This window comes from Sabethes cyaneus, chromosome 3 (assembly GCF_943734655.1).
Source record: "Sabethes cyaneus chromosome 3, idSabCyanKW18_F2, whole genome shotgun sequence".
NCBI classification, from domain to species: domain Eukaryota; kingdom Metazoa; phylum Arthropoda; class Insecta; order Diptera; family Culicidae; genus Sabethes; species Sabethes cyaneus.
The window spans coordinates 127,033,442-127,321,799 of record NC_071355.1 but is presented as its reverse complement, the minus strand read 5'-3'; the positions used below and the strand labels follow the sequence as shown (position 1 = coordinate 127,321,799).

The 288,358-nt window shown below is 39.5% G+C and overlaps 2 protein-coding genes across 4 annotated transcripts; both read left to right on the top strand.

The window, feature by feature from the left end:
* Positions 1 to 75,490: 75,490 nt before the first annotated feature.
* Positions 75,491 to 241,196, top strand: LOC128744343 (remodeling and spacing factor 1-like). Of its 3 annotated transcripts, none has more exons than XM_053841263.1 (6): positions 75,491 to 75,742; positions 131,994 to 132,175; positions 171,822 to 172,018; positions 222,907 to 224,030; positions 224,084 to 226,951; positions 240,904 to 241,196. In XM_053841263.1, the coding sequence occupies exons 1-6, from the start codon at positions 75,598 to 75,600 to the stop codon at positions 241,176 to 241,178; spliced, it is 4,791 nt and encodes a 1,596-aa protein (XP_053697238.1). In that variant the 5' UTR covers positions 75,491 to 75,597; the 3' UTR covers positions 241,179 to 241,196. The 3 variants fall into 3 exon arrangements, with proteins under 3 accessions (XP_053697238.1, XP_053697237.1, XP_053697239.1); XM_053841262.1 differs by having other exon boundaries at positions 131,991 to 132,175; XM_053841264.1 differs by lacking the exon at positions 131,994 to 132,175 and having other exon boundaries at positions 75,655 to 75,742.
* Positions 241,197 to 270,954: 29,758 nt separating this feature from the next.
* Positions 270,955 to 271,839, top strand: LOC128740112 (uncharacterized protein K02A2.6-like). The gene has a single exon (XM_053835623.1). It carries the CDS (start codon positions 270,955 to 270,957, stop codon positions 271,837 to 271,839), a length of 885 nt encoding a protein of 294 aa, XP_053691598.1.
* The last annotated feature ends 16,519 nt before the right edge of the window (positions 271,840 to 288,358 follow it).

Here is a 288,358-nt window from a genome sequence, read left to right as displayed (position 1 = left end):
GAGGTAAAGAAAACGAAATTCGGATTGAAAATGGATGAATGAGAGCAATTTCAAAACTAGGGTCGTTTTCGACCCCAAAGCATAATATGTAACTTTTTTTGCTGAGGCTCTTCTAGATGTCGCTGAAAGTTGAAACTCCCTCTTAATGCTAGTTTTCCAAAGTTAGGAGAAGTCAGAAAATTTCAAGTCTCTAGCTCGTTCCGTTACTGAGTATCAAGCTTTGTAAGTATGCCGATGGGTCGAAAACGACCCCAATGCACTAGGAAGGTTAAATGTTTTATGCAACCTATAAGCTAATATCTGTGATCCTGATAGTCGTTGCGAAATCCTTCCAAAGGGTATCAATAGCACAACTGCCTATACCCTCCTGGCATACAATAAAGGTCCAGTAACCATTTTCCAGATATTTTTGTTGGAACCAACGCTGGAGCCAATTAATGCTGTTAAATTACACTTCACGTCACTCGAAGTTTGATTCCTGTGAAGTAACCAAAATATAAAATGTTATCTACTTTAAAATAAAATAGTAAATAGAAATTGATGCTATCAACGAAAAATTTGCTATTTGCTTATTTTTGCAATGAAATAGTGTTACCTTTTTGCCTTTCTACTATATAAATATATAGTATAAAGGTATAGAAATCACTTAGAAAACCGGAAATGGAAAGAAGGTCCTGCGGGCCGAATGTCATATACAATTCGACTCAGTTTCGAAAACTGAGCATTTTCTGTGTGTGTGTGTGTGTGTGTGTGTGTGTGTGTGTGTGTGTGTGTGTGTGTGTGTGTGTGTGTGTGTGTGTGTGTGTGTGTGTGTGTGTGTGTGTGTGTGTGTGTGTGTGTGTGTGTGTGTGTGTGCGTGTGTGTGTGTGTGTGTGTGTGTGTGTGTGGGTATGTAACGCTTTCAAACTCACTCACTTTTCTCGGAGATGGCTGGACCGATTTTAATGTTCTTAGTGTCAACTGAAAGGTCTAGGTGTCCCATAGGTTGCTATTGAATTTCATTTTGATCGGACTTTTAGTTCAAAAGTTATGTATAAAAATACGAAAAATATGGGACTTCATTATCTCACAGGTCCCTTAACCGATTTGAACAAAATTGATTGCATATGAAAGAGGAGTCTTGCAAACCCTTAACTTCCAAATTTCATGACGATTGGCCTTGTAGTTTGAAAGTTACATAAAGAAATGTGAAAAAATAGTATTTAAAACATATTTTTGAAACATATAAACATCAATTCAATGTAAAACATCACGCATTTTATTATTATTTGAAAATTACCGCTGAGATCTATCAAACGAAACCGAGTTATTTAAAATCGGACGGTTCATTCAAAAGTTATTCAAACTTTAACACTTGAGCACCGTATATTAAACCGTTAAAACGTGTGAAATCAAAACATATCAATCAAATGTTGATTGTATTCAATGTATGTATGTATGTATGTATATATGTATGTATGTATGTATGTATGTATGTATGTATGTATGTATGTATGTATGTATGTATGTATGTATGTATGTATGTATGTATGTATGTATGTATGTATGTATGTATGTATGTATGTATGTATGTATGTATGTATGTATGTATGTATGTATGTATGTATGTATGTATGTATGTATGTATGTATGTATGTATGTATGTATGTATGTATGTATGTATGTATGTATGTATGTATGTATGTATGTATGTATGTATGTATGTATGTATGTATGTATGTATGTATGTATGTATGTATGTATGTATGTATGTATGTATGTATGTATGTATATATGTAGGTATGTATGTATGTATGTATGTACGTGTGTATGTGATGACAATTTGCAATTTTCGAATTTGCATTGAAATTCAAGAAAAGTGAGAAACATGTCAATTGTCTGAAGTTTTTGAAGCCTCTTAGTGGAATACGAACTCTGAAATTAAAGAAAAGAAAAAACTTTTACCGACTAAATTCCACTATTTAATATTCATTCGCGACAGATACGTATACGCTTTGAAATAAGGCACTGATGAAGCCTGCACGTCTTAGGCGAACTACGTATCTGTTGCAAATAAATATTAAATAGTGGGATTCAATCGAAAAGTTTTTTCTTTCTTTGATTTCAGATTTCAATTGTCATTTTCTTCACTTGCTGTTACTCACAATTGTACAAGAAAAGCAAAAAGCGAAAAAAAGCAGTTAATTTAAGCATGTAGGTAACCCGGTGTACAGGATTAAAAATACTAGTGAGTTGATTTTTCCAAATAAATTTATACAAATTTCAAACAAATTTTGCGCATCAATAGATGCTCTTTTCAATCATTAGATATTAGAGATTAGAAATGTTATAGGAAGTAAACGGTGCACGGTAGTAATTTTGTAAGATTTGTTTTCGTTAGTGACATTTTAAAGGACAGATGTCTTATGTCATGTATCACGTTTTAATAAATAAATCCAAAATGACAAGCGCTGGAAATCATGTCGATCATATTTTTCATTCACAAGCATGTTTATGGCGCAGCTTTTGCACTATTTTTCGACTTCTTCTTGTTTTCCTAACCCTCTAACATTGTAAAAACGATGCGATCAGGCTAATGACTATCTTTTCATGAAAGTGCATTCAAAAGAAGCTCAAGTTTTGATTTTTATGCAAAAATAATTATCTGAAGGAGCACCAGCTAAGAAATTTCTCTCTTTCATATCTAATACTTTATTCAGTTATTTTTTCTAATTCTAATTCTAATATGTTGCAAAATTGAAGCCAAGCAAACTAATAGTAAAATTTTCAGATCAATCATTTTGTTGTAGATATCCTTTTTGTTCAAAAATGAAGTATAATAATTTTTCTGAACTCTTGTTTTTCAAAGATGCTAACTTTTGAATGCATGGTATTAATATCAAAATATCAAAACATCTGCTATGAACACATATTTCATATTGTCAATTCAAAACAAAACAATTTGAGTTAGTTAGATACTGATGAAGGTCACACGTCGAGACCGAAATACATATTTATCAATAAAACACAGTAGTAGAATTAAAGGATATAAATAACTTTTTGTTTTTCTTCTTTTATATCAATTCAAAACAAGTTTCGTATGTGGCTCTGAACCCGAAATTTAAGGCCGTCTGTAGACCCGTTAGAGGGTTATTTTCTAATTTTCTATATATATTCATTCAAGTCTTTTGTGTTAACATTATTTTTCTGTTCTGTTCAGATGTTTCTGAGAAATTAAATAATGATTATTGTGGCAGTAGAAAGGCTAGGTCACGCCGCTAGGTGGATTAATTCGGGTTTTTCTAGATTGAACAGCATAATCAACGAGGTTTATTCGGCAAATACGACACCGTCAAGATTAATGTTGATTTCTTGCAGCTTGTATTCACCAGGAAGAATGAGCCAAGGCATATGCAGATTCTTTGTCAACACATGGCAAAGGGTATGAAGTTTCAACGTCACTGTCGCATTCAGAACTAGTTGCAAATAATGCGTATCTTCGCCCAGCAAATAATTCACATCGACATTATTTCCTGGTGTGGTGACGCTTGCACGAAAAGTGCTAATCCTGCTGCCTGGTTCTGTAGTTTATTTTGCCTGCACGTCCACTGCCGGGTTCCGCTTCCGGATATATTATTTTGACTGCACATCCACAACCTTTACTTGCTAAAGCGGATAGCGGAATATCTCCATGTCCTGTTTAAATAAAAAAAATTGTTTACATTTAATTAGAGTAGTTAAAACGGTTAATATTACAATATCTTACCAACAGTTGAAAATCTGCTGGAAAATCTTCCGACAGTTCATTTTTTTATGGTTGCGAAAGTGAATACACTGTTACCACGATCCAGTGGGTAATTCAAACGAGCACTATCTCTAAAAACTCTTTTTCCAACGGAAAAAATACATTCTGAATTGTTTCCGAGCGGAAAAGATGAACCACGGTTTAATTCACATTTTAATTCGCAAAATACTCTTCCCGCGTAACGTAAACAAATCGTTTTTTTCGCTTGTGGAGACTTTGTATAGAAACGTCATTACCTTCAAAAAACTGCAGAAATCATATCGTAAACTCGAGATTATTAAGCGGTGCGGAGGTGATGCTGTATGCACTGTTGTACTGCTACTCCACCATTTTGATTTTCGAAACCTTTCTCTTTTTGTTTATTATATTGCGATCATTCCCAGGTAACCGCTAAGCACTGAATTAAGCTTGAAAGCTGCTCTATATTTGCAAGTTACATGCTGCCAGATATAATTCAGCATTGTCAAAGCATAGCAGCTTTAAAATGGCATTCTCAATGCTGAATTAATATTTACTTGAAGCACTATGAAAAGCTGATTAGATGCTCTAAGCAAGCTTTATTGCCGTTACCGGCATCAAAAGAGATTTTGAACACTGCTCACACTTGCAGGAAATCTCCTTGCGAACGTACGCGTGATAACAGAAAAAATGCTTCCCTCTCTTTTTGTCTTACGCAAAATCCTGCACCGCCGATTGAATAAACATCAACACGAATCTATAGGGCATATGCATACGGATAATATGCAAGAAATATGTCTATACATGTATGCCATCACATAAAAAGAAAATAAAAGGTAGGTAATTCTCCCAAAGCGCAACTTATGGAAGATATGTGAAAAACAAAATCTTTCCCTCCATTCCGCCTTGATAAGCAAATCAAACATCCGAGTTAAGAATTTCGGTAATTTAAGTAGAGCTATTGGCAGCTGACTCGCAACTACCGTTTACAGATCAACTGGTAAAAGCGTTGCCCTACTCCTCTATTCCTATTCCTATCGACAGATTGGCTGGCGGTTCAATTCTAACCGAAAAAGAAAATAACAAAAAGCAATCTTGAAACGTCAACAAAGTACGCCATATAAGCATAACAGAGAGGGAAGATAAAAAAGGATGTACAATATATTTTTCGCATTTTTTTATGTTTGACGTTTTACCGTTACGCAACAGGCGTTACGTTTTATGACTTTTGTAAAGCTCCAAGCACTAATGTAGCCGGATATTTCGCCAAAACCGGCTTTCTAGCAGCTTTTTATAGGCATATTGAACTATGCTGCACGATATGGTGTGCACCATAGGCTAATAAAAAGCTAGATTTCTGCTTCTTTAAGTTCTTTAAGTGCTCACTGGTTACTTGGGTTGCGATTATCACGCCATCGGCAGGCAACCATGTTTTCGCCGCTAACATCTCGTGTGTGCGAAAATGAGATAGCATGTCAGCACTGCGTTTCACTCAACTGCCAGCAGTCTGGGGTGACATTGCGATTCTTGTTTCGAGTGATTTTGGTTCGAGACGAGACGCCCATTTGTTTAACGTGGTCGAAACGAACCAAAATCACTCGAAACGAGATGCGCAATGTCACCCCAGACTGCTGGCAGTTGAGTGAAACGCAGTGCTGACATGCTATCTCATTTTCGCACACACGAGATGTTAGCGGCGAAAACATGGTTGCCTGCCGATGCACAGAGGGGCCAGGCCGGACAAAAATGCCAAAACCGATTGATTTTTATTGTTTTCATATTTTTTCTTAAATGTGCTATCATTGAATATATATATGCCAAATTTTTAAGTAAATCGAGTAAAAACTAAAGCTTGTAGAATTTTTTGGAGATACCAAAGTCAGTGAAATTTGTTGAAATTCGCAATGCGAAAACTTTACACCCTGTGATATTTAATTCGTTTTAGTTAGTTTAAAATATTGAACACCATCACGCTATGTCTGAAGGGTGCGATTATGCAACTTTGATGTACATAAAATTTTCTTTCACAACGTATTAGTACAGGTCTTCACGATTCAGAAAATACTAATTTTAAAATAATCCATCGGGAAAAAATTGAAAAAAGTTAATTTGAATATTTTAGCTGTATTCAACCGGGATCATACAGAGTGTTAAGAGTGCAACCACTGCGTACTACATACCTTCCTTCTGCAGTACTTTGACTGCGCCTTTGATTATTGTTTTTGCACCGGGTGACAGTTCCCGCTAATTTGTTTTTCACAACCTACTGTAACTTTAACGAATAAACACGTTGTTATATATTGTTCCGTATTCTCGTGCTTTTATTCCCGCAAACGTTTATCCGAATCGCAGCAACACTTTAGGTTATGGGCCCAGTTAACGCGTCGTGTTTTTGAAAAGTGTCACGAATATGGAAGACGATAAAAATGATCGGTTCATGTTGCCTCTGTTCGACGGATCGAACTTCAATGCGTGGAAGTTTCGAATGCGTGTACTGCTGGAGGAACGGGAGCTTCTAGATTGCATCGAGAACGACGTCGATGATGTGGATGCTCTGAAGGAGGAAGAGGGTGATACAGCGGAGGTCACCAGGCAGAAAAAGGCCAGCCGTGAAAAGCGAGTGAAGCAGGATAGAAGGTGCAAATGCTTGTTGGTGTCACGGATCCACGATTCCCAGTTAGAATACGTGCAGGATCGAGCCACTCCAAAAGCGATTTGGGATTCTTTAATCCGTGTTTTCGAGCGCAAGAGTATTGCCAGCCGGATGTACATAAAGCGGCAAATGTTGTCACTTCGATTCGAGTCCGGTAATCTTCAAGATCATTTTCTCAAGTTCGATCGTTTGGTACGGGAATATCGTGGAACGAGAGCGGTCATGGATGATTTAGATGTGATTTGTCATCTTCTTCTCACTCTGGGGACGGCTTATGCAACGGTTGTCACAACACTGGAGACGATGCCCGAAGAAAATCTGAACATGGATTTCGTGAAATGTCGATTATTGGATGAGGAAATCAAACAGCGCGGAAGAGGTATCGAATTGGTCCCCCCCGATGCAAATCTATCAGCTTTCGTCGGATCAAAGAAGCCTCCAAAGAAAAAGAAGGTGCTGAAGTGCTACGGTTGCCAGCAAGAAGGGCACAAAATTTCGGAGTGTCCGAAGAGTCATCAGCAGAACCGGAATACTAACCAGGGAAAACAGTGGACAAAAGCGAACCTAGCTAATGATGAAACTGTATCGTTTGTCACTTTGATCGATGGTGGTGAAATATCCGCGCGACGACGAGTATTGTGGTTCGCGGATTCTGGTTGTTCAGACCATTTAGTCAACGACAAAGATCTTTTCGAGAAGCTTGAACCGCTGAAGACGCCTATTAAAATATCGGTTGCCAAGGACGGCGAGTCTATCGAGGCTAGTCACTGTGGAACGGTAAAGCTGTTTTCTATCGTAAACGGTGAGTGTATTCCTTGTTCTGTAAATAATGTTCTTTACGTTCCTGGATTACGTTTCAATTTATTCTCCGTGTTGAACGTCGAGAGTAAGGGCATGAAAGTGGTATTCAGCGACGGTAAAGTAAACATTTGGAACGGCTCGAGATTGGTAGCAACCGGTTTGCGTAGTGGAAAGCTATATGCACTTGACTTTTACACTGCAGCAGAATGTGAAAGTAAGTCGATGATAGCTTGTGGTCGAATCGCAAAGGGCCTTGAGTTGTGGCACCGTAGGCTGGGTCATGTGAACAATCGGCAGCTAGAGTTGATGTTGAACAAGCAGCTGGTCGATGGAATCCAGTCCGCGAAAGACAAAAGTGTAATTGTGTGCGAACCTTGTATCGTCGGTAAACAAACGCGTCAACCTTTTTCGAAATTTGAAGGCAAACGGTCGTCGCGAGTGTTAGAAGTCGTTCACTCCGACGTGTGTGGACCTATTACGCCGGTTGGTCGAAACGGTGAGCGATATTTCGTGACGTTTACAGACGATTGGAGCCATTTCGTCATGGTTTTTGTTATGAAGTCCAAGGACGAGGTGCTTCAACATTTTGAATATTACGAAGCATTGGTTACAGCAAAGTTCGGTTCGAAAATTTCTCGATTCAAGTGTGACAATGGAGGGGAATATCAAAACAAAGCTTTCGAATCTTTCTGCCGTCGAAAGGGTGTACAGATTGAGTTCACTGTTCCATATACACCCGAGCAAAATGGAACAAGTGAGAGAATGAACCGTACTCTTGTAGAACGTGCTAGGGCAATGCTTGAAGATGCAAAGATCGATAAGTTGTTTTGGGTGGAAGCGATTCAGACAGCCGCGTACGTTGTTAACCGATGTCCAACTAGTGCCAACGATATGAACAAAACTCCTGCTGAATTATGGGAGGGACGGAAACCGGACGTATCGAAACTCCGAGTTTTCGGATGCGCCGTTTTCGTTCATGTACCAAAAGAGCGTCGTAAGAAGTTGGACTCGAAGGCGGTAAAGGGATTGTTTGTCGGATACGCACCTAGCGGGTACAGAGTGTGGAATCCGGCAACGCAGTCGATAATTGTGGCTCGAGATGTCGATTTCTTGGAAACAGTGCTGCCGAACGGAATCGACACAAAGCAGAACAAGAAGAATGTGATAAATGAGAATGGCATAATTGAAGTGCGTTGTAATGAAGATGTTATAGATGAGGCGGAAATGGAAAACAGAAATGTTTCCGAACTCGTTGAAGATGAAGAAGACGAGGAAGAGTTTACTAGTTTGATTGAAGAAAGTGAAAATGAAGAAAATGCTGAAGACAGTTCTGGTTGTCGTCCATGTCGAAACCGTCGTGCTCCTGTGTGGCACGATGACTATGAAGTGGATGCGAGTTATGCGTTGAATGCGCTGTCGTTTGTAGAGAACCTGCCGGAAACGTTGTCCGATTTACGTAAACGTAGTGATTGGGCTTCGTGGCAGCGGGCGATGCGGGAAGAGATGGATTCGTTGGAACGGAACGGAACATGGACCCTGTCGAAATTGCCTGAAGGACGAAGTGCTGTTTCTTGCAAGTGGGTATTTAAAATTAAGCCCGGTGAGGACGGACAACCAGACCGCTACAAAGCGCGACTAGTAGCTCGAGGTTTTAGCCAGAAACGCGGATTCGATTATACAGAAACGTACTCCCCGGTGGCCCGGTTGGATACGTTGCGAGCAGTATTGGCACTGGCCAATCAGGAAAGTATGGCGGTACATCAAATGGACGTCAAGACGGCATTTCTGAATGGCGAGCTGTCAGAAGAAATATTCATGACCCAACCAGAGGGCTTCGAACAGAAGAATGGCCTGTTCTGTCGGTTGAATCGTGCGCTTTATGGGTTGAAACAGGCTTCAAGACAGTGGAATGAATGTTTCAATACGTTTGTCGAAAAGCTTGGTTTCCAGCGAAGTGCCAATGATCTTTGTTTGTACATCCGTGGTTCCGGACCGAACAAGATAATTCTGGTCATATATGTCGACGATGTACTAGTGGTCAGTTCGTCCGAGAAACTTGTAAAGAATGTGAAGGCATGTCTAGCGAAGAAATTTGAAATGACTGACGTGGGTGAAATTCGGAATTTTCTCGGAATGAGAATCGATAGAGACGTGGAGAAAAAGGTCTTGCGAATCAGCCAGCGTCGTTACTTGGAGAACCTGCTCTGTCGTTTTCAAATGGAGGACTGCCGTCCGATAGCAACGCCAATGGAGAATCGACTAAAACTTGCGAAAGGAGAGGAATCGAAACGAACCATGCTTCCATATCGTGAATTAGTAGGCTGTATTATGTACGTGTCGCTTACTTCAAGGCCAGATTTGGCTGCCGCTGTAAATTACTTCAGCCAATTTCAGGCCTGTCCGAATGATGAACATTGGGTACATCTGCGTCGAATTCTTCGGTATGTGAAAGCTACGTTGGAGCTAGGGTTGGTGTATCAAGGAGGAACCAATAGGCCGTTGTTGGAAGTCTTTACGGATGCTGATTGGGCAAGCGATATAGTAGATCGACGATCTGTATCTGGAGCTGTCTTCAAAGTGTTTGGGGCAACTGTTAGCTGGATGGCTAGGAAACAAGCAACGGTATCCTTGTCATCAACGGAAGCCGAGCTAGTGGCTCTTTGTGCTGCGGCTTGTCATGGTCAATGGTTGGTTCGTGTGCTCCTGGATTTGGGACTGTCTAGCAATGGACCGGTTCCATATCACGAGGATAACCAGTCAACAATTAAAATAGTTTCGAACTCCAAGGATCCAGGTCGTTTGAAACACATTGACGTAAAATATTTCTATGTACGAGAGCTAGTAGAAAGAGGATTTATTGAAATCGACTACGTTCCTTCTGAGAAGCAGCAGGCAGACATTTTAACGAAGGGTCTTCCTGCCCCGACGTTTAGAAAGTTGCGCGCTAGTCTGGGATTGGCCGACTGCAGTGTTTGAGCGGGCGTGTTAAGAGTGCAACCACTGCGTACTACATACCTTCCTTCTGCAGTACTTTGACTGCGCCTTTGATTATTGTTTTTGCACCGGGTGACAGTTCCCGCTAATTTGTTTTTCACAACCTACTGTAACTTTAACGAATAAACACGTTGTTATATATTGTTCCGTATTCTCGTGCTTTTATTCCCGCAAACGTTTATCCGAATCGCAGCAACACTTTACAGAGTACTTTTGATCATGGAATTACCACATGCGTACACCTTCACGAACTTGGTAATTCTATGATCAAAAGTACTCCGATTTGGTTCAAACTTTGTGAATTTGCTGTTCTTTTTCTGATAAGTTGAGACCTGTAGTTTTTATTTGCCGCTTAGGGTACACACTCTTGGGATAGGGCGTGTCGACCACTTAGAGTGGTCCAAAAAATCATCATCTGTGTCATGACACTTTCTTTTAAATATTTAACTTTTGAATCGCTCAAACGATTACAACAATATTGATAGCAGTCGAAAGTTACATCAATGAGCATTTAATAAACGTTGCAATGTAACCCATATTACCTTTTATGAATAATATAATATTGGTTTCAAACCCAAACCATGACATAATTACCATAAACATTGAACATGTTTCCATGCAATGACAATATACTAATACGCTGTAAAAGAAAATTTTATGTACATCAAAGTTGCATAATCGCACCCTTCAGACATAGCGTGCACCAGTCCATGCAAAGATGTGTTTTGATAGGAAATTTTCTTGGAAATCAAATGGAATTTTTAGATTTTACAAAATATCATTGTTATAAAAGTTACAATATGAAATACACGTTATTATTTGATTTTTAAACAGTGTTTCGGTCTGTAGGACGCCATCTACTTAGGAGTGCATACTAGTGCATCGACCGCTCATGTTTCATTTTACAGGGAATTTTGTGTCGTTTTCAAAAATCACAGTGGCATCTTGCGCCGTTCTGCGCCAAGGTCTCAAATTTGATGAATTCTGAACCAAGTTACCAAGATACCAAGTTGTGTATGTAGCATTTGTAGAGCTAGTTATTATCTACAATTTTACTGAATAAAGCAGGGTTGTATCTTTTGTATTCACTGTGCTACAATGCTGCTGCCCCGTTGGTAGTCAAGTGAACGCTCATTTGGTTACCAACGGAGTAGCAACCATATGGTACCTTAAATACAAAAGATACAGCCTAGCTTTATTCAGCAAATTTGAAGATAATAGCTAGCTCTACAAATGCCACATACATAACTTTTTTAGATTCTGCTTGATTGAGACGGTACTGTCAAATGAATGTGAATTGAATCAAAATGATTGTGCCATGCCTGATTCTTTATTATTTCTTTATCATCTTAAATATCTGAAATCGAACGAAATCTTTCTCTGATTCATATGTCTCTTCCATATTAGGTCATTAATTTTGTTATCCATCAATATCTTTCAAATTGCTTCAAAATTTCAAGGATAGCAAGAAACACTATAGCCAAAAAAACAGTTTTAATCTATTTAAAAACATACGTGAATATTTAAACACAGTTATCAGTGTTGGGCACCGCTAATTCGCTAATTAGCGTATGCTAATTAGCGTAATTCGTATTGAGTTGTTCTGTAGCGTGTACGCATGCAAGTTATAGTTCCGCAATTATTGTTTGTTTTACTGTGTTAACTGTTCGTTTTATTTGCTATTGACAAAATTTATCGGAAATAGAAGTGATAATTTAGTTGGCAAGAAATAATTTCTGCAACTTGAACATTATCTGCCGTTGTTTTGGCCGATTATTTATTGCCGCGCTGCTATCTGTTGCTTCGTACCATTTCGATACAGTGATATTGCTTTGTGCTTTAGCCGGCTTACTACAATACACCGAGTGAGATTGTGTGCGCACTGGTTATCCGACGAGCAACGTAGAGTCATGGAAAAAAAAGTGTGTGGAGAATGCAAGCAAACCATCAATGATCTTGAGCCAATTCGATGTGGTGTGTGCGACGCATTCTACCATATTAGCCAACAGTGCTGCGGCTTTAACAGTCGTGGATACAAAGACGTGCTTGCTCAGGGCAAAATCCTATTTGTTTGCTCTCCTTGCAGAGACGAGTTGGGTGGACGGAGTGTTCGCGAATATATAGCGGATAAATTAAATAGCATCCAGTCTCAACCATCGGTTGATGATAGTCATGATAGTCTGCCGGCACAGGTTAAACTGTTGTCTAATGCTGTCGACATACTAAGCAAAAAAATTGATAAATTATCAACCGATTCGCACTTTCCTGTCACCCCCTCGCTGAACCATGCTACTCCTGTTGTTCATGAATCCAGATCAGCACGGTCCATGAAATGTCGCCGCATCGACGATCAGCCACGTCCAACTATTGTAGCGCCGACTAACTGTGGCACAAAGGTTATTGATTTAACTGACCTTTCCGTTGCTACCGTCGCATCCGTCACTACTGAAAAATTTTGGCTCTATTTATCGAAATTGAATCCACTGATTTCGAACGCAGATGTAAAAATGATCGTTTCCCGCTGCCTGAACGTCGCTGAGCCTAGTGATGTAATTCGCTTAGTTCCCAGAGGAAAAGATGTTTCTACTATGTCGTTTGTGTCCTTCAAAATCGGACTCGATCCTGAAATGCGGGACATCGCTTTAAACCCCTCATCGTGGCCAGCTGGGTTACTGTTCCGGGAGTTCATTGACCAGGCAAAAAACTTGGACCAGCGCACGGTTGCGGCAAGTGTGCTTCCGATGGAGGATGTTGCGGTTATGAATTAAACACAACGCGATCTTTTGTGGACGGTGGGAACCTTATGGTTCCCGCCAAAGGCGAGTATCTATCAAATACGACTAATTTTCCGGCTGTGTACAGTATTTCCACGTTACAGTACTGTGACACACATTCCAACGATATCAGCGTCTACTACCAAAATGCCAGGGGATTGAGGACAAAAGTGGACGAGCTTTACCTAGCGTGCCGAGATTGCTGTCTTGACGTTATTATTTTGACGGAAACGGGACTCAACGATTCCATAAATTCAGTGCAACTGTTTGGTGAAAAGTTCAACGTTTTTCGCTGCGATCGTTCTGCTCGTAACAGTGACAAGCGCAGTTTCGGTGGAGTACTGATTGCTATCGCTCGGCAACACTCATGTGCCCTTCTTACGTCAGTGCATGGAAGTACCTTAGAGCAGGTATGTGTTACTGCAAATATTCGCGGTTTGAAGATCCTGTTAAGCGCCATATACATACCACCCGACAAAAGTCAAGATACTGTTGTGGTCGAGTCGCATGTTTCTTCCATTCGTGAGTTGTGTGAAAAAACCCGCTCAATTGAAGCTGTCCTGATTTGCGGTGACTATAATCAACCGCGTATTACTTGGGACTACAATGATGGCACGATTCGGCCCACTAATACATCGCACCTCTCCGCTGCGAGTACGATTTTGGTCGACGGAATGGACTTTCTCAACCTCCAACAAGCTAATCTGGAGCGTAATCAGCTTGGTAGAGTTCTCGATTTAGTTTTCCATTCTGCAGACCATGCTGTATCCGTTGACACGTGTGTTGCACCACTGCTTCCCGTTGACACTCATCATCCCCCGTTGTTGATTTCGTTGCCAGTTATTAATAGTTATCTCGAGAATTACTCGCCACCCGAAATTGAACACCGACAATTGAACTATCGCAAAATAGATTTTGACTTGCTCTCACAGTATTTACGGAACTTTGACTGGGAAGGTTTACTTGGTAGGAAAGAGCTAGATGAAATGGCGAGTTTATTCTGTGGCACTATCAACCTGTGGCTCCGATCTAACTTACCATTTGTTAAACAACGTCGCACACCGCCTTGGGGTACTAGTCGTTTACGTTCATTAAAACGAGCACGTAACGCTTATCTTCGTAAGCATCGACAACGTAGATCCCCAGAATCGAAACGTGAATTCAAACGGACTAGTGACGAATATCGCCAGCTCAACGCTTCCCTATACAAGTCGTATGTTCTCCGTGTACAAACTGACCTACGAAGGAACCCAAAAGGTTTTTGGAGTTTTGTCAACTCGAAACGCAAAAGTGCTTCTATTCCTGCTAATGTTTATCTTGACGGCTCCGAGGCGCGTTCCGTCATGGACTCCTGTGAAATGTTCGCATCTTTCTTCTCCTCTGTGTTCGCCAATACGTTCGCTACTGATGCTGAAGCTGAATCGGCTGCGGTAAACGTTCCAGAAGGACTAGTTGACCTCGACACCTTTGAAATTACCCCAATAATGGTTGTTGAAGCAGCACGTAAGTTGAAGCGATCCTTCTCCGCGGGGCCCGATGGAATTCCTGCTGCTATCTTTTGCCGCTGCGCATCAGAATTATCTACGCCACTGTGTCGCATTTTCAACAAATCCTTTACGCAAGGCAAATTTCCTGGTATCTGGAAAAAATCCTTCATGTTCCCCGTCCATAAGAGTGGTGATCGCCGAAATGTACGGAACTACAGAGGTATCACAAGCTTGTCTGCTGGCTCCAAGCTTTTCGAAATTATCGTAAGCAGCGAAATTCTAAATCGTACGAAGAACTATATATCCTTCTACCAGCACGGATTTATGCCTGGGCGATCCGTCTCAACTAACCTGCTCGATTTTGCTTCCACGTGCATTGTGCTACTCGAGGAAAAAGCACAAGTGGACGCAGTATACACTGACCTGAAAGCTGCATTTGACCGTATCGACCACCGTATCCTTCTACGAAAACTTCAGCGACTGGGGGCCTCACAGCGGCTATTGTCGTGGATTAGTTCATATTTGAGCGACAGAGTCTTGCAAGTTAAACTAGAATCTGCCGTTTCGTGTGTGTTCACCAATAAATCTGGTGTCCCCCAAGGAAGCAACATGGGACCTTTGCTCTTCATTCTATTTTTCAACGACGTGATTACACTGCTTGAAGCCGGATGCGCACTTATTTACGCTGACGACCTTAAATTGTTTCTTCCTGTGCGTTCCATCGACGATTGTCTCCGGCTGCAAGAATTACTAGACGTCTTCGTGAACTGGTGCAAGTTGAACTACTTGATTGTAAGCACAGGAAAATGTGAGGTAATCACTTTTCACCGCATCCAGAGCCCAATTATCTTCGACTATAACATAGACGGGAGTACTCTCAGGAGGGTGGATCACGTTAGCGACCTCGGCATCGTACTCGACTCCAAACTTACGTTTAACCTTCACTATTCTGCTATTATTTCGAAAGCATCTCGACAGCTTGGGTTTATTGCCAAAATTGGGAGAGATTTCAAGGATCCTCACTGCCTAAAATCGTTATACTGTGCGTTAGTCCGTCCTGTGCTTGAAAATGCAAGTGTGATCTGGCTGCCCTATCAGCTCACCTGGATTTTAAGAATCGAGCGCATTCAAAGAAGATTCATCCGTATGGCCCTAAGGGATTTGCCTTGGAGAGATCCTGATAATCTTCCGCCGTATCAAGAACGATGTCGCCTGCTTGACTTAGACACTTTGGAACGGCGCCGCAAAGTTCAACAGGCAACGCTTGTGGCAAAAATACTTAATCATGACATTGATTCACCGAGCTTACTGACAAAACTAAACTTTCGTGCATCGCAAAGACATTTACGCACCACGGCGCTATTGCATACCGAGTTTCATCGAACCACGTTTGGGTACCATGAACCAATGGCTGCATGTATCCGGACGTTCACGCAGGCTGAAGGACTGTTCGAGTTTGGTGAATCTACCGGAAAATTTGTGCAAAAATTGAAGAGAGCTGACTGGATATAATATGAATTTGTTGACTTGTGCTATATGTTTCATTAAGACTTAGTCAGATGAATATAATTTATAATAAATAAATAAATAAATAAATAAATAAATTCGCTAACCGACTAATCGAGAAACGCTAGTTATACTTTATAATTTATACTCAGACTAGCCGAATTGTTGCTGGGCCATGATTCCAAATGAAGTGCCGCTATTTATTTTAAAATTAACAAACTGTAAAGCATTTTATCCATTATAATAGGTTTTGATCTTAGGTAAATTAAGAAAAGCCATGTAATAAATGTAAATTACAAATAATTTGTACAGCGATAGATTACAATGCAAGTTATTGCGATATGTTCAAAAATAAATAGTGACTGTTAATTTGCAGTTTGCGATTAGTGATTAGCGAAATTTCCACGATTATCGAGCAAATTGCATCGGTTAGCGAATTAGCGGTGCCCAACACTGACAGTTATGTATTGAAAACATGAGCTTGCCCAATTCATTTTAATTTTAGTAGGTTCAGTTTGCTGCAAAACACTAAGAATACAAAAAAGGTATTTGCAGAAAAATAAAATATTTGATTTACAGTATTATTTTTTTAATCCATCATAGACGTTCATACGATAATTTTAAAACATTTTAGATGCAAAAATTAGATTCAGCGACCAAAATTACCCTTAGGTGGCATTTTCAGCATCTTTGGACAACTTTTTTATTTTTGTCCAGCTTTTGTATGGAGAGGATCCACTGTGCGATGGCGTGATAATCGCAATCAGGGGGCTGATATGACGTCACATTTTCGTTGCTCACATGAAAAAGGCGGCAAACGCAAAGCGATTTCACACAACGAATTTAACTAACCATTTTCATAGTTTCATGTATTTCGCATCAATTGCCTGCCTGTCATTGGTTATGTGATGCTAAAACCTTGGCTAAAATCAAACTAAAACTAACAATATTTAACAATTTACACATCCGACTCGGTTGTCAGCTTGAGCCCATCTATGAAGCTGTCAGCTTGGGCCCGCTCTATGTTGGCTACGTTTTTTTGTACAGGTTGGTATTGGAAGTGTCATTCCCGTGATCGCAATATAATAAACAAAAAGAGAAAAGTTTCGAAAATCAAAATGGTGGAGTACAGCAGTGCGTACAGCATCACCTCCGCACCGCTTAATATTCTCGAGTTTACGATATTATTTCTGCAGTTTTTTGAAGGTAATGACGTTTCTATACAAAGTCTCCACAAGCGAAAAAAAACGATTTGTTTACGTTACGCGGGAAGAGTATTTTGCGAATTAAAATGTGAATTAAACCGTGGTTCATCTTTTCCGCTCGGATACAATTCAGAATGTATTTTTTCTGCTGGAAAAAGAGTTCTTAGAGATAGTGCTCGTTTGAATTACCCACTAGATCGTGGTAACAGTGTATTCACTTTCGCAACCATAAAAAAATGAACTGTCGGAAGATTTTCCAGCAGATTTTCAACTGTTGGTAAGATATTGTAATATTAACCGTTTTAACTACTCTAATTAAATGTAAACCATTTTTTTTATTTAAACAGGATATGGAGATATTCCGCTATCCGCTTTAGCAAGTAAAGGTTGTGGATGTGCAGTCAAAATAATATATCCGGAAGCGGAACCCGGCAGTGGACGTGCAGGCAAAATAAAATACAGAACCGGGCAGCAGGATTAGCACTTTTCACGCAAGCGTCACCACACCAGGAAATAATGTCGATGTGAATTATTTGCTGGGCGAAGATACGCATTATTTGCAACTAGTTCTGAATGCGACAGTGACGTTGAAACTTCATACCCTTTGCCATGTGTTGACAAAGAATCTGCATATGCCTTGGCTCATTCTTCCTGGTGAATACAAGCTGCAAGAAATCAACATTAATCTTGACGGTGTCGTATTTGCCGAATAAACCTCGTTGATTATGCTGTTCAGTCTAGAAAACCCGAATTAATCCACCTAGCGGCGTGACCTGGCCTTTCTACTAGATCATTTTTTATTTAGTAATTTCTGAATATATATTTATAATTCAGTTAGCCATATTTTAAACTTCAATTTACTGCGAGCAACTATTGTATTTTCCTTATTAGACTCCAGAATGAATATATGTAGTAAATCAATAATTCAAAAACCAAAGTGCCACAAACATTTCCGATTGCAGGTAACAGTGAGAGAAGAAAATTACGATTCAAATGTTTTAGAGCAATTCCTGCCTAAAAGCGCTGTAAAAAGAGCCATTTTTGTTTCGACTATTTTCAATTGAAAAGAAATTTAGCTGAGGTGTTGGATGCCACGTAAGGATTCATTTTCTATGAAACTTAGTTTTTGTTCATCAAGCGTAACTGTTCAAAAGGGCGTATTTAGAAATGAGGTTATTATGTTTTTAAAAATTCATATCTCAAAACCTACTTATTTGTTCAAAATGACATCAAAGAAAAAATTGTCGAAAATTAAGTGTATTTTCAATAAGGCCATTGCAAATAATTTCCAATGTTTTTGTCACCCCCCCCCCCCCCTTGGAAATTGGCTTGAAAAATCGAGGGGCAAAAAAATAATTTGTAGGATATGAGTTTTAATTTTAGTATCCAACATATCAGCAAAATTTCATTTCAATCAAAAATAGTCGAATCAAACCGTTTTGTTAGTTGAGCTGGAAGTGCTCTTCATCACTTTTCCTGTATATCAATGCAAATTACAAAACTGCAAATTGTACATACATACATCATACATACACACTTACATATACACACATAGATACATATACACATACATCCACAAATGCATACATACATACATACATACATACATACATACATACATACATACATACATACATACATACATACATACATACATACATACATACATACATACATACATACATACATACATACGTACATACACACATACATACATACATACATACATGCATCCACACACACATACATACATACACACATACATCACACACATTGAATACAATCAACATTTGATTGAAATGTTTTGATTTTACACGTTTTAACGGTTTAATATACGGTGCTTAAGTGTTAAAGTTTGGATAACTTTTGAATGGACTGTCCGATTTTCAATAACTCGGTCTCGTTTGATAGATCTCAACAGTAATTTTCAAATGATAACAAATCGTGTGATGCTTTACATTGAATTAATGCTTATATGTTACAAAAATATGTTTTAAATACAATTTTTTCACATTTCTTTATGTAACTTTCAAACTATAAGCCCAATCGTCATGAAATTCGGAAGTTAAGGGTTTGCAAGGCTTCTCTTTCATATGCAATCAATTTGGTTCAAATCGGTTGAAGGACCTATGAGATAATGAAGCCCCATATTTTTCATATTTTTATACATAACTTTTGAACTAAAAGTCCGATCAGTATGAAATTCAATAGCGACCAATGGGACACCAAGACCTTTCATTTGACACTAAGATCTTAAAAATCGGTACAGCCATCTCCGAGAAAAGTGAGTGAGATTGAAAAGCGTCACATACACACACACACACATACACACACACACACACACACATACATACACACACACAGAAAATGCTCAGTTTTCGAAACTGAGTCGAATGGTATATGACATTCGGCCCGCAGGGTCTTCTTTCCATTTCCGGTTTTCCGAGTGATTTCTATACCTTTATACTATATATATATATAGTAGAAAGGCAAAAAAGGTAACACTATTTCATTGCAAAAATAAGCAAATAGCAAATTTTTCGTTGATAGCATCAATTTCTATTTACTATTTTATTTTAAAGTAGATAACATTTTATATTTTGGTTACTTCATAGGAATTAAACTTCGAGTGACGTGAAGTGTAATTTAACAGCATTAATTGGCTCCAGCGTTGGTTCCAACAAAAATATCTGGAAAATGGTTACTGGACTTTTATTGTATGCCAGGAGGGTATGGGCAGTTGTGCTATTGATACCCTTTGGAAGGATTTCGTCACGACTATCAGGACCACAGATATTACCCAGGTAACCAATAAGCATTAGTATAAGCAGTAAATCAATCGTTTATTGGCATCCCTGGCGTTTTATACTGCAGGTTGCTGTTTATCAGCATTTTAATTGCATAACTGTTGTAAATTGGCATCCACAATTTTATTTAAATTCTTCTTGTCGGTAACTAGCTGCAAATAAGCATTGTCAGCACTATAAGAGGGCTAGCAGTAAAGTAGTCGCATATTTTGCCAAAATAGCATTTAGGTAGCATTAAAGGCAACTTAAATGCTTATTGGCTTGCATTTAAATTACATTGGAAATGCTTATTGGTTACCTGGGTAGCTTATAGGTTGCATAAAACATTTAACCTTCCTAGTGCATTGGGGTCGTTTTCGACCCATCGGCATACTTACAAAGCTTGATACTCAATAACGGGAACGAACTAGAGACTAGAAATTTTCTGACTTTTCCTAACTTTCAAAAACTAGCACTTTCAACGACATATAGAAGACCTACAGCAAAAAAAAAGTTACATATTATGCATTGGGGTCGAAAACGACCCTAGTTTTGAAATTGTTCTCACTCATCCATTTTCAATCCGAATTTAGTTTTCTTTACCTCGTCTAAAAGATATGACCAAAAACTGGCACCCAAGTTATGTTAGGGAATATTTGTTGACTAATGGCCACTTCTACGTCGGTTCCGGAACACCCACTACCAGGTCCCGGGGCCCATTTGTATACCTTCAGATAATTCATTTTGCGGCACATCAAATCACTTTGGCTTGATGAAATAAGACTAATTGAAGTACAATGGGGACATTTTGGACCCAAATGACTCATTCACCATCGGTTCTGGAACATCTGGTACGCGGTTTTAGGGGACAATTTTGAATTTTAGGATAATTTATCTTGCGACACGCCAAATTACATCAGCTTGATAACATAAGACTAAAGTCTAAAGACTACAGACTAAAGTATGATAGACATTTTAAAGGCAAATGGCCACATCAGCATTGGTCCCGGAACTTCCGGTACCCGGTTTTCGGGGACATTTTTCTATTTTAGGATACACATCACATTACATCGACTTGATCAAATAAGACTGATGGAAGAAAAACTAGGTCATTTAGAAGCCCAATGGCTACTTTACCGAACCGGTGTTCCGGAGCATCCGGTACCTGATTCCGGGGGACATTTTTGAATTTGCCTGGTATTTATAATGAACCATAAAACGTGGTAATTCGAGCTGATGAATTGCTCTGCAATCCAAAAATGTCCCCAAAAACCGGGACCAGATAATCCGGAACCGATGGTCAAATAATCATTTGGCACCAAAATGTTTCCATTGTACTTCCATTAGTGTTATTTTATCAAGCCAATGTGATTTGATGTGTGCCGCACGATGAATTATTTCAAAATTCAAAAATGTCCCCCGGAATCAGGTACCGGATGTTCCGGAACCGTTAGTAAAGTGGCCATTTGGCTTCTAAATGATCTGATTTTAGTTCCATCAGTCTTATTTGATCAAGCCAATGAGATTTTATGTGTCGCAAGATGAGTTATCCTAAAATACAAAAATGTCCCCGAAAACCGGGTACTGGAAGTTCCGGGACCAATGCTGATGTGTTCATTTGGCTTCAAAATGTCTTTATCATGTTTTCAATAGTCTTATGTTATCAAGCTGATGTAATTCGGCGTGTTGCAAGATAAATCATCCTAAAATTTAACCCTTAAATGCGCACGCTGGAAAAAATTATTTATAAAGAAAACTTACTTATCTAAAGGCGGTAAACATAATTTACTCTGGGGATGTTTTTCACTATGTTGTTTTAAAACAACATTGCGCATTTAAGGGTTAAAATTGTCCCCTGAAACCGGATACCGGATGTTCCAAAACCGATGGTGAATGGGCCATTTGGATCCAAAATGCCCCCATTGTACTTCAGTTAGTCATATTTTATCAAGTCAATGTGATTTGATGTGCCGCAAAATGAATTATCTCAAAGTATATAAATGTCTCCCGGGACCTAGTAGAGGGTGTTCCGGAACCGACGCAGAAGTGGCCATTAGTCAACAAGTATTCCCTAACATACCTTGGGTGCCAGTTTTTCGCCATACCTTTCAAACGAGGTAAAGAAAACGAAATTCGGATTGAAAATGGATGAATGAGAGCAATTTCAAAACTCGGGTCGCTTTCGACCCCAATGCATAATATGTAACTTTTTTCTAATGCATTAGGAAGGTTAAAGCTCATTTACAAGTTTATGCTAAACTTGTTCATTATGTTTCAGTTCGATAGTGACTTTCTATGTTATATCGCCTTGATGGCTATACATGCTTTATATGTTGGGTAAACATATACCATCGCGATAATATAGTCTAACTAGGCTTAAGCTTGCTTAAATACTAGTAAATTATCAATTAATAATGCGCCTTGAAACGCACATGATACACCTACTAGGTACTTGTAATAATAATATCTAATATGGATGAAATAAAAATGTCATATAAATCCTAAATGTAAATCACATATTAATCATTTGGAAATGCACTAACAATTTATTAATGCCAGTTATTGAAAAACATTTCACTTGCATTTCTTTTATATGTGTGTTCCATATAAAAAATATAAGTTACGAAGTTGCTTTATGTGCAAGATTAATATAATATATGTGCGAAGCTTGATTGCAAAAATATATGTGCCATGCACAAATGAAATACAAGTTTCGTCATAACTCCAGAACTAATCAAGCACATAGAACCAAATTTATCATGTGGGTGTTTTTGTAGGCAAATTGTTTGTCTATGGTGAATTGGGACCCCTCCCTTCTTTAGGAGGGGAATTAGGACCCCTCCCCCGTTAAATAGTGTGGGGGCTCCCATACAAATGAAATACAAATATCCTCACAACTAGAGAACTAATCAAGCAAATGGAACCAAATTTGGCATGTGGGGGGTTTTGGAGCCAGGAACATTTTTATGATGGTTTGAGACCCCTCACCTCTGTGGTAGGGGGATAATGACTCTCATACAAATAAAACAGAAATTTTTGCGTAACTCAAAAACTAATCGAACTCGAGAAATTTTGGACTCTTTCATAAAACATTAGTCAATAACAAGACCACCAGAAACTATCAATAGTAACATTTGATGAGACGAGAAGATTAGGCGAGACGGACACTGCTGGGGGATAGCCCTTCGTAGAGATCACTTCTATCTAGGTTTATTTATTTTCCTAGATCTACTAACCTCTATTACTTTCCTTCAGTTGAGTCACTTCTGCGAAATGGTACTTTCTACCAAGGGGTTTACAGTAAGCCATATGAGCGCGTAGTAATCAGAGATTACTTTTGTAATCATTTACGAATTAAATAGGTAATGAACGGTAATTAGTAGAGTAATCAATGATAATCTTAAGTAATCATTGGTAATCATGATTAATTTATAGTAATCACCAGAGATTGATTACTGATAATCAGTAAAGTAATCAAAATTAACTTTTTTCAAAGCTGCGTAGTAATCATTGCTGTTAGAAACCCCTTGCTTTCTACGAAAAGATTTTCCGTGAATTTACATCCCGCGTAAGGTTTTTCGCGAAATGGTATTCTGCAAAACTCTATGTTCCGCGTTATGGTTAACCGAGAATTGGTGTTCCGCAAAATAGTATTCGACGAAATGGTTTGTAATGATGGCGAATATTTAAATGCTATCCGCTTTATTTTATCAGGCTAAGCAGTGGGGGGAGTTGTTTTCTATTTTACTGTGAGGAAAATTTGTATATTAAAACACCCATGAACTCCTCAGAAACTTGCAAAACTCGAGATTGTGATAAAGGTCATTCGAGATTCAGGATTTATGTACAACACAGTTTAATTTGTGGCAATACGAAGTTTGTCGGGTCGGCTAGTATAGAGCTTTCTGACAGCTCAAGCACCCACACTAGCGAACACGAAATACGCGTGTATATTAGAAATACTCAGAGGCGAGAGATACGCGGAAGCAGCCATCTTGGGAGCCAATCGAGCAGCGAGAATTGTCAAAAGAGAGCCAATCGAACACGCATACTGTTTGCTTAAATGTTGGATTAACAAGTATTGAAAAAGTTATGAAATCTACACGCTTAAAAAATTTGACCCACTTTCACGAAAAGTGGAACAGCTCAAAACATGCGTATATTTTACACACTATTTTGAGTAACTCTTACTCCTTTTATGAGTTCCACCGTAGAAGCTCATTAATGACCAATATTTACTCAAAAATGAGTGCCATTTCACCCAAAACTGAGTAGTACTTACACAAATTACGAGTAAATTTAACTCAGTTATGAGGTCGACCTAAACTACTCAGAATTTAGAAATTGCCATTACTCAAATTTTTGGGCTGTTCCACTTTTTGTCATAGTGAGTCGGTTTTTACTCATTTTTGAGTTGAAAGTCACTCATTTCTGAGTTAATCTTTGTCACGCACCTTGAATATTATATTCGGAGACAGTGTGTATAAAGCTTTGCAATGCATTTTACACTGATTAAGTTGAAAGATATATCGCTCTATTGTGCAAAATTGATCTAAACAAAACAGAAGCGGATCATGCTACACACACACACTGCTACAGCATTTTGCTCCGCAGCAAGTGCTGGCAGTTTTTGTACACTGATGCCAAATCGTTGGCTTTAGTTTCCGCGTATCTCTTACTGTGAGTATTTCTAGTATATGTATAATCTATACAGTATACGTACGTTACTCTGAGATACTGTTCGATACCCTGTTTTGACGTTTATTTAAATGAAATTTCTAAAATTTTAAATTTTTGCCGAATTCAATAAATTTTTGTAATCAAATATGACTCCAGACATGCCACCATAACTTTTTTATGAATGTATCAGATCCCAATAATTGTGAAAAAAATAGTTAAGTACCTTGTTTCATCTATTATAACATTTCTAAAAATATTTTTTTGAATTTACTCCTGAAAAAAGCCATTTTTTCATAAAACTCAAATGTGCGACCCCTAAATCGCGGCAACCAATGTTGACGTCAAATAAAAGTTTTGTTGTGACACCCAAAGCTATCATTTGAGGGGTGAGCCCCCGGGTTTTCTGACATAGTGCTATTTTGGGACACTCTAATGTATATACATGATGTTTACCTTATTTTGGGGAACAGCTGATGCTGGAGGAACAAATTGGGTCAACGTCGTCAAGGTTGGTCAAGTGAAATTGTCGGGCGATCACTTTAAGAATTACGAATCGAAAATAAAATTGGGGATGTTGTGAGATTTTCGCGTTTAACAAAAACTATGCTGGCAAAAAATTAAATAAAAGCATTTGAACGCGAAAGTTTTATTTTTTGAACATATTAGGAAAATGGACAAGCATCACTGCTAGGGGGATCGATTGTGTGAGGTACATACATGTGCGGTGCATACAGGACGCTATATTTGAGCATTCCTTCCCCCTTCACAATGAAAGTGTTGGCAACGCTGTCATGTGAAGCTGGTGCAATGCGCAATTATCATTGGCAACATTGCTCGTCTGTCTTCCCCCTTTTCCAACAGACTCTTGGACAGGTAAGACGTGCTTTGTTCGCGCAGCTCTTCTTCGCGTCGAGTGATTTCTACAGTGTGATATATAATAGCATCTGGAATGAAACCGGCATGTCTTCGCGTATTCACATTGGCGATTTCCTGCCTACTATTTCGAACAGTTGATGTTTCTTTTTGTTTTTATTCTCGTAGAATCACTCGGCACGGAGACCTGTTTAAATTTATTGAGTGACGTGTAACGAAAACCGTCTAGAATATGGTCTGTAAGGAAAACAACCACAAATAACAAAATGGCGTGCCGAGACGACCGCCGTGTGTGTAACGAAAACCACGTGAAATATGACGAGTAAAGAAACCCGTCAACAGCTGAAGGTGTGTAACGAATACCACCTAAAAAGCGAGTTACCGCTGGTAAGGAAAACCATGAAAAAATTGGCGAGCTGGGACAACCGCTGCGCTGTAGAGTAAGGAAAACCACCTAAAAATGGCGAGTTAAGATAACCGCTGGTAAGGAAAACCATGAAAAAACAGAGGGGTTGTGTACAAGACACGACCGCATTATAGGTGACGCAGGACTATGTAAATCTCTTTGTAGTGATAGTAGCATGTATTCATGCTTGTAAACATTAGATTCTTCATGTATACATGCTATATGCAACATATATTAGGATTGGGCGACACCGTATCGATACCCGCGATATCGATACTCGAAGGCCGATATTTCGATATATTTCATCGATACTTACGACGTCGATATTATGCTAAATCGATAATTTCATCCCGATACTGTTCTGATAAAGCGGGATATGCAGCTGAAAAAATATAGACTAAAACTAGGTCAAGAAATGCTCAAAAAACAAAATTTTTAGGATTTTTCTCGCACTGTTTTCTTTTCGGGTAGCTTCTAAGCTTAATTCTCAAATTTACTATATTAGAAATGACCTCGACACAGCCGTTTTTATGTTAAACGACTTGAAACGAGCCGAACTGTGTCGATTTCGGTACAAGTGCCGAACTGCAAGATTTGTTAAATTCGTTATAATCTTATCGATCTGGCAACCGTGCTGTGCAATGTGCTGAGTGTCCGACCCCTTGGAATTGACTCTTATGCAAAACCTTGAACAATGTCACTTACGTGTTTAACGCTTATTGAACAGTAAGTGCGTACGATATGCGATTTTCAGCAATTCAAAACTGACCAGAGAGCACATAGAGTAGTATTGGGCGTTGAAGGCATAAAGATTTTCCAGTTTTTTACGCGCCATAATAGCGGTGAAAGTGGCAGAGGTGGGACAAAGATCGAGCAGAGCTAGAACCGGAAAGGAGCAACTCCCGCCGGAACTCTGCAGGAATGGCCAAGAACCGCCAGCAACGACACATCACTGGATGGTTTCAGGGGTTTGGGAGAGAGCTGCCGGATGAGTGGATTGAGGGTGTGGTTTGTCCCATCTACAGAAAGGGGGATCGGATAGATTGCTGCAATTACCGCAGCATAACGCTGGTCAAAGTCACCAACAGATTTTGTTACGTCGTCTATCCCCGGTGGCTGGAGTGTTCGTAGGGTAGTACCAGGTTGGCTTTTGAAGGCCCGTGCTAATACGGATCAAATTTTTACTCTTCGGCATATCATCTAGATGTGTCGGGAGTACAACCCATCATATTTTTGTGGATTCCGGGGCAGCATACGATTCAGTCGGGCGTGAACAGCTGTGGTGCGGTTTTCCGTACAAAGCGACGTGTCCGAAATAGAGTTATACTGGAGCGAGTGATGTGTTGCGTGCGTGTTTTGGGGGCCCTCTCTTTGCTCAACATGTTTTTTATTGATTAATTTTTATGAATCCCTTTTTTTGAGTAGCATTTCCTAATCCCAGAATGCCGCCTTAAATAGTATCGATAAATGTAATATCGATGCTTCACGAGCGATATATCGACGGTATCGATAAAGCGGCGGATTTGATATTGATATTCAATTATCGATACTTTTGGGAATTTTGCCCAATCCTAACATATATATATGCTACATGCGTTGTAAGTACGTTCAATTCTCAAAAGATTGTGCATTTGAAAACAATTTAGCAAAATCAAGAACACAAAACTATTGCTTTCCTGCTAGCTCCTACCTTACTGAAATTAAAGATTGTTTTTATTATCCATAGTTCCCCACGTTGAAGGGATTTTACCAATTCAATCCTATTTTATTAACAGCACATCTTTTCACTACACTTCTAATGAAACGGCAAGCATGCGTATTAATACAGAGTCGTATTATAACCGAACACTACAGTTGCAGCACATTTTTCCAACACAGATATCAAATTCGCTGAGGTTTATTCGTCTCGCAGTAAAGAATTTGCGATCTGTTGGGGCAACGAACTTCTGTCATTTTTTCTGGTACACTTCCCTAACACAGACATCAAATTGGACTAGGTTTAATCGCGTTCGTAAGAAATCTGTTGGTACGAGGGGGTTTTGTCACTCTTTCTGGCGTATTTCCCAAGCAAGGACATCAAAATGGTCTAGGTTTAATCGCTGTGTTAAGAAATCTTGTTGAAATGAGGGAACTTTGTCACTTGTTTTGGCTTACTTCCCAAGCACAGATATCAAATTGGTCTAGGCTTAGACATCGTAAAGAATCTTCCAACCAATCACGAAGCGAGAATTCTGGTAAAACATAGATTCATTATTTTCAATTTTTCAATAGTTCAACATCAAGAATCCATACTTTTCTTCATTTGGGTCAATTCTTAGAAGATTTTTCGATCGATTGGTGTAAGAATATTGAAAATCGATCGGAAAACCGCTGAGCTATTAGCGCTCAAAACCTTTCATTTTTCGTGATGCTCGCATTTTTCGATTTTTTGGAATGACACCCTATCTCAAAACTTGCCGTAAGACGTAGTCCTACGTCAAAAATTGGCGAGCTGGGACAACCGCATAAGTGAGTAATTTTTCTGTTTATTTTCTGTGGAGTAGGGAAAAGCCCTCAGGAGTGATACTCTATGTCGTTGTATCTTCTCCCGTGGGCACAAAACCTCTCATCTTTTAATTGTACAACAGATAGCATGACATCCTACAGTACAACATTGCTTATATACTATCCTATGCGCTAATTCACAAATAATACCTAATTTATACACACTGATTAAATACTTATGAGGCAGATATAACAAGACGAAATTCCTTCTTTAACGTAGCACGAGAGACATTGAAATCGAATTCTTCATTACAAACGTTAAACACGTGACATACACTTACTAACGGTTCATTGTGGCCGTAGTTTGTGCGAGAGCCAGGGATAAACAAGAGATTATTACGACGTAAATTTCGAAGCCTCACATTGAAATTGAGACGGTTAAGCAGATCGGGGCAGTCAATATCCGAGCGAATTAGATCGGCAACAAAGGTAGCCTTAGCAACATCGCGACGAACGCTTAGCAGGTCAAGTCCAGCTAGCTGACATCTACTTTCATAAGAAGGTAAATTATTAGGATCATTCCATGGAAGGAAGCGAAGGGCAAACCGCAAGAATTTGTGTTGAATTGCTTCAATTTTCTAAATGCCATTTTGGTAATATGGTGCCCAGATAATAGATCCATATTCCAAAACTGAGCGAACCAGAGAACAGTAGACCGATTTAAGACAATGGACGTTTTTGAATAATTTAGTTACACGAAACATGAAACCTAGAGCGCGCCCAGCCTTTGCAGAAATGTAAGCGATGTGTTCTTTGAAGGTAAGCTTAGTATCCAATAAGATGCCTAAATCTTTGACTACAGTTACTCTATTCAAGATTTGACCAGACACTTTATAATCGTATGATAGAAGAGATCGTTTTCGAGAAAATGAGATCACAGAGCATTTCGAAGCATTCAAAACCATTCGGTTGGTAACGCACCATGAGTAAAAGCTATCCAGTTGCTGTTGAAGAAGGATTTGGTGAAACAATTTAAAGTCATCGGCATAAGATAATTTCTAGCATTCAATGGGTAGGTGGATATCATTCAGGTATAGTAGGAATATTAAGGGACCTAAATGACTTCCTTGCGGAACTCCAGATGTTGCGGCGAAAAATATCGATTGAGAGTCACCGATTTTTACTGCCATCTTGCGGTCATCCAAGTACGAGCGTATCCAATTCAGTATGGAGCCAGAAAATCCAAAACGTTCAAGCTTAGCAATTGCAATTTGGTGGTTTAGTTTATCAAATACAGCAGAAAAATCTGTATATATAGCGTCAACTTGGAGACGTTGTTGCAGCGCACGGATGATTGCAGATGCATACACCATAAGATTAGTGTTTGTAGAGCGCTTAGAAATAAACCCATGTTGTTCCTACGCTATAAAATTACGGCAATAGTTAGTAAAAAAGTCGAGTATAATCTTTTCGAACAATTGAGAAACGGAGCTCAGAGACGCGATTCCACGGTAGTTGCAGCAGCTTGCTTTATTTCCTTTTTTGTGCACTGGAAAGACGAAGGATTGCTTCCAGCATTTTGGGAAGGTACCTGAGCCGAGTGATAAATTGAACAGGTACGTTAAAGGAACAGAAAGGCTATTTGAGCATTTTTTGAGTACGATTGCAGGGATTCCATCTGGGCCAGAATTGGTGGAGCATTTCAGTTTGGCACAGGTACTACTTGTGGGATACGAGCGAGACTACCCATTGCGAGTTAACTATAGTTCTTCGATTAATGTTGAGCAGCACTCAAGGGTTCCCATGCGTATCAGCATACATCGATACTTGTGCGGCACATTATCGACATAACACTCACACTAGCACATATCATATGAGCCGGGCTCTTCGGTTTTCTGGCACGGCTCATCGTCCTCTTCTTTCGCAGTCAGCAAGCCAGGTAAGACGTGTGGACCAGTAGCTCCAGCGTCTGTTCGAGTGATTCTAGCAGCAAAGTTCCACATTGGCGATTTCTTGCCAGTAGAAGCGTTTGGAGCAGCAGTTATTTAGTGCTTTTTTTAGGTTTATCACATTTATATTTTTGCCGGTGGAATCATTCGAACGCTGGAGCTAGAAGTGATTTTCCTTTTTTTTCTCTTCCATGAGCGTTCGTGCGATGGCGTCAAGCAGGGTTTTTTTTTCTTCATTTCGCTATTGTGTTCAATGCGCCACCGGCTGGTGTGTTCAGTGTTCGTTTTTTCCAGTTTTTTTTATTTTTCGGTTAGTGCGACGGTTTGGCCCGCTTGTGTATGCGGTGAATAAGTGAAGGTACGCGTTGGGATAACCGTACCAAGCAACTAAATAGTTTGTCGGGATGACCACAGTCCAACGCAGTGCGTGATGATGCTAACGGCGCGTGTTGGGATAACCGCCCCAAAAGCAAACGGGAAAGCAGCGCGTGTTGGGATAACCGTGCTGAGTGATCTAGCAGTGTGTGCGTTCGGGATGACCACACCTTGACTGTACTTGTGTGACACGGCGAAACTACGGGTGCGTGTTGGGATAACCGCCCCAAAATAAGCAAAAAAGCAGCGCGCGTTGGGATAACCGCGCCTGATTTTTTTTCCTTTTTTATGTGTTCGGGATGACCACAGTGTAATCGGAACACGCGCGTTGAGATAACCGCGTCTGCTTGCAGCGATGACAATTACGCTATTCTATTTCCCTAATAGTGCGTGGGAACAAATATTGCACTGGTGCGATGGAAACCAAATTCAAGAAAGCTAAAATCCATTTTTCTTATACTGCCTATGAATGGTCTATATGATGATTTTTCAGACGTCATTCCCGATTCTCAATTTCAGAATATTGACAAGATACCGAAATGGCTAGTGGTGGAAAATATGTGCGTGCGCTCGCGTACGAAACGGATTCGGATGATGATCAAGTCATGGATTGGAATGCTCATTATGCAGAGGAAAATCACGAACCCGGCGAGGTAGACCGAGAGGAAAACGGGTCTAGTTCCCCAGAAAGCGATTCAGAGATGTTTAGCGAGGATGGCCAGGACGTCAGTAGCGACGAGTGCTCGTCGAACAAGCTATCGATGGATCAGCGGAGTGTAGGCCAAGCGAATGCAGGACCAGTGGCGAAAGAGGACGGTTGTCGGCCAGCATCATCAAATGCTGAACTGTATGAAAAAATGGAGAAGTTCGAAAAAATGTTATCCAGTATGGCTGCAGCATTCGACAGTCAACGAAACCGGAATGTACCCGACCAAAGTGATACGGAGGTGAGCTGGAATACAACACGTACTCATGCGGGGCGAAATGATACAACACAAGGCGTTCGTTGGGACTTTATCAAGGCTTTTCCTAAGGAAGTCCCTGGAACAAGTACATGGAAAACTTCGAAATTGCAGCGTCTTTGGGAAATGTGTCCGACCCATCTCGAAGAGCTCAATTGTTGTTTATATCCATCGGTGAAGAAATCAGAGCAGCCAGACTTCGCCCCAATCTCGACGATGCAGACTGCTATAGGAAATTTGTTAGCAACATAGATACGTACCTGAAGTCCATGACAGATGCGAGTGCTGAACACGATGCCTTCTTAATAATGGGGCAGAACGCAGAGGAATCAATCATGGGATTCCATGCTAGGCTCGTCGAAAAGGTTAGGCTCTGTGGTTATGGTATTTTGGAACAGGAGCGATTTGTCAGAAACCAACTCATCAAGGGAATGTCAAATCGAACACTGGCCAGGGAGGCAAGAACTCACGGCTATGAAACAAATTACGTCGTCCAATGCGCGACTCGCGAGTTAGCCTTTAGTAGCAAAGCAGGACCGTCATTACAACCGGATGTTTTTGCCTTGGACGCTAGACGTAATTTCCGACGAGAAACCGTAGCAAAGCGCTGACTCAACCGATCGAAATGCAGTGCAGGCCGCAGGAAGGTCCCGCAAAACCACGCCAGGACGACGAGCAAGATGTTCCAGGTGTTATTACACGACACACCGTAACGAAACCTGCCCGGCTCTTTTACGGAGTTGCAACAAGTGCGGAAAAAAGGGACATTTCTCAGCCACATGTCGCCTGAAACGAGAAGAACGTCGAGATCAGCGGAGCGACAACAGCAACGATTTCAAGTATCATGACAAGGTAAAATACGATCGCAATATGTGATACTCGTGAAACAAGATCCAGGGAATAAAGTACCTTTTTTCTGTCTATTTCGCTTTGTTTTTTTTCTAGCAAGTGAATGCCCTCTCTCTAGAAGACGTCCTGATCAAGTGCAATGTTGGTCGCTCCTATGCGCCCATTGAGTTTTTAATGGATTCTGGAGCAAACGTCAATGTAATTGGGGGAAGCGACTGGCAACGATTGAAGCGAGAGTTTCAGCTCGGTACAGCAGCATTCGAGTACACGCAAGGTTTGAACGAGAAAAATGTGTGCTCTTATGCGACAAGTAAACCTATGACGGTTGAATTCGCCTTCAGGGCTCTTGTCTCTGTTGCGGGATGTAATGATCCGGTGACATCAGCAGATTTCATTGTTGTGGAGAACGGACGTTGATCTTTGTTAGGGCGCTCGACCTCTAGTGACCTGGGACTACTAGCAGTCCGGACTTCCGTTAACAACTGTGAGCAAAGTCCCAAGAGTAAAGTGTTCCCTAAGATGCCAGATGTCGTCGTTAGGTTCAGCATCGATAAATCCATCCCACCAGTTCGCAACGCATACTATAACGTTCCCGCTGCGTACCGGGAAGGAGCTAGGCTGAGACTGATGGAAATGGAAGAAAGTGGCATAATAGAGAAGGTGACTTCGGCGCCGAACTGGATCAGCGGCATGTCGGCAGTTCCGAAGGGAAAGAACGATTTTCGGTTGGTCGTCAACATGCGAGCCGCTAACAGGGCCATCAAACGTGAGTACTACCGCATGCCGCTCATCGATGAAATGAAAATAAAGCTACATGGTGCCAAATATTTCTCAAAACTGGACTTGAGTAACGCATATTACCACCTGGAACTCAGTCCTGAATCTCGAGAGCTAACCACGTTTCTAGCAGAATGCGGGATGTATCGCTTCAAGCGTCTCATGTTTGGGGTCAATTGCGCGCCGGAGGTGTTTCAGCGCGAGATGTCGCGTATCTTAAAGGACATTAAAAACATCATCATTTATATTGATGACATACTCATTTTTGCGAGCACACTGGAGGAACTAAGAGAGACGGTCGCCAAGGTTTTGAAAATTTTACGGAAGAACAATCTGACATTGAATGTCAGTAAGTGCGAGTTCGACAAAACTCACATTAAATTCTTGAGCCACGAACTGGATCGTCACGGGTTCCACGTTGACGAAGAGAAAGCGAGGAGTGTGAAATGCTTCAGGAGCCCCCGGACCGCTTCAGAACTTCGCAGTTTCCTGCAAATGGATGGCATCATTTATCAGGCCTCATATTCCGCATTTCGCGAAAATTACTGCCTCTCTCTGGTCAGTAGCAACTACGAAAACCTGGAAATGGGGACCGCAGCAAGAAAAGGATTTTGAAGCGGTGAAGGACAGAATTGTGCGTTGCGTTCATTCGTTGGGTTATTTTGCGGAAAATGATCAGACGTACCTTTACACGGACGCCTCTCCTGAGGCTTTGGGAGCAGTGCTCGTGCAGGAGAACAGCCATGGGGAGTCTCGCATAATAAGCTTCGCTTCTAAAACGTTAACTTCTACCGAAAAACGGTATGCTCAGAACCAACGGGAAGCCCTGAGCGCCATATGGGGAGTCGAGCATTTTTCGTACTTCCTGTTAGGACGGCACTTCGTGTTACGCACGGACGCGCAAGGTGTGGCGTTCATTCTCAATCGTGCTCGTGAGAATTCGAAAAGAGCGTTAACAAGAGCGGACGGTTGGGCCTTACGATTGAGCCCCTATAGCTACGACATAGAGTATGTCCGTGGGCGTGATAATGTTGTGGACCCGTCGTCTCGGCTATACAAACACGGAAACGATGCTCCGTTTGACGAAACCGCGAGTCCCTGGGAAATTGCAGTTGTAGAAACAATGAGCACCGAAATATTGACAGAAACCGAAGTGCAAGACGCTACTGCGAAGGATGAGACTCTGCAACAGATCATAACGGCTCTCGAAACAGGAAAGTGGCCAAAATCGCTAAGTAAGTTCAAAGCCGTAGCCGAAGATTTGTCGGTTTGCAATAATATAGTTGTCAAACGGAGCTGCGCAGTAATCCCTGAGTCTCTTCGCAAGAGAACACTTGACGTCGCCCACAGAGGTCATCCCATGGCAGCGAAGCTAAAGAGCATCCTACGTGAACGTGTTTGGTGGCCAGGTATGATGGTGGATGCCGAGGATTGGGTTGAATCCTGTCAAGCATGTGCTACAACCGGGAGGCCGGAAAAACCCACCCCGATGAAACGCATGTTTGCTCCAAAAACAGCATGGGAAACTATCGCAGTAGACTTTAACGGATCTTGGTAATTGTTGACTACAGATCCCGTTATTTGATTGCGAAGCCGGTCCGATCTACAGGTTTCGAGCATGTTAGGAATCTTTTGGAACAAATTTTTGAAAGGGAGGGTTATCCCCAGAACATCAAGTCAGATAACGGCCCTCCTTTCAATAGTGAAGAATACAGAGCATTCTGCAAAGCACGCGGCATAAATACCATTTTTAGTACTCCACTGTTCCCTCAACAGAATGGCTTGGTTGAGGGATACATGAAGCTCGTTAATAAGGCTATGGCGACTGCAATCTCTACGGGAGCCAATTACGCTAATGAGCTACAAGCTGCAGTCGAAGCACACAATGCGGCGGCCCATAGCGTAACTAAGGTGCCTCCTGAGGAAGTTTTAACGGGTCGTAAGATTAGGCGCTGCTTGTTCGTGGGAATTCAGAGCACGATGCAGACCTGCTCAACGATAGGGATCGTCGTGCAAAACTGCTGGCAAAAGAGTACGAAGATCACCGCCGTGGAGCTAAGGTATGCCGTGTGAAGCCAGGGGACGTCGTGATTACGGAACGGACAGCTCGTACAAAAGGAGACGCAAGGTTTGACCCGAAGAAGTTCACCATGATGGAGGAGGACAACGGTAACTTAGTTCTGTGCGACGATGATGGGGAGGTCTTGCGGCGTCATGTAACTCAAACACGAAAAGTCAAGGAATGGAGGAAGTGTGAACCTGAGCCCGCAGTCAACAGTGACACTAACCATGGGAATTCAACACACCGCCGCTCTGTTCGTGATAGGAAACCTCCCGCGCATCTTGACAATTATGTGCGAATTTGTGAGCTTGAGAAGACGGACCGCAAATACACGATAGATTAAACAAAAGAGTGCTGACTTTTCTTCAACAAAATCCGAAACCTTCCAGTATACTACCGATAGTCATGTTTTTCTTTATTAGAGAAGAGGGAAGATGTGGGATACGAGCGAGACTACCCATTGCGAGTTAACTATAGTTCTTCGATTAATGTTGAGCAGCACTCAAGGGTTCCCATGCGTATCAGCATACATCGATACTTGTGCGGCACATTATCGACATAACACTCACACTAGCACATATCATATGAGCCGGGCTCTTCGGTTTTCTGGCACGGCTCATCGTCCTCTTCTTTCGCAGTCAGCAAGCCAGGTAAGACGTGTCGACCAGTAGCTCCAGCGTCTGTCCGAGTGATTCTAGCAGCAAAGTTCCACACTACTGGTTGTTTCGTTTGAGATGTTGGGATGCATGGTTACTGATATGTGACATGGGACATTTGCGAAAGCCAGTTCTACTTGATCACTAGTTAAAGTTTCGGAAACAAAAACACTGCTAAATTGTTCGCGAAATAAGTCACAGATACCTTGAGTGGTGTCAGCTGTATTATCACCGAAAGACATGGAGGTGGGCAAACCGGATTCTTTTTTCTGCTCATTCACGAACTTCCAAAACATTTTTGGGTTGCTTTTCAGACTTAGTTGCACTCGGCGTTGATAAGCTCGAAAAAGTTTTAAGTTGAGGTTTTTATAGCGTTTGTTGGCGGAAATGTACTGTGCCTTGCTGTGAGCTGTACGATACTTGTTGAACTTTTTCAAGGCAGATCTTTTTAGTGATTTGAGATGCCTAAGTCGATCATTCATCCAAGGAAGCTGAGGTACTGGTCGAAGTGTCCTTTTGGGGACAAATTGATCAATGGCGTACAGGACGATATGCGTAAAAACCTCAGCGGCTCCTCGAGGATACGATTATTCGAGTTGAACACTTCATTAATTTGGCAAACCCCGGCTGTGTTATAGACATCAATCATATCCGATATACTGCGACGAATTGAAGAGTGGCTAACATCGGGATACAAATAGTTTGATGAGCTGCGTGTCCACCGTATTCCAGATAAATTAAAATCGCCTAATATGATTATCTGGTCATTCATCTGCAGTTGTGATACGACCCATAAGAGCGAAGCAGAATGATGAGCAATATAAGTTACGTCATTGATGCGATCGGGTGGTATATATAAAATGCACAGGTAAATATTACGTTCAGCGAGCGAAATGGCGATCCAGATCTGTTCAAGCATAGCACAATTTGGGGGATAGATCTCTTTCGCTTTGATGCGGGAACGAACGGCTAAGAGAACGCCGCCGCCGTGTTTTTTAAGACTGTTAACCGCGTTACGATCTTGCCGAAAAACGCTATATGAAGGAGTGAATAATTGATGTGAAGATGTATTATCATTCAACCACGTTTCGGTAAAGGCAAAGATGTCATACGTATCATCCGAGCAAGCGATATAGTAGTCACTAATGCGGGTGTTCATCCCTCCAGCATTTTGATAGAATATCGAGATATCATTCATACCAACGATTCTGCTACTGGACGATGGTTGTATCGTAGAGGAGGGTAGCGGGGACTGAACGGACGAGGGGGATCGACTGTGCGCTGTGCTGGCATGTGCGAACTGTTGATTAGATATCTGTATGGAGCGGGGGACCGAGCTATTGCATTCCGAGTGTCGGTGACTAGTTGTGGTGGTGGGTATATGGATTGATTGAGCGGTCGGTAACGGTTGCCTACAATTGGGCGCTTCTCTAAAAAAGGTGAGATTGTCACACCTATTGGCCAAAATAGTTCTGATAAAATTGCATTTTCGAATTGGGCAGGAACAGAGATTTTAAAAGATACGTATGATAGTGGCATAAAACTTGCGCGATTCTGACGTATGAGTTTGTGACACTGAATTTGGTGCGGATTACAATTGGTCTTACTTGCTATGTACATAATAATATTATCTTCCGTTTCATATGGTTGAAATTTGGTAACATAGAACCAATTTTGATTTACAACTGAAGGTGCCACAGAAAGATTAACAGCGGTCGGGTTGGTCATGTGGCTACGATCATACATACTACTTACATTCAAATTATCCGATATACTACCAGGTGCTGTTCGATAAGATGGTGACAGTTGAGCATAATTTCCATGTGTTCTGGCGATCGAATACGTAGGCCGATTTGTGTGCATAACTTGTAGAGAAGCAATAGTCGTGTTTCCAGCAGCACTAGCAGGTGCAAAATAGTTAGCGTTGTTTGTCTGGGTTCTAGCCGTTGAGATGGTTGAGACTGGTTGGTTGGTAGAAACAGCAGTTTGCAGATTGAAATTGAAGCTGGTAGCTTGGTTGGTGACTGGCAGAGGGCGAGGTAGAAACGCGACGGGCGTAACAGTGTTGGCGTAGCTGGTGGGAATAGCAGTTTGCAGATTAAAATTGAAACCGGCAGCGTGGATGGTGGTTGGCAGAGGGCGAGATGATAGAGCAGTGGCGAGCGACGCATTGTTGATGTTGGTGTTCTCGGTGGAAGTGGAATTGGCCGTGACGTTAGCGTGCCGCGGTGGGACAGTAGTAGTGGTCCTGGTATTGGTTTGAGCGTGCGGTGTACTAACGGTGGGAGCTTCGTTGACCAGTGCAGGTAGAAGCATACCAGCGACATTTGATTCAGTGATCGGAACAGGTTGTAAGGCTGGCTGACTGAGTGCAACTTGAACCGGATTATCATTGTTTACATTGGACTGATTAGTGCTGGCAGTGGCGGTAATGTTGTTTTCTGTAACGGTGGCGATTAGAGATGGGCGATCTGCTCACGAGCTGTTCCAATGAATCGAATCTTTGAAGTGAGCTGATGTCATACAGCTCCATTTAAAAAAGCCGCAGCTCATCAGCTCATCAGCTCACCCAGCTCACCTCATCATTACTGACCGTACAATTGAAAAAGTTGTCATTCCTTTCTTACTACAGTAAAAAGTTATAAGAAATTTTGGTTTCATTCATTCTGGAAAGAATTGTATCCGCGACTACAAAGTTGCTGGTTTAGTGGGTTTAGTGAGAGAAAAATGAGATGGAAGCATTTTCTGTTTCTGTTTTCATGCATGTTTTGACAATTCAACATGGGATCTCATGTAAGTGCGAACAGGCTAAAACATCTCTTTCAATTTCGCAGTCGCGAATTGAGCTGTTCGGTTCGGGTATTTTGAGAGCTGAAATTAAAACGATAGTTTACAGAGATTTTGGAACTTGCTCACACCTACACAGAATTCTGAAGCTGACAACTTATACGTAATGATGAAGCAAACCACCTTTTTACTCCCACGCGAAATTTCGCAAACAAACTGTAAGCGCGAAACGGATAAATAACTTCTCGTTGTTTCTCTTGTTTCTATATGTACGCTCATGAAAGATTACTCGGGAATGAAAAAAATCCATGTTATTTATTTTCAGATAAGAGAAATTAAACACTGTAAAATATTGGAGATAGTTTTATTCGAGGAATTCCAGTCGAATGAATAATTTAGTTATTATGTCTAATATTTCGCTATACTGACGTATGCAAGTTACTACAATGAAATTATTTATACTCGTTTGTGATGGTTCATCCTTTGATGTAGGTTTTATAAACAAGTTTTGAACTAATTTTCCAGAGCGTGTAGTTTAAATGAGTTAATTCAAACGAACGTGTATGTTTGTTGACGGAAAGCGCCGAATAACTCTTCGAAGTTTCTTTTAATTTTGCTGTTGCATTTAATTGCTGTTTTTTTAGTTCACGCACATAATCATTGCATTATAAACAAGACGAGTGGTAAGTAAAAGCAAATGCTTCTTACTATAGACTAATGTAAGTATTTTCAGCTTCCTTTATCCGACTATGTCAACTCGAGGAAGAGTAACTAGCGAAATTTGGTATCATTTCACCAAGGCCGAGGGAGACTCAGCTAAAGCGAAATGCCGATATTGCTCCACTTTGATTTAATCGCCTACCGGAAATATGAAACGCCACTTAACGAGCAAACATCCAATGGTGTCCTACACAAGAAGTGATAATACCTTGAAATCTTGCGTGACTGCCGCTGTTGCTGTACAAGGAGTAACTGACGGTAATGCTACAGCTCGGTCAAACGATGATAATGATCAGCAAGTTGAAACCCCGGTACCTAATTTATTTTCTAATAACGTCAGCAAACCTGCTAACGAGGTTGATATGCTGTTAAACACTGCTCCAAAAGATTCCGCTCGTTCGAGCTTTGCTCCAAAAGCACTGATTACTAAATTTGTAGATGTTGACCGTCCCATGCCAATTCATAAAAGTCGTTCAGTCGATATGCAACTGCTGAGAATGCTTTGTAAAGAATACCACCCTTTCTCGTTAGTTGAGGACCCTGAGTTTAAGAAATTTATTTTCATGTTGTGTCCATCATATGTGCTACCGAGCAGAAAAACCTTAACTAACAGCTTGTTACCAGTATTATATGAAGAAATTTTATCCAGCGTCAAGGAAGAGTTGAAAGATGCTTCTGCCATTTGCTTAACAAGCGATGGGTGGACAAATGTAAACAATATCAGTTTTTATGCTTTGACCGCCCATTTTATTGATGGGCAGGGTCGTCTCAAATGCTATCTTCTTGAATGTTCTGAGTTCAGTGAGAAGCATACCGGCGATAATATTTCATCCTGGGTTACAAAGGTGCTAAAAAAATTCAACATAGACTATAAAATAACTGCTATAGTAACCGACAACGCCGCAAACATGAAATCAGCTGCGTCAATTCTGAAAATTCGACATATTTCTTGTTTCGCACTCTCTTAATTTGGTTGTTCAAAATGCAATAGCAAAGACTATCAAACCGTTGGTAGATAAAGTGAAGTCGATGGTGCAATATTTCAAAAAGAGTAGCTTTGCATTGTCAAAATTGACGGATATGCAAAAAACCATGGGTAAACCATTGTTGAAATAGAAGCAGGATGTGCCAACTCGTTGGAACTCGACCTTTGAAATGCTTGAACGAATTTTTCTCAACAAAGAACCGGTGGTATCGACTTTGGCTTTGCTGGACTCCAAACTTGTTTTAAATAGCGTGGAATGGGAGGAAATAAGCCGCTGTGTAGATATGTTGAGGATATTCAATGAAGTCACAAAGGAGATATCTGCTGAGCAAAATGTATCTCTATCGAAAACTTGCGTGCTATATCGAATAATGCTTAAGAATACGGGAGCATTTCCAGACGACAGTTTGCCATTGAATGTCACTTTGCTGAAAAAAGAGTTGATGGAAGGTTTACAAAAACGGTTCGGCGAAAACGAAGGAGCTGAGTTGATTTCCCAAGCTATGTTATTAGACCCTCGATTCAAAAAGCAGGCTTTCGGGGACGATGGACGGTATCAGGTGGCTTACCAGTCCGTAGTGTGGAAATTAAAGCAAGCATGACCCGAACCAAGCCCTAAGAAAGGCTGTCTGGATCCAAACGTAACGGCGACTTCAAAGTCATCATTGTGGCAAGATTTTGACGATGTAGTTAGTAAACTACAGGGAAAGCATAATCCGTCATCAGCAGTAATAGTTGAGCTTGATAAGTATATTTCCGAACCACATCTACCCAGAGCAGACAACCCGCTTGAATGGTGGACTGCGCGTAAATCTGTATACCCTATAGGCTATACGATTTGGTCAAAAAACGGCTTTGTGTACCAGCTACGTCCGTACCATGTGAGACTTTTCTCGAAAGCAGGACAAATCTGTAATGAAAGAAGGAGCAGGTTGGCAGTGAAAAATATTGAACAAATATTATTCATCAATCATAACTTATAATACAAAAACAAATAAAACAGTATATTTTTGTGAATTTTGCTATATTTTCTTTCGAAATTTGTTTCATATTAGGTAACAAGATTTGCGCTTTATTTGTAACTTGTTTTATACTGGCTGAGCTGAAGAGCTGTTCAGAAGAATCGAATCGCTTCGGTGAGCTGAACAGCTCGGATCCGCTCAATAGTTCGAGCTGATTTGCACATCTCTAGTGGCGATTACGGCTGAATTTTCATTAACGTCCATATCTGAAACGATGGAAGCTATAGTGGTTGACAAGATCGATTGGGTAACTGGAGCGTCAACTCTCTGGATTTTTTCGGGTTGCAGGACTGATGGGCGTGAAGCGCTGCTTGTGCGGGGTCGTTTATTATTGGCACATTTCAAATGCCAGTTAACAGAGCAGAGTGCACAAGATATTTTTGCCTTCTGCGGGCCAGATGGACAAAAGCAGATAATTGCGTCGCAAACGTCTGGATTTGCCATTCTTAGTAGATGTGAAAAGCAAGCGGACAAACAATGGAGAGCAAGCGGTTGTATAAAAGCAAATATCACTGCGCGTTTTTGTCGGAAATATGGGTACAGAGAGACAAAATTTCACTATTTCCATAAAAAGCACTCAAAGAATTCACTGGTTATCAAAGAATTACGACGAAAACGTTGGTAAACTTTGAAAAAATTAGAAATTATTAGCATAGTAATTTAGTAAACAAACTCGATTAGCCGTGCTGCCAGTTTTTCAGTAGTGTAGTAGAGCAATTGAAACCACATACAAAAAGCAGGTGCGTAAGGAAAACCACCCGAGGTAAATTAATGGCGTATTGGGGATGACCGCAAAAAAAGGAAATGTGTAGTGGAAAGCGCGTTTTCAAGATTGCCTAGAAATATTGTGTAACGCTTCGCACTCCAAATTACATGTCGGCTTCGTTGAATTCTAGGTGACGGTGATCGCCTGGCTTCTGGTCTAAATACCATCAGTTCATCCCTGAGGGTCCGGAGTATCACTTAACCTTTATTAGCAAAGATACTCCCAACGATTGTAAATAAATCATTATCTATGTGTACGGGAAGCGTACGGTACGGGAGGTCCACGCTTTCTTCCTTCCCCTTGATTTCAAGGAGTTAAATGGAATTAGATATTTTTTCTGGTTCCACTAGATTCCTTGGAATTCTCTCTGCGGTACATGCTGCGCAGTTGGCCTGGCCGTTGACAAGAAAAATGATTGATTCAAGTAATCGTCATTTTCCAGGATGCCTTCAAGAATTGGCTGCGTTAGTGTGAGATTAGATTAGATTAGATACAAAATAACTGTTTTTTTAGTGAAATACAATTGATTTGGTAAATTTTTTAGCCTTTGACTTTAGCACCGAAGTACACTGTTGATTTCAGGCTAGATCTGTCGGAAGCATACTGTAAACTAGTGTGAGCATATTTTGGCGAGACAAAATTGTTTGACTGTGTCTATTGAGGGTTATAAAAGTATGGTATATACCGTGTACCCTCGTTGGTATGACCTTCTTTAATCTAAACATTTTTAATCTGTACCCCGGTGGTATGAATGCGTTCACATTAAAAACCGATTAAGCGTCACACACAATTGACGTTAAAGTTGACCGGTAAATTAAAAAAAAAGCAAAAAAATTTAATGCGTTTCCTCTTGCTCAGGAGCTTTGGCAATATAGCTCATATGCAACTTACCTCTCTCCAGCACTCAAAATAGACCATTTTAGTCGAAACTGCCGAGCCCATTTCGTCTTCTACAAACCGAATGTTTAGAATTCGCGCATGTTTGAAATGTTTTCAAAACGTTTGTTTTCGTCAAATCAAAACAACAAGTTCATAGGGTGAGCGTCTTGCGCATATGTGAAAATGAATAGAGTTACCAAATATTCAGATTAAAAATGAACTCACCCAATCTGAACGACTTGTTTTTCATATTAGCGGGGGTTGAGTGTACCGTGAAAGCACCTAATTCCGATCACCTAAGGCATGATTCATCTTTGAGTCCCTACTGAAAAATATAGCTTCGATATTTATTTACACGGTATGTGTCTTTAGCAAGTATTTTCAATTATGCTTCATGGAAAAATACTAAAATACCTAAATTATTTACCGAAAGTTAAAAAAATCAGAGGGGTTGTGTACAAGACACGACCGCATATATAGGTGACGCAGGACTACGTAAGTCTCTTTGTAGTGATAGTAGCATGTATTCATGCTTGTAATCATTCGAGTCTTCATGTATACATGCTATATGCAACATATATACATGAACATGCTACATGCGTTGTATGCAACATTTAGCAAAGTAGTAACATTGCATACGTTCAATTCTCAAAAGATTGTGCATTTGAAAACAATTTAACAAAATCAAGAACACAAACTATTGCTTTCCTGCTACCTTACTAAAATTAAAGATTGTATTTATTACCCATGGTTCCCCACGTTGAAGGGATTTTACCAATTCAATTCTATTTTATCAACAGCAGGGGTTTTCACTACACTTCTAATGAAACGGCAAGCATGCGTATTCATATAGAGTCGTATTATAACCGAACACTATAGCTGTAGCACATTTTTCCAACACAGATATCAAATTCGCCGAGGTTTAATCGTCTCGCAGTAAAGAATTTGCGATCTGTTGGGACAACGTACTTGTGTCATTTTTTCTGGCACACTTCCCTACCACAGACGTCAAATTGGACTAGGTTTAATCGCGTTCGTATGAAATCTGTTGGCACGAGAAGGCTTTGTCACTCTTTCTGGCGTACTTCCCAAGCAAGGACATCAAAATGGCCTAGGTTTAACCGCGGTGTTAAGAAATCTTGTTGAAATGAGGGAACTTTGTCACTTGTCTTGGCTTACTTCCCAAGCACAGATATCAAATTGGTATAGGTTTAGATAATCGTAAAGAATCTTCCAACCAATCACGAAGCGAGAATTCTGGGAAGACATAAGTTCATGCATCCATACTTTTCTTCATTTAGGTCAATTCTTGGAAGATTTCCCGATCGATTGGTGTAAGAATATTGAAAATCGATCGGAAAACCGCTGAGCTATTAGCGCTCAAAACCTTTCATTTTTCGTGACGCTCGCATTTTTCGTTTTTTTTGGAATGACACCCTATCTCAAAACTTGCCGTAAGACGTAGTCCTACGTCAAAAAATGCATTAAAGTATAATGTATCAGTGCACCTAATTCCGATCACGTCATGATGAGCTGTTAAAGTATAAAACTATTGTGAACTCGTACCAAAAGATTCTGAAATGTATTGCATTTATGTAGTTTGACGACAATCCCCCTACCAGTCATCTTCTGCTTGCGTTAATGATCATTATTGTCATTAGCTTAACATTCATAAAATATGTGTACTCAAAAGATCGACAAGCGGATTATGAAACTTTCCTCTTCTTTTATCTTTGTTCAACTGTTACAATTACAATAAAATTGGGCCACATTCGACGTTTTCACAAAAGCTTTGATCATAAATAGTAAAAATCAAATCAGAAAGGTTGTGTTTCAGACATAACCGCGTAGTTGGCGTAGAACTACGTGAGGCTGGATTTCGCAAAGAAAGCCCGAATATTAAAGAAAACTTTTTACACCATATTGGTATATGTGTAGCGTAAAATAGCGTTAAGTGAGAAAAAAAACAAATAATAATATTAATAATAATAATAATACTCGAAGTAGCACTAGAGCGCTGCGGTGCAGCCATGTCTTTTGGAGGAATGAGTGGATTTTGTATAGAGTAGGGCGGGGCATAAGTGCGATGTTTGAAGTTGTCATCAATTTTCGTGAGATATAAAGAAGGACAACAACATAATATATTTTATAGTGATGCAAAAACTCAATGTCTTCACATTCAACTATAAATCATCTGCGGTAATAGTGTTTTGCAAAATAAATTCTTCTTTTTTCTGATCAAGTGCAGATTCGCACTTTTACCCCACTTGCGGGGCAAAAGTGCGAATACCGCGGGGCAAAAGTTCGAAGCTCGAATCCATGAAATAGGCCCAGCAGTAGCTAACAAAACCATATTATCTTCAATCTGCGTTATATTTCGGTAAGGAATATTCTCAATTTGCACCTTTTCTATTTTGCGCTGATGTATTGCAGCCTCCGCTAGATCGAAACTTTTCCAAACGTTTGTTTTTTGTTTCAACAGCGGAAACACAATGTTTTTCTTCGGCCAACATCTGTAGAGCACACAGTTTTCTGTAGATCTTTCATTTCTAGTATCTGTATATAGTGCCTAAAGCTGTATATAATTAGCTATACATTTTTGACTCGTCCATGAATCGCACTTTTGCCCCGTCCGTGAATCGAACTTTTACCCCGCTAGGCGCTTGACGGGGTAAGATTAAATCACGAAAAAGCGAAATATATTTTGTAAATTATTTTCGCCGTATTTTCAAAACAGATATGTGAGTGATGTAAAACACTGCTAAAAATTGTCAAGAAGTATTAACCTCCTGTTGATATCGTATTTGCCGTACAACGGAAAATTACATCAAAACACTGCTAAAAATTGTCAAGAAGTATTAACCTCCTGTTGATATCGTATTTGCCGTACAACGGAAAATTACATCAAAACCGCTTTAAAATAACATTTGCACATAACTCAGCAACAATGCTTCGTAAGCAACCAAAGTGTACGATAGATTAAAACTGTCAAAGTAGTCACCCATCCATGCCAATGTAGAAAATTTACTCGGCACCGATAAATCATTGAATCGCACTTTTACCCGCATCGCACTTGTACCCCTCCTTACTCTAATTGATGGAGTTAAATGTCTCGTTAGTCGTTTGTTTGTCTGAGGTTTCCACTTATGTGAGAAGATAATAGTCTTCATGTGTCAAATCATTCGATCGAATATATGAAGTTACCAATTTTTAAAACCACTCAAAAAAAAGTTACCAATTTCTCAATATTTAGAGCAGTAAAAGGAACATTGGTATACAGGAGTAATGCTTTATAAGAGTGGGATTATTTTTTTAGAGGAGGAGGATGTGAGGTACATACATGTGCGGTGCATACAGGACGCTATATTTGAGCATTCCTTCCCCCTTCACAATGAAAGTGTTGGCAACGCTGTCATGTGAAGCTGGTGCAATGCGCAATTATCATTGGCAACATTGCTCGTCTGTCTTCCCCCTTTTCCAACAGACTCTTGGACAGGTAAGACGTGCTTTGTTCGCGCAGCTCTTCTCCGCGTTGAGTGATTTCTACAGTGTGATATATAATAGCATCTGGAATGAAACCGGCATGTCTTCGCGTATTCACAGATTGCTACGGATAAAACTTTGGAAAATTGAATGTGAGAACTAAAGGAGTAATTATATTGCAAATTGTGTAATATTAAAAACGCGAAATACAAGGAACCGGCAAACAAAATGCAAGTAAAATCCTAGAAGCTATCATTGATTAATGTCAAATTTTTGCAAGTCGTCAAATTGCTGATTACCAAGCAGCAGATGCAGAAGAAAAGTGAAAAAATAGATACGTTTCGGAATCGTTTGATGGTTATTTCGAAAAATACAACTGCAAATAATTCAACATATTGCACTATATTGACCAAAATTTAATAGTAGAAAAGTTAACTTTACGAACATTTGGCGCAATTATGTTTGTTTACCAAAAGCTGTCAGAGCTATTGTGCTCATATCCAGTCATGCAAAAGTTTTGGAAGACATTGAAATGAAAAATTACATCAATGTAGCAAACCATTACATTTGATGTTGTTGGGTTTTATCACATATTTGTAAAAAATATTCTGTTAAAATAGAAAAATAGCATAGAAACAATTTGATTGATATTACTTGACAAAGAAAAGCAACTGAGAATAAACTGATAATGGTTCTATTTAGATCGCAACACTGACTGCAAGATCTTTGCATGTTTCCCTGCAGTTGCTGTGCATTTAGTGGTTTCACTGCAATTTGCAATATTAAATGTAATTTAAATCGGAGATGGTGTGATCACTTGAGATTTATTAGACTTTCGCTTCTCAATCCTCCTTTCACTCACTACGAATGCTGTCGATTTTTACATCGTTGTTAATTACTTTTGGTAATTTTCAGTATTTTGGATTTGAATATTGTTTTAAAAAACTAATGCCCAAATTATGGGAGTTTTTTTTATCAATCTCTATCACAAGTAAGTCCCATGCACATAGACCACTATAATGCGGAACAGAATGGTCATTCTGTTCCGGACCAAAAATTCAACATGAAAAAGCAGGTCGGAAACCTACTATTTTGAAATTTTTACTATTTATATTTTACTATTTATATGGTGTACTATAGCTGATCCGACAAACTTCGTATTGACACAAATTAAACTGTGTTGTACATAAATCGTCAATCTCGGATGACCTTTGTCACAATCTTGAGTTTTGCAAGTTTCTGGGGAGTTCATGGGTGTTTTAATATACAAATTTTCCTCACAGTAAAGTAGAAAACAACTCCCCCCATTGCTTAGCCTGATAAAATAAAGCGGATAGCATTTAAATATTCGCCATCATTACAAACCATTTCGCCAAATACCATTTTGCGGTACACCAATTCTCGGTTGACCATAACGCGGAATATAGAATTTCGCAACAGACCTCATACCAAGCCTCATACCTCTAGACAAGTAGAGGCGCTAGTGTGCCCATTGTATTCCTGGGAAATCATCTTCAGCAAGCAGCCAGCACTTTCTGAGCTACAAGTGTCAAAAGTATGTTTACGTTTACCAAAAACAGTTGTTCGGTGTCGGTGTTTGCGGAATAGTGTGAATCGTCTAAACGGATTCTGTTTATCAAATACTCGACCGTGCTTAAATTTAATTTCTATCTATTTCGAAATCGCTGAGGGTGCCGGGAGCAGCTGCTGGTGTTGAAATAAGTACAGTCTTTGCCGCCCGCAGAGTTACCGGCTATCACGCCGAAATAGGTCGCTAAAACAGCAGTTATTTTCATTTAGGATATTTTCGTGCTAATGTTTACTACCGAGAAGTTGCCGAATGTCTGCCCCAGTCAGTTTATTGGGTTACGGTTAAATGAAAGTACGATCCAGCGCTCAATTGTGGAAAGTTTCACCTATTCCCTAATGCTGGAAAAAAACAACAGCGCATGAAGTAGTCCACATTATTTTGTCGTATATTTGCAAATTGTGGTGCAGGACGTTATCGACTCGACAATTGAAAGCACTTGCAGTTTGTCCGCATCCATTCGGGACTCAATCCGTTTCGGACATTCATAATACGATGCCGCCGTACCCGCTTACCGTATAGATAATTAGCAGCCACGTCTGCAGCTGACAACGTAGTATTTCCGCACCATTTTTCGCAAGAAGAATCTTCAAGCGTGTTTAACCTATCAACGCTGTATGATTGTTATTGACCTGCACAAGTTAAATGTAAACAAGTTTGACATTTGTAGTACAGTACATACACCCCATCGGCAGGCAACCATGTTTTCGCCGCTAACATCTCGTGTGTGCGAAAATGAGATAGCCTGTCAGCACTGCTTTTCACTCAGCTGCCAGCAGTCTGATTTGGGCCCGCTGTCAAATTTTGAGCCCAGGACATGCTGTCGCTGACGTTCACTGCAGCTCGATATAGAGATGTCGATGGGGTGAGTACATAGGAAAACAGAACATAACCTGTAAATAACCAGCGATACCAGCGGCAATACTTGTCTATGGACTATGAGGTCTGTTAATTTCGCAGAATACCATTTCGCGAAAAACCTTACGCGGGATGTACTATTTCACGGAAAATCTTTTCGTAGAAAGTACCATTTCGCAGGGGTGACCCAACTGAAGGAAAGTAATAGAGGTCAGTAGATCTAGGAAAATAAATAAACCTAGATGGAGGTGATCTCTACGGGGGGCTGCCCCCCGCAGTGGCCGGCACTTCCGACGGCAGGTCGCCGGCAACATTCGCGGCCTGTGGCCGTCTCGCGCTGAATTATCTAATATTACTATTGATAGTTTTTGGTGGTCTTGTTATTGATTAATGTTTTATGAAAGAGTAAAATTTCTCGAGTTCGATTAGTTTTTAGTTACGCAAAAATTACTGCTTTATTTGTATGATAGTCCTTATCCCCATACCACAGGGATGAGGGGTCTCAAACCATCATTAAAAAAATTCCTGCCTCCAAAACCCCCCACATGCCAAATTTGGTTCCATTTGCTTGATTACTTTTCGAGTTATGAGGAAATTTGTATTTCATTTGTATGGGAACACCCAGATGTCATATTTTGTTCCATTTGCTTGATTAGTTCTCGAGTTATGAGGAAATTTGTATTTCATTTGCATGGGAGCCCCCCCCCTCCTAAAAAGGAAAGGGTTCCTAATTCATCATAGAAAAATTTCATGCCTCCAAATCACCCACATGCCAAATATGGTTCCATTTGATTAATTAGTTCTTGAGTTATGCGGAAATTTGCATTTCATTTATATAGGAGCCTTCCCTCCTAAAGTAGGGAAAGGTTTCAATTCACAATAGAAAAATTCTCGTCTCCAAAAACACCTACATGTCAAATTTGGTTCCATTTGCTTGATTAGTTCTCGAGTTATGAGGAAATTTGTAATTCATTTGTATGGAAACCCCCCTCTTAAAAGGGAGAGGGGTCATTATTCCCCTCCTAAAGATGGGAGGAGTCTCAATTCACCATAGAAAAAAAATTGCCTGCAAAAACACCCACGTGCCAAATTTGGTTCCATTTGCTTGATTAGTTCTGGAGTTATGAGGAAATTTGTATTTCATTTGTATGGGAGCCCCCCCTACTAAAACGGTAAGGGGTCCTTATTCATCATAGAAAAAATCAGAGGGGTTGTGTACAAGACACGACCGCATATATAGGTGACGCAGGACTACGTAAGTGTCTTTGTAGTGATAGTATCAGCATCTTTGGCTCGAGCAGCACGTTCCTCCGTTTGTAGTGATAGTAGCATGTATTCATGCTTGTAATCATTCGATTCTTCATGCATACATGCTATATGCAACATATACTACATGGGTTGTATGTAACATTTATCAAAGTAGTAACATTGCATACGTTCAATTCTCAAAAGATTGTACATTTGAAAACAATTTAACAAAATCAAGAACACAAACTATTGCTTTCCTGCTACCTTACTGAAATTAAAAATTGTTTTTATTACCCATCCCAAGCAACAATCTGAGTTTTATTGTACTCTTATGGTGGTCTTCAAGACCAATCTTGGTCTTAAATACCATCATAAGAGTGTAATAAAACCCAAATTGTTACTTGGGATGGTTCCCCACGTTGAAGGGATTTTACCAATTCAATCCTATTTTATCAACAGCACATCTTTTCACTACTGGGGTTTATTTCTTTTCACTGGGGGTTTATGGAGGCATGAATTTATTTTATGATGGTTTGAGACCCCTCACCCCTGTGGTAGGAGGATAAGAACTTTTTACAAATAAAACATATATTTTTGCGTATGTGCCATATTTTCTGCTATGTAACAAGCGGTAAGCTGTGAAAGTAAACTAGCAAAACCTTCTCGGAACAAAAGACAGTGAATCGACGCCGTTAACTTACGTGCCTGTTGCCATTCATGTCAAAAGAGAAGGACATTCGAATGGCACGTCATGTTTGCGATGAGCGTGCTTTGGCTTCAATGTTATTTGTAACCAATGTCCCTTTCAAAGGTCACAAGCGAGTAAAAGCAAGATTATTGAAACATGTCAGGCTACGCATATTCATATTTAATACAATAATCTGGAGGTCATACATTACTATTTCAACCTTTATGGTGCACACAAGTGATTTTTAAAAGAAATTTTCTATGTCTCAATGGTTGCAAGCGTTGTACTTATGAACCCCCATCCACGTATTTTCAAAGCCACCATTGCATTTAATGAAGAATTGAATCTGAATATTTCGCTCTTCTCTTTTAAACATTCACTTAAACAATGGCACTCGCAGATTCTTATAAACATACATATGCCAGAAATGCAGTTTACAATAGTCTTTGATCTAATGATCCGATATAGTCCTACGTCACCCATTCGTACAACCCTTAGGGCTGTATACCTTGTAGTTTTTTATGAAATGTACCGCATCTGACATTTGTTTTCGTTTTTCTCACCATCGCAGCAGGTAGCGACACGCCGGCAGTTTTTACTCAAATTTATCAATAACCGAACACTTCAACAGCTGTAGTACATTTTTTCAGCCCAGTTATCAAATTCGCCGAGGTTTAATCGTCTCGCAGTAAAGAATTTGCGATCTGTTGGGACAATGAACTTGTGTCATTTTTTCTGGCACACTTCCCTAACACAGACATCAAATTGGACTAGGTTTAATCGCGTTCGTAAGAAATTTGTTGGTACGAGGGGGCTTGTCATTCTTTCTGGCATACTTCCCAAGCAAGGACATCAAAATGGTCAATCATTGAAATGAGGAAACTTTGTCACTTGTTTTGGCTTACTTCCCAAGCACAGATATCAAATTGGTATAGGTTTAGATCATCGTAAAGAATCTTCCAACCAATCACAAAGCGAGAATTCTGGTAAAACATAGGTTCATTATTTTCAATTTTTCAATAGTTCAACATCAAGAATCCATACTTTTCTTCATTTGGGTCAATTCTTAGAAGATTTTCCGATCGATTGGTGTAAGAATATTGAAAATCGATCGGAAAACCGCTGAGCTATTAGCGCTCAAAACCTTTCATTTTTCGTGACGCTCGCATTTTTCGATTTTTTGGAACGACACCCTATCTCAAAACTTGCCGTAAGACGTAGTCCTACGTCAAAAAAATCAGAGGGGTTGTGTACAAGACACGACCGCATATATAGGTGACGCAGGACTACGTAAGTCTCTTTGTAGTGATAGTAGCATGTATTCATGCTTGTAATCATTCGATTCTTCATGTATACATGCTATATACAACATATATACATGCTACATGCGTTGTATGTAACATTTATTAAACTAGTAACATTGCATACGTTCAATTCTCAAAAGATTGTGCATTTGGAAACAATTTAACAAAATCAAGAACACAAACTATTACTTTCCTGCTACCTTACTGAAATTAAAGATTGTTTTTATTATCCATGGTTTCCCACGTTGAAGGGATTTTACCAATTCAATCCTATTTTATCAACAGCACATCTTTTCACTACACTTCTAATGAAACGGCAAGCGCATACGCATACATACAGAGCCGAATTATAACCGAACACTACAGCTGTAGCACATTTTTCCAACACAGATAAATTCGCCGAGGTTTATTCGTCACGCAGTAAAGAATTTGCGATCTGTTGGGACAACGAATTTGTGTCATTTTTTTTGGGCACACTTCCCTAACACAGACATCAGATTGGACTAGGTTTAATCGCGTTCGTAAGAAATCTGTTGGCACGAGGGGGCTTTGTCACTCTCTCTGGTGTACTTCCCAAGCAAGGATATCAAAATGGTCTAGGTTGAACCACGGTGTTAAGAAATCTTGGTGTACTTCCCAAGCAAGGATATCAAAATGGTCTAGGTTGAACCACGGTGTTAAGAAATCTTGTTGAAATGAGGAAACTTTGTCACTTGTTTTGGTTTACTTCTCAAGCACAGATATCAAATTGGTATAAGCTTAGATCATCGTTAAGAATCTTCCAACCAATCACGAAGCGAGAATTGCGGTAAAACATAGGTTCATTAATTTTCAATAGTTCAACATCAAGAATCCATACTTTTCTTCATTTGGGTCAATTCTTAGAAGATTTTCCGATCGATTGATGTAAGAATATTGAAAATCGATCGGAAAACCACTGAGCTATTAGCGCTTAAAACCTTTTATTTTTCGTGACGCTCGCATTTTTCGATTTTTTGAAATGACACCCTATCTCAAAACTTGCCGTAAGACGTAGTCCTACGTCAAAATCATGCCTCCAAAAACACGCACATGCCAAACATGGTTCCATTTGATTAATTAGTTTTCAAGGTATGAGGAAATTTGTATTTCATTTGTATAGGAGCCCCCCTCCTAATGTGGGGAGAGGTCTCAATTCACCATAGAAAAAATTCTTGTCTCCAAAAACACCCACATGTCAAATTTGGTTCCATTTGCTTGATTAGTTCTCGAGTTATGAGGAAATTTGCATTTCATTTGTATGGAAGCCCCCCTCTTAGAAGGGAGAGGGATCATTATTCCCCTCCTAAAGAGGGAAGGGGTCTCAATTCACCAAAGAAAAAAAAATTGCCTGCAAAAACACCCGCATGCTAAATTTGGTTCCATTTGCTTGATTATTTCTCGAGTTATAAGGAAATTTGTATTTCATTTGTACGAAAGCCCCCCCCTCCTAAAAAGGTAAGGGGTCTCAATTCATCCTAGAAATCCGGGGATAGACGACGCAACAAAATCTGGATGAGCACCCTGTTGGTTGCTTTGACCAGCGTTATTCTGCGGTAATTACAGCAATCTATCCGATCACTCTTTCAGTAGATGGGAAAAACCACTCCCTCAATCCACTCGTTCGGCAGCCCTCTCACAAACCCCTGAAACCATCCAGTGAGGTGTCGTTGCTGGCGGTTCTTGGCCATTCCAGCAGAGTTCCGCCGGTAGTTGCTCCTTTCCGGTTCTAGCTCTTCTAGATTTCTGTCCCACCACTACCACTTTCACCGCTATTATGGCACGTGAAAAGCTGGAAAGTCTTTGGTAAAGCCGTTAACACCCAATACTACTCTCTGTGCTAGTGTGCTCTCTGGTCAGTTCTGAATTGCTGAAAATCGCGTGTCGTATGCACTTACTGTTCAATAAGCGTTAAACATGTAAGTGACATTGTTCAAGGTTTTGCATAAGTGTCAATTCCAATAAAGTAAATTTGAGAATAAAGCTTAGTTATGTAAAAAGAAGAGTGCGAAAAAATCCTTAAAATTTTGCTTTCTTGAGCATTTTCTGGCCTAGTTTTAGCCTATATTTTTTCAGCTGCATATCCCGCTTTATCAAAACAGTATCGGGGTAAAATTATCGATTTATCATAATATCGACGTCTTAAGTATCGATAAAATATATCGAAATATCGGCCTTTGAGTATCGATATCGCGGGTATCGATACGGTATCGCCCAATACTAACTGCAAAGGCTAGGAGTTGGCTACTCTTACTGAAGATCGTTCCCCTCGTTTCAATGCCCGCTCGCCGGATCACACCTTCAATAGCGATATTGAATAACATACAGGACAGTCCATCCCCTTGCCGGAACCCTCTGCGCGATTCGAAAGGGCTTGAGAGTGTCCCCGAAACGCGCACGTAGCACATCACTCGTTCCAGAGTGGCTTTGATCAGCCGCGTCAGTTTGTCCGGAAAACCGTACTCGTGCATTATCTGCCATAGCTGTTCGCGTTCAACGGTATCGTATACTGCTCTGAAATCCACGAAAATATGATGCGTGGGCACGTTGTACTCTCGACATTTCTGAAGGATTTGTCGGAGAGTAAAAATTTGATCCGTAGTAGCGTGGGCCCCCATAAAGCCCGCCTGATACTGCCCTACGAATTCTCTTGCTATTGGGGATAGATGACGCAACAAAATCTGGGAGAACACCTTGTAGGCGGCGTTGACCAGCGTAATGCCGGTTATAGTTACAGCAGTCTAGCCGGTCGCCCTTTTTGTAGATGGGACAGACTACGCCTTCCATCCACTCCTCCGGTAGTTTCTCTTCTTCCCAAATTCTTGAAATTAGCCAGTGAAGTGCCGTTACTAGCGGTTCTTGGCCATTTTTGAAGATTTCTGCCGGGAGTCGATCCTTCCCGGCGGCTCTATTATTCTTCAGCAGACCGATTTCTCGTCGGATCTCTTCGAGATCGGGAGCCGGTACGCTGTTGTCGTTTGTAGATTCTCCGAGGTTAACTTCCATTGCGTCTCCTGCTGCTATATCGCCGTTGAGATGTTCATCGAAGAACTGCTTCCACCTGTCGACCACCTCGCGCTCGTTTGTGATAAGATCCCATCCCTCGTCCCTACACATGTCAGGATTTGGTGTGTGGGCCTTGCGAGTTTGGTTCACCTTCTCGAAAAATTTGCGGGTATCATTAGCCTAGAATAGTTGTTCAAGCTCCTCGTGATCTCTGTCCTCCTTCTGGCGCTTTTTCCTTCTCAGGATCGTGGTCAACTCATTCCTCGCTCGTCGATACTTGGCCAAATTCTCTCTCGTGGATATGCTCAGATAGTTTTCCCAAGCTCTTTTTTTCCTCTCTATCGCTTCTTGGCGTTCCCCGTCAAACCAATCATTTCGTGCACTCGACGTTTCCACACCTAGCACCGCGGTTGCGGCCTCGTTGACGGCCGAGCGTATCCTACTCCACCCGTTTTCGAGCGTCGAAGCATCTAGCTCCACAGAAGATGGCAGAGCTTCATCCAGTACGCGCGCGTAGTTTTCGGCAGTTCGCGGGTTGTCTAGTTGCCGAATGTTTAGCCGACGAGGGCGACTATGTCGCGAGGTATAAACCGTCGATAGTTTGTCGACATGTACTGCTACTAGGTAGTGGTCCGAGTCAATATCCGCACTCCGTAGGGAGCGTACGTTGGTGATGTTTGAGAAAAACCTGCCCTCGATGAGAATATGGTCGATTTGGTTCGAGGTTCGTTGGTCAGGTGATCTCCAGGTGGCCTTGTGGATATCTTTGTGAGGAAAGAAGGTGCTTTTGATCACCAAGCCTCGGGAAGCCGCAAAACTGACGCATCGCTGGACGTTGTCGTTCGTGTCGGTGTGCAGGCTATGGGACCCGATCACCGGTCTATACATTGCTTCCCGGCCGATTTGGGCGTTCATATCCCCGATGACGATCGTGATGTCCCGTCGTGAGCAGCTGTCGTACGTTGCCTCCAGCTGCGCATAAAACCCTTCCTTCTCGTCGTCGGGTCTACCTTCGTGTGGGCAATGCACGTTTATGATGGTGTAGTTGAATAAACGGCCTTTTATCGTCAACACGCACATCTTCTCGCTGATCGCTTTACACTACATTACACGATCCCGCATTTTGCCCAACACTACGAAGCCCGTTCCCAGCTCGTTGGTAGCTCCACCACTCTGGAAAAATCGGGCTCTGCCGCCACGGATCCTCCACACCTTCTCACCCTTGCGACAAATCTCCTGCAGTGCCACGATGCCAAACGTTCGGGGTTCTAGCTGATCGAGCAGCACCCTGTCGCCACCAACGAAATTTAGCGATCTGCAGTTCCAGGTACCAAGTCTCCCTTCCATATCCTTATTTCGTCGCCTTGGTCCATGCCGAATACCGTGGACCCCCGTTCGTTTGACCGTTTTTAATCTGAACACTTTTTAATTTGAACCCCGTTGGTTTGCACGACGTGCAAATTAAAAATGGTTCAAACGTCATACTCGATATGACATCATTTGCTTATGCAGACAATGCACATAAACACGATTTGTTTGTGCTGATCTAGCGTGTTTAATCTGTTTCACATTGCATTTTCCCAACGATTATGGTAAAATTTCGATCGGAGAATGAAATATTCGCTGCTTCCAACTGCCAACTGAATCAAACCAATAAAACAATAACAAAGAGCAGGGCAACCAGTTCACACAAGTTCCAGCATATTTAGGGTTACCAGTTGTTCAAATTAAAAACTAACCCCGTTAGTTTGTATGAGGAATCGTTCAAACGAACGGGGGTCCACTGTATTCCGAGAAGATATTTCTTGACTCTTGTAAGTTTTTTATTGTTTAAATAGGTAGCCGTACTAGGGCTTACGCTACCGAGTCTCGTGATGGGGCTGCCATCTTGCAGTGTCGAGACACACTGTGCCTCCTCCCCTGTTGGTATACGACCTTACTTTCCACCGGGGTTGGTTACCCGATCTCCGCTAAGGTTGCTCGTATTCCAGCTGGTACCACGTGGAAGTAGGGGTAGGAGTTGCTAGATAAGAGGCTAGGGGCCACAATGGGGTCTGTTTTAAGCGTTATCCAACCATTTACCAGCCCTCGAAAACCTTCACATGCCAAATTTGGTTCCATTTGCTTGATTAATTCTCGAGTTATGAGGAAATTTGAATTTCATTTGTGTGGAAGCCCCCCCTTTTAAAGGGGAGAGGATTCATAATTCCCCTTCTAAAGAGGGGAGGGGTCCCAATTTACCATAGAATAAATTCTTGCCACCAAAAACACCCACATGCCAAATGTTGTTCTATTTGCTTGATTAGTTATTAGTCGAGTTATGCAGAAATTTGTGTTTCATTTGCATGGGAGCACCCAAATTAGTGGGAGGAGGGGTCTCTAACCATCACTAAAACCTTTCCTGGCCCCAAAAACCTCTACATACAAATTTTCACGCCGATTGGTTCAGTAGTTATCGATTCTATAAGGAACATCCCGACAGACAGACAGACAGACAGACAGACAGAAATCCATTTTTATATATTAGATTTATGCAAAAAGATGCAATTTATGCAAAAATCTCATGTTTGACAAAAATGGTCAATAGACCACTATAATTCGGAACGGCTCATATTACATGTATGCTGACGCCACGTAGTGAGACAATTCTATACTATTGTCCATACTATCTTCAAGGCTGCTACTTAAACAATTTTTCCGAAGTAATATTTTTGGCTACTCAAATATGATATATGACGTATACGCATATACGCTAGCGCCGACCGATGAGAAAATTCTGAACTATTTTCTATACCATCTTGAACGTGACTGTCAGTTGTACAAATTTCTCGAAGAACACAACTTTCTAGGTAATCAGTACTATCCACCCCATCGGCAGGCAACCATGTTTTCGCCGCCAACATCTCGTGTGTTTGTGTGTGTGTGTGTGTGTGTGTGTGTGTGTGTGTGTGTGTGTGTGTGTGTGTGTGTGTGTGTGTGTATGTGTGTGTGTATGTGGGTGTGAGTGTATATGTGTATGTGTGTGTGCGTGTGTGTGTGTGTGTGTGTGTGTGTGTGTGTGTGTGTGTGGGTGTGTGTGATAGCATGTCAGCACCGCGTTTCACTCAGCTGCCAGTAGTTTGATTTGGGCCCGCTGTCAAATTTTGAGCCCACGACATGCTGTCGCTGACGTTCACTGCAGCTCGATATAAAGATGTCGATGGGGTGGTACTATCAGTAGCGCTAGTTACAGCCTGTACAGTATTATTGCATATACGGTAGCGCCACGTAGTGAGGCAATTCTACACTATTTTCTATACCATTTGCAAGGCTGCTACCAAGTACACAATTATAACGAGCCAAGTTCTGTCACTCTTCTTCCGCCTCATTAATCCATAATCACCAACGCATTATGGCGCTAGCGTTATCCGCAAGGATTCTTTTATCATTATCACAACCACCTTATCTCAGCCCTGGACAGACTTGGCTCTAACTGCCCCACCTCGTGCTGCAAACAGAAACAGAATATTGAAGACGATTCTAATTGTAACACCAGTAGCAAAAACAATAATAATAATGAAGTAATAACACAGGAAACTGACAAAGGAAACACAGCTACTGACTATAACTTCCTGTCCATTAATAATTGTAGTTTGGCAGCATAGGTATAAGAGAAAATTCCAACTCATCATAGAACACTTACACATATATTCATTCATACCTATACACCCATGCACACTCATACATGCGTATATATAAACATGTATACATGCACGTGTGTATATTTTTCAGTGCTGTGCTGTCCATAATCGCATAACAGCCACAAATTCTATGGTAATCCCATAGAAAATGTCTCGATTACGCAAATAAAGACATCACATCATTTTTGAACACTCGTTCGTTCTAACTAGCGATAAATTTAAATTTTCATGAGTAAGTCAAAATCTCATGAATGGCGGGTAGGATTTGGTTCTAGTTTTTAGAGAAATTTCTAGAGAAATCTAGGGAACTGAGTAAGCTCTCCTGGTGCTTCGGCCTAAACGGACTTGATTTAAAATCAGATCTGTTCAATTCCGCTCCATTCCGCTTTACAAGACACATGCTACACGTAAAGGTAAATTATGCAATACTACATACTACACATATATCCAACGTAAACTATATGTATTACATTCTACATGCGGAACTAAACATTAGGTGTAAGCCGAAGTGCGCGTCAAACCACCTACCCATGAGAGGGTGTACCCACTAGCCGCCATTAACCGCGCGAAAAGGTGGATAGTCCAAAACGAAGGTTAAATGCATTTTACTGCCTTTTACTGTTCTATTAATTAGTATCAAATTTTGATACACAAAAAATCAATCCCAAAACATAAAAAAAAACTTTCGGGAAGTTTCTTCGAACACATTTCCTACAAAACATTCTATAAGCTAAGCTGTATTTTGATTGCTGTTTGCTCTAAAGCTAGAATACAATCTGATGAATCGTTGGTAGAAACTTGGCAGTGCACGTTTATAACGTTAAAAATGGTGTGTTTCACAACCAGGGACAATCCCCTACTTTATATATTTACACACACCTATTCCAAATTCTTCTTGGCTGAAGAAGTAGAGTCCAATGAATCAAAATCGAAGCAGGGTGATCGTGCCATGTCTGGAAATAATAATAGACTCTATAGTGCTTCTTCATTGATTTACTAATTTTTCTTGACCAACGATAGGAAATACAGCTTCACCGTCAATATTTATCCAAAGTTTAGAATTGTATCGCATGTTTGTACTTCTTACTGTGTTTTTGTGAAGAACTGGAAAAAATGATATGCAAACTGTGAAAAATAATTAACTGTCCAGGTGGGACTTGAACCCACAACTCTCAAAAGTCCCACCTGAACAGTAAATTATTTTTCACAGTTTGCATTCCCAGTTCTTCCAATGTTCGTTCATCACAAAAACACATTTACTCGATAGTAAGAAATACGAATTAAATTGACCAGTATTAGTCAATATCAATAATGATAAGATTTGTTTATCGCATGTTTTATAAATTTCTTAGAAATTTATAAATTTCTTATTGGTTTTTCTTTTATGGACACTCGTAATTCATGATAGATATCCGGATTCGTTGAAACAATTGCAATTTTCACACAGACAATTAGTTTATACCTACTAGCCGCGTTACGTTGCAAATTCTTAGTAACTTAGTTAAAATCGCTGAAATTGAATAATTAATTCACAAAAACGAACATGAATTGTTTTACAGGTGTATTTTCGGAAACAGCTGCAAGATTAAATTAATAACCTCTTGTCATATAACAAACGTAAACAAAAAGCACAATAAGAATCAAAAATAAACAAAGTAAATACTACATAAAATGGACTATTTAAAACATATCGAAGTGTAAATAATTAAATTGCAAGTAGAGAAAAGTACATTACCTTGTATATTACCTTGTATATTTATTACCTTTTCAATTACATCAAGAAGACTGATATCTCTTCTAGCAAAAACATTCCATCAAGAAGATTGGCAACTCTGCCAAAAGTCGAGAGACAGCAGGGATACCAGACTTGCAGATTTGTCTGCAAATTCCAGATTTTTGGAACGGTCTTGCAGATTATTATAAATTTGCAGATATTTGCAGTTTTTCTGACTTTTATTGTTTTGGTGCAGATTTTTGTTCGAAGCTCTTTAAACTTTCACAGACTTCCTAAAAAAGTGTGCAGATTTTCGCAGATTATTTTTAAACCAGAAAATTCGAGTAGCCGGAAAACTGCTCGATTTTTTCGGTTTTCGAGCAGTTGCAGACATTTTTTTTAGAAAATATGGCATCTCTGAGAGACAGTAACAGCTATTAATAGCCCAAGTAACCAAGAGTTCGAATAATGGTGTCTAACAAGGGTTAAACAGCTTTATGTATATCAATCTATAACTTGCTAAGCAGCGTCACTTTTAAGTAATTAACCGAACTTTCAAGCTGTCTTGGGTTCACTGCATAGAACGCTAAGCAGCTTCGAAATAAACTGTCAAAAACTAAGAAAAAACAAATTTGGCAGCACTTCTATGTTCTATTTTTATACTTCTACCTAACTTCTATATTCGTTGCATTTGCCTGCTGTTGGGTTTGAACCCGGGTGCTCTGCGTTGTAAACCTATACCGATCCACTGCGTCACCTTTGTCGTATACAAGCGATGTGAATTTTGCCAATGAGTTGTTAAGTAAAAGTTCGATTTAGAACTTGCAGCAGCTTTATGCAGCGCGAGTTAATTATAGAACATAAAGTTTGGAACCAGGCAATTAACTGTAGTAGTGAGATACCGACAGCATATGCTACACAACACAATAATGAAGAGCATTACATTCTAATTTATATTTGTAATTAGAAATGTGCGAGGATTAAATTTATTCAAGTGAAATAAAAATTAATCTCCAATGGTTTCAGGTTCTGCTGGTTTGATCACCAGAAATATAAACAAAAAAGCAACACGCAGAACTTGTTAGCAACTAAAGTTACTTCAGAACTTCATGTAGCATCCTAATAGCTTTGAAGTATCTCTGAAGTATTCGCAGCATTTCTTCAAGCATTTAGTTCCACATATACTTGATATACACTACTAATCAACGTGAAAGTTCCACGGAACTGAATCTGAACTAATTATGAACTTTCGAGTTCGCGTGTCAAGTAATATTCGAACTTTTGGTTGCTTGGGAGTAGAATCAATATATATAGAATGCCAGTGTCGCTGCAGTGCTCGTGGTAAACATCACACATTTGAAAATTATGTATTTACATTGTATGCGCATATGTGTGAGTGATCGATTCGAAACGGGAATCTGATTGTCAAACTAAAAAGGCAACCCAATAAAAAATCTTTCTGCTTTTTTGTAAATCACGTAGGATAAATCACCCGATTTGGTCGTTTTAAGGTATTTCGTCGGCAGGAAAATTTTCTATTGGGTAATTTGACAATGTAGTTCCCGTATCCAAGACACGAACCAGCAACATGTTTGCCACCAAAATATCCATGAAACACCAGCGACACTGGCATTCTATATATACTGATTATCAGGGATGCCAGATATACAGACAAATCTGTATTATACAGACTTTTCGTTTTCTGATACAGACATATTTTTGACTACAGATTTTATACAGACATGCGATAAAAATTTCGCAAAATATAGTTTTACTTTTGTCAAGGTAAAAGTATACTTCGATTTTAACTCGCACTGAAACCTCAAAACAATATCTCGTAAGCGACCATCAATCCTCATAAGGAGAAAGACTTTCGTCACTGAACAAGCGCAGTGCCGATATTGCATCCGACCATCAGCTTGTTATCGCTGAAATAGGTACTCAACGACTGGAGGAGAAAGCTGGGTGTCGTTTCGATGTCCGCCGATTGGAAATCCCAAGGCGAAAAGGGTTTTTATCTAACAACTTGAATTCCGAGCCTAGAAACTGCTACCTGGTGGAACTGTCCAAGAGTAATGGAACAGCCTCAAGAATGCCCTCCATACGAACAGTGATGAAACCGGCGGCAAAGTGCGCAGCGGGCGGAGAGAGTGGATTTCGGATGAAACTCCGAGAAAGATCGATGAGTAGAGAAAGGCAAAAGCTGGCATAGGCGAGGGCGAACCAAAGCGACTAAGACGGCTGTCCGCTAACGATATGCCGAACTGGAGAGGGCTGTTAAACGAGTTTGTATGTGGGGCAAGAGATCCTGGACTGACTCCCGAGTCGACGAAAGAGTTCGTCGTATCCAGCTTTTTACGCGCTATAATGGTGGCCGCTATAAGTTGTGTTCGTAATATGCGAACAATCTTTTTGACAACTCTGCATACATCAAATCTGGCACTCTTCTCTTGCAACACTACCGTGCTCTTTCTTCCGTTTACGTCAAAGAAGGAAAGCAAAACTGTGCGAAATGTAAACAAAACTATTGCCTTCCTTCTTTTGCGTAAACGAAAGAAAGAGCAACACTGCCGTACAGGAGAAGAGTGCCCAGTTTTGATGTATGCAGAGTTGTCAAAAAGATTGGTCACATATTACGAACACAATTTATAGCGTCCGCCATTATAGCGCGTAAAAAGCTGGATTAACCGCGCCAACTCGAAGGCGTCATTACTGGATGAAATTGAAGCAGCCATAAAATGCTATAGAGCGCCAGAAATAAAGGTGACCTAACAGAATGCGGGCGTGGCATCACATTGCTCTGTATTACTCTCAAAGTGCTTTGTTAGGTAATCCTCTACCGGATCCAGAAGAAGATCAACGCTACTCTCTGGCGCCAGCAAGCTGGATTCCGCACCAGCCAATCATGTATAGACCATATCAAAACGCTCCGCATTATGTTGCAATGTTATGAGCAAATTCGCGAATTCTAAGACTCTTCTTCTAGTGTTCGTTGGCGTTTGGTCGACGCAACCACGAAAACATCTGGGGCGCACTTAGGCGTATAGGAGTTCCAGATAAGCTGGTCCATCTCATAGAGGCTCAGTGCAAGGTTTAGCACAATGGCGTCTTGTCCGACCCTATAAGGGTTACTACTAGCGTGAGATATGGCTGCATTTTATCATCGCTTCTGTTTCTCATTGTTGGAGCAATTGACAATAGATCAAATCGAGAATTGCCTTGGAATCCTCTAACAATGGAGCAACTAAATGACCTCGTCCTAGCCGACGACCTCGCACAACGCCAAAATCCCCTTAACTTCGCAGTAGTGGGACAAATTGAGCGGGCGGAAGCCTCAATATCTAGCCAGACAACGTCCGTTGGTGGTACCAAGACTGATATAGCAATACGGATCAGGAAGGCCAGAGTATACGCATAGCGATCATCAAGCTATACGGTACACGATTGAACGACGGATGGCATGGTCACGCTGGTTAAGGTCGCCTGGGAGGAGGTGGAAAGTGAAGGCCTTCGATAAAGACCTGTTCATTGAAGCACTCAGCGCAGAGAGCAACCGTTCAAACCTGAGTGCCCGTGAGCTGACCAACGTCCTAATACAGGCATGTGATACCACTATACACAGGACGGGACAGCCAACGAACCGTCGTCGTTCGGTATACTGGTGGAGCGACACCATTGTTCAGCTCCGCTCCAAATACTACAGAGAATGCAAGCGCAGTCGGACCGATGCAGATGCTGAAGCTCGGGGGGTCGAACTTAGAGCGGCCAGGCTGGCGCTCAACAAGGAAGTTAGGCGTAGCAAGAAATCCTTTCAGAAGCTTTGCCGCGATGCGGACACGAACCGCTGGGTTGGTGCATACCAGGTGGTGATGAAAAAGATGACGGGTGGATTCGCTCCGCAGGAAACTTGCCCCCATAAGCTGAATGTCATCGTGGAAGGGCTCTTCCTGCAACACGATCCAGTTTAGTGGCCTCCGACCCCGTACAGTCAATCGAATGATGTCCTCATTCCGGTCACGAATAAGGAACTCATCGTAATTGCCAGGGGTTTAAAAACGAAGAAAGCGCCCGGTCCTGACGGGATTCCGAACGACGCACTCAAAACGGCGATCCAAGCATATCCCGATATGTTTAGTGATACGCTTCAGAACTGCCTAGAGGTATGCGAATTTCCAGACAAATGGAAAGTCCAAAGATTGATACTGCTGCCGAAGCCGGGGAAACCAGCGGGTGACGACTCGTCGTACAGGCCAATTAGCCTATTGGACACGTTAGGCAAATAGCTAGAGTGGGTAATCCTAAACAGGCTGACGCCTGTGGCGGAGACCAATGTCGGGCTGGCAAGCTCGTAGTTTGGCTTCCGTAAGGGGAAGTCCACTGTAGACGCCATAAAGTCCGTGGTAGAGAGGGCCAAGAAGCCTATGAGACGGAAAAGGCGAGGCGACAGGTATTGTGCCATAGTCACAATCGATGTCAAAAACGCCTTTAACAGCGCTAGCTGGAGTGCAACCGCGCTAGCGCTGCATAGGATGAGGGTACCGGATCATCTATGCAGGTGGCTTAAAGGTTACTTCGAGAACCTGATGTCCAAACAGTGTTAGGAGAGTTTCTAGAAGAGATGGAAATGCTGGCATCAGACGCTATAAGCATAATAGAGGGCTGGATGGCTGGCGTCAATCTACGATTGGCCGGGAGGGGTTCAGGAAACGGGGAGCAGGAGAGTTTTTAGTAGGTAGGCGCATGTGGGCACCTTGTAAATCTTATTCGACACCGTGGAGGTGCTGCTGTGATTTTCTCCTTGCATAAACAATATAAGAAAGAGGTTTGTTTTGCAGCAGAGAAGCAGAGAACCGCTCGATTGGAATCAGCAAGGACAGCGTAAAAGTGGCAGACTCATGGGCTCATGGCGGCGTAGCATAGCCAACGGCATCCAGGCTGTAGACGAGAACCTGTCCTGGCGATAGGTTAAAGCCATGGCGGGTAATCGTCGGCAGTGGAGATCTCTGATTTCATTTCTTTGCTCTGCCGGACCGGCGGACAAGGACACATAAATAAGTAAGTTCTATTTAGTAAATGTTTCAATGAAGTTTTCTTGCGTTTCGATATTCTTAGAGCTGGTTTTCTCAAACATATCTGCTACTTTTCCAAAATCTGATTTTGTGCAAAAGAGCCGCATTAAAGCAAAACAACCAATCCATTAGATTGATTGACAGATATTGCGCAACGGGTGGTGGGTTTTCAATGGACCACAGACTTATACAGACTTTTACAAATTATTATACAGACCTGTCAAAAAAATATCTGGCATCCCTGCTGATTATACTGAGTTAATAGACCAAATCGTCATACCGTCAATTGACAGATACTGGCGCCCTTGTTTACATTTTGGAAAACTTTCTTTTCCGTTTATAGCGAATGTAGCGTGTGTTTTAACATTTAACAGGCATTTTGTTTACATGGTGTTAAAGTTTGAATTGAGTTTTCTATCTTTGTCCGGCAGATAATGATCAACAATTATAGTTTTTATTTAAGAGAAAGCGCCTTACATGCATTTGTACCAGCGTTGTACCTGTACAATTGTATGTTTGTCACCGTGTACAACGATAGAATCACGCAAGCAAAGTGGTACAACCACAGAGAACAGACATCCATTCAGGAACAAATTTTTCGGGAATTCTTGGATAAAATTTCAAATTAAAATCACCTAATATGCTAGCGACACCACCACTATAGTTTCCCAACTAAATGATACTTTTGATTTGCACACTGACAACTTTTGGCTCCTCTGGCGCTAGTATATATGGACTATAAGCGTTATGCTAGCGCCAGAAGCTAGCTGTTGTGAGTTTAGTGTAGAATTTTATGCGCCTATAGCGACATCATCATTATAGTTTCCCAACTAATTTGACATAAGTTTTATCCAAGTGGGGACCTTTCGCTTGGATGTCTGTTCTCTGTGGTTACTTCTTCCGGTGTTCCGGTGTTTACGAGAATGCCCAGGTAACCAATAAGCATTTCCAATGCAATTTAAAAGCAAGCCAATAAGCATTTAAGTTGCTTTAAATGCTACTTAAATGTTATTTTGGCAAAATATGCGGCTACTTTACTGCCAGCCCTCTTATAGTGCTGACAATGCTTATTTGCAACTAGTTACCAACAAGAAGAATTTAAATAGAATTGTGCATGCCAATTTACAACAGTTATGCAGCCAAAAAGCTGATAAACAACAACCTGCAGTATAAAACGCCAGGGATGCTAATAAACGACTGATTTACTGCTTATTTTAATGCTTATTGGTTACCTGGGTGGTAGCTAAAACCCTTCCCGAATCATGTGTGGGATGATATCTAAATCACAACGAGATGATGTAGCGTATTTTCTTAAACAGTCTGATGGTTTATCAAGGACACATTCAAACCACAGAGAACAGACATCCATTCAGGAACAAATTTTTCGGGAATTGTTGGATAAAATTTCAAATTAAGATCACCTAATATGCTAGCGACACAACCACCATAGTTTCCCAACTAAATGATTCATTTGATTTGCACACTGACTACCTTTGGCTCCTCCGGCGCTAGTATATATGGACTATATGCGTTATGCTAGCGCCAGAAGCTAGCTGTTGTGAGTTTAGTGTAGAATTTCTTGCGCCTTTAGCGACACCATCACTATAGTTTCCCAACTAATTTGACATAAGTTTTATCCAAGTGGGGACCTTTCGCTTGGATGTCTGTTCTCTGTGGCATAACGCTTATCCAGCTCTCCACGAGCGATAATGGCGGATATTGAGCCAAAGTGGGCACAATCTTTTGACATTCATTGGAGGAGCGTCGAGTTCGCTTTGACGGAGTTACTACCCAGGTAACCAATAAGCATTTCCAATGCAATTTAAAAGCAAGCCAATAAGCATTTAAGTTGCCTTAAATGCCACTTAAATGCTATTTTGGCAAAATATGCGGCTACTTTACCGCTAGCCCTCTTATAGTGCTGACAATGCTCATTTGCAGCTAGTTACCAACATGAAGAATTTAAATAGAATTGTGGATGCCAATTTACAACAGTTATGCAGTCAAAAAGCTGATAAACAACAACCTACAGTATAAAACGCCAGGGATGCTAATACACGATTGATTTACTGCTTATACTAATGCTTATTGGTTACCTGGGTACCCAGGTAACCAATAAGCATTTCCAATGCAATTTAAATGCAAGCAAACAAGCATTTAAGTTGTCTTAAATGCTACTTAAATGCTATTTTGGCAAAATATGCGGCTAATTTACTGCTAGCACGCTTATAGTGCTGACAATGCTTATTTGCAGCTAGTTACCGACAAGAAGAATTTAAATAGAATTGTGGATGCCAATTTACAACAGCTATGCAGTCAAAAGGCTGATAAACAGCAACCTGCAGTATAAAACGCCAGGGATGCTAATAAACGATTGATTTACTGCTTATACTAATGCTTATTGGTTACCTGGGTATGGATACATTCATGATTGTTTGTTGTTCGAGTGTAAAAATATAAACATTGTTCAATCACAGAGAACAGACATCCATTCAGGAACAATTTTTTCGGGAATTCTTCGATAAAATTTCAAATTAAAATCACCTAATATGCTAGCGACACCACCACTATAGTTCCCCAACTAAATGATACTTTTGATTTGCACACTGACAACTTTTGGCTCCTCTGGCGCTAGTATATATGTACTGTAAGCGTTATGCTAGCGCCAGAAGCTAGCTGTTGTGAGTTTAGTGTAGAATTTTATGCGCCTATAGCGACATCATCACTATAGTTTCCCAACTAATTTGACATAAGTTTTATCCAAGTGGGGACCTTTCCCTTGGATGTCTGTTCTCTGTGGTTCAATTTTGCAGATCAGCTAAAGAGGAACATATTGCGACATTTGCCCCTATTTAGACTACCCCGATTTACACGATTATCACAGTCAAATCTCGCACACGATTTCGCTCAAAGAAAATAAAGTGAAAAAGAAGGGGAAGAAGGAAAAAGAAGTCAAACTCATTAGTAGATCAAACTAAAATCCACTCTAGTGTCAGATTAACAGTGAAAAATGCGGTACGTTGCATTAAATGATTATCACAGTAGTCTAAATAGTCATAAAAGGGGCAATAATTGAACGGACCACCATTTTTATGGATCATGGCTTTGCAGTTTTCGCAAATTTCAGGGAGAATGTTTAAATACGTGAAGGAAAGTTTCTTATCTAGGGGTTTCCAGTAAGGCATATATAAGTGCGTAGTAATCAGAGATTACTTTTGTAATCATTTACGAATTAATTAGGTAATCAATGGTAATCAGTAAAGTAATCAATGATAATCTTAAGTAATCATTGGTAATTATGATTAATTTATAGTAATCACAAGAGATGGATTACTGGTAATCAGAGGTAATCAGTAAAGTAATCAAAAGTAACTTTTTTCGAAGGTGCGTAGTAATCATTGCTGTTGGAAACCCCTTGTTTCTTATCAAGTCGAGACCACATCCCTGTCACGACAGTTGTCAGCTGAAGCCGCCTCCGATAGTGGTGGTAATAGAGGTAGACAACAAATTTTGAAACAAAATTTAAACGAGACAACGTTTGTATTTAATGCTGCGCAGTATGACGAAAGCAGCATGTTGTTTCCCTTTTTTGTTTATCGTAAAAAATAAGACTATAAAAAGTCAGAAGTTTTCCTATCTTATGTTGCCGATAGCACAAAAAAACGAACATCGTTCATTATCTACATCCTGCATGCAACATATTTTCTGAACCATAAAACCCTATGATTGCGTAATTCTTACAGATGCTGTCAAAATCGAGCCAGCAAGCCTGGCTCAAACGGCTTCAAGAAAAATGTATGAGAATGACGTTCGTGCCAGGGATGTGGTCGAGACGCTGTTCAAGAGCAAACTTGTCGACTAACATTTGAAAGGGGCGGATAAGCCAACTGTCAAACAGAACGAGTGAGAGTTCATTTTCCTATGCTGCTCCAGCAAAAAATAACTCTCACTCGTTCTGTTTGACAGTTGGCTTATCCGCCCCTTTCAAATGTTGGTCGACACTTAACAACGGCTCGACCAACATGAAGTTAATGTTGCGTTAATGTGTAATGTTTCGAACAAGGGGTTTCCAACAGCAATGATTACTACGCACCATTGAAAAAAGTTACTTTTGATTACTTTACTGATTACCTCTGATTACCAGTAATCCAAGGTAATCAATCTCTTGTGATTACTATAAATTAATCATGATTACCAACGATTAATTAAGATTATCATTGATTACCCTACTGATTAACATTGATTACCTGATTAATTCGTAAATTATTACAAAAGTAATCTCTGATTACTACGCACTTCTGCGTCATACTGGAAACCCCTTGGTTTCGAATGTTTAATTCGCACGATTGTCAAAAAGTATTCTGAGCCAGTGCCTTCAGCAAATTATGGCCGCAAACCACTATAAAAGTTTGAATCCGTTTAGTTATGTTCCACGTCAGCTGATCTGCAAAATTAAACAATGTTTACATTTTTACACTCGAACAACAAACAATCATGAATGTATCCATAGTTTTTGGATGAAATTTCAAATTAAAATCACCTAATATGCTACCCAGTAAACCATTTGGTTTGTATATCTCGATTGCAACTGAGATATACCACAGAGAACAGACATCCAAGCGAAAGGTCCCCACTTGGATAAAACTTATGTCAAATTAGTTGGGAAACTATAGTGATGATGTCGCTATAGGCGCATAAAATTCTACACTAAACTCACAACAGCTAGCTTCTGGCGCTAGCATAACGCTTACAGTACATATATACTAGCGCCAGAGGAGCCAAAAGTTGTCAGTGTGCAAATCAAAAGTATCATTTAGTTGGGGAACTATAGTGGTGGTGTCGCTAGCATATTAGGTGATTTTAATTTGAAATTTTATCCAAGAATTCCCGAAAAATTTGTTCCTGAATGGATGTCTGTTCTCTGTGGATATACGAAATCATATCTGAACGAAAAAGTTATATTTCACGCCATATAAGAACATATATGTACCAAAGTAGAGGCGATATACGTGCGAAAGCTTTGACAATTATTTGTAATTCTTTTTTGCGTAGTTTTTATAACACGCAACTAAATACTCCTGAATACATGATTAAGATATAATCAAATATTGCAATCGTCTATACTGCTTTATAATTGACAGTCATGAATTGTATATGAAGGCACGCACGACTGCAAAACAACTTATTGTTCACTTCGATTTGACATACTCTAATTATTATACAATTCCAATGTGAAATTGACATGAAAACGATTTATTATGAACTTTCTATTACGATTTTGCGTTATCTGGGTAGCGTCACTACCACCCCAGATAACACAAAACCGTAATAGAAAGTTCATAATAAATCGTTTTCATGTCAATTTCACATTGGAATTGTATAATAATTAGAGTATGTCAAATCGAAGTGAACAATAAGTTGTTTTGCAGTCGTGCGTGCCTTCATATACAATTCATGACTGTCAATTATAAAGCAGTATAGACGATTGCAATATTTGATTATATCTTAATCACAGACAAACAGACATAACTCTTGGAAGAAAAATCAACAAAAATTATCGTACCTCACATTTAGCCTGAACACTAGCACCATCTATGATCGACATTCCCAAATATCAAATAGCAATATGGGTGTCCCTCGAAGTAGCAAGTATTTTTTATGGGGAATTCCCCTTCTTTCGTCAAAAAGCGCCACTTTGACCAAAACGGAGACATTCCCAACTAAGCCCAAATTTGAAATGACGGTTTTATCGGTACGATGAATGGAAAACGAGTGTTATGTCTGTTTATCTGTGTCTTAATCATATATTCAGGAGTATTTAGTTGCGTGTTATAAAAACTACGCAAAAAAGAATTACAAATAATTGTCAAAGCTTCCGCACGTATATCGCCTCCACTTTGGTACATATATGTTCTTATATGGCGTGAAATATAACTTTTTCGTTCAGATATGATTTCGTATATCTCAGTTGCAATCGAGATATACAAACCAAATGGTTTACTGGGACTATAGTTTCCTAACTAACTGATTCTTTTGATTTGCACACTAACAATCTTTGGCTCCTCGGGCGCTAGTTCCTTATATACTAGCTTTCCACGAGCGATAATGGCGGATATTGAGCACAAGTGGGCACAATCTTTTCACATTCATTGGAGGAGCGTCGAGTTCGCCCTGACGGAGTTACCACAGACAAACAGACATAACTCTTGGAAGAAAAATCAACAAAAATTATCGTACCTCACATTTAGCCTGAACACTAGCACCATCTATGATCGACATTCCCAAACATCAAATAGCAACATGGGTATCCCTCAAAGTAGCAAGTATTTTTTATGGGGAATTCCCCTTCTTTCGTCAAAAAGCGCCACTTGGACCAAAACGGAGACATTCCCAACTAAGCCCAAATTTGAAATGACGGTTTTATCGGTACGAAGAATGGAAAACGAGTGTTATGTCTGTTTGTCTGTGGTAACTCCGTCAGGGCGAACTCGACGCTCCTCCAATGAATGTGAAAAGATTGTGCCCAGTTGTGCTCAATATCCGCCATTATCGCTCGTGGAAAGCTAGTATATAAGGAACTAGCGCCCGAGGAGCCAAAGATTGTTAGTGTGCAAATCAAAAGAATCAGTTAGTTAGGAAACTATAGTGGTGGTGACGCTAGCATATTAGGTGATTTTAATTTGCAATTTTATCCAAAAATTCCCGAAAAATTTGTTCCTGAATGGATGTCTGTTCTCTGTGGTACAATCACAGAGAACACCCAACAAACATTTTTTCTGAATAGTAGTTTATTCAACCATTGTACAGCTAATTACCGGGCAATTAGCGCTAGATAAGCTGTTAATGTTATTCAACAAAAATGTTTGTTGGACAGGCATCCAAGCGTAAGGTCCCCACTGGGATAAAACTTATGTCAAATTAGTTGGGATACTATAGTCACAGAGAACAGACATCCATTCAGGAACAAATTTTTCGGGAATTCTTGGATAAAATTTCAAATTAAAATCACCTAATATGCTAGCGACACCACCACTATAGTTCCCCAACTAAATGATACTTTTGATTTGCACACTGACAACTTTTGGCTTCTCTGGCGCTAGTATATATGAGCTGTAAGCGTTATGCTAGCGCCAGAAGCTAGCTGTTGTGAGTTTAGTGTAGAATTTTATGCGCCTATAGCGACAGCATCACTATAGCACAGAGAACAGTCATCCAAGCGAAAGGTCCCCACTTGGATAAAACTTATGTCAAATTAGTTGGGAAACTATAGTGATGATGTCGCTATAGGCGCATAACGCTTACAGTACATATATACTAGCGCCAGAGGAGCCAAAAGTTGTCAGTGTGCAAATCAAAAGTATCATTTAGTTGGGGAACTATAGTGGTGGTGTCGCTAGCATATTAGGTGATTTTAATTTGAAATTTTATCCAAGAATTTCCGAAAAATTTGTTCCAGAATGGATGTCTGTTCTCTGTGACTATAGTTTCCCAACTAATTTGACATAAGTTTTATCCAAGTGGGGACCTTTCGCTTGGATGTCTGTTCTCTGTGCTATAGTGTTGATGTTGCTAAAGGCGCATAAAATTCTACACTAAACTCACAACAGCTAGCTTCTGGCGCTAGCATAACGCTTATAGTCCATATATACTAGCGCCAGGGGAGCCAAAGGTTGTCATTGTGCAAATCAAAAGAATCATTTAGTTAGGAAACTATAGTCACAGACAAACAGACATAACACTCGTTTTCCATTTATCGTACCGATAAAACCGTCATTTCAAATTTGTGCTTAGTTGGGAATGTCTCCGTTTTGGTCAAAGTGGCGCTTTTTGACGAAAGAAGGGGAATTCCCCATAAAAAATACTTGCTTCTTCGAGGGACACCCATATTGCTATTTGATATTTGGGAATGTCGATCATAGATGGTGCTAGTGTTCAGGCTAAATGTGAGGTACGATAATTTTTGTTGATTTTTCTTCCAAGAGTTATGTCTGTTTGTCTGTGCTATAGTGGTGGTGACGCTAGCATATTAGGTGATTTTAATTTGAAATTTTATCCAAGAATTCCCGAAAAATTTGTTCCTGAATGGATGTCTGTTCTCTGTGGTACAATTTTCCTTATGCAATTCGCTATATGTGCGCGAAACGGTGCTGCCACCTTACCAAGTTTGTTCTATTTGTGAAGTCGGTGCACAGGTTTGTTAAAGAGTGAAAAGGATAGACAAAACTTTGCACCAACTATTCATAAACTTTCCATAAGGCAATTCCATGAGAGTAAAAGAGATCGATTTGTGCTTACATAGCGAATCAGCAATATGTTTTCATCTTCCACATGCAATGCGGCTTTTCCAAGGTTTTTCTTTCTCTTTCCTGCATAGGCGACATCCATTTAGTACGTCACGCAAATTTTGACCAAAATCAACCCCCCCTCCCCCCCTCGTCACATTTCGTCACACATTCGGTGACCCCCCTGAGAAAGTACGTCACGTCACGGCAACCCCCCCCCCTCCTTCACAACAAAAAAATTAAATATTCATTTCAACCTTTTTATTTAAAGCTATCAAATGAATTTCAGCAAATAAAACAAGGAAAATTTTTGAGCTTATAAGTCATCGATTCACGGATTTTGAAAATATCAGAAGTCGCTGATGTGTCGTCGATGAATGTTTCGCGCATATCCACGTCCTTTACATCCATCCACTCAAATTCGTCTGATCTAGTTGAAAGAATCAGGACTTCCTGCTGACGTCTTGCAGCAACACGCCTTGGAAGAACTTTTCTGACGGATTTCGTCATTTTGTGTATTCATTCAATCGTGCAATTATTCAACACTACCTTAGATGCGAAATTTAGTCCGCAAGTGGCATAAACTCTATTCTTCAGAGAGCTTTTGAGTGAGGGGCAGTATAAATTATACTGAAAAACCTTAAAAGCAGCAGTGGAACTTCGGTATGAGTTTATGTTAATCGATTGAGTTCAGCACGAATATCAAGGAAAAACATTGCCATGGGTCTCTGGTAGCACCCCGTAGCCTCTCAGGAGTTTGTGCGACTGCTATTTGCGATTGCAAAAATCTTTTAGGCAAGACGGTACTCAAGTAGCTCTTCAGCGGTGTACTGCATATTCTGTAAAGCCGTAATGGAGAGTTCATACTACATAGAAGAATAAATGAGTGCTGTTGAAAAAAAGTTTTCATTCAAAAAATTTAACTATTTGTTTTAAAATTCATCAGAACGTTAATTTTATAGAAACCTTCAATAGTTGTATCTTAAAAGGAAGGCTAAATTATAATATCCCGAATAAATTTTCCATTTGATTTTTTTTCATGTGACGTCACATAACTTCAAACCCCCCCTCCCCCCTACGTCACAAATCGTCACGATTAGGTCTACCCCCCCTCCCCCCTATAGGCGTGACGTACTTTATGGATGCCGCCATACGCGTTGGATAGGTCGTCTGCTCGATTGGAATGACACTGACAGATAATTATTATTCCAATTTTGACATTGTCGCCACTCTGTATATAGTCACTCTAGACTCCATGTAAGTCATAATCAGAAACCTTTGTTAGATTTACTTTGCTGTAAAATATTCCTACCCGCAATATAAATTACGTTTTATGTCTCGATATTGTTGTTCCACAGTCAGTAATTTTATTTTTGTATTTGAAATGTTTGCAATGCTTTAGCGCTAGCTGATATCTTTTTATAGTAATTCGTGTACGTGAGTAAGGAAGATAAACAAAAAGTGTGAATAAATTCAAGTATGGGACCGGACAACAGGAATTTGTGCATATTAGATCCAAACTTTACCATAATATACATGTTTCTGGAAAAATTTTCCGATGCTTGTGGTATTGACAAATTAGGAATAAATGATTTGAGTGTTATGGTTCAGAATAATGAGGCAGGTACGTACTTTATAACCGGGTACGAGTACAAAATTTTAGTAATTATGATCATATACTCTGCAGTTCATGTTTAATTTTACATACACAAGTATCAGAGCCAATCGATCAGTACAGCAATTTCTCGTCAATATTGCTGATTGCAAGAAAAATTGTACCATCCAAAGTGCGAGATCGCTCATAAAAGTTCTGTTTTACATTAAACCGTTTCGGTATCTTCGGGGCACTTTTTCGTAACATTCCAAGCAATAAGTGCGCCGAAGAGACTGAAGCGATTTAAGCTAAAATAGCACTTTTATAAGCGATTGCGCACTTATTGATTGGACAATTTTCCTTGCAATCAGTTGCATTGCAATAGTAGCAGTTGTGATTTTCCGTCTTGTATACCTTGTATATTGCAGATTGCAAGGAAAATAACAAAAACAATTATTGTACCATCCAAAATGCGATCCTGCATTACATCGTTTCAGTATCTTCGACGCACTTTTTCGTTACATTGCAAGCAATAAGTGTGCTGAAGATACCGAAACGATTTAAACCAAAATAGAACCTTTATGAGCGATTCCGCACTTATTGATTGGACAATCTGCCTTGCAAACACCCTACGATAAAACTGAACCTTGTCGTGGTGTAGGGCTTTTTAACTAATCAGTAAATGAACAGCGGTCACGTTTACTTCTGAATGTGGGTATATATCAAAATATTTTTGTGATTTCAAGTGGGACTCGGGGTAAAAATTTACCAAATGTGATTGTCGCGTTGTTCAGAAAGTGCTTTTATTCCGTTAAAGAATAAGGCCAGTATGGGGATCTCTAACAATAGATGAAGCTTTCTGGGATTCATCCCTATTTATCACAACTGTCACAAATATCTCCGAAAAATGTCGGATTGATTGAGTTGGTCGGGGGCTTAGGGTTAGTAAGGGGATGTAAGCGGGATACCAGATCCGATTGGATGCCGAAGGACCACTCTGTAATGATTACGGGTAATAGCACTTCATAGGTAGCAGATGGGAATATTAGGTCAGTTCGTGTCGCGTGTTCGAGTTTCGGCTAGGCGGTGCTGCTAGATAGAGTAGGAATTTTGCACTGGCCCCGTGGCTGTCCTGAGCTCTGATGGCCGCCCGTGGGCTCTGTCGATGGGAAGGGGTCGAGTCTTAAAGAGACGTTTAAGCCCAGAGCTTTACAGCACTTTGGTCTCGAGGGTTGGAAGGCGGACGAGTCTCTATATTTTGAAGCTTCTGTCGACTACCGCGAACGTCCAGCTTGTGCTGCGCTCAATTTACTTTGTATCGTGGGAATGCACTGTAAATGCTAAGGGGATGAAAGATTAAATTTGCCCTGATAAGTTGATGACCACTAATGCTCCGAAATTTGTCTTACCTATTGGTTCATTTGTGGTTGTTTGTGTTGGTAAACTGAAAGCGGGCGCGCGGTTGAAGACCGGTGTCAGGCGGGGCTGACGAATCCTCCACTTCTTCACTATACCACATATTGCAACTCGAGTGGTACAAAAAGTCCAAGCACATTTACAAATTCGATCTATTATTTTTCTTATAATCATCATTATCATCATCATCGTCATCATCATCATTATATTTAAAATATGACATTCCGGCCTTTGGCAGAGAGATCTTAGAGTCAGTTCGTGGAGTCCGCGCAGGGCCGAAACGCCTCCACCTGCGGGTATAGGCGTGACGGCTATGATTGGGGCTCTACCTGTGTTTTAGTGGGCGACAGTGCCTGTCTCGTCAGGTAGCACTGATGTTTGAGGTCTCCCTCACACTTTGTTGACACCACAAAAGGGCCCAGCGCAGAGTTTTATACGCTATTAAGCGACCAGTTGGATAACCCGAAAAAAAGGAAAAAAAAGGTATGACTTCCGATTTTCAGCAAGTTTTCGATGAATCTGAGATATTAGTGATTTGTTAATTCCATTATTGCCCAAATAAAAAACCCGATTTAATCCACCTAGTGGTGAAAGGAACCTTTCTTATACCATCTTATATGTCATTTGATATGGGCATTTCCAGTTCAAATATTTATTTTGATTTGTATTTGAATTTGTAATTTTTATAAAACTGACAGTCAAATTCTATACGCATCACTTTGAACTAAATTCTTAAATAAACTGTTTCTTAGGTCCAGCCATTCTCAAGTTATTCAGATGTGAAATCTAAAAATTATCTATTAGAGTCAACTCATGTAAAGTATCCGATAACCGTGTAATCGACCTTAACGAATTTGAACCAAATTTTGTCAGATTGTTCATTATAGGTCAGAAAGCAAAAATCTTAAAATTATCAATCTTGCCGACTGGTGCCCCCAACAATTAGTGGTAGTACCTCCTTTTTAAAAGAAAAGACCCGTCAGGGGCGGACTGGGAGCCAAAGGGTCCACCGGGCCTTTGAGATTAGGGGCCCCAATTTGCAATATTCTCATGATAGTAAATTAACACAAAAAACGACATCTACTCAAAAGACATCAGCGTTACAAGGACAGTAAATCGAATGAATGGAATCTACTTAGTAAGTCATGTCGTGCAACTCGACTCGACTCAGGCACTGTCGAGTGACGAGTACGGGGAGAACGGGCGGCATAACGGCTCGATGCACGATCGAAACAAAACAAACTCACTCATCACTAGGACCGAGTCACCACCTTTTAGCATGTGCGTCATATTAGCGGTTCATGGTATTTTAGTTTGCACGCATTTTTTTTCAACCGAAAGAAGATTGCTTCGTTGCTTTGAGTTTTCGTTTTTTAGCCACCACTACAGATGTTGTTCTATCGACAATATCTATTTCATCGGCAAAGCAGACGAACTAAATAGATTTGCTGAAGTTTGTGCCTGTGTGTTGCTCCGTTCATAACATCCTGTAGCGGCATATTAAACAGCCCACATGAGGGACCATCACGTTGATAAAGTCCCCTGCGAGGTTAGAAGGGCCAAGTTTTTACGGTCGATGGTATCATACGCAACCTTGAAATCAATGAAATAATTGTGCGTTGAATTCATGGACTTTTTGGAGGATCTGCCGCAGCGTGAGTATTTGATTCTTTACTGACCGTACTTCAGCGAACCCGGAAGAACACTTTCTGATGAGTGCCACTGTGCATTTTTGCCACCAATGCAGCGTTTTCCTCATCTATCACCCATATATATTTCTGCAGATTTTAAGTTATAGGGTTAATGACATGCAAAATTGCAAGTATCAAATAAGCTGATATAAATGATTATAAATGATAGGAACAGTTCAATATATATGAGTAGCTTACTGCGTCTACACGTCAGAACAGAGAAAAGAATCCGGAGACCAGCATTCTTATTTGATAGCGCAGGCGATTCCTGTACCGAGTTATAGCTATCCCTGAGATTCAACTCTTGGACTCTCCTATAAGAGTCCTGCTTCTATAAGCAAGGTATTCTGTGAGAATCGTCTGCAGAATTTTTTCACATGATTCCAATGCGAGGAATCCCAGAGACTCTGCGCGAATCTTTTTGGTTCGTCCTGTCAGAGCTGCGGAAAAAAGAACCCACCGTCTAAAAACGCCAGCACGAAGAGCACGTGCTCGCCAGTTCAGAGGAGAAGTTCGCCAGCAACGACACACGGAGTTTCTACAAAACGGTCAGGTACAAAAAATTTGCCATGCCTGTGATGTGCAATAATAGCGCTGGCAACCAGCTTACTGACAAAACGACGGTAGTAGCTAGGTGGAAGAGTATTTCCAGACGCTGTTGAATAGAGAAGTAAACACGAAGGTCAGCAGGTACAGGATAAGAATTGCGAGTGACGGCCAAACTGTGGAGCCTCCAACACAGGAGGAGGTTAAGAGGGCAACAGTGAGCTGAAAAATGGTAAGGTTGCTGTAAAGGATAGTATCTTGGTTGTACTTCTAAACGCGGGGAGCGAGCAGCTGTACGAAACAATTCGCCGCCTCATTGTCAGGAACAAGATATGGGTGGAAAATATATATCGGGGGAGTGGTTGATTGGCCTCATTTCGCCACTATCGAGGCATTACGTTGCTTAATTTTGCCTATATAGTTGGTGCTCTCTCTATCCTGTATTGTAGACTGAGACCGGTAGCGGAGTTCTTCGTCGGCGAGTACTAAGCTGGTTTTCATGAGGGTCGCTTCACGATGGATCAGATATTTACCTTGCGTCTAGTAACTGACGAGTTCCGGGAGTACAACTTGCAGACTCATCATCTTTTTATGGATTTTAAGGCGGCATACGATTCAGTCAAACGAAATGAGCTGTGACAGTTAACGCTAGGACATGGTTTTTCTACAGAACTAGTTACGTTGATTCATGTGACGCTGGATGAGTAAAAATTATGAGTTAGAATAGCGGATGAGACCTCACGTGCTTTTTGATTTTGCGGATATCACCAGATGCGGATATCGTCGATATCACCGAAATCAAAAGTAGAGCAGGAGAAGAAGCCTTTAGGTCATTTAATTGGGAAATTGAGGCTTAACATTAACATCGCCAAAACGAAGTACATGGTGTGAAAATCCAAATGGTGTGTGCCAAAAAGGAACTGAACGGGAACGATATGAAGTGGTAGATGAATTCATATACCGTCATCCGGGGCGAGATTGTGCCAAAAAAGCATATATTTTTGTTCTTTAGCTCACTATACACACAATTTAGGAACTAAGCTTATTTCAAACCTGTCAATATATACTAAATTGTTCAATTAACAACTACCGTAGAGATGGTTTAGTTACAATGAAACCTAATTTTACTGGAAGTGCATGAACTTTGGCACAATCTCACCCATTCTAGGGGGTGACATTGTGCCAAAAACATAAAGTTAGACTAAAAACCTATGCAGTGAACATTAGCATGTTTATAAACAATACACATAAATATCAGTATAAAGTAGTTCACACAAGTAGTGGACTATTAGGGGCAGGGGGTCGGCCAAAAACAACGCATCATACAAAAAGTACGAACGAAAATTACCCGGAGCGGTCTGAAATAACTAAAAATGAGTTTGTAGTCAATGTACAGCCTTTATATAGCCAGTAGCGTTCCTAGCGTTAACAAGGGGGAGATATATGAAGGGGTGTGTACTAAGGGGGCATACCTATTTGATCATTTAACAAAAGTAACCATTACTACGTTCGAGAACCCGCGGCCGCAGAACATGTGGCCTATCCCATTCCCTCCCCCCTCCTTAAAAGTGCAGTTTATACACGGTATAATATATTCGTCTTATATTAGAGAGCAAAGCATCTGAATTCTCCAGAGAAAAAGTAAAAATTAGTTAAAATTATTTAGCAGACCTACGATGCTGTTTGCTCCACAATGGATGATGCAATCTAATCTGTCAAAATATTGTGCTCAATAGTAAAGAATGTGAGTGTACTGGTGTATACTGACGTATTTTTGTTGTGAATGTGAAATCCACAAATTGGATCGATCATTATGGCTTGGCACAATCTCACCCCCGTGAAGTTCGAAAAGTACAAAGTTTCGAAAAATATTATTTTCGTAATCAAAACTTATCCAACGCATAATAATCTTTCAATACATTGTAAATGATTAGTTTATATACCTTCAAGATAGCAAGTTGATGCGATTTCTTGTTTGGGTTGAATTATGCGGGACATTTTTTACAAGCGTTATTTCCGCGCATTTTTGTTCGCGAACTTTGAAACCAGTGGCGACTCGTGGGGGTTTAGCTTACCTGTTCAACCAGCGAAAAATACAAATTAATACGCAACTTTTTTTATTATCGCATTTCTATATTTTAATCATGAAACAAACATTAGGGGTTTTCACCGTAGCGCTTGCCATGTTGCGTAAACGGTGTATTTCGTGTATATACTGCCGCAATTCGCATTGCAGTTCCAGTTTCTATGGAGATGGAACTGTTATGCGAGTAGCGGCAGCATAAGTATGCAATACTCCGTATTCGCAACATAGCAAGCGCTACGTGAATATCCCTATTTATTTAAATAGCAACGGAATATGACGGTTTACTTTACCAGCAAACTGGTCTCTGAATTTTAATTACAAACCGAAAACTTTTGGTTCAATTTACCTATTGAACGAAATTCAAGAATTACCACCTTACTGCGATGCGCGCACATCACACGCACCACAAGCAATATGCGTAAGTTGTTCAATGCTAAAAATGAACGAGTTAATGAGAAAATTTTGCGAATAATGCATGCCAAATCGCCAACCGCGCTCTATTTTCAAATCCCCTTCGTACCAACACATTATTCCTGGTGCTAATCTTTAAAGTAACGTTCAAACGTCATGTTGAACGTTTTGTTCATTAGCTTCCTAACTAAATAAAATATGGAATCAAAGCGCGTGCCATAGGGATATGTGGTAGTAAGTTGTTCAATGCTGAAGATGAACGAGACAATAAAGCGCCCGCGCTTTCGAGTAAAAGCTGTGTCACATTCTCTTTTTATCTCCTTCGTACCAACACATTGTTCCTGGTGCTAATTCAGTATCAAGAATCAATACCAGAGGAATAATGCGTTGGTATGCTTGTGCATTGAGATCTCGAAAGTCGAAAGAAACGTTCAAATGTCATGTTGAACTGTTTGCTCATCAGCTTCGTAACTAAACTAAATTCGTATTGCATTGCACATGCGTCGGTGCAAACAAAATTTGGTCGGGCTGAATTTTGCTTGCCTGTCCTATGAACAGGTTGAATATGCGGACGAGTCGCCACTGTTTGAAACCCTGTTTAGGCTAAATAGTTTGCTAATATTATCTGTGTTCCATTCTTAGTTATGAATAAATATGTTATGTCCATCATCATTTTGAATTTAGGTCACCAGTTTCTATAGATTTAATAAATTTTTACAAATAAACATTTTTGGTTTTTGGCACAATCTCACCCCCGTGGCACAATCTCACCCCGGATGGCGGTATATGTGACATGTGACAACGATGTAAGTCGCAAAATAAAACGACTAATTGAGCCGTTCCGAATTATATTGGTCTGTTGACCATTCAGTAAATTTTACAGGACACGTAATTCTCTAAAAATTCTGTTCCAAACCAAAAATTCAACATGAAAAAAGTAGATTGGAAACCTACTTTTTTGTATTTTTATTGTTTGCAGAGTATCTATGCAAAAAGATACGATTTCTGGAAAAAGCTCATTTTTGATAAAAATGGTCAATGGACCATTATAATTCGGAACGGTTCAACTGCAGCTGCAAATTGGCCTTTCTGCGTGTTGCGTTATGTAGCCGAAGTCCTGTAGCTATTCCTCTCGGTGGCCCTTTACGGACATAAATCATGGACGCTAAAGGAAGCTGATCGACGAGTGCTTGGGGTTTCAGCGTAAAATTTTGCAAAATGCAAAATAGAGTGTAGTGCAGACGCATGAGCCACGAGCTGTATTAAGAATGCAAATATTCTGTTATAATGACGATAGTACAGTGTGGCAGTCTGCGCTGGGCTGGTCACGTGGCTAGAATGCCTGACGGAAGAGTAGCTAAAATTATTTTAAGCAGAGAATCAAGAAGAGGCCGTAGACTTCGTAGTAGACATCGCAACCAATAGATGTGCGCTATCGAAGATGATGCACGTTCAGCTGGTGTTCGAGGGGTTTGAAGAATGGTAGCCCAGGATTGAGTACTGGAGAACCATAATTCATTCGACGCAGGATCGATAACGGATCGTCGCCACTGAAGTAAACTAAGTATGGAGCTTAAACCAACAGTTTAATATTTGTGAGTAGTAAAATAACTGCGGCTGAAATACTAATTCTACTTTTAAATTCTAAGAATTGAAGCTGGTAATATTAGTATTTTCAGAGCTTGGACCCAACAGCTTAATTTAAATGATTTCATGAATTATGGGGCCCCAGCAATAGAACATTCGTGAGTTGTAGAAAAAGTTTAATTGAAATAGAAATTTTGGTTTAAAGCTCGGGGCCCCAACAGTCCCATTTGAAGCTTAATTTTCAATCATCAAATCGGTTGATTTCATAAATCATGGGGCCCCAGCAATTGAAAATTCGGGAGTCGTAGAAAGCGTTTCACTGAAATAAAAATTTTGGAAAATCTTATTTTGTGTAACAACGAAATTTTTACTGGCACCGGGCAACGGGGCAAATGTCCGCCCCTGAGACCCGTTATGTCAAACCTTTGTCTAAAGGATGTTTTGTCTAAAGGATTACCTTTCCAATAACACCAGCAACCGTTTCAGCAAAATAGACGCATTCAAGTGCATTTATGCTGTCGTAATAATCGTAAGAGAGTGCCCAATATCCGCCATTATCGCTCGTGGAAAGCTGGATATGTTATAAATACTAAAATACCACAGCAACCTGCAAGCAAACCCCCACCCCGCCCCCTGCACTTTTTTGGAGGCAGGACCGACCGGCCGGTTTTTGTAATTTTCAGACTTGGCAATCCTAAGCAGCTTTCACATGCTTTCGTGTGCATTCGTATGCGTTCGTGTGTTTTCGTGGAAAAAAGTGACTCGTTACCGCCAGGTTCGCTAGTATCTGTACAAAGTAGCATGTACGTGTTTGGATTTTTACTTCCATTTCTGTTATGTGGTGCAGTCGTAGCCCAATTAACGAATTCAGGCTGTACCAGCAAAATCTGATGCATTTGTCGACCAACATTTGAAAAGGGCGGATAAGCCAAACGTCAAACAAACCGAGCGAGAGTTATTTTTTGGTGGAGCAACATAGGAAAATGCACTTTCACTCGTTCTGTTTGACAGCTGGCTTATTGGCCGCTCTAAAAATAATAAAAAGATATTACCGGTATGGTGTGTATTTCTCTACAAAACTTTATTCAGGTTGCTCACACAAAAATTTACTCACTTATAATCTTACAAATATTAAGTTGTAATAACTTCCGATTTTCAGCAAGTTTTCGATGAATCTGAGATAATAGTGATTTGTTAATTCCATTATTGCCCAAATAAAAAACCCGATATAATCCACCTAGGGGTGAAAGCAACCTTTGTTATACCATCTTATATGTCATTTGATATGGGCATTTCCAGCTCAAATATTATTTTTGATTTGTATTTGAATTTGTAATTTTTATAAAACTGACAGTCAAATTCTATACGCATCACTTTGAACTAAATTCTTAAATAAACTGTTTCTTAGGTCCAGCCATTCTCAAGTTATTCAGATGTGAAATCTAAAAATTATCTATTAGAGTCAACTCATGTAAAGTATTCGGTAACCGTGTAATCGACCTTAACGAATTTGAACCAAATTTTGTCAGATTGTTCATTATAGCAAAAATCTCAGAAAGAATTATCAATCTTGCCGATTGGTATTCCCAACAATTAGCAGTACAGTAGGATTTCGAATTTGGCAACAAATGCGTGTTGCCTATGTTGCCAAAATCGAGGCCCTTTTTAGATGTGAAAAAATTTAATATAAATGCTTTAGAAGTTGACTAAATATCATTAATCACCGATTGCACCCATTTTATGTTTAAAAAGTCCGACAAGAGCTGTCCGTCCGGTACAAATAAGTTATTGACACCCTGCGGTAAGACGAAGTCCTACGGCAATAAAAATATTATTGTTTGAAACCACATAACTTTTTTCATAAACATACCCAGGGCATCATTTTTTCGTCATTTAAAGCGTGTATGCGGAAACTGATTGATATTTAGCATATTTTTGGAAGATAAATATCGTGTGTTGCTAAAAACGGATACGTTTGTTGCCAAAATCGAGGCATGCCAAAATCGAACCATGCCAAATTTGAAATCCAACTGTACCTCCTTTTTAAAAGAAAAGACCCGTTTTGTCAAACCTTTGTCTAAAGGATGTTGTGTCTAAAGAAATAGCTTTCCAATAACACCAGCAACCGTTTCAGCAAAATAGACCGCATTCAAGTGCATTTATGCTGTCGTAATAATCGTAAGAGAGGAGACGCAAAGAGAATCTCTCATTTGCACATTGGACCTTTTGAAATGTTGCTCGTCAAATATTAGGTTTACAAAGAAATTATTTTCACATTCGAATTCCAATCGAAAATAGTCGAGTAAAAAATGGATTTTTTTAGCATTTTGCGCTGGAAATGACCATATACGTCTTCGGAACTTAATTTCACTGTTTGTTAACGCTGTACTAGTTATCATCTATATGCATCCTAGCGATAAACAATCTTCAGAGTAAATAATTTATAGAACATAGGAAAGCAATGAAAACATCGTGTGTAAAATTTTTAAGCAGAACTGCTTTTAAAGTGACCCGCGCAGTTAATGTCGAGGTACAATGCCAGCCTAACAAGCCAGTCGTCGTATGTTCGAATCTCGACTGATCGGTGCCGCTACAGAGTTAAGAGTATCTTTGCCCTAACCCCGTAATTTTCCTGTACTCTAATAACCGGCTGCGTAGTCTGTCGATAAAGAAGGGTCAACTGTCAAGTTCTGAAGGACGTTTACACCCATGGCTTTGCTTTGCTTGATTTTAAAGTTGTTTCTTTGAACAAATCATTAAAATCGCAACCAGTAAGAGATAAATAGTTACTATATGCAGCAAAGTTGCTTATTTTAGTGTGTTCTACAATTTTTGTGTAGTCGCTATTTTATGGACGCGTTTAAAAAACAAAAATTTGTGTCACCCTATTAGGCGGGTTCACGGTCACCCTTAAAGTGTAATAAAATGTGCTATATTTTTTTAATTATCGACATCCCTCCCATGGGTAGGTGGTTTGTCGCGCACTTCGGCAGACTCCTAAATTTAATTCCGCATGTAGAATGTAATACAGTTTAAGTTAGATATATGTGTAGTATGTAGTATAGTATTGCATAATTTAGCTTTATGTGTAGCATGTGGCTCGTAAAGCGGAATGGAGCGAAATCGAACGGATTTGATTTTAAATTCAATCCGTTTGGGCCGAAGCACCGGGAGGGCTTACTCAGTTCCCTAGATGAATTGCTGGTATGCACAGAAATTTCTCTAGAAAACTGAAACCAAATCCTACCCACCATTCATGAGATTTTGACTTACTCATGAAAATTAAAATTTATCGCTAGTTAGAACGAACGAGTGTTCAAAAATGATGTGATGTCTTTATTTGCGTAATCGAGACATTTTCTATGAGATTGCCATAGAATTTGTGGCTGTTATGCGATTATGGACAGCATAGCACTGAAAAATATACACACACGTACATGTATACATGTGTATGCATGTATGAGTGTGCATGGGTGTATAGGTACGAATGAATATATGTTTGAGTGTTCTATGATGAGTCGGAAATTCTTCTTATACCCATGCTGCCAAACTACAATTATTAATGGGCAGGAAGTTATAGTCAGTAGCTGTGTTTCCTGTGTCAGTTTCCTATGTTATTACTATTATTACTAATATTGCTATCGTTGCTGTCACTGTCACCTCTATTGTATTGTTTTGGATGTAATTAATTATAATTATTATTTTCTTATTTCCCTTCTTTATCAGAATGATTTGCATGTCTTGTGACTAACCGCGTTAACGGTATTCAACTAACAACATAAAATGATCATGAATGACGCTGTTTGTCTCCCAAGGGCCCTCCTAATGCTGATGAGCCTCTGTCGGAGAGTGCATCAAGTCGGACGCAACGCAACGCGGTCGGTGGCAACTCACCGGCGGCCTGCTCCTCTCCATTCTTGCTGCTGTCGTCGCGGTCGGACTTAGTGGATCTCTCGGAAAGCTTTATAGTCTCGATATATATTTTGTCCTGTCCATTGCCCAATCCTGGCAGACTTCAACTGGAATTCCATTTCTAACTAAATCTTTTTAGAGTATAGCTCTTCAAGTAAAAACAGGTATTCGATTCTCTGGCTGATTCAAGCGATAGCGAAGGGCTGTCCTCAATATACCATCATTCCCACTTCCTAAAATATGGTCATAGTACATAATATATGGACATGGTATGAGGATTTTTTTCGATTCAATACCATCCTCATAGAATTATCAACGTCGTTAACATCTTATTAAGTCTTGCTTCAGTGACAGCTTGCACTTAAGACTTAACTCGGCATATATACATATCTCCAAGTGAAGTTCTACTTGATCCACCTCATCCTTTCTTAGTTACAGAATCATTTCAATTGACCACGGTCTGAAGAGCATACCGACAAATCGGTTGACTACCGCTACAAAGATGCAATTAATGCCACCGGGAATAATACGAGCGAGTACCAGTCCCCATTATATCGAATCTGCTCTATTTTTCGGAAGTTCAAGTAGTTTTTCGACAGTTCTGAGGGATAATATTGCTCTTGAATAATATTCCGCACAAAATATTCGAAAATTTACGCCAACAGCTACAATACTGCAAAGATGGTAGATAAAGAAGCGGCTGTGGCTTTTAATGAGCATAGGTGGTTGAACAGCGCTGGGTCAATCGTGATGACATGGGTAGTTGGAGAGATGAGTAGCGTCCATCCTAGCGAGTAGTTAGTCGGTAGTAGCATAGGGAATGGACAGACAGAATTCTCGTGATATTACTAACCCGAAAATTGCAATCAACATGTTGATTAAAATTTCCTCTTTTCTTTTCTTTTCTTTTCTTTCTCTACCTGATCTCTATCGCTTCTTCTCACGGCAACAATAATGTTGTCGTGAGGGGCGGCAAGACATCAGCCACAGATGACTACACTGGTGACAACGATGGATGAGGACGCCGTGGTGCCGTGAATAGGCACAAAGTAAGAAAGGGTCGAACAAGATGAGGAAACAAACAAAGGAAGGAGAAAACAAGATAAGTACAAGCCATCTTATTCTATATTGACCAAGTACACAATTATAACGAGCCAAGTTCTGTCACTCTTCTTCCTCCTCATTAATCCATAATCACCAACGCATTATGGCGCTAGCGTTATCCGCAAGGATTCTTTTATCATTATCACAACCACCTTATCTCAGCCCTGGACAGACTTGGCTCTAACTGCCCCACCTCGTGCTGCAAACAGAAACAGAACAGATCCATAATATGATGAAAATTGTTTCATAATTGTGACCGCTTCCAAAAGTGAACCATAATTGTGTATTTGATCAGTCATAATATAAGCTTAATTTCCGTGGAAAACTTACACTAAATGGGTTTAATAACTGAATCAACTGAAAGATTACATATTTCTGTAACTAAAAATATTTATAAACTGTTTTTAAACAATAGTATGCGCTACAATTGATTGTTTTAAAATCATACTTCTGCTTAAATGGTCCATAATTGTGGGGGAACTGTACTATGTGTATTTTATTCACGACAGATACTAAGCTTACCCTCGGTGGATAAACGACTCACAATCAGAGAAGCTAAACTAGTCACGTTAAGTGTAATTTAAGCGACTACCGTACGTGCTAGTATTGATCTCAATTCTATATCGTTTTTTGGGTGTGTGCCGCATCTAAGCACTCAGTAGCAAGCTCATCCACGCGTAAGATGTACTAAGCTTACCATCAGTCCGATCGTTGCTCTACGTGAAATGAAAAGATTTACGCTGTACGTCCTTCGTTACGACTTGGTGAAAGGTCGTTATTCTTGCTATTCACTGCTTGACCATTTCCGTGACAATATAGTGAACAATACATTCAAAACCATTTACTCCGCTCGGCGAAGTCATTCCAAGTCGTCGAGAGAACAAACGCACGACGAAATAGAAGCTGACCACGAGTTCTGTTCCGCCCACTTTACTAACCGCGACTTCACACTTGACAATCCAATGTGCTTCAGCAGAGACAAGTGTTTAAGTTGCACGCTTCATCATGCTCAACCGCTATATAGGAGAAAGGTTGCAGATGGAGAAGAGTTCACCGTGATCGATTTGCCTATCAGTCCAAACGCTACTTTCCGTACGTGAAGAAATTAAGGCAATAGCAACAGTAGTGTCTTCAAACGTGTGGTTAAATGGAGCAACTCAACGCATCCAGCATTCCGGTGCCTTGTTACAATCAGCACAGTGTTTCAAACAACAAATCTCGACGATGTTTCTTGCTGCTTCAGTCATCTCCAGTTTCATCGAGCCACAAGCCAAACGTGGCCAGGCAGTTCCTGCAACCCAAGCAAACAGGGATGGCACGTTTGGTCAACTGTGGCGACCGAACCGCCATCCCACCACCAGCTCGAGATAAGTAGCCATCTATGTAATTTCCAATGCAACCAGTTTACGCGGTAGCCATTTCAGTCCTGCTTCAAGCAGTCGATTCCGCACAGCTATTCAACATCTCACCAGCAGCACTTCGTTCAACCTACGAGAACTAGCAGTCAGCCTTCGCGGAACCTGCTTCCGCCATCTCAACCTGCGCATCGACCAATCAGTAGCTCAACGTTCTGTCTACGAGAACCAGCAGCCAGCCTTCGCGGAACCTGCTTCCGCCATCTCATCCTGCGCATCGACCAATCAGTAGCTCGATGTTCTGTCTACGAGAACCAGCAGCCAGCCTTCGCGGAACCAGCTTCCGTCATCTCAAGCTGCGCATCGAACATACAATCACAATCAACTTTACAATGCGGAGCGCCAAAGCGTCTCTTGTGCCAATTCCTCTCCAGTAAGTCACACGCCATACGTGACAAGCAGGACCCAGCAACAAGCATGAAGGGCAGCGCGTTTCGTTCAACCGTGGCGACCGAACTGCTACCCCACCTCCCACTAAAGCTAAGTAGTTTTTTGCATGTAAAGCAGTAAGATGTTAAATCAGCTTACGTTACAGCTCTACACAAAAGCCTTTCATCGTTTCGTTCTACTCGGCTTCCACATTCTATCTCCGTACGTCATCGCTCTCGACCTGCAACGTAGCCTGCAGACATCGTACCACCTGACTAGGTCATCGCTTCGAACTTGTGTCCAGAATCGCATTTCATCTCGCATCGCAGCACATCTCAGCAAAACTTCGATCACGTCGCTTCGTGCATCGAGTATTCTAACCGGGACATCACTTTCATCGACCTCAGGAGTCAGCTTAAGCAAATGTTGAACTGCCTCTGCAAGACCAGCTCTGCGATGTCCGGTGGCACTCTAGACGGAAGATACTTCTGGATCGCGAGACGAGCGGAGTCGTTCGCGGACATGTTTTATCGACACCGGCTGCATAGCAGTTGACGGAGTCAAATTCGTGCTACCGTCCTCGACGCCCTCGGTCCATACTGCAGAAGGGGATAACTTTGAAACCCTACGGCTTCCAAGGGGGGCAGTATGTTGGAATACTCCAACCAGTACTAAGCGTCGACTCGCTGTAAGCCAACGGTGAGTTACTGCTAACCCAAGCGCAATTGCTGTCGACAATTAAGCCTTTATTTTCTCTGCCAACAATATTGACATTGTGACTAAAAGTTATAAAACCACTCTGAACAGCAGCAGCAAAGTAAGTTGAAAGAGTAGGCATTCAGATGCCGTATAGTCAGCAGGCATGTAGATGCCAAATCGTGCACGCCGCGCTATATTAAAGTGTACATAGTTGTATATAGCCGCTGTATTTTAAATATGTGAGATTAAAGTAGACAAGTTTAATTCGTGTTATCCGTGAAAGGAAAAACTTGTCCCGACAAGAAAGGCTACCCTCCTAGGCAGTTACTCCTCTTCTCCGCTCCTTCCACTGGCTACGACAGCAATTAAGCCGCGGAGGTTGCCAAGGAAAGTTTCTGATGACGCCTAAGCTAGCTGTGTTTTAGTGTTGAAGACATATGCTTTTCCGTTTCCCTCTACCAGCTGGTATACGAGGGTTCTGATTTCACGGCTGGTAATACCGTAGCATCGAACCTCCATATACAAAATATGGACCACCAGCTCTTGTTCTGCAGTAAGAGCGAAAACAGTTTTGAAGGAATTAATTTGGTCCACCTCCTGTCCCGAGATTGCCCTTTCGTATGGCCTCACATACCGAGCTAATGACTGCCGCAGAATGCTGTGGTGCTTGGCGACTTGTTTTGTGGGTATTCCGTCCCGCCTTAGAGTGGTCAAGGCCACTTGCAAGGCTTTTTTCCCAATTATGTCTTTCGGGTTCTCTTGGCATATTCATACTGTGATATCCCATGTTGCCGGTCCTGAGGTGCTTCCACTGACTGACTACACGGGCCGCTTACATTGACATCCCTCACTGTTCATCGATATCCGCTACTCGCGACTCTACCAATCTAGTGTAAACATCTTATTACACAGTTCGGGCAAACCCCTCAATATAGTATAAATGTCACAATACCACACATATCACCACTGTAAACAAGCATTGACGCGATAAACAAAGAAACTGACAGGTTAGTTAATATGACAGTGCACGTTTCACCCCACCTAAGGGTGCCCATTTCGCTCCCAGTCAAGTAGATAAAGTAAAAATGGATTTTTACACTAATCTATACCTATAAAGAAGGATTTCTGTCTGTCTGTCTGTCCGTATGTTCCTTATAGAATCGAAAACTACTGAACCAATCGGCATGAAAATATGCATGTAGAGGTTTTTTGGGGCCAGGAAAGGTTTTAGTGATGGTTAGAAACCCCTCCCCCCACTAAGAGGGGGGCTCCCATACAAATGAAACACAAATTTCTGCATAACTCGACAACTCATCAAGCAAATAGAACAAAATTTGGCATGTGGGTGTTTTCGGTGACAAGAATTTATTCTATGGTAAATTGAGACCACTCCCCTCTTTATAAGGGGAATTATAACTCCTCCACCTCTTTAAAAGGGGGGGCTTCCATACGAATTTTCTCATATCTCGAGAACTAATCAAGCAAATGGAACCAAATTTGGCATGTGAAGGTTTTCGAGGGCAAGAATATTTTCTGTAGTAAATTAGGACCCCTCCCCACTTTAAGAGGGGGGGCTCCTGTACCAAAGAAACACAATTTTCCTCATAACTCGGAACTAATCAAGCAAATGGAACCAAATTTGGCATGTGGGTGTTTTTGGAGACAATTTTTTTTCTATGATGAATTAGGACCCCTCCCCGTTTTAGGAAGGGGGGATCCTATACACATGAAATACAAATTTCCTCATAACTGAAGAACTAATCAAGCAAATGGAACAAAATGTAGCATGTGAAAGTTTTCGAGGGCAAGAATATTTTCTATGGTAAATAAGGACCCCTCCCCACTTTAAGAGGGGGGGGGCTCCTATACAAACGAAATACAAATTTCCTCATAACTCGAGAACTAATCAAGCAAATGGAACAAAATTTGGCACGTGAGTGTTTTTGGAGACAAAATTTTTTTCTATGATGAATTGGGACCCCTCCCCACTTTAGGAAGGGGGGCTCTTATACAAATGAAATGCAAATTTCCTCATAACTCGAGAATTAATCAAGCAAATGGAACCAAATTTGGCATGTGAAAGTTTTCTAGGGCATGAATATTTTCCATTGTTGTATTAGAACCCCTCCCCACTTTAAGAGAGGGGGCTACAAACGAAATACAAATTTCCTCATAACTCGAGAACTAATCAAGCAAATGGAACCAAATTTGACACGTAGGTGTTTTTGGAGACAAAAATTTTTTCTATGATGAACTGGGACCCCTCCTCACTTTAGGAGGGGGGGGCTCCTATACAAATGAAATACAAATTTCCTCATAACTCGAGAGCTAATCAAGCAAATGAAACCAAATTTGGCATGTGAAAGTTTTCGAGGGCAAGCATATTTTCTATGGTGAATTAGGACCCCTCCCAACTTTAAGAGGGGGGGCTCCTATACAAACGAAATACAAATTTCCTCATAACTCGAGAACTAATCAAGCAAATGGAACCAAATTTGGCACGTGGGTGTTTTTGGAGACAAAAATTTTTTCTATGATGAATTGGGACCCCTACCCACTTTAGGAGGGGGGGCTCCTATACAAATGAAATTCTATAATCACAAATATTTTCTATGGTGAATTAGGACCCCTCTCAACTCTAAGAGGGGGTGCTTCTGCACAAATGAAATACAAATTTCCTCATAATTCGAGAACTAATCGAGCAAATGGAACCATATTTGGCATGTGGGTGTTTTTGGAGGCAACAATTTTTTCTATGATGAATTAGGACCCCTTACCTTTTTAAGAGGGGGGGCTCTCATACAAACGAAATACAAATTTCCACATAACTCTAGAACTAATCAAGCAAATGGAACCAAATTTATCATGTGGGTGTTTTTGTAGGCAAGAATATTTTCTATGGTATATTTTCTATGGATTTCCCCACTTTAAGAGGGGGGGGGGCTCCTATACAAATGAAAAACAAATTTCCTCATAACTCGAGAACTAATCAAGCAAATGGAACCAAATTTGATATGTAAGTGGTAATGTAAGTGGATTTTTTTCTATGGTGAATTGAGACCCCTCTCTTCTTTAGAAAGCGAGTTATGGCCCATCTCCCCTTTAAGAGGGTGGGCTTCCATACAAATGAAATGCAAATTTCCTCTTATCTCGAGAACTAATCAATCAAATGGAACCAAATTTGGCATGTGGGAGTTTTAGATGGCAGAAATTTTTTCTATGGTGAATTACGACCCCTTCCCCTTTTAAGAGGGGAGCTCCCATACAAATGAAATTCAAATTTCCTTATAACTTGAGAACTAATCAAGCAAATGGAACCAAATTTGGCATGTGGGAGATTTTGGAGTCTTGAATTTATTTTACGATAGTTAGAGACCTCTCACCCCTGTGGTAGGGGGATATGGACTCTCATACAAATAAAACAGAAATTTTTGCGAAACTCAAAAACTAATCGAACTCGAGAAATTCGAGACTCTTCCATAAAACATTAGTCAATACAAGACCACAAAAACTATATAGTATCACTAGATCATTCAGGACGAGACGGTCGCGAGTGTTGCCGGTGACCCGCCGTCGGAAGCGCCGCCCACTGAGGGACTTGCAAAACTCGAGATTGTGACAAAGATCATCCGAGATTCATGATTTATGTACAACACAGGTTAATTTGTGGCAATACGAAGTTTGTCGGGTCAGCTAGTTATAGTATAAAATCAAAACTTCAATGAAGGTGAAATTTGAGATACAATGTATACATCATGTTGCAGTGTGCACTTGACAGTTTAAAATATTTAAATGATCTAAAAGCTTATTTGGTTGTGCACCAAAATTATAATTTTTTAAGCGTCTGAGAACCAAGTTGTGTGTTTTAATATAACTCCGTGCATTAAAAGTAGAGATCACTCATTTTTTGATAAATAGATACTGTAGTACCTACAGCAGTGTTTCGCATGCCATATGATGTTACAAAATGTGTACTTTCGTAGAAAAGAGAGGTGCCCATTTCGCCCCGTGTGCTCATTATGCCCCTAATCTCCCTATATATTTCAAAATTGGCGACAAAAATAAACAAAACGATATAAAATAAAAATTATATCAGATAAAAAGTGAAATGTTGAAAAACTAACCTTTTGCCGGACTAACTGTTTTGTGGATAAAATATACGCCGGGCCAGCTAAAAATAGTCATTTACAACAATACAGAAACTCAAAAATACAGATATATGGACAAACATAGGGTGCCACACAAGCTTTTTTCAATGTGACCCATCTTGCTCCTGTTGAGCTGGTAGAACAATATACATGTTTATTTAAAACTTTTGTAGTATATAACAAATATTGTTATCCTATGTGGTTTTACAAATGATAAGAGCACACAGAAAACATATTGCTATTTTTTATGCTGATGAAATATTGGATCTGCTTCGTTTTGTATCGTTTCGTGTATCGCGTAACAAATGCAGATTTCACATTCAAATTTTTCTATCGAAAACGGGTAAAAGATAAATTACGAATTATGATGAAAGAACGTTACTTTAGCTACTACAGTCGATATTTGTCCCAATTACCCGCGGTCCCAATTACCCGCGTTATAAGAAGCGCGTTATACAAGTACACGTAGCATATGGAAATTAAGTTAATTGGGGCTATAGCCGAATTTTACGAAATTTTGAATCAACACGACCATGGTTCCTTTGGGAAAGATGTCAAGTATATATTTTTCCATCTTACAGATGCTTGGTGAGACAGAAAAAATCCCCTCTTGGTCTTCCAGAGCTTCCGGAACATTCGCTAAATTTTTATTTCTGTGAAGTCTTCTCATAGCTTCAGAATTCTTTTTAAAGTCCCTATGGTTTATTATTTGGCGTAATATAAGTAAAGTAAGCAATCCGTGCTATTGAGAAGCCATCATGCGATTCTCCGACAAATCCGGAACATCCGTAAAAAGATGTCAACAAGCGAAAATTGTTCTTTGAGTTCGGAATTATGTTCATTCAACCTTGAATTGAAAAATGTGAAATAGGAATATAAATTCAGCGGTTTGTGACTCAACCTGCCCACTATGAAATGCATCGAAAAATCTGATATTAAATAATTAAAATTGATGATCAAGGGCATCCCTACGATAAAACTGAACCTTGTCGTGGTGTAGGGCTTTTTAACCCATTATGACCCGGGTATACCTAAATTTGGACCAAATGAAGTGAAACTCTGTAATCTATTATATTATGGCTCGAATGTGTCGGGAAACGCAAAATCGTCATTTGGAATGCTTTCAAGGCCAAAATATCGCAGGTTAAATATTTTATAGGCTCAGTTTCAAACAAACAAATCACAAAGTTTTTTACAGATTTCTTATCGAATTTTGTGATAGACTTTACATATAAATACTAATTTACATGTCAGGTAATGTTTTGTCACTAAATGTAGACTTTTTCATGCGTTTTGGAGACAAACATTTTTTCGACATTTTTTCAACTTTTTTTCCGCCATTTGTCACAACTTTGCACTGTTGAAAATACAGATGAAATGATAAAAACTGACAAATTATATCACACACACATCAGATTGATGTCTTATCTCTCTTGTAGTGATATATTAACAATGCTAACTATTGAAATTCAGCAGTAAACAGGTTTTGAAGACGAGGTATGATATATCATACGCTGGGTCATAATGGGTTAACTAATCAGTAAATGAACAGCGGTCACGTTTACTTCTGAATGTGGGTATATATCAAAATACTTTTGTGATTTCAAGTGGGACTCGGGGTAAAAATTTACCAAATGTGATTGTTGCGTTGTTCAGAAAGTGCTTTTATTCCGTTTAAGAATAAGGCTAGTATGGGGATCTCTGACAATAGATGAAGTTTTCTGGGATTCATCCATGTTTATAACAACTGTCACAAATATCTCCGAAAAATGTCGGATTGATTCATTTGGTCCGAGGCTTAGGGTTAGTAAGGGGATGTAAGCGGGATACCAGATCCGATTGGATGCCGAAGGACCACTCTGTAATGATTACGGGTAATAGCACTTCTTAGGTAGCAGATGGGAAAATTAGGTCATTTCGTGTCGCGTGTTCAAGTTTCGGCTAGGCGGTGCTGCTAGATAGAGTAGGATTTTTGCACTGGCCCCGTGGCTGTCCTGAGCTCTGATGGCTGCCCGCGGGCTCTGTCTATGGGAAGGGGTCGAGTCTTAAAGAGACGTTTAAGCCCAGAGCTTTACAGCACTTTGGTGTCGGCGGGCGAGTCTCTATATTTTGAAGCTTCTGTCGACTACCGCAAACGTCCAGCTTGTGCTGCGCTCAATTTACTTTGTATCGTGGGAATGCATTGTGAATGCTAAGGGGATGAAAGATTAAATTTGCTCTGATAAGTTGATCCGAGTTGCTCCGAAATTTGTCTTATCTATTGGTTCATTTGTGGTTGTTTGTGTTGGGAAACTAAAAGCGTGCGCGCGGTTGAAGACCAGTGTCAGGCGGGGCTGACGAATTCTCCACTTCTTCACTATACCACATATTGCAACTCGAGTGGTACAAAAAGTCCAAAGCACATTTACAAATTCGATCTATTATTTTTCTTCTCATCATCATCATTATCATCATCATCGTCATCATCATCATTATCATCATCATCGTCATCATCATCATTATATTTAAAATATGACATTCCGGCCTTTGGCAGAGAGATCTTAGAGTCAGTTCGTGGAGTCCGCGCAGGGCCGAAACGCCTCCGCCTGCGGGTATAGGCGTGACGGCTATGCTTGGGGCTCTACCTGTGTTTTAGTGGGCGCCAGTGCCTGTCTCGTCAGGTAGAATTGATGTTTGAGGTCTCCCTGACACTTTGTTGACAACACAAAAGGGCCCAGCGCAGAGTTTTATACGCTATTAAGCGACCAGTTGGATAACCCGAAAAAAAGGAAAAAAAGGAAAAAGGAAAATTGATGATCAAGGGCATCGAACTGCTTATCGCGTTGACGAAAGCAACAAAGTTTTCGTAACCTGTTCGCTCTTACAAGAAGCCCCATTCTGAATTGTCCAGGAAAAGGTGAAAACAAAAGCAATAATACTTCTCTCACAGTTTTTCTCAGGCAAAACCCACAAAAATATTAGATACCGTCAATGCGGATTACGGAATAGCCATGGCTAACTACGATAGTTAGATTTCTGTTGAAATTTTCCCAAAAAAGCACAATACCTGGTAAACTGTACTACCGGTAACATTTACTATACTTACAAATCTAATAGCAAATATCTCAAATTTTGTATAATTTTGTATTAGATTTGTAAGTATAGTAAATGTTACCGGTAGTTCAGTTTACTATACCAAATCTATCAAATTACACTAGCAAAATTGGCAATTTCAACAAACTTGCGAAATAATTTCGTTTATTTGTCAGCGAACATTTGCAGTATTTGCATAATTTCTGTTTCTAAATCCGAAATGTTCTTTTTCAAATTGTAACGCGGGCTTCAGCATGAATTTTCACTTCTTGTTCACTTTGACGGCAAATCCTAATTTTCCAGTGAACGTTTTAGCGACCATGTCGAGTCGTGAGCGACCTATTTAGTTGAGGATTGCTGATATTCCATTTCATTTTGATATGTTACAAATTAAAAACATTTGCATTTCCAGTGACCAATTTTAGGTAAGCTTTGAATTTTCTCCCGGTAAACCATCCAAGGGCCAAATTGACACAGAAATAGTCGAAATATACTTCTTTTGTAGTCAAATTACACTCAAAATATTCACGATATATTCTGAATTTTCCGGAGGACCACCTTCCTAAGGTCACTTATTTATTACTTTTTTTAAAAATTGTATCAATTACCCGGTCTTAGTTACTACAAAAATATTTTACCAATTTTAACCAACTTTACCAATACGAAAATTTCAACGGATGTTCCGGAACCTCCAGCAGGGCAACCCGTAACTTTGTGGTTTCCGTATAACACTTAGAGAGTCAACTATTATATGCCCTACAACTTCTTAAAAGACACCACGGTCGTATTTGTTCAAAATCGCTCAAAATTCGAGTTTAGCCCCAATAACCTCAATACCCATATGCTACGTGTATTTGTTATGCGCGGAAAACCGCGTTATAGAAATATCGTGGTACCCGCGCTATAGAAATCCGCGGTATACAAATCTCTACTGTATATGAAAAAATCGTTGGCTTGGATTAAGTTGAAACTTTCATGTTAATGCAACTGACCTATTTTGCCCCGTGACCCGTCTTGCCCCACCTTACCCTAATAATAAATTGCCTAAAGTTTATCATTGCATTATTGCTAATATGTTGGAAAAATATATTTTAAATACTTTTTTTTGCACATTTCTTTATACAGGCCGGACTCGATTATCCGGGGATTCGATTAACCGGGGACTCGATTACCCGGGGATTCGATTATCCGGGTTTTTAGACTCGATTATCCGGGTGAAAAAAAAATATTTATTTTCGATGATTTATTTTAAACCTTAATGTTATAGTTTTCATGCTACATGATGATTCTTACTTGACAAGTATTGATTCACCTCCCTAAAGCTACAAAATTCCTTTCTTATATCCCTTTTATCGGCGAACAAAACAAAAATAAATCCTGCGATAAGGAAATCAATTTTTTTACTTAAAAATCATCAAAATGATCGTGATATCATCATCATCATCATCATCATCATCATCGTGATCATTAATAAAAAAAATGCAAAAAAGATATCTTATGACTTTAGGGGAGATTGATCAATAATGAAAGAAATCATTTATAATACTTAAATATTGAAAATCATAACACATAAAACATAATATTGTTCCAAAAAAAAATCATCAGTGGAAAAAATCGTAAGAAAGGAATTTTCTGACTTTTGGGAAGATAGATCAATAATAAATAATACATTTATGATACCTAAAAGTCAAAAAACTTGACATATCAAAAAAAATTTGTTCCAAAAATAATGATTCGATTATCCGGGTGATCCGACTATCCGGACTGAAAATAAAAATGATCATCCGGATAATCGAGTCCGGGCTGTATAACTTTTAAACCTCAAGTCCAATCATCATAAAATTTGGAGGTTATAGCTTTAAAAGGGTCTCCTTTCATTTGTAAATAATTTTCTTCAAATCGATTGAGGGACCTGTGAAAAAATGAGGTCTCGTATTCTTTGTATTTTTATACATATCTTTTGTACTGAAAGTCCGATCAATATGAAATTCAATAGCGAACAATGGGACAACTTTCATTTGATACTAAGATCATCGAAATCCGTCCAGCCATGCCTGAGAAAAGTGGGATAGAAAAAAGCGTTACATACATACATACACACACACACACACACACACACACACACATTCACACACACAGAAAATGCTCAGTTTTCGAAACTGAGTCGAATGGTACTAGACACTCGGCTCACTGGGCCTCCTTTCGAAATTCGGTTTTCCGAGTGATTGCTATACCTTTATACTACATACACTCAAGTCTTTTTTTACACGGTTTAGTTTTTGACGTAGGACTACGTCTTTGTTTACTATCTGGGACTGGGTAGCACCTTGTGAAAACGAAAATAGAAGTGTAACGTTGGAATGAAAGATTTCAAATGCTAATAACTACTAAACTACTGAACGAAATTGAACAATTCATATGTCGTTGGAAAGATAAAATGTCCAGCAATTTTACGGAGGGGGCGAGAGAGCAATTTTATGGACGACGTAAGAGGGGGGTCCCATACAAATGAAACACAAATTTCTTCAAAACTCGTGAACTAATCAAGCAAATGGAATAGAATTTGGCATGTGGGGGTTTTAGAAGGTAGGATTTTTTACGATGGTATACTGAGACCCCTTCTTCTAAGAGGGGGGCTTCCATACAAATGAAATACAAAGTTCTTCGTAACTCTAGAACTAATCAAGCAAATGGCACCAAATCTGGCATGTGGGGGCTTTTGGGGTCCGGATTTGTTTCTATGATGAATTGAGAGACCTTCCCTCTTTAGGAGGGGGGGCTTCCATACAAATAATATACAAATTTCCTCATAATTCGAGAACTAATCAATCAAAAGGAGCCAAAATTGGCATGTGGGGATTTTTGGAGGAGAGAATTTTTTCTATGGTCTGCTGAGACTTCTTCCCCTTCTAAAAGGGGGGCTTCCATACAAGTGAAATACAAACTTCTTCATAACTCTAGAACTAATCAAGCAAATGGAACCAAATTTGGCATATGGGGGTTTATGGAGGCATGAATTTATTTTATGATCGGAGGGTAAGGACTCTCATACAAATAAAACAGAAAGTTTTGCGTATGTGCCAAATTTTCTGCTATGTAACAAGCAGTGAGCTGTGAAAGTAAACTAGTAAAACCTTCTCGGAGCAAAAGACAGTGAATCGACGCCGTTAACGTCGATGTGCCTGTTGTAATTCATGTCAAAAGAGAATGACATTCGAATGGCATGTCATATTTGCGATGAACGTGCTTTGGCTTTAATGTTATTTGTAATTAATGACCCTTTTAAAGGTCACAAGCGACTAAAAGTAAGATTATTAAAACATGTCAAGCAACGTGTAATCATATTTAATACAATAATCTGTGGGCTGGTCATTTCTAAAAAATATTAAAATTCATTACTATGTCAATCTTTATGATGCACAATGATGCACACAAGTGACAAACGTATCTTTTATGTCTCAATGGTTGCAGGCGTTGTACTTATGAACCCCAGCCCACATATTTTCAAAGCCACCATTGCATTCAATGAAGAATTGAATCTGAATATTTCGCTCTTCTCTTTCAAACATTCACTTAAACAATGGCACTCACAGATTCTTATGAGCATACATATGCCAGAAATGCAGTTTACATTAGTCTTTGATCTAATGATCTGACATAGTCCTATACGTCACCCTTTCGTACAACGCCTCAGGGCTGTATACCTTGTAGTTTTTGAGCATTAAAAAACGTTTACGCGGTTTTACCTTTGTTATACTATAACAAAGGTTCAAAAATTGGTCGAAAAACACGAAATTGATCCGAGGTCCGGAGGGCCAAGTCACATATACCAATCGATAGGGTTCGACGATTTGAGCAATGTCTGTGTGTGTGTGTGTGTGTGTGTGTGTGTGTGTGTGTGTGTGTGTGTGTGTGTGTGTGTGTGTGTGTGTGTGTGTGTGTGTGTGTGTGTGTGTGTGTGTGTGTGTGTGTGTGTGTGTGTGTGTGTGTGTGTGTGTGTGTGTGTGTGTGTGTGTGTGTGTGTGTGTGTGTGTGTGTGTGTGTGTGTGTGTGTGTGTGTGTGTGTGTGTGTGTGTGTGTGTGTGTGTGTGTGTGTGTGTGTGTGTGTGTGTGTGTGTGTGTGTGTGTGTGTGTGTGTGTGTGTGTGTGTGTGTGTGTGTGTGTGTGTGTGTGTGTGTGTGTGTGTGTGTGTGTGTGTGTGTGTGTGTGTGTGTGTGTGTGTGTGTGTGTGTGTGTGTGTGTGTGTGTGTGTGTGTGTGTGTGTGTGTGTGTGTGTGTGTGTGTGTGTGTGTGTGTGTGTGTGTGTGTGTGTGTGTGTGTGTGTGTGTGTGTGTGTGTGTGTGTGTGTGTGTGTGTGTGTGTGTGTGTGTGTGTGTGTGTGTGTGTGTGTGTGTGTGTGTGTGTGTGTGTGTGTGTGTGTGTGTGTGTGTGTGTGTGTGTGTGTGTGTGTGTGTGTGTGTGTGTGTGTGTGTGTGTGTGTGTGTGTGTGTGTGTGTGTGTGTGTGTGTGTGTGTGTGTGTGTGTGTGTGTGTGTGTGTGTGTGTGTGTGTGTGTGTGTGTGTATGTATGTAATGATTTTTTCTATCGCCTGTTTCTCAGAGATGGCTGAACCGAATCGTTTGCTATTACTTTTGTTTGAAACGTATTATTGTCTAGTAGATCACTATTGAGTTGCTTCGTGACACGACGTTTCGTTTAAAAGTTATAAACAAAAATGTGAAAAATACGTGACACGGGTTTCTCTAGAACTACATGACCGATTTTAACAATCTTAGTATCAAATGAAAGCCCTTATCAAAGCTAAATTATTCAGAAATTTTTAATTGAAAACAAACAAGTAGTTTAAAAGTTATGCTTAAAAAACCTGTTTTGACAAGGTAATAATTATCGCCTGTTTCTTAGAGATGGCCAAACCGATTTATGCGCTATTAGTCTCATTTGAAAGATAATATATGCTAATAGATCACTATTGAATGGTTTTTTGATTGGACGTTTAATTTGAAAGTTATGAGCAACCGTATACACCACACCAAAATTAACAATAATTTATAATGATTTTAACCAAGATAATTTACCTAATTTCAATTATTTTAATATCAAACGAGAGGTTTTGACACTACGAATATATATGCAAAATTTCATAAGAATTGGTTGTACCGGTCAAAAGATATTAACCCTCGAACACTCGCGCCAACTTTTGCAACACAGTTACTCGCGCGCACTATAACCCCAAACCAAAGATAACCTGCGTACTAGAGTTTTGACTGGGAAAACTTGGTTTTAGGTTTATCGAACCTTTAGAATAGTTTCTTGAAATTAAAAGCTCTAGCGTCTGGGGCAATCTAAATTTTGATTAATCCCCCTAAAAGTGAATAAAAAAAATATTTTTCTTCAGTGTCAATATAACACATTGATGTGTTCTGCAAAGCTATAGAGCTTATTATTACAAGACATTTTGCTAAAGACAGTAACCTTCCATCTCTGCAGCTAAGATAGAAAAATCTTATTTATTGTATATGAATTTGTAAACTCAGTTTTTATATTTTTACTCTTTTTGTAATTGTTGTATGACTTTTTCATCTATTACAAAATTGTACAAATGATAAAAGTACACAACTTTGCTGAATATAGTATACCTCTATGTTTGCTTGTTTAGGAACTGTAGAACTTTGATTATAAAAAAATACCTTAATTTTGACTACGAATTATTCGACTACCAGCAGACGGATACATTTTAAACATTTTACATTGGCTAGTTTTGCTGCATACAGACACCATTTTTCCATATGAAGAAACGAGAGAAAATTCCACTTGGGGTCAATTGCAGTACACCTCGCATGCTGATTGTTTCGTTTCTGTGATGGCGGTTTATTCTGATCTATTTTTCAAACAATTTAAATTATTAATGCATTGAATAATTATGACATTTTGCTCAGAATAAGTTTATTGAACAACGATTTGTAACTTTATAACAATATGGCGTTGAAAAACCTACACGTGTTGTACAAAATACAACAGCGTGAGTAACCGAAGGTTAATAAAAATTGATTAAAATTATTCAAGAAAACTCTATTGATGTGAATCAAATAGAATGGCATTACAGGAAATTATGCATAGTTCAAAAACCTATAAACTAGACCTTTACTAGGCAATGTATATGTTAAAGAATAAGATTTCCTCTTACAACTTACTTTTATTTGCACTTACTCAAATTAATAACAACTTACTTATCCTTACTCAGCAATTACATGAAAAAAGGATCTGTCAAAATTTAAAAGTGTTCCTATTTTGTTCAAAATTTGCAACGTTAACCAATAGATGAATTATGTTCCGAAAACGTGTCGATTTCTATCTCAAATACCAAGTAAGACCGTATAACAAAGGTTCCTTTCACCACTAGGTGGATTAAATCGGGTTTTTTACACAAATTTCGGAATTTACGCGTTTTTTTACGCGAATTTCGGAATTTACGTGTTTTTTTACGCGATTTTCGGAATTTACGCGTTTTTTTACGCAAATTTACGCGGTTTTACGCGAATTTCGGGATTTACGCGGTTTTTTTATGCGGTTTTGATTTACGCGGAACGTATCCTTCGCGTAAAAAGCGACTTGAGTGTATTTATATAGTAGAAAGGCAAAACGGTTGCTGCGATAGAAGTCGTCTTTGAATCGGTTAACCTTTGGACCGACTCTCAAATTGTGCTCTGCTGGATCGGTAAATCGCCTGACAGGTTGCAGTTGTATGTTTCCAATCGAGTTCGAGAGATTCAACGTAGGGGAAACAAGGGAGACATGATCCTCATTTTGTTTTATGTATATTTCTCAAAAGTCCACTAGAAAAAAAACCTGGGTTTTAAATTTTTCGGCAGTTACATCTTACTACCTACAATTTATCAGTTAGCGATATGTAGCGCTAAACAAAAGATACGGTATACTTTGGAAAGTACAGAAAATTGTACATATTCAAAATATGCGGGAGACTTGATCCCCAGTTTAGGCACAATTGATCCATTTGCAAATATATATTTTTAAAGCTCAACTTTCATTTGGAAGTTTTATTAAAATAGGCCTAGTTCATCTATTATCTTTATTTAGTGTGTACAACAGTTTAATTCAAAAGTATAAAAAGTATTTAGAAATCGTTAAGTGCATCGATCTGTAAAAGTATAGCTTTGGACATCTCTTATAACTTGCGACGAGAACTTTTTCGTTGGGTTTAATTTTTGAAGCATTTTATTTTTCCTGTTTAATAATCAGAGCAGCCTCCAGCTTCAATTTCGTTGGTGCATCTGTAAAGATGTGTATCTCCTCGTTTTCTTACTCTTCGCATATTTTTACGTGGTGATGCCTTTGGAAATGGTTTTATATCTACAGGTGTTTGGATAATTGTATTGTTCGGAATCATCGATTTTGGTACCTGATTAATAGAATTCTTCAAAGAAGATGAGTTGTTTTGTTCAGATGAATTCTTTGTCCGAGCAGTCTTTCTTCTTCCTTGGAAAATCCACGGGTTGCTCCTCCGTAGTCCGGTTGGTAAATTTTCAGAAGCATTTTTTCGTTTTCTCACATATCGCTTAAGTGTCATTACTTTCAAATTGAACGACGAATGTTTCCGATTTTGAGAATTGTTCAATTTATTATTTACGACATAACGGCCTCCAATCTTTTCATTTCCTAACAAGAGGATCAAGTGTCACTAAAATTATTTGGATCAAGTGTACCTGTCATAGTAAGTTTTACTGAAAATTATTTTTGTAAAATATACTCAAGTTTTATTGTAAAATGTATACATCAATAAATAAACATGTTTAGCTAATTTTTTGTTTGAAAAGCAATTCAAAAATTTCAAGGCAGTTCTCCATAGCAAAAAAGTTGGAGTTCACTAAAAAAAGAAGTATAGAGAATTATACCGTTGCAAAGCTTATTATATTATATTTTCATTGCAATGTAAAAAATTATTACATTATTACCTTTGTTATACTATAACAAAGGTTTAAAAATTGGTCGAAAAACACGAAGTTGATCCGAGGCCCGGAGGGCCGAACCACATATACCAATCGATAAGTTTCGACGAATTGAAGAATGTCTGTGTGTGTGTATGTGTGTATGTGTGTGTGTATGTGTGTGTGTATGTGTGTGTGTGTATGTGTGTGTGTGTGTGTGACGCTTGACTTTAGTCGTCTGTTTCTCGGAGATGGCTGAACCGATTCGTTTGCTATTACGCTTATTTGAAAGGTGTTATCACCTTGTAGATCACTATTGAATGGTTTTGCGGTCCGACATTTTGTTTAAAAGTTATAAGCAAAAATGTAAAAATTACGTGACATGATTTTCTCCGGAACCGCTCAACCGATTTCAACAATTTTAGTATCAAATGAAGGCTCTTGCTACTGCAAATTTTTTGGGAGAGTTTTATCGAAAACAATCAAGCGGTTCAAAAGTTTTGCTTAAAAATGTGCTTTTCCAAGGTGTCAATTAGTCGAACGTTTCTCAGAGATGGCCAAACCGATTTATGCGCTATTAGTCTCATTTGGTAGGTAATATAGCCTCAAAGATCACTATTGATTTGTTTTTTGATTGGATGTTTAATTTGAAAGTTATGAGCAATCGTGTACAGCATAATAAAATTTACAATTATTCATAACGATTTTAACCAGATAATTAATCAGATTTCAATTATCTTAGTATCAAACGAGAGACCTTAACGCTGTGAACATATCTGCTAAATGTTGTTAGAATTGCCCTTACCAGTTAAAAGTTATTTGAAAAACATCGATGAAATTATTTAAGCAAACTTTACTGATATGAACCAAATAGAAAAAAAATGCGATCATGTGCTCTAGCGTAAAAATGCTTAATTTTCCAGGTGGAAGAGTTTATTTAAAAAATATGGCGCAACTTTCTACACTATTCGGGTGACCGTAAATCTACCTATAAGGGTGTTACAAATTTTTGATTTTTTTAAATGCGTCCAAAAAGGTACAGTGTCTCCTCAAAAGTTGTAGAATACAGTAAAAAAAGCAACTTTGCTGTATATCGTAACTATCTACCTCTTACTGGTTGCGAAGTGCAACGATTTTTTTTGAAAATGTAGCGAAAATTGAAAAATTGAGTTAGCGAAAAGCGGCTACGTCACAATTTAGATAATTAATTTTTACACGTCAAAAAAAATCAGCCAAAACGATCCTCTAGATACTGTGAAACACGCACCGCCGATGAAAACATATGGTTCCGAGGAGAGCGCGTTTAAACTATGCACTTTCCTTCAAGTGATCCCACAATTTTATTTCAAATTCTCAACGAGACCACGTACCGAAAAATACTTTGGGCTCAACATTTCTGAAGGTAAAAGGCTCCTGAACATGCATAACAAACAAGTGTTTCGACTTTCCAGTGAGGGTCCCCCCTTAAATATTAATCCTGTCCAAGAACTTTGCGCACGATTTTTTGATTCATTTCAAATATTCTAAAAATGTATCAGTATGTTACATACACATGCATATGTGTTGATGATAACTACCATTACTACCCATAAAAGCCTCCCAGTTAGCTTCGAGGTATGACGCTGGCCTAACAAGCCAGTCGTCGTCGTTTATTCGAATCTCGGCTGGAGGGGCTGTTAGAGTCAATAAGGATCGTGGCACTAACCCTGCAATTTCCTGTACTCTAACAGCTGGCTGCGAAGTCTGTCGTTTAAAAACAGAAGGTCAAGTTTCGATAACGGAATGTAGCACCTAGGCTTTGCTTTGCTACTACCCATAAACGCATAACAGTCCCATGTGATATTTCACCACTTTTGAAGTAAGCCTGGGAATCATCTTTAAATTGTTCATTCAATATTTCAAACAGTAATGTTATGTTTGTTCCCAAAATTTTGAAATAAATATCAAACTATGTCAGTCACAAGTTACAAATAAACGCATAACAGTCTCGGTAGTGAAAATATAGCAATAAACATCTATTTTTAGGAAATGCCTGAACCGATTTGACGGACAAACGCAAAGCTTTGTGGCCTAGAAGAATTCTATTGAACAGAATTTGGATCGTATGTACGATTCCGAAGATATGTCCGGAACAAGGTCCGGAATATATCAAACTTGAACATAGAAGCACCTTGAATCATAATAAACCAGCCATGCGACACCTCCAAGTGCTCGAAATTGGCTAACTAGACCATTGGTAGTCGTATGAAATGTTTAAGACATCATCGGCTTTATCTGAACACGTCAGGGAATGTTCCGGATCGGGGATCAGTTTCTGAATTGAATTGAAAATGTGACATCTTTAAGTACTCAAAATTGAAAAAGTGGTTCATTTGTCGTCATCGAATACATCCAGGAAAACGGCCAGTTTCTAACTTAAACCAAACCCCAGAATGCGACCCCGCTATTAACTCAAAATAACAAATTACAAATAAAAGGAAGACATTTTTTGATTCCTTTGAAATATCATACAAATTTATCTGTATATTACATAGACATGCATATGTATTGATGATAACTACCATAGTGTTATCAAAAAGTTGAATTATGTTCCGCAGGCGTGTCGAATTCTAACTCAAATGACAAATGAGATGGTATAACAAAGGTTCCTTTCACCAATCGGTGGATTAAATCGGGTTTGTTTTGCAATTTTGTTATTTGAATGAAATGTACAACTTTATTTTTTTCTGCATAAAAAGACATCGTATTTACTGAGAAACAATGAATGGATCAAGTGTCCCAAGGAATCAAGTCTACCTGGTCTCCCCTATTACCAATGCGTATACATGGCGTTATATACCTACGAACGAGAATTCAGCAGATATTATTTCGCGTGGGAAACGTCCTCGAAACCTTTTATGTAATCAACTGTGGTGGACGGGACCTTCGATGTTAAAAACAGTGACGATAAAAGAAGTGCAGCTGGCACCGATAGCAGACGAAAAGTTGCCAGAAGTGTCAGGTGGTGTAATATTAGCACTGATTCCTGTGATGAAGCGATTGAACATATTTGAGCGAGTGAGCGATTATGACAAGATGATTCGTGTCATGGCTTATGTAGTTCGTTTCGCAAATTACATAATATCCCGGAAACAAACCATTGTTAAGGGAGAACTGACAATAGCTGAATTGAAAGGTGCGTTGATATTAACCGTGAGATGCGTTCAAACCGAATTTTTTGAGTCTGAATCGAAAGCAATTAAAGAAGGAAGCCAATTTAAACATCGTCTCAACAGCCTGAAACCATTTATTGATTCGCAAGATGAACTAATTCATGTCGGTGGGAGAATATCAAAAATGCTCCAATACCGTACGATAGTCGACACCAAATGCTGTTGCCAGCACAGAAGCGTTAATAAGAAGTTAACATCGTACGAACTTACATGTCGGACAGAAGGGTCTTCTGGCTGTAGTCCGGCAGAGATTTTGGCCGTTGCGAGTAAAATCTACTATTCGAAAAAGTTTCGGCAGCTGTATTATCTGTTTTCGCGCTAATTCCTCAAGGTCCGCTCAGTTAATGGGTGATTTACCATCGTATCGAGTCCGTCCAGCACCTATCTTTGCTTATACAGGTGTGGACTACGCAGGGCCATTCTCGATCAAATCATTTACCAGTGGACGAAAGCCGTTGGTAACGAAAGGTTATGTAAGCTTATTTGTGTGTATGTTGACATGAGTAATTCACATTGAGCTGGTGTCGGATTTAACTACAGATGCATTTTGGTCGCTTTGCGACATTTCACGAGTCGTCGCGGATTACCATGCAAAATGTTCTCAGACAATGCCACGAATTTTATCGGGGCACAGAGTGAAATGGAGGAATTATTACGACTTTTCAACAACCAACAAGAATCCAAGACAATCACCGATTACTGTAGGAGTCACGAAATTGATTGGTCTTTTATTCCACCACGAAGCCCCCATTTTGGAGGCATTTGGGAGGCCGGAGTTAAGCAGGTAAAACACTACCTTAGACCTTACACGAATCGTCGGAGATTGTCTGTTATCTTATGAGGAACTATACTCTACGTTGACTTAGGTAGAAGCTGTCCTGAATTCGCGACCTCTGGCGCCATGCTCAGATGATCCAAGTGATCTTACAGCGATTACGCCTGCCCATTTTTTAATTGGGCATGAGATGTAAGCAATTACCGAACCATCCTATTTAGACCTGAAACAATCCACATTATCACGTTCGAACCGTATTTCAAATTTTCTGGAGAAGATAGACGGCTGAGTACTTACCGGAGTTGCAGAACAGATCAAAGTGGACGAAGACGATCGAGAGTCCAGTAGGTGCTCTAGTGTTGATGATCGTTAAAAATGCTCCCCTCTTTCTGTGGCCCCTTGGAAGAGTTACAACACTGCACCCTGGTAAAGATGGAGTAACCCGTGTTGTGACGTTGAAAACTTTGAAAGGCGAGTATTTGAGGGCTGTCACCGAGATATGTCTGCTTCCGCTAAAGGGCAAAGAAGATTAATTGAAACCCACTTTCAACGCCGGGAGGATGTCGAGGAGAGAAATTGACGGTTTACTGGCAGCTCTGATTAATATCTCACAAATACATTTACTGATCGAAACAAAGAAATAAAGCTCATAAGTATAGTTAACTTCATTCGAAGAAGACGCGTTTTTATGTCTTACGAAAATATTACAGTCAAAACACGTAGAAACATACCTGTAAGTTTAGGCAGGCGTACAAACATTGGCAATATTGACAATAGATTTTTTTTTTAAATCAAGCATCAGGAAACGGATTCCATCAGAAGTAAACAAAAAGATTAACAAAGGATATTTATCAAAACATAGGTTCATCATAAGTAATTCTAACTGGTTTGTAGGAAGAAAATTTAAAATTTTGAAAATATGACTTGTTTTAAATAGTTTTGTCAAACAACTATTTTTTTGCAATTTTGTGCTTTTTCAATGGTAAAAAAGTTATCAAATCTTGCAGAATCTGGTCATATATTCTATGGAGGAATGAATCTTTGTGGTATTCAGAACAAATCGGTACGTAAAGCTCATCCGGAAACGTCCGGACTGGCATTTGCGACCCTTTTGAAAATTATGTTGTTTCACATTGGTTTCAAAAAAATATCGACAATTCAGATCTAGTTGCGTACTATCTTTTGTGCAGGATAATTCACCTTGAATACAATCGGTACACTAGCTATAGGGGAAGGGCGGTAAAGACGGACACTGTGGGAAAGACGGACACTTGGCAAATTTCATAAACAATAATTTTTTGAAGCAAATCAATGATGGGAAATGTTTCTATAGACTGAATTAACACTTTTGAATTAAACTGCCGTTTTTTAGCAGCGCAGCTGTCAAATTTATAAGCAAAACAAAGAAAAAATGTGTATATACGCTAACCGATTTAATATTGTGTGTGAAGAAAACAGCTGGTAAACCGTTAAAAAAACAACATATTCATGCTAAACCGACAACATTGCGTTATTTTAATTCTTCACTGAATATCTATTGGAAACCTGGTGAATTTTTGAATATTCATTTGAATAACTTCTCTATTGAAGTTTGAAAAAATGGTATCCAAGTCGGGAAAGACGGACACACAGATTTTGAACCCATTTTGCCCAACAAAGATTTAACATTGCAAATACTTACATATTAGGGTAGATGCTCCAGTAGTTGTGGTAGTACCAGTAGTGGTGGAAACTCGAAATATATCATAATTTTGGCGGATTTCGAGATAATTTCAGTTTTCTATTGTATATAAGTTACATCCGCAGTCGGATGGAGAGGTTTTTAAAAAAGGTTTAAGTTTGAAGTGACCGAACTTTATTCTTTAGAGTCGAAATTATAACTGAGTTAGTTTCTAGGATCTAACACTCTTATATCTAGGGGTTAGTTTCATATTATTTTCCTCCTGCTTAGCGTACGGCATGGGATCTATCGTCGTTGGCGTGCAGGTGTGAAATGCATCCTGTTGCGTCGGTCCGGGAATTGTTTAATCTGGTTCGGGCGGCATTGTAGCTTGATGTCGTCGGCATGGTAAAATGTTGTCGGCGCGGTTGAACATCATCGGCTTGGGTGGTCCTGCTCTAGATCATCTATGTTGGTATTGTCTCATCCGGTGATGCCGGTCGAGAAGGGTGTTAACTCTTCCCCGCTTAAGTTGCTTTGTCCTCGAAGCAGTTGGGTGTGTTGACGATCATTCGGCTGAAGCGCGTTTCGTGTGACCTGGATGTTGACCTTAGTTTTTCGTTTTCTGTAGAAATAAAGAAGAACTTTTCCATGAATTGGCAATAAGATTACCATAGAGATGCTAATCGGTCCTGTTGTTCCAAATGTCCAGCTTCTTGAGGTTAGATTCACCATTTCTAATCGTTTCCTCTGGTCCAGAGTTATGTTTTGGAGATATTCGATTGGCAAAGTGTCAATCAGGTCCATTTCATTCGCTAGTATACCTGTTGTAGGAAGATAAGAGCGCGTTTTGATTATGATTTCGTCGTTTATGTACCGTTGGCCATTAACTTGTAGGGCACATTGTTGGAAATTGATCAAATATCATCCATTAAGAGCTTGAATATTGTCGCTGCAGTTTGATAGTACTTCTGCTACTGCGTTATTGATGAGAATTGTTCCGTCGTCGACCCTTTTGATAATTCCTTGGCTTGAATAAATTTTTTCGTACGTACAATTGGCTCTTTTTCCGTTTACTAGTCGATGGATACATTCTGTTGCTTGACTTATCTGGTTGTCCTTACATATGTAAAGGTTGTCTCGTTTTTCGCAGGGTTGGTTAAGCTCGTAAACGTCTGGCAAATTGAGTAAAAAGTGATTTTGTCTGGATCTAATTCTTTTGCCATTTCTAATGAGTGGTTCGACGTAGGTATATTCATAGTTTGGTTGGGTAATTTGTGACACTTTTAAGATATACGCAATATGCGTAGAATTCGTCATTACTTGTGCAGATCGTGACAATAGTTCGTCGATGGATGATATATGCGCGTCTCGGGAATTTAAGAAGTCTACCATAGATTGGAAATCTTGTGTGGTAAATAATTTGCTGTTTGGAATCCCGTGTTTGGCTGTTGCAATTGATTCCTCAATTACGTTCATTTGTTCCTGTAGAGCTTCGATGTTAAAAAACACGATTAGAAGATTGATTAGCATTGTGTGATTGTATAGTCTTTCTTTTTCGATTTTTATCATGCTGTTGATGATTGTAGAGATGTTGTTTAACCGCTTTGCGATGGCTTTGTTTACAATTATTTGTTGGTTATTTACAGCGACGATTTGGTTCAGTGATTTTTCGATTAAGCGTAAATCTTCTGCATCCGGATTTCCTCCAATCAGTTTCCAAGTAGTTCCGATTTGATCCCAACGTTTCGAACGTCTAGTTGTTAGTGGTCTTATTTTAATAAATGTGTCATTAAGTTTTTGTTTTCTTATTTCAATTAAATTATAGAGTGGTTTATAAATTTCTTGCTTTATGTCAATGTTATCAATGGTTTCGATCGTTTTCTTGATCTCTACAAGGTCTATCGGATATATGATTCTTATATATCCCTTTTGTATTTGGGCTTTTCCTAACGGAATGATAGCTAGTGGATTGTCGTTCAGGTTGTGAACGTGAAATGTGGCATAAATACCAGTGATTAGGCATAATCTGTAACGTAAGAAGTATATTGTTATTTTGGTTTGACAGGTTTCTTTAAAATTTATTTGTGAACTTCTTGCTTCTGTCGTCTATCGTGTGAACAATATTACATTAGATACCTTTACTGATTAGACAAGCAATCTATTATAATTATTCTAACGAGATTGTCTCGTTTCTGTTTTGAAAAGATAGAGTGTAGTGAATTGTCTATGTTGTGGCCTGCAAAACTATTCATATTCTGTGCTAGGATGAACGGATATTGTTGTTTTTTACGTTGGATTTATGTAATTTGGCGTTGTTTTCATTTCTGAATGTGACCTCATTGCTGCTTTGAACAAAATGTTTTCTAAATTTGTTTTTATGTTTCGGTCTTATAATTTTATCTTTAACACAAACTTGCTGTCCTACTTGCAAAGTTGGTGGTGGTTGCCGGTTTTTATTGAATACATTATTTTGATCTAGTTGTTTCTGTTTCAGCCTAAGTAATACTTCATCGTACGTTTTTTTGCGTATAGTTTCTAGTTCGTTTGGGTCGATCTGGTTGTTAGAATTATTGGTTTTGCCGAATACTATTTCTTTTGGAGTTTTTGATGTTGCTGAGTGTATGGAGTTATTATATTTATCTACGGAAATTTGAATAAGAGTTTTAGGACAGAGATTAGGAGATAAAGCTTTTTGGATCCGAAATAATTCGATTATGGTTGAATGAAACCTTTCTACGGGTCCATTTACTTCCGATTTATTACTAGGTGTGAGATAGACTGTTATTTTTAAGTCTAGCAATTTTCCACGGATATCTGCGGTTTGGAGACCTTTCTCGTTGTCCATTACTAATGATTCAGGTACAACGTGAGAGGTAACGGTTTCCCACAGGGCTTTTTCTAAGTGAGTAGAATGTCTTGATTTAATCGGAATCATTCTGCCATATTTGCTGAATTTGTCTAAACTTGACATGAAATATTGATTTTGTATTTGAAATATATCGATATGGACTATTTGGAATGGGTAGTTTGGTATAGGTGTGTTTTGGATGGGTATGACTAATGGCTTTCTATCGTATTTCGCTTCATTGCATATATCGCATGTTTTAATGAATTCTCGAATATTTTGCGTAAGCTTTGGGAAGTAAAACTCCCGCAAAATTTGCTCTTTGTTTTCGTTAATACCGCGATGAGCTCTCAGATGTGTTTCGCGAATAACTTTTTCCTGCTCTTCCGGGTCAGTGATATCTTTCAAAATGTTTTGGGTGAATCGGATTTTTAATAGGCCAGCTCTGCTGAAAAATTGTTTATAGACCTCTTGAAGTTTTCCTAAGATTTCTTCTGAGGTGTGCAAACCGTTTAATTTTGTTGGGTCGAAAAATTCTTTGAGGATAGTTGTTAGGATTTCGTCAGACAGGTTGGTTCTTTTGACTATTGTGCGGCGCATACCAGGGAAAGGATGGGTAATAATGGTGTCAGGATGGTCTGATACTTTTTCTATAATAACTTGATTTTTGAAAGCGTTAAGTGGGGCTTCTGTGGACAGGATATAATTTGTGTCGTCATCTTCTGCTGAGTGTTGAGTTGGGGTAAGTGAGTAAATTTGGATTCGACTTAGGGCGTCGGCTACCACATTAGCTTTTCCAGGTTTATAATGGATTTCGTAGTCGTGCTCTTCTAAGAATGATTTCCATCGCTTCATTTTAGCGTTTGTGTTTTTCGGGGAAAGGCTAAATGTGAGCGGTTGATGGTCGGTTAGTATTATGAATTTTTGGCCATACAAATAGTTTCGAAAAATTTTTAGGGACCAGATTATTGCGAGAAATTCTTTTTCAGGTGCTGAAAATGACTCTTCTGATTTGTTCAGTGTTCTTGATGCAAAATGTATTGGGCGATCTTTTCCGATTTCTCCTTGACTTAATACAGCTTCAATTGCAAAGTCGGAGGCGTCTGTTGTTAGTAAGAGTGGTTTGGAAAAGTCTGGGTAGATTAATGTATCACTACTCGTTAAGATTTTCTTCATCTGATTAAAACATTCTCTTTCGCTATCCTTGAGTTGAATTTTTTTTCTTGGATTGGATGTTTCCGTCCCCTCTTAGGAGTTTTGTCAAGGGTTTAGCAGTTTTCGCGAAATCCTTTACAAATCTTCGATAATATCCCATCAATCCGAGAAAACCACGTAGTTCTTTAATATTAGATGGTTCTGGAAATTTTTCTATAGCTTCAATTTTTTTGGGGTTTGGTTTAATACCATCCTTGGTTACGATGTAGCCAAGAAAGTCTATTGATTGATGTAGAAATTCGGACTTATCCAACTGCACTTTGAGGTTTGCTTCTGAAAGTGTTTGGAAAATTATTTTTAGATTTTCTAAGTGTTCTTCTAGCGTTTTCCCAAATATGACAACATCGTCCATGTATACGTAGCATCGTTTGCCGATGTGTTGACGTAGTACGTCGTCCATAGCCCTTTGAAATACAGCGGGAGCATTTCTCAGCCCAAATGGCATTCTAAGGAATTCATATTTGCCATGGTTAACTGAGAATGCTGTTTTCTCGATGTCTTTTTTATTCATTTCTACTTGATGGAAGCCTGAAGCTAAGTCTAGTGTTGTAAAATATTTATTGCCACCAAGTTGATCTAAAATGTTTGAAATTTCTGGCATGGGATACCGATCCGAAGTCGTTTTCTGGTTTAGTTTTCTGTAATCTATTACTAATCTAAATTTTTTTGTGCCAGATGCGTCTGCTTTTTTCGGAACAATCCAGACAGGAGAGTTCCAGGCGGATCTAGATGGTCTAAAATGCCATCTTCTAGTAGTTTCGAAATTTGTTTATCTACTTCTTCTTTATAAGCGGCAGGATAAGGGTATGTTTTTTGGTATATGGGTATATCATCTGTGGTGCGAATGTCGCATTTTACATTGGTGGTGCATGTTAATTTACTATCGGGGTCGTGAAAAGTAGTTTGGAATTTCTCGAGCACCGGAAGTAAAGATTCTTTCTGCTTAGGGGACATATGAGAGGTTCTTACTTTTTGTTCGACATTAAAAATTTGATTTATCGATTTTCTGTGTGCAGGTTGCGGCGAATAAAATGAGATCGGAATGGGGAATATCTTCTGTTCGTCTGTCAGAACACATAATGTGCTTGAGTTGCTGATCAGGTTGAAGCGTTTGCCGAATAGTATTTCAGTGCCAATGATTCCGTCGAAATGTGGGTGAAAATCGAACATTAAGAACTCAAAGTCTTGATTTATTAGTGGATAGAAAGGATTTAAATATAGTTTAGCATTGATTATGTTACTGCCAGTTACACCTTTTACTGTTCTATCGGTGATTTTATAAATTTGTTTTCCTGAACTAAGAGCCCATTTTTCTGAAATGATATTGATATTAGCACCGGTGTCTAATAGTAATTTCATTTCACCCTTTGATGTCGGAACCAGGGTTGCCACATGCACAGATTATTCTGTGTTTAACAGATATTTGAAAGAAATCGCCTGTACAGAATCTGTATGCATAGAATACAGATTTTCGCCAAATTACACAGATTAAACAGATTTTTGAGCTTTTACATGAGAGCGAAAGAGACGGAAATAGTCAGCAAAATGACTATCTATCTCTTTCACTCTCATTGTTTTGCATTGGACAGATTTTTGCACAGATATTTTTCCCTGCCGTACAGATTGTCAGATTTTTCCAACAAAAAACACAGAATTATATGTGGCATCCCTGGTCGGAACCGTGATGTATGGAAGTTTGTTTGATTTCATTTCCATTTGCTTATCCAATCGGTTTTTTCTAAAAAATTTATTTCCTCTGATTCATCGTCAACTTCTGAATTTTGATAATCTGTGTCTGTTCCTTCAGAGGATAAATCGTAGTTATTAAAGTTTTCTTCAACGAGTTTTTCGTACTCTTCGGTTTGTTGTTCAATGTCGAGTACATTAGCGAATCGTTTTGGTGGTGGGTTGTGCGCTTGCATAGAATCGGAAGCTTGCCTTGTTATTTTATTTGCGGGTCTGTTGCCATAGTTTATTTGCCTTGATCGTATTGAGTTATCGATTTCCATTGGTTCGGGATTTGCTTGTCGTTGAAAGAATGTCCGGTTTGGCGCGAAGACATTTCTTGGAGGGGGATTGAACGGTTGTTGGAAATTTCTAGGAATTGAGTTTTGAAATTGGTTTACTCTATGCATTGGATTTGGGGCATAATTGTTCTGGGTGGTAGGTTTTGAAAGTTGTGTCGCGGAGGGTGATTCGGAGTATTAGTATATGTTTTTGGTGGAAGAGTTGGTTTCTGAGGCAGGTTGCCTCTGGGTGCTGGGATAGGTGCATTTTGAATACCGCTGAAGGGGGCATTTCTTGCACTGACGTTTAAATAGTCTACGCAATAGTGATAAGCTTGTGCCAGGTTATTAGGTTTATAATTTTTGCAGAAGAGTGATAATGGTTCGCCTAGGCCTCTAATGAAACGGTCTAGCGATATTTTATTATATAATTTAATTAGTGCGGTTTCGTTTCCCCGCCATTCGTCATCCATTGTGATGGCAGAGCTTATCAAAGTTACCATCTCTCGGATGCGACTATAATATGTTTCGATCGATTCTGCTCGACCTCTACTCATGTCCTTTAATTGATTATCGAGCGTTATCAAATCTCTCTTGTCCGCGTAGTACAAACGAAGTACTTCTTTAATGTTCTCCCATTGGGTTGGGGTATTGTTGGTGATCAAGACGTCGTTGGCCTCGTCCTTAATTTTTCTTCTTATTGTTTTTAGTACCAAATGATATTCAAAACTATCTCGAAAATCATTAAATAGTTCTAAACAATCCTCTACATCGAGTATCCAATTGGACAGCGCTCGGGCGTCCCCGTTAAATTCAGGGAGATCCCGTACAATGCTGGGTATCTTACTTCTGTCTAAGAAACTTACGTCGCCTATTTCGAACCTTCCGTCGTTATTGAGCGGCACTGGTTCTGGTTGAGGCTCCATTTCTAGGTTCAAATTTTCTAACAATTCAATTAATCCCTCAATTTTTGTGTGTTGAATAGTGGGGAGAAAAAAAAATTATCTGTGTTAGAGGTTACTATGCACCTTTTTCGTTAACTTGGTACTGAAAGTACACTTTCTTAAGTAGATTTCTTGTTTGATTTAGTAGCCTTATGACTAGGAGTATTTTTTTTTATTTAAAGCGATGAATTAATTTTTTTATAAAGTTTATGTTAGTACACTCGCGCACTGATGTGATATTTCAGTGATCTGGTTACGATTCCACCCAGGTGGTTCGGCCTCGTCACTCTGAATAAGTAAGGTTTATTGTGTTCGGAACTAACGGCAGGCGGTTCCGTTTTGGATTTTTTTATATTATTATTATTTCACTTCACTTCTTAATTCTATTTGTTAGGTTTTGGTAGTACTTACGGGAGCAGAATTAAATACTTCTGTCGGGGCATCGATTAGACTCCAGAAAACCCTGAGCGGAACGATGAGATTGGATGCTGTCGTCGGAGGCAGCCGATAAACTCCGTTGGCCGTGATTGATGGAGCGACGTATCGTCTTATCGTCGGGGGCAGCCGATTAAATTCCAAAAGCCTCTTTCCAGGGTAGCGGGTTGTCTCCTTGTGATTGTGGTGCAATCCTTCGCCGTGCTTGTACACGCAAATCGGCCGATTGACGGTCGATGGCTCTTGGTCCGGTAGTACAAGTTCCAGTGGAGGCTAGGTTGGCTTCTAACTTTTCGGAGTTTTTTATACACTTACCACACTTCACTACAAGAGGTCCCGGCTTCGGGCGCCAGTTACATCCGCAGTCGGATGGAGAGGTTTTTAAAAAAGGTTTAAGTTTGAAGTGACCGAACTTTATTCTTTAGAGTCGAAATTATAACTGAGTTAGTTTCTAGGATCTAACACTCTTATATCTAGGGGTTAGTTTCATATTATTTTCCTCCTGCTTAGCGTACGGCATGGGATCTATCGTCGTTGGCGTGCAGGTGTGAAATGCATCCTGTTGCGTCGGTCCGGGAATTGTTTAATCTGGTTCGGGCGGCATTGTAGCTTGATGTCGTCGGCATGGTCAAATGTTGTCGGCGCGGTTGAACATCATCGGCTTGGGTGGTCCTGCTCTAGATCATCTATGTTGGTATTGTCTCATCCGGTGATGCCGGTCGAGAAGGGTGTTAACTTATATATTTGTTAACAGTTTTATCTAAGATACACAGTTAAAGTTTAAGATGTTGGTTCAAAAATTACAAATTCCTTTTCAGCAGACCAATAAAATGCAATTGCTTAAGAAATTTGTAACAATCCATAGCATTTTAACAAGCCTACTCTGTCATCCCCGTGCTGCCATGCTCACTGCAAGCGTTACTAAGGCGGTAAACAACATTCCAAAGAGGCGAACTAATATAGAATAAAAAAAACCGATTTAATCCACCTTGTGGTGAAAGGAACCTTTGTTATACCATCTTATATGTCATTTGTTATGGGCATTTCCAGCTCAAATATTATTTTTGCTTTGTATTTGAATTTGTAATTTACATAAAACTGACAGAGTCAAATTATATACGTATCACTTTGAACTAAATTCTTATATAAACTGTTTCTTAGGCCCAGCCGTTCTCAAGTTATTCAGATGTGAAATCTAAAAATTATCTATTAGAGTCAACACATGCAAAGTATCCGATAACCGTGTAATCTTTAGGTGATAGTTCTTTAGGTCAGAAAGCAAAAATCTTAAATTTGGTGCCGATTGATACGATTAGTGGTAGTACCCCCTTTTTAAAAAAAGATCCGTTTTGTCAAACCTTTTTATTTTTTACTTACAGATAAACATGGAAATCTCGACCAACATGTCAAAAGGTCCAATGTGCAAATGAGAGATTCTCTTTGCGTTTCCTCTCGCTTATTACGGTGGCGTAAATACATTTCAACCCAATTATTCTAAAGGTTAAGCTTTCCAATAACACCAGTAACCGTTTCATGCAAAATAGACGCATTCAAGTGCATTTATTCCGCCGTAATAAGCGTAAGAGACGAGATGCAAAGAGAATCTTTCATTTGCACATTGTACCTTTTGAAATGTTACTCGTCAAATATTAGGGTTAGAAAGAAACTATTTTCACATTCAAATTCCAATTCCAATCGAAAATAGTCGAGTAAAAAATGCCTTTTTTAGCGTTTGAGCTGGAAATGATCATACAGATATCGAGATATCGTCTTCGGAACTTAATTCAACTGTTTGTTAATGCTGTGCTAGTTATCATCCATATGCATCCTAGCGATAAACAATCAGTGAACAGTGTGTATTTTAACCTACTAAATAACTTTATAGAACATACGAAAGCAATGAAAACAGCGTGTACAGAATTTTTGAGCAGAACTGATTTTAAAGTGGTTGTTAGTCTCGGGGTACAATGCTAGCCTAACAAGCTAATCCTCGTATGTTCGAATGTTCGGTGCCGTTACAGAGTTAGGATAGGATCTTTGCCCTAGCCCGTAATTTTCCTATACTCTAATAACCGGCTGCGAAGTCTGTCGATAAAGAAGGGTCAAGTTCTGAAGGACGTTTACACCCATGACTTTGCTTTGCTTGAATTAACTGGTTTCTTTAAAGAAATCATTAAATTTCGCAACCAGTAAGAGATAGATAGTTACTATTTGCAACAAAGTTGCTTATTTTAGCGTGTTCTACAATTTTTTTGGACGCGTTTCAAAAATAAAAATTTGTGTCACCCTTTTAAGCGGATTCACGGTTACCCTAAAAGTGTAAGAAAATGTGCTATATTTTATTAATTAACTGCTGCAAAGAAACACCCGTTGAAAAATTACACATTTTTACTATATTATTCTGTTTTTGAGGTTTGGTCCCATTAAAGGTTTGGTCATTAAGGTTTTCTTGAATAAATTTCATCAATCATTTTTAAATATCTTTTGACCAGTAGAACCAATCCTTATGAAATTTGGTAAATACATTTGCAGTGTCAAGACCTCTCGTTTAATACTAAAACAATTGAAACTAGATACATTATCTTGGTTAAAATCGCTATAAAGTATTGTAAATTTTAACGTGTAACTTCAATTGCTCATAACTTTCAAACTAAAAGTCCGGCTATATTACCTATCCGGCTATATTACCTTTCAAATGAGACTACTAGCGCATAAATCGGCTTGGCCATCTCTGAGAAACAGGCGATAATTATTACCTTGTCAAAACACGTTTTTAAGCATAACTTTTAAACTACTTGTTTGTTTTCAATAAAACTTCCTGAAAATTTTTATAATTTAGTAAGAGCTTTCATTTGGTACTAAGATCATTGAAATCGGTTGCGTGGTTCCGGAGAAAATCGTGTCTCGTAGTTTTCACATTTTTGCTTATAACTTTTAAACGAAACATCGGACCACGAAGCAATTCAATAGTGATATACTAGGCAATAATACCTTTCAAATGAGACTAATAACGCATAAATCGGTTCAGCCATATCCGAGAAACAGGCGATAGAAAATGAGCTGCACACACACATACACACACACACACACACACACACACACACACACACACACAGACATTGCTCAGTTCGTCGAGCTCTATCGATTGGTATATGTGATTCGGCCCTCCGGGCCTCGGATCAGTTTCGTGTTTTTCGACCAATTTCTAAACCTTTGTTATATACTATAACAAAGGTAAAAACATTCCACTATTATAGGCAAATTTTCCACTATTAGAGGAACATTACCACTACCGCCATCCGGGGTGAGATTGTGCCACGGGGGTGAGATTGTGCCAAAAACCAAAAATGTTTATTTGTGAAAATTTATTATATCTATAGAAACTGGTGACTTAAATTCAAAATGATGATGAAAATAACATATTTATTTATAACTTAGAATGGAACGCAGATAATATTAGCAAACTATTTAGCCTAAACAGGGTTTCAAAGTTCGCGATGAAAAATACTCGGAAATAACGCTTGTAAAAATTTTTTCCTTATTAACTAACCCGAACAAGAACGCATCGACTTGCTATTTTGAAGGTATATAAACTAATCATTTACAATGTATTGAAAGGTAATGGGCAGAGTAAATGAAATATGCGTGCGTTTCGTTCAGTAGTCAAAATACAAGTGAAGAGTTTTATTTTATGATCGTACCTTACAGCTAAAGTCATGGGTTGCTTTGTTTATTCTATCACTCCTCCTCAACCCATTGGTTTCAAAATTCCCATTGCTTCACGACATGGAATTAATTCAACAACAGGCAATGGTTTTGTTAGACCATCGGCTGTCTGCTGATTCGTATTAACGTAGTTTATACTGATGTCACCTCTTTCAAAAGCATCGCGAATGAAATGGTGACGAATGTCAATGTGTTTAGTTCTAGGATGGTAACCACCGTTCTTAGCTACAGCTATGGCACTTTGATTGTCGCAATGGATCACAATCTGCTGCTCACCTTCAATTAATCCTTGCAATCGTTTCCACCAGAGCGCTTCCTGAACTGCAGCTGACATCGCCATATATTCGGCTAAACCGGTTGCTCTGAGATACGGTTCGATGCCCTGTTTTGACGTTTATTTAAATGAAATTTCGAAAATTTTAAATTTTTGCCAAATTCAATAAATTTTTGTAACCAAATATGACCCCAGACATACCACCATAACTTTTCTATGAATGTATCAGATCCCAATGATTGTGAAAAAATATTAAGTACCTTTTTTCACTTACTTTAACATTTCTAAAAATATTTTTCTGAATTTACTCCTGAAAAATGCCTTTTTTCATAAAACTCAAATGTGCGACCCCTAAATCGCGGCAACCAATGTTGACGTCATATAAAAGTTTTGTTGTGACACTCTAAGCTATCATTTGAGGGGTGAGCCCCGGGTTTTCTGACATAGTGCTATTTTGGGACACTCTACTGTCCATTGACTACGAACTCATTTTTAGTTATTTCAGACCTCCCCGGGTTACTTTCGTTCATACTTTTTGTATGATGCGTTATTTTTGGCCCACCCCCTGCCCCATAGTCCACTTAGTTCATGGACGACCCCATATGAACTACTTTATACTGATATTTATGTGTATTGTTTTTAAACATGCTAATGTTCACTGTTTAGGTTTTAGCTCAACTTTATGTTTTTGGCACAATGTCACCCCCTAGAATTACCTACGGACTGGTTGGAAGGTCTCATATGCCCAATTTACAAAAAGGGCCATCGACTCGAATGCAGCAATTATCGAGGAATTACTCTCCTCAATTCTGCATACAAAATTCTCTCCCGCATCCTGTTTCGCAGACTGAGGCCGTTACAGGAAACCTTTGTTGGCGAATACCAGTGCGGTTTTCGAGAGGGACGCTCCACGACGGACCAAATGTTCACCTTGCGACAGATCCTCGATAAATTCCGGGAATTCAACTTGCAGACTCATCATCTGTTTATAGACTTCAAGGCGGCGTACGATTCAGTTAAACGAAACGAGCTGTGGCAGATTATGCTTGAACATGGTTTTCCAACAAAACTGATTAGGCTGATACGTGCTACCCTTGATGGTTCAAAATCAAGCGTCAGGATAGCGGGTGAGACTTCGGACTCGTTTGTGACGTTAGATGGTTTGAAGCAAGGTGACGGACTATCGAACTTGCTGTTCAACATTGCATTGGAAGGTGCTATTCGAAGGGCCGGCGTGCAGAGAAGCGGTACTATCATCACGAAATCTCATATGCTCCTAGGGTTCGCGGACGACATCGATATCATTGGTGTAAACCGTAGAGCTGTGGAAGAAGCGTACACGCGTCTTAAAGAGGAAGCTGCGAGGATAGGGCTTATCATAAATTCTACCAAAACAAAGTATATGGTGGCTGGTAGAGAGCGTGGTAGCCCTTCGGGTGTTGGAACTGCGGTGGTGATAGATGGAGATACTTTTGAAGTGGTCGACGAATTTGTTTACCTTGGTACGTTAGTGTCATGTGACAACGATGTGAGCCGGGAAGTAAAAAGGCGGATAGCGGCTGCCAACAGGGCCTTCTACGGATTACGTAGCCAGCTGAGGTCCCGTAGCCTACAACTCCGTACAAAACTCGCGCTCTATAAGACGCTAATTCTCCCGGTGGTACTCTACGGCCACGAAGCGTGGACGTTGAAAGAGAGCGACCGACGAGCTCTTGGCGTTTTCGAGCGTAAGATCCTGCGATCAATTCTTGGCGGCATACTAGACGAAGGAGTGTGGCGCAGGCGCATTAATCATGAAATATACCAAGTGTACAAAGATGCGGATATTGTGAAGCGACTCAAATACGGCAGGCTACAGTGGGCTGGCCACGTAGCAAGGATGCCGGATGAGAGACCAGCGAAAACAATATTTAGCAGAGAACCCGACAGAGGCCGACGACTTCGAGGCAGACCCCGTACCCGTTGGATGAGCGCTGTTGACGAGGATGCTAGAACAGCGGGTGTTAGGGGCGATTGGAGAGTGGCAGCCCAAGACCGAGTAATGTGGAGACGGCTCCTGAATTCGGCATTGATTCGATAAGCGGATTGTCGCCGAAAAAGTAAAGTAAAGTAAGTAAAAGTCACCCCCTAGAAGGGGTGAGATTGTGCCAAAGCTCATGCACTTCCAGTGAAATTAGGTTTCATTGTATCTAAACCATCTCTACGGTAGTTGTTAATTGAACAATTTAGTATATATTGACAGGTTGGAAATCAACTTAGTTCCTAAATTGTGTGTATACTGAGTTAAAGAACCAAAACATATGCTTTTTTGGCACAATCTCGCCCCGGATGACGGTACTTTAGGAGCACATACACCCAATTCTTTTTTTACACGGGGGATGCGTCCCGTGTAAAAAAAACCGTGCAAAAATAAACCGTGTTATTTCGAGAAACCGTGTAAAAAAATCCGTGTTATTTCGAGAAACCGTGCAAAAAAAGTCGTGCAAAAAAAATTCCGTGTACTAGAATCCGTGTAAAAAAGAATTGGGTGTACAACTGTTGGTGAAATTTGTATTTAAATTTAAATGTATGGTGGTATGTATTTAAAGGCAACATTATGGTGCACCATATTATCATATAGGGTAACCAACCTAATTTGGGCCCCATCAGCAGCTCAACATAATTTGGACACTTACATTTGATTTTGCTGTAAGTGTCCAAATTGTGTACAGCTGCTTATGGGGTCCTAAATACGTTGGTTACCCTAGTTCAATTGGAAACTGATAAATTGTGCGTTCAAATTGTCTTTAAACACTATCCCCTGACATAGCCCCTCTATTACTGGAGCATCATATATGTAAAAGTAACCAGAAGTCATATAACAGTTCGAATAGGCCAACTTTTAGAAACGATTAATTCGTCACCAATTTAAATATTGAAGGGAACCATTTTATTTTTTCGCTCAAAGGGGAAATCGGGAAGGGGATTTTCCCAAACCAATTCTGTCCTAAATACATGATGAAATATGTTAATCTTTCTTAATACTGATAATTCGACGACGCGTGACACCTTTTTGCAAGTGTTCGTCTTTCCCGCCCATGCGCAGAAACTCTGATCTATATATGTTTACAATATTAAAAGAAAGCATAAATTTTGGAAGAAATTTTTCAGCAAACGTTGTAACTTTATTAGACAGAGACCTAAAGGTTCAGTTTGTACGATCAATACGATTGCGATCAATACAGTTATATTTGAGTAGATATTGAGTCTATCTTAAGATGTCCGTCTTTACCAGCCTTCCCCTACTCCATGTCTAGGGATTATGAGGTCTGTTCTCCAGATGTGTCACTATTTGAATCAACATTCCCATTCAACAAAATTCGATGACAAAAATAGTAGGAAAAATGTTAGTTGGGTAAAGTATGTTATAGTATGTATGGCGTGATTGTTATTTGATAAATTGCATAACAGAGGCTATATCGCTTTAAGCACGGAGGGTTTTAGTTACGATATTTTTGGTTTTTGGATCAATATAAATTTTTTTTATCTCTCGAGATACCAAAACCAGTATATTCTACACATTGCAATACATGTTTGCTAAATTTAGCAACCTACACAATTGTGTGGGCTCGGCCTTATCTTATACCATTGCAGTATGGGCAAAAACAAGCCGAAAAAACGGACGCAATTAAGATATGGCCTGCAGGCTGACAAAATGTAGGTGATCTTATGTAAAATTTTCCGGAGAATCGCATGGTGCCCACCGCTTTCCTGTTTGTCATCGGGAAGTGCCCCATTTTGCTCATTTTCTCCTATTTTTAACATTTTTTTCCCTTTTTGAACTATACCAAACCAAGCTTTGAAAAAACAAAACATGAAAATCTAATTATTTTGTGTAAAGCAGTCCAAAGAATTGAATAGGGTTGACCCCGTTTAGTTTAAAGCGAGATCATCGCTTCGAGGCTCATAGACTTCAGCTTCTGCAGCAGCGGAACGGTCGCTACGTAACTATGGAAATACACGCAACTTTTTGCAAGTTAAGTTTTTACTAACCTTAATACAACAGATATACCGGAACGTCCAGATTGGATTAAAAACATTCAAATGTTGATCCAAGAATTTGTCTTAGAAAATCCCGTAGTTGAATACATCATTTGCCACACTTCTTTATTATTTTACAATTTAGAAATGACCAGTTTTAGGTTCCGGTAGTACTCTAAACGGAAGTTCCGTAGTGTGGAGCATGAACGAATGCTCTACAGTATAATGTATTCATTCTTACGGACTCAAAATGAGATGGCAGCAGTAGATTTCGTTTTATTTCATCTGTTACTTACGACGTGACAAAATAATCCTACTGCAATCTGGAATATCTCCGGGAAAATGGATCCAAAATTTGTTAAAATATTTTTTCATTGAAGGTCAATCTAAGGTGGTTCTTTGAAGACAAGTTGTGTAAAAATCGATAAAAAAATAGTAAAGATCGAGCCAAAAGTGTAACGGCAAGTACACTAATTTTTGAAGTCCCGGCGGGAACGTAAAGGTAAAAGTAGGTATACAATAAAGCCGAACCTACACAATTGTGTAGGTATGAAAAACAATTGTGTAGGTATGAAAAACAATGTGCATAAGTAAGTTGTAAAAGTTATTTTCTGCAAATTTTTAATTACATCAATTAGAAATACTTATTACCAATAATTTTTTATCTAAGCAATTTCGAAATACGGATCCAATAAGAAAATACGACAAATAAAACTTTTTGCTGTTTTCATATGATTTTGAAGACTAGACAATAATTAATTCAAGCACAAAAGAAAACTTCTTTTCAGCTGTTTTCTATTTTTTCTACGAGTTACGATGTTTACACAAGAGATTGGTGCCATATATGTAAAAGTACGACGTTTAGAAAGAGAAGGAATTTTGTTAAAAGTAATCATGTCTCACCCACACAATTGTGTGGGCTCGGGCTTAAAGGGATATATCACAGAGAAGACATATGCGTTGATTTATTGTCAAAGAATTAGTCTACTCCACTATCAATGAATCAGAGACATAAAAGATACCTACTCATTGATTTGCTCATGCATTTGTAGGTTTTGGAGAAGGCTGCAAAATAGTGACCAAGAAAAGCATAATCTGCACTGATAAGTGAATTGAAATGGCTAGTAATGGCACCAGTTTATTACAAAATTAACTATTTTTACGTTTCACTTCATATTCGAGCGAAATATTACTTAATACGTAAGAAAATAATTTTGGCCAGCTTTTTGCCTTAGTTACTCCTCTGTGCGCTGTAGACGCCGTTAGTACTGATATGAGTAAATTGAATTACAGAAAAATCAACTTTGCTGATTTAACCGAATACTTAGCGCATATTGATTGGAGTGTCTTATTCAATCGCGATGATAGGAACCTGCAATATCATTTCTCAGTGGTTGAGTAGGAATGCCCCATTTGTAAAACGGCCCTTCGTAACGTAACCACGTCACCGTGCTCAACGTGCTCGTCATCATCGGAGAACGCCATTGACTCAGTTCAATTTCAAACATGCTAGTGACAAATACCGCCGCCTGAATGTTTCATTATATAAATCATATGTACTGCGTGTGCAAACTGATCTTAAGAGGCAACCGAAAAATGTTTGGAATTTTGTCAACTCCAAACGGAAATCCTCTTCGATTCCTTCGAACTCAACTTGTGACTCTTGTGAGCTGTTTGCGAGATTCCTCACTTCCGTCTTTGCTGATGAAAAAGCTTCCAACTATGATGCTGAAATTGCGGCTGCGCAATGCGCATATTCCAGTCAATTTGGTGAATTTGGGTCTGTTCAGCATAACAACCGACATGGTTATAACCGCCACTAAAATACTAAAGCGTTCGTTCTCGGCGGGACCTGATGGGATTCCTACAGCTGGGATGGGGTTCCTACAGCTTTTGAGTCGTTGAATAGCCACGTTGGCCAATCTTTATGCTCTATATTCAATAAATCCTTCGCACAAAGAAAATTTCCCGAAATTTGGAAGGAATCGTTTATGTTTCCAGTATTTAAATCCGGCGACCGTCGTAACGTAAGGAATTATCGAGGAATCACTATCCTTTCCGTAGCTTCCAAACTATTCGAGATAATTGTCAGTGGTGTAATACTGTTCCGCACTAAGAACTATATTTCAACGGTGCAGCACGGTTTCATGCCTGGTAGATCTGTTTGTACTAATTTGCTGGAGTTTACATCTATGTGTATTTCGAATATGGAGGACAAGAAGCAAGTTGATATTATCTGTACTGACTTGAACGCAGCTTTCGATGGAATTGACCATGCAATACTATTACGGAAACTGTCTCCAGAGATGGTCGGGTATGAATATTTGAATACCCGAACCCGACCCGTACCCGATCATGAAAAAAATTAAAAACCCGTACCCGACCCGAACCCGCAAGTTAATTATTTTTGATACCCGAACCCGACCGCAACCAGACGGGTACGGGACGGGCCCGGGTACCCGACCATCTTAAATGTTAAATGTGGTCAATAGAGATACCCGACCCGACCCATACCCGGTTTCAAAAACAAAAATTAAGAACCCGTACCCGACCCGAACCCGCAAATTATTTTTTTTTTCAATACCCGAACCCGGCGGGTACGGGTACGGGTGCGGCCCAGCTAGCATTTTCATATGTATAAAAAAGGTAAAAATCAGCATTACGTACAGATATACATGCTAAATAAATCGTATTTCATGCACAAAATTGGCATATCCGTACTATTTTGGAGGCGATATACGTGATTACGAATAATTTTGAGCGTTACGACTATATAAGTATTTATATACGATAATATCCGATTAAGCGCGAGTCGCTCTGTACTACTCTACGATTTTGTGCTGAAAATCGTACGTATGTCAGTCGTTATCATTATATACGACAGAAAATCAACTTGATCCCACTTTATCTAGCTTTAGTTACGATTTTGAGTTTGTTAGGAGATATTTACGATAGTTTTCGTACATTGATATACGAGTTGGTGCTAGTTGGGGGGTTTCGGGCAAATTTTCCGCTACCTGACCATCTCTAACTGTCTCGACTTGGTGCTTCCCAACAGATGGTTGAATGGCTGAACTCTTTCTTACCTCAGTGGTAGGATGATTCGTGTGAAACTGGGTAGTAGTGTTTCATCGGTGTTTACCAATAAGTCTGGAGTCCCTCAAGGAAGCAACATGGGACCTCTACTTTTCTTGCTATTCTTTAATGATGTTGCGTTACTGCTGGGAGTTGACTGCAAGTTGGTGTACGTCGATGACCTGAAATTGTTCGTTTCGATACGAAATATAGACGAATGCCGCCGCTTGCAAGATGAACCGAGTTAGTAACCTCGGCGTCTTGCTGGACACCAAACTGACATTTAATCTACATCGTGAGTTGATTATCTCCAAAGCATTTCGATAACTTGGTTTCATCTTTAAAATTGGTCGGAACTTTAAGGACCCACACTGTCTTAAATCATTGTACTGTGCCCTAGTACGTCCACTACTGTAAAATTGTACACTCAAAATATTCTGCAGATAACTAATAGTAAATTTCCATATGAAATTCCCTATAATTATCATGAGCCGCACATAAACACAATCCTCCCAGAAATACACATAAAAATTATACGCATATGAATAGTATGTGCAATTATACAATTAAAAAATATACGCATATGAATAGCATGTGCAAAAGTATCGCGTACCCATAAATTATAACTGTTTGGCATATAAAGTTCATTAACTGGACACATTGCAAAAATCTATGTGTGGGACACATAGAAACTATACGAAAAGTTTTATCAGTGTAGTTTTGTTTGGTTTCCTAAATAGCTAACATGGAATCCACGGATTGAACGTGTGCAATGGAGATTTATCCGACTAGCATTGCGACACTTGCCCTGGGAATATCCTGATAGCTTACCAGCTTACGTAGGTAGATAGGTGCCGTTTACTTGACTTGGACACCCTTGAACACAGACGGAAGATGCAACAAGCGATATACGTGGCTAAAACTATCAATGGCGAAATCGACTCCCCAAACTTGCTTTCAATGATTAATTTTCGCGCATCACAACGACCGTTGCGATCAACTGGACTAGTTCAAACATAGTTTCATCGGATTGCGTTCGGATATAGCGAACCGATAACTGAATGTATCAGGACCTTTTCAAATGTAGAAGAACTATTTGACTTTTGTGTACCGTCACACCTGTTTGCACAGAGATTGCGTAGAGCTAATTTAGGATAAATTTTTATTCATGTAGACAATTTTAAGGTCAGATGAATTATTCTCAATAAATAAATAAATCTCACTCTAGCGGGGTAACCCTTATAGCAAAGACACCGCTATTAACGGGTCTCTCTGTTATTTTTCCATATACACGTTATGCGTCATCATCAGCGGCGCTTCTTTTAGCGACGGTGGTAAATTTTGTGTGGATGTTAGTAAAATTTCTCTAAAATTCTGCATTGAAGTTTGCTCAACTATGTTGACATGGCGACTCACTCACACAGATGCATCCAGGGACCACCTTGGCTGGCAGGGCGAGCTACCATCAGTGTGTCCCGTATATTGGCAGAGCTGCCAGTCTTCTTATTACGGGGTCGTCGCATATCAGCATTTCAATTGCATTCCAATAAAAAAAATCGAGAAAAATCGATTTGCTATTTGAGCTGCAAAAGTGCAAATGCTCTTTTGTAAAATTACTGTATTTAGATTTGCCGTGGAATACCTCTCACATGACAACTAATAATTGCTTTGTATACGTTTTTTTTGTAGTAGCACCTGCCTTGGAAGAGTTGCACATTAAACTGCTTCGGAAAATAAGAAAATCCGTTCCTGTTGGAAAATGGGAAAACACTTTAGCGAAATTTGCACACACTTATTCCAATCAAGATGCATGGGAATTGGAACGATTTGGATATAAAAACACTAATTCAGCGGTTAAACTTAGAATTTTAAAGGTAAGTTAAACTGCAATATATTGGTTGGTGGTTCTCGATGAAAGATAAATAGTAGAGTAGCAAGTTTTGCATTATGTTTTAAATATATTTTCTAATAAAGTAAATTAATAGTATTATAACGCTGTGAAAATGAGTCAAGAAAACAACGGGTCAAATGACCCCCACACGGTCGTTTTTAGTATTTTAGTAACAATAATAGAAGTGATACCGACAATTGTCGTTACTGTAATACCGTGCCGTGCTCTAATACCACGCAGCACCTACAAGTTGAACTATTTTTCCATAATAACGGTTGCTCGTTATTGGACATAGTAGCGGCAAACAAGTTGGACAGAGTGATTCGCTTTAACCAAATTTCAGTACCGGGAATTTCTAATCAAATCTAATCTAAAATCTAATTTCATGATCTGATTTTTTGTTCATTCGATGTCGACACGGTTGTTCAACTTTTGCCTAGAACCTATCGTGATTATACTAACTTTAATCCGATGGCGCTACGGTCCGCTATTGCTACAATTCCATGGGATCAATATTATCGGATGGACAGCGTAAACCAAATAACCGAGTTTTTCAGTGCGCATGTTGTTACTGTTCACGATGCTTGTAAACCTCTACAAAATGTGAAACAACACAAAGAAAACAATCCGTGGTTTAATAATAGTATACGCAAAGCGATGCTTGAAAGAGACTTGGCGTACGGAGGTTGGAAGAGAGCTCCACCTGACCTTAAACTAAGGAAACCAGCAAAATACTACGAAACCGTGCTTGCAAACTCATCCGTAATTTCATTCATCAGTACTTTCGTTCCACTAACACATCCAGCGCACTATGGAAAACGTTGGGGCTTGGTAAACATAAGCATAACGACGAATGCTCTTTCGATCCTGTCACAGTTAATGAAAAATTCTCTTCGCATTTTACAATTAGTCAAGTGCAAGAGTACACACGTGTTGAAAGTCATGCTGATCATCTCGATAGATTCTCATTTAAGCCTATTGAAATGTATGAGGTTGTGAATGCATTTTTTGAAATTAAATCGAATGCGACCGGAATGGATCAGATTTCATTGCGGTATTTGGAAATAGTTTTGTCATTAGTCCTGAATCACCTTGTCTTCTTGTTTAACCTTCCTAGTCCATTAGAAAAAAGTTACATATTATGCATTGGGGTCGGAAACGACCCAAGTTTAGAAATTGCTCTCATTCATCTATTTTCAATCGGAATTTCGTTTTCTTTACCTCGTTTGAAAGCTATGGCCAAAAACTGGCACCCAAGGTATGTTAGGGAATATTTGTTGACTTCTGCGACTGGCCACTTCTCCGTCGGTTCCGGAACACCCACTACCAGGTCCATGAGGACATTTTTATATTTTGAGATAATTTATTTTGCGTTACATCAAATACATTGGCTTGATAAATTAAGATTAATGGGAGTACAATGGGGACATTTTGAGCCCAAACGGCCATTTCCTCATCGGTTCTGGAACATCCGGTACGCGGTTTTCGAGAACAATTTTGAATTTTAGGATGATTTATCTTGCGACACGTCAAATTACATCAGCTTGATAACATAAGACTATTAATATTTTTTGAAACGATGGTTCTACAATTGATGAAGGGACGGTAGGGGAAAGAAATGAAAATTTTTGGTGAAGGAGGGGAAGAGCGGAAAGAAAGGAGTGGGGGGGGGGGGGTATTGGTAGCTATGCTTGACAAGTAGTCATTTTGACTCCTACCTTTTGTCCAATGCTGGAAGGTGCATGGGTCGAACCAAGCTATAATCTGAGATTATAACCGGATTCGAACCCACAACACCCGCCAGGGCATATGCTTCGCTGGTACTTGTACCTTTGAACCATAGAGACGCTGGACAAAAGGAGACCGCAAAATCCACTTCTCAAGAATAGCGAAGCGTTTGGTTGGGTTATCGACACATATTGTGCCGCTTCCTACATCAATTGCAGATTACCACCGAGCGAGAAGTTTGATCTAACTAGTTTTCTAGTTTAGTTTAGCTTAGCTCATTTGATGTGAATCAAATGGAATGGCATTACAGGAAATCATGCATAGTTCAAAAAGCTATAAACTAGACCTTTACTACACAATGTATATATTAAAGAATAGTATTTACTCTTACAACTTACTTTTACTTGCACTTACTCACATTAATAACAACTTACTCAGCAATTTCATGGAAAAAGGATCTATCAAAATTTATAAGTGCTCCTATTTTGTTCAAATTTTGTAAACTTATTCAATTTCCAAAAATTTTATGTAAACCAACGCACTACGCAACGTTAACCAATAGATGAATTTTGTTCCGAAGACGTGTCGATTTCTATCCTAAATAGCAAGTAAGACCGTATAACAAAGGTTCCTTTCACCACTAGGTGGATTAAATCAGGTTTTATTTTATTGTTTGTAGAGTTCAAGAAAAATAATTCGTAACCAAGATCACAAACAAGCAAAATGTCTGATATTGGTCGGTATGTTCGAGCTCTCCAGCTCTACAGCAGTGACTCAGAAAATATCGATTTCGACGGGGAATCCGACGAAATGTGCACAGGTCGATACGTTCGGGCGCCCGAAGTTTGTAACCAGGAAGATACAGATTATGACGAGACAGTTGAATAGTATGCGTATTATAGTTTGCCCAGTGTGCGCGTTGATAAACATCAAGAGGAATTGTCTCGTAGGATCTGTGAACTGGAAAAAGTCATAGCTGAGCTAAATAAAACCACAAACCATGCATCTAGCACTGATGTCGCCACAAGAACCGTAGTCGGGCCACCGGATGCCATTCATAGCCCAGCAGGGCTAGGAATATCTGAGCAAAGCCTGCCCAGTTTTAGATGGGATAACATGAAGCCCTTCCCTAAATGGATACCTGCGAATAAACTGTGAGAAGCTTGGACAAAATATCTCGAAAATTTTGAGATTGCCGCTTCTTTATCGAATGCCCATGATCCCGTACGACGAGTACAATTGTTGTTTTTATCAATCGGTGAAGAGCTCCAAGGCATTGTTCGTGCAACAAAATTGCGACCGAGTTCACAAATAATATCGAGCAACACCTGAAGTCAATTACCGATCCATCGGCAGAGCACGATGCCTTTTTGGTAATGAAGCAGGAGGATGGGGAGTCTGCAGTAAGCTTCAATGCACGGCTTATGGAAAAAGTCTGGCTTTACGGTTATAGCACCGTTAATCAGGATCGCCATGTCAGAACGCAGCTGTTGAAAGGACTAAGAAATCGAAATCTGGCAAGGGCGTCACGAATTTGCGGCTACGACACGAATTTTAACGTGCAGTCAGCTACAAGAGATGAAGCTTTTCCGGTAAATGAACCAGCCATTGCTGATGGAACTGTGGCTATTTACTAGGTGTATCGCCGCGAATCTGTAAGGCAACCGAAACGACGAAACGATGGTCCTGCGGAATTCGAACCCAGAACAAAGCGTTTTCACAACAAGAGGCCATTCCCACCGAGCCGCCGCAGCAGATGCCCTCGGTGCGATCTTCTGGCGCATAAATATGGTCGCTGTCCAGCGTTGAATAAGAATTGCAACTCCTGTGGTCGGCAAGGCAATTTTGCGGCTGCATGCCGGCGAAATCGTGTTAATACCATTCAGGGTCGTCGCGTTCAATCGGAAACCGTCAACGAAGATTAGCACGAGGTAAAAGAGAACTGAAATATATGAATGCATAGTAGAAGAAAAAACAGGTTACTTAGGTTATTTTCATTTTAGCAAGTAAACACCCTTTCGCTCGGAGACGTGTTGATCGACTGCTGGCTGGGCTCATCGAGCCCAATCAGATTTCTAATCGACTCTGGTGCGGACATCAACATCGTCGCAGGCCATGACTGGGACCATCTTAATGAGCAACGCAAGTTAGCAATGGTGAATCTTGAGTCGATTTACATCCCTAGGAAAAGTTTACACGCTTACGCCAATAAATCTGTAGTAACAGCAGATTTCTTCGTGGTAAGAGAAGGTCAATCGCAAGACTTGGACGAGAAGGGCTTCCACATCAATGAGCAAAAAATTAAGTACATACGCAAATTCGGCAGCTCCGTCAATGCTTCTGAGCTCCGCAGCTTTTTAGGGTTAGCCTCTTTCGTCAGTCCATATATTAAAAACTTTGCAGATATTTCTGCCCGTTTGTGGCCCATAGTTACTGCTAAATCCTGGAATTGGGGAGAAACCCATGAAAAGGCATTCGAACTTGTAAAAGATCGCATTGTACACTGCACAGTCTCCTTGGGATATTTTTCAGAGCGGAACAAAATCATACTATACACGGATGCTTCTCCTAATGCTCTAGGAGCCGTACTGGCATAAGAATCGTCGGACCGATTTTCGCGAATAATAAGCTTTGCTTCGAAAGCACTGACAGAAACAGAGAAAAAGTACACTCAGAACCAGCGTTCTGTTAGGAAGGTATTTCGTTTTGCGTACGGACGCCTCAGGTATTACATTCATTCTCAATAGACACCGTGAAAACTCCAAAAGAGCACTGACTAGAGCTGATGGTTGGACTTTAAGGCTTACTCCCTATAACTACGACGTGGAATACGTGCGGGGGCGTGATAATATAACCGATCCTTCCTCTAGGCTATATGAAGGACCTAGCGAACCCTTCGATGAGGATTCTAGCCCTTGGGAGATTGCCCGCCTAGTAGCGAATACGCTTTTAACTGATGAGGAAGTTAAGAATGCTACAGCATCCGAAGAAACATTACAACGGGTGTCAGATGCGCTAGAAACTGGGAATTGGCCTAAAGAATTGCGAAAATTTCATGCGATATCGGAGTATTTATCTAAACGGGACGGGATAATAATTAAGAGTGGTTGCGCTGTTATCCCGGAAAATCTTCGAAATAAAACTTTAGAAGTGGCACATTCCGGTGATCCATTGGCAGCCAAATTTAAAAGCATCTTAAGAGAGCGAGTATGGTGGCCAGGAATGTCAGAAGATGCTGAACAGTGGGTCAGGTCCTGCTCCGCATGTGCTATCAACGGAAAACTCGCGAAATCGACGTCCAAAACGTTTGCTCCAAAAACGGTTTGGGAGACTTGCCATGGATTTTAATGGGCCATATCTCAAATTTGGAGGAATCTTAATTCTGGTAATTATCGATCTCAGATCAAGGTATGCTATTGCCCGACCGGTAAAATATTGTGCGAGTTCGGGGTATTCGAACAATTCTCTCATCACCCTTTTTCCCGCAACAGAACGGATTGGCCGAAAGCTTCATGAAAGTTGTCAACAGAGCGATGTTAACAGCGTGCGCCAACGGAACCAGCTATGTGGAGGAACTCCAAGCCGCCGTACATGCATATAATGCTGCAACACACTCGATTACTAAATTCCCTCCTGAAGAGATAATGTTGGGACGGAAAGTTAAACGTGGATTATCCTTAATAATCCGTGGCAAAACAAATCACGATGAAGTGTTTAACGATAGAGACCGTGAAGCAAAACTGAGATCAAAAGAGAGAGAGGATAAACGAAGAGGTGCAAAAAGAAGTGTTGTAAAACCGGGGGACACGGTAATAATCGAACGGCAGTTGCGGGCGAAGGGTGATTCTAGGTTCGATATTAAGCGGTACACTGTGACCGAAGAGAAGAATGGTAGCTTACTGTTGACCGACGAAGAGGGAAGAACACTAAAGAGACATGTTTCACAAGTAAAAAAGTGTATCAGTGGCGAGAGAAGAGCCCTGAAAACATTGATAAATCCCGACAGATTCCGGTGGAATCTGAACATGATCAACGACTCCAAAGACCACGAAAGGTCCCCTCTTACTTGTCTGATTATGTGAGATGTATTCAGGATATGTAATTTTAAACAAATTAATACAAACTTCAGTGTATATGGTATTATTCATCTTTTGTACACAAACCTTAAGCCAGTCCACCTACGCAATATTACAATCATCCAAGGGGTCGGTCACTCGACACAGCCGTTTTTATGTTAGGCGACTTGAAACGAGCCGAACTGTGCCGATGCTGTATCGAAAGTGCCGAACTGCAAGATTTGTTAAATTCGTTATAATCTGATAGATCTGGCAACCGTGCGAAATGACTTTGACAACCGACAGTGCTCTCATTTCATATATAAAATTGAACCGGAGGTGTGCCGCTTGATATCTGGAGTGCCGCTGCACAATGTGCTGAGTGTCCGACCCCTTGCAAATACCATTGAGTATTTCTCGCTGAAACGGGGCTTCAAATATTGGAACTTTTGCCCTTAATTGGTTGAAAATGGTTAAAAATATGAATTATACTTTTGATACCTCGAAATAGTGGACCCCTCGTTCGCCAAGGGGCCTAACAGTTTCAAAAAAAGTTGACTTTTTAGCAAACCTTGAGTTTTATATCATGTGATATTTCATAAATTTGCCATGAAACAACTAACAAATTGCCCGGTTCTGTAAAGAAGAAGAAGAACATGGCTTTCAAATAAAGTAAATTTTTTTTGGCGGCCATCTTGGATTTAGTCGCCATGTTGAATTTTATCAAAAAATCACCACTTTCGCCATGATCCCCCCAACCGATTTTAATTTCAAGACCACCATCGGAAAGCTAAGAAAAAATTCTATGAAAAACATTCATCAAGGTAGATGTGCATGGCATTAACTAGATAAAGCAGTTAATTTTCTGTAGCAAGATATTCCATTATATGAGCGTTGTAAACCTTCTTACAGATAATTAATTGTTTCGTTTAATTAATGCCACTACACATGTAATTTGATTAACCCTTTGTCTGTACACTGGGGTCAATTTGACCCCAGGCCACTTTGAGAAGCTATAACTTTTTTGTTTTTCAATGAAGCAATCTACTTCTTTCGTGACTAGGTGTGTCTCCCAGAGATCTCTTATTATAGAAGTTATTTGATCAAAAAATTTCGAAAACTTACATTTTGCAACAATTTTATTAAAAAACTTCTTGGCTTCTAAATGACATTGTTTTACTTCCATCAGTCTTATTTTATCAAGCCGATGTGATTTGATATGTCGCATTATGAGTTATCCTAAAATACAAAAATGTCCCCAAAAACCGGGTACCGGATGTTCCAGGACCGATGCTGATGTGGCCATTTGCCTTCAACATGTGTTTATTATACTTTCAATAGTCTTATGTTATCAAACTGATGTAATTTGACGTGCCGCAAGATAAATCATCCTAAAATTCAAAATTGTCCTCAAAAACCGGGTACCGGATGTTCCAGAACCAATAAGGAAATGGCCGCTTGGGTCCAAAATGCTCCCATTGTACTTCCACTAGTCTTATTTTATCAAGCCAATGTGATTTGATGTGCCGCAAAATGAATTATCTCAAAATATAAAAATGTCCCCCGGGACCTGGTAGTGGGTGATCCGGAAGCGACGCAGAAGTGGCCATCAGTCAACAAATATTCCCCAACATACCTTGGGGGCTAGTTTTTGGCCATATCTTTCAAACGAGGTAAAGAAAACGAAATTCCGATTGAAAATGGATGAATGAGAGCAATTTCAAAACTTGGGTCGTTTTCGATCCTTAATGCATAATATGTAACTTTTTTTGCTGTGGCTCTTCTAGATGTCGCTGAAAGCTGAAACCCCCCCACAATGCTAATTTTCCAAAGTTAGGAAAAGTCAGAAAATTTCAAGTCTCTAGCTCGTAGCGTTACTGAGTATCAAGCTTTGTAAGTATGCCGATGGGTCGAAAACGACCCCAATGCACTAGGAAGGTTAACAAGGAGTGGTTTTAGTAAAGAAAAGTCGGAAAAATCGGGTTTTTTCAGATTTGTGACGTTTATATCATGAAATTCTTACCACCTAGAGCGATGATTCCTTCTACAAAAATATGCGCGTACACGAGATCTTCAAAGTTACATGTGTCATTTCACAGGATTTGCTCGCTAGGTGGCGTTAATGCGAGAATAATCAACTTTTTTTGTTTTAAATTTATGAATTCTACTTGTTAACTCGTTCTTGCTTTCGGAAAATTTGAACAGATAGACAAGATTTGCAGTAAACATGATCTTGGGACAAATAAAACCTATAGTGTGGTTCGGAATTTGACCGCTAGTTGGCATTGGTGCTTTATTTGTTTTTATTGTTTACCGCAGGTTAGAATACAGACTAGATCTAATTTTTTTTGTCTACGGCGTAGTTGTTCAAATAGTCGAGACCACTCTATTCTGAAAATTTTGGTACAAAATTCAGTCGTCAGGCGACGCTAGTGATGTATTCATTTTCTTGCGGTACTGTGCTCAATTTTCGCGGATCGTTTTAACATAAATCCTGGCTGAATCGGTACATTACTTAGCCAGTATTGCGAATAATTGTTACTAGTTTTATTTTGCGAATAAATGTCGAAGGCGACGACCTCTTGTCGAAACAATATGTTCATAAACAATAAATATAAATAAATTTGACAAGCGAGTGGTCGTGGGTTCGAATCTTAGTAGAATCAAGCCATTCGATGTCAAGTGACTTTAGCATGGGTTTATTCTCAGGCCCCTCCATTTACCCTTCCTTCGTGCTGAATTCTATATTTACCCTCTGAAGCCTCTTAACAGTGCAAATGTCCCTCCTATAGTTAAGTGTACTGGTCAGAGGTACGAATGAGTCCTCGCCAGGGACGGCTATAATATGGGATAGTGCTGGCAGCGAGGAATAAGTGGGTAAAGTAGATTAAGCTTTGAAGGAAGGGTAAACCCCAATACACGCAACCACGCATAAAATTTAATAAGCATATCGCTCACTCAATAGCGATTATAGCAAAAAGAAATGCAGTGCAGGTCATACAGCAAACATCCGGGCGATATTACAATAGATCAACTATACTGGTCGCAGTAATGAGTCCACACATGGAAAAAAAACAATAAATAAATCAAAACAAAAAGCACACTAGCGCCACTTGGTGATTAAATACTGTGCTAAATTGTCTATCATAGAATGATCTGACCAATCTTCCTGAAGACAAGAAACTTGCATGTCATCTACTTGTTTAACTGCGAACAATATTTATAAAATGGCACACGTACACCACCTGGTGAGTGGATTCTGAGGCGTTCACCAAGTTTTTATCTCCCACCGGACTATATTCACTTCGTATCTTGTCTATATAATCAACTTTAGCGAGAACAAGAACGATTTACACTAGTAGAACCCAAAAAATTTACGACCAAAAAATATCGAACAACAGCTCCCGAATACGCCACAGTTTATGCGACCAAAATCATGTTTTGTATTTCATTTTGAAAATAAAAATTCGTGTACAAACAAAACTAATGGTGAACCAAGCATAGAACTACAGAATACAAAAGAAATCAAAATTCGGAAATAATAACTTATTCTAACATAATTATAACACGGTCTGCCATCTAACATGATTATAACACTCTCTGCACTCGCGGTTATCTTTGTGCGTAACGAGGCGGACTACTCGCGACAGATTCCTGCCAGCAGGGCCTAAGCACTCCAATGACAGCCCATGGGTCCGAAAGGCCTAGGGGGTCATTGGAAGCGGAATGTCATCTATTAGCACAGCACCTAAGGTCCGGAAGGCCAAGGGGGCGCAATAAGAACTTCCTAGCTTAACGGTGGATAGGAATCAATTCTCTTCATTTATTCAAAGACTGTTCTATTTATACTCGAATAGTGACATCGAATTGTCACAAATCGATATTTTGGAATCGATACTTGGTGGTTTACAATGTTTCTTAATGTTAAAACGAGATAGACTACCGAGACAGCAGGTATCAAAAAAAAGGTTCTATATATTTAATTGTTCAATTGCGCTTTGTACGTAATGCTTGTAATGTGACCCTTGCCGAACACAGTTCGATGCCGGACCACGAGCAGCGTGGTCAGCATAAAATGTGCGGCCGATCGACGGTGCTGGTGCTTGTGCATCGCGGCGTACGGAAGAGTTTGGCTATGTTCTTATGACTCATTTCTTACTGTTTGTTTACTGTTTAAATGATGATCAGTTTAGATGGCGTACGTATAATACACCTCCCCCCTTTTTGAATAATGATAGTGAAACGAAATTATTTACGAAAATAAAGTTAAAGTTAAAAAAAACTGTCTCAGTATCTTTACAATAATTTTGGTTTTTGTGTCACTGTATAAAGTTTTGTTTGTATTTGCTGAAATAATATTTATTTAATTTTTCAATAAAAGCACTTAATTTTTCTTCAATAAGGCTTATACAAATTTGAAAAAAAGTTTATGTCGCCCCCCTTTCAAAAATTTTCGAAATGTGAAAGGGCGAAAAAATAAAGTTTTACACTATTATGTTGCGTTCTTTAGTGATAAGCAGATTCTTTACAGTTCAACGAGTGCACATCTCTAAATTATCTAATATGTGCAAAATTAAAGCAGTTATCCCGTTAGTCTTGATCAACTTTCTTTCACCAACTAAGCTGGTTTTTGCTGCAAGTCCCAGGCGACTATTTTGCTTGCCCTTTAAGTTACCGACGACAAAAATTGGTGTGCCACACTTAAATTTACGATATTTTACCGAACTCGGTACTTTTTTTAAAGTGTGTGCTTGCAATCAGATTTTTGGCCCCATTTGCTTTAAATTTCGTGTCATTTTAATTCAACTTGTTTTAAAAGAACCGAATTAGTTTGAGGCAAAAGCAATTAAACAATATATGAGTGAAATTCGGTACCGCTTTTGTCGGAGGTAATCCGAATTGCAGTGGGATTATTTTTTCCGGTCATAGGTATTAGATAAGATAAAAATAGAAATACGACAAATTAGACACTCCGGAATATCAACTATCGGTGCTTCAGGGCTTCAAATCGGTCGTTTTATTCTGTAGTGTCCAGGTACATACCCTAATTTTGAATGTTGGGAACGTAAAACTCAAAGATACAGTTTTTTATCATGCACTAGATGCATGCAGAAAGGACGTCACTGAACTGTTCGAAACATGAAATTTTCGAAATGGTTTGCATATACAAAGATAAACACATATACAATATTGCATATATTGCTTTGCATATACAAAGATAAACAAGATTGTTGGAGAACAAGCATCAGCTGAGGAATGGCCTGATATTCATGACTAAAACGTTGACCAAGAAACAAGCGGTTTCAAACGTGAATAGTTTCAGAGATATGTTTTCTTAAAACATGTCGGTAGCACAGCACTCCAAGTAAAAAAGTTGTAGGGCCTGAACGCCCATTTTCACACTATGATTAGATTGCGATACTCTTTCGTGGTTACCGAGTTCTGATCTAGTAAATGATACGGATTTGGACTGACACACAAATTCAAAGCAAAATTCAAATGAAGTTACACGTTTGTGGCGATCCTGTGGCATTCCACTATTATCAAATCTCTACCAGAATGCTTACTTTATGTGCTCGGGTTGAAAAAATTTGAAGTTTGTTAATAGTTTTGATGTTTGGTTTAGAGTGGCGCAGTGGCCTTTTAACCCAATGCCCTTCTGGCATACAAAAAAAATGGTTTGGTTTGGTTTGAACTGAAATTTAAGTACTATACAAAATTTTTGTATTAAATTTTTAATAATATGGATAAATAAACGCTGGTTTCTTCTTTTACCTTTGTTATACTATAACAAAGGTTTAGGAATCGGTCGAAAAACACGAAATAGATCCGAGGCCCGGAGGGCCGAGCCACATATACCAATCGACAGGGTTCGACGAACTGAGCAATGTCTGTGTGTTTGTGTGTGTATGTGTGTATGTATGTGCGGGGCGCAACTTTTCTATCGCCTGTTTCTCGGAGATGGCTGAACCGATTTGTTCGCTATTACTTTTGTTTGAAAGGTATTATAGCCTAGTATATCACTATTGAATTAGTTCGAGGTCCGACATTTCGTTTAAAAGTTATAAGTAAAAACGTGAAAATTACGTGACACGATTTTCTCCGGAACCAAGTGACCGATTTCAACGATCTTGGTATCGAATGAAAGCTCTTGTTAACGCTAAATTTTTTGGGTAAATTTTATTGAAAACAAACAAGTAGTTTAAAAGTTATCCTAAAAAACCTGTTTTGACAAGGTAATAATTATCGCCTGTTTCTTAGAGATGGCTAAACCGACTTATGCGCTATTAGTCTCATTTGAAAGGTAACATAGCCTAATAGATCACTATTGATTTGTTTTTTGATTGGACGTTCAATTTGAAAGTTACGAGCAATTGAATACAACACATTAAAATTTATAATAATTTATAACCATTTCATCTAAGATGCTTTATCTAGTTTGAATTATTTTGACATCAGATTAGAGATTTTAATGCTGCAAATATATCTGCAAAATTTCAGTAGAATTGGTTTTGCCGATCAAAAGATATTAACCCTCCAACACTCGCGCCAACTTTTGTAATACGGGTTATTCGCGCGCACAATGGCCCAAAGCCAAAGAGACATGCGCATTAGAGTTTTGACTGGGAAAACTTGGTTTTAGGTTTATGGAACCTTTGGAAGAATTTCTTAAAATTGAAAGTTCTATCGTCTGGTGCAATTTAAATTTTGATTAATCCCCCTAAAAGTGGAATAAAAAAATTATTTTTCTTCAGTTTCAATATAACACATTGATGTATTTTGCAAAGTTTCAGAGTATATTATTACAAGAAATTTTGCTGAAGACAGTAACCCCCTATCTCTTCAGCGAAGATAGAAAAATATTATTTATTGTATATGAATTAGTGAAATCAGTTTTTTATTTTAGCTCTTTTCGTAATTGTTGTATGACTTTTTCATGTATTACAAAGTTGCACAAATAGGAAAAATACACAACTTTGCTGAATATAGTATACCTCTATGTTTGCTTGTTTAGGAACTGTAGAACTTTGATTATAAAAAATACCCTAATTTTGACCCCGAATTACTCGACTACCAACAGACGGATACATTTTAAACATTTTACATTATTGCTGATTGTTTTGATGCATACAGACACCATTTTTCCATATGAAGAAACGAGAGAAAATTCCAGCCCAATTCCGGTACACCTCATATGCTGATTGCTTCATTTCTGTGATGTCAGTTTATGCTGATCAATTTTCCCAACAATTTAAAGTATTAATGCATTGAATAATTATGACATTTTGCTCATAACAAGTTTATTGAAGAATATACGTTAGTTACACAACAATTTGTAACTTTATAACAATATGGCGTTCAAAAACCTACACGTGTTATATAAAATACAACAGCGTGAGTAACCGAAGGTTAATAAAAATTGATGAAATTTATTCTAGAAAACTTTATTGGTGTGAATCAAATAGGCATTACAGGAAATTATGCATAGTTCAAAAATCTATAAACTAGACCTTTACTACGCAATGTATATGTTAAAGAATAATATTTGCTCTTACAACCTACTTTTACTTGCACTTACTCAAATTATTAACAACTTACTTATCCTTATTCAGCAATTTCATGAAAAAAGGATCTATCAAAATTTATAAGTGGTCATATTTTGTTCAAATTTTGTAAACGTATTCAATTTTCAAAAATTTTATGTAAGCCAACGCACTACGCAACGTTAACCAATAGATGGATTATACTCCGAAGACGTGTCGGTTTCTATCTCAAATAGCAAGAAAGACCGTATAACAAAGGTTCCTTTCACCACTAGGTGGATTAAATCGGGTTTTTTGTTTAGTTATTGAAGGTTTGATGTTATTATTTTTTTCTTGCCCCCCCCCTTGAACAATATTTTGAGACAAGGACATAAACTTTTTTTCAAATTTGTATAAGCCTAACAATATATGATTTCTGATTGATTACACTAAAAAAATTTCGAATATAAACATTTTTCGCTTCACTTTAATTTGACATTTGACAAAAAAATATTTTTTACAATACAGGTTTTTCTAATTTTCGCTTTTATATGTATTTTTGATAGTTTATATAGTTTCTTAAGTATTGGTTATAAAATATTCATGATTTTTCTTGTTGGATTTTCTTCTATATAAATGTTTAAATTGTCTGTATCACTTTTCCTTAGTCTTTAAAATTGTTGAGATATATATATATATAAATTTTTTTATTATAAACTGTCTAACACTTTAATATTGCTCTGATTCTTAAAAAAATTGTACTGGGAGAAAAAATAGAGATATAACGATTGCTTCTGTAATTTGCATTTTTGTTATTGGTTTTTGAAAATATAATATTGCATTATTTGTAAAGAATTTTGTATTATAATTGTTTGCTTGTATAAAAATAAACAACAAAGACACGAGATTAGCGGCCGAAATGTTTCACATAAAAGTTAGAGGAAACGAGAGAACAGTCAATTTACAACGAGAAAGCGGAAATTGTAATGACACATACAACGGACTAATGCTCAAATTACGACAATTGGACGACAAGAAGAAAAAACGATAGCTTAGCTTAGTTAGATAGATGACGAGGCAGAGAATATACGTGTTGATGTAAGTGGGTAACATCCGAAGAAAATTGTTCAATGTCTACTATATAAATTATCAAATAAATGTTATATGTTTTAGGCGTAGTCAATGACCGAAGAATAGTAGGTCGAAACGTCCGCTGAAAACACAGTATTGGTCTAATTTTCACCGAAAATATCAAGAAACTCAGATTATAAAGCGAACGGTGACTAACTCAAACAATTGTATAAAGTTTGTTTGCACTTTGTTGTGTGGGTGTAAGTATAAAAGGTTTCGTCGTTTTTTATTAACAACATGTTTGTCTATGATAACTGGAATGTTTTGGTTTGGGTATTGCACTATTTCGAAATTGAACGCTATGCTGGTATGTGTTTTGTAAATATAAAATTGTAAAGTTATAATAGACCTTGTATTTAATGGCAGTTCAAAGAAAAAAGGTGTAAAGCTATTTATGTTTTGCAAGGTATTTATTTTGAAAATCGTTCTAAGTTTGAACAACACGGCAGAATTGATGCTTGTTGGTAAAGATCGCAAGTATTCGTTAGAACACATGTGATTTCAACCGATTAGCCAATTCAATCCGTGGCGATTTGAAGTTAGAAGGTTTATAATCTGGTTTTGTTTCTGTGAGTTTGATTGTATAAGATTTAACGATATTGTTTAACGGTTTTATATCTTTTTCATGGCGCATAGATTTACTTGGATGAGCACGTTATGACATCCATTTTTGTAAATTTATGTCCACTTCAGAGTTGGTTTAATTTATTTATGTTTTAATTATTATTATTATTTATTTTTATTGTTTTATTATTTACTAGCTGACCCGACAAACTTCGTATTGCCACAAATTAACCTGTGTTGTACATAAATCATGAATCTCGGATGATCTTTGTCACTATCTCGAGTTTTGCAAGCCCCCCAGTGGGCGGCGCTTCCGACGGCGGGTCACCGGCAACACTCGCGACCGGCTCGTCCTGAATGATCTAGTGTTACTATAGATAGTTTTTGTGGTCTTGTTATTGATTAATGTTTTATGGAAGAGTCTCGAATTTCTCGAGTTGGATTAGTTTTTGAGTTTCGCAAAAATTTCTGTTTTATTTGTATGAGAGTCCATATCCCCCTACCATAGGGGTGAGAGGTCTCTAACTATCATAAAATAAATTCAAGACTCAAAAATCTCCTACATGCTAAATTTGGTTCCATTTGCTTGATTAGTACTCAAATTATAAGGAAATTTGTATTTCATTTGTATGGGAGCCCACCCTCTTAAAAGGGAAAGGGGTCGTAATACACCACAGAAAAAAAATTCTGCCATCTAAAACTCTCACATGCCAAATTTGGTTCCATTTGCTTGATTAGTTCTAAAGTTATGAGCAAATTTGTATTTCGTTTGAATGGGAGCCCCCCCCCCTCCTAAAAAGGTAAGAAGTCCTAATTCATAATGGGAAAAATGGTTGCCTCCAAAAACACCCACATGCCAAATATGGTTCCATTTACTTGATTAGTTCTCGAATTATGAGGAAATTTGTATTTCATTTGTGTAGAAGCCCCCCCTCTTGAAGTGTGGAAGGATCCTAATTCACCGTAGAAAATATTTTTGCCTCCAAAAACCTCCACATGCCGAATTTGGTTCTATTTGCTTGATTAGTTCTCGAGTTATGGGGAAATTTGTATTTCATTTGTATTGGAGCCCCCACTCCTAATGTGGGAAGAGGTCCTAATTCATCACAGAAAAAATTCTTGCCTCCAAAAACACCTACACGCCAAATTTGGTTCCATTTGCTGGATTAGTTCTCGAGTTATGAGGAAATTTGTATTTCGTTTGTATAGGACCCCCCCTCCTAAAGTGGGGAGGGGTCCCAATTCATCATTAAAAAAAAATTGTCTCCAAAAACACACATATGCCAAATTTGGTTCAATTCGCTTGATTAGTTCTCGAGTTATGAAGAAATTTGTATTTCATTTGTACAGGAGCCCCTCCTCTTAAAGTGGGGAGGGGTCCTAATTCACCATAGAAAATTTTCTTGCTCTCGAAAACCTTCACATGCCAAATTTGGTTGCATTTGCTTGATTAGTTCTCGAGTTATGAGGAAATTTGTATGGAAGCCCCCCTCTTAAAGGGGAGAGGAGTTATAATTCCTCTTATAAAGAGGGGAGGGGTCTCAATTCACCATAGAATAAATTCTTGTCACCAAAAAAAAACACCCACATGCCAAATGTTGTTCTATTTGCTTGATTAGTTCTCGAATTAGGAGAAAATTTGTATTTCATTTGTACAGGAGCCCCCCCTTTTAGAGTGGGGAGGGGTCCTAATTCACCGTAGAAAATTTTCCTGCCCTCGAAAACCTTCACATGCCAAATTTGGTTCCATTTGCTTGATTAGTTCTCGAGTTATGAGGAAATTTGTATGGAAGCCTCCCCTCTTAAAGGGGAGAGGAGTTACAATTCCCCTTATAAAGAGGGAGGGGTCTCAATTTACCATAGAATAAATTCTTGTCACCGAAAACACCCACATGCCAAATTTGGTTCTATTTGCTTGATTAGTTCTCGAGTTATGAGGAAATTTGTATTTCATTTGTATAGGAGCCCCCCCTCCTAAAGTGGGGAGAGGTTCTTATTCATCATAGAAAAAATTCTTGCCTCCAAAAACACCTACATGCCAAATTTGGTTCCATTTGCTGGATTAGCTCTCGAGTTATAAGGAAATTTGTATTTCGTTTGTATAGGAGCCCCCCCCACTTAAAGTGGGGAGGGGTCCCAATTCATCAGAAAAAAATTTTGTCTCCAAAAACACACACATGCCATATTTGGTTCCATTTGCTTGATTAGTTCTCGAGTTATGAGGAAATTGGTATTTCATTTGTACAGGAGCCCCCCCTCTTAAAGTGAGGAGGGGTCCTAATTCAACATAGAAAATTTTCTTGCCCTCGAAAACTTTCACATGCCAAATTTGGTTCCATTTGCTTGATTAGTTCTCGAGTTATGAGGAAATTTGTATGGAAACCCCCCCTCTTAAAGGGGAGAGGAGTTATAATTCCCCTTATAAAGAGAGGAGGGGTCTCAAATTACCCTAGAATAAATTCTTGTCACCGAAAACACGCACATGCCAAATTTGGTTCTATTTGCTTGATTAGTTCTCGAGTTATGCAGAAATTTGTGTTTCATTTGTATGGGAGCCCCCCCTCTTAGTGGGGGGAGGGGTCTCTAACCATCACTAAAACCTTTCCTGGCCCCAAAAACCTCTACATGCAAATTTTCACGCCGATTGGTTCAGTAGTTTTTGATTCTATAAGGAACACAGGACAGACAGACAGACAGACAGACAGAAATCCTTCTTTATAGGTATAGATTGCATTTTATTTTGTTATTTATTATTAATTTTTATTTTTTTTAATCATGTCATTTATTTGTACAGGCTCGTATACGGTAGCTTTAAGGAGCCAACTTTTTTTTATGTCTAGTTTTTATAACATGTTCAACACTGCTTATATACTATGTTAGAGGGTACGATCGTTACACCCGATTTACTGGGGTTAGTATGGCTTAATTACTTATATTCCAAAGCTGGAGGACAAGGAGGGATAGGTTTCAAGGTTTTAAAGCTCGTTATTGTTTTCTACTATTAGCGATGGACAGGGTCCAGTAGATAAACGCTGTTCAGCGTTCCAGTTACTACGTTCGTGGGTGCGGGTCAGAATTGATGTGTCTTCAATGGGGAGGCATTGTTACGTGGAAATCGTTGGGGCGATTGGTCTGCGAATTATACAAAAGCGTATTAAATTCTTACGTCAATTTTCTTTAGAAGGTTATAAACCAGAGTCATGTGCTGAAGATCCCTGCTCGCCAGAATGTCTCGCACCGGCACGTTTGGTTGTCTTCCTCGGGCCCGAAGGGAATCTGTTAGCTGGGACCTGACACCACAAAATTTGGAACACGACCATATAATATGCTCGATGTCGTGATAGCCATCGCCACAAACGCAGTGATTGCTTTCTGCAAGTCCTATTCGGTAGAGATGCGAGCTTAACGTATATTGATTGGTTATTTTTATTTTCTTATTTATTATTTATTTGGAAGTAGGACTACTTCTTTGATTTCTATATTGAGGTGCACTTTAGAGAAACGAAAAGGGAACATGTAACGAAAAGTGGTTATGGTTTGCACGCCTATAACTCAGTCATCCGTCAACAGATTCTAGAGGTATTGGTATCAACCGATTGGAAATTTTTCAAAAAATCCATAACAATACAATAGATTCCACGTTTCCCAAACAGACGGTTAATAATTGAGAAAATATTAGACTATATTCATTATTTCATTAATTTCATGTTTTTGCCTTCCCACGCCAATGCTTCCCTAGCACAGATGACAGAAATATATACGAGATGAGCTATGGGTTTTGATTGTATTTAATTTACGCTCTATAGAATCCGCTCGAAAATTGTTGAGCTTTAGTGGGTGTTGCTTGCTCGGAATAAGGCATCGAAGACATTCAAATTCACCAAGCAAGACGCCAACAATCCGAAGAAGCCACCGACTCGCCCGCCAGCGAACGATATGGTTTTTGCTGCTATCAATACCCAGTAAAATCAATGGATCCTCGCTGCAAGCCGTTAGAAGTAAATCGCCGCTAGCCACAATTGTGACGTTCCAAGGTTGGACACATTCGTGAAAAAGGTTTTGAAATTAGCTGTCGAAAAGCTGGTCCAAACAAAAAGAACAGGCGCTTCCGATTTGTTCAAGGTTGATAAAACGGACGAAAACAATATCTTTGCTAACTGCTGCAAAGGCGGCTCCGATTAAAGCTGTACTACTGGGGTAAATATGCGGGAGCCCCCGAACAAAAATCTACTAAGCCAATGAAAACCGTAGCAAAGGCACCAAAAGCCCCAGTCAAAGGAAGTCGTTTCAGCGGAGAAGGTGCCCGAAAAAAACTGTTGCCTAGATGTAAATTTCCTTGATTTGCATTACTAATATCTGGTAGAAAACAATCAGTTCTTTTAAGAACTACTGAATAAAAAGTATACGAAGCAGTTAAATTGATTTTTCTCACATTTTAAAGTGATGTTAGCAGTTTAGTATGAGCGTTCGAAGTATGAGCCCGTCAGAAATTACATGTTTAAACTGTATTAAGACAAACACAACTGTGAGTGCACGTCTGCCATGCTCGTTGCCGTGCCATCCCTGTGTTCAAACAATGTACGGAGTACGGTTTCGTTGTACCGCCTTTCTTTCGTGTCTATGATTCTCTGCCCTACGTTGATCCGCCTTTGTTACAACTTGCTGCCATTTGCTCTGGTATATAATCAGAAGTAAGTCGGCGAACGGCATCATTTTTGCATTGGCATTGGTACGGTGCAGAAGCAGAACAGACAGCAGAGGGTTGCGATTCCCCTCACTGGACTCGGCAAACTGGTAAAACGCAGCGCAGCGGCAGCAGCAGTAGCGGATCATTGTTTGGTGTAGAGTGCGCTGAACGTGTTGGTACCGGAGCATCGATCTATTATCAGCTATATTAAAATATTTGGTTGCGGGAGCGGAAGAGCTTGAATCAATGGAAAATGCTCTGTCCGATAACCATTGTCACCATTGCCCTGGGAGGTGTTGTTTCAAACATTCAAGCCATTCTGCTGGCCGGATTTTCAACCACATAATTTACCACAACACGTCCTTTTTAGGACGAACGAATTTGTTTATGAAGAGATGAAAATTTTCTGCATACTAAATTTCTTTACTTAAATTTCCAAATGTCGCTGATTCTTTAAATCATGAAGAATTTCTTCTGATTTGATCTATAAAACGATAAATATGTGGTGACTCACCACGCGGTCTTCTAACTTATTTTTGCCTTCCCACGCCAATGCTTCCCTAACACGGATGACAGAAATATATAGGAGAAGAGCTGTGGATTAAATTCCCTTTGAATCAAAGTTTGATCGTATTTAATTTACGCTCTATAGAATCCGCTCGAAAATCGCTGAGCTTCAGCTGTTGCTATTGCTATTTCCCCGGAATAAGGCAACGAAGACATCCAAATTCACTAAGCGAGACGCCAATAAACCGAAGAGTCAACGGATCTTTGTTGCAAGCCGTCTAGAAGTATATCGCCGCCAGCTACAATTCTGACGTTTCAAAGTTGGACACATTCGTGAAAAAGGCTTGAAGTTAGTTTTCAACAAGAGAAAGCTGGTCCAAACAAAGAACTGGCGCTTCCGGTTCGTTCGCCTACCAAACTTGCTAGCGAGAAGCAAGATTACTAAGTCAATAAAGACCATAGCAAAGGCTTCGAAAACTCCAAAGCCAAAAGAAGTTCTAACGGAGAATGCGGTCCGAAAAAAGCTGCTGCCAAGCAGTAAATTTCTTCGATTTGTATTATTACAGCTGGTAGAAAACAATCAGTTCTTTTAAGAACTACTGAATAAGTATATGAAGCAGTTGAATTGATTTTGCGAACGGCATCATTTTCGCGTTGTTTGGGTTACAAATAATAATGAGAGTTACGACTTTATCTCCCTGTCCGGATCCGGACGCGGCAAAGGTGGTAAAACTCGGCAGCAGCCGATTGTTTGTTTGGTGTGGAGTGGAAATTACGCCGACCGTGTTGGATTCGAAACATCGATCGATTATTGTCAATTGCAAGGAAAATTGTCCAATCAATAAGTGCGCAATCGCTCATAAAAGTACTATTTTAGCTTAAATCGTTTCGGTCTCTTCGGCGCACTTATTGCTTGGAAGATAACGAAAAAGTGCGCCGAAGATCGAAACGATTTAATGCAAAATAGCACTTTATGAGCGATATCGCACTTTGGATGGTACAATTTTACTTGCAATTGACAATAAGCTGCTATAATAGAATATTAAATATGCTAGAAAACCCAAAGTTTGGTTCGCGGAAGCAAAGGGTTTAAATTGGTGGGAATAGTGATGTCCGAAATTTTCAATTATTCGATTACCGATTAATCGGTGAGCCTTGTCTGCACTAATCGATTAATTCAACTATTCGTGCTAGAGAGCTTTCTGACAGCTCAAGCACCCACACTAGCGAACACGAAATACGCGTGTATATACATGATGTTTACCTCATTTTGGGGAACAGCTGATGCTGGAGGAACAAACCGAAAAATAGCGATTACTAGTTGTGTTTCTCCGTTTGCCACACTGCAGAGCACATATTTCGGTCAAATTTTTCATCCTGTTCCAAATTCAAGCACATATTTTGAAAATTTGCTGGTATTTAAGCCAGCGGAAGACGAAACTCATTCTGTACCTTGGTGACAAAGGAATGCATCTCTTTTGTTTACTGTTGTTGTTTGCCTCATTTTCAAGCACCAATACACACATTACTGGAAAGGTCTAGTGGTCTTCGATTAGAAATATTCGCATATTTCTTTGCATAATTCGATTAATCGAACGATTATGAACGATTACCGAGCATTATTCGGGGATTATACGTACTGATCGAACTATTCGATTAATTCAACTACTCGTGCTGGCATTATTCGATTAAAAAATATTCGAATATTCCTTGTGTTATTCGATTAGTTGAATTAATCGAACGATTAACGGACATCACTAAGCCCATCTGAAGGACGAAAGTTGACAATGGACACTACGAGTCAGAAATTTGAGAATTAGAGATTAATGAACGGACCTTTTCAGGTCCACCATATAAATTAGCTGAAGAGTTGAAATTATGAATTTCTCACATGTAAGAACACAATTCTTTAATGCGCAACTTGAGCATCTATATATGAAATTCATACAAAAATCACCGGCTTTAGCATTGGGAGACGAATTGCGCTACATTCGTAGTCCTACTTCAAGCCTGCGCCCGTGCCACTAGGCATGGACCCTTATACTTTTTTATTTTTGTATTGTGTTTATTAATGTTGATGTATTTAAGGTTTGTAATTTATAGTTTGTTGTACTTTATTCATTTTAATTTTATGGGGTTTATTTGTATTGCTTTGGTTTATTAGATAATCTTGAAAAAAAAAAATCTCATCATTTTGTATGATGGTACAAAAAAATTGCATCATTTTATAATGATGGTAATATTTTCACGTCTATGTTCTCTGGGATAGCATCAATTGTAGTTTTGACCCTGGAAGAGCAGATTATAATTTCTGACTTCCATTATGGTCTGAAACGACATTCACATTTTTTTCTTTATTCTTCTTTTATTCTTCTTTCATGGCCTTTTTCTTTTGTATTACGGCTTCTGGAAAAGCAACTTCTAGTAGTATGATTTCCAATCTAAAGGTCGCACGCACTAATGTGTGGTCTCTTTGCCTTTTATTATTCTTTGGAGATTTCTTTTCTCTCTCGACGTCCTTCTGGTCATATTTTTGTGCCAGGCATCCAGGTTAACACATTTAAATTTACAATTCTCTATTTCATCATTTCCCAGGCATCCGGGGCTGTATTTTATAAGCAAACTAAAATTATTGCGGCGGCGTTAGGCCTGCTTCGCTGGTTATAGAAAGCTCCCAGGTATATCTTATATCTATACTTTATCGCGGATTTTTAGCCTTTTCACAACGATAGAGTAGGCTTGGTATTTTACTACCTAGCACTTCCATAACCTACTGAGGGTATGAAATGGGGAAGGCAACTAGGAAGAAGCGCCCAACATAGCTCTAGCCATCCCAAGCCCCTACCTAGCGCCTCCACGTGGCCATACCTGGAAATACTTCAATTTGTATAATTGATATCCCTTGATTTCAAGGAGTTTGATGGAATTAGGTATTTTTTTTAGTTCCACTTGATTCCTTGGAATTCTCGCAGAGAATGCTGCGCAGTTGGCCTGGCCGTTGACAAGAAAAATGATTGATTCAAGTAATCGTCATTTTCCAGGATGCCTTCCAGAATTGGCTGCGTTAGTGTGAGATTAGATTAGATTAGACTAGCACTTCCATAACCTACTGATGGTTTTACGTAACTTCTCAGTGGCTTGTAAAATGGAAAAAGTATTGTGTTAGTACTAACTTCTTATAAGGCCATTGCAAATCATATTTAAAGTTTTTGTCACCCCCCCCCTTGGAAATTGGTTTGAAAAATCGGGGGGCAAAAAAATAGTTTGTAAGATATGAGTCAAATTTCTTTTTATAGGGCCCTATTCTGTAAGTCACGTCGAGAAACTCGGCTCGACTCAGTCACTGTCGAGTGTCGAGTGCAAGAAAAACGGGCAGCATAGCGGCTCAATGCACGACCAAAACAAAGGCGTCACTTGCTAACCGTTTAGTCACTAGCTTTTTGGCGGTGGACTCAGTCGAGTTACTCGACAAAGTCGGGTCGCGTGTGACTTACATAATACCAAAAGTCGACTAGTCGAGCAAAGTGACACTCGACGTGACTTACAGAATAGGGCCCATAAAATCAATCGTCTGTGGGCTCTACAGTCTGAAAAACTCGAAAAATGAGTCTCTGAGTTGAATTAACGCTTCTAGCACGAAACAGAAATGGAAATTCGAACAAAGGAATTTCCGAAAATCGTCCAAAAAAATTTTCCTTCATTTTTGTCTTTTTTCGTATATTTTTGTATAGAAAACTAGCTGACCCGACAAACTTCGTATTGCCACAAATTAACCTGTGTTGTACATAAATCATGAATCTCGTATGATCTTTGTCACTATCTCGAGTTTTGCAAGCCCCCCAGTGGGCGGCGCTTCCGACGGCGGGTCACCGGCAACACTCGCGACCGGCTCGTCCTGAATGATCTAGTGTTACTATAGATAGTTTTTGTGGTCTTGTTATTGATTAATGTTTTATGGAAGAGTCTCGAATTTCGCGAGTTGGATTAGTTTTTGAGTTTCGCAAAAATTTCTGTTTTATTTGTATGAGAGTCCATATCCCCCTACCACAGGGGTGAGAGGTCTCTAACTATCATAAAATAAATTCAAGACTCAAAAATCTCCTACATGCTAAATTTGGTTCCATTTGCTTGATTAGTACTCAAATTATAAGGAAATTTGTATTTCATTTGTATGGGAGCCCACCCTCTTAAAAGGGCAAGGGGTCGTAATACACCACAGAAAAAAAATTCTGCCATCTAAAACTCTCACATGCCAAATTTGGTTCCATTTGCTTGATTAGTTCTAAAGTTATGAGCAAATTTGTATTTCGTTTGAATGGGAGCCCTCCCCCTCCTAAAAAGGTAAGAAGTCCTAATTCATAATGAGAAAAATGGTTGCCTCCAAAAACACCCACATGCCAAATATGGTTCCATTTGCTTGATTAGTTCTCGAGTTATGAGGAAATTTGTATTTCGTTTGTATAGGACCCCCCCTCCTAAAGTGGGGAGGGGTCCCAATTCATCATTGAAAAAAAAATTGTCTCCAAAAACACACATATGCCAAATTTGGTTCAATTCGCTTGATTAGTTCTCGAGTTATGAGGAAATTTGTATTTCATTTGTACAGGATCCCCTCCTCTTAAAGTGGGGAGGGGTCCTAATTCACCATAGAAAATTTTCTTACTCTCGAAAACCTTCACATGCCAAATTTGGTTGCATTTGCTTGATTAGTTCTCGAGTTATGAGGAAATTTGTGTGGAAGCCCCCCCTCTTAAAGGGGAGAGGAGTTATAATTCCTCTTATAAAGAGGGGAGGGGTCTCAATTCACCATAGAATAAATTCTTGTCACCAAAAAAAAACACCCACATGCCAAATGTTGTTCTATTTGCTTGATTAGTTCTCGAGTTAGGAGGAAATTTGTATTTCATTTGTACAGGAGCCCCCCTTAGAGTGGGGAGGGGTCCTAATTCACCGTAGAAAATTTTCCTGCCCTCGAAAACCTTCACATGCCAAATTTGGTTCCATTTGCTTGATTAGTTCTCGAGTTATGAGGAAATTTGTATGGAAGCCCCCCCTCTTAAAGGGGAGAGGAGTTACAATTCCCCTTATAAAGAGGGAGGGGTCTCAATTTACCATAGAATAAATTCTTGTCACCGAAAACACCCACATGCCAAATTTGGTTCTATTTGCTTGATTAGTTCTCGAGTTATGAGGAAATTTTATTTCATTTGTATAGGAGCCCCCCCTCCTAAAGTGGGGAGAGGTTCTTATTCATCATAGAAAAAATTCTTGCCTCCAAAAACACCTACATGCCAAATTTGGTTCCATTTGCTGGATTAGCTCTCGAGTTATAAGGAAATTTGTATTTCGTTTGTATAGGAGCCCCCCCCCCCACTTAAAGTAGGGAGGGGTCCCAATTCATCATAGAAAAAATTTTGTCTCCAAAAACACACATGCCAAATTTGGTTCCATTTGCTTGATTAGTTCTCGAGTTATGAGGAAATTGGTATTTCATTTGTACAGGAGCCCCCCCTCTTAAAGAGAGGAGGGGTCCTAATTCAACATAGAAAATTTTCTTGCCCTCGAAAACTTTCACATGCCAAATTTGGTTCCATTTGCTTGATTAGTTCTCGAGTTATGAGGAAATTTGTATGGAAACCCCCCCTCTTAAAGGGGAGAGGAGTTATAATTCCCCTTATAAAGAGGGGAGGGGTCTCAAATTACCCTAGAATAAATTCTTGTCACCGAAAACACCCACATGCCAAATTTGGTTCTATTTGCTTGATTAGTTCTCGAGTTATGCAGAAATTTGTGTTTCATTTGTATGGGAGCCCCCCCTCTTAGTGGGGGGAGGGGTCTCTAACCATCACTAAAACCTTTCCTGGCCCCAAAAACCTCTACATGCAAATTTTCACGCCGATTGGTTCAGTAGTTTTTGATTCTATAAGGAACACAGGACAGACAGACAGACAGACAGAAATCCTTCTTTATAGGTATAGATAATAACGTATATATTATAAGCAAGAATAGATTCGGTTTTCTATATATTTTGACCGCCTACTTAGCTTCGAGGTACGATGCTGGTCTAACAAGCCAGTCGTCGCATGTTCGAATCTCGGTTAGACGGTGCTTGCTTGATAGAGTCAGTAGGATCGTTACACTGGCCTCGTAATTTTCCTGTACTCTAAAACAGCCGGCTGCGAAGTCTGTCGATAAAGAAGGGTAATGTCTAATGACGGTTTAAGCCCATGACTTTGCTTTTTAGATTCGGGTTTCACGTTTAAACCTTAAATAAAAATTATTAAAATCCATGTTTTTTTTGCTCGATTAAAAAATTTACTTTGTTTTTTTTCGCCCCCCCCCCCCTTCAGTGGCCGAACACCGGAAGGACAAAAACTTTATAAAATATTTGTAATGGCCTAACTAAACCTTGTCATAAACGAGGCTGGCTAAGGGTTTAAACTTAGCTCTTTGATATTCTTCGTCCTTTGATTTGCATATTTATATTTATACTAGCTGACCCGACAAACTTCGTATTGCCACAAATTAACCTGTGTTGTACATAAATCATGAATCTCGGATGATCTTTGTCACTATCTCGAGTTTTGCAAGCCCCCCAGTGGGCGGCGCTTCCGACGGCGGGTCACCGGCAACACTCGTGACCGGCTCGTCCTGAATGATCTAGTGTTACTATAGATAGCTTTTGTGGTCTTGTTATTGATTAATGTTTTATGGAAGAATCTCGAATTCCTCGAGTTGGATTAGTTTTTGAGTTTCGCAAAAATTTCTGTTTTATTTGTATGAGAGTCCATATCCCCCTACCACAGGGGTGAGAGGTCTCTAACTATCATAAAATAAATTCAAGACTCAAAAATCTCCTACATGCTAAATTTGGTTCCATTTGCTTGATTAGTACTCAAATTATAAGGAAATTTGTATTTCATTTGTATGGGAGCCCACCCTCTTAAAAGGGAAAGGGGTCGTAATACACCACAGCAAAAAAATTCTGCCATCTAAAACTCTCACATGCCAAATTTGGTTCCATTTGCTTGATTAGTTCTAAAGTTATGAGCAAATTTGTATTTCGTTTGAATGGGAGCCCCCCTCCCTCCTAAAAAGATAAGAAGTCCTAATTCATAATGGGAAAAATGGTTGCCTCCAAAAACACCCACATGCCAAATATGGTTCCATTTGCTTGATTAGTTCTCGAATTATGAGGAAATTTGTATTTCATTTGTGTAGAAGCCCCCCCTCTTGAAGTGTGGAAGGATCCTAATTCACCGTAGAAAATATTTTTGCCTCCAAAAACCTCCACATGCCGAATTTGGTTCTATTTGCTTGATTAGTTCTCGAGTTATGGGGAAATTTGTATTTCATTTGTATTGGAGCCCCCCCTCCTAATGTGGGAAGAGGTCCTAATTCATCACAGAAAAAATTCTTGCCTCCAAAAACACCTACACGCCAAATTTGGTTCCATTTGCTGGATTAGTTCTCGAGTTATGAGGAAATTTGTATTTCGTTTGTATAGGACCCCCCCTCCTAAAGTGGGGAGGGGTCCCAATTCATCATTGAAAAAAAATTGTCTCCAAAAACACACATATGCCAAATTTGGTTCAATTCGCTTGATTAGTTCTCGAGTTATGAGGAAATTTGTATTTCATTTGTACAGGAGCCCCTCCTCTTAAAGTGGGAAGGGGTCCTAATTCACCATAGAAAATTTTCTTGCTCTCGAAAACCTTCACATGCCAAATTTGGTTCCATTTGCTTGATTAGTTCTCGAGTTATGAGGAAATTTGTATTTCATTTGTATAGGAGCCCCCCCTCCTAAAGTGGGGAGAGGTTCTTATTCATCATAGAAAAAATTCTTGCCTCCAAAAACACCTACATGCCAAATTTGGTTCCATTTGCTGGATTAGTTCTCGAGTTATGAGGAAATTTGTATGGAAGCCCTCCCTCTTAAAGGGGAGAGGAGTTACAATTCCCCTTATAAAGAGGGAGGGGTCTCAATTTACCATAGAATAAATTCTTGTCACCGAAAACACCCACATGCCAAATTTGGTTCTATTTGCTTGATTAGTTCTCGAGTTATGAGGAAATTTGTATTTCATTTGTATAGGAGCCCCCCCTCCTAAAGTGGGGAGAGGTTCTTATTCATCATAGAAAAAATTCTTGCCTCCAAAAACACCTACATGCCAAATTTGGTTCCATTTGCTGGATTAGCTCTCGAGTTATAAGGAAATTTGTATTTCGTGTGTATAGGAGCCCCCCCCCCACTTATAGTGGGGAGGGGTCCCAATTCATCATAGAAAAAAATTTTGTCTCCAAAAACACACACATGCCAAATTTGGTTTTATTTGCTTGATTAGTTCTCGAGTTATGAGGAAATTGGTATTTCATTTGTACAGGAGCCCCCCCTCTTAAAGTGAGGAGGGGTCCTAATTCAACATAAAAAATTTTCTTGCCCTCGAAAACTTTCACATGCCAAATTTGGTTCCATTTGCTTGATTAGTTCTCGAGTTATGAGGAAATTTGTATGGAAACCTCCCCCTCTTAAAGGGGAGAGGAGTTATAATTCCCCTTATAAAGAGGGGAGGGGTCTCAAATTACCCTAGAATAAATTCTTGTCACCGAAAACACCCACATGCAAAATTTGGTTTTATTTGCTTGATTAGTTCTCGAGTTATGCAGAAATTTGTGTTTCATTTGTATGGGAGCCCCCCCTCTTAGTGGGGGGAGGGGTCTCTAACCATCACTAAAACCTTTCCTGGCCCCAAAAACCTCTACATGCAAATTTTCACGCCGATTGGTTCAGTAGTTTTTGATTCTATAAGGAACACAAAACAGACAGACAGACAGACAGACAGACAGAAATCCTTCTTTATAGGTATAGATATATACTAGCTGACCCGACAAACTTCGTATTGCCACAAATTAACCTGTGTTGTACATAAATCATGAATCTCGGATGATCTTTGTCACAATTTCGAGTCTTGCAAGCCCCCCAGTGGGCGGCGCTTCCGACGGCGGGTCACCGGCAACACTCGCGACCGTCTCGTCCTGAATGATCTAGTGTTACTGTAGATAGTTTTTGTGGTCTTGTATTGACTAATGTTTTATGGAAGAGTCTCGAATTTCTCGAGTTCGATTAGTTTTTGAGTTTCGCAAAAATTTCTGTTTTATTTGTATGAGAGTCCATATCCCCCTACCACAGGGGTGAGAGATCTCTAACTATCATAAAATAAAATCAAGATTCCAAAATCTCCCACATGCCAAATTTGGTTCCATTTGCTTGATTAGTTCTCAAGTTATAAGGAAATTTGAATTTCATTTGTGTGGGAGCTCCCCTCTTAAAAGGGGAAGGGGTCGTAATTCACCATAGAAAAAATTTCTGCGATCTAAAACTCCCACATGCCAAATTTGGTTCCATTTGATTGATTAGTTTTCGAGATAAGAGGAAATTGGCATTTCATTTGTATGGAAGCCCACCCTCTTAAAGAGGAGATGGGCCATAACTCGCTTTCTAAAGAAGAGAGGGGTCTCAATTCACCATAGAAAAAAATCTTGCGTCCAAAACCACTTACATGTCAAATTTGGTTCCATTTGCTTGATTAGTTCTCGAGTTATGAGGAAATTTGTTTTTCATTTGTATAGGAGCCCCCCCCCCTCTTAAAGTGGGGAAATCCATAGAAAATATACCATAGAAAATATTCTTGCCTACAAAAACACCCACATGATAAATTTGGTTTCATTTGCTTGATTAGTTCTAGAGTTATGAGGAAATTTGTATTTCGTTTGTATGAGAGCCCCCCCCTCTTAAAAAGGTAAGGGGTCCTAATTCATCATAGAAAAAATGGTTGCCTCCAAAAACACCCACATGCCAAATTTGGTTCCATTTACTTAATTACTTCTCGAGTTATGAAGAAAATTGTGTTTCTTTGGTACAGGAGCCCCCCTCTTAAAGTGGGGAGGGGTCCTAATTTACTATAGAAAATATTCTTGCCCTCGAAAACCTTCACATGCCAAATTTAGTTCCATTTGCTTGATTAGTTCTCGAGTTATGAGGAAATTTGTATGGAAGCCCCCCCTTTTAAAGAGGAGAGGAGTTATAATTCCCCTTATAAGGAGGGGAGGGGTCTCAATTTACCATAGAATAAATTCTTGTCACCGAAAACACCCACATGCCAAATTTTGTTCTATTTGCTTGATTAGTTGTCGAGTTATGCAGAAATTTGTATTTCATTTGTATGGGAGCCCCCCGTCTTAGTGGGGGGAGGGGTTTCTAACCATCACTAAAACCTTTCCTGGCCCCAAAAGCCTCTACATGCATATTTTCATGCCGATTGGTTCAGTAGTTTTCGATTCTATAAGGAACATACGGACAGACAGACAGACAGACAGAAATCCTTCTTTATAGGTATATATATATATATATCTTATATCTATACCTATAAAGAAGGATTTCTGTCTGTCTGTCTGTCTGTCTGTCTGTCTGTCTGTCTGTCCTGTGTTCCTTATAGAATCAAAAACTACTGAACCAATCGGCGTGAAAATTTGCATGTAGAGGTTTTTGGGGCCAGGAAAGGTTTTAGTGATGGTTAGAGACCCCTCCCCCCACTAAGAGGGGGGGCTCCCATACAAATGAAACACAAATTTCTGCATAACTCGAGAACTAATCAAGCAAATAGAACCAAATTTGGCATGTGGGTGTTTTCGGTGACAAGAATTTATTCTAGGGTAATTTGAGACCCCTCCCCTCTTTATAAGGGGAATTATAACTCCTCTCCCCTTTAAGAGGGGGGGTTTCCATACAAATTTCCTCATAACTCGAGAACTAATCAAGCAAATGGAACCAAATTTGGCATGTGAAGGTTTTCGAGGGCAAGAAAATTTTCTATGTTGAATTAGGACCCCTCCTCACTTTAAGAGGGGGGGCTCCTGTACAAATGAAATACCAATTTCCTCATAACTCGAGAACTAATCGAGCAAATGGAACCAAATTTGGCATGTGTGTGTTTTTGAAGACAAAATTTTTTTCTATGATGAATTGGGACCTCTCCCCACTTTAAGAGGGGGGGGGCTCCTATACAAACGAAATACAAATTTCCTTATAACTCGAGAGCTAATCCAGCAAATGGAACCAAATTTGGCATGTAGGTGTTTTTGGAGGCAAGAATGTTTTCTATGATGAATAAGAACCTCTCCCCACCTTAGGAGGGGAGGCTCCTATACAAATGAAATACAAATTTCCTCATAACTCGAGAACTAATCAAGCAAATAGAACCAAATTTGGCATGTGGGTGTTTTCGGTGACAAGAATTTATTCTATGGTAAATTGAGACCCCTCCCTCTTTATAAGGGGAATTGTAACTCCTCTCCCCTTTAAGAGGGGGGGCTTCCATACAAATTTCCTCATAACTCGAGAACTAATCAAGCAAATGGAACCATCTTTGGCATGTGAAGGTTTTCGAGGGCAAGAAAATTTTCTACGGTGAATTAGGACCCCTCCCCACTCTAAGAGGGGGGGCTCCTGTACAAATGAAATACAAATTTCCTCCTAACTCGAGAACTAATCAAGCAAATAGAACAACATTTGGCATGTGGGTGTTTTTTTTGGTGACAAGAATTTATTCTATGGTGAATTGAGACCCCTCCCCTCTTTATAAGAGGAATTATAACTCCTATCCCCTTTAAGAGGGGGGACTTCCATACAAATTTCCTCATAACTCGAGAACTAATCAAGCAAATGCAACCAAATTTGGCATGTGAAGGTTTTCGAGAGCAAGAAAATTTTCTATGGTGAATTAGGACCCCTCCCCACTTTAAGAGAAGGGGCTCCTGTACAAATGAAATACAAATTTCCTTATAATTCGAGAACTAATCAAGCAAATGGAACCATATTTGGCATGTGGGTGTTTTTGGAGGCAACCATTTTTCCCATGATGAATTAGGACTTCTTACCTTTTTAGGAGGGGGGGGGGGGGCTCCCATTCAAACGAAATACAAATTTCCTCATAACTTTAGAACTAATCAAGCAAATGGAACCAAATTTGGCATGTGAGAGTTTTAGATGGCAGAATTTTTTTTCTGTGGTGTATTACGACCCCTTTCCCTTTTAAGAGGGTGGGCTCCCATACAAATGAAATACAAATTTCCTTATAATTTGAGTACTAATCAAGCAAATGGAACCAAATTTAGCATGTAGGAGATTTTTGAGTCTTGAATTTATTTTATGATAGTTAGAGACCTCTCACCCCTGTGGTAGGGGGATATGGACTCTCATACAAATAAAACAGAAATTTTTGCGAAACTCAAAAACTAATCCAACTCGAGAAATTCGAGACTCTTCCATAAAACATTAATCAATAACAAGACCACAAAAACTATCTATAGTAACACTAGATCATTCAGGACGAGCCGGTCGCGAGTGTTGCCGGTGACCCGCCGTCGGAAGCGCCGCCCACTGGGGGGCTTGCAAAACTCGAGAAGTGACAAAGATCATCCGAGATTCATGATTTATGTACAACACAGGTTAATTTGTGGCAATACGAAGTTTGTCGGGTCAGCTAGTATATATATATATATATATATATATATATATATATATATATATATATATATATATATATATATATATATATATATATATACAGTAGAGATTTCTATAACGCGGATTTGTAGAACGCGGATTTCTATAGCGCGGGTACCATGATATTTCTATAACGCGGTTTTCCGCGTATAACAAATACACGTAGCATATGGATATTGAGTTAATTGGGGCCAAACTCGAATTTTGAGCGTTTTTGAACAGATATGACCATGGTGTCTTTTAAGAAGTTGTAGGGCATATAACAGTTGACTCTCTAAGTGATATACGGAAACCACAAAGTTACGGGTTGGCCTGCTGGAGATTCCGGAATATCCGTTGAAATTATCTTATTGGTAAAGTTGGTTAAAATTGGTAAAATATTTTTGAAGTAACTAAAGTCGGGTAATTAATACGAATTAAAAACAAAGTAATAAATAACCGACCTTAGAAAGCCATAAGGTGGTCCTCCGAAAAATTCAGAACATATCGTGAATATTTCGAGTGTAATTTGACTACACTAGAAGTATATTTCGACTATTTGTGACTCAATTTGGCCATTGGATGGTTTACCGGGAAAAAATTCAAAGCTTACCTGAAATTGGTCACTGGAAATGCAAATTTTTTTAATTTGTAACAGATCAAAATGAAATGGAATATCAGCAATCCTCAACTAAATAGGCCGCTCACGACCCGACACGACTCGACATAGCCGCCAAAACGTTCACTGGAAAATTAGGATTTGCCGTCAAAGTGAACAATAAGTGAAAATTCATGTTGAAGTCCGCGCTACAATTTGAAAAAGGTTTGTTATAAAATGTTCGCTGACAAATAAATGAGGTTATTTCGCCAGTTTGTTGAAATTTCCAATTTTGCTAGTGTAATTTGATAGATGTGGTATAGTAAACTGAACTTCCGGTAACATTTACTATACTTACAAATCTAATAGCAAATATATCAACTTTTGTATAAACTCTTCACCAAGTATTGTGCATTTCTGGGAAAATTTTAACAGAAATCTAACCATCGTAGTTAGCCATGGCCATTCCGAAATCCGCGTTGACGGTATCTAATATTTTTATGGATTTTGCCTGAGAAAAAGTGAGAGAGAAGTGTTATTGCTTTTGTTTTCACCTTTTCCTGCACAAATTCAGAATGGGGCTTCTTGTAAGAGCGAACAGGCTACGAAAACTTTGTTGCTTTCGTCAACGCGATGAATTTATATTCCCATTTCATATTGTTCAATTCGAGGTTGGATAAACATAATTCCGAACTTAAAGAACAATTTCGCTCGTTGACCACTTTTACGGATGTTCCGTATTTGTCGGAGAATCGCATGTTGGCTTTGGAATAGCACGTATTGTTTACTTTACTTATATTACGTATTGTTTACTTTACATATATATTACTTTATTATATTAAATTTACCGGATGTTCCGGAAGCTCTGGAAGACCAAGAGGCGATTTTTTCTGTCTCACCAAGCATCTGTAAGATGGAAAAATATATACTTGACATCTTTCCCAAAGGAACCATGGTCGTGTTGATTCGAAATTTTGTAAAATTCAGGTATAGCCCCAATTAACTCAATTTCCATATGCTACGTGTACTTGTATAACGCGCTTCTTATAACGCGGTCCCAATTACCCGCGTTATACAAATATCGACTGTATATATATTGTGATTGCCTAAAAGTTTGCTGACACATTGGGGTGATCGGTCCCGCAGTGAAATCGCGAAATTTTCAGGTACACATAATTCTGTTTACTGCATGATATCGCATTTCCATTACCCAACTCGCACCGGTTAACGCGTACACGTTAACGAGTTAGACACTGGAATTGCATATCTTGCCGTCTGCTTCCTTCTCGGATTACGTAGGTTTGATTTGCAAAAAGTATCGCTCAGCTGGTGTCGGTATGTTTATGTTCTTACGTGGCCAAGCGCTATAATGTGACGCTAGGTCATGTATCTAACATAATTATAATACGGTCTGCCATCTAACATGATTATAACACTCTCTGCACTCGCGGTTATCTTTGTGCGCAACGAGGCGGACTACTCGCGACAGATTCCTGCCAGCAGGGCCTAAGCACTCCAATGACAGCCCATGGGTCCGAAAGGCCTAGGGGGTCATTGGAAGCGGAATGTCATCTATTAGCACAGCACCTAAGGTCCGGAAGGCCAAGGGGGCGCAATAAGAACTTCCTAGCTTAACGGTGGATAGGAATCAATTCTCTTCATTTATTCAAAGACTGTTCTATTTATACTCGAATTGTGACATCGAATTGTCACAAATCGATATTTTGGAATCGATACTTGGTAGTTTACAATGTTTCTTAATGTTAAAACGAGATAGACTACCGAGACAGCAGGTATCAAAAAAAAGGTTCTATATATTTAACTAGCTGACCCGACAAACTTCGTATTGCCACAAATTAAACTGTGTTGTACATAAATCGTGAATCTCGGATGACCTGCAAGTTTCTGAGGAGTTCAACCTTAGATGATTCATTTTGGCAGTTACTTAACGATATACATAACATAATATTGCTATTTTTCCTCACAGTAAAATAGCCACCACCCTCCCCCCCTCTCAAAGAGGGAAGGGGTCTCAATTCACCATAGAAAAGTTCTTGCCTCCAACAACATGCCAAATTTGGTTCCCTTTGCTTGATTAGTTCTCTAGTTATGCGGAAATTTGTGTTTCATTTGTCTGGGAGCCCCCCCTCTTAGGGGGGTGAAGGGTCTCTAACTATCATAAGAACCTTCCCTGTCCCCAAAAAATCCTGCATGCACATTTTCACTCCGATCGGCTCAGTAGTTTCCGAGTCTTTAAGGAACATACGGACAGACAGACAGACAGACAGAAATCCATTTTTATAGGCATACTAGCTGACCCGACAAACTTCGTATTGCCACAAATTAACCTGTGTTGTACATAAATCATGAATCTCGGATGATCTTTGTCACTTCTCGAGTTTTGCAAGCCCCCCAGTGGGCGGTGCTTCCGACGGCGGGTCACCGGCAACACTCGCGACCGTCTCGTCCTGAATGATCTAGTGTTACTATAGATAGTTTTTGTGGTCTTGTTATTGATTAATGTTTTATGGAAGAGTCTCGAATTTCTCGAGTTGGATTAGTTTTTGAGTTCCGCAAAAATTTCTGTTTTATTTGTATGAGAGTCCATATCCCCCTACCACAGGGGTGAGAGGTCTCTAACTATCATAAAATAAATTCAAGACTCAAAAATCTCCTACATGCTAAATTTGGTTCCATTTGCTTGATTAGTACTCAAATTATAAGGAAATTTGTATTTCATTTGTATGGGAGCCCACCCTCTTAAAAGGGAAAGGGGTCGTAATACACCACAGAAAAAAAATTCTGCCATCTAAAACTCTCACATGCCAAATTTGGTTCCATTTGCTTGATTAGTTCTAAAGTTATGAGCAAATTTGTATTTCGTTTGAATGGGAGCCCCCCCCCCCCCTCCTAAAAAGGTAAGAAGTCCTAATTCATCATGGGAAAAATGGTTGCCTCCAAAAACACCCACATGCCAAATATGGTTCCATTTGGTTGATTAGTTCTCGAATTATGAGGAAATTTGTATTTCATTTGTGTAGAAGCCCCCCTCTTGAAGTGTGGAAGGATCCTAATTCACCGTAGAAAATATTTTTGCCTCCAAAAACCTCCACATGCCGAATTTGGTTCTATTTGCTTGATTAGTTCTCGAGTTATGGGGAAATTTGTATTTCATTTGTATTGGAGCCCCCCCTCCTAATGTGGGAAGAGGTCCTAATTCATCACAGGAAAAATTCTTGCCTCCAAAAACACCTACACGCCAAATTTGGTTCCATTTGCTGGATTAGTTCTCGAGTTATGAGGAAATTTGTATTTCGTTTGTATAGGACCCCCCTCTTAAAGGGGAGAGGAGTTACAATTCCCCTTATAAAGAGGAAGGGGTCTCAATTTACCATAGAATAAATTCTTGTCACCGAAAACACCCACATGCCAAATTTGGTTCTATTTGCTTGATTAGTTCTCGAGTTATGAGGAAATTTGTATTTCATTTGTATAGAAGCCTCCCCTCCTAAAGTGGAGAGAGGTTCTTATTCATCATAGAAAACATTCTTGCCTCCAAAAACACCTACACGCCAAATTTGGTTCCATTTGCTGGATTAGTTCTCGAGTTATGAGGAAATTTGTATTTCGTTTGTATAGGACCCCCCTCTTAAAGGGGAGAGGAGTTACAATTCCCCTTATAAAGAGGAAGGGGTCTCAATTTACCATAGAATAAATTCTTGTCACCGAAAACACCCACATGCCAAATTTGGTTCTATTTGCTTGATTAGTTCTCGAGTTATGAGGAAATTTGTATTTCATTTGTATAGAAGCCTCCCCTCCTAAAGTGGAGAGAGGTTCTTATTCATCATAGAAAACATTCTTGCCTCCAAACACACCTACATGCCAAATTTGGTTCCATTTGCTGGATTAGCTCTCGAGTTATAAGGAAATTTGTATTTCGTTTGTATAGGAGCCCCCCCCTCTTAAAGTGGGGAGGGGTCCCAATTCACCATAGAAAAAAATTTTGTCTTCAAAAACACACACATGCCAAATTTGGTTCCATGTGCTTGATTAGTTCTCGAGTTATGAGGAAATTTGTATGGAAACCCCCCCTCTTAAAGGGGAGAGGAGTTATAATTCCCCTTATAAAGAGGGGAGGGGTCTCAAATTACCCTAGAATAAATTCTTGTCACCGAAAACACCCACATGCCAAATTTGGTTCTATTTGCTTGATTAGTTCTCGAGTTATGCAGAAATTTGTGTTTCATTTGTATGGGAGCCCCCTCTCTTAGTGGGGGGAGAGGTCTCTAACCATCACTAAAACCTTTCCTGGCCCCAAAAACCTCTACATGCAAATTTTCACGCCGATTGGTTCAGTAGTTTTTGATTCTATAAGGAACACAGGACAGACAGACAGACAGACAGACAGAAATCCTTCTTTATAGGTATAGATTGTTCAATTGCGCTTTGTACGTAATGCTTGTAATGTGACCCTTGCCGAACACAGTTCGATGCCGGACCACGAGCAGCGTGGTCAGCATAAAATGTGCGGCCGATCGACGGTGCTGGTGCTTGTGCATCGCGGCGAACGGAAGAGTTTGGCTATGTTCTTATGACTCATTTCTTACTGTTTGTTTACTGTTTAAATGATGATCAATTTGGATGGCGTACGTATAGTACATTATCGTCGTATTCCCACTAATGAGTTTCAGCAACACTGAAAGCGATACCGCGTTATATTTTCCAGTCAACGGTTGCTCGTCGCTTTCAGCCAATCAGAAATTGGGTCCATTTTGGGTCAACGCCGCGGTTGACACTTGGCACGTCCTGTCCTAGGGTGCATGCATAAATTTGGGACAGCATTATTTTTCCGCAGTATTTCATTTTTGCAGTCTAATTTTTGCTGTAATGTACATAGTTTATGGAGTACTAGTACGTATTATAGAGATTGCTGACATTAACCGCACGCACACTTCGCCGCGTATACGTATACGCTGTTTGTTTGCATCTCCAAATTTTTTTTCGTTGCGAAAATTTTTTCACGATGCATACAAACCACTAATACAGTCGCACATTAGCAATCCTGATACCGTCCGTTATTATGGCAGATGGTGTAAAAAGCTGGATAGCGCATCACTGTGCGATTACAGCGCACTACTTGCGATACACAAAACCAGAATAAAATTGAATGTCACACAGCTATCTTCCTATTCATGATAATATATTCGCTGTGTTCAGATTGGCAAGAAGAAGGCAGTATTTACATTTTTACAACCAGACCCCACCTATTGGGTCCAAAAACTGCTTCCGAAATTGGGCTCTCCGACCAAAAGTTAATGACTGCTAAATGCCCGTTAAACAATTCATGTTCGAAAAACAGGTCTACCTATAAAGTGATTTCCTCATTATTCATGATTTTTTTAATTTTTCACTATTGATTCAATAATGTCCTGATTTATTTCAGTGTCATTTCCTTTGCAAAACTTCCTTTCTGCACTATTTTTCCTGTACCAAATTCGATTATGACAGCAGTTCAAATAATAAACATTGTGAGCTTTTTTGATAAATTTCAAGCAAACAAACCGGCGAACAGCGCAAAACGTTACGAAAACAAATTTAATTTGATTGACATATTGCACTGTTTTACAAACCGCCAAATTTTATTGGAAAAGCTCGGTGACATTTTGAAAAATAAAATTTGGTTGGGTCAGTACACGGGGTTTCAAATTTATTTGATGAAATAGATCAAATATTGGATGATTCAGCAAACAGTGTACTGGTACCTTTAGACGTTGGACACAACGACGTGAAGTCGACGCAGGCCACAACTTCATCACGAATATACGGGTAAAACAAGAACAAGACTGACACATGCAGAGGCGGATAAACAAAAGGGGAAGGAGAAGATCAAGATAAGTACATTCATTGTGTCTGCATAGAGTCAAGTTCTGTCGCGATTTCGAAAGTTTCTCATTTTTCGCACAATGGGAAACTCACGTCTGTTTATATTTCTCTTTATTTGTGGTCTGTTTCCTTTTGCATAGATGTATTTTTCATCTGTGGCAGCTGTTCTGCTCATTGTGTTGAATGAAAAAGTTGCGTTTTTAGCATAATGAGTGAGGAAATAAGCCATTTGAATACATTCTCCATTTGAAGTAATCCTAATAGTAGTTTGAGCTTGAGCTGATAATGGTAACTTGTAATAGTATCTAAAACTAGGTGATTAGGAATTTGATATTCGTTGGGACACTCCAACTCCAGAGTTTACTGCGATAACATATTAATCTATTGACTTTTTTTGTACATCAAGGTTTTACTGGAAGCACAATTTGATCGAAACATCAAATTTAAAGGATACATCAATGGATTAACCGCTGAAGAACTGCGATCCAAACCATTGGGTAAAGATTCTCTCGGTAACAGCTATTGGTGCATTATGGATCGACATTACAGCATTAAAATTTTTCGAGAGAACATGGATGATGAAACATGGAATCTTGTGGCAAGGTATGTAATATAAAACCTGAATTAATTCACACGGCGTGTCTTAGCCTATCTGCTAAAACATTTTTTAAATTACTAAGTATAGGAATATGGATCATTCCATGTGCGACGACCAAAAAAATTTCAAATGTGTAATCGACCTGCTCGAGTTTGAACCAAATTTTAACATAACATATGGGTCATCAAATGTCCGAGTCACCTGTAATCAACCTTCTCGGATTTTCACCAAACTCGGCCAGATTGTTCGTTTTGGGTCAAGAAGCAAAAATCCCAAGTTTGGTGCCGATTGGATTTTCCCTCGATTTTTGGGAACCTCCCCTTTTATTAGAAAAGCATCATTTTCGTCAAATTCTCTTATTTTCTTTTGCTTATCTCTTCGTAAATATTCAATTTAGAAAGAAACTCTGTTCTACATTTTCATGGGAAATCATCTGAGGAATATTAGTTTTTTGCGGCAGTGCTGCCAAATACTTTTATTTTTGATCTGAAAACTAAATTTGTATTTTTCTTTCAATGAGCACATTTTGATCTCAACAATTTCAACACCATCGTACCTCAGACTTTTTTACATAAGAATCACTCAAAACCGCAAGGTGTTCCGTCCCGTTCTCGCGATATAGCGTTTTGAAACAAACAATTCCCAATTTCTCATGTAAAACTGTAAACAAAATGAAACTTCCTAGCAATAAGCAAATAACAAAAGAAGCAAAATTAATTTAGTTTAATCTAACATTGAATCAACATTGCGCTGTTGTGGAAGCACATAAACAGTATATAATATAACAAAAGTTTGTTTTTGAGCGTCTTAGCAGAATACGAAAGTTGAGTGAAAGAAGAGTCAAACAAACAATTCCTAGATTCTCATGCCTTGCCTTGGGGGCGAGACAGCAATTTTATCGACGGCGTAAGAGGGGGGTTCCCGTACAAATGAAACACAAATTTCCTCAAAACTCGAGAATTAATCAAGCAAATGGTACCAAATTTGGCATGTGGGGATTTTAGAAGGTAGGATTTTTTTCTATGGTGTACTGAAACCCCTTCCCCCTTTAAGAGGGATGGGGTCTCATACAAATGAAATACAAATTTCCTCCTAAATCTAGTACTAATCAAACAAATGGAACCAAATTTGTCATGTGAGGGTTTTAGGAGGTAGGATTTTTTTTTCTATTGTGTACTGAGACCCCTTCCCCTTCGAAGAGGGGGGGGGGACTCCCATACAAATGAAATACAAATTTCCTCATAAATCTTGAACTAATCAAGCAAATAGAACCAAATTTAACATGGGGTTTTAGAAGGTAGCATATTTTTCTATTGTGTACTGAGGCACCTTCCCCTTCTAAGAGGGGGGGGGGGGGCTCCCATACAAATGCAATTCAAATTTCTTCATAAATCTAGAACTAGAATTTCGCATGTGGGGGTTGCAGAAGGCAAGAATTTTTTCTATGGTGAATTGAGACCCCTTTCTTTTCTAGGAGGGGGGCTCCCATACAAATAATATACAAATTTCCTCAACTCGCGAACTAATCAATCAAAAGGAATTAACTTTGGCATGTGGTGGTTTTTTGGAGGTAAGAATTTTTTCTATGGTATACTGAGACCTCTTCCCTTTCTAAGAGGGGGGGCTTCCATACAAATGAAACACCAATTTCTTCATAACTCGAGAACTAATCAAGTAAATGGAACCAAATTTGGCATGTGGGGATTTTAGAAGGTAGGATTTTTTTTCTATTGTGTATTGAGATCCCTTCCCCTCCTAAAAGGGGGGGCTCCCATACAAATAAAAAACAAATTTCCTCATATATCTAGAACTAATCAAGCAAATGGAACCAAATTTGGCATGCGGGGGTTTCAGAGGGCAAGAATTTTTTCTGTGGTGAATTGAGATCCCTCCCCTCTTTTGGAGAGAGGGCTCCCATACAAATTTCCTCATAACTCGAGAACTAATCAATCAAAAGGAACCAAATTTTGCATGTGGGGTTTTTGGAGGTAAGAATTTTTTATGGTGTACTTTTCCCCTTCTAAGAGGGGGGGGGGGGGGCTCCTATACAAATGAAACCCAAATTTTCTCACAACTCGAGAACTAATTAAGCAAATGGAACCAAATTTAGCATGTAGGGGTTTCTGGTGGCAGGATTTTTTTCTATGGTGAACCTTTGCCTTCTTTAAGAAGGGGATAAAATACAAATTTCCTCCGCTCGACAACTAATCAGCAAATGGAACCAAATGTGTCATGTAGGGGTTTATGGAGGCATGAATTTATTTTATGATTGCTTGTGACCCCTCACCCCTGTGGTAGGAGGATAGGGACTCTCATACAAATAAAACAGAAATTTTTGCGTACACACTTAAAAAAAGCACCGACTTCGGTAAAATTTTGCCGAAATCTAAACAGCCGACCGTTCGGTAAAATTTTTTATGTTACCAAACGTTACTAAAGCTCCGTAAACATCGATTTGCACCATCGACATTTCTACCGAACTGCTCGGCTGTTGAAATTTCGGTAAATTTTACCGAACTTTTTAAGTGTGTATGTACCATATTTCCTGCTACGTAACAAGCGGTAAGCTGTGAAGGTAAACTAGTAAATCCTTCTCGGAGCAAAAGACAGTAAAACGACGCCGTTAACTTACGTACCTGTTAGCATTCATATCAAAAGAAAAGGACATTCGAATAACACGTCATAATTGCGATGAACGTGCTTTGGCTTTAATGTTATTTGTAACCAATGGCCCTTTTAAAGGTCACAAGCGACTAAAAGTAACATTATTGAAACATGTCAAGCTACGCATAATCATATTTAATACAATAACACGGTGTTACACGGAAAAAATATTTCTCAAATGACCTAGTGAACGTTGTTAGTCACACCTAGTACATCATAAAAATACATATGACATCTTCCTAACACCCCCAAAATTTCAAGGTATTGCAAAAAAACGTTTTTTGGCTAGGTGTACACATACTATCATGAATATCTCAATAATTTTCCGAGAAATTTTAAGTTTTTTATACATTTTTGGAAAGCTTAGAGGATAAGCTTTCAGGACATATATACATTTACTACGGTTCTACAAAAGTTAGACGAGATTTTTCAATTAAATATGAAATTTAACTAAAAAATTAAAATTTTTCTCGCTTTAGGGGTCCTTAAAGTGATCCTAGAAATGACACATTCCTAAGCTAAGGTCCTTAAAGTGATCCTAGAAATGACACATTCCTAAGCTCAACATCACTTGTTTTATATTCAATCCTAAGTCTTTGGTCAAAATTTCAGCCAAATCGGTCAACATTTGCAAATTTGAGACCATTTTTAAGAGTTGTAGAATTTGTTGCTTCTTATATAACACCCGCCTAATCTTGCATCGTGTATAAGATGCTCAGTTGATTTTGACCAAAGTCTTGGGATTGAATATAAAACAAGTGATGTTGAGCTTAGGAATGTGGGTCATTTTTAAGGTCACTTTAAGGACCCCTAAAGTGAGAAAAATTTCATTTTTTAGTAAAATTTCATATTTAATTGAAAAAATCTCGTCTAACTTTTGTAGAACCATAGTGAATGTGTATATATCCTGAAAGCTTGTCCTCTAAGCTTTCCAAAAATGTATGAAGGACTTAAAATTGCTTAGAAAATTATTGAGTTATTCATGATAGTATGCGTACACCTAGCCAAAAAAAAAGTTTTTTTAGAATAACTTGAAATTTTGGGGGTGTTAGGATGATGTCATATGTATTTTTATGATGTACTAGGTGTGACTAACAACGTACACTAGGTCAGTTGCAAAGTATATTAGAAATTTTTTTTTGTCATACCGTGTAATCTGTGGGCTGGTTATTCATTATTATTTCAACCTTTATGAAGCACCAAGTGATTTTTAAAAGAAATCTTTTATGTCTCAATGGTCGCAGGCGTTGTAGTTATGAACCCCCGTCCACGTGTTTTCAAAGCCACCATTGCATTCAATGAAGAATTGACTCTGAATATATCGCTCTCTCTTAAACATTCACTTAAACAATGGCACTCACAGATTCTTATAAACCCACATATGCCAAAAATGCAGTTTACATTAGTCTTTAATTTAATGATCTGATATAGTCCTACGTCACCCATTCGTACAACGCTTAGGGCTGTATATCTTGTAGTTTTTTAATTATCTCGTTTATTTCATTTGGCTCGTTTGTGTTAACTTAAAGGAGCCGCAAGTCTTGTAAAAATAGTATAACGGTAAGCAATGCCTATTACTTATGTTAGAAGATATGATCGATACACCCGGTTTACTGGTGTTAGTAGGTCTTTTGCATTTTTCTCAAGGGAACGCTAGGAAAGACGGATTAAAGGTTTTATTGCACTTATGTCATTTGCGATGCTAGAGATACATTATAGTGTGTGGTTTCCTTTTAGCAGTCATATGTATATGGCGTACTTCACTACTACGTAGCGTTTTTTGTCTGCTAAGCTGAAAGTCATCGTGGAAGGGTTCTTTCCGCAACACGATCCAGTTTGGTGGCCTCCGACCCCGTACCGTCAATCGAATGATTTCCTCATTCCGGTCACGAATGACGAACTCATCGTAATTGCCAGGGGTTTAAACACGAAGAAAGCGCCCGGTCCTGACGGGACTCCGAACGAGGCACTCAAAGTGGCGATCCAAGCATATCCCGATATGTTTAGAGAGACGCTTCAGAATTGCCTAGAGGTATGCGAATTTCAGGTACAGGCCAATTTGCCTATTGGACACGTTGGGCAAATTGCTAGAGCGGGTAATCCTAAACAGGCTGACGCCTGTGGTGGAAAGCGATGTCGGACTGGCAGGCTGACAGTTTGGCTTCCGTAAGGGGAAGTCCACTGTAGACGCCATAAAGTCCGTGGTGTAGAGGGCCGAGAAGCCTATGAAGCGGAAAAGGCGAGGCGACAGGTATTGTGCCATAGTCACAATCGATGTCAAAAACGCCTTTAACAGCGCTAACTGGGGTGCAATCGCGTTAGCGCTGCATAGGACGAGGGTACCGGATCATCTATGCAGGTTGCTTAAAAGCTACTTCGAGAACCGGACGCTAGTGTACGACACGGCGGATGCACAGTGGTCCAAACAGCGAAATACGTGATCGTGTAATATTGCGCCAAAACGTGAAGTTTTTCGCATATAGTGTCTTTAGAAACATTTCTTGGTATAATAAGCCCCTTCTTGTGAGAGAAATCTTTAGGTGATTAATTCCCTTAAAAGTGAGATACGAAATTTATTTTCTCGTAAATTCGACACGTAACGTTTAACCTGCAATCTTCAGACACAAGTGCGTGATGCTACCCGATTCGCCGGCGGAACCGCCGCAGGAAGAATACATCGACACCCCGCAGGTGGATGTGTTATCAATCGATAACCTAGTCATAGACCACAGCGGCAAACCGTGGCCGGCACCAAAGTGGTCGGCGCCAGAAGCGGCGTAGTGCAATGTGCGAAGTGACCAATTGAAAAAGAAAAACATTAACCAAAAACAAAAAAAAAGCACTTTAAGTGAAGTGCACGGCAAATAATGGGCAACGAACAATCGACGCAAAAACCACAAACCCAACAAGAGGATATCATTCGAATCGTCGACAACAACGTGCAACAAACTGCACAGTTGGAAAAACAAGCTGGCGCGACGACGATCCTAGCGTACGCGTGCACGATCGGTGTGATAATTATTATCGCATACGACGCATATCGCGCGGTTTGCAAGTACGAACGGATGCGAACAAATAGCGAAATCCGTAAACAAATTGCACTTTCAACAATAACAATCGACAAAAATTGAATTGCGGAAGCAGAGTTGCGATCATTGAAGCAGCAGCTATACACAGAGGCAACACCACGAGTACTGCTAACTTCGGTCGGAGCCAAGGAAACAGTGGAACTACTACACGACGAAAAACTGATCAGTGTCAGTATCCAGCGCGGCATCTTTACCATACGCAGGAGGACGCTGCAAGGACTGACGGTTTTAGGAAAGACATTAAGAGCCACGGAGTTGCTGGAGTACGCCGCAAGGAAGCTACCGAGCATCACCGGTGTTGTCATCGTATCCACACGGCAAGGGGTTTTGACACACACAACAGCTGCAGAACGACACATAGGTGGAAGAGCCATAGCCATGGCATGGTAAGGAATTGACAATTTAATTATTATATACAAACAAAAATTCATATAATAAATCTATAACTACAATCCAAATTGTTTTAACCTTGTGAGAAAATTGTGAAGTAAAGTTATATCTACATGTGTCTCCACTAAGTCGATTCTCCGCCGATACGTATGCTACATAAGAGCCCTCAGACGCACTATGTAATAAAAGGTGTATTTGGTTCTATCTTCTCCGCTACTAAGGGCATATACACCCATCAGCTATACAAAATTTGCAATATCACTGATGGAAGATGAAATCAGAATATTGTTCAATAAACTTCAAAATTTACAGCGAGAAATAAAAACACGACCTATAACGAGAGATTATTTAGACAGCCTCTCAGAAAAACTTGCCAAGGCAAAGCTAATTTATAATCAAATATTAAACATTTCCAAGGAAAACAACACTCACCTTTTAGTGCAAGATATTGAAGCACACATAAAAAGTTCGTTGGGAAATAAAACACCCAAACTATCTCTATTTACTGCAACTTACGCAGCAACATTTGCTATTAAATTAAAATTAAAAACTAAACACAAAAAATGGGCGCAGAAGTTATTAAAATCGCATCTAGCCTGGTTTTTCAGTATGACGGCAACGGCGAAAAACTGGATAACATGATCGCAGCACTTAGCGCACTCCAAACGATGGTCACGAGAGACACCGAGAAAACAGCTATCCAAATTATTTTATCCAAACTGGAACGAAAAGCTCGATCAGCTGTTGGCGCAACACCACAGACGATCGAAGCAGCCACGTGGCCAGAAGGGGGGGCCCGGGGCCCAATTTTGATTTTAACTGTTTTATATGCATATTTTTGCGTTTAGAACTACAATACATTAAATGTATTGTGATGTATTATATTTATAAGCAATAAGATATGCATATAATGTATTAGGAGCCAAGAAAGGCCTCCTGGCCCCCACCTCTGGCTACGTGGCTGGATCGAAGAATTTATAAATAAACTTAAACAAAAATGCAAACATCACATCGCACCTGACGTGATACTAGCAAAACTAAATAGCTCACAACAAGCCGGCCCACTAACTAAATTCACCAATGACATAGAACAGCTGACCGATCAGCTGGAAGCTACCTATATCCACGACGGAATACCGTTAGAGATAGCAACAAAAATGGCAAATAAAGCCGGAATAAAGGCACTAGGCGCCGGGTTGAAAAATGACCGTTCTCAGCTAATAATAAAAGCTGAACATTCAACACAGTCACACACGCTACCGGACGAGCCACAGAGAACGAAAACGAAATACCTAACACAAACGTATTACGTTTCACGCAACGGAACCAACCAAGACCTTACCCACGATACGACAACAGAAACACGACACCACACGACAGATACCAAAACAACTACAGGCGCGATAATTACAACAGGAGAAAAAATAACGTCAACATAACAATAATGCATCAAATTCCAGGCAACAATATGACAGACGAAATTTTTAAATTTATTGAAAAAAATTTAGGGGATCTCTTGCGATCGCAGTTCATCCGGGATACCAAAAAATTACCAAGAATAAAGTTTTACTGTAAAGCAAAGCAAAGCCTAGGTGCTACATTCCGTTATCGAAACTTGACCTGCTGTTTTTATACGACAGACTTCGCAGCCAGCTGTTAGAGTGCAGGACAATTGCAGGGCCAGTTGCTACGATCCTATTGACTCTAACAGCCTCTCCCAGTCGAGATTCGAACATACGGCTTGTTAGGCCAGCGTCATACTTCGGAGCCAACTGGGAGGAATGCTCATATAGTTACTAATGACGTACTAGCATTGTAGCATCGTAACTATAACAGATACAGCAAAACTTTATTCAGCAAAATTGAAGATGATAACTAGTTCTATAAATGTCCCATATACAACTTTGTCAAATTTTGCTCGGCTGAGACGGTACTAATGAACAAAATTGAGTTAAGGGGACATGAACGACTAAAAATTTTGAAAAAATCAATATTTTTTTTATTTCAGAATTTGATTTTGCAGTCTTTTCCGCTTATTTTGATACTAAATATGTAATGTTTATGTCCCCTTAAAGTGCAAATACTACAAATACTCATTAACCTCCCTAGGTATACAATTCCTTTCCTATATATTTTTATCAACGAGTAATGCTTATAATGGTATCAGTTTTAAATTTTGACGTAGGACTGCGTCTTTGTTTACTATATTGGGACTGGGTGGCACTTTGTGAAAACCAAAATAGAAGTGTAACGTTTGAATGAAAGATTTCAAATGCTAATAACTACTAATCTACTGAACGAAACTAAACAATTTATATGTCGTTGGATAGATAAAATGTCCAGCAATTTTATGGAGGAGTGAGAGAGCAATTTTAGGGAGGGCGTAAGAGGGGGGGGGGGCTCCTATACAAATGAAACACAAATTTTCTCAAAACTCGAGAACTAATCAAGCAAACGGAACCAAATTTGGCACTTGAGGGTTTCAGAAAGCAGGATTTTTTCTATGGTGTATTGAGACCCCTTCCCTCTTTAGGAGGGGGGAAGGGGCTCCTATGCAAATAATATACAAATTTCTTCATAGCTCGAGAACTAATCAAGCAAAAGGAACCAAATTTGGCATGTGGGGGTTCTTGGAGCTGAGTTTTTTCTATAGTGTACTGAGACCCCATCCCGTTCTAAGAGAGGGGGCCTCTCAAACAAATGAAATACAAATTTCCTCATAACTCTAGGACCAATCAAGCAAATGGAACCGAATTTGGCATGTGGGGGTCTTTGGAGGTATGAATTTATTTTATGATGGTTTGAGACCCCTCACCCCTGTGGTAGGAGGATAAAGAATCTCATACAAATAAAATAGAAAATTTTGCGTATGTGCCATATTTTCTGTTATGTAAAAAGCGGTACTTCTTATTAGGGAGTAAATGTGTTTTTATGAGGAACAAACATTGGAAGAACTTGGAAAAATGATATACAAACTGTATAACAAGCGGTAAGCTGTGAAAGTAAACTAGTAAAACCTTCTCCGAGCAAAAGACAGTGAATCGACGCCGCTAACTTACGTGCCTGTTGCCATTCATGTCAAAAGAGAAGGACATTCGAATGGCACGTGATATTTGCGATGAACGTGCTTTGGCTTTAATGTTATTTGTAACCAATGGCCCTTTTAAAGGTCACAAGCGAGTTAAAGTGAGATGATTGAAACATGTTAAGCTACGCATAATCATATTTAATACAATAATCTGTGGGATATTACTATTTCAGCCCTTATAATCCCCACACGTGATTTTTAAAAGAAATCTGTCTCAATAACCCCCGTCCACATATTTTCAAAGTCACCATTGGCACCAATGGCACTCACAGATTCTTATAACCCTTTAAGCACGGAGGGTTTTAGTTACGATATTTTTGGTTTTTGGATCAATATAAATTTTTTTTATCGCTCAAGATACCAAAACCAGTGTATTCTACACATTACAATAAATGTTTGCTAAATTTAGCAACCTACACAATTGTGTGGGTTCGGCCTTATCTTATACCATTGCACTATGGGCATAAACGAGCCGAAAAAACGGATTGTTGCTAAATGTCGCAACCGAAGGGAATTTCTTTCCGTTATTATAATCGCTCACATGTGCAATGGTATGAAGCAGGATTATAATATTCCTGTGTCGAAATTAGAATTGAATTAGGATCAAACATTTTAGAATCTTATAGCTGAGTTAATATTAGTTGTGATTTGTATGGTGCAACTCACGTTTAGTTCCTCCTGCGTGAGACCAATATGCGAATATACTGGGTTTGGTTTACCGTATACGTAACGCAATGATAGCTTTCGATAAACTTGCTTAGGCTAGGGCCAGCGATCGACCTCGATGGCTAATAAAGGAATAGTATTATAAGCATATGTAAGTTTCTTGTAGATCACTAATAGGCCTCAAAAATGCATATACTTACTATTTGATAAGCTTAACTATTTTCGGTTATACATAGGATGGATCGTAAGAGTCAGCCTTCAATCGGCTTCCTAGGTTAGACTTGCGAATGAACTGGCTAGCTATAAATTACTTTATTATTTAGAGTAAACGTATAACTTTTTCTACTCACGATTATTTATAAATTCATATAAAGCACTAGTTTAACTCGATATGTGTAGATATATTAAATTAATTAAACGGATTTTAGTATCATGAAAAACGAGGAAAGCAATTTGTCTGGCGTCTATTCACTATTGTTCAGTACTTCTACTCTGCCTTTTGTTAGATGCTTAGTGGATAAGTGTTTAATAATTTGAGGTATGCTATATAGCCTTATCGTAAGTGTAAGTGGTAAGTGGTTGGTAGAATGGAAGGTACGCTCACGGTGTGTAACACGTGACTCTCCCCCCAGGTACGCCGACAGTGATCGGCTTACTTCTCGACGCATCGTACATCCAGTACTGCTAGGTTGGCCACCGCGCGCTCGTAGACTCCGCCTGTTGCTGTCTTTACGGTGGCGGATTTGATTTGTCCGTTTTTTCCAGGAATCGTTCCGATAATAATGCCCTTCCTCCAACAGTTTCTAGGTAATTTAGGGTCGACGATTACTATGATGTCACCGATGGAAATAGGTTTGGTGTGTGAGTACCACTTTGTGCGACGCGTGATTTCCGGAAGGGATTCGTTGACCCAACGCTTCCAGAATCTGTTTGCTATTTTGTGTGATGTCTTGTAGTTTTGACCCAAGTAGGAACCGCTGTCGTTAAGAGGCGAGATAGGTTTGGTCCCATTGGATGACATCTGAAGAAAATGGTTCGGGGTTAACGCTGGTGCTGATTCATTATTGATCGGAACGTGCGTCAGTGGTCTCGCGTTTATGGTATGCTCAATCTCAGAAAGCAGGTTACGTAGAACTTCGTCATTTGGTCTTGGTGATGGATGCAATTGCTTCAGGTTCTTCTTGACAATGGCCACCATTCGTTCCCAGCTTCCACCCATATGCGGTGAGGCTGGGGTAATGAATTTCCATGTTGTGTCTGGACATTCGAACTCTTTCATCAACTCGTTCATCCTACCAGCGGCTTCGTTTTCTTTTAGTTCGCGGTTAGCCCCAACGAAGCACGTTTCACGGTCGCTGTAGATCGTCCTAGGTGTACATCTTCTTGCCTTGAAGTTGTTTATTCCCATGATGCACGAGTTCGTACTGAGCGTGTGTACCACCTCGATGTGCACCGCACGTGTAGTTAAACAGGTGATTAGCATTCCCCATCGTTCTTCTACTCGGCGACCAACTGCGACTTCTATTGGTCCAAAGTAGTCTATACCAACGTGTGTAATGCGATGTGCCTTATCCGGCGGTTTTTCCAAAAAGGCTACTATGTCGGGAAAAATTTAACGCTGACCTTGACGGATTAAGAAGTTTTCTGCTTTGCTAATAACATTTGTAGCAGGCAACTGGCTACGACTTCGAGACTTCGACTGACAGTTTGTAGAAAACCGGTAGAGGAGAGCAACAAAGTTGAGCAACCGTTTCCATGTAGAAAAGTTGGTTATGTCGATTAAGGGGTCTGTCCTTATGGAATGCGTCATCAATCTAGGGCGCAGTTCGGTATCAGTCGTACTCCCTGCCTTTAACGGGTTTGGCCAATCTTCTTCAGGGCGGGTTATGAACTCTGGACCATTGTACCATCTAGACTCTGGTGACATGAGCTTATCCCACTTAGTGCCGTCGTCGGCGACATTCATTTTTGTTGGGACCCAACGCCATTGATTTTCTTTCGAAAAATCCAGGATTTCGCTGATCTGGAACGCTACGAATGGTGAGTAGCGACGATGATCGGAGTTTATCCAGCAGATGGCATCCTTTGAATCTGACCAGTAAACAATTTTGGAGATGAATATTGATAGCGATTTAATAACTGTTAAAGACAGCCTGGTTCCTAGAAGCGCTGCTTGGAGCTCTAATCTCGGAATTGAGTTGAGTTTTATCGAGTTTACCCTTGTTTTCGCGGCAACGAGACTGCATTCAATTATCCTGGTCCTCAGCGAAGCGCAAGTAGCACGAGGCGGCTGTAGCATTTATGCTGGCATCTACGAACGTGTGAAGCTGTATGTCGGTGCAACTGTTTGAGGTCAGCCGACGATAGCATCGCGGGATCTTTACATCTTCAACCTGTGGTAGAATTCGTAATCATGTGCGCCACTTTGCGAATAGTACGTCAGTAATCTGTTCGTCCCACTGAATGCTAGTGCGCCAGATTTCTTGTAGTAAAACCTTCAGGAACATTAGAAAAGGAGCGATTAAACCAAGTGGGTCAAAGACTGTCATAAGAACTCTTAGCAACTCTCTTTTTGTAGGGAATCGACGTCCTTCCATCAAATCGTGGTCGAATCGCTTCCATCCTACCTTGAAAGTAAACATATCCGACTCCGTACACCACCACATTCCGAGAACCTTTTCGATGGACGTTCCGGGCGACAAATCTAAGTTCGTCTCTAGTGTACTGTTCCCTTCTAGTGATTGAAGAACATACGACGAATTACTGACCCAATTGCGAATTTCGAAATTGGAAATGGGATTCCATCGCTTCCATCCTACCTTGAAAGTAAACATATCCGACTCCGTACACCACCACATTCCGAGAACCTTTTCGATGGTCGTTCCGGGCGACAAATCTAAGTTCGTCTGTAGTGTACTGTTCCCTTCTAGTGATTGAAGAACATACGACGAATTACTGACCCAATTGCGAATTTCGAAATTGGAAATTGGATTCCATCGCTTCCATCCTACCTTGAAAGTAAACATATCCGACTCCGTACACCACCACATTCCGAGAACCTTTTCGATGGTCGTTCCGGGCGACAAATCTAAGTTCGTCTGTAGTGTACTGTTCCCTTCTAGTGATTGAAGAACATACGACGAATTACTGACCCAATTGCGAATTTCGAACCCGCCTTGTGAGTGTATAGATATCACCTGTTGTGCTAACCTGATAGCTTGCTCCTCAGTCTCTACGCTCACCAGCATATCATCTACGTAGTGTTGCTCTTTAATAATTCTTACCGCCTCTGGATACTCCTTCTTGAAGCGGTCTGCGTTCGTATTTTTTACGAATTGGGCGCAACTGGGAGAACAGCAGGCGCCGAAGGTCATGACGCACATGACATATATTGCGATCTGACCGTCCTCGTCTCTCCAAAAAAAGCATTGACAATGCTGGTCCACTTCGCGAATCCGTACTTGGTGGAACATTTCGGGTATGTCTCCCGTAAGACCGATGCGGTGCTTGCGGAACAGAATCAAGACCGACAATAACGAAGCATCGGGTCGAAGGTCGGGGCCGGTTAGTAGAGCCGAGTTCAACGAAACTCCAAACGCCTTTGCGGCAGCGTCCCAACCCATGCGTAATTTATCTGGTTTATTTGGATTTGTGACGGAAAATATCGGAAGATACCAAATACGGTCGTGGGATTGTTCTAGCTCCGTTTCCGTCATTTTCCTGATATAACCTTTGCTTAGATAGTCTATCATCTTCTGCTGTATGCATTCAGCGAGGTCACGATCTTTTTGCATACGCTTTTCTAAGCAGTGGTACCGTCGAAGTGCCATGGTCTGACTATTTGGCAGGCGCACGTTATCGTGACGCCATAACAAGCCAGTTTCATACCGATTATCAATCCGCCTAGTTAATGATCGAAGCAGCAGTTGCGCTCGTTGGTCCTCAGCAGACAATAAAGGATCCGATTGACTCATTATTCCAATGCTGTCTAAAGCGAAGTACTCCTTCATGGCGTTATGTAGGCATTCGTCCGTGTGAATCTCACATGGGCAGATATGAAGAACAGAGTGCACCGGGCTCGAGGCGTCATCTTGACTTTTGTCTCCACATATTATCCATCCTAAGCGAGTCTTTACTGCTAGAGGCTCGTTTGGTTTTCCTTCACGGCACTTAAGCACCATACTCAGATGCTGATCTTTTAAACCAATCAGGATCCGCGGTTGTATATTCTCGTAGGAGGCGATAGGAAGACCATATAGATGAGGATATGTTTGGGAGAGTTCCTCGATGCTCATAGTTTGGTGAGGAAGCATGAGATCTTGAACGGTGCGAGCTCCTTTGATGGTGAAGCTCTTCGATCCATTGTGTATACCAGAAATTTTGAGATCGACAGTTCGTGACTCAGCTTCTCGTCGCTGGGTTCCCCAAGTCCAGTGCAGACACAGCGGCTTAGTTGCTCCGTCGAGCTCAAGTTGCTTTGCAAGTTCATCATCGAGCAGTGTCAAAGCGGAGCCATCATCTAGAAATGCGTAGGTTCTAATCGAATGATTTTTGCCCTGGAGTGTGACTGGGAGGTATCGAAACAGTGTGTCACTGCTTTTATTTTGGTGTGTAGGGCAGCCGTGGAGAGCTGAGCCCCCGCTATTATTTTCCACTTCTCTACCTCTGTGCGGCAGTATATTAGTTGCCATATCCGATGAGGGCGGTGTTATCTGTGGCGAACTCTTCTGATCGTTATGCAACAGTGGATGGTGCCTATATGTACAACCGTTTGTCCCACATGCCTTAGTTTGGCATCCTCCATGATGACGCCGGAGACAACGACGACATAAGTTATATTCTTTAACTACGGGCCACCGGGAATCTCGCGTAAATTCCAAAAAGCGGCTGCATTTATCGATAGCTTTACAAGCCCCTTTGCAGACAAGGCAGACGTCACTCGATTTATTGGCACTGCTAGAGCTTGTCGTGTGGCATTCCTGTGACAATGTTTCGGAGTGGGAATTTATAAATGTGTTCCCTCTTTTCCTTTCGCCATGATTCTCGTTACCATCTGCTTTGAACGAATTACTACTCGAGAAGCTAACAGCATTTGCTGCCTCAGCTAAAGGGTATATCCAGTTGCTAAAAGTAGCTAGGTTAACCCTTGGAAGCGAGAGTCGATATCGTCCCCAGTCAAGCTTTATTGAAGCCGGCAGTTTATCAACAAGTCTGCGCAAAAGTTCGACATTATACATGTAGTCCTCCATACCGCATGCGTCAACCGTCGCGCAGAAGTTTTGTACGCTAATTGCATACTCCACCAACAAATGCAGCTGATTTTCCTTAATAATTGGCAATGTGGATATCTCGTCGATGAGAGACAGGATGATCGCTTCAGGTTGTCCAAACCTCATTTGTAGTGTTGTCAGAATTCTAGGCACGTTGGAAGGGTGCGTAAGAAGGCTTTGCACTGTTGTAAACGCTGACCCTTTCAAGCACTTCTGCAGCCGGAATAGGTTTTCGTCATTTGTATAGCCGCACATACCCGTAGTGCTATTGAATGCCGATATGAAAAGTGGCCATTCTTTAGGGTGTGGCAGACCTTTAGATATTGCACTGCGGGCTGCTAGTTGTCTCCTAGTCAGCTGATCGCTTTGATGATACGGATTCATGCTATTTGATATGTAACACGACGCTGACTAGCCGTCGACCCGTGAGATTCACAAACGTTTTCCTTCGGTGGAATTGCACTAGTACCGCAAGAGTGGCTCAGGTCGTCTCGTTCTGATACTGCCTCCCTTTCGTATGCCAATTCTGGTTTTTCACTCGAATGCATCGTGGGTTTTAACGTAAGTGGCTCATCGTTGTGGTTGACATGGCTTTCGATCCACTTTTCCACTTTACTTGTGCTGCTTGCAGCCGAACTCGATTCAACGATCATCTCTTCTAGCTGCTTATATCTTTTTACCTTTGTTATACTATAACAAAGGTTTAAAAATTGGTCGAAAAACACGAAATTGATCCGAGGCCCGGAGGGCCAAGTCACATATACCAATCGATAGGGTTCGACGATTTGATCAATGTCTGTCTGTGTGTGTGTGTGTGTGTGTGTGTGTGTGTGTGTGTGTGTGTGTGTGTGTGTGTGTGTGTGTGTGTGTGTGTGTGTGTGTGTGTGTGTGTGTGTGTGTGTGTGTGTGTGTGTGTGTGTGTGTGTGTGTGTGTGTGTGTGTGTGTGTGTGTGTGTGTGTGTGTGTGTGTGTGTGTGTGTGTGTGTGTGTGTGTGTGTGTGTGTGTGTGTGTGTGTGTGTGTGTGTGTGTGTGTGTGTGTGTGTGTGTGTGTGTGTGTGTGTGTGTGTGTGTGTGTGTGTGTGTGTGTGTGTGTGTGTGTGTGTGTGTGTGTGTGTGTGTGTGTGTGTGTGTGTGTGTGTGTGTGTGTGTGTGTGTGTGTGTGTGTGTGTGTGTGTGTGTGTGTGTGTGTGTGTGTGTGTGTGTGTGTGTGTGTGTGTGTGTGTGTGTGTGTGTGTGTGTGTGTGTGTGTGTGTGTGTGTGTGTGTGTGTGTGTGTGTGTGTGTGTGTGTGTGTGTGTGTGTGTGTGTGTGTGTGTGTGTGTGTGTGTGTGTGTGTGTGTGTGTGTGTGTGTGTGTGTGTGTGTGTGTGTGTGTGTGTGTGTGTGTCGTTCGCTATTACTTTTGTTTGAAAGGTATTATTGTCTAGTAGATCACTATTGAGTTATTTCGTGACACGACGTTTCGTTTAAAAGTTATAAGCAAAAATGTGAAAAATACGTGACACGGGTTTCTCCAGAACTACATGACCGATTTCAACGATCTTAGTATCAAATGAAAGCCCTTATTAAAGCTAAATTATTCAGGAATTTTTAATTGAAAACAAACAAGTAGTTTGAAAGTTATGCTTAAAAAACCTGTTTTGACAAGGTAATAATTATCGCCTGTTTCTCAGAGATGGCCAAACAGATTTATGCGCTATTAGTCTCATTTGGCAGGTAATATAGCCGGATAGATCACTATTGAATGGTTTTATGATTGGATGTTTAATTTGAAAGTTATGAGCAATTGAATACACCACACCAAAATTAACAATAATTTATAATGATTTTAACCAAGATAACTTACCTGATTTCAGTTATTTTAATATCAAACGAGAGGTTTTGACACTATGCATGTATATGCAAAATTTCATAAGAATTGGTTTTACCGGTCAAAAGATATTAACCCTCGAACACTCGCGCCAAATTTAGTAACACGGTTACTCGCGCGCACAATAGCCCCAAACCAAAGAAAACATGCGCACTAGAGTTTTGATTGAGAAAACTTGGTTTTAGGTTTATCGAACCTGTGGAAGGGTTTCTAGAAATTGAAAGCTACATCGTCTGGTGGAATTTAAATTTTGATTAATCCCCCTAAAAGTGAAATAAAAAAATTATTTTTCTGCAGTGTCAATATAACACATTGCTGTGTTCTGTAAAGTTATAGAGCATATTATTATAAGAAATTTTGCTAAAGACAATAACCTTCTATCTCTGCAGCGAAGATAGAAGAATCTTATTTATTGTATATGATTTTGTAAAATCAGTTTTTCTATTTTTGCTCTTTTTGTAATTGTTGTATGACTTTTGTAATTGTTGTATGACGAAGGAAAATCTCACCTGGCGGAGAATTGCCAAGCGATAACCCGCAATCGTGCAACGTAGATAAATCTCCTAGACCAAAATCGAACATCTTAAAACGAAGGGAGCAAACCGTGTTCTTCAAACCGAAAATAGTGCAAACGTCTGAGACTACCAAGCAAGATATTCGCCAGACACTGGACCCTGCTCAGTTTGCTGTTAAGGATGTACGATGCCGTGATAATGGTGAGGTAGTCATCCGTTGTGACACGTTTGCTGACGCTGAAAAAATGCGTTGTGTTGCTAGCGAAAAACTGGCTGATAAGTACGGGATCGAAATACAAAAGGCTCTTAAACCGCGTGTGAAAATTTCTGGCTTCTGTGATGATATGAATGAAACTGATCTTCTCGATAAACTGCGAAAGCAAAACAAAATTCCAGTTTCTGCAATCTTAAAACTTGTTCGATTCTCGAAAAATGCGACGCTTTCCTCTGCTCCTATGTCTGTGATTTTGGAAACCGATCCGTGCACTTTCGATATGCTGATGAAGATGAAGCGTGTTCTTATCGGCTGGGAGCTGTGCAAGGTTTTCGAAGCGATAACAGCCTTCCGATGTTTCAACTGTTCGGAATACGGCCATAAAGCATCCGCATGTAGCAAACCCCTTTGCTGTCCCAAGTGTGCTGGACCCCACGATGCCAAGGAATGTTCGGCTGATTTTGTGAAGTGCGTTAATTGTGACCAGCTTAATAAACGACGAAACGCTCCTGACGATAACCTTGTTCATATCTGCCATGCTGCTTGGAGTATTGATTGCCCGCTCAACATGAAGAACTTGAAACGTGCCCGACAGAGGATAGACTACTCGACATAGCAACCAACATCGACGAGTTCCGGAGAACGAATTAGAGATTTCTCACCGATTTGTAGGATTAATGATGCAGTTGCGTACCCTGCTCTGTCAGGTAAAAACTTTAGTATATGTTCTATCGAAGCATTCGATGCTGCACCGCACTCATGTACCCCCGTATTGCAGAACGAAGACGCCACCGGAATCAGCATTTTTTACCAAAACATCAGGGGACTTCGAACGAAAGTTGATGACTTTTTTGTTTCGGTTTGCGACACCGAATTCGATGTTATTATCCTCACCGAAACTTGGCTGAATGACCAGATTTGCTCGCCGCAGTTGTTTGGAACCAGCTACAACGTCTATCGCAACGATCGTGACGCGGAAAGTACTGGAAAAAAGAGAGGTGATGGTGTACTGATTGCCGTTTCCAACCGTATCAGTTCTTCAAGAACTTCTAGTAATGTGGAATGTGAGATAGAACAGTTGTGGGTTGATATTGCTGCCATCCATCCGCCTTGGCGCCGTGTATCTTCCTCCTGATGTCTCGAGCTCCGTCATTGCGATTGAAAAGCATATCAATTCCGCATTAGCAGTGTCTGAAAATCTACAACCGCATGATTTTCATCTTATCTTTGGCGACTTTAATCAACCGAGCCTGTTGTGGAAACGTGCTCATAATGGAAAATTGTATGTCGATCCTGAATACTCCGCATATACTACAGCTAACTCAGCATTAGTCGATGGAATGACAGTGTTGGGCATGGAGCAAATAAACCACGTTTCCAATGCCTACGGCCGAACATTGGATCTTGTGTTTGCTAACGGAAGCTCAATAGATTTCTGTGATATAGCTGAAGCAGCTGAACCCCTTACAAACGCCGACGAACATCATCCTCCGTTGCTTGTTAATATGCGGTGTCCTTCTCTTGCAAGATTCAGCGAACTGGCAGATGGGAGAGAATTTGATTTTCATCGCGCTGATTTTCGAGGGCTGAATCTTGCCCTGCAAGGAATTAACTGGTCATTCCTTGATGGGACAGACATTAATGAAGCAGTGAATTTGTTCAACCAAACTGTGGCTTCTCTGTTTAATGCGTATGTCCCCAAGCCTAAAGTGAAGCATAAACCTCCATGGTCCAACTACCGCCTCCGTGTTCTCAAACGCAAAAGAGCCAATGCATTAAAAAGGTACTCTCGCTGTCGTAATGCCAGCACTAAGCTAGACTTTACTAGCGCAAGTTCGCGGTACAGAAACTGTAACCGTCATCTGTACTCAGTGTACGTTAAGCGAAAGCAAAACGACTTAAGGCAAAACCCTAAAAAGTTCTGGTCGTTCGTAAACGAGAAACGTAAGGAGAGTGGTCTTCCAGCTAAGATGTTTCTTGGTGAGCAATCATCTAGCGGTCTCGAAGATACTTGCGGTTTATTTGCTCAACAGTTCTCAAGTGTTTTTACTGACAGTGACGTATCAACTGAGGAGAATGAAGATGCTATCAAGCTAGTCCCAGAGAACCTCTGCTGTATCAACATTGTTAGTTTCTCCGAGAACGAAGTCATGAATGCTTTAAATAAGTTGAAGCCGTCTGCAACTCCTGGGCCGGATGGCATTCCCGCTCTCATGTTGAAAAAATGTGCAATTCCACTCGTGTATCCACTACGCAAAATTATCAATCGATCTCTTTGTGAGGAAACGTTTTCTGCAGTTTGGAAGAAGTCATTCGTTTTCCCCGTGTATAAGAAAGGAAACAAAAATGATGTTTCAAATTACCGAGGAATCACCTCACTTTGCGCTGGTTCTAAAGTATTTGAAATACTGATATCTGATGTGTTACAGCGTAATGTTACTTGTTACATCTCGGCTGATCAGCATGGGTTCCATCCTGGTCGTTCAATTAACACAAATTTAGTCGAATTCACTTCATTCTGCATCCGGAATATTGAAAAAGGAGCTCAAGTGGATACTGTTTACACTGATATTAAAGCCGCTTTTGATCGTGTCAACCATCATCTGCTTTTAGCAAAGTTAAGACGCCTGGGAGCGTCTGATTCATTCGTACGCTGGCTAACATCGTTCCTCTCCAACCGCTTTCTATCAGTAAAGCTTGGAGACTTCAAGTCTCAGGAGTTCCAGATTAAGTCGGGAGTACCGCAAGGCAGTAATTTGGGACCGCTGTTATTCTCGCTTTTCTTCAATGACGTCTGCCTGGCGCTTCCAGTTGGTTGTCGAACTCTATATGCTGACGACTTGAAAATCTTTTCCGTCGTACGGTCGAAGGAGGACTGCGCGCGGCTTCAACAGTTAGTCGATTTGTTTCTCGGATGGTGCACGTGCAACCATCTAACTATTAGCGTGGCAAAGTGTATGGTAATTACGTTTACGAGGAAAAAATCGCCTTTAGCCTACTGCTACACTATTAATAGCCTGCCAATCCAGCGTGAAACAGTGGTGAAGGACCTTGGGGTGTTGTTGGATACCGAATTGACTTTCCAGTGCCACTATAGCTACATTGTCGCGAAAGCAAACAAAAACTTGGGATTCATCATGAGAATTGGGAAGGATTTCCGAGACCCCTATTGTTTGAGATCACTTTACTACTCGTTAGTTCGGTCTACCCTCGAGACAGCTGCAGTAGTTTGGAGTCCTTATACTACAACGTGGTCTACAAGGATTGAGGCTGTACAAAGAATTCCATTCCTTCCATGGACTAACCCGTTTGAGCTCCCCCCATACGAAAGTCGTTGTAGATTATTAAGCATGGATACCTTGGCTAATAGAAGAAATTGCACGCGTGCTATATTTATCGCTAAATTGCTTTATGGTGAAATAGACGCACCCAACATTTTGGCGCAAGTGGATATAAATGCAGCTGCGAGACATCTACGATCCAGTAACTTTATACGCCTGACTTTTCATCGGACGACTTATGGTCAAAATGAACCAATTCGAGCAATGTGTGCTATATTCAATAATGTGTATCATTTGTTTGATTTTTGTATTACGTGTAACTGTTTTAGAAATCGTATCTATAATTTTATTAATTTTGACTGATCGTATGTAATGTTTTAGTATTATCATGTAGACCCTGTTGTCCGATGATGTAAATGAATAAATGTAAAAAAAATGTAAATGTATTTCTAGCGTAAAATATACAAATATATGTGAATCACCAGTTTTTTTAGTTTTTTAGACTTTTTCATGTACTACAAAATTGTAGAAATAGTAAAAATACACAACTTTGCTGAAAATAGTATACCTCTATGTTTGCTTGTTTAGGAACTGTGGAACTTTGATTATAAAAAATACCCTAATTTTGACTCCGAATTACTCGACTACCAGCAGACGGATACATTTTAAACCTTTTATATTTGCTGACAGGCGCGAACAGGCTTTTAGTGAAGGTTGTGTGTGGGATTGGACAATAGGGTGTGTTACCTTATTTATTTTGTAACCTCGTTACAGTCCCCGACACCAAAAAATAGCTTTGCGTCCCGTAGTACTGTCCACGAGTGGTTTGGAATGTGCAGTCAGACTTAGGCTAGTTACATAGAAATCGAAGAGACCGTATTTTTTGGTTTTTGCATAGAAAAAGACGAAGGGTATTACCCAATTTTCTAAAAATTCCTTACAAAATTCCGTGTCTGACAGACTGACAAATTTCGAATTATCTTTTGACGGTGGTACGGTTAATATCTAGATTAAGTTTAGTTTGGTTTTTAGGCTTCAGCGTGGTATTTAAACTGGCCTACTGCGTGCAAACTGGATGATTAAAAGCATAGCCTTGGGGTTAAACATCCTTTCTAAGATTTGACCCATCTTTAACGACAGACTTCACAGCCAGCTCTATTAGAGTACAAGACAGTGGCGGAGCTATTGCAACAATCCTACTGACTCTATCTAGGAGCACCGCCTAGCTGAGATTTGAACATACGACTACTGGTTTCTTAGATCAGCATCACACCTTGAAACCAACGAACTGGCTGATTGCGTGTGGTGAGCGCCTGCCACTGTAATATTTAAATTTGTTAGAAATTGTCAGACAATAAAATTTTAAATAATCCGGCTTAATCGATCGGCCAGTTAATCGATTATCTAATAATCGGAACATAAAGCAATCGATTAAAAATTAATCGATTATTTTAGCGGATAATCGATTAGTTCGATTAATCGAGAAGTAATCGGACATTCACAACTTACTTTTATTTGCACTTACTCAGATTAATAACAACTTACTTATCCTTACTCAGCAATTTCATGAAAAAGGGATCTATCAAAATTTAAAAGTGTTTTGTTCAAATTTTGTAAACTTATTCAATTTTCAAAAATTTTATGTAAACCAACGCACTACGCAATGTTAACCAATAGACGAAGACGTGTCGATTTCTATCTCAAATAGCAAGTAAGACCGTATAACAAAGGTTCCTTTCACCACTAGGTGGATTAAATCGGGGTTTTCCATATAGTTCTTCTCTTGCTCAAGAATCTTTGCTTGTAGCTTTTGTTCTTCCTCCAACTTCATAAGTTTTAACTTGGCGATCGCCTGCGATGATCGATTCGTTGCATGCGATCTGACTGATGGGGCTTTCTCCGAGACCAAGCTTTCAGCAATTGACACTATAGTATTCGTTGGCATATATTTGGACGAGGTGGCTTTCGAAAGTTTATTCTCCTTTTCCTTCGTAATTACTGACATGACCTGAGCTGGCTGCTTTACGGCTGGCAAGTCTTTTGACAAATGAACTGCTCGTGGTTGCTTTTTCGTGGCACCTCCAACTATTAACAGAGAATCACTTGCATTCGAACGTGTTCCTGAGCGTTTCATCGCGTTTTCGCATTTGAAGCAGCTCCAGGGCTGGTTTTTGATTTCTTGTGTGACTCCTGCGCACTTGAAATGATGCCATTTTAAACATATATCACACATTACCATTTCGTCGTTATCGTCCCTGCGGCACATTTGGCATGATGGTCCGGGATTTGATTCATCTCGCTCACCTACACCAACGATATCACTAGCTTTCGCGTCGCGTGTTTTACTTGACCGACCTCGACCTGACATGACTGATTTATTTGCTTAATCGAAGAATATCTCGTATAAACGAATATTATAAGCTGTTGCTAAATGTCGCAACCGAAGGGAATTTCTTTCCGTTATTATAATCGCTCACATGTGCAATGGTATGAAGCAGGATTATAATATTCCTGTGTCGAAATTAGAATTGAATTAGGATCAAACATTTTAGAATCTTATAGCTAGAGTTATTAGTTGTGATTTGTATGGTGCAACTCACGTTTAGTTCCTCCTGCGTGGGACCAATATGCGAATATACTGGGTTTGGTTTACGTTTACCGTATACGTAACACAATGATAGCTTTCGATAAACTTGCTTAGGCTAGGGCCGGCGATCGACCTCGATGGCTAATAAAGGAATAGTATTATAAGCATATGTAAATTTCTTGTAGATCACTAATAGGCCTCAAAAATGCATATTACTTACTATTTGATAAGCTTAACTATTTTCGGTTATACATAGGATGGATCGTAAGAGTCAGCCTTCAATCGGCTTCCTAGGTTAGACTTGCGAATGAACTGGCTAGCTATAAATTACTTCTCATTATTTAGAGTAAACGTATAACTTTTTCTACTCACGATTATTTATAAATTCATATAAAGCACTAGTTTAACTCGATATGTGTAGATATATTAAATTAATTAAACGGATTTTAGTATCATGAAAAACGAGGAAAGCAATTTGTCTGGCGTCTATTCACTATTGTTCAGTACTTCTACTCTGCCTTTTGTTAGATGCTTAGTAGATAAGTGTTTAATAATTTGAGGTATGCTATATAGCCTTATCGTAAGTGTAAGTGGTAAGTGGTTGATAGAATGGAAGGTGCGCTCACGGTGTGTAACGCGTGACACGGATGCAAATAAGATATGGCCTGCAGGCTGATAAAATGTAGGTGATCTTAGTAAAATTTTCCGGAGAATCGCATGGTGCCCACCGCTTTCCTGTTTGTCATCCGGAAGTGCCTATTTTGCTCATTTTCCCCTATTTTTAACATTTTTTACCCTTTTTGGACTATACCAAGCTAGGCTTTGAAAAAACAAAACATGAAAAACCTAATTATTTTGTGTAAAGAAGTCCACAGAATTGAATAGGGTTGACCCCGTTTAGCTTAGAGCGAGATTATCGCTTCGAGGCTCATAGACTTCAGCTTCTGAAGCAGCGGAACGGTCGCTACGTAGCTATGGAAATACGCGCAACTTTTTGCAAGTTAAGTTTTAACTAACCTTAATACAACAGATATACCGGAACGTCCAGATTGGCTTAAAAACATTCAAATGTTGATCCAAGAATTTGTCTTAGAAAATCCCGTAGTTAGCATCATTTGCCACACTTCTGTATTATTTTACAATTTATAAATGACCAGTTTTAGGTTCTGGCAGTACTCTAAACGGAAGTTCTGTAGTGTGGAGCATGAACGAATGCTCTACAGTATAATGTATTCATTCTTACTGACTCAAAATAAGATTGTTTTATCAATTACTTATGACGTGAAAAAATAATCACACTGCGGTCTGGAATATCTCTGGGAAAATGGATCCAAAATTTGCTAATATATTTTTTCATTGAAGGTCAATCTAAGGTGGTTCTTTGAAGACAAGTTGTATAAAAATCGATCAAAAAATAGTAAAGATCGAGCCAAAAGTGTAACGGCAAGTACACAAATTTTTGAAGTCCCGGCGGGAACGTAAAGGTTAAAGTAGGTATGCAATAAGACCGAACCTACACAATTATGTAGGTATGAAAAACAATGTGCATAAGTAAGTTGTAAAAGTTATTTCGCGTAAATTTTTAATTACATCAATTAGAAATACTTATTACCAATAATGTTTTATCTAAGCAATTTCGAAATACGGATCCAATAAGAAAATACGACAGATAAAACTTTTTGCTGTTTTCACAAGATTTTGAAGACTAGACAATAATTAATCCAAACACAAAAGAAAACTTTTTTTCAGCTATTTTCTATTTTTTTATGAGTTACGGTGTTTACACAAGAGATTGGCGCCATACATGTAAAAGTACGACGTTTAGAAAGGAAAGGAAAATTTTTTAAAAGTAGTCATGTCTCACCTACACAATTGTGAGGGCTCGGGCTTGAAGGGATAAACATACTTATGCCTGAAATGCAGTTTACATTAGTCATTGATCTAATGATCTGATATAGTCCTACGTCACCTTTTCGTACAACCATTAGGGTTGTATAACTTGTAGTTTTTAAATTGTTGCGTGGTATAATTCAAATTCATCATCATCATCATCATCAAAATAATCATCATCCTCAACCAAATCATCATCATCACCATCATCATCAAAATAATCATCATCAACAAAACCATCATAATTATCATCATTATCATCATCATTATCGTCAACCCAGATAACCAGACATCGTAGTACAATGTTAATACTACACGGAGCGAAAAAGCTCCAGTTTGTTTCAAACAAAATGATTGTTGCTTTAAGCCTCAATAAAATATTTTTATAACAACCTGAAAATATTGTTGTTTCAAAACGAGATTCTGTTTGAATCAAAAAAATAACAGTTTTGAATTAAATGTAAAGTATTTTTAAATTTGACGTTAACATTGATATAGCAATAAATATTTTCATTTCAATCATACATTTCAGTTTGAAACAAAACGAAATTTTTGGTTGTGCGTAAAACAACCATAAATATGGTTGAAACTACATTTTTATTCTCCGTGTAGATTCTATATACCTAAAGTTTTAATCAGGATTGTATATCTGATCTTAGCATATCCGATTAAAGTTATTTTTAATCGTATTTAATTCATGCGAGTCTTAATATACAAATATTCTGCATGACTCATATAATAATTCTAACGAGATTATCTTATGCCGCAATTAGTTCGTAAATAAATTAAATTTCGATCGTATTTCATTGACACTACAGCACACATTATAACACAGTCATAAATAATCGCATTGGAATAGTATTTTGAATTTTATTACTATCGTACAAATTTACAGCTTTAATCATATAATATTGTATTTTGTGTTTTACAATAAAGTTATATATGTGTGCATATAAATAAGCAATGCAATCCTAAATCATTACAAACATTGTTGTATATTTTTGATAAACCTGTGTTCATCGTCGAACGTTTTTAAATTCTTTGCAACAAAAGTTTGTCAATTTTGGGTTCGAAATGGATAAGTTTATGAACAGATCTAAGCTTATGAAAAAGAGCGGTACATATAGCAGACTATTGAAAAAACATCGACAACGTTTACAAAAGTTAACAAACTGTAAAGCTTCTGTGCCTCAAGCCGAGCCTATCTCGTTTAACGATTTTCCGATGGAACTGCAGGATTAATTGGATATCGTGAACCCAATTAATGTAAACAGTGAGCCTGCTGGTAAATTAAACTTTTGAAAATGAATTTTATTTGCAAGGTTTTTATTCTAGTACTTTATTTTAGTTAAATATTCACTTCAAACAGTAATTCAAAAATCGGTCGTAGAACTCAATGATGCTGCATGAGATATTTCAGCAAGAGGTGTAGAGATGAACGGCTGCAAATGAACAGTTTGGGAGTCCAAAAGATCTCCCGAAGGAATTGGCTCTTCAACAGATGGTTGTCTAACAGAAGAAATAATCGAGAATTTTGAGCTTGACGCGTTCGAAACAATCTTTACTTCCGAATGAGACTTCACTAGCGATGAATGATGGCCGTCTAGCAGAATGGCAGATGGTCGTCTAGCAGAAGAAATAAGCAAGGATGTTGAACCTGAAGTGTTCGAAACAATTGTTGCTTCCGAATGAGACTTCACTGGCGATGAATGCTTAACTTGAACAGGGTGAGCCTGTGTCAAAGCTAAAATATAAATTCGTGTTCGTGCATTTTTGTTATTGAAAATAAAATCGCTTACCTTTGCACAAATCATTGTAGTCAATTTGTCGTTGAACCTTCGGTCGTTTTGCAGCTTTTTCTTGCTGTCCACATCGGAAACATCTGTTTTAGATAAAACTTCCGCCGCTTCCTTTGCCGCCCGAAACCCACGATATTTTTTCGTTACAATGACAGGAATATATCTTGTGGAACCATGATACTGTGTTTCGCATCCGCTGATTCGCATTTCTTCGATCTTATCATTGGCCAAATGTTTTGGCCAAAGAAGGTTGTTTTTGCTCACCCATGACACCAGCACAGCTAGAATGCTGATTTTGTTATTTTCAATTAACTGAACGACACAGAACATCTGTAAGTGTTAGTAAATGAATGAAATAAACTAGCAATTATAGATTTCTTTTAATACTACTTACCATAGCAGAGAAAACAAACAAATTATTTGAAAGGACAAACACCGCACTCAAGCAAGCGATCAAAAAATAAATTCTGCTGGACTGGTTGTTTACGTCAATTCAGTGCTGCCTGATTAGCCAGCATTTCAATACTTTTCAATATGAATTAAAATTTAGTGTACATAAATTTAATTAATCTTTGATGATGGATCAAATGCAATGAATAAGCGAGCGAGTAAAATAAAAATGGAGAGCGTGTTGAAAGTAAAAACCCGATTAAATCCACCTAGTGGTGAAAGGAACCTTTGTTATACGGTCTTACTTGCTATTTGAGATAGAAATCGACACGTCTTCGGAACATAATTCATCTATTGGTTGTAGTTGCGTAGTGCGTTGGTTTACATAATATTTTTGAAAATTGAATAAGTTTACAAAATTTGAACAAAATAGGAACACTTTCAAATTTTGATGCAAAAAGGATCATGAAATTGCTGAGTAAGGATAAGTAAGTTGTTATTAATTTGAGTAAGTGCAAATAAAAGTAAGTTGTAAGAGGAAATCTTATCCTTTAGCATATACATTGTCTAGTAAAGGTCTAGTTTATAGGTTTTTGAACTATGCATAGTTTCCTGTAATGCCATTCTATTTGAATCACATCAATAGAGTTTTCTTGAATAATTTTCATCAATTTTTATTAACTCACGCTGTTGTATTTTATACAACACGTGTAGGTTTTTCAACGCCATATTGTTATAAAGTTACAAATCGTTGTTTAACTAACGTATATTCTTCAACAAACTTATTGTGAGCAAAATATCATAATTATTCAATGCATTAATAATTTTAATGGTTGGGAAAATTTATGCAGCAAAGCTATCAGCAAATGTAAAATGTTTAAAATGTATCCGTCTGCTGATAGTCGAGTAATTCGGAGTCAAAATTAGGGTATTCTTTATAATCAAAGTTCTACAGTTCCTAAACAAGCAAACATACAGATATACTATTTTCAGAAAAGTTGTGTATTTTTACTATTTGTAAAATTTTGTAGTACATGAAAAAGTCATACAACAATCACAAAAAGAGCAAAAATAGAAAAACTTATTTTACAAATTCATATACAATAAATAAGATTTTTCTATCTTCGCTGCAGAGATAGAAGGTAACTGTCTTTAGCAAAATTTCTTGTAATAATATGCTCTACAACTTTGCAGAACACATCAATGTGTTATATTGACACGGAAGAAAAATATTTTATTTATTTCACTTTTAGGGGGATTAATCAAAATTTAAATTCCACCAGACGATAGAGCTTCCAATTTCAAGAAACTCTTCCAAAGGTTCGATAAACCTAAAACCAAGTTTTTCCAGTCAAAACTCTAGTGCATACGTTTTCTTTGGTTTGGGGCTATTGTGCGCGCGAGTAACTGTGTTACGAAAGTTGGCGCGAGTGTTCGACGGTTAATATCTTTTAACTGGTAAAACCAATTCTTACGAAATTTTGCATATATATTCGTAGTCTCAAAACCTCTCGTTTGATATTAAAATAATTGAAATTAGGTAAATTATCTTGGTTAAAACCATTATAAATTATTGTAAATTTTGGTGTGGTGTATACGGTTGCTCATAACTTTCAAATTAAACGTCCAATCAAAAAACCATTCAATAGTGATCTATTAGAATATATTATCTTTCAAATGAGACTAATAGCGCATAAATCGGTTTGGCCATCTCTAAGAAACAGGCGATAATTATTACCTTGTCAAAACAGGTTTTTTAAGCATAACTTTTAAACTACTTGTTTGTTTTCAATTAAAAATTCCTGAACAATTTAGCTTTAATAAGGGCTTTCATTTGATACTAAGATCGTTGAAATCGGTCATGTAGTTTTGAAGAAACCCGTGTCACGTATTTTTCACATTTTTGCTTATAACTTTTAAACGAAACGTCGTGTCACGAAACAACTCAATAGTGATCTACTAGACAATAACACCTTTCAAACAAAAGTAATAGCGAACCATTCGGTTCAGCCATCTCTGAGAAACAGGCGATAGAAAAAATCATTACATACATACACACACACACACACACACACACACACACACACACACACACACACACACACACACACACACACACACACACACACACACACACACACACACACACACACACACACACACACACACACACACACACACACACACACACACACACACACACACACACACACACACACACACACACACACACACACACACACACACACACACACACACACACACACACACACACACACACACACACACACACACACACACACACACACACACACACACACACACACACACACACACACACACACACACACACACACACACACACACACACACACACACACACACACACAGACATTGCTCAAATCGTCGAACCCTATCGATTGGTATATGTGACTTGGCCCTCCGGGCCTCGGATCAATTTCGTGTTTTTCGACCAATTTTTAAACCTTTGTTATAGTATAACAAAGGTAAAAATGGTTTATAAAAATAGCTTAACCTTTTAAGAGCTAGTGTATGATTAAAAAATATATAGAAAATAACAATTGATAACAAATAATAACTGCGTACAAAGGCTCTAATAACATTCAATTGCAAATTGTTACAAATCAATGGAGAAATGAAGCTTTAGTTTCAATTGAAGTAGCACGGCTCCGCTTCAAAACAAGTTTCAATCTGCGTCGGCGAAGCAGATTTCACTACATCGTGATGATAGCTTTTAGAGTTCGTTGTACTTTTCTATCCAATATTTAGTAAAAAGAAACTTTGATTGCAAATGAACTGAAATTGATTTACATATATCCTTCAATGTAACCTATCTAGTTAACATTGACAAATTGTGCCTGACTTGACTTGTCTAACTTGTTTTTACTTTCAGGACGACGACACTATGCAGGCCCTTACGACTTGCAAGGACTAACACGCTTTCGGACGAACAACGTTACACGCAGTCGTCGTCCTGAAAGCAAAAACAAGTTAGATTAAAACTTCTCGGTCGGTGGTTTCTACAGTAGGTGGAGGAAGAGGCACAATTTGTGTCTAAAAATAGCCCAACCCTTGTCGCTACGTTAATAAGGGGGGTTGTGCAGACTTTTTTTTTGTCCAGTGCCTCTATGGTTCAAAGGTACACGGGTACCAGAGAGCCACACGCCCTGGCAGGTGTTGTGGGTTAAAATCCGGTTATAATCTCTGATTATAGCTTGGTTCGACCCATGCACCTTCCAGCATTTGACAACAGATAGGAGTCACAACGACAACTTGTTAAGTGTAGCTACCTATTACCCCCCCCTTCCTTTCCACCTTTCCCCTTCATTCCTGAAAAAAAAAAGAAAAAATCCTTCATTACTTTCCCTTACCGTCCCTTCATCAATTGTAGAATCACCGTTTCAAAAAAAAAATATTAATATATGCCTGACCGCATTTCAAGGTCATGACTAAAGTCACGAGTTTGGTCAATTGTCATAGGAACGGAGCCTTTCTCCGAAGAACCGCGCTGAGAAACGCGGACTAACACGCTTTCGGACGAACAGCGTCACACGCAGTACCTTGCAAGTCGTAAGGGCCTGCATAGTGTCGTCGTCCTGAAAGTAAAAACACGTTAGATTAAAACTTCTCGGTCGGTGGTTTCTACAGTAGGTGGAGGTAGAGGCACAATTTGTGTCTAAAAATAGACCAACCCATGTCGCTATGGTTAATAAGGGGGGTTGTGCAGACTTCTTTTGTCCAGCGCCTCTGTGGTTCAAAGGTACACGGGTACCAGTGAGCGACACGCCCTGGCAGGTGTTGTGGATTCAAATCCGGTTATAATCTCTGATTACAGCTTGGTTCGATCCATGCACCTTCCAGCATTGGACAAAAGATAGGAGTCACAACCACAACTTGTTAAGCATAGCTACCTGTTACCCCCCCTTACTTTCCACCCTTCCCCTTCATTCCCGAAAAAAAATTAGAGGGGTTGTATACAAGACACGACCGCATACATAGGTGACGCAGGACTACGTAAGTCTCTAAGTAGTGATAGTAGCATGTATTCATGCTTGTAATCATTCGGTTCATCATGCTATATGCACCATATATACATGCTACATGCGTTGTATGTAACATTTATCAAAGTAGTAAAATTGCATACGTTTAATTCACAAAAGATTGTGCATTTGAATACAATTTAACAAAATAAAGAACACAAACTATTGCTTTCCTGCTACCTTACTGAAATTAAAGATTGTTTTTATTACCCATGGTTCCCCACGTTGAAGGGATTTTACCAATTCAATCCTATTTTATCAACAGCACATCTTTTCACTACACTTATAATGAAACGGCAAGCATGCGTATTCATACAGTCGTATTATAACCGAACACTACAGCTGTAGCGCATTTTTCCAACACAGATATCAAATTCGCCGAGGTTTAATCGTCTCGCAGTAAAGAATTTGCGATCTGTTGGGACAAAGAACTTGTGTCATTTTTTGTGGCACACTTCCCTAACACAGACATCAAATTGGACTAGGTTTTTAATCGCGTTCGTAAGAAATCTATTGGCACGAGGGGCAATGTTGCCACATGTACAGATTTATCTGGAAAAGTACAGATTTTTCCGAAGTTTTTGGTACAGATTCTGTACGGTACAGATTACAGATTTTTGTCATAAAGTACAGATGGGTACAGATTTTTTTGGGTGTCAAAAACTAATTTTTTTCTTTCAGTTTTGTTACTTGAAATCAATAGAGGAGCACCTCTTGACATGAATGCAAACAAAACAAAACATGTCTGTCTTTAAGGTAATGTACCAATATCATCAAAGAAATCAGTAATTTGCGATTTTTCTATTTTTTAAAGCAAACAAACCAGGTTTCCCTATGTATCAAACCAACTTTGTGGTACAGATTTTGGTATAGATTTTTGAAAGCAAAAGTACAGATGAAAAAGATTTTTTTACCTTCCAGTACAGATGAATATGTGGCAACACTGACGAGGGGGCTTTGTCACTCTTTCTGGCGTACTTCCCAAGCAAGGACATCAAAATGGTATAGGTTTAGATCATAGCAAAGAATCTTCCAACCAATCACAAAGCGAGAATTCTGGTAAAACATAGGTTCATTATTTTCAATTTTTCAATAGTTCAACATCAAGAATCCATACTTTTCTTCATTTGGGTGAATTCTTAGAAGATTTTCCGATCGATTGGTGTAAGAATATTGAAAATCGATCGGAAAACCGCTAAGCTATTTGCGCTCAAAACCTTTCATTTTTCGTGACGCTCGCATTTTTCGATTTTTTGGAATGACACCCTATCTCAAAACTTGCCGTAAGACGTAGTCCTACGTCAAAAAAATCCTTCTTCATTACTTTCCCTTACCGTCCCTTCATCAATTGTAGAATCACCGTTTCAAAAAAAATATTAATATATGCCTGACCGCATTTCAAGGTCATGACTAAAGTCACGAGTTTGGTCAACAAAACTTCCTGTCTTAATACATTTCTTAGAAGTACTACCGAACATTTTCAGTTCAATTACATAATATTTATATCAGTAAAGCTCTAAAATAAAACCGAAAAGGACTAAACCCAAAAAAGAAGATCTTTAGCACAGCTAATGAGGGAACAAACAGTGTTAAACCTAAACGATGTAAATTGTATCTGGAGAGGCAAATTTGATATAATTAAGCAAATTTGCAGCTGAAATTGAAACAATAAAGCGTTGTGGTTATTATAGCGTAACTATCTCTTATGAGTAGCTCTACCGAATTGGGCATGGTAGCACAAACAGATCATAATCGTATTTTCGAGCTATTAAACAATGGTTAATCCTAAATTATATCTTGCAAGAATTGGATACAGCGACATATTCAACTACATGTTACAGCGTAATTGCTCACGATCTGTGTTTTATATAAATTATTAAGTCGCCCGCTGTGATCTGATTTTGTTACGCTATTTTTGGATGAACCATTCGTACAAATATTGTCTTTGGTTGCTTCTTGCAATGCTTTAACATTCCTGTATATTAACTTACACAATTTTCTGTTACAAGCATAAGTTAGGTTGTTAATCAAATTTGAATATAGGTCCCGCTTGCCCCATTTACCGGGGCACTATGGGGCAGAACCCGAAAAAGCTCGGACAAAACCTCAAAATTTTTATTTGAGATATTCTATCAAACTTAATATTCTACGTATAGTAGACACATAATCTATAAGAAATATACATAAATTGTTTTAATAAGTAGTTTTTCAATAGGCATTAAAGAAGGTGAAACACAGTGTAAAAAAATTTTGGAAAATGAAAAAATAAATATCATTTAATCTTTTAGTATCTGGCTACCATGCTGCTTAAAATTCTATACTTTTTAAGGACAATTCACATTAAAGGGATTATAAACTAATAGTTTAGGTGATATTAAGACAAATTTTTTACTAGTAGGCTTTGTCCTGACGAAGTGTTTTAGAACAAAAAAATTGTTATTTTTGTCAATTTTCAATAGTGTGTAGAAAAAGATTTCCACAGATTTCCGCTCTGACACTATCATAAAATCAACATTCCAGGTGTCAACTAGTAATAAGAAAAAAATAAGCTGCTACTAGTTGCGATGTTCGGAGATATTCAAGTTTTCCGAATGCATGTTTTTCGGCATTTTAGGCTACAAATTAGCAAATGCGCGCGCCAGTGCGAAGTTCATTCCTGCTGTACGTTAAATAGTCATGCTTGTATATGTAAGACACAGCATTTACTATCGTTATGAGATACATTGGAGTCGATAAGGGGAATTTAGCACATTGTAAAGGCGACCATTTAACATTTTTTCCCAATTAGCTCTGTTTCAAGTCAAATTGGCAGTAGAATATGTTCGGTTGGACTTACAGTTCGATTAAACTAGCCTCCATTTTGTTTATTTAGAGTCGAACATGTTGATACGTGTTTGCAGGAAAAACAGATTGCAATACTCTGTCAGTTACTCGTTATTTTTTGTGCCTTCTGCCAGGGTTTGGCTGAGGCCGATGACGGCCTATCTCGCCACTCGTATCCTTTTGCTGCGTATGGCCAAACTAATGAATTAAAAAATTTGCATGAATGCACTAAAGCAGATAGTAGGGTAAGTTAACCCATATAGTAGACCCACTACCTGCAATGGACCCTCGGATAAAATTTCGGTATTTATTAGCTTATACTTCTTATTTCTGAGGATATATGACATGAAACAGAACGTACTAAACATAATACACATTTGAGTTTATAAAATTTTAGCTGCATTTCATTATTAATGCTTTAAAATTGACGTTTTCAACAAGTGAGGGTCTATTATATACAATGCAAAAAATGTCGCCATTACCGGACTCTCTCCATGCAAAATACACTAAAATTCCTATAATAGACCCGGCCGTTATTCTATTGTAAACCACAAGGGTTCATAAAATGAAAATGGACATTCCAATCTGTTTCAAAAATATGTAAAATATAGAGATTTGCAACAGAAATTGATATATTTAGGCCTTTTCGAAAGTTACTAATATTGTAAGTGCCATTGGTTGGGTGTTTAGCGTTCGAGTTCAAAATAATTTACAGAAAGGTCCACAACTGGTTGATTTACCCTATACCAGAATAATAATACTAAATTACTCTTGATATACAGATTGTGATAATTTGTATAGGAGGTCGTCAGACTACCAATTTCGACTACATACTTAAAAAAAACTGTTTGAGTATTTAAAATATTTATAACTTGATTCCTGTAAGTCCTACAATTTTGGTATGTTCAGTAACTTTACGTAACTTTACAGGACAAACAACTTTTCTGAAGACACAACATTTTTAAAGTCATTATTTAAAAAGTTAGGTCTCAACGCCATCTATAGGAATAAAAATACAACTACTTAAAATTTACAAAAAGATGCGAAATTTTATAACAAACAATGTTGCTGAAGACAATAAAGCTCTACGAAGCATATGAAAGAAGTTATGAGGTTTTGTCCGAGCGCCGGGTCAATCTGCCCCACTGTGCGGGGCAAAAGGGACCTATCACCATGTTTTTGAAAATTCTCCTCCAGATTCATTTTATGTAAATTGATAAACCTTTTTCGTAATTAAACCTTCGAAGTGATATCATTGAAGAATTTCTCTGCTGAAAGAATTTTGAAATAATCATAATGTCGTTTTCGTTTTTGCGGTGTAGCTACACCGGTGTAGCTTTTTTTGCACCAAAACTACATCAGAAAAAAGAGTGCTACTGCACCGCGAGCGTTCGCTTGTCCAGCGAAAAGTGTAGCACCAAACGGTGTAGCTACACCTCAAAAACGAAAATGGCAATAGGTTTAGATAACACAGTGGAATAAACACTAACTATGCATTTTGTAGGTCCCACTTGCCCCGGGGTACCTTATATTCATTGTGTATGTATATTAGCTAAATTACTTGAAAAATATAAATTTTGCTCTCATACCGATTAAAAAATCTCCTTTAGAGATAGGTGGGGCAAATGAATAAATTTCATTATAAAAACAAAGTTATTTGACTGACGTTTTTGGAGTGTCTTAGTAGAATACGAAACCTAAAATTAAATAAAAAGAAGAAAACTTATCCAATTTAATTCTACTATGTATATTTTATTTACGACAGATACGTATTTCGCCTACGACTTGCAGGCTTCCTCAGCGACTGTTTTCGAACTAAATTAACCAAAGCAATTTTACAGTTTTTATAGCAGCTTAAGGGTACATAATGAGATTATCCGAATAATGTGAAACCGGGACCCGAGAAAGGAGAGAGAGCGAAGTTTTTAACCAGAAGTTGTCTCGTCTGAGTGTGTCCCTGGGTGCCTGTGGCACATACCTAAAAAGCCAAGAATAACCGTTTCCATGGTCTCTGTTTAGTAAAGTGGAGGAGCGCCTCTTGTAAATATCTGAACTCTCCGTTGCATCCATCTTCCACGCAGAGCAGTTGTTAATTACTGCGTTTGCGTTATAAATGGTGAGTGGATGGTTGTCGTTAAAGATATGCTCAGCCACTTTTGATCTAAAATGAGGTGTCAGACCTTTCTCGGCATCTCTTGATGCTTTTGTAAATCCTAGTTTTTAGTCAATACATACTGTCTTTTGCATCAGTAATTCGACAGCAATCTACTGCCGAAAATATACAATCATATTGTTGTCCGAAAAAAGCAAAACCCTGAGATCCTTAGAGCACAGGACTATTACAGGGCTAGTACAACGATCCCACTGACTCTAGCAGCACCGTCCAGCCGAGATTTGAAAATACGACGACTGGCTTGTTAGATCCGTGTCGTACCTGAAAACTAACTGGGCGGGTACTGTTGCACCAAAAATCAACTCGCACTACATTCAAATGGTTATTAGAGCATTAAGAAACATTGCGAATTTGCAAATGGACACTGATATACTACAGTACTCGCATGCTCGCTATCAGTTTAGAATATATAATCTTTCAAGTTATTATTTATTTTACAATAAAAATCGAAAAATATATAATTCTCACAATCGATTTCGTAATCTATTGATGAAAAAATCTGCGGCGCCATGTTTGAAACACTGAAAAAAATGTTTCAGTGTTTTAATTTTTTCAATTTTTTTACTGTTAAATTGCAAAAATTACATAAAATTTCAAATACAAACACAATTCTTATTTCAAAAGCACTGCCAGTAATAATAAATTACCGTAAGCAGTGTGTTGGTTTAGTAACCTATTGACGTATTCCTGAACTACATATATAAGAGCAATTTTAATATTGAACTTTTCAAAAGAAAATTTGACCGCCATCCACATTTTCTAAAAATCTAAGAAAAAACATATTATTTATACATTTGATTGAAATTTTTTTTTCAATTTTTTGATAGAAAAAATAAGCGGCGCCATTTTTGGAACACTGATAAAATGCTCTTGAAAACTATTTCGATTTTTTTTACTGTGATATTCGCGTCGGAAAATTTTTCAAAAAACAATGGAAATATGTCCTGCAGTGAGTATAACATCTGTGATTTTTTTTCAAATTTTTATGATAATTCGTTTCGGAGTAAACTGCGAAAAATGAAATTCACTCTAGCCGCCATTACTGATTCAAGATGGTGTCTAATGATCTGAAAATTCGCCAAAATGCTCCTCAGGTCAAGTATTTTGTTTGAATCATTGCATAATTTAATTAGGTTCTGGGGCATTTTTCGTATGGAAACCCGGCTAGACCCTTTATATAAAATAATTTACAATAGAATATAATTCGTAAACACATACCGAAACATTTTAAATTGTAGAAACAGACAACGGCATTCCTTCACTAGCTTCAATAAATTTCATTCGGTCGAAATATCCCCAGTTTGTTTTTACGTTTTCGTTTGAACCTTGTCCACTCTTTTTCCTCTTTAATTTATTAGAATAATCTTTAAATTGCGAGCGTAGGCTTTGCTACTTATTATTTAATTCATTTGGATCAATGGAACCATCGAAAATACTTTCTTAGATCATTTTCCAAGTTGAATCACGCTTCACTTTGCTTCGATATTCTACCAACGATGCGTCCCACAACAGCGATTCTTTTTCGACGGATTCAATTAGTTTTCTGATTTGTTCCACAGTCCAACTGGTATTGATCTTTCGAGGTTTCCGCTGAATTTTCGATTGTGGTTGGTTAGATAAGATTTCATCCTCCATTCTGAACACAAAATTATAAAATCTACAACGCGATGACGCTCAGGTATCAAAAAACCTAACCTAGAAGTTTATCAAAAGCAATGCATATCATTTTTGTTGTAAATAAGTCTTGAAGTAAAGTGAACGATTTGTTGTCGTCCGATAAGCCTAAATTTCACTAGGCGAGTTTACTCTTTACCTGGTTGTCAGGAAGCGAGTTTGCAAGCTGAAACTCATCCAGTATCATCATCAGTCTATTCGCAAGCATGGAAAAAGCGAATTGTTTTGTTTTGTTTTCCCAGCACTGAATTCGATTCACTTCAGTCGTCTATTTATCCAAAAAATGCCAAAATGATCCAAAAATAAATGCTGTTTCCCTGCAGGTTTGCAGTGCATGCGAATGCAATTGGCTATACTTCGTGTTACTTCGACTAGGTTCTAAATTATATAATTATTAATTTGGACTAAATTATCCAAAAATAAATGCTGATTCCCTGCAGGTTTGCAGTGCATGCGAATGCAATTGGCGATACTTCGCGTTACTTCGACTAGGTTCGAAAATTTGATTGTCTGCGTCGTGAATGTATACCCAAGTAACAACGGTAGCAGAATTGCAAGAGCAATGGCTGTTTACGGGTTGGTTCAAGGCGATCAAAGCGGCATACAGTAAGCACCTAAATGGTGTTTGAATAAGCGATGTTTAAGCTACTTTAAGTTTTTCAAACCAGTTTTCTCCCAAAAGCTGAAAAACAAGCGGATTTTTCTGCTAAACAATCTGCTTCCAAACAGCCATAAACATCAAACCGTTTTACAGCTGCTTAAAGGTGCTAAAGTGTAGAGTGGTAGCTTTCATTAGGCTCACAGCTCTCAAACTACTTTAAGGCTGCTTAAGGGTGTTAAAGAGGTTTACAAACTTCTACTAAGTTTTCTTTCGGTTCCCAACACACATACTGTCAGATTATAGAATTTCGCAATTCGGCTGACAGATAAAGTTTGTCAGTTATCGACATTGTCGACTACTTCACGCTAGGCGGACTATGCTTCAGGTGTAAAGATATTCTCACTGTCTGTTCTGCAGATGCAAATGGGGCGGATCATACGGTGAGTGCTAATGGATCAATAGATGGCGGGTTCAATTCCCGAAAAAAGACCTGCATTTTTAATCAGCTTAGCTTACTTAGACGAATTAAAGTTAAGCCATTACAAATATTTAAAAAAGTTTTTGTCCCTCCGGTGTTGGGCCACTGAATGGGGGGAGGGGGGGGGGGGGGCTACAAAAAAGAATTTTTAGATCGAGCAAAAAAATGGATTTTAAGCATTTTTACTTAAAGTTTAAACGTGAAACCCAAATCTATTCTTGCTTTTAATAATTACGTTGTTATTTTTCATGCAAAAATCTACGAACAAAAAGGCAAAAACGAAAGAAAATTTTTTTGGCCGAGTTTTGGCAAATCCGCTGTTTGAACTTCCATTTCTATTTCGTGCTAGAAGCGTTAACTCAACTAATTTTTCGAGTTTTTCAGGCTGTTGAGCCCACAGACAATTGATTTTATAAAAAAAATTAACTCATATCCTACAAATTAATTTTTTGTCCCCCGATTTTTCAAGCCAATTTCCAAGGGGTGACAAAAGCTTTGAAAATGATTTGCAATGGCCTTATTCGAAATTAAAAATATCGCGTTCACGGCAAAATAAAAATAACGCGCTCCATTAAGGTTGATGAAGGGTTTAGTAAGCGAATGGAAAAGCAGATTGCAAAACTATTTCTCGTTCTAAAAATAGAATTGACAGCATTGCGCAACTTGGCTATTTAAAAGCGCAAAAAAGTTTTTATTAAGCTTCATTGCAGATTTGAGAGCAGCTATTAATTAACCTAAAGCTTGATAAGATTTAGATGTTTAAGAGCTGAAAAGAGGTTTTTATTTCTAAACCTAAACTATAGATCAGCCGCAGGTTGAATAAAATCAGCTATAAAAGCGTTTGATCAGCCTGAAATTGTTGCTTGGGTACACAAAAACCTTTCAGTTATGCGATCTAGACTTGATTCAGTAGAATACGATTGGAAAATCGGACCAAAACAAAATCTTCCCGATAAAGTCAGTGCTTTTTCGAAGGTTCGTAGTTCGTAGCTTTGTATGTAATAGACCATCCAAAACCTGAGTAATTTGGGGATCGAGGCTACGTTCCTCATAATTGTATGAAAGATTTCTGCCTTTTGGGCCTGTTACTGTCTCGATTAACTATAATGTGTAAGCGTTGGTAGCATCCGCTTAGAAGGTTCTTGAGATTTTGTGTAGTAATTCGTATAAATTTTATGTAAAGTATAAAAGCAGGAATGACAACGATGCAGCACGATAACAAACACCGTCGATGGTTTTTCTCTCAGCGTACCGCCCAATGAGTAACTAGCAATTAGACAATCCACCTTTGGTACGCAGCCTGCCACCTACGTTATCATTGAATCCCGCCACCTGGAGGAAACGGGCGAAATTCGGGCCGCCTAGATGACAGAATGAGCGAAAAGCAAATATGATGAAGTCAGATGATAGGCTTATGTATTTGGCGAGGGCATTGGCCGCTGGCATAGAGCATTAACCTGTTGCAGATTTTATAAGGGGCATTCATGAAATCATTTTCTAACAGGTACTCGAGCTGAACAGTTGATAAAAGTAGCAGCTCTATCCTGCAAAGCAAAGTCCAATAAGTTCAATTTTGAAGATAGTGAACTCGGAAATCTGTGAGAACAGATAATATCCTGCCCTGCGCCGTTTCATTATTTGACGCCCTTGTCATTCAGCGCTAATGCTTTCGATGCTTTCGTCAATCCCTAGATCCCCGTAATGCTGGTTTAAACCAATCGTTATCATCTGTTTAGCCAAAATTCTGTTGACGGATCGTCAAAGATCGAGTGACGTGCGACCTGTAATCCCGTGCGGAGCATCTCGACCTGTTTGTCATCCAGCGTGGAAGGAGCGGCAAGGCCGTTAATTGGCAATTCCTGCGTGCATCTAGTCCGAAAGCGGCGATCACGTATGAAGGCGTTTAGTGGAAACCGGAAAAGGTGGTGCAGGTTATGTATGTGTGTGGAGAAAAGGGGCCCCGCAGAATAAGAAAGTGGGTGGTACCAATCAAATCAAAATTAAAGTGAGCAATAAAATTGTGAAAATCCAGATCATTTTTCATCGGCTATTCAGGTATTTTCCGACTTTTCCGCGAAAACACAGGATAAGTGTGCCGACCCTGAGGCATGTTCAGGGATTCTCAGCAACGCTCGCGGCTGAGGCTAACCATTAACTTGCAATTGAGTTCAGATATTCGACTTTGCTTATTGAGCTTTGCAATGCTTATTGAGCTTATCTATACCTATAAAGAAGGATTTCTGTCAGTCTGTCTGTCTGTCTGTCTGTCCGTATGTTCCTTATAGAATCGAAAACTACTGAACAAATCGGCATGAGAATATGCATGTAGAGGTTTTTTGGGGCCAGGAAAGGTTTTAGTGATGGTTAGAAACCCCTCCCCCCACTAAGAGGGGGGGGGGCTCCCATACAAATGAAACACAAATTTCTGCATAACTCGACAACTAATCAAGCAAATAGAACACAATTTGGCATGTGGGTGTTTTCGGTGACAAGAATTTATTCTATGGTAAATTGAGACCCCTCCCCTCTTTATAAGGGGAATTATAGCTCCTCTCCTCTTTAAAAGGGGGGACTTCCATACAAATTTCCTCATAACTCGAGAACTAATCAAGCAAATGGAACCAAATTTGACATGTGAAGGTTTTCGAGGGCAAGAATATTTTCTATAGTAAATTAGGACCCCTCCCCACTTTAAGAGGGGGGGCTCCTGTACCAAAGAAACAATTTTCCTCATAACTCGAGAACTAATTAAGCAAATGGAACCAAAATTGGCATGTGGGTGTTTTTGGAGACAAGAATTTTCTCTATGATGAATTGGGACCCCTCCCCGTTTTAGGAGGGGGGGATCCTATACACATGAAATACAAATTTTCTCATAACTGAAGAACTAATCAAGCAAATGGAACAAAATTTGGCATGTAAAAGTTTTCGAGGGCAAGAATATTTTCTACGGTGAATAAGGACCCCTCCCCACTTCAAGAGGGGGGGCTCCTATACAAACGAAATACAATTTCCTCATAACTCGAGAACTAATCAAGCAAATGGAACAAAATTTGGCACGTGGGTGTTTTTGGAGACAAAATTTTTTTCTATAATGAATTGGGACCCCTCCCCACTTTAGGAAGCGGGGCTCCTATACAAATGAAATGCAAATTTCCTCATAACTCGAGAATTAATCAAGCAAATGGAACCAAATTTGGCATGTGAAAGTTTTCTAGGGCATGAATATTTTCTATGGTGAATTAGAACCCCTCCCCACTTTAAGAATGGGGGCTTCTATACAAACGAAATACAAATTTCCTCATAACTCGAGAACTAATCAAGCAAATGGAACCAAATTTGACACGTGGGTGTTTTTGGAGACAAAAATTTTTTCTATGATGAACTGGGACCCCTCCTCACTTTAGGAGGGGGGGGGGCTCCTATACAAATGAAATACAAATTTCCTCATAACTCGAGAGCTAATCAAGCAAATGAAACCAAATTTGGCAAGTGAAAGTTTTCGAGGGCAAGAATATTTTCTATGGTGAATTAGGACCCCTCCCAACTTTAAGAGGGGGCTCCTATACAAACGAAATACAAATTTCCTCATAACTCGAGAACTAATCAAGCAAATGGAACCAAATTTGGCACGTGGGTGTTTTTGGAGACAAAATTTTTTTCTATTATGAATTGGGACCCCTACCCACTTTAGGAGGGGGGTTCCTATACAAATGAAATTCAAATTTCCTCATAACTCGAGAACTAATTAAGCAAATAGAACCAAATTTGGCATGTGGAGGTTACTGGAGGCAAAAATATTTTCTATGGTGAATTAGGACGCCTCCCAACTTTAAGAGGGGGTGCTTCTACACAAATGAAATACAAATTTTCTCATAATTCGAGAACTAATCAAGCAAATGGAACCATATTTGGAATGTGGGTGTTTTTGGAGGCAACCATTTTTTCTATGCTGATTTAGGACCCCTTACTTTTTTAAGAGAGGGGGCTCTCATACAAACGAAATACAAATTTCCTCATAACTCTAGAACTAATCAAGCAAATGAAACCAAATTTATCATGTGGGTGTTTTTGTAGGCAAGAATATTTTCTATGGTATATTTTCTATGGATTTCCCCACTTTAAGAGGGGGGGGGGCTCCTATACAAATGAAAATCAAATTTCCTCATAACTCGAGAACTAATCAAGCAAATTGAACCAAATTTGACATGTAAGTGGTTTTGGACGCAAGGTTTTTTTCTATGGTGAATTGAGACCCCTCTCTTCTTTAGAAAGCGAGTATTGGCCCATCTCCCCTTTAAGAGGGTGGGCTTCCATACAAATGAAATGTAAATTTCCTCTTATCTCGAGAACTAATCAATCAAATGGAACCAAATTTGGCATGTGGGAGTTTTAGATGGCAGAAATTTTTTCTATGGTGAATTACGACCCCTTCCCCTTTTAAGAGGGGAGCTCCCATACAAATGAAATTCAAATTTCCTTATAACTTGAGAACTAATCAAGCAAATGGAACCAAATTTGGCATGTGGGAGATTTTGGAGTTTTGAATTTATTTTACGATAGTTAGAGACCTCTCACCCCTGTGGTAGGGGGATATGGACTCTCATACAAATAAAACAGAAATTTTTGCGAAACTCAAAAACTAATCGAACTCGAGAAATTCGAGACTCTTCCATAAAACATTAGTCAATACAAGACCACAAAAACTATATAGTAACACTAGATCATTCAGGACGAGACGGTCGCGAGTGTTGCCGGTGACCCGCCGTCGGAAGCGCCGCCCACTGGGGGGCTTGCAAAACTCGAGATTGTGACAAAGATCATCCGAGATTCATGATTTATGTACAACACAGGTTAATTTGTGGCAATACGAAGTTTGTCGGGTCAGCTAGTCTATACCTATAAAAAAGGACTTCTGCCTGTCTGTCTGTCCGTATGTTCCTTATAGAATCGAAAACTACTGAACCGATCGGAGTGAAAATTTGCATGTAGGAGTTTTTGGTGCCAGGGAAGGTTCTTCTGATGGTTAGAGATCCCTCCCCTCACTAAGAGGGGGGGCTCCCATACAAATCTATACCTATAAAAATGGATTTCTGTCTGTCTGCCCGAATGTTCCTTATAGAATCGAAAACTACTCAACCGATGGGCGTGAAAATTTGCGTATAGGGGTTTTTGGGGCCAGGGAAGGTTCTTATGACGGTTAGAGACCCCTCCCCCCACTAAGAGGGGGGGCTTCCATACAAATGAAACACAAATTTCTGCATAACGCGAGAACTAATCAAGCAAATGGAACCAAATTTTACATGTGGGTGTTTTTGGAGACAAGAATGGTGAATTGAGACCACTCGCCACTTTAGGAGAGGGGCTCCCATACAAATGAAATACAAATTTCCTTCTAACTCCAGAACTAATCAAGCAAATGGAACCAAATTTAACATGTGGGTGTTTTTGTAGGAATTTTTTTAGGAGGAGAATAATGACCTCTCTCCCTTTTAAGAGGGGGGCTCCCATACAAATGAAATACAAATTTCCTCATAACTCGAGAACCAATCAAGCAAATGGAACAGAATTTGACATGTGGGTGTTTTTGGAAACAAGAATTTTTTCTATGGTAAATTGAAACCTCTCCCCACTTTAGGAGAGGGGGCTCCTATACAAATGAAATATAAATTTCCTCATACTTCGAAAACTAATTAATCAAATGGAACCATATTTGGCATGTGGGTGTTTTTGGAGGTATGAATTTTTTCTATGGTGAATTAGGACCCCTTACCTTGTTAGGAGGGGGGGCTCCCATGCAAAAGAAAAATAAATATAACTCCAGAATTAATCAAGGAAATGGAACCAAATTTAGAATGTGGGTGTTTTTGTAGGCAAGTTTTTTTCTGTGGTGAATTGAGACCCCTCCCCTCTATAGGAGGGGAATAATGACCACTCTCTTAAGAGAGAGGGCTTCCACACAAATGAAATACAAATTTCCTCATAACTCGAGAACTAATTAAACAAATGGAACCAAATTTGACATGTGGGTGTTTTTGGAGACAAGAATTTTTTCTATGGTGAATTGAAACCTCTCTACTTTAGAAGGGAGAGGGGGGGGGGTCCTATACAAATGAAATACAAATTTCCTCATAACTCGAAAGTAATCAAGCAAATGGAACCAAATTTGGCATGTTGGGGGTTTTGGAGGCAGGAATTTTTTTAATGATGTTTTGGGACCCCTCATTAAGATAAGGACTATCATACAAAACAGAAATTTTTGCGTAACTCAAAAACTAATTGAACTCGAGAAATTTTAGACTCTTTCATAAAACATTAATCAATAACAAGACCACCAAAATCTATCAATAGTAACATTAGATAATTCAGCGCGAGACGGCCACAGGCCGCGAATGTTGCCGGCGACCTGCCGTCGGAAGCGCCGACCACTGCGGTGGGCAGCCCCCCGTAGAGATCACCTCTATCTAGATTTATTTATTTTTCTAGATCTACTGACCTCTATTACTTTCCTTCAGTTGGGATACCCTGCGAAATGGTACTTTCTACGAAAAGATTTTCCGTGAAATGGTACATCCCGCGTAAGGTTTTTCGCGAAATGGTATTCTGCGAAACTCTATATCCCGCGTTATAATCAACCGAGAATTGGTGTTCCGCAAAATGGTATTCGGCGAAATGGTTTGTAATGATGGCGAATATTTAAATGCTATCTGCTTTATTTTATCAAGCTAAGCAATGTGGGGAGTTGTTTTCTACTTTACTGTAAGGAAAATTTGTATATTAAAACACCCATGAACTCCCCAGAAACTTGCAAAACTCGAGATTGTGACAAAGGTCATCCGAGATTCACGATTTATGTACAACACAGTTTAATTAGTGGCAATACGAAGTTTGTTGGGTCAGCTAGTAGCTTATATAAGCTTATTGAGATTTGCATAACGTTATGCTACATATATCAATATATACAATATATCAATATATACAATCATATATACAATTGTTGCAAAATTTAGAAATTGCAACTATATTAATAAGTAGGACTTCAGGTATGAAACGCTTTTATCCAATTCTGTTAATTTTACCTCTATACCAGTCCGGAAATCACGGAGTGGCTGATATAATTTGAACATCATCCCAAAGTCCCAAATATCCCAACAAACACGGCACTTGTGCCACTCGAGTCGTTGTGGTGATAACTTATGGTCCATAATTATCTTTAACTAGCTGACCCGGCAAACTTCGTACTGCCACCAATTGTATTAAAAGACGTAAATTGTTAATGGCGGATGTATTTAAAGTATAGGTTACGGTTTGTACTTGTTTTGAGAAGTTTAAGGGAATGGTTAATTAAATGCCGGATTTTCACAGAACGTCTGTTTTCTACAATCATTTAGCGATTAGTTAGAAACCCAACAAACGTTTAACAAATGCTGTATATGCAATTGCTTATTAATATAACATTGGCTATATAACGGTTGAATAAACTAGTATTAAAATAAAATGTTTGTTGGGAATAGCAATCATAACGATCATAGCAATCATAGCGAAATCATAACATTTATTGCCAAATATCCGTTAAAAACATGTGAAAAATGTCGATTTTTCAATTCGCAGTACTCAACAGTTGTGCTGGGTGTCAATTTATTTTTTGGAAAAGTAAACTCAATGCGTCTAATTCGTCTTCTGCGGTTAACCGACTAACGATGTGCAATATATATTCAAAACTTTTTGAGAACAGACTCATTGCGCCACCAACTATATTTCATTTCCGCCCTAAAACGCTTTCTATTTGCCTTTGTGCATTCGCCCATTATTAGGTTGAAATTTTACATGTTGGTTTTTACGCAAATTGTTGGTTTATTAAACAAATAATTTTTTGACACTTTCGATCACATTTCCTCTATCATAATCAGAACTTTGTTTTGATTTCCACAGTAATTTTTGAGTGTAAATTCGGATATGTATCCGATGTCAATATTCATTAGATCTTTAATTCTGTTTAATATTAAACCTTTGCTTTCCTTTAAATCGTTTTTTGTTTGGTATTTCATGAGCCTTTTTGCATTTGTAAGAAGTCCAATTAGAAGTGAAAAAGACAAAAAATTATTAACAATATTCAAATACGACTTATTCTAATGCAGGGTGTCGATTACCTGGAAAATCAGGGAAAACCTGGAAATGTCAGGGAAATTCGTTTCAACCTGGAAAAGTCAGGGAATGTCAGGGAATTTCATTTGAAGTCAGGGATTTTTAACAGGTGAAGAAAATATACCGAAAAAGCTATGGCTTCGCAAGGATAGCATTTATTTCAAGTAGCTGGCACATTGTTATTCAATGCCATCACAAATGCACAAATGAAATGAAAGATGGCACGTTATTTTGAGTTTGACTCACGTGCAACCAATCTGTTGCGTACAAATTTCACAGAGTTTCGAAATTTAGAATTTCATGAATGTGCGACTGACCCGCTTTTTACCAGACCACGCTTCTCAACAACGATTTGATCGATTTTCGTAAGGGTTCACCGCTCACCACCTAATTGATCATTATCAATATTTCAATATTTATTGGATTCTTCGATATTGATCGGATATTTAGCACAAAAGTTTTAGGGACAACTTTTGTGCTTAATTAGTTTATTCAGCATGGAAAGTGACATAAAAGTCCATGCTAGGCTAGTGGATGTTGACATATTTTTAATCTGTGCATCACTATTGTTGAGACAATACTTTTTCTGTTTTCTCTACGGCCAATGTAGCAAGATTCTTACAACACTATTCTATGCTTCGAGAACAACTATTCATTGGGTCATGGGAGTTGACATTTAGAAAAGTCCAACTTTTAATACAAAGAAATTTTGTATCTAGATAATTCCAGACTTCCGGACCGAAATCAGACTGTAACCGAAACGAGAACGAATCAAACTGAACCAAAATCAGCCTTTGAAAATAAGCTACGGCATTTAATGCATTTGTGCCGGAACCCGGACTTTAATTTTTATTCTGATGTCGACCACTAGTGAAATCCTACGATTAATTCGTTTTCGGAGGATAGACCATTTCAGCATCAAAATCTTGATTTAGTCCAACAAATCAGTCATATGTTTGAAACTCGACTGGAAGCACCCAGGGGAGCACAGAGTCCATAGAATCATAAACCCGACGTTATTAAAAGTAGATCGAATAAAAATATAAGATCTGGATTCAAATAATAGAACGAAGCTGCGTTGCTCACTTCATCGTCGCAAAAAAGATGCATTTGAATTGATAAAGACAAATGAAATCATTAAGAAATAGTAATTAAAGAGTTATTAACCAATTTAGTCTAACAAACACTTTGAAAAGAGAAATTAGCGAGATATTTTGCAACTGGATTTTTTCGAAATACACCTGGAAAAGTCAGGGAATTTTATTTTCACCAGATAATCGACACCCTGTAATGGGTTACCATCATTGTAAAACGTTTTTAGTGCCAATTTAATCTGGCCAATATTCCTTTCAAAATTTTATTTACATTTTTTTAGTACATAAAATATATTGTTCACTTGACAGTCAGATAGCTTTACGTATATTTTATTCAGTCAATGTAGGGTGTAAAACATTTTTAAACACGCATTAGAAACGCACCTAACGTAGGAAGTTTTCAGTTTTGGTTAGTTTCATTAATTTGATAAATGAGGTGAAAGAATTAGCTCTAGGCAGTAAGGCTATTTGATAAACTGAACCCATAACACATACAACGTTTATTATTTTCTAATCTTGCAAGTTCATAAAATCTTTTTTTAGCAAGAATAAGATTTCGTTTGAATATAATCATTTTGACAATCAACTACAGCGAACGGAATTAGGTGTTATCTAAAGCTATCGAGTTTGCTTTTACAACAAACAAATTGACAGCCGGCTTAACTATTGAGTCCTAGGAACTGAAAAATTAACATTTTCCACTTGTTTCCAATGAATATTCGGCAGTAATCATTAGGATTTTGGAAAGAACACCATTTCTAACTAATGGTTTAGCACGGTTATAACGAACAGATGTTCTATGAAAATTCGGCACAATTCACCATTCAATCAAAGTTACCTTCATCAATGTGTTTGTTTGCCCAGCAACGTCGCGACGCTGCTTCATATTGAATGCGGGTCGGCTGATTTGCACCGATAATAATCAAAGCAATCTAAAACATTGTCTATACAATGGATGGCGGGAAAAGTAAAATATCGGTTTTTTACTATTTTCCAGCTTTTCGCGTGAAATTTTATTACTTTTTTTATATATAAACCTGACGCAGACCAAAATACAACAACTGAAAAAAGTACCGTGCAATTCCGTCAAGCCGTTCTTGCGTTTATCCCTTACAAACACAAAACACAAAACACACCAACTTGGTTTTATTATATAGATATACATATACATATTTAATTATAATTTAATTATATTTCGTATATGATCAAAAACTTTTCGGCGAATTCATTTGAGAAAGAATCCAAATAAAGATAGAACGACAGCAAATCTCATCAACCTTCAAAACTATGATGCCATATTCAAATATGTATCTAACCCGTTGGTTACATATTTATATGCTGCCACAGACGCGATAATTGTGCAACATTACATGGTAAAACACACTCACACTGTTGACATGCAGTTGCCATATTTTCATGACAAATATTGAAAAATATGGTGCCATATCGCTCTGCCATAGAGAAATATGGCACTCACACTAGCTGCCATAAAATATTGCCATATTTTTGGCAGTTTGCCATGTAGTCTGATTCCGGCTTAAGTATTGGATAAGGGGCGAATAGAAAAGAGTGGTAAACCTGGAAGTAACATTGATTTAAGAGACGAGGGGGCGCCAAATTGGGTTTCCGCCAAGTACGCCACAATGTCGCGCTACGGCTCTGTATCGATGTACTTCATCAAAAATCGTATATGGACATAGTAAAAAATAAAATCATTTACATCACAAAACCTTAAACTAGATGACGCTGATACTATAATAAAATTTAGGAATACACTGAAGTCGCTTTTTACGCGTTTTTTTTACGCGACTGTTTTTACGCGAATTTCGGAAATTACGCGGTTTTTTTACGGAATTTATGCGGTTTTGTACGCGGTTTTGGTTTACGCGGGACGTATCCTTCGCGTAAAAGCGACTTGAGTGTACAGCAAACATAGTTCCAACATATATTTTTAGTTTTTTTCATATTTTTCCGAGATGTTTTTGTTGTTGTTCAGCTTCATGCATTATTTTTATTCATTCAACTGTCATTATGAACCAGACGTCCAAAAACAAGGGTGGCCATCTTGCCCCACATTCCCCTATATTACTCAAGCTCTGTATATTTTATCTATATCCATTTATTTATTTCAGTAATCGTGATGAAGTAAAGATATTAATTGAAAAGTTTAAACAAAGTAAAACTCAAACAGTAAATAATGAAATAGACGATAATGGATTGAATGGTCCTGAAACACAGTCAGAAACAGAAATATGTTTGAAGCACGATGCTACTGCCTCATCTCTTATATTGGATAGGAGAACATATAATAAAGAATCGTTTAACGAATGCTCAAACGAACGATCACGAATAAACAGCAATGGAATTAACGAGCTATATCCTTCCGATAAAGCTATAGATGAGGAAACTGAGAGTGTCAGTGAAAACGCCTCAAACGATCAACCGCATTTAATAGAAATTAATACATCTATGATTGAAACCAAGAAAATTTTGGAAACCAGTGGTTCAAACATTAAAACACAGCCAATTTTTAGTGACATCATTGAAGATAAAGTTTTATTTGTTCAAGGTCACGGAAGTGGCGCAGATAATGACATGGGTAATATAAAAAAAGAATGTATGCAAAATTCAAGAAGGTCCAGTAACAATTCTGAATTAAATAGCTCTTCTGACGATGGCGCACAAACTACTAGAAGAAATTACAGTTCACCGGTTGTGAAATCAAATATAGATGTATTTCACAATGCTAACGATCTTCCTATCAAAAAGAAAATTAATAGAGGCTTACATATAACTAATGAGCGCCTAGCTTTGAATGTTGAGGAATTCGAAGAGAAAATGACAGCAACGACTTCAATGAATTGTCATTTACACATTTTCAAAGAAAACCTTAGCTCGAAAAATCACCAAGACCCTTTTGAAGGATCCCAAGCAAAGAAAGATTGTGATTCTCAGCGGTCTGCCCCGCATTCATTCGATAGTTTACCAAAGATAGAAACAGAAATCTACGATACAGATGTAAAAAGTCACAATATCGCAAAAAATATTTCGGCGGTTGAATCGAATAGTACCTATGAATCAGTAGATAATGAAACTAAAAGTGAGGGTTTATGCGATAATAAAATGAGTTTTCTTATGGACAAAGTCGAATGTAAAGAAGAGAAAAGGCTGTTTCAATTGGCAGATGAGAATCCAATGACACAGTCTGAGCTGGTCATATCGCATGTCAAAAAAAGAAGGAGAAAATGTAAAATGGGTGAGTACATACATTATTTATCTTTTGGCAATTTATTGATCATTAAATTTTAGAGGATGATATAAATACTGGGAATATTATATCAGATACCCTAAGCTCCCATCCTATTCGGCAATCTAGAAGAATAGCCCAACAAAAAATACGAGAAGAAACAAACCGTCGCCTAATTGAAGAAAAAATGCTGCGCGAATTAAAAGCAGAATCGTTAAAAAACAAGAAAAAACATTCATATACGAAATCGGAAGATGAAGAGTATGTACTATCAGAAATCGAAGATAGTTCAAATGCGTATGTGAAAGTTAAGAAAAAAAACCGTGATAAACCTTGGTTAACCTCATCATCTGAAAGCAGCAGCGAATCCGAACTAGAGGAGGAACTGGAGCCATCCGATGACTGTAAACCATGCATTGAATCAGATCATGAATTTTCCCCGGAATCTGACGTTGAAAATGAATGTGTAATACCAACAAAGAGAGCCAGAACCGTTCGTGTTAAAGTAGACTCTAATTCTGACAATGACGGTAGTGAAGATTCCATTGTAGAGCATTCTTGCCAAAAATGCGGCAACACTGACCATCCGGAATGGATTCTGCTGTGTGATTCATGCGATAAAGGTTATCATTGTTCTTGTTTGAATCCAGTATTATTTGTAATACCCGAAGGAGACTGGTTTTGTCCTATATGTGAACATAACAACTTAATGGCAAAATTGCATGAAACGTTATTTTTATACGATGAAATATGCAAACAGCTGGATGCAGAAAATGCAGCAAAACATCAGCAAAATGTTGAAAAAACAGACATTAATGACGGTGATTATTTGCAATGTGATGACAAAATAGAAAAATCCTGCAAATTTTTGAATAAATTCAAAAATTTGAGAAGAAATCCGACAGAAAACAAATTAGGTAGAAGTACATATTCGACATCAAGTGATGTATCTTCTGAAAATGAATCCTTTTCGTCTGAACATAACAAATTAGCTTACAAGTTAAGACGAAGAAATCAAAATTGTTTGAACTATTGTTTTAATGATTATGACGATTTGATTAATTCTGCAATCAGGCGTGAAAAGCGTTTAAATGATGATTGTCTAGAAAACTCGGCGGGTAAAAATATTAACAGCTTTTTAAAATCGGAGATAGAAAAAACTATTTCAAGAACCTCTCCAGATTATCCCAACAGAGGAAAAAAATGTGCAGTCAATAACTTGCCCAAAAAAAGAAAACGTTTAAATGATTTAAATTCCGACGAGGATGATGATGGATCAGATGCAGATTTTACAGAAACCACTTCGGAAGATGACGATGAAGAAAGTTTATCGTTCACTGAGGATAGTGAAAGCTCTTTGGAAATACAAACATCAAGATATTTTCGCTCTGCTGCGAATAAAAAACATGATAAAGAATTTATCAATGATGACGATGATAGTGATCAAAGTGGTTATAATGTACGAACGCGACCCAACAAAATCAAAAAGATATATAATGAATCAGATGAGTTCGAAGATGAAGATCCTACCGAAAGTGAAGAGATAGACAGTGAAGATCTTTGTGATGACACTGAAACGGATAGCAGTCAGGATAAACTGAAAAAAAGAAACAGAAAAAATAACATACAACCATTAGATATAAAAAATACTAACAAGAAAAAGAAACGAGTTAAAAAAATTGAAGAAGACAAATTATTCAAGACTGGTTATAATAAAAAAGCAATGGTAATAGCAACTGATTCTGATCAGTCGATAACTGATACAGATTTACCTAACAAGCGACGCACTCGAGGGAAGAAACTACACTACATTCTTGATGAAGATTTTGAAAGTTCCGATGATGGTATAACACCTGGAGTCTTGCGCCCGGATACCCCTCCTGAAGAACGAGAACGCTTTATTCAGAAACAGGAAGAAATTAAAAGAATGTTGGCAGAAAAAAATACTGCGGCTGCTAAAGCTTTAGCGACTCCAACAATCAGGCCACTATCGGAAGCACTTGCTAAAAATAAGCAAGTATTACTTTCAACAGTACCGCAACAAGTAATAGATAACGCAAAAATGCTTGATATTGATTTTCTAAAAATTCCTAAAAGCATCGATTCAGATGACTTTGATGATGAACTGGCGGTTAATTTTGCCGATCCAGATGTAAACGAAGAAGAGTTAGCAAAAATTATGGAGGACGAGGACTTTGCATCGCACCAGTTAAAGTTAGAAGAAGATGATTTGTTAAGAAATAAAAATATGACAGAGCAGTCAACAAAAAAAAAGTTAAGGGACTTCGACAGTATTGACCCGGCAGATGTGACAAAGGTCGACAAAAGAGGGATTTCTCAGATCGCCTGCGATAAACGACATAAAACTAACGCTGAATCACTATCTATAATGCTTGCTGGAAAACCAGATCATCAAAATCATTCTCATCATTTCAACACTGCTAAAATAAGTCCGCTTGCCAGTATGCTTAGGCCTTCAATTGATAGATCAACAAGTTTATTACAGCAAATGAAGCAGCAAGCTATTCCGTTACGTGATTGTGAAGAAACTCCAAGAACAACCCAATTATCGTCGTTGCCCCACTCTAATTTATACATGTCACTATCAAAACCTACAACCGCGGAACGGCAGAAAAGTTCTCCTACTTTCGGGAAACCCATACATGGTCTTATAGCAGAATCATCAGATCGTATGGATTATGCTAATTTGCGTAGAAAAAGGCGAAAAAAAATTACACCGCTGAGAGGCGATTTGTACAAAAACACAGAGAGTGGAGAAGATGCACCAAAACTGCCTCAATATCATATGTCACTAATTACTGTTGAAAACATGACAGCGAAGAATTCTTCAAACAGCGTATGTTCAAAAATAGTAGAGACACCGCTAGACTACAGAAAAGTACACCAAGGATCGCTATATAATACACAAGGTAATTCTCTCTGTGTTTGAAACCAAAACAATAACATAAACTCATAACATAAATTTATCCGTTATGTGGAGTGGACTGTATGTATCGGGAAGGAGACAATCGTTATGGAGAAAAAAATTTCCTGTTCTGGTCGTGAAAAGGACCTTTTGAGTGTAACGATATTCCAGGGATGCTTCAATAAGAATTTGTACTTCGCTCACACACCGCTTGCGATTCAAATTAAAACTAATTAATGCTCTGCACAGCGGCGCTGCGCTTTTATACTTTTATGCTTAAAGCTAACAGACAGTGGGGCGGGATCAAAATTTACCTCGTCGGCAGACGGAACATTCTCCCCAGGGTGGAATTAGGATTTCCAGCCGGCATCCAATTGTCGTCGATCGGTAGCGTAGAAATCTTGGTTATTGGTCGTCGATAAGTCGTTCCATCAGTGTAAACATTTACTGTTCGCACCTGTGTGGCCTTGCCAGGTAGCGCAGAGTCTATCAATTCACGTCTTACCTCGTTGGTGGCCCAGTAGAGAAAGAGGACTATTCTACGAGGAGATTTCTCTGCATGCTTTGATCCGTGTATTTCACAGCGCATGCTATGATTGGCAGATCTTCGTATCGGAGTTGCTGTTATGCAACGTTCATACAGTACGCACCCCTTTGTTGATGCACATATTGTTGCCTGGTATTTTCCACCAGCCACACATCCTCCTTCCACTCCATTAAAAAGTGAAGTTGTTATAAATTCATATAACTAACGGTTTTCACTGTTATTTCACGCTAAAATAATTCAGGATAGTATAATTCACTCCTATTTAAATAGCTATGAAATAGCATGTCTAACCTCGGGCCCATGACATTCGCCAGCTGTCATTTACTGCCAGGGGTTCACACATTTCCCATGCATTACACATCGATTCAAACTTTTGACTCTGGCCCCCACTATGGAACACTCCGCTTACCCGGGAATGATCTGAGAAGCACTCTCCTCACTTCCACATGTTGAAGAGGCTGCACAATACCATGTCCTTGTTCGCTGCAGCTCAATACGAAGACGTCAATAAGGAGGACCATAAGGAAATAGTTCTGAAAATCATTCATTAAGATGTCACTTAGCCATACAGAAAACGTCCTCTCTGATCGTTTGAACTTTGCGTTCAAAGGCTTTTAACATTTCTACGAATTCATCATAGCCAAGCGCAGGAATATCCATCTATTCGTTGGATGACTTCAACATCATTCTAATGATGTACCCACTCCCCGACCGGATGTGGAAAAACTGCTGTTTAATTCTGAATTAGTCACATACGGTTTTTTACATGTGAAGAATAAGACAAACCACTCCTACGACCTTTACATCCGTTATTGTCGTTGGCTGTCGGGAATACTTAGTATCGCAAATTAACTGAACACATCCGATATTCTTGCAATAACATATCCAGTCAGATTTCTATAATTTACTCGGGCATTGTTCCGAATATCCGTCGGGTAGCATTCGTAAATTTAAATCGTAAATAAACGGCGATCATGTGGTCATTTCATGGGCCTATAAAAAAAGTTACTTAGACAGAATTCGCACACCTCACTTTGCTTTTCTATCAAGCAATACTCAATAAAGTTTGGTACTCCGTTGTATTTCAATCACGCATCGAAAATTACAGTTACATTATACTTTCTTATTTTGCCAATCGGCACCTTCAGAATCGTATCACTTCGAATCTCATTTAATTTAAGCATTGTTGATGCAAATCCAAAGACATATGCATCTCCTCATCTGGGGTGACATTGCGATTCTCGTTTCGAGTGATTTTGGTTCGAGACGCCCATTTGTTTAACGCGGTCGAAACGAACCAAAATCACTCGAAACGAGATGCGCAATGTCACCCCTGACAATAGCCGGCAATATTCAATCCATAATATACGCAACAGAGTAAGAGCAGTAAAAGCTCGCAGGACAAATTAACACTTCTCCAAGTCACCCGCTATTAGGCCCGGAACCTTTGCGCAGCTGCGCCAAACGCTTAACGATCCGGCGACTCAGCTAAATATTGCCGTACAGACATCCAACATGACACTGTTAAATTTAAGGTGGAATCTCCCTAATACAGTAACGGCCAAACTGCGGCACGCGGAATTCACGGGGCGATCTGATTTGGCCTACACCATGCCTATGCCTTGGCACCACTGTCCTAATATAAGGAAGCTTTCATTCTCGACTTTGTTGAATCGTTGGCACCGTGCCGTTACTCGAATATTCCGAAAGACACCGTTGCATTAGAGAGCGCAAACAAATCATTAGTTAGTGGAACCAAATTCAATATGCGCCGAAACGCTACATCGTGTTTAGCACTATCAACCACATCCTCCAACGAATCCATGGTCGCTTCCATCAGTTCTCTGTTCTGCCCAGATCGCTCAAGCATTCTTAAATGTCGGCTAAATACAAGCGTTCCGTATCAAACCAGTCAAGCCAACAGCATTCGTCGATTATCAATTATCATTATCACCAGGAAATACTGCTGTAATTCGACCCAACTTATAACCGAATGGCGGTTGGTTCTTGTCTTCGACGAGGACGATTATTCCCAGATGAAGATTCGATATTATTCTTAGGTTCTTTTTGCGTGGCTGTGAGATATGTTGCAAATGTTGCCATTTATCTAATCGTGTTGCCTTTATATTTTCCAGGGATGATTCTGATAAAGCGATAAAAGGACGATCGATTAAATACTGAACTGGTGTAATTACTTGAGGATCAGTCGGATCTTTCGAAACAGAGGCCGCGAATTCAGTACCACCTCAATTTCAATTAAGACAATCGCTAGTTTTTCAAAAGTTGGTTGACTTTACGGCAGCTTCCCATAATCCACCAAACTCCGGGGTATACGGCGGTATGAAACGCCATTTAATTTCACACCGATTTCACAGAGATCTCTCGAATTTGGGTACAAGCCTGCTGATTTTGAAATTGTCGATAAGTCATGTTAAGCTCGTGATGTACTCCTCGGAAATTTGTTGCGATGTTAAAGTGCAAATGTTGTATTAAACCTCGGCGTCCAATCAGTCGTTTAAGATATACTATTCAGCAGTTGTGAGGTTGAAAACAGCTTCTAGGTGCACAGCCTTCGTCACATACAAACAAAGTCTGCAACATATGCCTTCGTTAATCTTAGACGTCTTCTACCTTCCTTCATCCAAATAGGGCCAGCGTAATCCAAGCAAGTTACGGCAAATAGTGGAGATGGAACAACGCACAAGTTGTGTGCTATCACGGATTTCAGCGATGCGATTGCGGACAAATTTTTTTAGCTGATCAAGTGGTTTATTTTATCCAGGACAACACATCCGTACTGTGTGACCGCAGGACAACTTCTCGGAGTTCTATCTTCAAGGCAGGAATTACTTTGCTCAACAATCGAGCAATCAATAAAGCAGTACACAATTCTTTCCGTGGAATGGACAAATCATTAAGCTGGCTATCTTTGATTTGCTGCTTAAAAGTCGTAAATGTGCTGAACCGTCAGCAAACTCACTTTGTAGGTAAATGCTGGCATCGTACGCAACAGAAACCACCGGCAAAACCATGCAATGCATACGATTTCGCATTATCCAGTGTCATTCACCTTGATGAGGTTTAGCAAAAGGCAGTTCATTTTGAAGCTCTAACCATTGTTGATAGCTTTCGTTATCTACCGGTTCGTCCCATTCAGCTTTCTTCTTTCATAGTTGCTGTACCAGCAGTTTGACTAACACAATTGCAGGGGATAGAATCAAAAAGTCTAGTTACTTCGAAAGAGATGATCCTTTTGGTTATGCAATCACAAGTCGGCGGTTGATAATGGGTATTTGCAATGAGGAAAATATCATTTTGTGGATCTCATAGCAATCCCAACAGCTTAATCACCTCGATTGCTCCATATTCAGTAACGGACATTGTCTTCTCTCGACACTGCTCAAGTATGTCACTATGACATGTAAGAATGCTGCGGAATTGGAACACCATTTATGAATAGTGAAACCTCCTCGGTTGAGCAGCGTCTGCAATTGGTGTCGGATCTCAACGGCTTCGTAGACAGTTAATATTTTTTTGAAACGATGGTTTTACAATTGATGGAGGGATGGTAGGGGAAAGTAAAGAAAATTTTTTGGGAAAGGAGGGAAAAGAGTGGAAAGGAAGGGGGTTAATAGGTAGCTACGCTTAACACGTTGTCGTTGTGACTCCTACCTTTTGTCCAATGCTGGAAGGTGCATGGGTCGAACCAAGCTAAAATCAGAGATTATAACCGGATTTGAACCCACAACACCCGCCAGGACGTGTGGCTCGCTCGTACCCGTGTACCTTTGAATCATAGAGGCGCTGGACAAAAGGAGACTGCGCACCCCCCTTATTAATGTAACGACGTATCTGGTTTTTGGGTTGTTTTTAGACACATAAGTTGTGCCTTCTCCTCCGTCAACTGTAGAAACCACCGACCGAGAAGTTTTAATCTAACTTGTTTTTACTTTCAGGACGACGACACTATGCAGGCCCTTACGACTTGGAAGGTACTGCGTGCGACGTTGTTCGTCCGTCAGCGTGTTAGTCCACGATTCTCAGCGCGGGTTTTCGGAGAAAGGCTCCGTTCCTATCAAATTGACCAAATTCGTGTTTTTAGTCTTTGACCTTGAAATGCGGTCAGGCATTAATATTAATATTTTTTTTTCCTTCCCACTCTTTCCCCTCCTTTCCCAAAAATTTTTCATTACTTTCCCCTACCGTTTCTCCATCAATTGTAGAACCTCCTCAATAATTACACCAGTTCATTATTTAATCGATCGTCCTTTAATCGCTTTAGCAGAATCATCCCTGGAAAATATAAAGGCAACACAATTAGATAAATAGAGAGTGTGAGCGCCGGATAGTGCATCGTCCATGTAAAAATGTTCTTTCGCGACACGGGATGCAATAGGTATTAACATAGTCATCGGGAAATGCAGTGAGTGTGCAGTAGCTTGATTATAACTGCGGTCAGTTTTATCTGTTTATTGCGTGTTTTTGCAACTTTTCGCCGTTAGTAGTTATCACTACCAAGACGTCTGGCTATTTTGATTCGCGACAGAAAAGTATTCTGCTGTGTTGTGCGGTATAAACTGAGTTTTTCGCTGAAAATTTCATCTCAATTATCCAACCTCGATAAGTGCTGTGGTGATCTATCTATTGGCCTTTGTTCTCATAAGCCCGTTTTCGGGCAGCCGCAAGCGCCGGCTTTGTCCCGACGATGAATACTGTACAGTGCGATGTGTGTTCACACCAAATAACTGCTGAGGCTGAACGTACCTAATGTTTTGGCGGTTGCAAACAAATCTACCATTCGAAATGCAGCGGTTTGTCTGCTGCTGCTATTGCGGCAATGAAAGCAAATGTAGCGCTGAAATACTTTTGCTTTGACTGTAGAAAAAGACAAACTAGCCTGAACGACATACTGCTGAAATGCACTGATTTGTTTCTGAAAGTGGACAAATTGGAAGCTTCTGCGAAGGCCAGTGAATCGAATTTTAATCTGGTTCTGAAAGAACAGTTCGATGCTGTCGGAATCTTCCATCGAGCCTTCCATTTTTTCCAGCTCGGCACTCGCGACTGTTCTCTATCACGTCTGTCTAAAATCTGATTCTCTTTACCCTCATCCCTTTTTTTATAGCACACAGTCTGTCTCTTTCTTGAACTCAAAACTAGGCATGTACATGCTAAATCGAAATCACTAAGTTAGGTTATTGAATTTTTGAAACCGATTTAAAACACGTCAAATCTTATCTTATTATCTTACTATTAAATACTGCTTACTTTATTTTAAAGTAAAATATTGAATAGCAGAAGCCTTTTTCAATTTATTAACATATATTTCCTACAGATGCATTCGAAGATCGTATACATTCAAATGTGGAAAAGTGCATCAATGACGTGAAAAGTAGTCCTTCGGTAATGACTTATGTACATCAGCACTGGAAAGAATTCTGGTCCAACAGTTCAGAATGCTTCGAAACGTACGGTCCAACAAGCCAAAGCCGCGTCCACTGGGTCTGGTGCCTCCGAGCCCTTAGCGGGATCTCTGCGGTCCGGAAGAAAACGTGTGATCGATTCTCCGAAACCACCGGCAAGCAAATCAAACACTATTACTACCACCATCGCTGCTGAACCAAGTAAGCCAAAACAACTGAAGATGTTTGAGCAGAAAGTTGTTTTTAAACCAAAACAGACCCAATCGGTTGAAGTCACAAAACAAGACGCGCGTAGCAAATTCAACCCAATTTCCTACGCGGTTAAGGATGTACGCTATCGTGATAATGAGATGTTGTTGTTCGGTGCGACACCAAGGAGCTTGCAAACGAAATGGTGCGCGTGGCCCGCGATTCACTTTCTGATACATATGACGTCGACACTCAAAAACCTCTTAAGCCGCGAGTTAAAGTTGTTGGCCTTACTGAAGAACCTAACAATATATCTGACCAGCTGAAAAAACAAAACCGTCTACCTGAATCAGCTGAGTTGACGCTGCTGAGAGTAAATGAAGCGAACAACGCCTCTGGTAAAACATTTACTGCCTTCTTTGAATGCAATGCAGTTGCCTTTGATACACTAATTAAGTTACGGTCTGTCTACATCGGATGGGAACGACTCTGCACTGTTTGATAGAGTTTCTACTCTCTAGACCCGTCCGACCGGATTACTTCCGGCCTCCTGTATCCCGGAAACAACACCGAAGCTGCCAGTCTCAATTCCGGCAGTGTTAAACGGGAGTTACCTCACCGTGTACTATCAAAATACTAGAGGATTACGAACCAAAGTTGACGACTTCTTTCTTGCTGCTTCGGAGTCTAACTATGACGCCATTGTTATCACTGAGTCGTGGCTGAACGACCATTTCTGCTCTCCACAGCTATTTGGAAACCGATTTACAGTGTATCGTAATGATCGCAATGCCGATTCATCTACGAAAAAAGAGGCGGTGGTGTAATCATCGCTGTTACTAACCGCCTTGGCTCAGCTTTATCTACAATTCCTATTGACAGTTCGATTGAGCATCTTTGGGTGAATATTTTTTTAGAGGGCTGTGCGATTGCTATTGGTGCCGCCTATCTATCTCCGGATATCTCCAGTGATGTTAGAACCTTGGAGAAACATCTGCGTTCTGCTCAGGATATCAACGATTCTCTGCAATCCTGCGATTACCATCTTCTCTTGGGAGATTATAACCAGCCTGGGCTTGTATGGGCAACCGCACCTTCAGGATATTTGTACGCAGATACATATTGCTCTAGTTTATCTCAAGCAAATTGCTGCCTTCTTGATGGATTTGCCATGCTAGACATGAATCAGATGAACCATATCACAAACTCTCGTGATCGCAACCTGGACCTTGTCTTAATCAATGCCGATGCCACCCAAAAGTGCACAGTTCTTGCTGTAGACGATCCTCTAATAGGCCTGGATCCCAGTCACCCAGCCCTCACTGTTTCATTGACGTGTAATAAACCTTTCCGGTATAAAGAAGTTGACTGCATCAATGAATTTGACTTCAACAGGACAGACTTTGATGCTCTCAATTTTGTTCTTGCCAATGTCGATTGGAGCCCTCTCTCGAATGTACAAAACGTTGACGGCGCTGTTGAACTGCTTGTCAGTACTCTAAATCAATTATTTTGCGACTACGTCCCAGCTCCTCTTCCTCGAAGAAAACCACCATGGTCCAATTTCTTTTTACGGACACTGAACGTCGTAAAGCCAAGGCATTAAAACACTACGCTAACATGAGGACTCCTATCTCAAAACAAACATTCAACATCGCTAGCCGCAGATACAGGTCGTACAACAAATTGCTCTATGTAAGGTACACAAAGCGTATTGAATCAAATCTCAAGCGATACCCAAAAGGTTTTTAGTCATTCATGAATCAGAAGAGAAATGATAATGGTTTACCAACAACTGTCTTCCTCAACACTGAAGAAGCCGATACACGTGAAATAATGTGCAATTTATTTGCAAAACACTTTGCTGATGTTTTTCTCCAGAAGTCGATTCCCACTCGCCTGATTGATAATGCTTTGGTGAATGTCCCTCGTGACGTCTTGGACATTGGCAACTTCAGATTCTCGCAACAAGACATCTTGTCAGCAATCAAGAAAATGAAATCGTCTACTGCTGTAGGTCCTGATGGCATTCCGTCTCTGATCCTAATAAAATGCGCTGAATCCCTGAGTGTGCCACTCACCGTTATTTGTAATCGTTCTCTAGAAGAGTCTACATTCCCTACACAATGGAAAGAATCGTTCATGTTCCCTGTCCATAAAAAAGAAGATAAACGTAACGCGGCCAACTATCGCGGGATCACATCGCTTTGTGCAGGTTCCAAACTACTGGAAATTCTCGTTGGAGATCCTGTTTTGTCCTTCCAAATCATATATTTCCACGGATCAACATGGATTCTTTCCTGGGCGATCTATTGACACAAATCTTGTTCAATTTACGTCGCATTGCCTGACAAATATTGAAAACGGTAATCAAATAGACACAGTATACACTGATTTAAAGGCAGCTTTCGACCGTGTAGACCATCGAATACTGATTGCGAAAATGGACCGACGAGGTGCTCCACCTTTCCTTACACATTGGCTGGAATCATACCTGATAAATCGTCGTCTTTGCGTCAAGCTCGCTACCGTGCAATCTGATTATTTCACAAACAGTTCTGGAGTTCCTCAAGGGAGTAACCTCGGACCACTATTATTCTCGATATTATTCAATGACATATGCTACTTGCTTCCATCTGGACTGGTGTATGTTGATGATCTGAAGATATACATCACTATGCGGAGCATTGAGAACTGCAAGGAACTTCAGCGGATGAACGATTATTTTCGAGACTGGTGCCTGAGAAATCGCATGACGATTAGCGCTCAAGAATGTGCTATAATTTCGTTTAGCCATAAAACCGCACCGATCACATGGAATTACCACATCTGTGGTACTCAGCTAGAGCGTGTAGATACTGTGAAGGGTATGGGAGTCATCTTGGATACGCGTCTCACTTTTCGCGATCATTATTCTAGTATGATTGCAAAAGCAAATCGCAATCTAGGATTCATCATGCGGACAACGAAAGACTTCACGGATCCACACAGCTTGCGATCATTATATTTCTCGCTTGTGCGATCATCCCTCGAGACTGGTTGTCTAATATGGAGTCCCTATATGGACCTTTGGATTGCCCGAATTGAAGCTGTCCAGAAGAAGTTCACAAGATTTGTCCTCAGAGTGCTTCCGTGGAATAACGTAGCCAACATGCCTTCATACGATGTCCGGTGTAGATTGCTGGGAATAGTTACTCTACGCAGCAGACGTCACTCCATCAGAGCAATATTTGCCGGAAAACTGTTGTTGGGCGCCATAGATGCACCTAACATTCTAAACAAATTAAATATCAACGTGCCATCAATCTCTTTACGCCGGAGAGACCTGCTGAGACTTGAGTTCCGGAGAACGGACCACGGACGCAGCGAACCGATTATCTCGTTCTCTCGTCAGTTCAACGAAGCCTACGATCTTTTTGACTACACTATCTCGGCATCGGCTTTCAAAAACAGATTGAAACGACGCTCTTTGAAATCTTCAGTTAGGAGTGGATAGCAGCTCAAGGCGGAAGGACGCATATTTGTTATATTATATCTGTTATATTAATGTCTTCCGTAAATTTTGTTGTATTATGTGAAAAGATGTGGGGTTTTTACGCGTTGTATGTGAGCCTGTTGCCAGGTTCATATACAAAGGCTTTTCCCCATCGGTCTCTCATCAAGACAGCAATGTCAGATGATGTCGAAGAAATAAAGAAAAAGAAAAAACGTGGCTTCGTCGGCGAGCTTAATCAAGCAACGACTGACTTGGAACGGTTGTTTGTTTGTTTATATTTGAGACCTTTTAACCATATCTGATCATTCAAGTCTGTAGGTAAATTTATATTATATTACAATGCTTTCTTTAAATCAGTGCTTGCTAGTTTGCTGCTTTCAAAAATTCAACCGGTGCACAGTGGTCCGAAATTTAAAATTCTTGGCCAAAATTTCAAGATGATGAGATTCCATGTTTTTCGGGTTGCTAATTTCAAAAATGGTATTGATAATTTGAAATTCAAAATGGCTAATCCAAAATGGTGGCCTTTTTTGTTAAATTTTAAAGTTTTCGAGATAAATTTCATCTAAAGGTGATTTTCAGGTCGTTGATTTCGACAATAACACTCAAAACGTAAAATGGCTGACCAATATGGCGGAACACTTTTGTATCTTTTAGTTTTATGTTTGGTTTATATTTGCCTCAGCGCGTTTTTTGGTCTTTTTAAAAAACAAAATTGGATTAAATAACAAATGAAGTTTAAAATCGCCTTATTTCCCCTATTAATTCTTTATTCCATTAGGTTATGCAACATTACTTTAAAAAATATTTTTAATCGAAATGATCATCGCTGTTACTTTCATCACCGTCGCCGATTTTATAGCTGTCAGTGCCATTCAATGTTGTGTAGCACAACAACGCGGTTGCAAGCAAGCATTCTTCGAAAAATATCTTCCATTATCTTCTCTCTTGTATATTTTGTCGAGAAGTATGTATCCTTGATCCTTTATATTCATGTTGCGCGATTCCCAAGTTCCAGAATTTGTGCGGACACTTTCCAATATAAACTCGTCTGCAATTAAACGTCCTGCAGTATTTCTATCATTTGAATTGCCCATCCGTGGTTTCGAGCGACCAATGCTTATGCGTGTTTGTATCTGTAATTTTCATGTTTCAACCGTTTTCTTTTCAACATTTTGAGCGTTCACTTGATTCTGTGAATAATAATGTGCCCCATCTGCCTCAATTTCTCCTTTTGGAGACACTGCTGCCAGTTACCCTCATCCATACGTTAATTTGCGGAGTCTATAAAATGAATCGTAAGAGTTATTAATAATAATCTGTCACATTAAAAACGATCAGATGCTGTTAGAGTCAGTAAGATCGTTGAACCAGCCCCGTAATTGTCCTGTACTCGCGAAGTCTATCGATAAAGAAGAGTAATGTCTAAAGACTGTTATCCCCTAGGCTTTGCTCTGCACCATCAACGATTCATTTGTAAAGAACAGGATAATAGTAAAAAACAAGCTAAAAACAAACACAGGTTGTTTGGAGCATTAAAAACTCACTCGTCCGATTTCGCCTATAAGTGCGTGTAAATACTAAATCTCCATTTTCTCATGGAGTTGCAAATAGTTGCAAAAAGCTACACGCTATTCGAACCGCCATAATCTGACACTCACAAAACTATATAACATTCGACGGCACCTCGCGGCACACAAAGTAAATGCCAACTTCATTGCGCACGCTAATTGAAAAAACTAGCATTTGCGAAGGAAACTTCAAACGTTGTAAAAGTATATATATAACGAAAAAACTGAATTTGCATATAACGCTAGTGCAGTACATTCCTTGAGAAACGTTATCCATTTTGGATGATTGTTATTTGATAATGCGATAACGAACCACAAGCGTTATTACCACAGAGCCACAGCCACAAAACGTATGAAACCCGTACTAGTAAAGAGTCTCTCAGGCACTGACGTTCGACAATACGCCAAACCACAAATCTACATTATCGATAGTTGATATTACAGGATATGATAAAATGACTTATTCTACGTGTAATTATGTCAAAATATTTCATGAATGATAACTTTCAATTTTTGAGGTTTTGGCCAGGTTTTTAAGGTTTCCAACCACTGTGCGGTGCATAGTTTGCATCTTTGTCTTTCTGCGTCGTAAAGTCGGCAGTCGACAAGAATGTGTTCAAACGTTATTCTGGTGCCGCAGCTTGGTCATATCGCGGGGTCTTCGTTCTTCGCGAAGTGGCTGTGTGTTAGTCTGGTGTGTCCGATTCTTAGCCTTGTAATCATTTGGTTAAGGGGTTATATACAGTTAGGAGGCTTAAAAAAGTGGATTTTTCTAGAATTGTTCTAAAGAAAACCCTATAACTGATTAAAGTGAAAATTTGTATACGTCATACTGTAGCTTTTGGCTGTATTTTAACATATTTTGTTTTTGAAAAAAGTTATTTAAATAGCTGTTATTAGTTAATCTCCTGGAACTCTTCTAAAATAAGGTGTCTTGCGGTGAGAACGATATCTTTAGACTGAATCATCGAAAATCGAAAAATTAAAGAGGAATCGGTGATAAAATATATTATCTATAGATTGATCGAAGGATTTAGCAATGTAATCATTTTTGATGAAATGGCGGCTTGTTAAACATAAAAAATCGGTTTTGCCTTTCTACTATAAATATATAGTAGGGTACGGGAGGGTATTGTTGCCGATTTCAACAATTTTAGTATCAAATGAAGGCTCTTGCTACTGCAAATTTTTTGGGAGAGTTTTACCAAAACAATCAAGCGGTTCAAAAGTTATGCATAAAAATGTGCTTTTTCAAGGTGTCAATTAGTCGAACGTTTCTCAGAGATGGCCAAACCGATTTATGCGCTATTAGTCTCATTTGGTAGGTAATATAGCCTGATAGATCACTATTGATTTGTTTTTTTTGATTGGATGTTTGATTTGGAAGTTATGAGCAGTCGTGTACAGCACAATAAAATTTACAATTATTCATAACGATTTTAACCAGATAATTAATCAGATTTAAATTACTTTAGTATCAAACGAGAGGCCTTAATGCTGTGAACATATCTGCTAAATCTTATTAGAATTGGCCTTACCAGTCAAAAGTTATTTGAAAAACATTGATGAAATTATTTAAGCAAACTTTACTCATATGAACCAAATAGAAAAAAACGCGATCATGTGCTCTTGCGCAAAAATGCTTAATTTTCCAGGTGGTGTGTCTTTGGAAGAGTTTATTTAAAAAATATGTCGCAACTTTCTACACTATTAGGGTGACTGTAAATCTACCTATTAGGGTGATACAAATTTTAATTTTTTTAAATGCGTCCAAAAAGTACAGTGTCTCCACAAAAGTTTAGAACACAGTAAAATAAGCTAGACACGAATGCCACAACAGTGGTAAAATGTCTTAAATAAAATATAATAAAAAAACAGTAAAATAAGCAACTTTGCTGTACATAGTAACTATCTACCTCTTACTGGTTGCGTTTGCGGTTGTGTAACGATTTTTTTTAAATGCGGTGAAAATTGAAAAATTGAGATATCGAAAAGCGGCTACGTCACAATTTAGATAATTAATTTCCACACGTTAAAACAAAAAATCAGCGAAAACGATTTTCTAGATACTGAGATACACGCACCATCGATGAAAACATATGGTTTCCAGGAGAGCGCGTTTAAACTATTGTACAGCGCTGCACTTTCCTTCAAGTGAACCCGCAGTTTTACTGCAAATTCTCAACGAGACCACGTACCGAAAAATACTTTAGGCTCAACATTTCTGAAGGTAAAAGGCTCCTTAACATGCATAACAAACAAGTTTTTCGACTTTCCAGTGAGGGTCTCCCCTTAAATATTAATCCTACCCAAGAACTTTGCACACGATTTTTTGATTGATTTCAAATATTCTACAAATTTATCAGTATATTACATACACATGCATATGTGTTGATGATAACTACCATTCAAACCTTGGACGAAAAAACGCACTGACATCTGCGTGCAATGCTTTATTAGGTCGACTGATGGGTAATTACATCAAAGTATATTTATGATTGGAAAGGTAAATTACAGTCTTGTCGTACTACAATTACTATTTGTATCCTACTATATATACTAATATACTAATATAATTTCGTTAGATTCTTCTATTCTGTCCTTCGTCTGTTGTACAGATTACCGTTATAAAAAATTAAAAAAATTACGGTTCTGCATTAGAGTGATAATAATATAGATTAGTGTAGTAAATTTTGTTTATATATTCAATTATTTTCAACTTCTTTTCAGCTTCGTATATGTTGCAAGCGAATTATCAATCTGGATTTTGCAGTTCATCAAACGGTAATACATCATTTTTTTCATGTCCTGTACCAAATACCATTAGCGAGCAGTCTTCAAGCCGTTTATTTGCAACATTGGAACCAGTGAACGTTGAAGATTCTACTACAGAACATATGGCAATTGAATCAGTAGGAAATCATGATATCGAAACTGAGAAAAACAGTGAATTCAGCGGATTGGTTAGTTATTTTAGTTCTCAGCGAAACGAATTAAATGAATGAATACAAAATAAAGCAAAATGTTGCTCGCATTGCTTTTTATTTGGAACTCGCGCTAACTTTGATTAACAGGCATGCTAAAACGTAAAACAACATAGAATTGACTCGAAATTAATGGCCCCTATTGACAAACTTATGAAGCATCCCAGTCCCAGATTGAGAGATCTTGGCCTTGCCTTGTAAAAAATAAATACAACACCGCGGTGTGGAAGAACGTACCGTTTGTTGGTGTCAGCAACGCAAATATAATGTAAAACAATAGAGATGACGTCAATCTCGCACAACGTTCTGCTGGCATAAAAATGCATAAACAATGTACCGTACAATGATAATACTAACACTTCTATACTTTTTAGCATATCGGCACCAACTTTTCAACAGCACCAATCTGCAAAATGTAAATAATCCGAGTGGGGGTTTCTTTCCCTATGCTAGTCCAGCAAAAAATTAGCCTCACTCGGTTTGTTTACATTTTGCAGATTGTCCCTTTTGAAAAGATGGTGCCGATATTACCAATATAAATGTGCCGCGTTTGTCATACCTAAATAATAGACTACATCGCACCAGGAGTACGATATAGGAGTTAAATTAATTGTACCCGCTGTACCCCACCTTCGCCTTCTGTGTGTGTGTTTTTTAACGAGTAGGGAAATCTGCTATCAGACACCTGAGAAGACAACTCAGGGAGTGGGGTTTGGTATCCCGACCCCCTACTGAGGCGTGAGGATCCAGACCCACTAAAACCCTACTCGAGTCTCCAGCATCAATCCCCCTGGCACCACCTTATCGGTATTACTTCAGGGAGGAGCTATTGTGCTTAACGCACACTCTTAGATAACTACTGGACTATGGTAGTTAGGCTGTTTATTCGCCGTTGATCGGCTTTCCAGCGGTTTTGTAGCTCAAGTACGATCTGGGTAGCAGCCGCATTGACCGCTCCCCAGACGTCCGAGCTAGAACACATCCTTTGGACTAAGTTATCCGGAGTAGTGTCCTGTCCGCTCACTGCCATCATGTTGCTTCTCACGCTCGCGAAACGAAGGCATATGAAGAAAACATGTTCTGCAGTTTCCTCAACGTCTACGCATTCGGGACACGCGGGGGACTGCATGTCCAAACTTGTGCAGATACTGTCTAAAACAACCATGCTCTGACAGAATTTGTGTCAGGTGGAAGTTGACTTCGCCGTGGCGCCTGTTGACCCACCCGGAGTTGGAAGGACCGCGTTGACGAAATAGTGCAGTCCCCGACGCTGATATTTGCTTGCTGCAGCGGCTTGCGGTTGTTCACCACGATAACCTCCGTTTTATGATGCGCTAGATCCAGTTTCCTGGATCGCATCCAATTTTCAACAATGCTTATAGAGTGGGCAGCCGTCAACTCAATAGGGATGGGAAAACTATCATTAATTACTGATAGTTATCAGTAAGCAATAATATCACTAAGTATCAGTAAGGTTTCGCAGTTATTGATGCTTACTGATACAGTTACGTCGTCCTGTTAGAAAAATCAGTTGTATTAAAGTTAATGGTCGTTAGTTGCGTACGATAGACGGAAGTGACACAATGTGTCGTCGTTTTCGTCAGCATCCTAGAACCGGGATGGCTCGTCCTGTTTCAAGCAGTCGTCTCTATTCAACTCGATGTTGCATGTTGAGTTTTCGTGTTTCCGGTGCCGGTGCGGTTGTTGAAAAGAACTGTTGTCGTTGCTCTGTCGTCCGGCATCCTTATGACGTGTCCGGCCCACCGTAGCCTACCGAGTTTCGTCAGATGTAGATGGGAGTCTCTGGGATTCACAAGCAGTGAAAGTATGTCGTGATTCAAATACTTATACCCCTGATTAAAATCATGTCTCTCGTTTCGATACCCGCATGTCGGAACAGCGCCTCAAGAGTGATGTTGAACAGCATACTGGATAAGCTGTCGATTGTGTCCCCGAGACGTGCGAAACACATCACTCGTTCCAATGTAGCTCTGATTAGTCGCGTCAGTTTATCCGGAAAACCGGTTTCGTGCATTATGTGCCATAGCTGGTCTCGATGTATCGTATGTTGCTTTGAAATCAATAAAGATGTGATCCGAGGACACGATGTACCCTCAACATTTCTGCAAGATCTGTCGGATGGACCGGTCGGTTCGGTAGTTGCGCGAGCCCCCATAAAGTCCACCTGATAAATTACAATGTAAAATTACAATGAATAAGGCGGTTATTACAATTTCCTATTTTTTTGCTACAATGCCGTGATGGGTAAAATTACTGATAGTTATCAGTAACCTACTAAAACTACTGATGGTTATCAGTAACGATTTTTAATAATAGTTCCCATCCCTAAACTCCACCTTTCTGATAAATTCACCATAGACTTCCAAGGTGATATCGTCCGCAAAGCCGACAATCACCACCTCTACCGGGAACTTTAGCTTCAACACCTCGTCATACATGATGTTCCACAACACCGGGCACAGTATGGAATCTTGCGGAACCCCTGCGGTGATTGGAACGCACTTCTGACCCTCCTCCGTGTTGTAGCATAGCACACGGTTCTGGAAATAATTTTCTAGAATTCTGTACAGCGACACCGGCACTTGGATGTTCCGAAGCGAGTTGGCTATGGAGTCCCAGCTAGCGCTATTAAACGCATTTCTCACGTCGAGCGTGACAACTGCGCAATAACGGATACCTGTCCTATTGGGCTGGATAGCCACCTTGGCTGTCTTAGTGACAGACAAGATGGCATTCACCGTAGATTTGCCTTTTCGGAAGCCGAATTGGTTCCTTGACAGACCGTTTGTACCCTCCATGCACTGTACGAGTCTGTTAAGGATAACCCTCTCCAGTACCTTGCCGGCAGTATCGAGCAGACAGATCGGCCTATATGACGAGGGGACACCCGGAGGTTTTCCCGGCCTCGGCAATAGGACCAGGTTCTGCCGCTTCCATCTGTCCGGGAAGTGGCCATCTTCCAGGTATCTACTCATTACTGCCCCGAATAATTCGGGAGCCTCTAGAATAGCCGCTTTAATGGCCATATTCGGGATACCGTCTGGCACCGGTGCCTTGCTCACCTTTAGGGATTTAGTGATCTCAATGAGTTCCTCGTTCGTAACCGTCACTTCCTCCCCGACCGCCAAACCACCGTCGCCCACGTTACTTTGGATGTTCGGCTGGGATGCCGTGGTCTGAGATACTGGAACGTCGGACGTGGGACGACTCAGCGGCCTGGGGCCAGGGCCTGTGCTCGTGACGCGGAAAGAGGCCCTCGATGATCCGCTCCAGCATCTCTGGTGATTGCTCTGCGGGCGCCATCACGCCCTTGGTCTTTACCATTACGACCCTGTAGGCATCACCCCACGGGTTCGCGTTGGCACTAGCACAACCTTTTAAAGCAGGCTGGTTTACTAGCTTTTACCCCACTGAGCGTGCAGCAACAAGTGCTACTCGACATTCAGCCCTGCCTTCGTCCGAACGAGCTCTTTGCATAATTCTCCTCGCACGAAAGCACGCTCCGCGCAATTTCATCTATCCACCAGTAAGCCATTGAAGCGACCCTCATTTCCTTCTGTAACATTACATGCACGCTAGAGATGGTCGGGTAGCGGAAAATTTGCCCGAAACCCCAACCGTACCCGTACCCGCCGGGTTCGGGTATTGAAAAAAAATAATTTGCTGGTTCGGGTCGGGTACGGCTTCTTAATTTTTGTTTTTGAAACCGGGTACGGGTCGGGTCGGGTATCTCTATTGACCACACTCAACTCTAAAGATGGTCGGGTACCCGGGCCTGTCCCGTACCCGTCGGGTTGTGGTCGGGTTCGGGTATCAAAAATAATAAACTTGCGGGTTCGGGTCGGGTACGGGTTTTCAATTTTTTTCTTGATCGGGTACGGGTCGGGTTCGGGTATTCAAATTTTCATACACGACCATCTCTAATGCACGCATTTTCATCTGGCTGAACCCGGATGAATCAACCCCGGTCGGCTCAGAACATAAATTTAACATTTAATTCGATTACCCGCGCCGGTCGGTGACTCGATCGAGCGACGGCGCCGGTAGGGCAAAATACTTAAATGAAAAAAATCGTCGCGTTTGCACCACATTCTAGGTGAACAAACGCGCAAGTTTCTTAACCTGCGGCAACGAACAGTTTCCAAAACAAATGCGCTGTTGTATTTTTGCCGACTAAGGTAAACAATGGAGCGCGGAACTGTTCGGTACAAAAGCCACGGGCCAAAATGTATGCGTGAGAGAGAAGCTTGATGGACAGCGTGAGGTTTGTCGCTTATTCCGCCTACTGTTTCATCTCCGTGTAACATACTACTTCATCTGGTGACTAGCGGAAAAGTCGAGACCGCTCGGACACGCGCCGGATACTATTTTCGCAGTCAAGTGTGAAAGTGAAGAACAGAATATTTAGTAAGCAAAAATCTTGCAAAACTGTGGTTAGCTATTACGACAAACTGTAACTATTGTGAGAACGAAGAACAGATTGAAAGTTTTGGAGTGATAAGCCGCAGCGATTTTAAGTGAACTAGAACAGAACAATTGTTGAAATCAGTTAACACTCGGACGTTGAGTTAAGTGAATATCCCTAAACTGGGGTTTTTGTGAGAACGGAGAAAACTCAGAACAGAGAAAAAGTTGGACGAATTCATCATTCGAGTCATTCACAGGTGAAACTCGCATTTTCAAAAATTTCAAGCGGAAGCAGAAACGCTAATAATTTGTGAAGTGCTGCATATTGCGAGTGTGATATTTACACCACCCGGAACTAGTTGGAAGTGACCAGAAAAAAGCAGTGAAAGCAGTGGAGCGCGAAGTGATGAGAATGAAAGCGAGCGATTCGAGTGACCGTATTGAATAAGTTAAAAAAGTTTTTCGTTCAGCAAATTTCCCGCATTCTGCACCAAAGCTGTGAATCATTATCTCTGGCAAGGAAAATCTGTGTGATTTCGAAACAAATTAAGCTGAAGTCTGTGCCGTAGTTTGTGTTTCGTTTCCTGCATTTACGTCACTGTTCGTAATTAGAAGAAAAGTAATCAAGAGTCGAAGAAAGTGTAACTCGCCAAGTAAAGTGCAATTTGCTGCAAAATTGGACCATCGGCTACGATTGAAAAGCTGAGAGTACAGATTCATTTGTTTCAGAATGGAATTCAGTTTTAATAAATTTCCGTTTAGAACAATTTTTGCCAAATTTCCGACAAGTTCAAACTTCCAACATTTTTCCCCATTTCCCGAGTGTGGTCATCCTTTTTATCAGTTGCGAGTCATGATACATGCTATCAAGACGTATCAAGGGGCATAGTTAGAAAATGTTCCTGGGAAGGTCATACAAAAAAAAATCTGATATAGCCTAACGGTGAGGATTTTGAATTATTTTCAATCAAAAGCTATTTTGGTTTCAATTGAGCGTTCCTCCAAAGAAAATAGATGTTAAAACTTAGCCACATGACATCATTTGTTTATGTAGACAATGCACATAAACACGATTTGTTTGTACTGACCTAGCGTGTTTAATCGGTTTCACATTTCGTTTTCCTAACGATTTCGATAGAAATCCGATCGAAAAATGCAATATTCGCACTTACAACTGCCAACTAAAACAAACCACCAGCATATTTCGGGTTACCAGTTGTTCAAATTAAAAAGTAACCCCGCATGAGGAATCGTTCAAACGAACGGGGTTCCACTGTACCGTTTTCGTTTTTGCTTAGGTCAAATCTAGGTTTGCTCTAGTTCCAATCGAACGGCTGTCAAAACGTTTGTTTTTTCACTCAGGTTGAACTTATTTTCGCTCTGGGTTGCACTTTTTAGACGACGGGTTCGCACTGAGATTTTTCACAGTTTGAACCTCGCAATAGGCAATACACTGACAACCCGAAAACGTTTGTTTATGCTCGTGAAAATGTTTGTTTATTCAGTGATCGGTTGGAATAAACCCAGGTTAAAAAACAAAAACGCTATTAGTTACGCAGATGACTTCAATACTATAGCCAAAAAACAACAACGGCGGAGTACTTCTACGCAAAGCTAAAAGTGGAGGCAATGAGAATTGGGCTGGAAATAAATACGTCAAAGACCAAATGGTAGAGACGCATAGAAGATGAACGTGCGCTTTTCACGGACGGTAATCGTAGATGAAGGCGGACCAGAAGTGGTAGATGAGTGCGTGTATTTGGGATCGCTGGTGGCCGGGGATAACAACACTAGTAAGCAGATACAGCACATTCAAGCAGGAAATCGAGCCTTCGCAAAACGCTGCGATCAAAAGGCATAAGCCGCCGTACGAAGCCAACAACGTACAAACCCCTCATTAGACCGGTAGTTTTTATGAATTTGACGATGCTCACGGAGAACATACGCGCCTTTGCTCTGTTCGGAGGAAGGTACAGCGGACGATACTAGTCGGAGTACAAGCTGAAAGCGGAGAAGCGTATGAATAACGAACAACAGACACTGCTAAGGAAGATTACTATCGTATATCTAACAAAAGTTGATATGTCACAGTGGACTGCACACACTTCTAACAGAACAGTACAGGAAATCACTTTTATTCAACAACCCCATCGGGACCCAGTACAGAGCTATGTGTGATATAGCTGGACCAGTTCTAAATCGACTTGCGACATCTCAGAGACGCCTGGCGACCTGAAAAATTGACGACGAGTATTTCAAGATCGAGTTGAACGATGACGACTGATTGAAACAACACGAACCACCCCGGATCAAAGCTGCTGACGACGTCGACGATGACGAGGATCGTACAAGTAGCCCTGTAAATTTAGCCATGCTATAAACAGCTGACTACGAAATTTCGAGCATGTACATGTAGAACAAATTTTCTTCTGCGGGGTGGTTGGAATTCAGGATAGGTTTTCTGCACTGGCATTGGCATTGGGATTATGCCTTGGCGGTACTTAAGTGGTACATTCAAAAATATAACGTTGGCGTGTTTAAAGAAAAATGTTGATTTTATCGATATCTTTTAGCTTGGAAAGCTGGGTAACAACGTATCAGCATCTTTGGCTCGAGCAGCACGTTCCTCAACGTGCACGGGTTACAACGTGACCTCCAGTGATTTGGTTCCTACTTTGGTTCGAAGCAGCACTCTAAGCTTAAAATGCGCTTACATCCCGCGGAAATAACAAACCATTATTCAAATCCAACAATTTCTAGCAGTTTTATTTAGCAGTAGTAAAAAATGGGATTATGCGCGCTGTTTTGTAAGTCACGTCCAGCAACTGGACTCTTCTCAGTCACTGTCGAGTGTCGAGTACAGGGAGAACGGACAACATAACGGCGCGATAAACAACTTAAACTAAGCAAGCTTAGGTGTCTAGCTTTGTAGCGATCGACTCGGTCAAGTAATTCCAAAAATGGTGTCGCGTGTGACTTACAAAAAATAGGCCCCTATGAAAATAGTGACTTTAGTGATTTTTTGATGGAAAAAAGTGACTTTAGTGACTTTTTGATCAAAAAAGTGACTTTTAAGAGACTAGCTTGAAAAAAGTGACCAACTTCCAGCCCTGCTTCTAGTGACTCCGGTTTGGAATTAGTATTTTCTGCTGTACTTAATTGTAACATTCTCTGTGTCGCCCACATCTGCATTGGAGGTGGTGCGAACATCCAGGGACATGCACATGCTTGCATGAACGACTGAAACGTATTCTGATTTGGTAAATAATTCTGCATATGATTTTCTACTGATTTTAATTGCCTTCTATTAGGTCCTCCCGGAGCGACGAAGGGTACCTCCTCTTCATTGCTAGACGAAGCCGTTTTGTTTCTGAAATCAAGATTATCAGGATTAATTTGCAAATTTGACAGGGACTGATTAATCTTACTCACTATTTCTTGCTGGCCTTCCGGTGAAAAAATAGAAAAGAAGCTATTGTAAGTTCTGCGAATGCACGTTTCCATTGCATCGATATCATTGAGGTCTTCCTCATTATCCGTATTGTCTGTTAATCTTTTCAACCGCGCGAAATAATAAACTAATCGCGTTTTTAATCCTGCTCGTGAGCCATCATACCTTTTCCTTGTGAAAGACAATCTGATTTGTTTGATATTTGTATCTATGACCGAAATTTCATCTCCCACAGTAGTATCTAAAAGAGTAAAACCTAAATTTGCACAAGCATTGTTTTTTCAGCTCTTAATTTTTCTTTAAGGCGTCTTGTAAGAGCCGAACGCGTTTCTACCGAAGTAAAATCAATTCCCCGTATTTTAAGCTCATATTCTACTTCATCTCGTTCCAAATGGTGTACGAGATTTTTATACTGGAGATCGAATTCGATATCCATTTTGGTAACGGTAAATTATAAGCAAAATTCGTGTGGAGTACTGACAGATTTAAATCAGGAAACTGATTTTTACCCTCTCCTTCTGGGTGTTTCTAAAAATGAAAATTGTTGGCTTTTGTGGGTTTTTATAGGCTGGGCGCCAATTTGTCAGGCTCTAACTCGCTCAGTAGATAGGGAAGGGAAAAGGTGCACTAGGGAAACCCGCCCAGGTAACCAATAAGCATTTCCAATGCAATTTAAAAGCAAGCCAATAAGCATTTAAGTTGCCTTAAATGCTACCTAAATGCTATTTTGGCAAAATATGCGGCTACTTTACTGCTAGCCCTCTTATAGTGCTGACAATGCTTATTTGCAGCTAGTTACCAACAAGAAGAATTTAAATAGAATTGTGCATGCCAATTTACAACAGTTATGCAGTCAAAAAGCTGATAAACAACAACCTGCAGTATAAAACGCCAGGGATGCTAATAAACGACTAATTTACTGCTTATTTTAATGCTTATTGGTTACCTGGGCGGTGTGCGTCACGCCTATTGCTACAATCCGATGCTCAATCACTTACAGACACCGCTGGAACTAACCACCAATCGTGTTTATTATACCAAGAATAATCGTATTGCCAAATCCACGATGATCGAGATTGTTAGAACCAAGTTTCAAGAGAAAACCGAATGACCACAGCTGACCACTCCTTTCGAGTTCGAATCCGGTATTTGAATGACGAACGGATATAAAATTCAAAGATAATGTTGCTCACTTTAAAACTCCATTCGTATGTAAAACTGTACAATTTATTTCCCCAATTCCCAACAATCAATACTTAAAGCTAAACTACTTGCGTATTCTCTAAGGCTGGTGTATTTTTCCTCGGGCTTATTCTCGCTTTTTAGTGCACTCTCTTGGCATGCAACGGTTCCACCACCCGCAGCAATGCTGATGCTGCTATGGTTGACGTGGCCTCGGTCACGGAAGCTGAGTTGTAGGGGATCTCGGTAACTTCCCACCACAATAAAATCGACGGCACGGCCACCGATTGTACTGCCGTTCTTACAATAGCTACTACACACACCGCAGAATTGGTGCTAGGATAGTCGGCTGGGCTAGGCTACAGCCGTTGGATGACACAGGACAAGGTTTTTCCCGTAGTTATAGAAGCAACGACACCTCACCGATGATGTTGGTGCGTTATGCCTTGTAGATTGCCTCACTGATCACCGGAGCCTCCGTGGAACCATTTTGAATTTGGTCTGTGGAGAAGAGTCCAAAAATAAAAGGCCCCTCGAGGACCTTTCGAGGGGTATTAGCCATTTTATCACACCAGCCTTGATTTTCTTACACCAGCCTTAATTCAATCACACCAGTTTTATTCTAACCTTACACTATTTAACTTAAGTTTTAAAACTAATTTTACCTCTTTTGTTTCGTTTCTTGGCTTCACAAATATATTTATAGGTTTGCTGTTTCTTTCTGTATCTTTTGAGTTGATTGTTAAACTTTCCGTTTACTTTTTGTTTAACACAATAATCACCTATTCATTTTACAATAAACTTTTATTCATTTTTTTACAGTGCACTTTTTGGTTCCAAACAATTATTTTTAGTGGCCTTACAAATTAAAATTGCAACATTACACTTCTTCTTTATATCACAGACAATAAAATATAATAAATTTCAATCACATTAAGCTATATTACTGACGAACTGACATGACACATAGAAGAAAATCCTTTAAAAGCCATCGTCCTACACATTTTGCTTACACACTAGCACCCTCTGTTATGCATGTCGCGGAGTAGCTTGCATTTGCAGGGTTTTATGCTGAATGGTTTTTACATTTGTATGGTTTTATACTAAAAACTCGAAGCGATACCCGCGCGCCGCTGTGTGGCCATGATGCGAAACATGCTTTTTTGAAAAATGAGTGGTTTTTGATTGGACGATGGAATTATCACGACTGTCTCGTCTGTTTGTCTGTGGCTATATTAAAAGCTCGACACGCACACGGAGAAATAATTTTACTTTCTGAACCTCAGCCCTCTTATAAACTCGGTCCGTTAAAAATCGAGATCTTCACAAAGATTTCCAATTTTTAACTTTCTTTTGTCCTGACAACCGTTGTTTGTTGGATAATCCCCTTTTGGTAACGAATACCTTGGTTGTAATCCGCCCGGTATTTGTGAGTAAACCTGTAGGTGTAACCGCTCCGTCCCATACGCAAGCACCAGACTTGCAGTGTTTTTACGCATGCATATGAGCCTTCGTGATTGTGGTAGAAACCGTCTTCCCGTGAGTCATCCCTCCGCCCAGACGTAAGCGCCAGGCGTGGAGGGCTATCACTTCCTCAGTCCACTACATCACCGTTTCTCCTACAGATTCCAGAGAGAGCTTTCCGGGGTGAGAAACCCCTCCGTCCAGACGCATGGCACCAGACTTGGAGGGATATCGCTCATCTAGATGACAGCTCACTCAGATCGTTTCTGATATCTCAGAGCAAGCTTTCCTGAGTGAGTGACCCGTCCGTCCCAGTCGCATGACGACAGACTTGGAGGAGGGATATCACCCACTCAGTAGATAGCTTACTTAGGTCGGTTTACATATCGCAGGGCGAGCTTTCCCAAGTGAGTGACCCGTCCGTCCCGGACGCGGAGCGACAAACTTGAACGGTTATCACCAACTTAGTAGACACCTGGCTCAGAGGTGTACTGAGGGAATTTGAGTTAGAAATTTTCAGGTTGAAACCGCAATTGGAATTGGCGAAGCTAATTCACACCTTGTAACCGATGGTTACAGGTGATCCAAACTATTTTTTGGGTCTGGAGATCCACAGAGAAGCTAATGGAGTGTTTAACCTGAGTGTTCAGCAGTATATATGCAAGGTAATTCAAACTCTGGGATTGGAGAATGCAAAGGTAGCGCGTACTCCAATGGATCAAGGGTATCTGAAAGTAAACGATAAAGGAGAAGCCTGTGCGGACAATACGAAGTACCGTAGCACTGTGGGAACCCTCATGTACATCGCGACTTGTGCTGGGAAGATACTTTGAAAACCCGAAGCAATCCGATTGGACAGCGGCAAAGCGTTATCTCAAAGGGACAATGGATTGGCAGTTGAAGCTTGGCGGTGAGGCGACCTGCAAGCTAGAAGTATTTGTGGATTCTGATTGGGCCGGCGATCCCAAGACCAAGAAGTCTACTACCGGCTATGTCTTGTTTTTCGGAGGAGGAGCTATTTCGTGGGCCAGCCGGCGTCAGAACTGTGTCAGATTGTCCCCGATGGAAGCAGAATACGTCGCGCTTGGCGAGGCATATCAAGAGGTGCTGTGGACAAGGCGTCTACTTCAGGACTGCGGCGAGAAGCAGACTGGTGCGACTTTGGTGCACGAAGACAACCAGGGCTGTTTGAATTTTGTGCAATCCGAAAGAGTGAGCAAGCGGTCGAAGCAGATTGAGACTAAAGAGTGCTTTATCCGTGATTTGGTTGAACGCGATGCTGTGTGTCTCAAGTACTGCCCAACCGAATGTATGAGGGCGAATATATTTACGAAACCTCTTGGTTCAGTTAAGCACACCCGATTTGTTGAATTGATTGGACTCGTAGCAAACCGAGGGCATACCGTTGAGGAGTGTTAGTTTACACAATGGTGTACCCCTCGATTCTACCGTGTGGGTAATACCGCACCTTATTACTATATGTAGATTGTCAGCATTACAGTTAAACAAACCGATTAAACATCTTCGCAACGACGCCGCCTGTTTGGTATTTCGGTCCGAATATTCTTGTTTAATTTCGTTGCTTATTCTTCCGGTTTACATGATTCCACTTCGTAACATACTTCTGTCCTCACATATTGGACTTTTCGTCTGACTTCGCCCATTATGGATATTCATTATTTCCGAAGTTTCGCTTTCATAATTTAATATCCAACTTACTGAGATGAAGTGATGAAGTATTCTGCCGGTTGCGTCATTGTAGTGCTTTTTGCTTTCGCACATCACGAGTAACTTGTAAGCGGGATTTACATCGGCTAACATATCCAACAGACTGAATCTGAATCACTATTTGAGACTGAGTATTCGTTTCCCTTCGCTTTGAATATCTCTCACTCAACGAACTATCAATCATTTTCCGATATCGCGCTGTCTCAGTCTAACTAAGAACTTTAGGCCACTTAGTTATTTGGTTACAGGGATGCCAGGTGATTTTTGGAAAAGTCTTCACGAATCAAGGAAAAAGTCTTCGTTTGTCTTCCTTCGGCTTTCCGCCCATTTAAATTGCATGGTGAAGACATGTCTTCACGTCTTCAAGCGAAGACATTTCACTTTTTTGTGACAAAAATGTTTTCAAAATGAAGACATGTCTTCACTTCTGGCATCTCTGTTTGGTTATTAGGAAGTAATTTGCGGTTTCGTCACTAACGAGAATGACATTAGCTGAGGCTCGTTTATGTAGGTGTGAAAGGGAAGCAAAGAGTGGTGCAGGGGATCCGGGAGTTTGAAATTTGATGTTGTTGATATTATTCCTACTGCAAACAGCTTAGCGAAGATCCCAGTTAATGTCAAAAAACCTTTATATGTGTGCGTGGTGGAATACTTCATTGCGCGAATACTCGAGCCGTGTTATCAGCCAGATTTCAACTTTCGAGCAGTATAATCCTGTTCTCTAATTTATGGTTATTGATATTGCAACTTTATAACATTAATTTTATACCTATTCACGCCATATCTGCTACATAAAGCACTTAAGAAACCCACATGGTTCCTTTACAACTGCTCAAAACTTATTGATATACTCTACCACAACATCTCCAGACATCAATCCCATTTAAAACCTTTTGGAATGTTTCTACAAAAAAACCTTCAAATTTCTAACAAAAACGATCTTAGAAAGCACTTAATGGACGAATGGGACCAAATTCCCACTAAATACACGGAAAAACTGGTAGACAGCATTCAAAAGCGACTAAAGGCAGTTACAATGAAGAGATACTATCACAGAGAACAGATTAACAGGCTCGAAGAAAGTAATCGATTTTTTGTGTGTAAAATCTGTCGGTAGCGCCCTCCAGAAATAGTTTGCCAAATACATCAAAAATATCCATGTACCTTTATCAATATTTCTTTGTGCTGGAGTTACCATAGCAGCGATGGCAGCGACATCAAGATTTAGTTTGCCACTTAGGGCTCGAGGGGTGCTCTATTGAAGGATTACTCGTAGATTACAGAAAAACCTTTTACACACTTTTTGTTAATTACCTGGTAGTCTGTTCTCTGTGATACTATACTAAATGCTAATCTTTGAAATAAAGCCACATCTGCGAAATCAAAACTGTTAATTCGAAGCTCGTACAAATAAGGATTTGAGTGGATTTTTTCATATGCTAATTTATATTTTTCTCAGATAAATAAAAACCAATTTTCCAAAACCAGATACCAAACCTTAAAATTAACATCTGACACTATGATTTTACTTGAATAACATGTCCCTAAAACTTCTGTTAAACTTTCGAATGTAGAAAAACGAAATGTGCAAGGTGCCGTACGAATACAGATTTGTATCGCTGTAATTGAATCGTAAAGGATTACAAAAGTAATCTCTGATTACTACGCACTTATACGCCTTACTGGAAACCCGTTGATTAAAGGTAATTTTTTTCAAAGGTTTTTATTGGAAACTTCTGCTCGAATGAAATAAAAATAGAAACGCGGACGACAGCGCCATCTTTGTGGTAAAATAAAGAGCAAACATGTAATGAGTATAAAGTGGTAAAAACATGACAACGTACTTTTCAGGTAATACGTACGATAGCGTCACCTCTCTGCAGTTTAGTCAAAAGGGCGTTAAGCGTTAGTGAGGCAGGCCTGGTTAGTCTGGATAATCGGGAAAATTTGGGAAAAAGTAACAGCCTCAGGTCTGTGCCAAGGGGTTTCCAGTAAGGTGTAAAAGTGTGTAGTAATCAGAGATTACTTTTGTAATCATTTACGAATTAATTGGGTAATCAATGGTAATCAGTATATGGTAATCAATGAATATCTTAAGTAATCATTGGTAATCATAATTAATGTTTAGTACTCACAAGGGCATGATTACCATAAATAAATGGTAATCAGTGAGTTAATCGAAGGTAACTTCAAGGGGTTTCTAACAGCAATGATTACTACGCACCTTTGAAAAAAATTGCTTCTGGTTACTTTTCTGATTATCTCTGATTACCATTGATTTTTCGTAATCAATCTTGTGATACGGTTGCCAAATGACCGGAATTTGGCCGGCCCGACTTACTTACGACGCCATTTATACCTATAAAAATGGATTTCTGTCTGTCTGTCCGTATGTTCCTTATAGAATCGAAAACTATGAATATTTGAATGTAGAGGTTTTCGGGACCAGAAAAGGTTCTTATGATGGTTAGAGACCTCTCCCCCCACTTCTTAGTGGGGACAAATGAAACACAAATTTCTGCATAACTCGAGAACTAATCAAGCAAATGGAACAAAATTTGACATGTGGGTGTTTTGGGAGACAAGAATTTTTTCTATGATGATTCCCTCTTTAGAAGGGGAATTATGACCCCTCTACCCTTTAAGAGGGGAGGCTTCACACACTTTCGAATTATTAGCGAGGCGAATATTGTCATTAATCCCTTCGATCATATCACTTCGAATCAGTTTCAACAAACCGGCATTACCAATGTGGCCAAACCTGCGATGCCACAGCGACAGTTTAGGTTCTGGTTCGCTAACCATAGCAGACGATACTTTCATCACTCTGACGTTCAATTCGCATAACCGTCCCTTACGGTCAACAGTACACACAATGTTCCCGTTTCTCGTGATTCGCGCACTGTCTTTTCCGAAAATTACTTCCATTCCGCGTTCCGCTACGCGTTTGACGGAGAACAAATTTATATACAAGCCAGGTACCAACAAAACATGGTAGGCTGTGCAACTTCGGTGCTACGATACGGTGCACCGGCGTGGGCCCCGGCTTTGGAGAGTAAGCGCAATCAGGCATGTCTGAACAAGGTGTTCAGGCTGTTAGCATTGCGTGTTGCGTGCGGCTACCGTACCATATCGTTGGATGCGATTGGGGTTATTGCAGCCATGATTCCAATATGCATACTCCTAGGTGAGGATATCGAGTGCCATAGGCAGAGGAACGTCAGGGGCGCTAGGGACAGAGTTAGGCTGGACTCTATCAGGCGTTGGCAGGCGGAATGGGATCGCACCGACCATGGTAGGTGGACCCACAGGCTGATCCAGAACATATCGTCCTGGATCGGCAGAGGTCATGGTGAGGTAAACTTTTTCCTTACCCAGTTTCTGTCGGGTCATGGATGCTTCAAGAAGTATCTACATACACGCGGGCGGGTAGATTCACCCTTTTGCCCAGTTTGCACGGTAGCCGAGGAAACGGCGGAGCATGTGATTTTTCACTGCCCGCGGTTTACGTTCACTCGGCGGGTGATGCTTGCGGTCGTTGGGGAAGACACCAACGCCGACAACATTGTGCAGAGGATGTGCGCTGAGCAGCGCGCATGGGGTGCCGTCGATAGGGCGGCAACGGCGGTGATAACGGAGTTGCAACGGCTAGAACGGTTGCAACGACAGGGCCTGACATAGCTTGCTAGGGTCAGTAATGGGCTGATTGGGCAGCCCAGGCCCTAGGTGAAGGGTAGTGGCGGTATGCAAGGGCAAGGGTGTTGTGTGAACCCACACACGCAACGAACAAGTCGGAGTGCTTCGGCACGTCCTCCCTCCTGAAGTAAAACCTAACGGTAGTTCCGGGAGCGGTTCAGGAACGGGCAGCAGGATAGTTTTTAGTAGGTAGGCGCATGTTGGCACCATGTGAATCCTATTCGGCACCGCGAAGGTGCTGTCTATGAAGATTTTCTCCCTGCATAAACAATACAAAAAAAGGCTGTGCAACTTAGCATCTGTCCATTCACCATTGCACTCATTTTGACGTCACCGATAATTCGACTAATCAGTGACACACCCGATTTCGCTACATTGATCACCGTCGGCACCTCAAGCTGACGCACGTTCACGAGACAATTTTCGTCATTTACCATATATTCCGAAACACCACTGTCGAGTACCCATCGAAAGTCACTACCACTACTATGCAAAGCTTGTTCGATACTAGCACTGAAAGCAACATCTTCACTTTCCGCTTTAGCACTATGTGCTCCAGAACTGGTCTTCTTCTTCGTTTTCTTCCATTCGTCTGCTTTGCGATTCAGCCACTTGGTCTGCGGGCAATCCGCTCGTTTATGCCCCGGCTTGCCGCAACCGTGACATTTGAAGAAAAATTTTCCACTCTTTCCAGCAAAGGCAGTTCCCCTCTTTAATAGTTCCGCAATACTGGCGCTTTACACCTTCGCTAAGCAGTCTCGATTTAACGAATTCCATCGAGCACTGTTCCACTGGAAGCATCTCCAGTACGGTAATTAACTGATCGTATGACTCTGGCATAGACTGTAGCAAGAAAAACACTACGACGGGTTCATCGAACTTTATCTTCGCCGATTCCAATTCCCGAACAATCTTTTCAAAAGACAGAATGTGCCTTTCCATCGAAGAAGCAAGAAAAATACTCCAGAGACACCCTTCTGTTCGAACGTATTCTGCAGCACCATCCAGATTGCTTGTGGTGTTTACCACGTTTACCACGAACGTACTCGAGCTGCGAGTCTGCTATCTTGTGGATTAAAATCGATTTACATTTGGCGTCTTCTTGCTTCCGCCTCTTCCGTTTCTCATCCTTCTCCGTTTTCACTGCCTCGGTGTCTGTCGCAACATTCAGGAAAAAATCTTCCTACTGCACACACCGCAGAATTGGTGCTAGGATAGTCGGCTGGGCTAGGCTACAGCCGTTGGATGACGAGATTCCCGTAGTTATAGATTTTTCCCGTAGTTATAGAAGCAACGACCAGGGTGTCGACTCAAATCCAAAAATAAAATTCCCTGACTTTCCCTGATTTTCCCTGATGCTTCAAATATTTTTCCCTGACCCTCAAAACTCGAATATCAAGCTTATATGGGCGGTTTCTGGCTTAAGTTTTTAACCCTTTAGCATGGCTTATGCGAGCTGCTGAAAACTAAAGCTAGATTTCTTCGTGTTTTAAGAACACATATCAAAAATTCTTAACCTATTTCTTACCAGCGTTTCGAAAAAGCCCTCTTCTATCGAGTCTATGGACAGTTATGTTTGAGGTATCAATTTGAATCCAAAGAAAAAAAGATTGAGAAATAATCTAATCGACCTGTTTTTGCACAAAGCTTAGATGTTACATACAACAAAATTACAGCCATGTAAACATAACAAATCTTGCTAATTTTCAGTCAGCTCAAACTAGTAACTTTGCCGCTGGAAGGTGGGCACATGTCTATGGGTTTTCAGTTAAACTAAAACAAAACTTTCCTGGAATTTTCAGCTTGTTATCTTTACTGCAAAAAGTATGGGGTTAAGGAGATGATTCCCCAAAGATTTTTGGTACAAAAATGTGCGTTTTGCCGGCTTCGAGGTACGGCAAAACTTTAGCTAGATATATTGTTAGAAAATGTCCAAGTGGCAAATATTTTAACCCTCAATAGTGGACAGTATGCGAAGTTAAGACTAAAGCTGTGTGTCATGATTTCTGATTGCAACTATCGAGGCTTGAGAGCAACATTGACTCGAAGGTAGTTCGATGGCCGGCCGTTCGGTCCGATGACCGTATATGGGTGTTGAGAATTAAGGCAAATTCTTCAACTACAGCTTAATCAACGTATAGTCACCAACAAATCATAAATTCGATGATACTAGGGACGAATTGAACCGCCCAGTTAGCTTCGAGGTACGATGCTGATCTAACAAGCCAGTTGTAATCTCGGCTAGCCGGTTTTTGTTAGATAGAATCAGTAGGATCGTTGCACTGACCCCGTAATTTTCCTGTACTCTAACAGCCGGCTGCGAAGTCTGTCGATAAAGAAGGATAATGTCTAGTAACAGTTAATGCTCAAGACTTTGCTTTGCTTTGCTAGGGACGAATTCTATGCCAGGTTCGAAAGGATTTATGGGGTTGCGCCCGACTTGAAAATTCAAGACTCTAGCTCCCAGATCAATCCTGTTTAACGGTCAATACTTTTTGGAAGTCATCAATATACAGTCTTTTCTTAGCGACTTTGACCGCTATCTCGTCGTAAGATCCACGCAAGGCTATCGAAATCGGCGAAGGCTCGCACTGAGAGGTTGTTGCATTTCAACATCTAGCGGTTTACGGCATATGACGTTGCAGTGGAGAATAAGACGTAAGTAGGCCGTGGATGATCCGCCATGGCGCCGACAACTACGAGGGAAGTGATAGGTACGACGTGGGGAAGACTCAATACGACAATTGTCACTCGCCACGGCGAGTCGAATTGAGTGCTGTCACCTAGGTGACAACCGTGTCACCTGGGTAACAACCCCGTGTCACCTAAGTGACAAATCGTGTCACCTAGGTGACGAAACGAATCACCTAGGTGACAATTGTCACCTCATTCGCGATGACTCCAAATTAGTTACGTCACTCGCCTCGCAGAATAAGGGTGAGTGTAACAGCTTGTTTGATGTCGAATGCCAGAAAATGACAGATGAGAAGAACCAGGACAAGAGTCGCATGCTCATTGCGGATCACGTCAGAACAGAGAAACATGTAAGCTTTCTGCGTATTACGTAACCAGCTGAACCAGTCCCGAAGGTTGCCAACTCGCATAAACGCTAATTCTTCAGAACGTTAATGCTCCCGGTAACCCTTAACAGACATGAATCATGGACAGTGAAGGAAGATGATTAATGCTTGGTGCTTCTGAGTGTAAAATTCTGCAATTGGTGAAAACGCTGTAGATCGCGTGTAAATAACAGTCTGTATCCCGCTTTGTGCTCTTGATGTCTGCACCGTGAAGTGCGCGAAGCCTGTCATTGCCGATTTCGAGCGCTACAGCGAGTGAAGCCTGACAATTGTACGGCGCAAAACAAATAAAAATTTACGGCAAACTGAAAGATAATCGAATCGCCACTAGATATGTAACAAGTTTAATTTAACCGATCAATCTGCGTATATTTTACACGAAAATTGATTTGATTCCAAAATTTCCCTGATTGAATTTCTAAATTCCCTGATATTCCCTGATTTCCCTGATCCAAAAATGAATTCCCTGATATTCCCTGATTTTCCAGGTTTTTCCAGGAAATCGACACCCTGAACGACATCTCACCGATGATGTTGGTGCGCTATGACTTGTAGATTGCCTCACTGATCACCTGAGCCACCGTGGAACCACTTTGGATTTGGTCTGTGGAGAAGAGTCCAAAAATAAAAGGCCCCTCCAGGACCTTTCGAGGGGTATTAGCCATTTTATCACACCAGCCTTGATTTTCTCACACCAGCCTTAGTCTAACTTTACACTATTTAACTTAAGTTTAAAACTAATTTTACCTTTTTTGTTTCGTTTCTTGGTTTCACAATTATATTTATAGGTTTGCTGTTTCCTTCTGTGTCTTTTGAGTTGATTGTTAAACTTTTCGTTTACTTTTTGTTTAACACAATAATCACCTATTCATTTTACAATAAACTTTCATTCATTTTTTTACAATGCACTTTTTGGTTCCAAACAATTACCTTTAGTGGTCTTACAAATTAAAATTGCAACATTACACTTCTTTATATCACAGACAATAAAATATAATAAATTTCAATCACATTAAGCTATATCACTGACGAACTGACATGACACATAGAAGAAAACCCTTTAAAAACTATCGTCCTACACATTTTGCTTACACACTAGCACCCTCTGTTATGCATGTCGTGGAGTAGTTTGCATTTGCAGGGTTTTATGCTGTATGGTTTTTACATTTGTATGGTTTTATACTAAAAACTCGAAGCAATACCCGCGCGCCGCTGTGTGGCCATGTTGCGAAACATGCTTTTTTGAAAAATGAGTGGTTTTTTATTGGACGATGGAATTATCACGAGTGTCTCGTCTGTTTGTCTGTGTCACTGTTTTGCTCGTTCAATTTTTTTACCAAAAATAATCTTACTTTCTGAACCTCAGCCCTTTTATAAACTCGGTCCGTTAAAAATCTGGATCTTCACAAAGATTTCCAATTTTTAATTTTCTCCTGACAATCGTTATTTGTTGGATAATCCCCTTTTGGTAACGAATACCTTGGTTGTAATCCGCCCGTTATTTGTGAGTAAACCTGTAGGTGTAACCGCTCCATCCCATACGCAAGCACCAGACTTGGAGTGTTATTACGCATGCATATGAGCCTTCGTGATTGTGGTAGAAACCGCCTTCCCGCGAGAGTCACCCCTCCGCCCAGACGTAAGCGCCACACGTGGAGGGCTATCATTTCCTCAGTCCACTACATCACCGTTTCTCCTACAGATTCCAGAGAGAGCTTTCCGGGGTGAGAAACCCCTCCGTCCAGACGCAAGGCACCAGACTTGGAGGGATATCGCTCACCTAGATGACAGCTCACTCAGATCGTTTCTGATATCTCAGAGCAAGCTTTCCTGAATGAGTGACCCGTCTGTCCCAGTCGCATGGCGACAGACTTGGAGGGATATCACCCACTCAGTAGATAGCTTACTCAGGTCGGTTTACATATCGCAGGGCGAGCTTTCCCAAGTGAGTGACCCGTCCGTCCCGGACGCGGAGCGACAGACTTGGATGGTTATCACCCACTCAGTAGACACCTGGCTCAGAGGTGTACTGAGGGAATTTGAGTTAGAAATTTTCAGGTTGAAACCGCAATTGGAATTGGCGAAGCTAATTCACAACTTGTAACCGATGGTTACAGGTGATCCAAACTATTTTTTGGGTCTGGAGATCCACAGAGAAGCCAATGGAGTATTTAACCTGAGTGTTCAGCAGTATATACGCAAGGTGATTCAAACTCTGGGATTGGAGAATGCAAAGGTAGCGCGTACTCCAATGGATCAAGGGTATCTGAAAGTAAACGATAAAGGAGAAGCCTGTGCGGACAATACGAAGTACCGTAGCAATGTGGGAACCCTCATGTGCTGGGAAGATACTTTGAAAACGCGAAGCAATCCGATTGGACAGCGGCACAGCGAGTGGTCCGTTATCTCAAAGGGACAATTGATTGGCAGTTGAAGCTTGGCGGTGAGGCGACCTGCAAGCTTGAAGTATTTGCGGATTCTGATTGGGCCGGTGATCCCAAGACCAGGAAGTCTACTACCGGCTGTCTTGTTTTTCGGAGGAGAGCTATTTCGTGGGCCAGCCGGCGTCAGAACTGTGTCAGCTTGTCCTCGATGGAAGCAGAATACGTCGCGCTTGGCGAGGCATGTCAAGAGGTGCTGTGGACAAGGCGTCTACTTCAGGACTGCGGCGAGAAGCAGACTGGTGCGACTTTGGTGCACGAAGACAACCAGGGCTGTTTGAATTTTGTGCAATCCGAAAGAGTGAGCAAGAGATCGAAGCACATTGAGACTAAAGAGTGCTTTATCCGTGATTTGGTTGAACGCGATGCTATGTGTCTCAAGTACTGCCCAACCGAATATATTTACGAAACCTCTTGGTTCGGTTAAGCACACCCGATTTGTTGAATTGATTGGACTCGTAGCATACCGAGGGCATACCGTTGAGGAGTGTTAGTTTATACAATGGTGTACCTCTCGTTTCTACCGTGTGGGTAATACCGCACCTTATTACTATATGTAGATTGTCATCATTACAGTTAAACAAACCGATTAAACGTTTTCGCAACGACGCCGCGTGTTTGATATTTTGGTCCGAATATTCCTGTTTAATTTCGTTGCTTATTCTTCCGGTTTACGTGATTCCACTTCGTAACATACTTCTGTCCTCACATATTGGACTTTTCCTCTGACTTCGCCCATTATGGATATTCATTATTTCCGAAGTCTCGCTTTCATAATTTAATATCCAACTTACCGAGATGAAGTGATGAAGTATCCTGCCGGCTGCACCATTGTTGTGCTTTTTGCTTTCGCACATCACGAGTAACTTGTAAGCGGGACTTACATCGGCTAACATATCCAACAGACTGAATCTGAATCACTATTTGAGAATGAGTATTCGTTTCCTTTCGCTTTGAATATCTCTCACTCAACGAACTATTGAGATTGCTGACAGCTTTCGTACGCACACTATGCCGCGTATACGTACACGCGATTTGTTGCTGTGGCTGTTGGTTTTTCCATGACATTTTACAAACTGGTGGAAAACAAATTACCAACACAACCGCAAATTAGCAAGCTCTATTAATCATTTTCCGATATCGCTCTGTCTCAGTCTAATTAGGAACTTTAGGCCACTTAGTTATTTGGTTATTAGGAAGTAATTTCGTCACTAACGAGAATGACATTAGCTGAGGCTCGTTTATGTAGGTGTGAAAGGGAGGCAAAGAGTGGTGGAGGGGATCCGGGAGTTTGAAATTTGATGTTGTTGATATTATTCCTATTGCAAACAGCCTCAGCGAGGATCCCAGTTAATGTCAAAAAATCTTTATATGTGTGCGTGGTGGAATACTTCATTGCGCGAATACTCGAGCCGTGTCATCAGCCAGATTTCAACTTTCGAGCAGTATAATCCTACACTCTAATTTATGGTTATTGATATTGCAACTTTATAACATTAACTTTATACCTATTCACGCCATATCTACTACATAAAGCACTTAAGAATGGTTACTTTACAACTGCTCAAAACTTATTGATACTCTACCACAACATCTCCAGACATCAATCGCATATAAAACCTTTTGTAAACTTTCTACAAAAAAACCCAAATAAATCCACCTAGCCTTTCTACTGCCACACTAATTACTTTTTAATTTCTCAGGAACATCTTTAATTAAAATATAGTCAAGTATTTTTAAAGATCCGTTCCTTATTTTTCAAAATCCATATCCAAAAAAGATAATATCTGAATTTGAAAAAATAACTGAGTAAAGTATTAGATATGAAAAACGAAAAAGAGAAATTGGACTTTTTCTTAGATGGCGCTCTTTCAGTTAATTATTTTTGCATGAAAATAAAAACTCGAGCTTCTTTTTTTTATTATTATTAAATCAACGGGCTCGAGATAGCCCCAATGATTGTTAGTTGCAATGATGATAGTTACATAAAAATACAGTCAAGTGAGTAAAATACAAATGCAAATACAGTTTAAATATAAGTCTACATCACTCGCGGTTTACTGCTCCCAAAAAAAAGCTTGCAAATCTTCTGCCAAGTATTCGACGCGACAGATGGAAATCGAATAATGATGACACTTGATTAAAAACTCGCTGGAAGCCACCGATAGCGCCATTCATAGAGTAATTAGTACGACGAACTGGTAGTCTCAGCATGGCACTATTACGCAGTGCTCGTGGTTGCACATTTATGTTAATCTGCTCCATAAGCGCAGGGCTATCTATTCTACCCTGCAGGCAATCCGCAATAAACAAAGCTCTAGAGGCAGCTCTACGAACACAGAGAGGTTCTAAGTCAATCAGTTGACAGCGGCTTACATAACTAGGTAGACGGAACGGGTCTCTCCATGGCAACCTTCGCAAAGCGAAACGAAGAAATCGACGCTGAACGTTAGGATCGTTAGGATTCCAAACGGGCGAACAGTATTCCAGGATGGACCGCACCAGCGAACAATATAGTGACTTTAGGCAAGAGAATTTTTTCGCGATCCTGAAAATGAAGCCTAATGACCTCGAGGCTTTAGCGACAATGTACGAAATATGCTCCTTGTACGTTAACTGCGGATCCAAGATAACTCCTAGATCTTTAATACACGAAACACGTTCGATGGGTGTGCCTTTGAGCTCATAACAAAACAGGATCGGGTCTTTCTTTCTGGAGAAAGTGATTATTGAACACTTCTCCGGGTTCACTAACTGCGGTTCACATCGCACCAAGTGGCAAAGGCCTCCAACTGATTTTGGAGAAAGTAACAATCGTCTGTCGAACGGATCTGGGAAAACATTTTCAGATCATCCGCATACGAGAGTCGAGGTATATTGAGCTATTGACATCCTATCATTTATAAAATCAGCTTATTTGATACTTGCATGTCATTTTGCATGTCATTAACCCTATAACTTAAAATCTGCAGAAATATAAATGGGTGATAGATGAGGAAAACGTTGCATTGCTGGCAAAGATGCATAGTGGCACTCATCAGAATGTGGAAAGTTCTCTTCCGGGTTCACTGAAGGACGGTCAGTAAAGAATCAAATAGTCACGCTGCGGCAGATCCTCCAAAAAGTCCATGAATACAAAATTCAACGCATAATTATTTCATTGATTTCAAAGTTGCGTATGATACCATCGGCCGTAAAATCATGGCCATTCTAACCTCTTTATCAACGTGATGGTCCCTCATGTGGGCTGTTCAACATGCCGTTACAGGATGTTATGAAAGGAGCTACACACAGGCACAATCTTCAGCAAATCTAGTTAGTTCGTCTGCTTTGCAAATGAAATGGATATTGTCGATAGAACAGCATCTGTGGTGGTTGCTGAACAAATTAAAACTCAAAGTAGCGAACCTTGGGTTGAAGAAAATGCGTCCAAACTAAAGTACCGTGAACCGCTAATATGACGCACACGCTAAAAGCTGGTAACTCGGTCCTAATAACGACTGAGTTTGTTTTGTTCCGAGCATCGATCCGCTATGCTGCCCGTTCGCCCGATACTCGATACTCGACAGTGCCTGAGTCGAGTCGAGTTGCACGACATGACTTATTTATTTATTTATTTCGTCAACCGATGTAAACTAGTATAATATATACAATTTTCTCATATAAAAGGCTTATAATTAAATGAAGATTAAAAAGTGTACTTATTCTTTTGTATCGTTCGCTACGCGTTACGATTAGGGTAACCAACGTATTTTGGACCCCCTCAACAGCTGTTCATAATTTGGACACTTACAGCAAAATCAAATGGATGTGTCCAAATTATGTACAGCTGCTGATGAGGTCCAAAATAGGTTGGTTACCCTACGTGTTGACTGAAAGCGATGTTTAAGTCTATGCCGAGACATTGTAAAGTCAAGGTGTTATATATATTGATCCATTGTTAGTTTTTCATTCAGTGTATGAACCTGTCTATCAAATACAACACTGTCATTCATTAGACTACGCGAATAAATCGATTAATGATTGTTAACCACTTAAGAAGAAGGACGTTTTATTCTTTTGCTCTACGTGAAAATTGTTAGTCCTCGCCTGCTATTTACAACAGTTTTGGCGACGAGTTGGAAGTATCCACGCGAAATGGAAGAAATTTCGGAGTTATTACGTTGTTGAATGAGATTTTGAAGGAACAATATTATCTCTACGAATGTTCATGACTCGCTTTGCATTACGCTAAGTAGTATTACGCAACGGGTCCCATTGAATTAATATGAGCGATACCGATACCGCACACATACAAATACAAACAAGTCCTATTTGTGCATTTGCTTTTGTTACCGTTGCTACTGCGGGAAAGTGGAACAATACGAACAATTTCTTGCTGTCGCTGTCTTGCTGAGGTTAAAGCTTCGAAGAAATGAGTCTGCTACGCGATGCTGAACCTACTGCTGTTGCTGAACCTGCTGCCGTTGCTGGCTGTACACCCAGTTTCATGGTCGAGCCATTCGATACGGAAAAAACGAAATTTGCTAGATGGTTAAAACGACTAGAGGGTTCGTGTCGATTGTATGGAGTTCCACAAGTCAGGTGGAAAGATTATTTATTGCACTACATGGGAGCAGCTGCATATGATCGTTTATGTGATCACCTTACACCAGATGAACCTGAACAAAAAACCTACGCTGAATTGACAACTATTTTGAGAGAGCATTTTGATCCGGAGCCACTCGAGATGGTAGAAGTTTGGAAATTTCGATCGCGAACACAGAAAGAGGGAGAATCAATAACCGAGTATATTACTAATTTACAACGTGCCGCGAAATATTGCAAATTCGAGGGATATCTCAACAAAGAGCTGCGCAATCAATTGGTATTTGGAGTGGTGTCATAACGCATCCGATCACGGCTAATCGAGGAAAGAACGTTGACGTTTGATAAAGCAAAGGAAATAGCCCTATCGATGGAAGCTTCGGGCGAAGGAGCCGAATTGTTGGAAAAAAAACTTTAAGGTATACAACCCTAAGGGTTGCACGAAAGGGTGACGTAGGAAGGGGGCCAAATATGACGTGCCATTCGAATGTCCTTCTCTTTTGACATGAATGGCAACAGGCACGTAAGTTAGCAGCGTCGATTTACTGTATCTTGCTCCGAGAAGATTTTACTAGATTTCTGCCTCCAAAAACCCCCACACGCCAAATTTGGTTCCATTTGCTTGATTGGTTCTAAAGTTATGAGGAAATTTTTATTTCATTTGTATGGGAGCCCCACCCCTTAGAAAGGGAAGGGGTCTCAGTACACCATAGACAAAATTATTACCTCCAAAAACCCCCACCTGCCAAATTTGGTTCCTGTTACTTGATTAGTTCACGAGTTATGAGAAAATTTGAATTTCATTTGTATGGGAACTCCTCTTAGAAGGAGAAGGGGTCTCAGTACACCACAGAAAAAAATCCACCTTCTAAAACCCCCAAATGCCAAATTTGGTTCCACTTGCTTGATTAGTTCTTGAGTTTTGAGGAAATTTGTGTTTCATTTGTATAGGACCCCCCCTCGTCCTACGCCCTTCATAATATTGCTCTCTTACCCCCTCCATAAAATTGCTGGTCATTTTATCTATCCAACGATATATAAATTGTTCAGTTTCGTTCAGTAGTTTAGTAGTAATTACCATTTGAAATCTTTCATTCAAACGTTACACTTCCATTTTCGTTTTCACAAAGTGCTACCCAGTCCCAGTATAGTAAACAAAGACGTAGTCCTACGTCAAAAGCCACATGATGTTAATTTCTTGGAATCAAAGAAGCACAATCGAACTTATGCCCAAACGACAGATGCTATAAAGAAAAGCTGCTATCGCTGTGGTAGTGGCAATCACTTAGCTACCACTTGCAAATACAAAACTGCTATATGCAACTTCTGCAAAGTTGCAGGTCATCTGCAACGAGTTTGTCTTAAACAAGCATCCCAAAAGATGCAAGGAAATAAACATGTAGGATCCAGGAAATTTAAAAAGAAGCTCCACACGAATCAGATTGACGAGATTAGTGATGATGATAGTGAGTATTGTGGAGTTGAGTCTATGGATGATTCAATTGAAGTTGCAGAAGTGTGCACGCTTGAAATTTGTAAAATGGAGGCAAAATCCAAATTACTTTCAAAGGTCATGTTATCGCTACAGATAAATGATGTGAAGATGGTGTTTGAGGTTGATTGCGGATCACGTATCACCTTAATGAGCTTTTCTGATTTTAAAAGGTGATTAAATCACTTGCAGCTTTCTAAAACCAAGATTGAGCTTGCTAGTTACTGCGGAAGTAAAATAAAAGTACGCGGTTATGTAAATGTAAATGCAAAGCACAGAGAACACTCTTTCAATTTGCGTTTGTTCGTTGTGGATACGGACCGACACCCTCTCCTAGGTCGAGAATGGATGCGTAAATTACATTTCGACTGGAACCAAATTATTCGTAACTCAGATTCAACGGTCAACACTATTACGCTTCGTACACCCGTCTCGGCAGAAGTAAACAAATTAATTCATCGCTTTCCGAAAGCTTTTGATACTTCTGTTGGACTAATTCGTGGTATCCATGCAAGTTTGAAATTAAAGCCAAATAGCAAGCCAATTTTCATGAAAGCCCGTTCTATACCCTTCGCTATTCGTGATTAGTGATGTCCGAAATTTTCAATTATTCGATTACCGATTAATCGGCGAGCGTTGTCTGCACTAATCGATTAATTCAACTATTCGTGCTAGTGGTATTCGATTACAAATATTCGAATATTTTTTTCATTTATTCGATTAATCGAACGATTATGAACGATTAGCTGGCATTATTCGAGGATTATTCGCATTCATATTATTTCCTTTGAACTATTCGATTAATTCAACTACTCGTGCTGGCAGTATTCGATTAAAAATTATTCGAATATTTTTATAGTTATTCGATTAGTTGAATTAATCGAACGATTAACGGACATCACTATTCGTGATACTGTTGAGCGAGAAATACAAAATATGGTCAAAAATGGAATTTTAGTCAAGATAGAGCATAGTACTTGGGCAACACCGGTGGTACCCGTGATGAAATCGAACGATCGCGTGCGTTTGTGTGGTGATTATAAGGTAACTATTAACAAATGTCTCAATGTCGATGAGCATCCACTTCCCACCATAGATGAGCTTTTCACAAATATGGCTGGCGGTCAAAAATTTACCAAGATTGATCTAGCTCAAGCCTATTTACAGATGGCCGTGCGTGATCAGGACCGTAAAATTTTGACGCTCAATACTCATCTTGGCTTATATCAGCCGACCCGTTTAATGTACGGAGTTGCATCCGCACCGGCTATTTTCCAGCGGGAAATATCGCCAATTTTAAGTAACATACCAGGTGTATCAGTATTTCTGGACGATATCAAAATAACTGGACCAGACGATGAAACTCACATGAAGCGGCTTGAGCTGGTGTTACTTAGACTCAATAATTACAATATCCGAGTCAATGTTTCAAAGTGTGAGTTTTTTGCGGACCGCATTGAATATTGTGGCTTCGTGATCAATAGTGACGGCATTGGTAAGATGGAGAAAAAGGTGGAAGCAACCCAACAAATGCCACGTCCCAGAAATCGTGATGAGGTGCGAGCATTTGTTGGGCTGGTAAATTATTACGGCAGATTCCTCGTTGACCTGAGTACAAATATTTACCCTATAAATAATTTACTCAAAAATAGCGTTCCTTTCGAGTGGAATAAAGCTTGCGAAGAAGCATTTAGATGGGTCAAGAAGGAGATACAGTCAGATAAAGTTCTTGTCCACTATGATCCCAGACTGCCGTTAATTTTGGCAACAGATGCGTCCCCGTACGGTGTAGGTGCGGTTTTGAGTCATGGGTATCCTGACGGCTCAGAGAAACCAATTCAGTATGCATCAAAAACGCTAAACAAGACTCAACAAAACTACTCACAGATTGACAAGGAGGCTTACGCCATAGTTTTTGGAATACAGAAATTTTACCAGTATTTGTATGGTAACCGATTCATATTGATCACCGATAATAAGCCACTGTCACGAATTCTTTCATCTGAAAAAGGCCTTCCTGTTCTTTCCGCGCTACGTATGCAGCATTATGCTGTGTTCTTGGCCTCATTTGATTACGAGATAAGATTCCGTACGTCAAAAGAAAACGCAAATACGGATTGTATGTCGCGGTTGCCAATCATGCATAATGATAACAAGAATTGGATCGAGGAGGTTGATCTCATCGAGTTGAATCAAATAGAAACATTGCCGGTCACTGTAGAAGATTTAGCCAAATATACGAGACACAATGCCGTTTTTGGGATTAAACTTCCTGGTAATAGTGGACGCACATACAAAATGGCCAGAGGTAAAAATAATTCCGGACATGACAGCAGATACAACGATTGTCTATCTACGTGAATTTTTCACAACGTTTGGTGTTCCATCGGTTATAGTGAGCGATAGAGGAGTTCAGTTCACTTCAGAACAGTTTCAGGCATTTCTGAAAAAAAAAAACGGTATTACACAGAAGTTAGGAGCACCATACCATCCAACCACAAACGGGCAAGCGGAACGATTTGTGCAGACTTTTAAGGATAAGCTCAAAGCTATTAAGTGCGAGAAGAGAGACGTTCAGTATGAGCTACATAAAATCCTCATGGCGTATAGGCGAACAGTACACCCTACGACAGGTAAATCACCGACAATGCTGGTTTTCGGTAGACAAATAAAATCTAGGCTAGATCTTATGATTCCAACAAATGGGGTAGAGAAGATTCCGCGAGGAGAAGAGATTGAACTGCGTCATTTTGCTGTTAATGATAGGGTTGCTGCACGCGATTACACGGGCTCGTCTAAATGGAGGTACGGCGTCGTTACTGAACGATTAGGTGAACTGCACTATATGGTCGAGCTGGATGATGGACGTTTGTGGAAGAGACATATTGATCAACTGAGACACGGTCCAGCAAAGGAACTACAACTTGTCACAGATCCCACTATAATTGGGATTGACGAACAGGAGATTTTGGATAAAACCGCGGCTTCTTCGGCTAGATTACTGGAACGATCGACTGATGAAGTCCAAACGGCTCACCAGATTCCTAGCAGTTCTGCGACATTGCCAGCAAGCTGTAGAAATCAGTCGACTGAACCAGAAGGAACTACAATGATGGAAAATCAAGAAAATTAATATTTTTTTGAAACGGTAGGGGAAAGAAATGAAAATTTTTTGGTGAAGGAGGGGAAGAGCGGAAAGGAAGGGGGGGGTATTGGTAGCTATGCTTGACAAGTAGTCATTTTGACTCCTACCTTTTGTCCAATGCTGGAAGGTGCATGAGTCGAACCAAGCTGTAATCTGAGATTATAACCGGATTCGAACTCACAACACCCGCCAGGGCATGTGGTTCGCTGGTACTTGTACCTTTGAACCATAGAGGCGCTGGACGCTAGTGCACCTTCCAGCATTGGACAAAAGGTAGGAGTCAAAATGACTACTTGTCAAGCATAGCTACCAATACCCCCCCCCTTCCTTTCCGCTCTTCCCCTCCTTCACCAAAAAATTTTCATTTCTTTCCCCTACCGTCCCTTCATCAATTGTAGAACCATCGTTTCAAAAAAATATTAATTTATATGTATGACCTCATTTCAAGGTCAAGACTAAAAACTTGAGATTAGTCTAAATCAAGAAAAGCCCAATGAGATACCAAATGGCACCGCAACACCTAAGCGCTCAACAAGAATAAGAAAACCACCTAAACGATTAAATCTGTAACTAATTTTGATGTCAACTATCTATACCTATAAAGAAGGATTTCTGTCTGTCTGTCTGTCTGTCTGTCTGTCCGTATGTTCCTTATAGAATCGAAAACTACTGAACCAATCGGCATGAAAATATGCATGTAGAGGTTTTTTGGGGCCAGGAAAGGTTTTAGTGATGGTTAGAAACTCCTCCCCCCACTAAGAGGGGGGGCTACCATACAAATGAAACACAAATTTCTGCATAACTCGACAACTAATCAAGCAAATAGAACAAAATTTGGCATGTGGGTGTTTCCGGTGACATGAATTTATTCTATGGTAAATTAAGACCCCTCCCCTCTTTATAAGGGGAATTATAACTCCTCTCCTCTTTAAAAGGGGGGGCTTCCATACAAATTTCCGCATAACTCGAGAACTAAACAAGCAAATGGAACCAAATTTGGCATGTGAAGGTTTTCGAGGGCAAGAATATTTTCTATAGTAAATTAGGACCCCTCCCCACTTTAAGAGGGGGGCTCCTGTACCAAAGAAATACAATTTTCCTCATAACTCGAGAACTAATCAAGCAAATGGAACCAAATTTGGCACGTGGGTGTTTTTGGAGACAAAATTTTTTTCAATGATGAATTGGGACCCCTACCCACTTTAGGAGGGGGGGCTCCTATACAAATGAAATTCAAATTTCCTCATAACTCGAGAACTAATTAAGCAAATAGAACCGAATTTGGCATGTGGAGGTTTCTGGAGGCAAAAATATTTTCTATGGTGAATTAGGACCCCTCCTAACTTTAAGAGGGGGTGCTTCTACACAAATAAAATACAAATTTCCTCATAATTCGAGAACTAATCAAGCAAATGGAACCATATTTGGCATGTGGGTGTTTTTGGAGGCAACCATTTTTTCTATGATGAATTAGGACCCCTTACCTTTTTAAGAGGGGGGGCTCTCATACAAACGAAATACAAATTTCCTCATAACTCTAGAACTAATCAAGCAAATGGAACCAAATTTATCATGTGGGTGTTTTTGTAGGCAAGAATATTTTCTATGGATTTCCCCACTTTAAGAGGGGGGGGGGCTCCTATACAAATGAAAAACAAATTTCCTCATAACTCGAAAAGTAATCAAGCAACTGGAACCAAATTTGGCATGTGGGGGGTTTTGGAGAAAGGATTTTTTTAATGATGGTTTGAGACCCCTCACCCCTGTGGTAGGGGAATAAGGACTAGCATACAAATAAAACAGAAATTTTTGCGTAACTCAAAAACTAATCGAACTCCAGAAATTTTAGACTCTTTCATAAAACATTAATCAATAAAAAGACCACCAAAAACTATCAATAGTAACATTAGATAATTCAGCGCGAGACGGCCACAGGCCGCGAGTGTTGCCGGTGACCTGCCGTCGGAAGCGACGGCCGCTGCGGGGGCAGCCCCCCGTAGAGATCACCTCTATCTAGGTTTATTTATTTTCCTAGATCTACTGACCTCTATTACTTTCCTTCAGTTGGGTCACCCCTGCGAAATGGTACTCTCTACGAAAAGATTTTCCGTGAAATGGTACATCCCGCGAAAGGTTTTTCGCGAAATGGTATTCTGCGAAACTCTATATTCCGCGTTATGGTCAACCGATAATTGGTGTTCCGCAAAATGGTATTTGGCGAAATGGTTTGTAATGATGGCGAATATTTAAATGCTATCCGCTTTATTTTATCAGGCTAAGCAATGGGGGGAGTTGTTTTCTACTTTACTGTGAGGAAAATTTGTATATTAAAACACCCATGAACTCCCCAGAAACTTGCAAACTCAAGATTGTGAGAAAGGTCATCCGAGATTCACGATTTATGTACAACACAGTTTAATTTGTGGCAATACGAAGTTGGTCGGGTCAGCTAGTATTATATAAACCTGTAACTTACATTTGCTGCTAACTATATAAACTTAGATTTAAGTTGAGGACGTTTCAAGGGCGGAAGAGATGTTATATATATTGATCCATTGTTAGTTTTTCATTCAGTGTATGAACCTGTCTATCAAATACAACACTGTCATTCATTAGGCTACGCGAATAAATCGATTAATGATTGTTAACCACTTAAGAAGAAGGACGTTTTATTCTTTTGCTCTACGTGAAAATTGTTAGTCCTCGCCTGCTATTTACAACACAATGGTTTCGCAGTATTGATTGTACGCCCAGTAAACCATTTGGTTTGTATATCTCGATTGCAACTGAGATATACGAAATCATATCTGAACGAAAAAGTTATATTTCACGCCATATAAGAACATATATGTACCAAAGTGGAGGCGATATACGTGCGAAAGCTTTGACAATTATTTGTAATTCTTTTTTGCGTAGTTTTTATAACACGCAACTAAATACTCCTGAATATATGATTAAGATATAATCAAATATTGCAACTGTCTATCCTGCTTTATAATTCACAGTCATGAATTGTATATGAAGGCACGCACGACTGCAAAACAACTTGTTGTTCACTTCGATTTGACATACTCTAATTATTATACAATTCCAATGTGAAATTGACATGAAAACGATTTATTATGAACTTTCTATTACGATTTTGTGTTATCTGGGCGAGATCATCATACGATTTAATGGACCGAATTTTGCATAATTTGTGCGATAATGGCTTATGGCAAATAATTTTCGATTACGAAGTTGCCGACTAGGTGTATAAAAGTTCAGTTTTGATAAGTGTTGCTGAGTCAATATGCTGCGAAACGATATTGTTTAAAAATAAGACCATTGCATATTTACGACGCTCTTTTAATGATTGTATATTTATAAGCATGCAGCGTGCTTCGTATGATGGAAGAGGAAATGTTGTCCAACCTAATTTACGAAAGGAATATAGGAGAAATTGTTTTTGTACTGATTCTATTCTCTCTTCGTGCGTGATAGAAAACGGTGACCATACAATGCTGCAGTATTCCAGTATTGACCTCACATAGGCAATGTATAATGTTTTGATTGTGTATGGATCCAAAAAATTGTAGCTAAAACGTTTAATGAAACCTAGCATGTTATTTGCCTTGTGTATTATTGCGTTATAATGGTCGATAAAATTTAGCTTGGAGTCTAAGATAATTCCTAAATCCCTAACTTTTTCACATTTTTCTACTGTTTGATATCCTAACCTGATTGAGACTTCTAGTGTAGTTCTTTTTCTGGTAAATGTTATTAGATTGCATTTTTTTACATTAAGTTCTAATAGGCTTTTTTTACATCATGTGTAGAATATGTGTATTTCACTCTGGAATACATTGATGTCTTCTTCATTTTTTACTTCCAAAAAGAGCTTCATGTCATCGGCATATATTAGCACTTTAAGTTTCTTTAGAATGAAAGAAATGTCGTTTACATACAAAATGAAAAGAAGAGGCCCCAAATGAGAGCCTTGAGGGACCCCAGAAGTGACTTGAATTGGATTCGAGTTCTTTCCGTTAAATTTAATTATTTGTTGGCGTCTTCTTTTCTTTAACGGTATGTTCTGTATCATTATTTCTATCAAAATTTTATAAAATATGTCTACATTTTCTTCATTCTTGAGAATATGTTGCCAATTAACACAGTTTAATCTACCTCTAATAGTTTCATAGTTAGCTTTATCGTATTCAAAAACTTCTTCATATTCGCAATCGTTGGGTCTTTGGTATTGATGTATAAATAAAGAATATTCAATTGCGGTGTGAAATGCCTCATTTTTCCAAAGTGGGTTTAATGATTCAGTCACACAGAAGTCTTCGTAAATGTTTGTGAGCAAAAAGTCTAGATAGCAATTTTGTTGGTTTTTAATTTTATTAATTTGGTTCAGACCCAAATTAGCAGTTTTGTCAAAAATGAACTGCAAGGTTTCATTTTCCCCAACGATTGGAAGTAAGATACTTTCATTTTCAGAGTCCGGAATGAAGTCTGCATGGCGTTGATTGAAGTCTCCATAGATGTGAACTATTGCAAATTGGGGCCACTAATCTCAAAGGCCCGGTGGGCCCTTTGGCTCTCAATCCGCCCCTGCTACTATCACTACAAAGAGACTTACGTGGTACTACGTCACCTATGCGGTCGTGTCTTGTGCACAACCCCTCTGATTATTATCTCGCCCGTATGCAAACGAGCTTGAGACAAACGAACAAAATAAAGTAAATCAAATTGCAGCCGCAACCAGGATACAGCGCCGGCAGCAAGCCGCGCAAAGTGCGCACGTCAGCGGCAACGCCGGGAGCATACAAGACTTGGCAAATATCGATATTTCAGATAGCCAGAACATAGATACTGCGATCAACAACGTAGGTATTACATTTGAGGAGTATAAGGAAATTTTGACGCAAAAACCACTGCGAAGACAAAATAAAATTTACGCGCACAATCGTAGGGAAAAACGCAAACACTCCCAATTTCGAAATTTTAAACAGCCGTACAGCCCATAGTGAGCTGTCAAAGCTTTGCGATTTACCGCACGGCATGAAAGACTACATAAAAGACGATGTAGTGCTTATCCCAGAAAAGAAAATATGGTGCATGATTTTAGAGGGAAAAAGCAACTCCATGACAGAGTGCAACAAATTTTTCGAAAAGTTTGCACGAAGTATCCAAGTAGGAGAAAAATTGTATGAATCAGAGGAAATTATCAATATCACCTCGTTTAGAAAAATTAGACAACTAAATATTATAGATATAATAACGTTCTTCGCTGGGCTGTTTAAAAAAGATTTTATATTATTCAACGCCGATAGTGAACGAATTAATGTATCAGCAGACTAATATGTTCCTTCAAACACCGTGAGGATAAACTTAGGGAACTGTGATATACGGTACTGATAAACGTGAGGTGAACGGTTCGACAGTCAACTACAAAACTGAATCTTTATTTTACTAATCAGAACACTGCCAGTAGCTGTTCTGTCAGGGTTGTACTCGAGGGTGGTCACCACAGTTCTCCCCCTTTTTGTTAAAACATATTTACTTTACATTTGAAATTGGCCAAACTTCACTGCCAAAACTGTCGAACAATTCAGATTGCGGATAAACTAAACTGCCACGTATTATTTATAAAAAAACATTTGATAGTGGCGAAACTTCACTGCCACAAACTAAAAACACGATTTGATGTTTCATCAATAGTATATAAAATCAGAATTTTGTTTTAAACACTGTGATCTAGATGAACGTCGTAAACTCGACGGATGACGCTTTGATTTCGACGCTAAACTCGATTGCTTCGATGTATTGGAGCGACGTATTTTCCTCGGCTGTACACTGGAACTCGACGATGGATTCGATGGCTTCGACTGCGACCACTGCCGCATAGATGGGCCTTCCTGGGGATCTACTTCCTCAGGTGGTAAACTTGTTGCTACACTTCCACCTCTCGAATCACAAACCTTGGTATGATCGTCAGTTCCTCGGTGAATAAACGAATCTGCTGCGAAACCGAGAAAATCGTCAGCATCGTCGTCAACGCCTTCATCGTCATCGTCACGTGCTCATTTTCGGTTACTACTAATCTCCTCATCCCTCGCAAAAATCAAACCGTAACGATTCTTGCGGGTGCCAAACAGCTTCAGCTGATTGCGGTGCGCCAGATAAACCCGACCTCCGACGGAAACCTGAAATGTGTTTAAAGAAGCACGTTTAAGAAATTTAGCTTCTAACCATCGTCGAATATCAGTTGGTCTAAAATTTTTATAATAAACTGGATCTCCTGGGCGCAACTTATCAATCCAGTCATACTTTGGGTGTTGTTTGGCTTTGTTACTATATACAGGTTTATTCATAGACTCTCTCTTCGTCAGATGATTTCTAAAACTATTCCTAGGATGGATCAAATCCAACAGCGTCTTGGGCTTAAAACTAAACAGCTTTTCAGAAGGAAACGAACTGTTATCCTCCAAACATGTGTTCCTGTAACCAAACAAAAAATATGACACCATATCTTCCATACTTAGCCTTGCCATCTCTGGATCCAACAGAAACTTTTTCAAACCTTCTTTTACCACTCTTACCATGCGCTCTGCTTGTCCATTGCTGGACGGGTTATACGGCGGGCTCTTCATAACCTTGATACCATGTGTCTGAAAAAAATCAATCAGTTCTTTAGAGCTAAACGGTGGTCCTCCGCCCGTAACAACTACGTCCGGTAACCCAAATCTAGCAAAAACGCTGATAAACTTCGACTTTACACTCCTGGCATCAGTACTAAACTTCATGTACTCAACTTCAAGCCATTTGGAGAAACTGTCTACAATGACCTGGAAAACTTTCTTGTCGAAATAAAAGAAGTCCGCATGAATGCGGGCAAACGGTTTTGTGGTAGGAATCCAGTTAGAATGCGGAACTTGCTTTGGAATTGCATTCATCTGGCAGCACACTCTACAAGTTTTTACGAAATCTTCTATGTCAACACTCATGCCATGCCAGTAAACTGTCCTTCTGGCCATCTGCTTTATTTTGGTTATTCCTGAGTGATTTTTATGCAATAAACGCAGTACTTGCTTTTGTAAACTAGCAGGAATAACGACACGATCTTGGTACAATAAACAACCTTCAACTTCTTCCAGGTCTTGGTGTTGCGCATAAACATTGGCTAAACTGCGATCTAAATTCTGCGGCCAACCATACTTCATGTAGTTAAAAATTTGCTGCAAAAACGAGTCTTTTCGTGATTCACTTGCAATCAACGCATGATCTAGCGGAAACTCATTGGATACAATTAAACTTTTTATAAATTCATTTTGCAAAGCAACGGGTACGTTTTCTGGAAGAGGGAATCTTAAGCAAAAATCAGCATTGCCCATTTTTGCTGACGGTCTGTAAACAATGTCAAAATCGTAGATACCGTGGACCCCCGTTCGTTTGACCATTTTTAATCTGAACACTTTTTAATTTGAACCCCGTTGGTTTGCACGACGTGCAAATTAAAAATGGTTCAAATGTCGTTCCCAACATGACATCATTTGTTTATGCAGACAATGCACATAAACACGATTTGTTTGTACTGACCTAGCGTGTTTAATCGGTTTCACATTTCGTTTTCCTAACGATTACGATAGAAATCCGATCGGAAAATGCAATATTCGCACTTGCAACTACCAACTAAAACAAACCACCAAAACAATAACAAAGAGCAGGGCGGCCAGTTCACACAGGTTTCAGCATATTTCGGGTTACCAGTTGTTCAAATTAAAAAGTAACCCCGTTAGTTTGCATGAGGAATCGTTCAAACGAACGGGGGTCCACTGTACTCAGTTCCATTACATATCTCTGCAGACGCGTCACAAACAACGTATTTTTTCCTTCCTTTCCAAAAATACCAATCAACGGTTTATGATCTGTATACACAGTAAACTTCTTGCCAAAGAGAAACTTGTGAAACTTTTTTATGGTGCTAACAACTGCCAACGCTTCTAAATGTAAAATTGGGTAGGATTTTTGTGCATTTGTTAAACTGAAGGAAGCAAAACTAATAGGCCTCTCTTCATTCTTGATCTGATGAGCAATCACTCCACCTAACCCGTAGCTACATGCGTCTGTTACAACGACAACAAGTTTACTCGGATCATAAAACTCCAACAGTTTTGAACTCAACAATGCTTGCTTACATTCCTCAAACACTCGGCTACATTCCGAGCTCCAGACAAACTTAACGTCTTTCTTTAGTAAACGATACAGACAGCTAAGGCGTGAGGACAAGTTGGGTATGAACTTCCCGTAGTAATTTACCAAACCCAAAAATGCCTTTAGCTCAGAAACATTGTTCGGAACTTTCGCTTTCCGAATCGTCTCGACCTTTTCCGGGCACGGCAACAAACCTCCGTCGCACAAAATGTGACCCAAGAATGGCAAACTTGAGACAAACCATTTGCACTGTTGCATATTAACTTTAATATTGGCATTAGAAAGACGCTCTAACACCAAATTAAGCTTTCGTACACAGTCTGAGTTGCCCTTGCCTGCTATCAAAACATCATCTAAGTAACAGTAAACTCCATCGATACCTTTCAAAACCTGATCCATGATCCGTTGAAATATAGCTGCACTTGAAGAAGCACCCTGTGGCAAACGATTATACGTAAACAAACCTTTGATCGTATTTATCACCATAATTTTCTTTGACCTGTTTGACAATAACAATTGTGTATACGCACCAGCCAGATCTAGAGAACAGAAAACCTTCGCGCCAGCCAAAGAGGCGAACAGATCTTGTGTGAGTGGTAGCGGATAAACATTAGGAACCAAAACTTTATTAATAGAAACTTTACAATCAATAACCATCCTAATGCTACCATCTTTTTTAACAACTTGAATTACCGGAGATGCCCATTCACTTGCATCTACTGGTGTTATGACGCCATCTTTTTCTAAGCTTTCGAGATGCTGTAAAACCTTATCTCGCAACCTGTATGGAACGTCATAAGCACGCTTAAACACCGGTTTATAATCTTTCAGAACAAGATCTGCCTCAAACCCTTTAATTGGCGTTGATAGAGATTTATCAAAAACATTGGCAAACTTACTCTGTAACTCAGAAACAATCTGGTCCGGGCAAACTACCAGTTGATTGATGCTGTTTCCAAACGCTCTCCTCCAGTCAGGAATAAACAAATCCAACCAATCTCGTCCAAGCAAAGGAGTGAAGTCACTACCGCTCCTCAAAACAACTAGCTCAACAGTTTTCCTCTGTCCGTTAAACTCAACACGGACTGTAATTTGTCCTTCCACCTTCAAACGACTACCGTTAATCACTGCCAATTTCTTGTCGCAAGTTTCCAAAGGAATATGGTCAAATTCTCCCTCATACATCTCCAAACTGATGACGGAAACTGCAGCACCATAATCGACTTCCATTCTTAACCGCAAGCCGTCAACGTAAACGTTACGGAAACACGGTTCGTTGATTTTATTGACTGACGAAATCATCATACAGTCCATATCTTCATCATCCGAGACGGAACGATTCAATCGACGCCTCAAACTCTTCTGGTAATCGGTCAACTTGGGTTTAGCTGCTGGAGAATCGACAAACTTAACTGTCTTCCTCTTGTTTTTCAAATCGTAGCAAAAACGCCTTGTATGGCCACTCCTACGACAGAAATTGCAAAACAAATTACGATGCCTTCAAGTGGAACGATTTTTCCTGTCAAACGATACTGAGCGACTCCTACTTCTTCTTCTGCTAGGCTGACGACTCCGTCCACGTGAGCGATCTCGAACATTAACACGACTGTCCCGATCTCCAAGTCGGTTCAACACGCTCGTACGTCGCGAACTGGAATCTTTCGAGATTATCTTCACTATCTCTTCCGCTGATTCGGCGTTAGTAATTATTGTCTCCGTTTTTGCTAAGGTTAGATTGTCCTCGTCAAACAATCTTTTCTGCAGATCCTCATCGCTAATTCCGCAAACCAATTTATCGCGGATCGCCATATCCTTAAACGCTCCGAATTCATACAATTCTGCCTGGAGCTTGACAGCTAGTATGAAATCCACAGCTTTTACCTTTGTTATACTATAACAAAGGTTTAAAAATTGGTCGAAAAACACGAAATTGATCCGAGGCCCGGAGGGCCAAGTCACATATACCAATCGATAGGGTTCGACGATTTGAGCAATGTCTGTGTGTGTGTGTGTGTGTGTATGTATGTAATGATTTTTTCTATCGCCTGTTTCTCAGAGATGGCTGAGCCGAATCGTTCGCTATTACTTTTGTTTGAAAGGTGTTATAGTCTAGTAGATCACTATTGGGTTGTTTCGTGATACGACGTTTCGTTTAAAAGTTATAAGCAAAAATGTGAAAAATACGTTACACGGGTTTCTCCGGAACTACATGTCCGATTTCAACGATCTTAGTATCAAATGAAAGCCCTTATTAAAGTTAAATTGTTCAGGAATTTTTAATTGAAAACAAACAAGTAGTTTAAAAGTTATGCTTAAAAAACCTGTTTTGACAAGGTAATAATTATCGCCTGTTTCTTAGAGATGGCCAAACCGATTCATGCGCTATTAGTCTCATTTGAAAGATAATATATCCTAATAGATCACTATTGAATGATTTTTTGATTGGACGTTTAATTTGAAAGTTATGAGCAACCGTATACACCACACCAAAATTAACAATAATATATAATGATTTTAACCAAGATAAATTACCTAATCTCAATTATTTTAATATCATACGAGAGGTTTTGACGCTACGAATATATATGCAAAATTTCATAAGAATTGGTTTTACCGGTCAAAAGATATTAATCCTCGAACACTCGCGCCAACTTTTATAACACGGTTACTCGCGCGCAAAATAGCCCCAAACCAAAGAAAACGTGTGCACTAGGGTTTTGACTGGGAAAACTTGGTTTTAGGTTTATCGAACCTTTGGAAGAGTTTCTTGAAATTGAAAGCTCTATCGTCTGGTGGAATTCAAATTTTGATTAATCCCCCTAAAAGTAAAATAAAAAAATATTTTTCTTCGTTGTCATTGTGATGTGTTTTGCAAAGTTATAGAGCCTATTATTACAAGAAATTTTGCTAAAGACAGGAACCTTCTATCTCTGCAGCGAAGATAAAAATATCTTATTTATTGTATATGAATTTGTAAAATCAGTTTTTCTATTTTTGCTCTTTTTGTAATTTTTCATGTTGTAGTACATGTACAATGTACAAGTAGTAAAAATACACAACTTTGCTGAAATACCTGTATGTTTGCTTGTTTAGGAACTGTAGAACTTTGATTATAAAGAATACCCTAATTTTGATTCCGAATTACTTGACTACCAGCAGACAGATACATTTTAAACATTGTACATTTGTTGATAGTTTTGCTGCATACATTTTCCCAACAATTTAAATTATTAATGCATTGAATAATTATGATATTTTGCTCACAATAAGTTTGTTGAAGAATATACGTTAGTTAAACAACGATTTGTAACTTTATAACAATATGGCGTTGAAAAACCTACACGTGTTGTATAAAATACAACAGCGTGAGTAACCGAAAGTTAATCAAAATTGATGAAAATTATTCAAGAAAACTCTATTGATGTCATTCAAATAGAATGGCATTACAGGAAACTATGCATAGTTCAAAAACCTATAAATTAGACCTTTACTAGACAATTCATACGCTAAAGGATAAGATTTCCTCTTACAACTTACTTTTATTTGCACTTACTCAGATTAATAACAACTTACTTATCCTTACTCAGCAATTTCATGAAAAAAGATCTATCAAAATTTAAGTGTTCCTATTTTGTTCAAATTTTCTAAACTTAATCAATTTTCAAAAATTTTATGTAAACCAACGCACTACGCAACGTTAACCGATAGATGAATTATGTTCAGAAGATGTGTCGATTTCTATCTCAAATAGCAAGTAAGACCGTATAACAAAGGTTCCTTTCACCACTAGGTGGATTAAATCGGGTTTTTCATTCGGTTCTTGGTTGCGTTTGTAGAACTTAAAACGCTGGATCAGATCACTTTCCGTTTTGTCATACCGCTTCCGCAGAACATCAGTAATTTCTTTAAACGACAAAAGCTTCAAATCCTTGCCAGGGAAAAGAAGTTTTATATCACTATAAACTTCCCTACTGCATGAAGCCAAAAACGATACTTTTTGCTCAACCGGATCCGTCACCTTGTGGTGCGCGTACACCCACTCTAGTTGCTCCAGAAACTGCGCGAACGGAATTGTGCCGGGAACGTATGGCTCAATCTGATTTACTAGCGGCATACTTGACAAAATGTGAAAAACAAAAACAAAAATAAAATAAAATAAATTCACAAAAATATTTAATTTTTTATTCGCGAAACTACAATGCTATTTTTATCAGTGCAAAACTAGAGATCAAATCAAAACAAACCGAACTTGATCTCCACACACAACTCAAAGCAAGCGCGATAAACAGTAAATCTTTTCGTATTCCGTTTTGTGCGGGAACGATCAACACAAGCAAACGGTGAAACTGTTGGTATGTAGTGCAAATTGCAAACGAATGAATGAAAACTTTACCGTCGCTGAATGGTATCAATGTTGCATTAACCGAAACTTGTCAGCGAAACGAAAATGCTGCGGTTTGATTATGTTAGTGCAACTTTTGGCAAATACAAAATGGTTCTTTTGCCAAACCAATCACGGTAGAAACAAAAAGAAGCGTCTTCTCTGTGTGCTAAACAAAAGAAAAGGCTTACAAACGCACTTTATAGCATGCAAACTAAAACAAATTCTAAACTCAACAGAATTAAAACCATGCAAAAACTTACGTGACCGTTGACTCAAACCTGTGTATTGGCAAACCAAACAAACCAAACCAACTCAACGGCAAAACACTGCACTTGCGGAAAAACTAAAAAGACCGCTTTTTTTTTCTTTTCAAACAGCACTCCGCACAAACTAACGGCGGGGCAAACAGATTTACTTTTTTTTTAATCTTGCTTTTCACTTTACCAGAAAACACCTCCAGCAAACCAAAACGCTGGGAAACACTTCACTGCAAACCAAGCTGCAAACTCAATTTACCGGCAAACTTAGCGCACGGCGCAAACAGCAGAACACTGGAAAATCTTCCAGGAAAAACACTAGGTACTGTCGAAAAAAACTATTCACACGCGATTTTTCCAAAATTTTACACTCGTCGCCACTAATATGTTCCTTCAAACACCGTGAGGATAAACTTAGGGAACTGTGATATACGGTACTGATAAACGTGAGGTGAACGGTTCGACAGTCAACTACAAAACTGAATCTTTATTTTACTAATCAGAACACTGCCAGCAGCTGTTCTGTCAGGGTTGTACTCGAGGGTGGTCACCACACAGACCAGATCGAAACGGTACTGCATGATAGTCCACTCGGAGGACATGTAGGCGCTAAACGGATGCGTTAGAAAATTGGATCCTTGTATACCTGGGCGAATATGCGCCGGGATATTGAGAATTACGTAAGGCAGTGTGATTCCTGCCAGAAAAATAAAATTTGTAAATCAAATAAAATTCCAATGAAAATAACTACGGCCGCAGAACCGTTTGAGAAATTATTCATGGATATTGTAATATTACCCGAGTCAGATTGGGGTAACAAATATGGCCTAGTCATGCAAGATGACCTGACTAGATTTTTAACAGTGGCGCCGATGGCTAATCAAGAAAGCATTACGATTTCACAAACTTTCGTAGAAAATCTGATTTGTAAATTTGGAACTCCGGTGGAAGTAGTCACCGATAATGGAACAAATTTTGTTAGCACACTAATGAAAGACGTGTGCAAAATTTTGAAAATTAAGAAAATAACCACAAGTCCGTACCACCCACAGGCGAACTTAGTGGAGCGATCAAATCGCGAGTTAAAAACCTATTTAAGGCAGTATGTTGGAGGAAAGCCCCACACATGGGACCAGCACCTGCCCTTTTTGACGTAGGACTACGTCTTACGGCAAGTTTTGAGATAGGGTGTCATTCCAAAAAATCGAAGAATGCGAGCGTCACGAAAAATGAAAGGTTTTGAGCGCTAATAGCTCAGCGGTTTTCCAATCGATTTTCAATATTCTTACACCAATCGATTGGAAAATCTTCTAAGAATTGACCCAAATAAAGAAAAGTGTGGATTCTTGATGTTGAACTATTGAAAAATTGAAAATAATGAACCTATGTTTTACCAGAATTCTCGCTTCGTGATTGGTTGTTGGAAATGACGTCATCAAAGTAGAAACGCGTTTTCACGCTTCGGCTTATAATTCAGTCAATTTTCAATAGATTTCCAAGATATTTACACCAATTGATCAGGAAGTCGATTGAAAATATTAAAAATATAGAAAACTATTGATTTTGTTTTTGAAAATGAATTTGAAAAATTGTTGTTTTTGAATTGATTTTGAAAATTTAAATTATTTTCATATTTTTGCCTTCCCTCGTCAGTGCTTCCCTAGCACGGATGACAGAAATATATACGATATAAGCTATGGGTTAAGCTTCCTTATGATTGTATTTAATTTACGCCCTATAGAATCCGATCGAAAATTGTTGAGCTTCAGCTGTTGCTGCTTCCCACGGATAAGGCAACGAAGACATGCAAATTCACCAAGCGAGGTGTTGGAGCTGGAGCACTCAATGATCGCTGCCGTGATGAAATATATGGCAACAGGAGTTCTGGAATTGGGAGGACAAATGCTGCTCGCGACAACGAAACGATCAGAATTATCTGGCCATCCGCAACAGCGAAGAGTTGAACAAATTGCTGTCCCGTGTCACCGCTGCTATGAGAAGTGTCTTTTCGAACATTCAAACTGTTTTGTTGCTGCCCAAGAAGACGGAAAAGAAGGCTTAAATTTCCAGCATATCACGTTGAAAAACCGTTCTTTTAAGAACGAAACATTTGTTCATGAAGATTTGAGGAATTTTCACTCACAGATTTAAATTCTATTTAACTTAGATTGATCTGATTATTCGCTTCTTTGCAATAATTTTAACCGATCACCTCGCGCTGCTGTTCGCTTGTTGCTGCTGGACGCTGGTTGCAGCCAACAAATATACTAGCTCCAAGTAAATGTGTTTGGTCAAGCGTCAAAATAAATGAAATTTGATTTAATCAAATGGAAGAGTTTTAGTAATATCTTTTGCATCTTAGCAACACAAATTTATTCATACAGTAATAATACGTAGCGTAATTTTTCTTTGGCAGCAAAAGGCGAACGGCTCACTGGTAGCTTTGCTCTTTTGTTCAGACTGAAATTGAAATGCTCTATTTTTTATTTCACGTAGATGATAGAATGAAGAACCAATAAAAATGGGCGTTGCTTGTCGCTTGCTCTGGTACATAATACGTGGTAAGCCGGCGAACAGCATTATTCAAACGCCAGCTAAGCTAGTGCCAACATCGTTTGCCAGGCAAACGGAAGTCACGTACGACTCGTGCACGTGTTCATTGGCGGCTGACCGTGTGTTGGAGCTGAAGCACTCATTTCGCTGCCGTGATGGACTATCTGGCGACAGGAGTTCTGGAATTGGGAGAACAAATGCTGCTCGCGACAACGAAACGATCAGAATTATCGTCACTTGCAGCTGGCCATCCGCAACAGCGAAGAGTTGAACAAATTGCTGTCCTGTGTCACCGCTGCTATGAGAAGTGTCTTTTCGAACATTCAAACTGTTTTGTTGCTGCCCAAGAAGACGGGAAAAGAAGGCTTAAATTTCCAGCATATCACGTTGAAAAACCGTTCGTTTAAGAACGAAACATTTGTTCATGAAGATTTGAGGAATTTTCACTCACAGATTCAAATTCTATTTAACTTAGATTGATCTTATTATTCGCTTCTTTGCAATAATTTTAACCGATCACCTCGCGCTGCTGTTCGCTTGTTGCTGGTGGTTCATTTCGTTGCCGTGATGGCATAGTTGGCTGCTGAAGTCCTGGAATTGGCAGGAAATATGCTGCTCGCGACAACAAAACGACCAGAAGCATCTCACGTCACTTGCAGCTGGCCACTTGGAGTGGTATTTCTCGTGATTCAGGACCATACATGAACGGTTTCGTTGATCTCATAGCTGCTGAGGCTTTCCGGTTGGTCCGTTCCAACAAGCCGTGCCTGGTTAGCGGTTATCGGTACTCCAATTTACCGAACAGAGAATTACGTTAAATGCGTTAGTGCAAGTTTATTGCAAGCAGGAGTTATGATAATCAAACAATCGGTCCTTTTAAGGACCACACAACGATCGAAGAGTTTATTATATTTTCTTGCCCAGTTAATACCATAATTAACACAGTCAACGAGGGAAAAGTTGAATTTTTCGCCATTGCGGACGACCAACCAATGACGGTAATAAGTTTTCTGGTCACAGGTGACATTTTCTGCGACTTCCAATACGTCTGCAGGTTGTAAATGCTTTATCCGTGTCCTTTTGTAAGCCGCAGAAAAGTTGCGCAAAATTTTCAACT

Coding starts and splice junctions, on each gene's coding strand:
- LOC128744343 (XM_053841262.1), top strand. CDS start 75,598: ATGGGACCGGACAACAGGAATTTGTGCATATTAGATCCAAACTTTACC. Junction 132,176..171,821: donor TTAAACTTAGAATTTTAAAG/GTAAGTTAAACT, acceptor TTGTACATCAAG/GTTTTACTGGAAGCACAATT. Junction 224,031..224,083: donor AAGGAGAAAATGTAAAATGG/GTGAGTACATAC, acceptor ATTAAATTTTAG/AGGATGATATAAATACTGGG.
- LOC128740112 (XM_053835623.1), top strand. CDS start 270,955: ATGCCGTTTTTGGGATTAAACTTCCTGGTAATAGTGGACGCACATACA.